The sequence below is a fragment of the Vicugna pacos genome, chromosome 3 (genome assembly GCF_048564905.1).
Source record: "Vicugna pacos chromosome 3, VicPac4, whole genome shotgun sequence".
NCBI lineage: Eukaryota > Metazoa > Chordata > Mammalia > Artiodactyla > Camelidae > Vicugna > Vicugna pacos.
Window position 1 is genome coordinate 35,724,769 of NC_132989.1, and position 288,358 is coordinate 36,013,126.

Here is a 288,358-nt window from a genome sequence, read left to right on the forward strand (position 1 = left end):
CTCTCCCTCCCTCTGGTGGTTCTCACCCTTATTTCTACCACAGCCACCACCTCACTGGGCTCTTAGAGCTGCCTGCCCTTCAAAATACTGGCCCAAATCTGCATGGAACCTTTGCCCATGTTCCCCTTAGAGACAGGCTGGCAATTTCACAAAGAGCTGCACTCAGTACCAAGACAGACAGAAGGCAATAGTCACACAAAATACAAGCAGCATAAGAACGATCATGACTCCCTTGGGCATCTGTCTGACCGTGAACACACTCTTGGCCCAGGAGGCTGCTACAGCCACATATGCAGAGTCTCTGGCTTTCTCCCTTCACCCCCACAGCCTCTGCCACCCCATCCTGACCTCCACTCCAGAGCAGGTGCCACATTATTCCCTGACACAGGGCAGCAAACCAGGCAACTCCTCCTCTTCCTGGTCCAACTTAAATAGAAGCCAATGTTCCCAAATCTGCCGTCCACACTACCACTGAGCCCTGGCTCCTCATGTGAGGGGCACTCGGCGTAAGAACAGCACCACAGTGACTGACAAATGGATGATCTCAACCTTCACATTAGGTTATCAACTCCACCACCTGTGGAGAATTTTATGTCTTACTCATAGGTAAGCATACACATACACATGAAAATATGTCAAGAAGGCATAACTATATTTTCCCTACATAATGACACATTTATGGAGCAGGAAGGTAAGCCTTTTCCAAAGGAACAAATATGGAATTTTAGGGGGAAAAGTACAATTTATTATTATTTTTGAACACAGAAGCAACCCAAATTAAAAATGAGCAAAGGACTTAAACATTTCTCCAAAGAAGATATGTAAAGGACCAACAAGCATATGAAGAGATGCTCAACATTATTAGTCATTAGGGAAATACAAGTCAAAGCTACAATGAAATACCACTTTACACTCACTAGGATGGCTGTAATTTTAAAAAAAAAAACAGAAAATAACCAGTATCAGTGAGGATATGAGTAAATTAGAGCCTCCATAGATTTCTAGTGGGAATATAAAATGATACAGTCACCATGGAATATAGTTTGACAAAAAGTTCCTCAAAAAGTTATGGATAGAATTATCATATGACCTAGTGTTTCCACTCCTAGGTATATATACAAGAGAATTCAAAATACACGCTTATACACAAATCTATACATAAGTGTTCATAGCAGCATTATTCATAATAGCCAAAAATGGAAACAATCCAAATATCCATTAACAATAATTAGAATTATTTAAAGAAATATCCAAATGTTCTCAGCACCACTTAACAAAAACCAAAAAGTGGAAACAATTCAAACATCCACCAGTGAGTAAAGAAACTGTAGTATATGCAAAAAATGGTATTTTTCTCATCCATAAAAAGGAATGTAAGCACAATGTGGATGAACCTCGAAAACATACTAAGTGAAAGAAGCCAGACACAAAAGGTCACATATTACATGGTTGCATTTATATGAAATAACCAGTGTAGGTAAACCCATTGAGACAGAAATCATATTGGAGGTTGCCAGGGGCTGAGAGTGACTGCTTAATGGGTACAGAGTTTCCTTTTGGGGTGATGAAAATGTTTTGAAACTACTTAGAGGCAATGATTGTACAGTACTATGAATGGACTAAATGTTACTGAATCTTATGCACTAAAATTGTTAATTTCATGTTATGTGAATTTCATCTCAATTTTTTTAAAATGGGAAAAGAAACACAGAACTAGAGGCTGAGTCCTGGTTTTAGTACTTAATAGCCATTTCATTATGGGCAAGTAACTTCCAACTCCCTCTGAGCCTCAGTTTCCTGAGGTGTATTTATCAGCAAAATAAGGCTGATAGTATTTGTACCACCTACTTCATGGGATTATTCTAGAAACCAAATGAGACATTGTTTATTACATATTTATATCATGGAACAGTGATAAAGTGCTAGTTATTATGGAGGTAATAGACGTTAAAATGTATATTCACTAAGAAAACTGAAAGCTTCCTTTCGATTTTCAAGCTTTTGTAAGATCTAAGTTGCAATAAACGTACTCACAAAGTTCTATTTTTAATTAATTCATATATTGCAAGCAAAGAATTAAACTAGATAATTATTTTCCAAATAAGTAGGCAACACCTTAAAAACTCACTCCTGGGTATCAAGTCTCATTATAGAATTGACCCAAGGGGAGGAAGATAAAATATATCTCAGAAATTCTTTATGGACAGGGGACAGAAACGTGAGTATTTTAAATGCCCAACAGGCACAAATGTCACATGGTGACTTGTGGTGTATCAGTCTTCCATGGAGCAGATTTTCACAATATTTTCAATAGGGTAATGATAAAAATATGGGAGGGAGGAGTAAAAAGATCTTTGGTTTATGAAAATGTAAACAGGACTTATGGTTGCAATGGCTTAATGTTTAATTGCCCTGTTAGTAAAAAATGTCCTTCCCCTAAATTTCAATCTGGCTTCAGTCAAGTTCAAATCCACATAACGGGAAATTTGATTTAACAACACAAAATGACATTAAAAATATCCACATATTCAAGGAGTTAGGAAATACCACCCAAAGATCAAAAGAGCTCTCTTTCTTTTTCTTTCTTTCATACCATAAGCAGTCCCATAGGAATTTGGTAATAAACAAGCAACATCTGATGCAATCATTAGGATTTTTATAACATATTTATAAGGCTAGTAAATAGTCTCTCTTCTCTGATTTTATATCTCTACACTATCTCCCCAAATTATACTAACTGATAATTTCTTGAAGCATTTTAAAGGGTAAAATACAAGAGAGTTGAGGGTTTATAGGATTTCACAAATAATCTAGGCTATGTAAATATAACTATTTTTCTTTAGAATGCCATAGTCATTTCATGCCACTGTGAGATTCCGGACATCTAGTAATAAAAGCCTGTGGTAAAAGGCTTATCCATTATCCACTATTTAGTAATTTGCAATAAAATCCTCTAACACAAACTAGACATACGTGCTTGTTATGTTTCAAGAAAAATTATAAAATAGCTCAGTCTAGTCAGAGTACGTGTTCTTTTTGTTGTGAAACTGGTTTAGTTTTACAACTAAACACACTTGAAGTGCCCAGAAGCAAACATTTCAGTCCCCCAAATTCTGTAAGCCCATCATAAATTCTTGAGTTGAGGTCCAGACACAAACATGCTTCTGAATAACCAAGGATCCACTGTAGTAGCAAGTAACCAAGGATACCTCATAATCTCCATATTTTGAGCTTTTTATACTAAGTTACATATATGAATAGTTCCTTTTTCATTTCTAATTACTCTGAGACATGTGTGTACCAAGAGAGATTGCTGACTAGCATGAAACAGCAAGCTGATACCCCAAAAGCTTAACATTGTCATTATCATTATAATAAGTAAATGTAACAATCCTATTAGTCTTTTTGAGCTACTTAAAATAGTTTGCAGCCCCTTAAGTCCCTTATCACTACTTATAAGGAATTCTACATATCAGTAACTTGGTCTGTGCGCAGAAAAGATATAACATTTTTGAGTGCTTATGATGTACTAGATTTTACATACATATATATATAAGCATATATAATTTCATTTAACTCTCACTAAAACCTTGTGAAGAAGGTGTTATTATCACCTCCTTTGTAGAGACACTGAAGCTGAGAGAGTTTAAGTAAATTGTCTGAATTCCCACAGTTAATAGGTAAAATTGGGGCTCGGATCCAGGTTCTTTTAACTCCAAAGGTAAGGCTTACAAATCCAAGTTAACGTGTTGACTAAGGAACCTAGCATCCTGATGTCAAATAAGGCTCCTGGGTGTTGAAAATAGAAAACCAGAACCAAGCCTGCTCCTCTAACAAGCATTTCCAAGCACCTGCCATGTGCCTTGTGCTGTAGAGTGAAGGAGACAAACAGGGTGCCTGCCTTTACAGAGCTTACACTCCAGAGGTGAGTTGAGACACTGAGCCAGTGTGACTCAAGTGACTCAAAACCACTATGGAAGTGGCAATGATAACAATGCCACAGGAGCAGGGCCTTCTGGCTTCCAAGCAGACTCTCAGGATGAAGTGGAGGAGGTGAAAAGAAATCTTACAACTGTGTCAATCATAGTAAGTCTAACAGGAGACCTTCAGCTGATTTAACAACCACTGATAGAACACCGACTAAGTACAAGGCAGCACGCTGAGCCCTCCTTTCACAGAGTGTTCCAGTATTTCCTGCTTCTCCTGTTTCAGACACACAGGCATCTCCTAAGAGAAAGCTGTACTTCCGTTGAAAGATCACAGGTATTTATTAAAGATCTCATTGATAATTCTAAAAATGGCACGGAGATAAGACCCTCTTCCATGCGGGGAGCACGGCTGGACCTGAAGACACAAGGGTGGGGCGTACCAGACCAGATTACACGCGGGCAATGACCACAGAATTGAAGCATTCAGGCTGTGTCTCCCTCCAATGCATCTAACTGTGGAAACTCAATCAGGTCCAGAAATGAATCAATTTCCTTTGCCTGTGTCCTTAAATTTGATGAATAGAGCCTTTGCTGAGAGCTACTGAAGCTGCTATTCATCTCAGTTAGTTGCTAAATAAAACGTTGTTCTTGGATGTAATTCTGGCGAATATGACTTTGGAGATTTTTCGTTTAACTGTGTAAGTCCAAATTATTCCCCAAGTGATTCTACATTTGAGCTATTTTTGCTCCACATGTTCTATATTTTTTTCCATGTCAGGGACTAGGAATCTAGGAAGACCGGGTTTCTTGTTGACGGTGACGAGGATGAACTTGAGTCTACGTGCAAATGTTTGTGACAAACAGCTAAACCCTTTTTGTAATGCTTACTGAGAAGTTCTTTTCTATTCAATGACATTTGATAATTAGGAGTTTTAGACCTTTAGATGTAATGAAGAAAGACACAGTTTAAATAAACAAATAAGCTTGTGTCTGATGAGAGGGTAGGCAGTTTTGACTTGAAGTAGAGGGTCTAGTTGAACTTTCTTTCTATAATAGTTTGTAAGTCCGTGGTTTTCTACAGAGAAGAACTTGCTCATGGTCATGAAACTAATAGTGGTAGAATGTAAATTGGAATATGAGTCCTTTTATCTTTCTTAAAATTTCTAAACAAATTTTAATTTTTATCTAAGTGAGGCAGGCTCATAGTTTCAAAAGTCAAAAAAGTAACAACTAAAAGGCTTCTCACAACATACACCAGTCCTTGACCCATCTCTCACCACAACCCTAGTCTCTGTCCTCAGGGAGTTATTGCTCCAACATTTATACGTCATCATTTTCCTATATTATGCACTTTTATCCATTATTTTTATTATGAAAAATGTCAAAAAGCATATATATACATATAACCATACACACACTTTTGATACATTATTTAAAAGTAAGCTGCAAACATCATGACCTTCACTCCTAATACTATATAGCAATACTAAATAAAAATTATGTTATCTTTACCTCCCCTGGTTTAGTCATTATCATGTGACTTTCCATTATGGTTGTTGAGGATTTAGTTTTCTTAAACCACCATCCATCTGTTTCACATCCTTCATCCACTCAGTATCATTACAATATAATTTTTAGTTAAATATATTCAATATTGTATAATCATTACTTTCCCTGAAATTAATAATTGCCTTGATTTTTCATTTGCTTATTTTCTTTGCTTAGTTTCTTGTTAATTCTTTTTACACCTTCTAAAAGCCTGTTAAAGCATTTTATTCACAGATCTATCTGTCTATCTGTCTAGCAATTTGGTTTTTGTTTTTGTCTTCAGACATCCCTCCTCGAGCTCCTCAGTGTCCTTTGGCTGCCCTCCTTGAACTGCCTTTGCCTATGTCCAAGTCTAGATTCCAGGTCTCCTGGGTCTCATGCTTGGTGTACTCCTTGTCTTGGTGGGACACAGCCTCTAACAGGTTCATGAGGAGCAAAGGGCAGCATAAAGGACCATGTCTATCTCTTGAGTCACGCTGCTCCAGTCAGGACTGGTCCCCCTCCTCCCCACCTGGTGTGCAGCTGTGCCCCTGTTTCTGTTCATCCTGAGGACTCCGGTCACCAACTCCTGCCATCCAGCTCCGAGCACCGTATACCACGTCTTCCTCTTTCTTGGCTCATTTACTCCCTTGCTTTGGTGGAGCATAGTCCCCAGGAGCTTCCTGAGAAATGGTACATGAGAGGTAAAATTCTTTAGAACTTTCTTGTCTGAAAACATCTTTGTTCTACGCTTGGTTGGTATGTTGGCTGACAATGCATTCCAGGCTGGAAATAACTTTCCTGCAGAGTTTGAAGTCATTACTTCATTGTCTTTTAGCTTCCTTCTAGTGATGCAGGTGAGAAGTCTGAAGTAATTTTGATTCCTGATCTTTTCTATGCCACCTCTTTTTGCTTTTTTGAAGTTTATAGAATCTTCCCATTTTGAAACATTAGCTTGATGTCTTTTGTGATGAATCACTGTGATTGTGATGCTGGATATCTAGTGGGCCCATTCAGTCAAGATTCATATTCTTTCATTCTGGGAAATTATTTAGAAATATTTTTTGATGCTTTCTTCCCTTCCTTTTTCTATTTCTTTGTCTTTTTTTCTCTATTTTCCAGAAAAATTATTCAACTTTCTTCTTCAACATTTCTAATTCCAGCTCTAATACCATTTCTGCATTTAGGACTCCAAATTCTAAAAATTGTTTTTTCAAACAACCCAATTTTAAAATGGGCAGAAGAACTGAATAAATATTTTTCTAAAGAGTAAATGCAGATGGCCAACACGCACACAGAAAGATCAACATCAACATCACTAATCATCAGGGAAATGTAAATCAAAACCACAGTGAGGTATAACCTCACACCTGTCAGAGTGGCTAACATCAAAAAGAACACAAATAACAAATGCTGGCAAGGATGTGGGGAGAAGGGAACCCTTGTACACTAGTGGTGGGAATGTAAATTGGTGCAGCTCCTGTAGAAAACAGTACAGAGGTTTCTCAAAAAAACTGAAAATAGAACTACCATATGAACCAGCAATCACACTCTTGGGTATATAATTGGAAAAAAAAGAACATTAATTTGAAAAGATATATGAAACCCAATGTTCACAGCAGCATTATTTACAATTGTCAAGATATGGATGTAACCTAAGTGTCCACCAACAGATGAATGGATGAAAAAGATGTGGTATATATATATATATATATAAAGGAATCCTACCCAGATATAAACAAGAATGAAATTTTGCCATTTGCAGCAGCATGGGTGAATTTGGAGGGCACTCTGTTAAGTGAAATACGTCAGATAGAAAAAGACAAAGACAAATGCTGTATGATATCACTTACCTGTGGAATCTAAGAAATACAACTAGTGAATATAACAAAATTCACAGATGTAGAAAACAAACTACTGGTTATTAGTGGGATAGAGAGGGGGCAATATAGGGGTTGGGGAGTGGGAGGTACAAACTACTGGGTGTAAGTAAGTAGGCTACTAGGATGTATTGTGCAACATGGGGAATAGAGATAATATTTTGTAATAACTGTAAATGGAGTATAAACTTTAAATATTGTATAAAAATATATAAGGTTGAAAGCAAAAAAAAAATTTTTGTTCTTTGAAAGTTCTTGGGTTTTTGGTTTGTTTGAAGTTTGGGGTTTTCTGTTTTGTTTTGTTTTGTTTTTTGACTAATAGCATTTGTTCCCCAAATGTAATAACTCTCCAAGGATATTGATAACTTTTTGGTGTTTTGCTGTCTTCTTTTCTCTGCATTGCTTCTGATTTCTCCAAGTTGCTTTTCTCCCTGTTGGTTCATTTTAGCTTCTGCCTTCAAGGTTCATGACATCCCGTTGATATCTGGCCATCCTTGGCTGTCTACTTATGTTTAATATGGGGAACCAGAAAGTTGATTGAAAGTTTTGTGTTGTTTAGTTTCGGCCTATTCATGTTGCACTTCACTGTAGAATGATCTGGCTGGGTTGCCTGTTGGGGAGCTTTGGATATCAGTAGGTTTAGGTCTTTCCTCTAGGGCTGGTAAACTTCCACCTGGAATACTTTTTTCTCTCTTCTGCCTAGAAGGACAAAATTTGGCCTTCTATATTCTGAGAGTTAAATAGGAAATAAGCTGAAAGGAATCATCATTCGGAGCACAAACATTTGCTTAATTTCCCTGTTTTGATATGGTAGCCACCCCCCTGAGCCCTGCCTGGCATCTCCCAGTCCAGAGGTCCTCAGTATCCCCTCTGCAGGGCACAAATCTCCAGTGCCTTCAAACAACAACTTCTCTCTCACACTTGGCTGGGCAGTTCCTCTGCTGGTCTTGTTTTGCTCACCCACACAGCAGCATGCAGCTAGCTGGCTGGGCGACAGGGCGGGCAGTCTAAGATGGCCTCCCTCACACATCTGGCAGTTGGTGCTGGTGGTGGTTGCCTGATTCTGCTCCGTGGGCCTCTCAGTCTGCTGTAGGCTACACTCACTGCCTCAGGTGGCTGCCTCTTCCCGCGCCCCAGAAAGTACAGGTAGCACTCATGGCCACTGGAGGCGAAGGCTTAGGAATTCAGTCCACCTCACTTCCACCACATTTTATTGGTCAAAGCGAACAAGGCCAGTCTGAATTCAACGGGGCAGAGAAATGGACACCACCTTGGATGAGCTGATCAGCAGTCACATGACAGAAGGGTGTGCATTCTGGGGTGGGGTGGGATTTTTTGTTATTCAGTGAGGATACAGTAATTCCACATTCAATACTTATCTTCTTAACAAGGCAAACACACCCATCACTGTGATTAATAATTTCCCACTCTATTTTTTTAATTCAGGTAAATTGAAAAACTATTTTTGCAATCATTGCAGTTGAAGGCAAGACTTTTCGGTAACCTCCTGAAAAGGAATTAATAACCTCCTTGGTTTTTGTTTTTTTGAACTGAAGCTTACAAGTCATTCACTCATAACAGAAAGATCACCTCTGAAAAGACCCTTCAAGTCAGGAGAGTCTAGAATTCCAGGATTTACATTCACCCTTGAGGACTTTACTGGCTCCTGTTACTAAAAATGTTACAGTTTTCAAGTGTCTTTGGCATGTTCCCTCATTGAACGGAAATCTTAGAGGCTTTTCAGATCATTCAAATCAGTTTAGGATGTGCCCTTGGTAGAAAGAGAGGTAAAAACCCTCACTTCTTGAGCCTATTTCAAAATTTTCATCCAGCTTATGCTTGAGAACAGGTCGAAGTGGTGGCGCTGCTGGAAGTCCTCTGCCGGCAGCCTGGGCACAGAGCAGCCACAGGGAGATGGGAAGGGGCCTCTCCCCTCCACGCTGCTGGTGATTATTTCCTTTCCCCAGACCTCGCCATGCTTATCTGTTGAGAGTCTAAGAGGTCTGGATGAAAGCCGGGCCTGGCTGGCGGCAGCAGCATAAAGGAGGCACTGAGATTTGCCAAGAGTTGGTATCGGCCTAGAGCAGGTGAGACTCGGAGGAAAGGTACGGGCTCTCTTTAGCCGTGCCCACCTGGGCTTGGGCTTTTTTCCTTTTTCCCACTTCCTTTTCAAATTCAACGTTCAGTTGCTACTTTTGAAACGATGGTGCGGTGATTGCAAGATTGGAGAATCTTTTCTTTTGAACAATTTTTTTGCAGTGGCAAGAGAGACACTACTTAACACTTCAGCATTTCTGTAAACCATCTTACATCTTCCATAAGCATGGTTTAAACTCATAATTTACACATCATTATAGAAGACATTCCAGAGAGCATTATATTAATTGAATTCAATGAAAAAAATAAAATGCAAAGCTGGATGAGCAGAATAACCAAAAGGTTGACAGGAAAAACAACAAAGCATTAAAAGTATTTATTTGGGGGAATTAGGACTTTAATGGGTTTTTTTCCTTCTATATTCCTGAATTTTAACATTTTTTACTGTAAAAATAAATTTGTACCTACAGGAACTTTAACTCATGTTTAAGGAGCACTTAAAATTTTTGTTCTCACTCCTAAAATAATGCATAGCTAGTTTGTATAGATTGATGCAAAAACAGTGGCTTGCAGTTTATTTTATATTTGACTGTAATTTTATGGCCATGGATTAGTTCTATGACAGCAAATACAGGCTAGATTTACAATGTCAGTGTCTTTCCTCTCCAAGGAAAGTATATTAAACTGCCACTCTGGTGCCCAGGCCATCTCAACCTGAAAACTCAATAGCCTTTAGACCTACTTTCCTTATAAAGAGAAAGAAACAAACAAACAGAAGAAGAGAAGGAATGTTTTCTACAACAATTTCAAATAGGTACTATTAGCTTGCGTTCCTGAGCAGTGCTCTTGAGCAGAAATCCTAGGAGCAACTGGCTTATCAGTTGATGGAGGAAAAGATATTCAAGGAGAAATCCACACAGGCGCTGTTAGCCAGTGGCCAGCACCGAACGAACGCACAAAATGATAAGAATGCCAATGTTTAAAAGAGCTGGAACTTTTTGAAACAGAGTAGTACATGGACTTTGTCAATCTGATGTTTTAACGAGGCGATAGATGCCACCATTTTACTTTGCCAACTTTTTTTTTCGGTGTGTGTGGGGGGAATGTTTGTTTCTGAAGATACTAATTATATCTCAAGCTGCAGCTAAGAAAAAATTGCCCTGTAGACTACTGTTGCTACCAGCAACTGGGCTCAGAATTGGGTATTTTTGCAAAACAGGAATACTGGAAGTCTTTTAATGTCACTTAAAAATACTAATAATTTAAGCTTTCTGAAATTTCCAGGGTTTAAAGAAAAATCATTAAAGCAATTTCTATTACCAAGAATGCAAATGACAAAGAAGTATTTACAGTGGGATTTCTCTCTTCTACTATAGTAGGGTGTCCTTAAATACAGTGAGAGAGCGTTATCAGTAAATGAGAATCAATTTGTATTTTACCTTTTAAATTAAGAATAATATATAGTATGCCTCTGTCCCACAAAACATGTTTTGAAGTAGATAAACTGCTCGTAGTAACTTCACAAATGTTCCTTTGACTTTGGATATATTATTTCAGCTGTCTCTGGTGAGGGCATTTCATATGCTTATAAATCTCTTTAGTTTCTTTTTGTATTTTAGTGCTTCATGTTAATGGACCCATAACTGTTACATAAAACACATCTATCTGCAAAGGTTTCGGAACAAACATTTATACCAAGCCTGTTTAAAAGTTGGCAGCCATGGTGAATAGTAAATAACAGTGAATAGGAGAAAACATAAATAAACAGATCAATTAAATAACAGGTTGTTTCCAAAGAATTTTTTAAAAGGTTGCTGACCTGTCAAGGTAGACACATCCAGCACCCAGATTAATGCAGCATGAAGTAGGTATCATCAGGGTTTCATAGCAGTCCATTTCAGTTCCCTCACGTAAACGTATTTTCCCTAATTTTTGGAATATAATCAGTGTTTAATCAATCCCCTACTACACTCTAAGTTGCAAAAGCCATATTCACTTGCTCGCCACTTCTTGTCACTTCCCAATTATCATACTCAGACTCAACTATGCTTCTATGTTCCCTAAGTTAACTATTTTTGACCACTTACTTTAGGTTAGATAGTTGTGAAATCTCCATCACACCTGAACTTCATAAAAACATGCATATTAAAGTTTCAAATGAACTTCAGTTCCTCAGTTTTATGTTGCTAACAATACCTAGCTCACAGGATTAAAGGGGATATTGTAAGCAAGTACCTTGCACGTAGTAGGAACTCAGTGAAGGTTAGATTTCTCTTCTGCAGTTCTTCTCAGTGGGCTGAATCTCCACTTCATACGCTCAGGACCATTGACTGGCATGAAATAAAAGTCACTTTACATAGTTTAAACCTGCTTCATGTACACATCCTACCTTTGAAGCTTCCTGAGGGCAGGAACCATGCATCTTCAAATCTTCATTTTTGCACCCCAGGGTCTGGCGTGGGTAAGTGCAACAAAACTCAGTGCTGCCCCTTCTTTTCTGGTTGGTGAAGGAGCTCTGGGAGGGTGAGAATGGGGGCATCGCCTGTCATTAAGAGTGTTTTTTAGTTATGCCCAGGTTAGCAAATAAAAGCAAGATGACTTTTTAATTACTTGAAAACTTTGTCACCAAAGTTTGGCACTAATAGTCCACGGAGGAAGAAGATCTGAGTAAATAATTAGCTCCAGAAAAAAACATGCCATGCACATTAAAGATGGGGACAATAAGACAGCCCCAGCAATTTCACTCCAATACGGCATCCTAGCCAGTAGACTCTAGTCCCTCTACATGATCTAAGGTGACTGTACTCTCATCTTAACACGTGAAAGAAATTTCCTGGGCAAAACCCCACAATTCAAATAACTAGCCATTAACAAAAGCCTTAGGCATTTATTTGCTAAATATGAGTTTAATTTAGCCAAGTTTCATTGTAGTTTCAGGGGAAGGTAATGTTTGACTCAACTAAGGTGTTATTTATATAAATGAAGAGAAAACACAGTGGACAAAAAATAAAGGTTTTTGAAAGACAATGAAATGTAGCTTTGAGAGCCATATTTATTTTAAAAGGAGCAGAAATCTAGAACTTGCTTCTGATATACTAGAAAGAACTAACCATGATAAAACTGCACTCTATGGTACTCATAAGTCATTAATAAGTGAAACATTAGCACTTCTTCTTTGTGATGAATCAAAACTACAGCAAAAGTGGCAAGCTATAAAAATACACCTCCATTGTTTATTTTGACACTGCCAGAGATAACTGCCAACAGAGTTGCTAATCCCTTTTATAATTTACACATGCAGTATATTTGCATATATGTAAAACATAATGCATACATTTTATATTAATCTTACATTTTATCTATAGTTTTAATTGTACGATTTACACTATGATTATATCACACAAATGCTTTTGAAACTTGTGCGAGAGACTATAAAGGAATGTACACAAATGAGAGTAATTGTATTAGGTAGTGAGAGAGACTACGAGTGACTTTTGAATAGTTAATGACTGAGAATTTTCTGAAGTTGGTAAGAGACATCAAGTCACAGAATTAAGAAGACTCATGAATCCCAAGCAGGATAAATAGAAAGAAATCTACACTTATGCAAATTCTAGTAAAACTGCTTTAAAACCCTAATATAGAGAGAAAAAAATATCAAAATCACCAGATTTTCAAAAGACAGATTACTTTCAAAGGAGTCTTATCAGATTTCTCAATAGAGATAATGGAAACTAGAATTCAAAAGAAATGACATATTCTGAAAGAAAATAATTTTATACTAGGCAAAAATATCCTCCAGGAATGACATTTTCAGAGAAAAATAAAATAACTTTTCACCAGCAGACTAGCACTTAAAGAATTACCAAATGGAGTTCTTCAGGAAATGATCAGTGTGTAAATTTAGAAATACAGAAAGTAATAAAGAGATAATGTAAATATGTCAATACATCTAAACGCATATGACTTCACTAGGCAACACTGATTATGTGTTGGGGGCAGCTAAAAATAAAATACATGACAACAATTGCATAAAATTCCACAGAAGGCAAATAGAAATGTCCTCAGGTTTTGTATTATCCAGAAAGAGAGTAAAACTAACAGGTAATGTTAGGCTTTGAAAAGTCAAGACTGCACGTTGTAATCTTCAGTAAAACTATTGATAGAGTATTAAAAGGATGAGTAACCATCAGACTAGTAGAAGAGGAATACAGAATACTAAAATCTGTTCCACCGAAACAGAATAAAACAAGAAAGGAAAGAGGAACATAAAATGGTACCAATAGAAATAAAATACGAAGACGTTAGATTTAAATCCAAACATATTAAGTAAATACAGTAAATGTAAACAGACTGTATATCCTACTTAAGACAAAGATGATCAAAATTCACTAAAAAACAATTTATGTTATTTACAAGAGGTCTATTAAAACATAAGGACAGAAAGATTGAAAGTAGAGTCATAGAAAAAGATAAACCATGCATTCAGTAGCCAAAAGAAAGATGGTGAGTTACAGTAGTATCAGACTTTAAGGAAAAAGTATTACTACAATTTGAGTGACATTTCATAATTACAAGAATTCAATTTATCAAAACAGTATTGGAATTGTTTGCACCCAGCAAAGTTGCCTTAAAACACATAAGGAAAAATATATAAAGAAAAATTTACAGAGCTACAAGACGAAACAGACAATCTACAGCCATAATGAGAGGTTTTAACACACTCTTATAGTAACTCTTACAACCCTTGTAAGAAGTAGATAAAAAGTCAGTAAAGATAGAGATATAAAATGCAAGACTGACAAATGTGGTCTAATAGACATATATAGAATACTGAATCCAATAAGGGCAGAATGCACTAACTACGCAGGAAACAGTTTCCAAAAAAATTGATAATGTCCTATCTCATAAAGCAAGTCTCCATGTGTTTTAAGAGAATGAGATAATAAAGAATATGGTCTCTCACCACAATACAACTAAGGTAGAAATCACCAACAAAAAGATCATCAAAAAGTCATGTTTGGGAAATAAAATACTACACTTCAAAGTAATGCAGATTTTTTTAAAAAAGTATAAATTAGAAAATATTTTTAACTGAATGATAATGAAAATACTATATATCAAAACTTGTGGAAAGCATCTGAAGTGTGCTCCTTAAGGGGAATTTTATCATTTTAATTGCACATAGAGCAATATAAAAGAAGAAAGGCTAAAAAAATGATGAATTAAATTAAATAAGTCAGAGAAAGGCAAGTATCATATGATCTCTGATATGTGGATCTTAAACATAATAAAACAGAAAACCAAAAAAAAAAAAAAAAAAAAGTAAGCTCATACAGAGAACAGATGGTGAAATGCCAGAGGTGGGAGATAGGGGTATGAGAAATGGGTAACTAAGTTTGCTTTTAGTTTAAATAAATTAAAAAAAAACAAAACACTAACTTCTTTGTGTCTTAGTTTTCAGGATTCTTTCTTCTCAGGAATGTTGTTATTCACGAGAAGGAAAAGAAGGAGAAGGAGAGGAAGAGGAAGAAAAATTTTTCTTACACAACATTGAAAACTAAAATATTATCACCACACACCTATTAGAAAGGCTAACATCTAAATACTGACACCACCAAATGCTGACAAGGATGTGGAGCAAGAGGAACACTCAACTCATTGCTGGCAGAAATGCAAAGTGACGCAGCCACTACGGAAGACAGCTTGGCAATTTCTTACAAAATGCAACACACATTTACCATAGGATCCATGTGTTGGCAGATCCATGTTCTCTCTGAAGGCCTTAGGGGAGGATCCTTCCTGGCCTCTTCCTGGTTTCTGGTGGTTATCAGCCACCCTACACATCCTTTGGCTTACAGATGCATCCTTCCAATCTCTGTCTCTGTCTTCACATGGTGTTTTCCTCTTTGTGCGTCTTTGTTTCTCCTTTTTTTTTTTTTATAAGGACACCAGTCGTACTGGAGTAGGGCCAACCTATACCAGTATGATCTCATCTTAACTTGACTACATCTGCAACAAAAACAAAATAAAACAAAACAAAAAAACCCTATTTGGAAATAGGGTCACATTCACAGATACTAAGATTTAAGACTTCGACATAACATACTTGGATTTAAGACACCAACATAATTTTGGGGGGCACAATTTAACCCACAAAACAAGGACTCATCCTACTGTCACTTCTTTTTGGACTGAATGTCCTGGCCAGTGCAATAAGGCAAGAAAAAGAAATAAAAGGTATACAGATTAAAAGGAAGGAATAAAACTATTATTATTCATGGATGATATAGTTGCTTATGCAGAAAAAATCCTAAGTAATTCACAGATAATTTACTAGAATTAGTAAGTTTAACAAACTAGTCTATTGAAGATTAACATACAAAATTAACTTTACTATGATATAATACCAACAAACAGGAAAATAAGTGTTTAAAAAGATATAATTTACAGTAGCATAAAAAAGCCAAACACCTTGAAATCAATCTACATATGTGTGAGACCTTTAGGCAGACAACTATGAAAACTTACTGAGAGAAATTAAAGATCTAAATAAATGGAGGAATATGCCAAGTCTTTCCAAAATGATCTATACATGCAATGCAATTCCAATCAAAATCCCAGTATGGAAACTGACAAGCTGGTTCTCAAATTTATATGGACATGTAAAGGGTCAAGAACAGCCAAGAATCTGTTGAATAAAGTGAGAAGACTTGTACTACTAAATACGAAGACTTATTTTAAAGCTGTTTTCATTAAGATAATGTGGTGTTGCCACAAAGATAGACAAATATGCCAATGGGACAGAAAAGAGGGTCCACAAACAAACCCATGCAGGTGGGGACCCTTGTTCCATGACAGAAGTAGCATTACAGAGCAGCAAGTAAAGAAGACATTTTTCAATAAATTGTGCTGAAACAAGTGGAATTTATATGGAAAAACAATAATAAATTCAACCCCTACCTTGTACTAGGCATCAAAATAGCTACACACAAAAACATGGATGAATTTCACACACATAAATTTGAGCAAAAGAAGACATATAGTAAGATTCCATTTACATAAAGTTAAAACAAAACTAAACCATATTGTAAGTAGTCAGGATTGTGGTTAATTTAGGGAGAAGCAAGCATTAATAACTGGGAGGGGGTACAAGAGGAATTTCTAGAGAGCTGATGAGTATTTCACTTCTTTGGATGGGTGGGGTTCTAGCTGTATTTGCTTTGTGATAATTCCTTGATCTGCACATTTACATTTTGTGTGCTTTCCTTTATTTGCATTAATCTTCCCAATAAAATGATTTTTAAAAGTAGATAGACACATTTATTCACTGAACAAATACTTACTGAGAAATCACTATACACCAGACATTGTACTAGACCTGGATCAAAAAGAATAAATACAGGACTAAGTGCTCTGATACCCTTAGCTTGCTACAAAATGGGGACTCTTTCTTTATTGTGGGTAGGGGTGATGAGGCAAGCCATTAGATCCTTCACTGGACTGAAATATCAAAATAGTTCAGAAATGTTCTGCCCAGCCCTCAAAAGTTGTTACTCCTTGTGTACATAATAAATGGTTACAGTGTAATTTAAATTTTTTTTCAGTGTAATTTTAGATCTACACTTAGTCACACATAGGAATCCTATCTGCTTACCCAAGGAAAATCCTGTCTTGAAAGTCGTGGCACCAGCCCCTAAGAAAACCAAGAGAATACTATTATTAATTTGTAGTTAATTTTAGAGCTATTACACTAAAATAAAAGGTTCTTTTAAGTCCTAATTCAAAAAGCACCGAGATTTAAAATAACGTTTTCCTGATTATAAAATACTTACATGCTCAATGTAGAACATCTGGGAGAACAGAAAATTACAAAGAAAACAAAAATCCATTATTCTATCACCATAGCTACTGTAGATGTTTTGGTACATTCCTTTTCATCTTTAAAATGCCTTTATATATTTATTTTCACAGCTGAGATCCTAATTTTTATGTGATTTTGCAACCCACGTTTTCCACTTAAAAATATGAGCATTTCCCCAAGCCATTAAATAATTTTCCTAAACATAATTCTTAAGTTTATAAAAATATGTCCCCAACTTGAATCATCTCAGTGAGAAGTCATTCATTATGTGGAATCACGTCAAAACATCCGGGATCCCAAAGTTCTGAGAGGCATCCAAACCTTAACTAAAGCCTCCGATGGAACCTTGGAACCTGGCTGGGGTGGCAGAAGCTACTCCAAGGGCAGATGCGGTCACAGACGCGGACCGGTCCTCAGAATCCCCCGCCCTGGAATTCGCAAGTTGCCAGGCGGACCCGGAGCCCAGAGAGTCATCGACTTTGGATCAGGTTTAATATGCGTCTACGCGGTAAGTTCCTGGAGATGCCCCAGCGCGCACCCCTCAGCTCCCGGGTCCCAGTCGAGGCTGCCAAACCCCAGCAGCGCTGGCTCACTCCTGACCCCGGCGCCCAGCGGACCCTCCGCCCTCGCGGCGGTTGGACGCGGCTGCGCCCTCGGTGGCGCGCCTCTGCAAGTCCCTAGTGTGGGTCGCTGGGCTGAACTTGGGAGGAGGCGCTCCAGGTTCCAGCCCTGCCCCAGCCGCTCCATCCACAACCCCCCACCCCCTCCACCGGGAAGTGCGCAGGCGCAGCCGGCCAGGAGTCCCGCCAGCTGTCGCGTCGGAGTCGCTGCTGCCACGGCCACCGCTCACCATGGGCTCGAGTCCCCGGCTGCTGCTTTCTCTCGTGCTTTGCGTGGGGCTCAGCGCGCTCGTGCCTTCTACGGGGGCCTCGGGCGTCCGTAAGAGAGGCCCCTCGGTGACGGCCAAGGTGACCGAGCGGCGGGCAGCAACTTCCCCTCGTGCTGGCCGTGGGGGATGAGGCAGCTTTGGGGACTGGAATCTCCGGGCGAGGGGCGGGGAGGGGGCTTCCCGGGCGCTGAGGACTGGAGGCGGGGGCGGGGCTTGGTGGGAGGGGGCTGCCCGCGCGCGGGGGCCGCTATCCCCCTGGAGATTTGAGGGCGCAGGGCCGTGTCCCAGCCTGCCCCCTCCACAGACTGTCTGAACTCTGTCTCCCGGGCTGGTGGTCCGACGTGACCGGCCCAGGAGCTGGGAGAAGCTTCCGGAACCGGTGGGCCCTTTCTCCAGGAAGGAGACAACCGAGTACTTCCTACGGCGTGGCGGGGACTCCGGAATAGAAGCAGGAAGAATGTGGGGCGGGGTGGCGGGGTAGGGAGAGGATGGGCGGAGGAGACGCGCTTCGAGTGGAGGGGTTGCACTGGGCCGCCCGCCGCGGCTGTCACCCGGCCTGGCGGAGCCCAGGTCCAGCTCCTGTTGCAGTGGTGCCGGTGCAGGCGTTACCTGGCTTTTCTTAAACGAAAGGCTGTTCTTCTCAATGTAGAAATCATCATCCTCCCCTGCGAGGGAGAGGTGCTATTTGCAGACTCTGGCGGCTGGCGGGTAGACTCTGGACTTGGGATGGTCCCAGCACAGCACGGGCGGCACCTGTGTAACTGAGACCAGCCTTTTCATCTCGATTAGGCGGGACATCTGCCATAGACTGTGTCTTTACCGCTTCAGCTCTTTTTTTTTTTTTTCCAGCATGTTTACCCAAGGCTAGAAGATAATGGGAGGGTGCAGGGAGAGACGAAGGGAGGGAATGATTTGGTGCCCTTGATCATCACTTCGAGAAAACCCGCTGGCGGTAGCGTCTTGGAATCTGGAAGGAAGGGCAGCTGCAAGTGGTCTTAACAATCAGTCTGGTGTTTGCCAGGAGAAATGATAGTGTTGAACTAGTAGTAGAATGTCTTCACCCTCTACCACAGACCCCACCTGAGGACAGGTCAGGATAAAGGGCGGGGGAGGTTCAGTCCAAAATCTGATGGAGCCTAAGGGTGAACAGAAAGGCCGCGCTACGGGGTGTGTGCAGTGATAAACTGAGCCTGATTGATTTGAGCGCTGATTCTCCTCCCAGCCCCTTGATGTTTTTTGCGTATCTAAGTTTTGGGAAATAGCTTACACAAGGCCACAGAGCTGAAGGGTTGGGGGTGGGGGGAGGAGTGGTGCTTTAGCCTGCAGATACTGCGGGGGGGGTGTGTCTCATGGGATACAGCCATAAACATAAAATTCATAAAATGATGAAATGAAGGAAATACACCCTAATATAGGGTTTTAAAGAATGGGATTGACATGATCTCATATATGCTTTTAAACAATTACTGTGGCTGCTCAGTGGAGAGTGAAGTGGGAGGTCATTCAGAGCTCCAGGTCAGAGTCCAGATGGTGGTGGCTTGGAATAGGGGGGATATTTGTGGAAATGGGAAACCAGGGAGGGACTGAAAATAGACTTTTGAAGTATAACTAACAGGACTTGCCGATGGTTTAGATAGGGATAGGGGAGTGGGAGTAGGTTTGCCAGATAAAATACAGGATGCCCTGTTAGATGTGAATTTCAGATAAGCAACAAATAATTTCTTAGTGTGAGGACATCACCTATACTATTTGGGAACAAGCTTCACCCTGGAAGCTTTCAGACCTACCAGTTCAGAGACCCACCCCAGAGCAAGTAATCACAATCTGTGGAGGTGTGCAGCCTGGACTGGGAATCTCTCAGAGAGGGGAGGAAGCTGGGGGCTGCACGAGGGGGAAAGTTGGGGCATCTCAGCCTCGAGTCCAGGGTGCTGTCACTGAGTTTTCCTGTGCTGTACTTTTGAAATAGTCACTCAACATATCTCCTTTTTTCTCCACGAGTTTGTCATTAAGTTCTAAAAACTAGCTGTGTAGGCATGTCCTTCTACAGATTCATCTCTGTTGAATTACCTTTTCAGTGGGCATTTTAAAAATAGCGAATCTATTGGAAAATGGAGACATTAAAAATGATTTGTCTGATATGGAAAAGTAAATTGGTTATCATTCTAGTGTATTGTTTTCCCAGTAGTCTTTTTTTTTTAATCTTTTTTGGGAGGGAGGAGGTTACTAGGTTTATTTATTTTTATTTTATTATAATTTTAAGTAGAGGTACTGGGGATTGAACCCAGGACCTTGTGCATGCTAAGCACACAATCTACCACTGAGCTATATCTACCCCTCTCCTAGGAGTCTTTACTTTTTCCTCTGATTTTGTTTAAAAATAGGAATCTGTAAATAAGAGAGGTGTGAAGTACTGTACCCCCTCCCAGGGCCCTTTCATGGCACTTACCTTGTCCATGAATCCTGCTGACAGCCACCACCTCAGCTTCCTGCCCAGCCATAGAGGGCTAGGGTCAGGGCTCTGTCTCGAAGTCCACTGAATTGGCACTGGCAGCCCTGCATTTTCCAGCAGATGCCATGGGCTCTGTGCAGGGAAAGGCACCACGAGTATAGAAAGTGATGCTGCTGTCTTTCCAGTTGCACACACGTCACAGCTTGCTGGCACTTTCTGCAGCTTGGTTGGCCAAGAGGCTGAGGCCGGAGTAACAGTGAGTTATCTGATAATGTCTGAGGCTTGCCTCTGTAAATAGAGATAGAAATAATACCTACTGGAGGCAGGGTTTTGCATATTAGATGTGATAATGCAGGTAAAGCACTTAGCCCCAGTTGAAGTTCCTGATTTAAGAGGTCAATTGTTAGTGTTATTTGTGTTGTCTTAGCAATCCTCACGGGCAGTGCAGCCCTGAGAGGAATCATCATCTGCGTACAGATGAGGAAAAGGAGCTCAGAGTTGCCCAAGGTCCCACAGCCACTTATTAGTGGAGCTAGGTTTGGGAACAGTTTCCTTGACATCACAGCTCACATACTTGGTGTCTTCCCCAGCTGCTTTGCAAATGGAAGCAGGATTAACAATACAGGGGTTTGGGGCAGACTGTTTTGAGTGCCTCTGGCCTCTTCCCCTGTCTCTCCTCACCTCCAGTGCCCCATAATTTTCAAATGACTTTCAAGGGCAGCCATAAGGGGAAAAAGGAGTGACTGAGGCGCCTGCTCCTGAAGTGCAACGTGGAATCCAAGTTCCACCTTTTCCAGGAAGCCCGCCCTGATCCCTACAGAAGCAACCTCTGTCCGTGGCATTTTATCTGTGCACGTCTTCTGATAAAACCTGACTTCCCATTATATTATAGCTCCCTGTACATGTGCTTTCTCTCCTGTGGGACTGTGACTCCAGGGGGTAGGGGCTTTGCAGCCCCACCACTTGTTTAGCACAGGGCCTGTTCCCAAGGACAGGCATCAAAGTCAGATGATCTAGGGTGAGAGGGTTTGCCTGACAGCCACCCTGGCCACCTGCACCGAGTGTGTAGGTGTGTGTGTCCTGGTCCTCATTATCACCTTACATTGAACTATTTAGACTTTCTTGAGAACCTGCTTGAGCTGACACTGTGCTGGGCACTGGGGATCTAAGAACAGCTTTTCTACCCCCTTAGGGAATCCTTGCATAGTCAGAGAGAGCCATATTAACGATCAATGGAAGTCTAACTGGACTCAGCCTCAGACTGAAATTTTGTCTTTCACACTTCTAACATGGCCTAACAAAACCTGTATCTTTTAGTCAGCATCCTTCCTTCGCCATCTGGAGCTGGTGAGAGTTTCCCTTCCCAGCCGGTTGTGGTCAGAAGGGTTGTGGTGCTTCTCTGCACGTGGATCAGATTTCCTGCCTTGGTGCTCTGGTTCCAGAAAGAACTCTGCCAGGTGGGGCTTGTGTCCACTCTTGTCCCTGGAGGCTGCTCCCTTCTTTCAGGCTGGCCTCACATCACACCTTCTTTAGGATGCCTTCCTTCAGCCCTTAACATCCCTCCAGAACGCTATACAGTGTTCTTGGGGCACTTGTCACATGTGGCCACCTTGTATTGTGGTTGTTCATTTTCTTGGCCTGTCTCCTTTTTTTTTTTTATTGAAGTTTAGTTGATTTACAATGTTGTGTTAATTTCTCGTGCATAGCAAAGTAACTCAGTTGTGTGTGTGTGTGTATTTTTTCATACTCTTTTCCATTATGGTTTATTATAGGATATTGAATATAGTTCCCCATGCTGTTCATCTATTTTATATATAGTAGTGTGTATCTGTTGATCCCAAACTCTTGATTTATCCCTCTCCTCCTTTCCCCTTTGGTAACCATAAGTTTATTTTCTACAACTCTGAGTCTGTTTCTGTTTTGTACGTAAGTTCATTTGTATCATTTTTTAGATTCCACATATAAGTGATCTCATAGGATACTTGGCTTTCTCTGTCTGACTTAGTTCACTTAGTATGATCATCTCTAGGTCCATCCATGTTGCTGCAAATACTTGGCCGGTCTCTTTATGTAAGCTCCCTTAGGACATGGATGCCCTCCAGGAGCTGGTCCCCTCACACTGCCTTTATATAGATCTTTGACAAATATTTGTTGACAATAAGAACTGATTTTCTCATTTCCATTAGAGTTAGGGAAACTATGCTATATTTTCTTGCCATCACTCATTGAATGTGAAGGACGCTGAGGTTTGGGGAAAAAATCATATTAATACATGTGCTAGGCCACGTGTAAGAAAAGGAGATTCTTATTGAAGAGCTATGCTGGGTGATAGACACTTTTTCTTCATCTCACACTGCTCTCTCACATTTTATTCTCTTTGCTGTGGAGATGTTCATGGGCTTTATTTTCTCTTCTTTATTTTTCAAGTCTCGCAGGCTTTTCTAGTGGCTTACATGATGCCTCTTTACAATTATGTCCCCGACTCTTTTCCTGGTGCTGCTTCCTTATTGCTAGTTATTGAATTTACTCCTTGGCTCGGAAATCCCTTTGGAGAACCTGCTTCTCTTTGGCCCCAGCTCTGCACAACTGGGCTCCTGTGCACGTGAATGCTGCTTCCTGAATTGTCCTTCTCTAGTGCACTGCTGCATCTCAAGGGCACGGTCTTTTGTGCATTCTGGAAAGTTCTGTTATATAAAGAAAACAATTTTTGCTGCTTTGGCCATGTAAAATTGCAGAATGCCACATGGAACACTAAATATCACATCACCCGGTGACAGACGAACTGACGTATTGGCAGAAGCCCTCGTCTTGGACTAAATAAAGCTTGACAGTCTTTACTTAGTGATTTTTCTAAATTGTACGACATCTTTTTCTGTGACAACCCTTCTTATTTTTTTTTTAAAGCCATCTCTTAAATGTCTTTTTTTATCCATTCAAACAGTAAATTGGTTCATATAATCTAAACTTGCTAATAGAATGCCCTTTGACTCCGTGGCCTTTTCAAGCGTTCTGTCTCAGAATCGTCTGAACACAGTGATTTGTGAAGGAAAACATGTATAATTTCATTTCAGATGAAACGGTTAAAAAAGGTTCAAGAGAACTTTTAAGGTTTATCTGCAAAAAAGTGACTCACACTGCTGATGTGTGCTTTCTTTCTTCAGTTCTAAAATGTTGTGATAGAGGAAGGACACATTCTACTTGTGCAACTTCGGGAACATGACGACTGCATTCGGTGTCTGAGTGTACAGGGAAAATGGTCCTGTCAGGACCCGAGTGTAACGTCTGCTGTTCTCTGGACGTGCTGGAGCCCTGGTGCCTTAGCACGTGGCGGGCCTTTTGGAGGAGTGCTGTATGTTTTGATCATCTTTCGCAGTTCCCTTGACAGCAGATGTCTATTGAGCACTCAGTGGGAATTTGGCAGTGCTCGAATTTAAAAATAAATAAATCTGGATGGTTAGATAATTTCTCTCCTCACCAGTTTTTTTCTCCTGCCAAGACTGGAGAGCATTACCTCTCAGAAGAAGAAGTCTCCACTCTTACCTGCGTCTACAAAGCTAGGAAACAGGAGGCGACAGCAGTGTTGGTCTGGGGCGAGGAGGAGAGGAGTTCCTGGAGACATTACTGGCTGCCTCTCACAGCATTGAGTCAGACTTTAAACCGTTCCTGGTAGAGGGCCTGGCCCAGGGGGGTGCTCCATAAATGTGTGGTAAATGAATATTTGTGAGGGAGAAGCACCTACAGAACGGTTTCAGAGCTCTAATTTATCTCATGCTCCTTCACGACCCCTTTATAAAATACTGGTGGGCAGGGCTCTTACATGCGAATCGACTCCCAGATTGTAACGCTCACCTACCCTATAGCGCGGCTTTTCCATCTTATAACCTTCTGCCTTTCAACCACACACAGGTCTTCTTTGATGTGAGGATTGGAGATAAAGATGTTGGCAGAATAGTGATTGGCCTCTTTGGAAAAGTCGTGCCCAAGACTGTGGAAAATTTTGTCGCTCTGGCAACAGGAGAGGTATATCTCGGTTTTATTCCCGTTAACTGTGCACACAATTGGATCTTCCTTCTTTTAAGCCAAGCATAAAGATGCATGCTGGGAAAATAAGTATTAAGTTAGTAAGTGAGATGAACCTGAGACATCTAATAATATTTTACTTTATTTTCCTATTAAATGTGTATTCTTCAAGCACTCAGGGTTTTAGAAAGTGGGGGGAAACAGTTATCAAGTGAAAATGCAGATTTCTCTATTTTACTTATGCACATTAGTACTTTACTTCCATAGTTTGTTTATGTATTTTTTGGTCAGCTAAAGATAAATTTCTATCAGTAAATTATTGCAAGGACCTGATCTAGTTCTGTAGATATTTTGTGTAACTTTCTCATTTTGTCATTTCCAGATAAACACTGGGCTTTATCTTTCAGTATGGGTTATATCTACTTATATATTCAATTGACTTAATCTCTTTAGAGAGGATATGGATATAAAGGAAGCAAATTTCATCGCGTCATCAAAGATTTCATGATTCAAGGAGGAGACTTCACCCGTGGAGACGGCACTGGCGGTAATGTGGTCTCTCACATTTTTCCTTTCCTGCTTACCAAAGTGAAACCTAAGATTAAGACAATATACTTATCCAGTATATCAAACTCCCAGGTTTAAAGAACAAAGTCATAAAGACAACCAATCTAATTCTTTAAGAAGGATGGAGTTTGGGGGGGCCTCATCTAACAAGATCTTGGTAGGTACAAATGAGTTAGGCTTCCTAATTTAAAACAGTATTGCTTTGGTGTTCATTATCTTTCTATAGTGGAGATGTACTGTTCTGCAGTGATTGAATGGTAGACTCCTAGTATGTAGCAGTACAGAAAGACGTTTGTCATCACAAAGAAAGGTAGGCTATAAAACTGTACAGTGTGGTGGCAGCCAGCTGCAAATGTGTAGTTGGTGCAGGAGGCCTGAGGGCATCATGCCAGGGTGATCAGACTGACATTTAGGTGACAGGATTACAGGTGAATTTGCCTCCTTCTTTCAAAATTCTTTCATTTTACTGTGAGCTTTTCAATAATTTAAAAAAATGAAAGTAATAGACAAGTTGTCAAATATAATGTAGCTTAATTTTTATCAACAAAGTTAGAGTTCTTTGAAGTACAAATAATTAAGTTTATAGCTTTTCAGATATCCCTGAGCTTACTGTTTCTGAGGATTCCAGCTACCCAGCCCCCATGACCGTTTTTCCTCAAAAATGTTGTGAGTTCTTTTCCTGAACACACACACAATATACATAATTACACAGAATTTAAATTTACTTCAGGTTTAAGATTTCTATTTCAGCAAATACTGGTTTTGGTGGATATTAAACTGCTAACTTTTTAAAGAAACACTTGGGTCATTTTCAAGCACTAGGGCTAATTTTATGTTTATTGCAATGGTTTATTTATAACAAAATGGCTACCATTAAAGGCTTGGCTTTGTCCAAAATTTCAGGACGATTGTTTTAGTCCCTGCAGAGATGCTGCCAGGCATGGGAATGTTGAATGGAGCAGAAGAACATGTGCAGGTTGCTTGGGTTAATGGGGATGGTGGGGATGCTTGGCACAGTAGTCCCAGCCGCTGCAGAGCTGAGTCTCCCTGGAAAAGCCTGCAGCTCCAGTACTGGTCCCCTCTGGACTGGCACCCCACCATCCTGCCTGAGGCCCTGAAGTAATGGTGACAGAGCTTTACTGTGTCCTCTTTTCTTTGTGTGTCTCTGCCTGCTTTTCCTGCCATATGTGTGTGTGCATGTGCAGAGTTAAAATGTTCTGTTTTGGAGATAGGACCTTTTGGATCACTTAAATTTAGCCTAGACCTCTCTGCAGGCAGAACTTTCCTGCCAGGCCATCTTGTGTGTCACTGACCAATCAGCTATAAATTGTTTGCCTTTGATATCCACTTCTGGTCCTTCTAACTGAGCCAGGGCTTTAAGGTTGGTCACCGATGGATAAGGTGTCCTAAAGTGGAGGAGGTGGGCATGACAGGCACTCAAGGTGTTGGAGAATGGAGAGATACTTCTCCTGGTCCGTACTGTTGTTTTATAGGAAAAATGTGTTCTGCTCTCCCTGCTGCTATGCTAGGACTCCAGCCTACATGCCTGCCTCTGGGGCTTCTGTTCAAGGTTGGATCCTTGGGTGCTCTCGATTGCCGTCACCCTCTGTATCCTGGTGAGCCCTGAAGTCACTACGCCTAATGCCTTCCAGGCTGGCACTATTGCTCTTAGTGCTGAGGCAGGAAAGAGTGTTAGAGTCAGAACATCACTGTTCATGTCCTGCTCTGCCGTTTGTGAGTCTGATAATCTCTGTTTACCATTCAGAATAGGAATGAGAATACCCGTTCTCTGGGACTGTTGTGAGAATTAGCTGAGAGTGTAGAGTAGGTGCATACTGCACTCTAGTTGGGTTGGGTGCTGAGACAGGAGTGACCCAGGACAAGTGAGCTGAATCTCAGGACAGAGTTGGAGCCACTAGGAAGGCTCGTTCTCTCTCTCTCTGGGTTCAGGATTTCATCCTGTCCATTGCTTCCTTCCCACTTCAGAGTGAAATCACTGACTTGCTTGGTCATGGTTTGGGTCTTGGTTTGAGGCCAGAGGGGACCCTACTATCTTGTGTCATACTTTCATTTGTCTGTTTCAGTCCCTGGTGTTCTGTTTCCTTAAGGAGTTAATTTTATCCTCTGCTTTATTCCTCCTTATGTTGGACCATCTTTTCCCACCCCCACCTCCTACAGGCTTCTATTACTCAGTTCTACTCAAACTTTATGTTTTCCTTTGAGGAATTTCCTTTCATATAACATCTGTTGATTCTCCCCTTTTTTTGTTTTGTCTCACCCAGGTATAAGCATTTACGGTGAGACGTTTCCAGATGAGAACTTCAAACTGAAGCATTATGGCATTGGGTGGGTCAGCATGGCCAATGCAGGGCCGGACACCAACGGCTCTCAGTTCTTTATCACTTTGACCAAGCCCACCTGGCTAGATGGCAAGCATGTGGTATTTGGAAAAGTCATCGATGGAATGGTAACTTGATATATTATTTTTTCTTGTTCAAAGCTTTATATTTATAATGGGGGTACCTTTAGTGATTTAATCTATAAATGTGCTTGTTAGAGAGCCATAATTATATGCTGACTTGCCTCTTCCGAGGTGAATAAATTATATGTGGTATGGTATTTTAATTGTTAGGAGCATTGGGGCAAAGCTGGGGACTTGGCATGAGAAGTTGAGTACTTAATTTATCTCACTACTTGATATAATTGGAAACTCTTTTTAATGTAATGAACTAAAATCCTGTATGTACATACAATGAGATACGATTCAGCCTTAAAAAGGAAGGAAATCATGTCACAGGCTATACAACATGGACAGACCTTAAGAATGCTGTTAAGTGAAACAGGCTCGTCACTTAAAGATTGTATGATTCCATTTAAATGAGGTATCTAAAGTAGTCAAATACATGGAAACATAAAGTAGAATGGTGGCTGCTGGGGGCTTGGGTTCAGAAATGGGGAGCTGGTGTTCCATGGGTATCACTATAAATCTTCAGTTTTACAAGATGAAAAAGTTCTAGAGATCAGTTGCACAATAATGTGAATATACTTAAATTACTGAACTGTACACTCAGAAATGGGTAAGATGGTAAATTTTATGGTATGTGTTTCTTACCACAATTTAAAATAAAATATTTTTAAAAACCCTGAGCCCCACGTGGTTCACTACAGACATAAGTCACCTTCAAAGACACAGAGTATAGCAACCAAAATTACTAAAGAGAATTCAAGTTTATGCTGCTATGTCTCAAAGAATATCCATGGGGTCCAATTCACAATCATAATCACAATAGGAACCTTAAAATCCTCATTCTCATCCACTCCCAACATTACGCATCCTGGGACACCTGCTGCCTGGTCTCAGATGAACAGTCCTTCACAATTTATGAGTCATAAACTACCTTGAAAAACAAATGAAAACTGTAACTCTCTTTACAGAAGAAAAAAACAAAACTGTGTTTCTACTGTTGTAAGGGATTTTCAGAATCTTCTGAATTCCATCCTCTGATCCTCCAGAGATCATCTGGGTTGCTTTGTTAACAGTGGCCCTCACCCCAGACTCACAGAATCAGAACCTCCAGACGTGGGCCCACAAATAAGCATTTAAAAAATTGTGGTAAACATAGCACAGAAATGTCCAATTTAACCGTTAAATACACAGGCTTTAAAGTGCCACAGGTAATTCAGACGTGTGGCTGCTGCTCTAGGTTCACACGTGTGCACAGGTGCACGTACGTACCCACACCCTTGCCGAGTCCTTGACAGTATGAAGCATAAAGCGATACATGGGCTTCTGGAGCCTTCCAGAGTAGACAAAGGGGCCTTTACATCACTGTGTGGTTGGGGTTACAGAAGTATCAGATTCAACCTGTAGATTAATGGCTGGGGTCCACTTTAAAATGGGCAAACCCAGAACTATCTCTGCTTCTAAATCTGCTTTCTGGCCCACTTTCTTCTGCCTAGACCTCTTATAGAGTGGAGCTGAAACTGACTCAAACGCCATGCTAACTTTTAAGTTGGGTTCTAACAAGTGAGTAGAAATACTTTTTATTAGAGCTAGATGCTTGTAAAAATATCTAATTTTTTTTAGAATATAAAATACTAATAAAAAGGGACAAAACACACAAATATGTTCTTTAATTGGCAAGGTAGTGGGTAAATTTTATTCTGTTATATATAATCTTCCTGACTGTTTTTAAATTTTCCATACTTAGCTTGCATGGTTTTTATAATCATAAAAAACAACTTATCCCCACTTGGGCTTTCAGACTTCACACTGATTTCACTTCTGGATCACCACTGTTGCTGGTCAGAAGTGAACCATGGGTCTACTTTTCTCTCACCAGACAGTGGTCCACTCCATAGAACTGCAGGCAACTGATGGGCATGACCGTCCGCTCACCGACTGCTCCATCGTCAACAGCGGCAAGATCGATGTGAAAACGCCCTTTGTGGTAGAGGTCGCTGACTGGTGATACAACTAGCAGGAAACAAAGAAGCACACACTCTGGCAGGGGTGTAGGGGTGTGTGTGTGTGTGTGTGTGTGTGTCTGTGTATGTCTTTTGAGTCTTCAAAGTTACTGTTTTGCTTTGTTTTTAAACTTTCTTCTGTTTTCCGCCCTAGATCACAGGGAAGTTACAAAGATCAACCACTCAAAGTTTAGTTTCCATGAATTTTGGTAAATCACTTGCTTAGGGACTTTGCACTTAAAAGACATATCCCTCTCCTCAAGTGGTGCTATTTTTAAACTAGAAAATTTTTTATTGGCTATATTCTTCTGAAGAACACATTCATTACTTTGCTGGATTAATTGTGATACCTGGGTTGAGTGATACATAAGATCTGTCTGAGAAAGATGGGGATTGGAAGTTTATTACTTTGTATTCAAACAGAAATTCTTTTCAGGTAAAGGGAGATTTGATTAGTATTATCTGATATATGGCACAGGAACTTTTACCTGTGAAAGGTGCTTTGGTGTTTTCTATATTAAATACTTTTTATATAGATCAATTATTTTTGCAAGACTTTTTTTTAAACCTAAATTCTTTGAAAAAGTAATGTATAAAAGTATATGCATTTTCATGTTAATGAACAGACTAAAGAAGATTCTGTATATCAAAATACAAACACAGCTGGATAATCTGGGATGGGAATGCACAGAAATGGTGCCCATCCACATCCCAAATACTTGAGCTGATTTCTCACTAATTTTTACTCAATGTAACATTTTTAGAAAGTTCCCTTGAGTCCAGTTGTGACAAAAAGGATTTTTTTTTTCATTTACATAGTAGAGATGAAGCTTCAGGCTGTACTTAAGCTAGCCTTGTTAGGGCCTTGTTGTAACATACCTGGCAGTAGCACAGTGCACCTGATCTCTGTTCAGGTGAGAGGGGAGCTGCTAGTAAACGGCCCCACAGCTTCTTCTGAGACCTGGAGACTCATGCAGTGAAGGTCCAAAAAATCCATCTCTTGAGCTGTGTTCTAAGAAAACTGCTTCAATGAGAGATGAGATGAAATGAGCATTCTTACTGCTGATGAGGGTGTTCATTGTTACAGCTTTCCTGAAGAGCAGTTGGTTATTTTTTTTTCCCAGAAGAATTTATGAAAGGCCTTTGATAGGCCAGGTACCAGCTTTGAGTTTGGGGGATACAGCAATGGATGAGAACAGGGCATCGTGGAACTTACATTCTAGTGATGAAGACAGAATAAATGAGGTAACAAATAACAGCGTCTTGGCACTGTATAAAAACCACTAGGTTTGCTGGAGAGGCTGGGGTGCGGTGGGGGAGGGGCGCTGTTCTAGTGGCTCCTGAGGGGACTTTTGAGCTGAGCTCTGAAGGACAGAGGGTAGTCAGCTGGCTTCCAGGTGAGATCTGTGATTCAGGTCTTGCAGGTAGAGAGGGAGCGGGAGCATGAGGACCTGGGAGGTCAGAGATAGGCTGAGGGCAGATCACGGGTGTGAGGGGTCGGGGTGCTGGGGTAAGGCTCTTCCGTTATTCCTATCCAGTTCAGTTTAGGGGGGCACAATGTGATATTCCTTTAAGAAAGATTATTTTGTCCCTTACAAGGAGAATTTTTATAGGGGGGCGGCAAAGAACATACCAGGAACCTCAAAACATTCGAATCCTCTGAAGTCCCACCCCTGGGAATTTGCTGTCAAAAGCAGTCTGAACTTGAAGGGGCATCACTGTTTTGGTCAGTCCAGCATCCAGTCCCGCTTGGTCTGGAGATGACCACCTGTTTTCTCTGAGGAATCCCACCATCCCCTCAGGCACTGCTTATCCTTAGGGTGGGCTGACCCAACAGATGGGTACACACCTGGCCTGGCAAACTCATTCATTGACTCGGTGAATACTGAATGCTGGTCAGAGCTGTGAACAGACAGTGCCAGCCCTCTTGGTTCCCATGCACGTGAACACAGAACATCAGGTAGTCATAAGTCTGTGAAGGGAGGCAGCAGAGAGAGGGGCTAGAAAATGAAGAGGTGGTCAGGGAAACCCCTGAGTAGGGCCTGAAGAAAGCAAGGGGGCAGAAAGCTTTGGGGACACTGGGGGACAAGAGCAGTGGCCCTGGCTGAAGGGCAGACTGGTGGGTTCAAGAAACAGCAAAGGGTCCAGGTGTGCAGACTGAGGGCAATGGAGGAGTCACATGGGAGAGGTGGGAGAGGGAATGGGGTGCTCTGTAGGCCAACCAGAATATTTCTGCACCCTGGCCCTGGTGATGGGCTCAGGGATACCCATGTATGACACCAGTCGAGTTAGTGAGCCTCAACTGTGGGAGTTCTGCTGGAAGTAGTAGGAAAGAGTTGCTGTATCTTTTGGGAGGAGGTAAAGGAGCAGGCGTGAGAATGAAACTGGCACAAAGGGAAGCTGGTCCAGGAGATGGAAAGATGGATTCCGGAAGACACTGAGATGAGTCCAGCTATGCCTGAAGCCATCTCCATCCCTAGTTTTTAGTTACCCAAGCTAATATAGTCCTTTTGCTTAAGCCAGAGTGAACTGATTTCTTGTGACTTACAACCTAAAATCTTTGTCTAATACAGCAATATTGGAAAAGTTTTATGTATAATGTGAACTGCAGAATTATTTATGTTAGCAAAATACTGGAAGCAACTTGAATGCCCCAAAATGGTTATAAAGCAATCTTATACAGTCATTAAGATTAATGCTACAGAACTCAGAGTAACATGTTTTAAAGAAAAAAGTAGAAATTCTGTATGCAACATGATCTCAATTATGTAAATACATTCTCATAAAGCAAAAATCAACAAAATGTAAATTGACATAAAGCAAATGCAGATGGTGGGATTTTTAAAACTCTTTTATGTTTGTATTTTTTACTTTGTCTTTTAATTTTCTTCTAGACTGTATTTCTTTTTAATAATTAGAAAAGAACTTATTAAAAAATTTAAAGGTAACACAGGAAGAAATTGGAAACAAATGTCCTCTTGTACATATAAAAGTGCCTTAAGTCTCAAGTGTCAGAAAGCACTAAGCCACTACCACCCCCTCATGCAAAAGGACACGTCCTGTTTACCATATTTGCCATCTAGTTTTTTTCATTAGTATGAGCATAATGAAATATCTCTCTAGAGACAAAGTAAGAAGTGGTTCATTCTGGAAGTGCTGAAATTCTGAGACCACTAGTGCACGGTAGCAAACTGTAAGAGTAGCTATTATACCAGGTTACCAATGAGCTAACGCCACCCCCCCCCCCCGCTAAAAGCAGTTTATTCTGAGGGTCAGGATGTATACTGAAAATATCAGCAACATGATGACTACATATAAACTACTGCTTTATAAAAAGTCTACACCTTCTTGCAAAAGCTTTTGAAATAAGCAGCTCCCTGTTTTGCCAATCGTGCTGCTAAAAGGACACGTATGTAGCCAAGGGTGTGTGTGGAGTCAGAGGAAAATTATACCAGCCCTCACTACCACCGTGCCCAAATCATTACAATTTAGTCCTGAATCACTTTAATAAACAATTTAAAACATTCTGGTATTCTTAGACATATGTTATTTTATTCAAAGTGCTATTTGGCAATTTTCTAGATGATCAAATAAGAATTTAGTAAAACTTATTCTTGGATCAGATTAATTAGAATGACACTTTCAAAATTACGAACTACTCCATTTCTGGTGAATTTTTAGAACTTCATTTTTTAGGTCAGCCGTTTTGAGTTACATAAAGACAAAAATATGGAAAGGATTTTATAGCAGGAAAAAGATTTGTTTTTGTTTTTCAACATTCCTATAATTCAGACAGCTGAAGAAATCTTTGATCTGGAAGGCTTAGAAATTCAAAGTCCCCTCAAGGCACCTTTTTTTTTTTTTAATTAAGAAAGAGTAAAAACAGGATTTGTAATGGAAAAATTTGGTACCGTTAAGTACATAACGGCTTTTACTTAAGTCTGAAAGTCTGCAATTCATCTTGTGGACTTAAAATTTTGGCCAAGTGTAAGTGTTAGGTGTGATATAACATCACCTACTTGGAGATTTGCTAGTGTTACTGATGTTCTAGAGGGCTGGAAAAACAACTGGCACTGATCCAGAATTAAAGACTAGTCACTAGTCACAGGAGTCCTGCCTGGAGGGGAAATATTAAAAAAGTCTATCTGACAAATACTAATAGCGAGAACAAAATGCATTACTAAATCCATAAATGGAATTTAAAGCCCATCACTAGTTCATCAGTACGATCGGGAGTCATAAATTTGGAGGATTTGGAGGGGACTCAACATGCCAATATCCTTTCTATTGCCTAATTCTGAAGTTTTATTAGGAGTCATGTAAGTTTCCACATCCATTAATTTTTCAGAGGGTATTAAGGACTTTCTTCCTGAAGCACACGGGGACTTTAAAGTGCTATTAAAACTTCGGTCACCATCTGTCCTAGGTGGTAATTTTTCTGTCCTGTCATTTGGATAGATATCTCAGTTTGAACACTCCAACATTTTTCTTCCAACCTGGACACAAGATGGGTCTGCTTCCTCTGCCTCTCCTGGACACCAGGACACTGGGACAGAACGTCATAAGCAAAGGACTAAGAACTGGTCAGCCTGGAGCAGAGAAAGTCAAGACTTATCCCTGCTGTCCTGACCTCAGAACTTCTGAATCACCTCCAAGCCTTGTACAAGCTGTTCCCTCTACCTAGCCAGACTCCCTGACCCCTTTGCTTCTCATCACTCTTCAGGACTCAGCATGTCCTAAAGGAGCCTTCACTGGAAACTTCCTCACACTGTGTTCTAACTGCTTACTTCCTGGGTGTCTCCTAGCTCCTCCATGGACTGGAAGTTCCTCTAGGGCAAGAATTGGATCATACTCCTCATCTAAACCCCAGACCCTGTTTCATGCATAACTGATGCTCAGTAAGTATGTTTAGAATTGGCAACCAAAAAGAATATGCCTACAGTTGTACTATGCGGTATTTAGCATCGCTTAGGACCAGAAAGGCTGTTCTGGCATTCGTCTTTTGACTTCTTCAAAGACTGCTACCTTTTTTTAAAAAAAAACTTTTCCTCTTTATTTTCTGAGCTAAGGTTTGAAAGGCACAAGAGAAGTAGGTGGGCAAAAATGAGGTGTGTGTCCAGCAGTGAGAGGAAGGGCCCAAGTGGTGGCAAGCCTTAAGTGGCAGTGTCCGTGGTGGGTGGGAGGGGGCTTCAGTGACACACCCTGGGCATGAGCTGCTGGCAGTGGCTGAGGCCCAGCCCTGAGCTGGGCGGTGTGGATTTACCTGAGAAGTGATGAGAAACCCCTCTCTCTCTAGTTGTAGGTACTGCAGGAGACATGGTGTCCACTGTGGAAGACTTTGCATGTGAATCCTCTTTTGCTGGTCGATTCATGTGGGTCAGTGAGAAAACTGCAGTGACTCCGCTCACAATGGGTAAACCAGTGAGGCAGCAGCTCGATGCCCTTTGTGGTCAAAGTCACAGATTTGATCTTCATGCTTTGCTTTGTTCCTGGCTATAGAGCATACCCCTGACCCTTGTGAACCAAGCACAAAGTTAACAGCATAAATCTATCACCACAACGAGAAAAATCCAGCTTAGTTTTCTTCTGCTGGTGGATCATGTTGCATCTAGTTTTGTTTTCAAGCAGCTGCAGATACTAACCAGCAAACAAGGAGTCAGTGTCTCAACTGGAGGAGAGACCAAGGCCTAGGAAAGGATGTATCCAGCAACCTGGAGCTCCCTGAGGATAGGGGTCCTGTCTTAGTTTAGACTGCTACAACAAAGCACCATAGACTGGGTGGCTTATTAACAACAGAAATCTATTTCTCATCATTTTGGAGTCTGGGATCCAAGATGTAGGCATCAGCAGATTTGGGGTCTGGCAAGAGCCTTCTTCCTGGTTCACAGATGGACATCTTTTTGCTGTGTCCTCACATGGTGGAAGGAGCAAGCGAATTCTCCCCACCTTCATGACCTAGTCACCTTTTAAAGACCCACCTCCAAATACCATCACATTGGGGATTAGGTTTCAACATATGAATTTGGGGGAGGGGACATAAATGTTCAGTCTATGGTAGGTCCCTACCTCCCACTCCCAGCTCCAGTCAATGAATGGCACCACCATCCAACCAATTATTCCAACCCAAAACCCCTCCTTGACTTCTTCCTCCCTTCCTTTTACCTCCCACATCCAAGCCATCAGCAAGTTCATTGGTAGCTCCACAGTATATCTTGATTATCCATGTCTCACCCTCTCCACTGCCACTCTGCTAACACAGATGGTCATCTCTCACTCAGGTTATTCAAGTGGTCTCCTAACAGTCTCTCTGCTTCAGATCCTTCACCCATCAGTGCATTCTCCACAGGTAGCCAGAGTAAGCTTTTAAAAGTAAATCAGATCAAGTGTAATACACCAGATGTGTTATCCTAAATTGCATATTGTTTGCTGATGCTTGTGAGCTGTTGGGAGGATTTTTTTTTAAGTCACATTTTAAAAAATTTCATACCTAAATAAAAATACATAGATATAAAAAACCAAACCATTATTTGTCAATTACAACTCAATAAAGCTGAAGAAAATAAAGTAAAACAGATCATCTCCCTCCTGTATAAAACCCATCGATGGTTTCCCATTGCACATGGGCTATAAGCCAAACTCTGGAATGCCGCCTCCCAAGGTGGGCCCTGTGGGATACAGCCCCAGCCCTTAACTACCCTCTAAACTCACCAGCTTTCCCTTGGGACCCTGACTGAAGCTGTCCTTGTTTGAGGCTTTGGAACCTGGTGATATCTCTGTAGCACCACCACCCTCCCCTACTCTGGCCAGCTAATTCCTCAAACAACTTTTACATCTCTACTTCAATGTCACTACCTCGGAGAAGGCTCCTGACCCATCCAAATCTCAGTTAGACATCTTCCCTGCATATAAGTAAACCTTCTTATTTTTCCTTTATAGCATGCAACATTTTATAAAGACACATTGTGGGGGGTATTTATCCATCTAATACCACATTATTCTACAAGTTCCATGAAGTCAAGGATTCTAGTTTACTCAGATTCACATTTAAAGATATCAAGGATTTAGAAAGATACCATGATGCCTTCTGCAATTAAGAAAAATTACAATAACCAGATATAAAAGCTTATGTAAACAAAGATAATTTCTAAGTGTATGATCTCTCTTATTGTTTACTGCATTTAAAATACCTTATTGGTTTAATTGAGTTGCTCATGGGCTGGTGTCTTAAAGGTATCACCAGCCTTTTTAGTGCCGTCTGGCACTGTTTGATTTTGTGCCTGTTCACCCTAGAAGTACTGTGAGTTTTCTTTAAATAAAAAAAAAGTTTGAACATCAAAAAATGTGCAACACGAAAATAATTTGAAAGGTTCCTAGAGTTGGGTTTCTCAAACTCTAGTGTGCATTAGAATCACCTGGAAGGCTTGTTAAGATTCCTGGGTTCCACTCTCCGAGCGTCTTGAGTCTGTAAGTCTGGGGCAGGGCCTGGGAATGTGTGCTTCCAACAATTTCTTAGTGATGCTGATGCTGCTGATGCAAGGTCCAAAACTTCAAAAAACCACTGTCCTCAGATGTCGCAGAACCATAGATTCTAACCACCGAATTAGCATTTGTAAAAGATAGACATTTAAGAAATCATCCAAGTACATGGTCACTCAAGCCATTACCATTCTGTGTATCGAGCAAACTATAGAAAACTACTGTTTCAGAACAGTCAGGATAAATCATTACAGGAATCTGGGAAGATGTAGCAAATCTTGGTTTCAAGGTCATCTGCTCTGCACACGTGTCTGAAGGCCCTGCTGTGAAGCATGGAGTCAGCTCCGAGCTGGGTGGTAGGAATACAGGCTACATCATCTCTCCTTCAGCCGTGGTTCTTGAGATCCACTCTGGCCCCCACACTGGATAAACAGTGTGAACAAGTCAGACGCTACCCTTGCCCACATGGAGCTCATGTTCTTTGGGTGGAGGGTGGGGCGAAGGGAGACATTAATCAAATAAACAGGGTATTACAGACGGTGATAACCACTGTGAAAGAAATAACAGTGTGCTATGACAGAACAGTGGTGCTGAGTGAGAGCTGGGGTGCAGCATAAATTCGGGTGACAAGGAGGGGCTCTTTGGGGAAGTAGCATCTAAGTTGAGACCTAACAGATGAGAGTGAGCAGTCTTCTGAAGAGAGGCGGGAAGGGGGTTTCAGGCAGAGATCAGCAGCTCTAAAGGGCCCATGCGAGAACCAAGGTTGGCGAGTCCTGGGAAATCAAGGCTAGTGTCGCCAGGATGATAAGAACCAGGAAGAGGAGGGCAGAGGAACTTGGAGAAGGTAGCAGGAGGGAATGAAAACTACTGGAGAATTTTGAGCAAGTGACATGATTTGATGGACATGTTAAACAGATGACTCTGGCTCCTGAGTGGAGGAGGATGGACTATCGTAAAAGTGGAAGCAGAGAGACCTGGGAGGAGGCTGCAGCTGAGAGCACAGAGCATATGTGAATCCAGGGAGACGGGAAAGCATGCTGATAAGACAGTGTAGAAATGTGAGCGACTGTCACAATACTAGTTCTCTTTGACTTGAGTATTCATGTATGGTTCTAAATGCACATATGAATACAAACAGTTCTAATGGGAGGCTGATGGCGGAGTGGACTAGCCTGATTTCATGTGTGAAAGATTCAAATCCTGATCCCCTTTATTAACTAGTGGTCTTGGTCAGGCTATCCTGCCTTGCTGAGCCTTCATTTTTCTGTCAAATGAGAACAATACGAACACATACCTCAGAAAGATGTTGTGAGGCTTTGATGGGATGATCTGTGGACAGAATTTCGCCAAATTAGTGCTCAGTCGTGATAGTTATCTACCTTATCTTCAATTTCTTTTTCAGTGAAAGTTTGTACAAACTTTGTAAAGTTATAATGGGATGAAGTATGAAGAGCCTTAGGGCACCCAGAGGAACTTGGTACATAAGATATCGAAGTGAAGAGAATATCAAAGCTGGAGACATGGTTGACAGCAAGACGCCTGATGTAAGAGCAATGAAGACAAAAAGTGTCTCACATTTTATAGGTCAGAGTTACAATCATACTCCACAGATACAAAACAAAATACTTCTTTAGTCAATTACATGTACTTCAATGGCTTAATATTTCAATGCACCCCCTTCAGCCCTCACACACACACACACACACACACACACAATACCTCTTCACCCACGTCAGAATCCAGGCTGTCACTATGCTTCTGCATGGATGGAAAACATAAATGGGGCGGAATTTTCAGTTTTGAGTTAGTGTCTGCTACTTCCCTGGGTTTTTGTTGCTGAATTCAAAATTCATAATTATCATCAAGGATGAAAACCAAAACAAAGCCAAGATGAAAATGACTACTTTAAAGCTGAGCTTTAAAGAGAGACTGGAGAAGATAGCCTTCATCACCGAACTTTATATCCAATTCAGTTAAATGGAAAAATACTTCCCAGTAAATTGCCCTAAATTCCAGAAAACAAGGATTATGTCTCTATTCTTTAGATAATGAACACTGTGCCTTCAACCAGCGAGAGAACTCAAGTGCATTTTATTGGATGATTGGGTAAAGAAATGTATAGCCATATAGGGTATCAATTGAGATCACTACTCAAACTTGTGTCATCTTGCTGCTTCTTCAAAGCATCCTGCTATCGGCTGAATGTTTGTGTCCACCTCTTCCCCCCAAATTCATATATTGAAACTTAGTCCCCTGTGTGATGGTGTTTGGAGGTGGGGCCTTTGGAAGGTTAGCGATAGTGCCCTCATGAAAGAGGCCCCACAGAGATTCCCTGGCCCCTGTCCTGCCATATGAGGACACAGTGGAAAGAGAGCCCCTTCCCAGACACCAAATGTGCCAGTGCCCTGATCTAACACTTCCTAGACTCCAGAACAGGGAGAAATAACTGTTTGTTTTTTATAAGCTACTCGGTCTCTGGTATTTCTGTCACAGCAGCCAGAACAGACTAAGTCCCTTCTCCTTGAGACCACATGCAATACTGAGAGGTGAGTCGATGTTCTTCTCCTAACAGATTCTGCAGGAGGCATGAAAGTCAATCATCACCAAAGAAGGGGGGGGGGAGTTCATGAACCATCTCACATTTTCACCTCCCTCAAACAGTGGTTCCTAACAAGGGTGTAGGAGAATCAACTGGGCAGATTTTCTAAGTACCCAACCACAGGCCCCGGTCCAGATTTACTGATTCATAGTTTTAGGTGATTTCTGATGCACATCTCTGGTTTAGAACTATTGTTTCAGGATCTCAGAGGTTCCCAGGGATATGAGACCAGCACCTGGTGTGTGTGCGGAAACTCCTGCAGCCGTGACAAAGATCACTAATTGGTTACCACACCTTTACTCACTCAACCTATACTCACTCAAAATACTTTAAAAAGTTTTTAAAAAATGGTGGTAAAATATGTATGACATAAAATTTACCATTTTAACCATTTTAAAATATATTGTTCAGTGGCATTAAGTACATTTACACTGTTGTATAACCGTTGCCACCATTCATCTTTAGAACTTTATCGTCCCCAACTGAAACTCACACTAATTAGTTTCCCCCCTCCCTCCAGACCCCGGCAACCACCACTCTATTTTCTGTTTCTATGAGTTTGACTATTCTAGGTACCTTATATAAGTGGAATCATGCAGCAGCTGTCCTTTTGTGACTGGCTTATTTCACTGAGCATAATGTGGTCAAGGTTTATCCATATTGTAGCAGGTGTCAAGATTTCCTCCCTTTTTAAGGCTGAATAATCCATTGTATGTACACACATTTTATCCATTCATCCATCAATGGACGCTTGAGTTGCTTCTGCCTTTCAGTTACTGTGAATAGTGCTTTCAAGAACTTGGGGTGTAGAAATCTGTTTGAGTCCCTGCATTCACTTCTTACGGGTATACATCTGGAAGTGGAGTTGCTAGATCATGTGGTAATTTTGTTTACTTTTTTAAAGAAATGCCATGCCATTTTGAAGAAGTGGGACCATTCTGCATTCCTACCAGCAATGTATAAGGTGTTCAATGTCTTCTCATCCTTGCCAAAAACTTGTTATTTTCTGTTTTTGGATCATATCCACTCTACCAGGTGTGTCAGAATCCTTACCAGAGCAATTATCAGTTGATCAAAGCTGACAAATGAGAAGAAAGCCATTTGCGATTTCTAAACTGTGATCATGAGATTTCCACACTTTTCAAAGTGAAATGACTAAATGATTGACCAAGTAGCAATGGTCATAGTGTTTCTGGGGTTGCATACGTGGCCTGCTATTTGAAATGGGGTCGGGGGAGTAGTAGGAAGGACACTAGAGCTGCCATATGCAAAATAGCCAGGTGACTGAGGTGGGCCTGAGAACCGCTCTGCATAAAACAGCTATTGGGGGATACTCTGAGATCAGCCCCAGGCAAACCACCAAACCTGAGAACTGGGGGATGAGGCAGTGAGGGCTCTCCCATATCCTGGCTTAAGTGGTAATAGGATTTTTGCTTTATTCTGTTTTCTTCTCTCTACTCTTCACTTCTCTATTGCCTCTGAATCCATGCTTTGAAAAATGCATATTCTGTGAAAAAGGGGAAATGTACACATTATTTGCTTTCATGCGGATGAACTATTTCTGGACATATACATGTAAACCAAGTACAGTGGTGTCTCTGGGAGGGGAACTGGGAATACAGAAGACAGGATGGGGAAAGACTTTCTTCTTTACATATATTTGTATGTTTTTTACTAAATTTTTGACTGTGGAAATATATTCCATCATCTTTCCAATGTGCACTCCTGAGCTGCTGAGACCAGAAAGTTTCAGCTCCTTCCAAGACTCCCTTGAAGCTGTTCAACCAACTGCACGTACTTTCATGGGCTGTAGAGGATGGAAGTGGTTGAATACATCTTCCTGCTGCTTTGGGTTGTGGTTGCTGACAAGAAAGGCATGGGTGTTGAGAAGCCACTGTGGTGTAGGTGGTGACAGCTGGACACTGTGTTCTAGCGCCCAGTCACCAGCTTCCTGGTTATGGTGGTAACTTCCTGATCCTACTTGCTGATCCCTGGGTTGCAGCTACAGTGGTGTTTTGACCTCAATACCTTCCATAGCAGCCACCTGGCTCCCTGAATTCCTACTTAAGGCAGAGGTTGTAGCTTCCCTGGAAACTGCTGGAGCATTCTGGAAGTTGTGCCTGGAGACCCACCAGGAGTTCATTCCCCTCATCCTTCCAAAAGATCCTGTAAATACTGTTTCTCATTACTCCATTCTGCTTAAAATAGCTACTGCAGTTTCTATTTCCTGCAATGGAACTGAAATGGAATATGAAATGACATATTAAAAATTTAAATTAAAAAATGAAATAAATTTCATTCTCAAGGAAGATTTCTTGAGTAGTGTGCCATCAATGATGCTTGCTTGGTCTTTATTTTTTAAAAATTCTTACTGTCTTAGTAAATCAGGAACTACTTAATGAGTAGCTATTAGCTTAATAAATCAGGTAATTTAACACTTACCTTGTCAGATTAGAAATAAATCTCTATGTGAATAAGTGAGAATTTTTACATGTGTGTGTGTTTGTGTAAAGAGACATGACACAATTTGTGTTTCCAATAAGATCCTAGGAGAAAACATATTCAAATAATTCTTGTTCTTTGTTTTTATTGAACTCAAAATAGCTAATAACAAAAACATCTAAAAATATCTCCAACACTTGACTATTCAGTCATTTTTGGTTGATGACACTTGATTATTTAGTTTTTGCTTGTTTTCAGCATAGAGTAACACATCTATCATAAATATATCTCTAAGAGTTTTCAGCAAGCTTTAAACTTCTATATTTAGATCTTAATCAAAAATCATGATTTAGTTGTTTTAAATCTAAATTTCTTCTCCCACAAGAAGCTTCTTAAACTGATAATCATAAATAAGCTAGCTATTAATTGGTTTTCAAGAAAATGCCCAAATACAGCACACACATACAGGTTGCATATATGCTTTCAACTTTTACTACTCATAATATGAATATAAGATGTATTGTGGAGTTACATCACAAACACATTTAATCTACATTAATTCAGTATATGAGGTCAGTGAAAAGGAAATGATGAGGAGTAAGGAAAATAACAATAAATCCCATGGTAGTACCACCTCGTCAATGAATGGATGTCCTCAAGTAAACCAAGATGAGTGTTGTCAATCTGATGTTCCCTTAGTCACTGAGTTCTCATCTGTCTCTTAGAGGACAAGCATCTTGCAAGGCTAAATGTAATTCTAGTGTTTAAAGGTATGTGTTTTTTATACAAAATAGTCCCTAAACACATATCAACAACTTCCATTGGTCTTCAACTGAAGAAACAGTCATCTCTTCAAACACTAGAGGAAAACTGGTTGTAGTGGATAGAGATTTTCAAAATGGCGTCAGTCTAAAGGGCTTTCAAGGACAATCCTGACAGTACCATTTTATCTTAAGTGCTGAAATTAGAAGCTAACCCCTAGATATGATGCAACTCCACTATAACATAGATAAAAATGCCGTAATTTTAAAAAATGCCCTAATATTGCAAGTAAAATTTAATTTCCAGTTTAGTTCCTTCCTGATGTTTAGCGCAGTGTGCTTCTGTGATAGTATCCTGGTGCCAGCACTTCAGAATGTATCCATACTGGCTGAGAAAAAGCTCATGAAGAAAAGATTAGTGTGTCATAAAATCTAAACCAAAAAGCTACCAAAGTTGATCAGTCTCATCTTGATTCAGGATAAGATTTTCAATCAGCAAATGGTGCGACTGCAGTAGGGAGGAACTGATCTGTTACCCCTATATCCCTCAGGATCCTCTTCCGCCTCCTTCTCCTGTGTTTCTAAATTGGCAGCTACATTCTACTTCTTAAAACACTTGGCCTTAACCTTCAGCACTGTCCAGGTTCAGTTTCTATTTTTAAAGCACCATTCTAATGGAAATGTCCCTGCCTTGAATTAAGCTGGGGCTGTGAATTTCACCACTAGCGAGAGCAGTTATGTCAGAGAGTTTGGGTTAATTTGGTAGGTATCGATTTCCTTCACTGTGCCTTCGAAACTTGCCTCAGCTTCTTCTAGCCATGGAAGGGTTTCTACCTGGGCTGTAGATGAGGGTAAAATATCCCATGGAGAACTCCTTCAATAACCACATTGGGAAAATCTGGAAAACAAAAGGAAAACTGCGTTTCTTATGCACATCAATAAAACACAACTGTGTTCTGAAGGATGTGACGAGGTGAGGCCCAGGCATAACTTAGCAGTCTGCATCACTGTACAGTTGGCCCTCGTTTCGGATGTGCCATCAGTCACACTGCTTCAGCCTCAAGCCACGTTTGTGTAGCACCAGGCGCTGCAGGAAAGCATGGCCAGATTTGTAGCTTATTGATTTAAGGGATGTTCTAATGGTTAATGCTGCTCGGCCCCAGCTCTTTATCTGAATGTTTTCTCACAAGGAAGATGGATTACACTGGCAATTCAATTTCTAACAAAATCTCAATATACTTGAAGGAATTCCAAGATTTCTACTGGGAATACTTGGCTGCAGTTTTTCCATTGTGGTTTACAGCAGTGCTGAGGCTGAGCAGACTTGCGGATGCTTGTTCTGTTACACTAGCTTCGAGAGAGCAGTGAGATGGGGGCCTGTCTTCCTAATGAAAAAGGGCACATTTGTGACAAAAGCTATCCTGTCAAACTTGAAAAATCGGCTACACTTTTATAGGAGATACAAAGGAAATTCAGAGGTGTATTTATGTTGTACCACATTTTAGTTATCAGAGTAGGTAAAATATGAACGGATAACTTGAAGAGGGGAATTAATCTATCACAGAAACCAGAAGTTTCATTTCTCAGTTTCAATCTGCACACAGTTATATCCAGGATTTAAATACATATATTTATTAAGGGACTTAAGCAGTCTGATACGTTAAGACAAAAAACAGTATGTTCACTTATTAATCCAATCTCTATACTACCTACCAGGTAAAACCACATACAAGGGGAATGGATCTCATCAGGGAGGAGAGGACTTGGAAAGTCTGTGGCAAGCAGGTGCCTGCAGGATTCAACGACCTGAATGGAGGCGAGTGTAGCAAGAGGAGTGGCCGTGAGCACAGAGGGGCAATTCAAGCCTGGTAAGAATGGACAGGAAGTCTGACTTTATCTGAAAAGCAGTGAGAAGCTACTGAAGGATTTTAAGCAGAGTAAGACAGAAATGAAACGTTTGGAAGAGATGACTCCGACTGCCATTCAGGGAGTGGACTGGAGCAAGTTCAAAGTGGTGATGGATTCAACAAGACTGGTGAGGGATTTCTTAAGAGTACCCACCTAAAGAGCATTGTAAAAATTGATGAATGAAACAAAGTGCTTGGGCCTGAATTTGGCACACGGTAAGTACCAGCTATTATTACGTACCAAGCACTGTCTAATTACTGGGAACATACGTAACAGTGCCTGCCCACACCATAGAACTTACACATGAGTCAGGGAGACAAGTGAATAAACAAGCAAAATACGTTTTTAAAATATCTCCAGTACACAAGTACTCAGTTACTTTTGGTTGATGACACTTGATTTTTTAATGGTTGCTTTTATCTAACATGAAGTAACATGATCTTTCGAAAAAGGTATCCTTAAAAGTTTGTCATCAGACTTTCACCTACATATTTAGATCCCATCCAAAATCAATGATTTAGCTAAGTCAATTTTAATTCTAAATGTATTTCTTCCACACAAATATGAATTGAAACCAATAGCCATAAATGAAGTTGTTAATTTTCAATAACCCAAATTTAGACATATTGCACGCATTAGCATACATGCATTTATCCTTTGCCACCCAAAATATAAAAAGTCTACTTGAAGCGTATTTAGCTTAAAACATTTTGATTCAAATAAATAAGATCAGCAAAAAAGGACAAAAAGAAGATAACATTAAACACTCCAGGTAATTAGAGCACTCTAATAGATCAAGCAGTGGTTTAAAGGCAAGGAAAAAAAATAAAGCAGGCATGAGGACAGAGAGTGACAGGGGATGGGAAGGTGAGGAAGGACCTTTGCGTGAAGGTGCCATTTGAGGGATGTGATGCAGCAGCTGTTGAGGGTGTCTGGAGGAAGGGCATTCCCGACAGAGGGAACAGCACATGCCTAGGCCCTGTATTCACTGTCCAGCAAATGCTGAGCATATGCCAGATGCTGGAGATTTAGAGGGTGAATATAAGAGAGAGAAAGAGAGAGAGGAAAGGAAACACAATCCGTGATCATTGTTATAAAGGAAGTCAGTAGGGTGCTCAGATAAAAGTGAATGGAACAGAGATATTTTATAACAAGGTCCACCAACTAGTAACCAATGAGATAATCCGAGGTCTTTTTTTTTTCCCTGTTCCACTCCACTCTAACCAGATTTTGGCTTTATTATATGCATCATTTGATATAATGTCCATTACTGCTTGAATTATTCAGAAAACTGCACTTGCCTTTGCTTGTCACTGAGAGTTGATGAAGAGGAAAGAAATTTAGGATAGGATTTGTTGTTATTTTTGTTGGTTTTCATTTATTTTTAGAAACATTTATTGTTAAGCTTAAAGAAAAAGTGGATGTGGTGGAGGTACTCTTGGAGGCTACTTGAAAGGAGAGTCAGCAAAGGCTCTCTAAAGTTGCACCTGAAAGATGAAAGGCCAACGATGTGTGAGGACAAGGAGAGGGTTTGAGGAGGAAGAAGCAGGAGGGGCCCTGAGGTGACTGGGCTCAACACAGCTCAGGCCCAGAGAGAACTGCAATGAGGATGGACCAGAGTGTGCAAGGAGGTCCCGGCAGAAACGTGAGCCAGGGCCCACCCACAGGGGACCTTGGCAACCACGGTGACAGCCTAGAGCTCGCAGAGAGGGTCGGGATGGAAGAACAATCTTGTGACTCAGCTGTATACGCAAGGTAATCCCAGCCACAGTCATTTCTCAAGTAAAATGAGAAGAGCAGAGGGTCTAGGACAGACTTCGGTTGAGCTACCAGAGCCTGGAAGAAAAGCAGAAAAGTGGGAAAGCCAAAGAGAGATGGTGTTTGATGGAGGAGAAAGTGGCCAACAGTGGCTAAAGATGATGATAAGTCAAGTCAGAGGAGGACAGAAAAACGTCCGCAGAGGTTAGCCACATTGTAGTCTCTGGGGACCTGGGTGAGAGCTGCTACGAATTTCCCAGAAAAATCAAAACAAAGGCCGATAAGCATATACTAAGACAATAATGTTTTAGTTTTAGCATTTTTATAAGAGGATAGTGTTTAACTGTCAGAATTTTAAAGACAGACACTCCTCTAATTTTGTGGGTGTCACTGTACCTGTAAAGGTACATCCATATTCAGACTCCTCTGGAATAGGAACCTCAACATTTTGTTAAGAGGCCTTATAACACAAACATACGAGGCCAGTAAAATTTATCTTTAAATTAAATGCTAAAGATTTGCAAGAATATGTCACTACTACAATGCTTCTAAGACGACAAGAATCTGATTTATGATATTGGGTGGGTCGAAGTTTCTCGGAAGTAGATCTAGTATCTGGCCCTTCCATACCCGGTTGCATCCTGTCCATCAATCCCATGACTTTCATTTACTCTCAAACAGGAATCCCCTCTCTGTGCAAGTCATTCAGCTGCATCAACATTCTACCAATGATCCATACTTCTTCCTCTTTCCAACTCCAGACATTTGCCCTGATGCGCCTTCTCAGAAAGTTCCTCCTGTCCTTCATCATCAAGCCAGGTACATAGCACATGCTCCTTAATAAGCTGGATGCATCAGATTTAAGGATCATAAAATATATTCCCTCCTCCATAAAGCATCCTGGCCATTCCAGTCCACAATGATCATTCCACTCTACACTTTTGCAGGATTTCAGTCAAATGCATGAACTATCGGAGCACAAACAGTACCTGGAAAAAGTACTTGTGGAACCATTTTTAAAACCTAGTACAAATACTTTATAAAACACTGCCAATTTAATCTAGACTAGGTAAGATGATATTTGTTACGTGTAACATCTTGTTAACATAGTATCAACTAATACACAATCCCTATTTGTTAGATGGGAAGCAAATGCTAAAGATAGATAATTACTCCTCACTGAAAGGATTCTATAGGGAAAATACTATGAGACCTTATTTGTGTACAGCAAAGGCAGCTTTCTCTGCTAGAACAGTCCCTCAACAGAGCAGGGCTGTGCCCTAGCCAGCATCCTTTAAACTGACAGCTAAGCGGGTGACATGAGTACCAGCATCCCTGCCACAGAGAACAGTCCCCTCTCTCTTGCTGGTGATAACTGTTTATTATCAGAATGGAGGAATGGTTTCAATAGGTAATTTACCTATTGCTATTTATTTACTATGCTCTGGTTACTCTCTGAAACAAAGGCTGAAAATTCACTGTATGGAAAGGAGAAATTGGGCAAAACGGGATCCGCCCACCACACATGTGAACCTGGGCAAGTCAGGGATCCCCCTGAGCCCCAGTTTTCTCAAGTGCGAATGATGATGCCTGCCCTGCCTATTTCATGAGGTTGTTAAGGAAATTAAATGAGATAACGTCTGAGAATCTACTCAGAACACTTTGAGAGGGACTCTGAATAATATGAATTTCTTGGCACAAAAAAAGGACTCAGGCTAAAATACTGAATTAAAGTTATACTTAAATTAATTCATTATACTTAAATATACAACTTTTTAAAATGTATATTTGACCATCAAAGATGCTGTAATCTAAATGGAGATACCCATGCACTGTAGACACAGCTTTGGGGAAGAAACATTTTTAAAAAGGGCCAGGGCCTTGAATTCAAACCCTCGCATCTGTTAAAAAAAAAAAAAATTACCCAACAGAGGTCAAAATAACACCACCAAAAAAAAATTAAGGACAATAAATACCTTTCCCCCTTATTACTCTAATTTAAAACAGCCTGGCAAGAGAGAAAGAAAAAATTACATTTCCTCCTGAAAGGCCTGCCCCAATTAAAATTCTGAATGTCTCTTACACCAAGAGCACTGGTTTATTGGCAGATTATTAAGCCCCGGACCAATGTCACTCTGTTAGACCTGTATTAAAAACGTGGTTTATGTGGTGCAGGGTCAGATCAGTAAAGAGCTGTTAGCAGATGACAGGTTTGATTACCGCTGGCTGCAGGCAAGACGTATGGATCCCTGAGGAACAGCAGCACCGGCTGGTGGGACAGTTTGCTGGAAAGGTCAAGAACAGGCATGTCAGCATCAGGGGACGACGGTAAACAGAAAACACTACAAACTAGCTTTGAGGGGATCAAACTGGTGTGCGGGGACGTCTCAAGGTTTCTGCATCTTACGTTGCGGGAATAACAGCAAAGCAGAGCTGGAGGAACGAACTAGCAGCATACGTCTTCCAAATGTGTCTTCGTAGAACTTGAAGTAGATATACAATCTATACCGTAAATCATTGCTGAAAAGCATTTTTGTTTTTTTTATATCTTATAGTCTGGTTACTGATGAAATAGTATTCTTATTACTTGTATGAAACAACGTAGGGTTTTATTTCTTCGCTGTTAAATGTGACTGGTTCTTCTGTAACTTCCCATTAAATATTTATAATCTTAAAATCAATTTCTTAACAACGGTCTTCAACAAAATCATGACTTGAAACACTTGGACGATGGCAATTAAACATTTAACAAAGCCATACTCCTATTCTTGGTTGGTGTATAACTCCTGATTGACTGGAATTTGTTCTTACCTTGACTCTTCAGATTCTGTCTCATCAAAAGATCTAAAATTATTTTTAAAGAAAAGAGAAAGACCATATGAATTGGGTCAGTATTTATGCCAACAAAGGAAGAAACAGCCAGTATTCTCAGAGCTCTGAATTGGGAGACATTTTGAAAAGTCAGGTATTTTCACAGAGTCACGGCATTGCTGATGCCTCATTTTAAGGAAACGTAAGACTGTAACATTCTTGCATTTCAATTTTCCCGAAGATCACTTAAAAATCCCATGGTTTTCCTTTTGGACTTATATAATGAAAAGAAGATTTCACTCACTTCATTCCCAATATTCTTCTTAAAAACACACAACCACACATGAAGACCAATCTCCCAGCAAATGCATGCTAGTTGGAAGAAGGTGCAGTGACCATGCATATGATTTGCTGACTGGGGTGTGTGTTCTTGCTCTGGAATGAGTGGAAGGTGGCCCCAAGCAAAGCCTGCTGGTGAGGGAGCTGTGACAGGTGTTGGTAGCCTCTCACCAGCAGACAGCTGGGGTTTAACACGACTCTGGGTGTGGTTAGCTTAAATGTCTTGCAGTTAGTGTGGATCCTGCAGGCACATCTGGAAGCAGCAAGAAAATGGATAAACACCTCTCCCCAGCTTGCATTGGTAGAGAGTTTGTGATGACTTGGTTCTTTGTAAACAGATTTAACATGTTGGGGATGCTGTTGACTGCCTTCGCAAGCCAACTCAACACAGTCAGGTGCCCAGAGCTGAGCGAGTGGCTTATTTCAGACTTAATTCTGCAGAACAACTTTTCCCAATTGCTGATGAGATCAAATATCTGGTTTCTTGGGAGAAGAGGATTAGGATTGGCAGCCCTGCATTTAGAAGGTCCTGAGGGAGAGGCAGCAGGACAGTGGGGAAGGAGCTTACACAAGAGGCCTGGGCTCTGCCAGCTCCAAGGCAAGAGATCTTGGGAAGGCACTTCATTCCTGGTCTCAGTTTGTGCAACTCTAAAATGAAGGGAGTTGGGTCAAATCATCTCTAAGATCACTTACAGCTTTAAAATCATGTGAATATACATGCCAACGGGATACAGACTTTGCCCAAGAGTCCACAAATAATTAGTCTGTAAAAGGCTATGTAGATTTATAATCCCCATGATATAACAACATTCCATATAGCAGCATAATTTAAAAAGTCAGTTCTTCACGTCTAAACCTGAGCAGTGGTCATCTGGCTGTAATATGGGCACAAGGACGCAGGAGGAATTCCTTTGACTTCAGGCAGGGGGAGTGAGTGCTGTCCTGAGCCCACAGCACGTGTGTGGCCAGGCTGGCCCTTCTGGCACCAGTAAATGACTGGTTAGGTCAGTAAATGACTGAAATGTAACTTAAGATACATGTCCAATAGGTAAACAACCACTCTTACCCACAACTCTCTGCCTTTGGTAGAGAGGGCAAATGTCGCACGTTTAGGAAGTCAAGAAACAGTTTGGGGAGTTCTTCATTTTCTAGAATGACAGCCTGTGAAAGTAGACAACAGAATGAGAAAGTGAAGTTTGCTAGGCAATCCAACCAATAAACTATTTCAAAAAGTCATAACCATCTGTCAAAGTTCTTACCAACATTATGACCCAAAAGCAAAATGAGAGTGGTCCCCATTTCACCCACCAGGAATTCAGGCCAACATGCATGCTATTCAGTGTCAGCAAATGCTCCATTTCACCAGCCAGCATTTACAGTGCACCTACGTTACTCCAGATGCTGACTAAGGGGCGAGACAGTTGGCCACCAGGTAGACAAAGTTCCTGCCTTCAAGGAGGTTCTAATAAAGTGTTAGTATTTCAGAAAACCTGGGAACATCAAGAATACTGCTAAGATAGTTAGATCAAGTTTTCCTAGTTGAGTGATAAAGTGGTCTGATTGTGTGTGTGTGTGTGTGTGTGTGTGTGTGTGTGTATAAGAGACTGCTATTGTTTAGGAAATACTATACATGGCTTTTTCTACTGGAAGATTTAGTCAAGATCCTGCAGCTATTACGTGTTTCAGCAATAGGATCAACCAACATTTACTGCTATTTGGACAGCTCCACTTAAAGGGTCAGTAACAACTTTACACTAAGTGTAAATCAGTGTATATACTGAAAAAAATCTATAGACTTCTTCCACTTAGGGAGCCCTGCTAAATAGCTGGCATAATGGCATAACCATGTCAGTCCTCAGATATCCAAATTATGCAGTTTCAGGAGAAATCTAATGGAGAACTATAAGAGTGCATTTTCATATATATTTATTTTTGAAAGAGTCTGCCAGAGAAATGATTGCACATAGGTCTTACCCTTCCTACCCACCCCCCCTTTTTTTTCACAAAGACCATGGAAATGCATCAAACATCGTGCAATAATCTCTGAAATTAATATAACTATTCTTAAGGGTCATTATTATAATGTACCATGGCTTCTCCCCCCATAAGCACACATTGTTTAAATAACAATGAGATTGATGATGAAATGTCAATCACACAGCTGATGAGGAACAGCTAGGCAGGACGACGCAAAAGCTACAAAACAAATGACAAAAGGAAGGTTACATCGTATCTTGTATATAAATAATTCTATATAATGCATTGTTTTTAGCCACAACTTACATTCGGAACTGTCCCATATCTCACAGGGTTTTGGAATTCTGTGACCCAGTTAGGACATATAAATGGATTGAGCTACTACAGAGGTCACCAGTCCTAGCAGGAGACCTCAGTCCTACACTAGTGTTCAATCCTTCTGCTGTTCTGTCTCTGGAGAGGGGTCGTCTGGACAGCCAGCCTTGCCTAGGGCTCTTACAATTCCTTACATAGCCCACTGTACCCACCAGAGCTTAAGAAATAAAAAATAGAGGAAAAGAAAAGTATTTAGGGTTATACTTTTTTCATTAAACAAGTATTTACTGAGCATCTGTTTTGTTAGGCACCAGGATATGGCAGTGAATACCATGGGTCCAGCAGAATGGGGACTGCTGGAGATAGTTACTGATAAACAAGTAAACACACACATAACTTAAACTTGCCTTAGCATGTAGTGATAAGGAACTGAAAAACTCTGCACTCTCTAAATGCTTTCCCATCCATCCTCCACCCACCCACTGATCTGTCCATCTAAAATGTTTACTCTTTTCTTGATTATAAAGTGAAAAAATGAAAAATTCATAAAATGGAGAGAAAAAAACCCTTCCTCTATCCAGAGGCATACTTTCATTACTAATTCAGTTAATTTCCTTCAAATCATTTGACCTTCATCTAAATTTTTACCTGAGGACATTTTTGGGGTGCCCAGAAGTTCATCAAAAGTACTAAGACTCATGAGACACATTTATTAGTTCCAAGGAATTTCTGCTGTAATACAAGTTGCAATGATTCTCTACTCATTTCTAGATCTCTGTTTAAAAGGATAACACCCATTTGAATAATAAAGCTTAATGTTGTAACAAATACAGAGCTGCTCACCCAGGCAATAGTTTTAATTATATGAACAAGTGGTAGCTTTCAGATTAAAAAAAAAGAGAACAGGAGAAGGGGGAACATTCTTATCTCCACCCCCACCTTTTAAAATAAATTAAATCAATAACTAGTGTGGGACACTTTTAATGACCTGAACTACTTAATTTCCAGGATCTTTAGACATGTCATCCATCACTGCAGTATGGAGGAAGACATCTCCTGAGTGTTCAGGGGGTTACTTTGGTTTTATTAATGCAAGATTTAGGGAATTTTAACAAGGTGAATTGTTTATTTGCCTTGACAGATTGGCTTACAATGCACTGGCTACATCTACAGCATGATCATTAATGACAAAAGACAGGCAAAAGCTGTTTACACTGCAACACCAGGATGGGAATTAATCCTGCTCAGCCTCCCCAAACAGAGAATCCAAACAGATGATTACACTGTTTTAGGTCAGATATATTTGCCAAAAAAAGAGAATATAGAATACTCCAAAAGTCCATGAGCATTTTTGTTAAATGTTCACTGAATATTCTCAAATAATATTTTCCACAAAACAATTACCAGTTTGGATTTCAGGATTTACAGTTATAAGAAAGCAGCATTGGCAGGGTGGTGAGTTAAGCATTCAGGTATGTGGAGGGAATATTTCCTAAACTCTGTCAAGAAGACTTATAAGAAAATAATTAATACTTAACCCCAAACAGAGATAGAGGGTAATATAGCAGAATTTATCTAATTTAATACAGTAGGTACAAGTGAAATGACCATCATTAGTACAGAGATGTAAAACAGAAATTAAATTACTTAACCAAATCTTTGGTTCATAAACACATGATTTAATTCCATGAGAGACCCAGCAGTGAAGTGGGGCCTCATGACTGTTTCATTTAAATCTTCTCCAGTTTCTTGAAAAGCTTTTGTCAAGAAGGAACACTCTTTGAAGCTGCACCCTGGGCCAGCCAACAGGCTTGGAACAGTATGATTTAAAGCACCCAATCTTACTCAATAGACAAGCTCTTAATTTAAAAATTTTACATTTTCAATTAAGAGCTTATCAATTACATTTTTGAGTCAAATCATATATCCCTGCTGTTTTAGCTTGCTTATCTTTCTTTTTGATTAATCTTCAGTGGTTAGTCATTTTCATTCTTCAGAGAGGCAGTGTGGTGTATGTCACAGGAAGTATGTGCCTTGAGAGCAAGGCCTGGGTCCAAACACCTCCTCTGTCTACCTGAGAGGTTACTGTGAGGATCAGCTGACGTCTCCAGGAATCCCTGGCACACAATTGCATTCAATAAATGTTAATTCAGTTCCCTTTGAATCTTTCTGTTGTATCAGTTCCTAAAAAACTGTTTTATCGATTTTGGAAGTTTGGATTACTGTCCATCTAACAAACACAGCCTCTTAGTCTGCTACGATTTGTGGATCCCTTTGAAAATGATGAAAGCTGAGAATCTGGCTTGCTGAAAAACACACATATGTATGTATCTAAACATGCTGCCAGTGGCAGGGGGTTCACAGGAGCCTGGCGACCTAGACAAGGACACGAGCTTATAGCCCAGGGTGGCAGCTACGCAGCCGGGCACACTCTTCATCTGGCCTGGAGCCTGAAGCACTGCTGGGCCTGTGTGGGATGCCAGCTCCTCAAAGGACATGTGCGCCTTCTTGTCTCAGTTTTCTGCCTCTTTGTCAATTAGAACCCCACTGGAGTGTGCGCCGCCTTGCGATTAGAATTCATGAGTGCTTTCAGCTCCAGGCTGCAGCTGTAAGTATCTGTCGGGTCGTGAGGTTCCCTTGGTGGAGGATTTCTTCTGAAAGACCAAAATTTACTGCTGTACTGGATTTAGAAAGCAGGTTATATTTATGGCTTCTGTGTCTTCTATATGCTACTCTAGAATTCAACAGGCTCTGGTTTTGAGGGTCAGCCAAAAATGAGGGAAAAATAAGATTTAAACTCAATTACTGCAGAGTTGAGCTGATGAAGCCCTAGTGCCCTACACCTACCAAGCAATGAAAATGACTAGGAGATTTAAAATCGTTTCCATAAGAAGAGGTCACTCAGCAGTGGGTACCAAGCATGGAACAAGGCAGAGGAGGACATGACATGGTCTTTAAGGTAACTAACCATTCTGTCAGGATGGCAGCAATTTTCAAAGCTTCACCAACAAAAAGAAGTACCATCCAAACCAGCAGAGAAGGAATCTGTGTAACAAAACTCGGAAAAATGGCCCATGTATGAGAAGAGTGGGCATCATGAGAACTCCTAAATATCTGGGTTCTAACCATCTTTTAGTTGCTCTTTCATACACATGCAGACTGAAGATGCTATAAAAATAACAGAAAAATACAGTAAAGAAATCTCCATCCAATTTATCACTTAGGAAGTACACACACTATAAATCAGGTTACTACTAAGATGCAGATAGGAAATGGGGTTAAATCAAAGAACTGTAACAAGTGTGTGATATACTATGTAACAGACTTTGCTATGACTATATCCAACTCTGTAAGCTTTAAAACGGGGCACCTGAGTGTACCTTGTAAGGAGCAAAAAATAATGATTTTTTTTTTACAACGTTACCCAGTTACAGAAGAACAAATGACTTTCCTTAAAATAGATCAGATATTCCTTTCGAAATATCATTCTAAGCAAAGAATGGAAACAATCTCATGCTTTATGAAAACATTTACCAAAAAACTACCTGAGTGGGGGCAGGAAAACAATAGCACCGGTGCCAGCATCCCCTGGCAAGCTCAGTGTTTACTCCAGGAGAAATGTCTCTTTTATTGAAAAGGTGCAATTATCATCATGCAACACAAATCATGAAACCCTGATTTTTCTACCTTATCAGCTTTATAAAATCATGTTCCCAAAGGATACCATTGATTAGTTGCACATGTTCTCTCAGTGACATCCCAAATACTTAATTGTCAGTTATCTTTTCTTCTTCAGTAAGTAAAATGTAGTCACAAAATTACAGAGGGACCTGTTCTGCCTTAACCTTCGCTAGATGCCATCATGCAGTGGAAAACACTGGTAAAATATCACAGGATAACACTGTCCGACAAGGGAGACATATAAACACTGTAATGATTTCCCACGAGTTTCCATTTTAGAAAATTGTCACTAAGGCGAGCATAAACGGTGACACATCTCCACCGAGGACACGGCGAAATCGAACGCTGGCATTCTAGTTAAGTCTAAACCTACCCAGCAGCCAATTATAACGGGAACTGAACATCGTGCTGAAAACTTGGACAAGACCACTTTGCTAACCTTCCAAGATCACAGCACAAAGCTGCATTGTTTTCACTGATATGATCCTTTTATTTTCTTTTCAAAACACTTTTTTAAAAAAAAATCCACATTTCTTCCCATTGTCTATCAAGGTTTGTTATAAATTGCCAGGAAACTCTCTGTCATAAAAGCCAGGGTCCTGAACTAAGTCAGGAGGTTTCTAAGAGTCCTGAAAGCTCTTTCCCTATTCCATCTAGTTTGGTTTGAAATGTCTGATGGCTGGGGTGACAAAGTTCACGACAGTTTTTCCTTTCTTCACCAGGGAAGACTCTTCACACCATCACCACTTCAGAGGTGCAGCTAAGAACAGGGAGGGAGAAAAATCAATACCTCCTCACTGCAGTAAGTGGGCCGCAGTGTTACTGTCCTCTGGGAATGAAACCTACCAGCTCACTGAGGCTTTGCCGTCCTCGGTCCTCCACTTACCCACTCCCTAGCACTTGCTCACAATTTCACAAAATGAGCCACAGTAAGGTTACCAAAGGACACTTTAAAAAAGTCAGTAAACAGATCTAAGAAGGCTCATGACTACCCAAAAAATAAAAATCAGATGTGCTTTGGAAGAACCATTGCACCATGCATCCCTCTTTGTGTGCCACATTCCCAAGATGTGTCTGTGTCTGGTGAAAACTGTGCTAGTCATAGATTCAAACAGACATCTGCTATCATTTCACAAGGCTTTACAGACTCCCTTGCAAGAAATCTGAGGACCTGCACTAAAGCTGGATACTGACAAGGGCCTATTTAAAATGGCAAAGCATCTGTACAAAGAAACAACGTGATTTGGCCTAAGAAAGATTGGTCAAAAGAAATCTAATTTCTGATGATATGTCTAAAAAGATAAGACTAGCTATGGGACAAAAGAAACTGGAAAACCAACCATCTTTTGAATTATTTTAATATCAAAATCTATGTTCACTGTGTTTCTGGAATATCTATTCATATAAAAAAGTGTATTTACCATGTCATACTAGGTACAACCACTGGCACAATGGTTAGCTGAACAATCACCATGCTACCCACCCAGGACTTACAGTCTAGTGGGGAAGATGGAGGGAATTCAAATTATCACAGTGATGAATGTGAGATTACAAACTAAGTACCTTGAAGGGAAGTAACTCATTTCTTCAAGCGTTAGTAACAAAGCACCCTAGTAGCCTGTGAGGCGAGGAAAGCTCTCCTGGGAAAGTGACCCTTGAGCTGGGAGTTGAATGAGCTAAGAGGTAAAGGGAGTGGGATAGTTCGGATGTAAAGTACAGCGTGTCTGAAGGCCTGTGGAAGGTGGAAGCGTGGGATTATAAAAATGGAAAGGCCAGTGTGGCTGTGCCCGAGACAACAATGAAGCCGAGCAAAAAAGTCGGAGAGGATGAGCAGGGCTTCCGGGTCACGTGAAGGATTTTGCTTTCGCCTTTGGATTTCAGGGCTATCAAGGGGTGTTACCCGGGTGAGTGACAGATAAGGAATCTAGGTATACACGACATGATCTGATTTGTATTTTGACTACCACTGGAAAAGCAATGGTGCTCCTCAGATCCAGTGATGGCGTATCAACTCCTCTCTTTGGTTGTCTCTAAACTGCTTCTTAATCAATCCATTGATTAAGGATCCATTCTTTATAAGGACATATAGTTCTAGGTCAATAGACTATTACTCCAACTGCAGTGCACTAAAGAGTTGATAATAACCAGTAAGGCCCAATCTACCCAAACAACACTATTGGGACAGTCCACCATAGCCTTGTTTACCTTTTTACTAGGGTATAGTTACTAGGGGCTCAGAACAGCTAAATCACCTGTGTAAGGATTCTTAAAGGGTAAGGAGGCAGGCAGGATTGGAATTCAGGTCTCTCTAGCTCTGAAATTACTGAACAACTGATTTATCTATTCACTGCACCATTCATTCATTCCATAAATATTTATTGACATTTACTGCATGCATAACAGCACTGGGCTACAGACTTTAGTTCCTATCTTAGTAAATTTTATTTGAATCCTTTATCTTTTCCAATATATATTTTCTACTGTATTTATAAATTTAATGTATCCCAGAGATAAATTTAAAGGAGCCACTGAAATTAGCTCCCTTAAAATACAGCCCTACTTTTCTTTAGATTTAAAACTTTTCTTAACGTCTCAACTAGTTTTCACAAGTATATAAAGACTCCAAGATGAAGAAAAACAATAAATTCCATTAATTTCTGTCCTATATTAAAAAAAAAAACTGAACACAAAACAAAAGTAAAAACTAAAAGGATCTGGCCTTACAACATTTCAAAATCTATCTGACAACTGCTGACCAATTCTTTTTTGACTGGATAAAATACTTTAAAGCCACATTTTATATACTTTTGATTCATTTAAATTACCTAACTACATGCTGAAGAACAATGGGGCTCAATTACACATCATAGATAACACCAGATTTATGAGGCATTTTCTTGACCATCCAATAGGAAAAAAAAAAACTTAAAAGCTATTATAAACTAGCTACTTACTTGTAAGTCAAAACTAAGATCAGGGGACTAACACATTTGAATAAAACCATGTATTACAAAGCAAACCAAAACTGATTTAGTAATTCAAATCATGTGGTCTGATACCAACTGAAATACAAATTATATAATATGCTTATGGAAGCCCTGTCTTATTACTTTAAAGAAGAAATAGTAATCAAAACTAGGCTTGTAAGATGTTGCCTGGAGAGGGCCTCAGGAGACGGGTTTTTAATGAAAGATTTACAATTAGCACAACCTATGTGTGTTGAGGAGTTGATGTTTTTAAAGTGTGTGAAGTGCTTGAAAACAATTTGCTCTCCTAAGTCCCTTAAACATTCTCCCAACTATTTTATTTCTCTGATTTATCTCACATTCTCTTTCTTTATACTGAAAACTCTAACCCAGCTCCAGCACAGCTGAGTTTCAAGAGGTGTATTTTAGATCAATTAGGCTTTCTTAGGTATACACATTCTCACCGCACTTTAGCTAAGCCATAGCGTAACTGGGCAAAATCTATTGTTTTAAATGAAGACTCCCACCAGTATTTTATATTTGCCCAGTTATAAGCACTGCAGTGACCTTTCTGTTTAAATGCTAGTGTTATGCAAATAATGTTTTACTTGAATTTAAGAACTTAAAATGAGTAAATTTTGTAGTGCATGGTACTCAGTGGGGACACAGTGGGAAGCGGCTAGAGAGTGAAGCAGAGACTTATTTCAAGATGCAGTGCCAAGTCCTCAGAGAAATGTATCACAAACGAAAAGTGGCCCTTGTGGAGATGGTTCACAGGTCTAAAGTTAAAAACAAATCTATACAGGAAATAATAAAGAAAGTGGGGAAGAGGCCCTTGACCTCTTGACTACAACAGATAAAAAAAAAAAGCAGTCAATGAAATTGTTCACATAACACACACAGGTGGGTTAGTAGTATCCCAAAGGGAATACACGAAGGGAGATGAACATAACAGGATGACAGATGAGACAGGGGGCTTCTATGTGCATGGCTGCTGGTCCCTACTCAGTAGGTCTGAGCAGGAGCCTGTTTTCTGAGTTCATGGAAAGAAGAAATGCCTCCTCCAGCCCTTCTCCCACATCGGATGCTGAAATAAATCCCCCCATAACTTGGGAGTTACGTAACAGATGTTTATTCAGGGATTTACCCTCAACAATGAACACGGACCCTTTCTTGGGAGGGTTCTAGATATTAGCAGGCTTTCTGAGGGCTCCCAGTTTCCCAGGAAGTAGGCATAGAATGACTGCACAGAGAGCTGATCTACACTTAAGAAGAAACACTTGAATTCTCAGCCTGCCTTCCACCACTGGAGGCTGTGGTGCCGACTCTGAGCTCCTATGCTCGCCTTCTTCCTTGTTAATGGAGCACCAGTTTAGCTGGGGATGGGACAAGCTGCCCAGCTGAGAAAAGCAAACAAGAACAAACACCAATGACAGTAACACCCAATCCTGGCATTTCCCAGAATCCCTTGCCATGTGACACAGACCTGGCCACTAAGATGTCAGTGGAAGTCACTGGGCGGGAAATATCCAAAAAGCTCCCTAAAAGTGAATGGTCAGGCTCCACTGGCCCTCATCTTTTTGCTTATCTGTCCACCCCTTTCCTCTCTCCTCTTGCCTGGAATGTGAGCACAGTCTCTGAGCTCAGCTGTCATCTTGTGATCATGATGGAACAGCCAAAAGAATCAAACAGATCCAATCCCTGACAATCTTGAGCTACTCAAACAAACCCCACAATTACCTACCACTGGGTAATGCTTGAGAAAATAATATGCCTGAGAAAGAGAAACCCCAATTTTAGTTAAGTCCTTTTATTTGGACAGTTACCTGTGGAACCCAAACCCCTATTGATACAGACTTCTTGCCTCTGCAGATTGAAAAGTCCTCTCTTTTGGCCCAAAGAGCAGAGTACTGGGTAGAATACTTTAACAAAGAGAGAGAAGAAAAGAAAAAGTCCAACTCTGCTACTTTATTTTTAAATTACTACTTTAGTACCTGTTGGAATACTCTAAAAAGAAAGGAAAGAAATAAGTAAGGATGGAAGGAAGGACAGACAAATCCTGATATTTTTATTTTTAACTCACTACTTTAAAAAAGTCCACAACATAAAGAATAGCCTATGCAAAATGTAAAAGCAATTAGGTTCACACATACATTGCACTGTCTATAAAAAGTAGGAAAAGGACCAATGTAAGAAAAATGTGTTGCCTAACACAGCAGGTGCCAAGAACACATAATTACTAAATAGTAAAGAAATCAAGCATATAGGTAATGAGATGAGACTAAATAAAGAAAAATGTAAGCTGATTATCCAGAAAAATGTCCTACCAGATTGGGTCTATCAAACAAATCATAGACAGTATCCCTATGGAAATGGAAAGTGTTTCATTAAACTTATTTTACAAAGGATTGTCCAAATTACTGGAGAATGAGCCACAGGGAATAATTTAGCATTGGCTGGTGGAAGAAAATACAATTCTACTTTAACACATCTTTTAAATCACAAATTTTATGATCTTTTAACAGCTTTCTATTAAGAGCAATTAAAGGGAGAAAGCAAAGGTTTACAATGATATGCTAGCAAATTAGAATAACTGTTTACATTTTCAAGCAGAAGTTTTATATTTTGAAGATCTTAGCAAAGTCTGAGGGTGAAACACTAATTTTTTTTTTTAAAGGAAGAAAAAGAAGAAGAAGCTGGAAGACATGCCTCTGGTGTCCAAAGATAACATTTCTGGATTCATTTCTGCTCCCTTCCATGGCTGTCCCTGGTACACAGCCTGCTGAGGAACCCCACAGCGGTAGGGCTAGGCGGAAGTGCAGGAGAAACACGAGGGTACAGATGCAACAGAGGAACCAACACACAACAACCTGCACACTTTGTCAGACCTATACACTAACTTGAGTTGACCAGACTAACCATCCCAAGTAGTGGTCTGCTCAAACACCCTCACCCCCAGCTGGGCCCAGCAGTGCCCCAGGGAGGGACCCAGGAGCAGCTGACAGGTATGTTCCTATTTATTGCCAGCAAATCTTTTTTGTGTATGTTTCCCCAAGGTTCAGGTGGGTGGCATCACCTGGGGACAGCCACAGATCAAGTGAAAACTACACCTCATTATTTTATAGTTACTAAGAAATGGTACATAGGTTGTTGCAGTTGACAAGAATCGTATGCACTTCTGAACACTGATTCACTTCAGTTGTTTAAAACTAAGCTAAGGCAAGTTTCTCAGGTTCGCCATGCTTCTATAAGGTCAATAATATTATCTATCTCAGAGGTCACAGTCACGATAAAATAAGATTCTTGCCTTCAGAGCATGCTACAGTGCCTGCTGTACTGTAAGCATTTAATAAATATTATTAGTTAATATTCTTATAGTAGTAGTAGTTTAAGATGAACAAAAATAATCTGACTACTACAGAAGCTGAATAATTTAAACAGCTGATTTAAAGAAAGTAAACATTTTCTTAAATGATTTTACTTGTGTTATTCATTTTTTTTAAAAGCATGTGCTTTTTGTATGTGTCCAACTATCTTGCAATTTCCTGCCATATCTCAATGAATACACTAATGCATGCTCACAGGCTAAAGTGTTTGTTCAATGGAATTTTTACTCAGAACTCATTTAGTCAGATTTTCAAAGCACAACCTTTGTGGACTGAAGAGCTCGGACATGACCTAGCTGTGCTATACGGAGCTCTTCTTTGCAACAGCGCTGCCCCTTGACTATCAGTGGAACCTCCAAACCATTGCTCTACAGATTTCTCATTCCCATCAGCCCTTTCTGACTCTTCTCTCTTCCTTTCCAGCTGAAGATTCCATGATCTACTATCATAACCAGTTCCCTAAAATGCCTCCAACCCCATCAAGGTTCCCTCCCTCTGCTGAACGCAGCACCCCCTGGTTCTGCCTGAATCCTGGCATCTCTTACCTCTTACCCTTACTCTTACCTGGCATCTCTTAATCCTGGCAGTCTCAACCCAAGTTGCTAAAAGCCACAAGAAAAACACACAGTACAAAGAAACTGATATCACTTGAAATTCAAGCTCTTATCTACAAAATACGTCTTGCTACTTTTCTCTAGATCAGTGGTTTTCAAATTTCAGCCAGCATCAGAATCACCGAGAGAGTGTGTTAAAACACAGATTGCTGGGTTCCACTTCCCAGTAAGTTTCTGATCCAATAGGCCTGGGATGGGGCCTCAGAATTTGCGTTTCAGAGAACTTCTCAAGTTCCCAGGTGATGCTGATGCTTCTGGTCCAGGAATCACACTTTGAGAACCACTGCTCCAGAGGAATGACCAACACCCATTTCACATCTTCTCCTCTTCTCTTTAAATCTCCCTTACACTTACCTCCATTTTCCCTCTCAGCTGAGAGCCACTCTTCACATTTCAATGAGAATACAGAGGCCACCAGACTTGATGTCCCTCATCTACACTTCTACTCTATCTACATAACTCTCCATCAACCTCTCCTCCTTCCTCTGCTACAGTAGAGGAAGTAACCTTTCCCTCCACTGCCTACTGACTCTCTAGTTCTTTCCATCCATCCATCCTTCTATCTCTGCTGAATCATTCCTATCAGCATATGAACATGCTCCAGTATCTCATTTTAAAACAACAGAACAACATAAATAAACCAAAAAAAAAAAAACCCTCAGAGAAAACAGCTTATTTCTCTGCTTCTTTTCATAGCAAAAGTTCTCAGGATTGTTCTACAGATGCAGTTTCCCTTTCTCATCTCCAGTTCATCTATTACTCTACCCTCTACATACTGGCCTTGGCTCTCACCATTTTCAGCTTGTCAAGGTCACAGATCTCTTCTGTGTTGCTAAATTCAATAGCCACTTTTGTCCTTATCATACTCAACATCTGAGCAGTCAGCACTCAACCAAAACCTTCTCCCACTTCCTGAAATACTCTTTTCTTTGTTTCTGCAACCTTTCTGATTTCCTCTGATTTTCACTCTCCTTTGTTGCCTCTTCCTTTTCCACCTGGCCTCAAAATGTTGGGATTTTTCGACGCTTAGCCAGTGCCCTCTGGTCTCCACATACTTCTGTCTTAAATGAATGTACCAATAGCCATAGATTTTAAAACCTTGATGCTGATGAGATGCAAATTCACATCTCCGGGCTGGAACTCTCTTCTGGGTTCCAGACTCAGAACGAAATACTTATTCAAAATCTCCACTTGAACTTCTTATAGATATCTTCAACTCAAAATGTGCAGAGAATTTCTTTACACACACACACGCACACACACACGCACCTGCCACTCCCTCCTCCATTCCCTTTCTTCATCTCAGCAAATGATAGCACCACCCACCCAGCTGCCAAAGCTGATGGCTTCCTTTCCCCCACCTTCCACAGCCTGCCTATCATCAGTGTCACCACTCGCTCATACAGCTACAGCCCTGGTGGTCTTCAAAGACACAAATGGGCCATGTTCCTTCCACCCACAGCCTCTGCAGGTGCTGTTCCCTTAGCCTTCTTCTAGTGCTCAACACGGTTAACTTTCCCCAGTCTTAGGTCTTAGTCTAAACATTGCCTCGGAGGTGCCTTCTCTGACCACTTGAACTCCAGTAGTTGTCTCACTCCCTGATTATCTTTTTCTTACTCTTTTATTTTTTGTTTCCTTTACAGCACCTGTAATTATTTCATTTATAAGTTTACTTGGTTTCTGTCCATTCAACTCCAGCTCCTAGATGGCAGGACTGAGCCTGCCTCACTCACCCTTCATCTCTGCATCTTTGACAGTGCTTGAATGCACAAGGGTTATTCCAGAGGCAGAATCCACAGAGGCAAATACTGAGGAGGCAACTTTTGCCCTAATATAAAGAGAAACTTGCTTTGCTGTACACCTGAAACTAACATTGTACATCAACTACACTTCCATAAAAAATAAAATTAAAAAAAAATCAAGAAAATTCAAAAAAATATATAAAGAGAAACTTTGTAACTGAAGTCTCTGACCAAATGGTATGCTTTCAGAGATAACAAGTACTACTGTAGCAAATATTTTACCAAAAGTAGCTAAAGGCCCAGTTGCTACACAAAGTTTTGGCAAGAATTTATAGACAGTCAGGACATTAAGCGAGGGATTTGCTAAGAAAAAATAATAATATCTAATATCTGCACAATATTTTATGGCTTCCTAAGCAGTCTCACATATCTTGGGTCACTTTATTCTCACCTTTGAGGTAGATAAGATCAAGGGCATTTATGGGAAAATTAATTCTGAGATGTTAAATGACTACTTGATAATAACACCAAGCTCAGATCTCCGAGGTGGATAGTCTGCCCCTTGAGGTGGGTAAATTGAGCATCCAGGTCTTGCACTATTTCCCAGCTGCACTGTCTCCCTGAAGGGTGCTTGTGGTTCCCTCTTTAACAACCTTCTGCTTCTTCAAGGGTCAGTTGCTCTCCCTTCACTCTTTGTCTAGAAGGGGGCCCAGAGGCCCCCCCCCTCAAGCTCTGGAGCTCAGCCAAGGCTGAATATATAAGCAAGACTCAACCAAGGAGGATGACAGAGGGAAATAAACATAGAGGGTCATGAGACTAGATAATGCGACTCACAAATTACCAACAAAATAAGTGATTGCTCATCTCAGTCTTGGGGAAAATAAACCAAATGGAACCATGATGCTGTCATTTGCTGTCAGACTTACCCCGCTACTCAAACGAGACCCTTTTCAACCCTCTGATTACAATTCATTACAAGGTGAACATCAATAAGGCTAAAGAGAAAAACTGGAAATAGCCTTGTTCAGGACACTTTTTAATGGGAAAATGCAGTTTGAAAATTAACAAGCTTACTTTGTCTTTAATTTGTAAATCTTACTGTCATAAGAAGTGCTAAAAACTACTGCTAAAATTTCAAGTGTTTTCTAATTTTTCTTTTTACGCAGCCCACCATGTCTTCATTTTTAGAAGAAGAAAACAGCTGCTAGCTAGAGCAATTTTGTCTTGAGCACAATTCTGCAACCAGAAAATAAGTGAGCCAGTCAGCAAACAGGGCTCTTTTAAAACATGCCCCCGAATAACAAATAACACAGCGAGAAGCAGCTTCCCAACTGTGATAAGTTTTCTTGTTTTGTCTCACTGATATTTTCTTATGAGGCTTTTTGGGTCAGAGTAAACTCCTGAGGACTGATCTGACATTCCCTCTGAAACTAATTACATTAAACAGCAGGTGCCCACTTCAAGTCTGCGCAGGAGAATGCAAGATGTTCAGGGAGTTCGGTGCACTGGGGGTTAATGTTCTCATCTTTCAGGAGCTTCTTTAAGCTTAGATATCCCCAGCTCCACTCACAGTGTCATTTGGGCAGAGATAAAAGAAGGATCAATCTGATAAATTGAAAAAAAAAGAAAAGAAAAGATGCAATTTTTTTTTCACTGTGCAGTAGCTGCTCTTAGAATACAATCTAAAATGTTCAAGTGCTTAAAAATAAGTGACTAATTATATTTTCAGGGAAAAACTACCTCTCAGGTTAAGACTGCGATGGATTGCTGCGATGAGAATGTCCACATGCCTGGGCGGGAACAGGCTGCAGAGAGAATGTTGATGCATCTGTATCTGTGTTTGAACTCTCTACCAGGAAACCCAGTTTTGATAGAATAGGCATTTCTTCACCAATGAATGCAGAGAGGGACACTCAGGAAAAACAAGGATGCTGATGCTATCCCAGACCCATGGATCTCAATGGTTTTTCAGCGGCCTCCTGTTATTAACTTGATGAATTAATATGAATATTTAGCAAACCCAAAATGTACACCTTTTCAAATATATCAACTTCGCTGTAAGTAAAAATAGAAGGAACACAATCATAGCTTTAAACTAATTGCTCATCACTTTGATGCTTGGGTTTGAAGGATCTTGAAATTTGAGCAAGCAGACATGCTAATGCTATAACCTAAGTTGTCTTGGCCTGAAAGTCTGCTCTCATCGGTGACTCGAATGGATTTGACTTTGAGATGAACAGAATAAGGAAAATGTTCACATTTTACACACATGGAATACAGTTGAGCCAAATATTCAACAATGCTGAAAAAATCACAGGTTCTAACTGCCTTAAGGCAGGCAAAGAACCAAACAGAAGAAAAACTATAAGATGCCCTTAAATTATGCAAAAGTCAACAAGCTATGCAAAATTTATATAACATTTAAGAGAAAAAAGAAAGGAGCAGAAGTTAAAGAGCAATCGAAATTCAACCTAAATTACTGCACTTGCAAGCGACAATGTCAGGAAGCTCACTTGAACCCCTTGTTAAGAACAGATATGAATTTCATTTACTTCTGTCTTTGGGACTAATTTAGCAATTATCCTTTTAAGTACAGAGAAGAAAATATTACTCGCTGAAAATAAAATCTTCCTCTATTCTGACTTCCTCAGTTTCTTAGTGAGACTGACAGGCAAGATTTGGAACTATTCAAATTTTTATTTGGAGAAGCAAGTCAGTAACTAGTGATATCTTGTACCATTATTATTCATCACTGCTACTACTACTATTATTGAAATTGCTTTCAAAAAGAGTTAATAGTTTTCAAAGTGGAAATAGCTAATGAATACATAAATACCTATATATTATCCACTGTAGATAATACAAGAATTTCTCCTGTGCCCCAGCTTAACCTTTATTACTCTTCCTTTCAAATTTAATGCCAGCTTTTATTCTACTAAAATACTTGTTGAAAGCTGAGTAAATTCTCTGAACCATTCATATAACAACAAATTGATCTCGTTTTACTGTTCATGTATTATTGTACACATCACACACACACTACTTTGTAGTTATTTGTTTAGATATGGAATGGCCAAACTGAATTCCTCAAAAGCAAAGATTATGTATGAATAATTTGCTCTGTGCCAGGCACCTCCCACAGTAGATGCTTAATAAATATTCATTGAACACTGACATCTTTTTCTCAGTTATTGACAGTATGCTTCATCTTCTGATAATGACAAAATGTACTGCATGAGAAATGCTTTGGTTATCAGTTATCATTTCAGATGCCCCACAGGTAGTCTTTTTTTCCGGTAGCAAAAAAATTAAGTTGTCTATAATTGTAAATTTTTTATACTATATAAAGCTGTTTAATTTGCTGCAAAATGCTATATGTTACATGCTAAATGGAATAGGATCAAACATGTGCTAAAAGAACTGTTCAAAACAAAGGAAAATTCAATCTTCAGCAGGTGAACAAGTGGCAGTGGGACATGACAGAACATCTCCTTCAGGTCAATTCCACACACACACAGAGCACTGGAGGTCCCTGAAACACAGCAGGTGCTCGACAAAGTATATCCTCCCTCTCTTTCCCAGTAGCACTCACTACTATGGGGGAGTCAGGGATGCTATTAATGTAGAATAGGTTTCTATTACCCACCAGCCACTCTTCCCTGAAAAACAAATGTGTGCGCCAAAGGAAATGAGTCAGGCACAAAGAGAATGAGTTAAATTACTGTCTCCCTGCCTTTCCTTTTCCCCATTTCCTACCTTCTATTTTGAACTCTTGACTCTCTGGGGGTGCACGTTCCAAAAGCCACATTTTAAGGTATAGCTATCAACTTTCAAGGTGGTCTTCACTGCAAGGATGAGTCACCTTCCAAACTTGAAGCTGACTAATGAGGAGAGATTCAAAGACTAGTGAACAAGAAAAGAGAGAAGCCACCAATTAATAACATGTATTTGCCTTTTCAAGTTTATAATAAAAATTCCTCAAAATGTGCATCCAAAAAAAGTAGATTCTGTGGGCATGAGGGAAATTTTGGGGGTGACAGAACTGTTCTAAAACTGGGTTGTACTGATGGTCACACAACTCAATAAATTGACTAAAAATGACTGTGCTTACATTATGTATATTTCATGGTATGTAGTTTATACCTCAGTAAAAATGTATTATTATTATTAAATTATGTATTACTATGTATACTATTAAAAATGTATCTTTTCTGTCTTTTTCACTCTCCTATAGTTGACCAAGAGGGTAATGATCAGTTGATTTGGCTAAATAAATATTGTAAGATGCTGACCAAGTTTTTCCCTGGGTCAGCAAAAAGATTGTTAAATAAGGCTGATACTTGGTGTCAGATAATGCCAAGAAAGCAGGGTAGGGGAGTGGAGGTAGAGGTGCTGAATTTTTGTTATTCTAATGAAAAATTAGACATATCACTTTTTATATACACAATTGTATGTCAGGTACAAATAGTAATTATCTGTTAGAAACATACTAATTGTCCTGACTCTCTTGTCCCAGACTCTCCTGCTCCTCTACGCATAGCAAGCAGGGAGCACACTTCTTTTTGAGTGCGACAACTAGTCTTCTCTCCGCATCTAGGAAATGAGAGCGTGTATATCCAGGAAGAAGCCCAGAGTAGGTGTTCTCTACATCATCATACCAGACATTGGGAGATACAGGGAGTGAGTGAAGCAGACATGGCCAATAAGACACCCACTCAACAGGCCAGCATTACAGGTCTGCCTCTTTCCCCTTAAAGCCCTTCCACTCTTCAAGCTGCTCTTGTGGGAAAGGTTTGAGAAATTAGTTAGGTTTTTCTGGTACTATCAGAAAAGAAGAGAAAGAAATGTGAAGGACAACTGCTTTTTGTTACAGATTAAATTAGACTCACCTGCCCCAACCTTTTTCGCCAGGGCAGGGGTGGAGGCAGGAAGAGACAGAGCTGTCATTTACTTGGGACTCATTTGGATCGGACCAAGTCAAGTGAACTTGCCTCTCTTCCCGCCAACAAGGAACAGAGCTTATAATACAACATTTCCACTGTAAAGAATAACAGCCATGAAAATGCTTTTAGGACAATCATTTGTAATAACAGTTTATTGATGAGAAAGAGCCCAGTGAAGGAGAGCTGCAAAGTTCTATTACGGGCAAGCAGCTTCATTATAAATTTTTGTTAAGAATATTTTACTTATATTTAAAATGATAAATTGCAAAAAAAAATTAAGTTATTTAGCTAAGCTTGACTAACATGTATTACTGCATAACCAGTACATGTTTTATCATGTAAATATATTTACTATTTGTTCACATCGTGGCAAGTGGCTTTCAGTAGTTCATAGGTTCTAGAATGGGAAGAAAAAAAGCCACAATTTTAGCAAAGCTGGTCCTTAACAACTAAATTTGTTTTCTAATTCTAACAAAGACATTTTCTGTCTGAAAAAGTCCTACTTCACTTTTTTGGTTAAAATAAACACGTTAATTAAAAAAAAAAAAGCCACGACTGGTAGGTTAGCCTACCCTTCATTTTTGAGATATAAAGTCATTGTTGGACACAGCTTCAAGGAAAATATTTATAAATTCAACATCTGTAACTACCTATTATGGAAAGACATTTTAAAACCAAATGTGATTGCTGACAAAGGATATGGGAAGACTGTTGTATGAATGGAGATCACACAACTTGTAAGTAAGAAGGAGGCTGTCAGCACAACTTCTGTGGACATCACATGATACATGTGAAGATTACATAATTTTACTCCAAAGGTAGGAGGAAACATTTTATTTCGTTTTCTTTAAATAGAACACACTTAAAATTAGTATTCTGTGATTATTACTCCATTTGTTATTCACTGGAGACATCTGCATAAGTGATGACCCACAAATGTTCTTTCTTTCAAAGCAACAGCACACATCTGATTACATTAATCCAAGTTTCCATTTTAGTAGATATTCACGGTTTCCAGATAAGACTTTTTTTTTTTTTAACTTAGGACTTTAGGGAGGGTTAGTCAGTCCTTGCTGGCTTCCATTCAGGGGCCCCAGATCTACACCCCTTCTCACAATGCGGTGGGCATGCAGGGTTGCAGGCTGCTCCTTAACTATGGAAGCAAATCAATAGCAGCTGAATGCCATCTGCTTCAGGCCGCAGAACAGAACCAAAGTGTAAGCCATGCATCTTCCCTTATTGAAAGGTTATTTTATGCAAGTAAACAATTCATCGTCTTCTTGCACGCTTGATGCTCATTTACCACTTTGATCAATAAAATATGCAAAACAACAAAAAAATTGAATCCTAAGAGTGGTTCTGATGCCAGCGTGATAGTTAATCAATATCCAGCCTCTGTTCACCAGGGCAAGCAGTGGGGGGACTCCTGGTGTGACCTGCGAAATCCAGAGAGGTTGACGGGCTTGTTCAGAAAAGACTGTTTTTAGAAGGGAGATACATTACGCTCACCCTATAGATTAAAAAGGAGAACTCACTCTCATTGAATGAAATCAAAACACTAACATCAACAGGCTTGAATGTTACTGATTCAAGCCAGTACTTCTCAAAGCTTAAGAAAAAGTAATTTTGGTTTATACGCCTTTTAGAATCTCAAAGACAAATATTGGATGAGATCACTGACACGGACCTTTGGACAGCAAACCTTTCGGCTCTTTCTAAGCTCTGTTTTATTAAGTCTTGGTTTTCAATGTATTCATGTTTCAGGTGAACTCAGTTTTTCTCCTAAAAACAAACTGCCGTGGGAATTTCTTGTGCACAGTGTTTCTTTTAGTCATACCACAAGCTGCCTTATTACAGTAAACCTCTTGACAATTGATTCAGGCAGAATACTTCTCTCCCAACAAAGAAAACTATATCATGTCACAGATGCTACTGTATAAAAGCCCTCAATTCAAGACTGTTTCCTAGCAAAATACAAAGCACCAAAAAAACCCTGGATTTTCCCCCCCATATGACCAGCTCTCTCCAGCTGAACTATGAATTTAAGCATAGCTCAGCAATAAAAGATAAATTAGGTATCTTTCAGAAAGTCTAAAAAATAGTTTAACAGAAAGAAAAATATTGCCATGTGAAGTAAGAATTGCCCCTGAGAAGATGGTTTTCTTTCTTTCAGATTTTCTGTATACGATAAAAGTGACAAGAGTTACCTATTAATCAAATAGTCTAGTTTTCTAGATAACTATTACAACATAGTTTAAAAACCTAAGTTTTTTATTCCTTACCCTGATCTACTAAATTCATCACACTCACACACACCTCTGATCATTTGATATAACTGCTGTTATCCAATAAACATATTTTGTCCTATTTTTTCATATGTATACCTAAGTGCACTGTTAAAGATCTAAATGATATATGGGGGAAATGAGTAATGCTGTTTACTAAGTAGAAAGAAGGAAAATACACTTTAAAAGTCTTAATGGGATATCTTTAGTATGAAGGCAAAAAAATTATGAAAAACCCCACCAAATTTCTATCAGTACATGCCTGAAGTCATTTCACATAAAAAACTGTTACTATAGATACTTTTCTTTACAAAGTGTTTAGCTGAGGGTAAAATTTCCCCAAAGTTCTCCATTATAAAACCAGCCAAATTACATAGAATTGACTGTGGGAAGTGATTTCTTTGTGATATTCCTCACCTTCATATAATAGAACCCTCTATTTCTAACTATTATTTTAAGATCATCATTCTAGAACTGTACTTGATTCACCTACTCAGATTTTAAAAAGCACGACATATACGCAAGAATTTAAATATGTATTTATGTCAAATAACTGTGATGAAATTAATAACAACAGCATGACCACAGAAGAGCAGTAGCTTTGAGTCAATGACCCAACTAGTGGCAGGGGTATAATTTAAAGGCAGAAATTTCCAGTGCATGCACCGTTAGCCACAGTGAACCTGTTACTGCTCTAAAGGGAATTGTTTGCCTCTTATTAGATTTTCTACAGCACAGCCATAAGTGATAAATGTACTGCTGTACTCACTGTCAAGTTAATCAATGCTGCCAAAGTTTTGTTGACTTAACAGTAATCCATAAAATAAGCAGCATTTTCTCCAGCCCTATGACATCTCAGTCCACAGAAGGGCTATGAATCCAAAAGTAGCTTCACACCAGAAAGAAATGGGGTGGGGGGATTGGAGCAAAAGAGGGTTGATAGGATAGATGGCTTGGGTGATGCTCAAAATGAGCAGGTATTATGAATCCCCAGTTCTGATTTTTAAAAAAAAGCATTTAAGATCACAACCATACACACACACAACAAAACTCAATTTTGTTGTTTAAAATCCTAACAGATGAATAACTCTCCTGATGAAAGGTGATTCCATCCACAGCCCGCCTCTCTCACCTCAAAGTGAAACAAATAAATAATAAAACACCCAAACCCTCACAAATCGCAAAGCCAACTAGCCATTTCCAGCGCATGGTCTTAGCCTGTCTACAGTTCAATGCACTGATCAAATCCGGTACAGGGCACCAGCAATCAGAATGGTAATGTGGACAAGGGAAAAAGCCCCAGATTTTGCTTCACTGTAAATCCAAGCACGTGAAAGACATGACCATTAGAACCGAGAAAAGAAAGGAAACAACAGGAGAGGAACAGCTGCCGGGCAAACAAACCGCTGCCATGCTTTCACAAGCAATTACAGACATATGAAATATGAATTGCAATTGATTTTTCTTCCTGGGGTCACTCTGCTCCGTGTTTTACGCACTCCAGGCATTTATTTGGGCAGCAAACTGACAAGTTTTGTAGAATGACCTGAGCGGTGTAATCTTTCCTCAGTCATGGCTACTTCACTGTGGCTTCTCAGCCTTGACACTTGTCCCTCCCAAAAACTTACTGGCAAGGGATTCCTGGATAAAGACATGGAACAATGCAATTACCAGTGTAAAGGGCTGGCGAAACCTGACCAGGGGATGCTTAGCAACCTTTCATGTGCCAATGAAAAATAAATAGCATCAATCTGGAAGAGGGACTGTCATCCTTACACTTCTACAGCAAATTTTCTCATTTGGCTGGTGATACTACAGCAGGATTACTAAACGTATGTGATTTGTCTTGCCAATAAGAAAAATAACAATAAAAAGTTGTGGTTATGAGAATACTCCAGATTTCTTATACTTAAAAAAAGGCTTTTAAAATCTTCAATCATAAAAAGGTAAGATCTTCCATTTGTTTTTTATAACTCTGACTAGAAGATTTCCCTGTATTTTGGTCTCTACAGAGCTCTAAACTATGAATGCTACAGATGGTAAGACAAAGCATTACTTAAAAAAATGTTTTTTTGTCTCTAGAGGACCTTCCTCCCTCCCTTCCTCCCCTCCTTTCTTCTACTGTATGGATATTCCAATACATTTTCTCCTCTTACTGGGAATACTACAATGAAATAAATGCCTTACACACAGCATAGCCCAATTATGTAAGAATAACTGTTGTATAAATCCATAGAAAGAAAACTGCCAAATTGCTTTCCTAAAGGGTTGCCACAATTGGCAGATGCCTTGAAGGCAGGTAAGAATGTTTATTCCTTACCAAAAATGAGGATATTTTTTGCAGATCTTAATCTTTGCAGATCTAAGTAAATATATTACCTCATTTTAATTTATTATTCTCTGATTAATAATGAAGTATTTTTCTCTTGTCTACTGATTATTTGTAATTACTTTTTAATGAATGAATTCTCTCCATTTTCCTATTTGTTTGCCTCCAAGTGACTTACAAAAGCTCTTTGCATATCATGGGAATTAGACCTTTGCCATATGTATTGTACACTTTTTAAAATCTATTTGTTTCATGATTTGAATTTGTGGTGACTTTTTTGCTGAACAGAATTTTAAAATTTTATGCGGCCAAATTTTAAATGTTGTACATACCAGATAATACAAAAAAAGGTCAGAGTATGTCATGCAAGGAAATAATGCATAATCAATGTAGATATTCTTTACATTTGAATCTAGTATTATATTCCAAACTATCAGAGAGGAACAAGAATAACAAAAGAAAGGATCAGAATAATATCAAATATCATTAGAACCAAACTATCTATCTGGTGTTCTTGAAATAGCAGTCAGGGTGGGCTGAGCTCAAGTTAGGAGATGCTGTGTGTGTGTGTGTGTGTGTGTGTGTGTGTGGATGGGGTGCAGGTGGGTGGCACGCAGGACTGGTAACCAGGAGTGGAGAAATGAGATTAGTGCCCTAAGAGCTATAACAGAGGTAGAATGGGATGGGATAACGGTCAGCTGAAGTGCATAAGGGTTTGAGACTATTACATCTGGGTGTGGAGAATTTGAGTAAGGTCGAATAAAAGTGGGGGTATCGGAAATGAGCCTTTTGGGATGTGTTGGTAAACAGAGGTGAGGAAAGGGGAGGTACCAGCTGTGGGGTATGACAAACACAGGAGCCAAGACAAGGGACAGTCTGTAGGCTAGTGTGGCCGGCACTTAAGATCCATGTAGAATAAGGCTGGAATTCTAAACAGATAGCCTAAGAGCATCACAATGTCCTAGCTGACCAGGAGCCATGAAACAATCTCTTGGTAGGTGGGTATCATGGTCAGAGATGCAGTTGAGAAGGAGTATCTACCCCAAAATTACAAAGAGTAGCCAGAGCTGCTGAGGGAACTACCATGGAGTAGCAGTAGTTTCTTTTTTAGGATCTACTAGAAAAGCAACAAAGCACTAAACAATGAAAACGGCAGTGGGGGTGACAAAGCAGGAAAGTCCTCCTTTGACTTAATCACGAACAGCTTCCAGGGCACAGTCATCGCACTATTTTTAGGAAAAGAGTGGATTTTATAAAGGAACCTCAGAATGGCCCAGGATGGCCCAGTTTTTTCCAAAACAGTATGAGAGGCTCTGTGGAGAAAGTCTCCAACAGCAGGATGACGAGGCAAACAACAGCAATACCTGAAGTGGGCCCAAGAAGCGCCCTAGGTGTGGTGCTGCTGAAGCCGGTCATGTGTGTGGAACGTAAGTCATCCAGCTTTAGTCTCCTATCGTGAACAGTTTAAAATGGTAACAGAGACAGATGAGCAGAGTTCCAACAACACATCCTCTGCTCGGATGGGGTCACCCTACCTTGCTGCACAGATGGATGAGGGAGAAGGAGCAGCAAATTCAAATTACTTACATATCTGCAGCATAAAAGGCACTCCGGGACAAGAGCCAATGTCATCTTCTTGAGTCACCACAAGGGTAGGGGGACAGAGGAAACAGGATAAAAGTCACAATTCCCACCAAGGGAACAAGCATCCCCTGTGGAAAAACTTATTCTGTGAACCAGGACAAGAAAACACAGAGGAGGCAAAGCCATGGAATGCTTTAAAAAGTTGCATTCTTCAGACCTTCACTCCACTGCCACAACTAGAGTTCCCTCTATATTCAGTGGTGTGGACGTGAGGCTCCTCATCTAGCCTGAAAATTGTCCACCACTTCTACTCCACTAGGAAGATGGGAGTTTGCCAAATTCTGAATTGGGGAAGGCCTTCAAAAAAAATTTTTTTTTTTTTTTAGAAATAAAGCACTTCATCTAATAAATTACAAAGAAGTACCACAGGAAGAATATCTCAAAAAAGAGTTTTAAATGTATTTTACTCACTTGAAACACATTGGCATGTATGGAACAGGGGAGTTCCAGGGTCTTTGAGGAATGTCTCCCACACATTTTTCAGGATAAACCTCTCAAATAAAAAAGGGTTGAGCCCTCACCCTAATATATATTTATTATACATGACATTAAAGTACTACTGCATTAATTACATACTATTTAAAATGTACACAAAAGGAAATTTAAAAGTAATATAAAAGTGAACTAATATTTAAAGCAAATTTCATTTTGTGGTATTTAATGATACAAAGAATGTTTCTGTTCTTATTAAAAATTCCAGATGATGACATTTCAGCATGAGAGTAATGTGACTGAACATGCTCTCTGAGGCTGAAACATAGTGACTGCTCTTCACTGTATGTAAGAGTGACTGAAAATTCTGTTATTTCATAATATTTGGTTTTAATGACTGCTTTTGTAAAAAGTAGTATCTCACAAAGACAAATAAATCCAACAGCTGGACTTAGTGAATCGCAACACTAATTTTTCCAATTCCATCCTCCAATAACACAAAGACTTTTTAATGAGATTCGGCCAGGAAATTCCCTTCCTTCTTGATGTCACACAGTTGTTCTTGTAGAACAACTGGAAAATGTGGCATTTATGAAAACTCTGGGTCCAAGACCCACTGAAGCTCTTCTTGTGAAAGATTTTTGAACAGGCTAGAAAATTCTGTTTCCAAGTTATAAGGGAGGTGGAGAGAAGTTTAGGTTATACACATTAATTCTGGCAACAAAATCCCATAATTATAGAAAAATTTTCAAGCATCCAGTTTTACAATGTTCTCTCCCAGGCTCATGTCCTTTCAAAAGCCACTTTCCTACCTGCTTGGGCCTTTGGTCTGAAGGGCCGGGTTAAGCGAGGGCTGCAGAACTCGCAGGAATGGGGGCAGCCATCCTCCCGCTGCCCACCATGCACCTGGGCTAGCGTCTTCTAGTTATGTCTTCCACCTGTGGTTTCTTTCCAGGGATCCTAATAAGCTATGTGTGCCTTCTGTGAGAGGTGGCTGAAAGTAGGTAATATAGCCCCCAAATCCACCTAATCAGGTACTGCAAACTGCAAAAGACTGGAATGAACAAGCAAGTGAGGGCACTGGAGTCAGGAGCCTGGTTGTGGACCCCAGGCTGCCTAATGTTTGGACTTGGGAGAGGACCAGGATCAGACTGTACGGCAATATTAACAAGCCTTAATTCACTCCTCTATCAGATAAAAAAAATCAATATAATTGCAAGCTGCATGACCACTTTCTGCACCCCAGGGGGTCACTAGGTACCCTTCACCTTGGAGACCTGCCAGGGAGACCTGCTAGTGCTCCTCTCAGGACAAGGTTCCCATACCGGCACTCTTCAAATCTCTCTCTTAACCAGCAGGTTCTTTAAAAAGTTCAAACTGATTTGCCTGCTGGTTGCTACTACTTCGTCTATGGAGGAAGATGGAGGTACTTTACAGACAGGCTTACACATGTCATTCTATACAAAATGGTCCAAATCTAAGCAGACTGACTTCAAATACCACATGATGCGGTTGAGCAAGGATGGTGGTGAGGACTGGGAAATAAGCCACGTAAAGTGGGATGCAGAGTGTCTGATCCAGAATAGGTCTGGAAAAAAATGTTTATTTTATGAATTAATGATTAAGTGAGTAAATGGATAAAAGATTCCACCAGCACTTCCAAGGGACAACATTCTGCCTCATTTTCAACATTTCTGCCTCGTATGGCCTCCAAGAGCATTTTAATTAGTCACAGATTTAGCTGAGTTGGTTAGATGGTTCCTGAAAGAATATTTTCTAATTTTCCTGGCTAAATAATTAAGATTAGGCATTAATCCCTGTGGCTCCTTGGAGTCCTAGGAATATTCTGGGATTTCAGAAGAATGAGGACAAAACAAACACGTCATATATGATCTGGATCTGAGGAAAAAAGTGTTCACTTCTCTTTATTGGATGCTTATTCTGCTCAGGAACTGGATAATGTTTCAGGTATACTAGCTCATGTAACCCTCATTAATGACTCTATGAATTATATCTTTTTATCCCCTTTTACAGAAAAGGTGACTAGTGCTCAGAAAGGTTAATGAACTCCCCCAGCTTGTACAGCAGTGAACAGAGGTTCAGGACTCTGAACCCACATCTGATGCCAGGCCACGCTCTTTCCACTCCAGCCCTCTGCTGTTGCCCGTCCACCCCAATCTGCCACTGGCTTTGAAGTCCAGGGCTCAGCTATAGCTCGAGGGCCAAATCTGGCCTGCTGCCTGCTTTGGTAAATAAAGTTTTACTGGAACACAACCCCCTCCTTGGTTTATATATCATCTACAGCAGCTTTCACACTACAGTGGCAGAGGTGAGAGGTGTGACAGACCATACAGCCCTCCTTGCTAAAAATATTTACTAGCTGATCTCTTACAGAAAAATTCTGCCTACTCCTGCCTAGTGTAGGCACTCTTGTATTTATAAACGTATCCCTTCCTGTCACAGGGACAATATACATTTCGCTTTTAATTCACTCAATTTCACCTTCCAGATTCAAGGGTCAACTCTGACTTACAACAGATCAAAAGTCTTTCTCATCAAACTGGAGCTCTTGGAAAGCCAATGGTTTGGAGTATGAAAAATCCTAAGTAATATGACAGCATTAAATCAGTTTCCTTTTTCGACTTACCAGAAGACACACGTAACACAGTTACACCATGCCAAAAATTGCCCCAAATCACTAATAACGTTGGCTCACATCACGTGTTCTAAGAAATCTGAAACTAACAGCTCTCAATTAATCTGCCCTGCTCTTTGATTGCTTGTTTATCAGATCGGGAAAGATAGATTTAATAGTGCTTGCTTAAAACAGGTCCTCTAATTGGAAACATCACAGCATTTAGCTCACTTCGTACTCCAGCAATTAAGAACAATTTGGAAAAGTGTTGTTGATTTTTTTTACACTATTGTCTCCTTGATTAGATTTCCGAAGATCCAGACAAAACAAATGACAATACTAGCTAGCACTACTGGTACCCAACAGCCAGATTACTTACTATGAGAAATGTGAGCCATCCCCATCCATTTCATCAGTGTCTTACATTTATTTCCCTGTATCCTTGTCTCTTGTGTAGGTAAGTGGCAATACCTCTTACAAAAGGCATCATTTTGCGCCTACCTTTACACGATTATCTTTTCTCCAAATAAGCCAAATCAACAGAAGAAATTATTTTTCTTGATTAAGCACCCGCATTTCTCTTGGGAGGGAACAAAACAAACAATTAATCTTTCCTTATTTGTTCTCAGAAGTCTCTGCCTCCTTAAACGCAGGCTATCCAGGTACCTGTGGCAGGCAGTCGGCAGCAATTAGGCCTGAGCAGAAAATGAATGGACTCCCGGCTGAGGGCCTAATCTGCTGAGAGTCTGTGTGAGAGGGCAAGGTTACCCCAGGAAAATTCCCCTGTTGTCGAACACGGCTCAAAATTACTACCTGACTTCAGCATAATTAACCAGGCTTGGGAATTTATATGAACTAAGTAATTGGAAAGAATTAGCAAGAGATATGTACATTAATCTTTACCAGTTACACAGTGTTTAATGAAATTAAGGGTCCTGTGCTCATTCTTGCCTTGCTTAGTTTGCACACTTTCCGTTTCACCTGTAGAACGATGAGAATGTGCCATATGAAGATTTAAAAAATATTTTTTTAGGGGGAAACTAGAAATAATCCAAAACTCAACAGCAGGCTCTTAAATAAATTATAATGTACCCAAAAGATAGGATAAAATATTACAGAGCCTTTATTAAAATTGTTTTTAAAAAGATTCTTTCTCTATTAGAGATACATACTGAAATATTTAGACATGAAAATATGATATCTTGGAGTTTTTTCCAAATAATATGGGACAGTGGGGTGAGAATATAGATGAGATAAGACTGCCCCTGAGTTGATAATGGCTGATTATCAACCATGGTGCTCGAAGATGGGTATCTGAGGTTTTACTACATTATTCTGTCTACTCTTTACATGTTGAAAATTTTCATTAAAACAGTTAAAACAGTTAAAAAAAAAAACCTTGTCTTAAGAGGAATACTTAACACATGGTAAATGTTTGTGATCTGTTTTTAAATTAAAAGAAAAGTTTATAAAGCATCACAGATGATATAACAAATATTTTTAAACATAGGATTGAAAACATGTACAGGAAAAAGACAAAAGAAGTTCACTGTAGTTTTGAGATGTCTAAATCAGGGTTTCCCAGCCTGGCCAATATTATCATTTTGGGCCAAATTCCTGTTTGTTCGGGGCTGTCAGGAGCACTGTAGGGTGTTGAGCATCCCTGAGTTCTACCTACTAGATGCTAGCAGCACCCCTATCCTCAGCCGTGGCAATCAAAAATGTTCCTTGGCATCACCAAGTGTTCCCTGTGAGGGAAAACTGTCCTGGGTTCAGAATCAGTGGTCTAAGTAGAAGAATCACAGAAAAACATTTTTACTCTTTGTATTTTTCATAACTATTGAATATATCCATATGTGCAAATCAGAACAATAGCAGACAAAACTGTTAAACTAAAAATGTATCAACCTGCAAGGAGAGAACTTTTGATGTCTGTGAAGAAATAGACCACTTCTACCACAAAATACATGACCATAAAATAGATACACAGGGGATCGTCTTTTGATTAAACTACAGTCATCAAGCTAAAGGTGAACTTCACTACAAAAGCTGGGTCTTTTAGAACTCGTGAATCCATCACACACAAATGTAATGAAATATACAACATGAATAACATTGGGTTTCCTAAAATCTTCTCTGAGTGAAAAACTGCAGTATTATTTGAGACTCAAACCCACCACAGCCACTTTAATGGAAATGATGTTTAAAGAAGAATAATGCTAGTTCAAGGTGCTAAATTTTATCAGATAAAATCATGTACTTTTTAAGATAAGTTTGAATGTGAAGAAAAAGTAATATGTGGCCTTTCTCTCCATACACATGAAATGGCATCACCAACTACCGGTTTCTAGAAGGGGCACTGAGCTGGCTTCCAAAGCTGTGGGCAGGCCTGTGTGTTCTCATCTGGAAATAACATGCAGCCGTGAGCCCTGCCAGAGCATAGCCCACTCAAGAGGAAGACTGAACCCAACACATTTGTCTTATTAACCTGGTGCTTTGGTTTAGGGCATTGAATCTTAGTTAATGACTACTGAGACTACTTTTTAAATCAGCAGAGACTGCCAAATAAGATGGCCAACATTTGATAATCCATAGGTTTACAACCCCCAAAGCTTTAGGTTTTAAGCCTGATCAAAGCTCTGGGGCCACAGTGCACTGGAGTGCATATTTCCACTCCATCCCCCTCTTTCACAAAGATTCCCTCTATGAAATTGTAAACATTTCTGAGGTTCCTAAAGCTTTTCAAATTGCCATTACTGATGTCACCCCCACTGATCTAAGCTACCTCTGAAGGCTCCTTATCCACAGTTTTGTAGATGAGGTTTCCACAAGGCTTACCTTCCTAGTGAGAGCAAGAACACATCAGAATTTTTAAAATACTGGTTTATTTCCTTGGAAGGAAAGTATACTGTGTTCTTTAAAGAAATCATATGTACGACTGGTTTTAGAAACTTAAAAAAAATTTCTGCACTAAAAATTATTTTAAATGAAGTATGTTACTTTGAGACCAATGGGAACCAGGCAAATCACTGAAAAAATACATTTGAAATTAAGCAGCACAATTCTCTGTAATTAAAATGTAAATCTTTAAAATACAATATAATGAGAAAAAAATACGTTGTCCTAAGTAATTATTTGTAGCCTTCATAGAATGTTTCAACACAAAACAGTCTTATAGAACTATCATTAAAATTAAAACTCTATAGCTCCCTGCCTACAAAAATAAAATTTAATAACAGAGACTTCTTGATTTTTTTTTTCCCTTCAGATTTTGTCAATTACTTCACCTATTATGGTGACAAACTTGTCTGCCAAATTCTGGATAAGTGGTTAGGGTTTCCCTGTATGAAAAACCAACCACTGAAACAAGGTTATAGGGTTTCCAACCACAGACAAGAGAAACAAGTATGCACAACAGAATCTGAACACACTTGCTAGCAATGATGGATTTAAGTTATTAACAGATCAAAAAGAGATGGATGGTGGTTTGCTTTTCTTAATCTACATCATCATCTAGATCTATTTAAAGATATGTGGTGCACCAACAAACTTGGTTAAGGTTTCGATAAAATCAGTAAAAATAATCTGCTCCTGTTACATTGAGTCTGTATCAATCAATAAAATCACTTGTAAGAGCAAGGTACTGTTAAGTACTGACAATCCCAGCCATTAATATTATTTAACACACTGTTCACAATCTTTAACAAGAACAAAGAACAGTTTGTCTCATGTTATAAACAGGACCTTCACAGATACCCTTACTTCTCTAGGCTTCTACAGGGGTTTTATGAAATTTAAACTGTACATCCCTCTTTCACTAATGCACCCCTCAAAAACAAATACACAAGGTCTTGTTCTTTACTGCAGGTGCAGTTCAAAGAAAGTCATTTATAAGTAGCAAAGCTGCTATTATATCACTTTTTAATCTGTGAATTAAACTCAAAACTGGAAGGACCTGGGCTATAAGGGAGAAGGTGGCCGCTGGGAGAGTGACTTCTCTGCTGTACTCTGAGTTTACTCAGCTTCGTCGAGGCCTTCACCTTGTTGGGGTGGATTAAAAGAGAAATTCCCAACTAGTCCTCGGCCAGAGCTGAATGGCTAGGAACAGATATGCATGTGTTTGACTTAACCCACAAAAAAGAAAGGTGGGAAAAAGAAGAAAATTATTTTACATCAGAGATTTTTTTCCATCTTTATAGATATCTATGGTTACATGAAGAAGAAGAATGAGAAAATTCCTTTAAGAAGTAAAACTAATTTATCATTATAATTCTAACATATCAATTAGAAACTTGTTCTACACTTAAACTTTGCAGTCCTGGCTACTCACAATCACAGCAGTTTGATATGTAGTGGTTTGCAATTTTGCTGACATAAGCAAGAGGAAGCTCCTTCTCTTGTAAATGGACATTGAAAACATTAAAAAACTGAATCTCAGTTCAGTATAATTTAGTCTGTTGTTCTCAGCTCAGTTATGCCTACCCTACAGTTTGCATGGAGTGACTGAAAAACAGAAACCAAAAAACTTTGGGGGCCTGTACAGGACTTGGATAAAAGGTCCCCCTCAAAAGAATACTAATTGCTAGTACTTTTTTAAAAAACAAAGAAAAGGAGAAAATATGTAAGTATAAAAATGGCTTTTGGCCATAAAACAGATAGTTTTAGTAATTCAAGAGTAAAATGTCAAGTTTGTAAGTGGTTTATATAGTTGTGAAAATTAGGTCCACAATACACTCTAGTATGGAAGTAAGAAAATGTGATTCATAAATGTTTTAGGGCATGCTCCAACCTTTTCCAAAATAAAGCACTATTCCAGCATTTTAGAAGCAGTTCCCACTGCATAATGGGGAAGGGGACCAAGTGTCCACAGAATCTTGTCTTCGGGAGAGTAAAGAAGCTCGTGGAAGAGAAAGGTAACAGCCCAGAAGTAGGAAAGCTGTCCTCTGAAGCACAGGGGATGATTAAAAAGGGTCAAAGGCAGACTGAGCGATTCTACCATTCTGCGAACTTCAGAACATTAAATCTACATACAAGCCATAAAATTAAAAAAAAAAAACATGTTTAGGTCACGATGTAAACTCTTTGGGGGTTATCCTGTGGGACTGCTGAAGGTCTATTTTATACCACATGTGTACAAATATAACAGCTGCTTTTTATAAACATGTATGTTTCAGTTTGGCTTGAATTGAACAGCGTTATCTGCATGGCCAGTCACCTTCTGCTACAGGTGGACTCTTCCAGAGGTTCTTTCATAACCATATTCTCACCTCTGAATAAATAGGATATAAAGTCCATTTTACTTTGGGAAGCAAACTATGTCAAATAAAATCTTATAGTCAGTAAGATAATGAAACTTGTTTTCCAAACCTCTCCATGTGTTTGGAGAATGTGTTATGGGAAAGTACGTATGTTATTCCTTGGTCACGTCTCCAGTGTAGATCTTGGCTAACCCTGAAAAGTGATTTAGCATTTAGCACTTACTAAGGCTCAGATTATCTTGGAAAGGAATCATTAGGATCTTAAAATCATTTACCTCTGTCCTGTGGGCATGCTGTGAACTCTGTAACTTAAACTTTCAGTTTGGGAGTAAATGGACATAGGAAATGAAGGTTTGCCCAAGGAAGGGTGTGCGGTACCTAAAAGGTGAGCTCCAAGTAAAGCTGCTGAAGGATACACCCCCAGGGAAAGGGAGAATGAGAAACATCCACTGTGAAGAATGGTCCTGCAGGGTAAAGGGGTGGAGAGGAAATGTCCTTTAAAAACTCATAACCCAAATTGGCCCCTTCTCAGGTTTGTAACCTAAATTAATGCCTTCTGGTGATCCAAACAAAACAAAACAAAACACTAACTAAAAAACACATAAGTCTGTGTGTGTGTAAATTCAGTTCAATCCTGGTCATAAAAAAAAAAAAATCCCAAAGAAAAAGATACCGGGAAATTGATTGCTCAGCCTAAAATTAAAAAAAAAAAAACAAACCTCAAACAAACTTAAAAACTACACACATATACTATGAAGAAACAAGGCACCATGAGCAAGAACCAGCAGAAACAACAGTCAACTTAGACCTATGAAGATACCAGTTATTACAATTATCAGACTCAAAAAATCCTCAAAAATATTATTTAAAAATCTATAAAAAATATACCTAGATACAGAATAACTATAGTAATAAAGTTCTACAGTAAAATAACACCAAAGATAAAAAGAAGATCCCAAAGGAATCAGAGAAAACTGACAGATTACTTTCAAAAGGTAAAAGACTAAATCGTTCTAACTGTATGTAAGAATTGTTTTATCAGACATTACTTTACCTCAAGAACCTGGACCATCTCATTTTGCTAAAACAATGTGGAACAGATGTGATGTTTGTGCACCAAGATTTAGTTGACAAATGCTTTACCTTACTTGACAAAAGGATATACACATGTGACTAGAAGGATACAGAAAATGCAAATACTTTTTAAAAAATTCATTGAAATTTAGTCATTGTAGTTGGTGTTTGTAAATCTAAAAATGAAAATAATCTATAATTATGCAACATTAGCCACTGTCTCCTCAATGAAACTATTAACTACCAAGGTTTTGGATTTTAACAATGCATGTCCAAAGAAAAAAGCCAGGTGCAATGTTACACTAGAACCTATTAGAGATGCATTTAAAATCTGGAATCAGTATCTATAAGATGGTTTATGTTTCATGTTCATGCACTGCAGCTGATGAACAATTAGGTGTACTGTTCAAAGGACACTGACCTTAGTTTGAGATTTGCAAATGTTAGCCACTATATATAAAAATAGATTTAAAAAACCCCAAATTTCTTCTGTATAGCACAGGGAATTATATTCAATATCTTGTAGTAACCTTTAATGAAAAAGAATATGAAGACAAATATATATATGTATATGCATGCCTGGGACATTGTGCTGTGCACCAGAAACCGACACATTGTAACTGACAGTATTGCAGTTAAAAAAAAGAAGTTGCCCTTTAAAAACCCGGAAGATTAGGACTAAGATTTTGGATTTGCTCTCTTGAAATTCTGATAAAAATTCCAATGAAGTTGTCTTTCACTATCTCTTTATTTGAATTTCTATAAATTATTCATAAAATATCTTAACTAGAAAAAACCAAACATGGCCCACTGAATTCAGATGATAGTGATAATCATTTTTCCTGGGAAAATGAGAGTTAATGCATTTAAAGAGATAAAACAGAGGTTTGAAAAATATGAGCAAAAAAACAAGGAGTATTTAAAAACAAACACATACCCAGGCTGATTAGGAAAAAAAAAAGCAAACATAACTGCCAGAAACAAAAAAATCCTACTATTACAATTTAAAATTCAGTGGATGCACTTCTACTTCCAGTAAGATGGAGTAGATATAATTTTCCCCATCCTTCGTAAGTACAACTAAACCCCCTCAACATTCCGTATAAAGCAAACATAAGAAGACTGAAAGATTGAAGGAAGCAAGGATACCTTCCAGGACCTGAGGAATGATACAGTGGCGAGTTTTATCTTTTCTCGGTTTTCATTTTGCCCCTGCCTTGGAGCAGAAAAAGCCAGCAACCAGGAAATATCAACAGATGCAGACAAATAAAGCCCCCATAAAATCCTGCTTCCTCTCAGAGAAACAGCCTAGCAAGACAAAACTTTTCAACCCTAAACCACTCTACTCCAGCCAAATACCACAGGAGACACTGTGGCCCAGCTCCCTTCATGCCAGCAAATGCCTAGTGGGAAACCTAGATTTCTACCCTTGTGAGGCTGGTAATGACGTGCTGGGGAAGTGTCAGAGAAGGCCAAAAAAGGAGCTGGGACTTTCACCCCCACCAGCCAGTAATGTGCCCCCACCTACAGAGTCCGTGTGGGGAGCTGGAACTCCCATCCTCTCAGCACTGATGAGGAGTACCCCTCCTACCCCAGGTGTCAATGACACTAAGTGAGGATTCTGGTTTTCTACCTTCACTTGGTAGTAACAAGTTGGCATCTCCTGTTCTCCACCTTCTTCTGACCGAGCAACATCAGAGAGAGCCAGCTCAAGCAGAATGTTTAAATAAGATCCAGAGTCTCGTACCATAATACAAAAATGTCTAGGATTCAACCAGAATTATTCATCATACCAAAAACCTGGAAGATCTCAAACTGCATGAAAAAGTCAATCAATAAATAAATAAATGCCAACAATGAGATGACAGAGATGTTAAAAATTATCTGACAATGATTTCAAGGCAGCCATGATAAAAATGTTTCAATGAGTAATTATGAACACATTTGAAACGAAAGAAAAAAGTAGAAAAATTCAACAAGAGAAATATAAAGCTTCTGCAGAAAATAAATGCTATATGGAAAAATCAAATGGGGTTTTATAGAATGGAAAAATCCAGTAACATAAATAAAAAGCTCACAGGAAGGGTCCAACAGCAGAATGGAAGGAACAGAGGAAAGAATCAGTCAACTGGAAGACAGAACAACAAAAATTATCTAATCTGACCAATGAAGAGAAACACTTAAAAATAAATTAATTAATTAAATAAAAGGACTTGGGGCCTTGTGGGGCTATAACAAAAAAAAAGCTAATATTCCTGTTACCAGAGTCCTGGAAGAAGAGGGGAAAGAGAAAAGGGTGAAAAATTACTTAGAGAAATAATGGCTAAAAACTTGCAAATTTGGCAAAAGAGATAAACCTATAGATTCAGGAAACTAGGAGAACTCCAAATAGGAAAAACTCAAAGAAATACACACCAAGACATATCATAATTAAACTTCTGAAAACCAATGACAAAGATAAAATCTTGAAAACAGCCATTTTAAAACAATATATTCATATAGAGGAAAAGCAATTAATATGACAACAGATTTTTAGCAGAAACCATGGAGGCCAAAACAAAGCGGCACAGTATTTTCCAAGTGCTGCAAAAACAAAAAAGAACTACTAACTAAGAGTCCTATATCCAGGTTGATCAGGCTGAAAACATTATAAAGTCTTTGTAATATTCAGGAGGAAACTAAAGATAACAGGTAACCACTAAAAGAAAAGATACAAACTGACAGAGAGGAGAAAATGGGAAGAGAAAAGGAGAGGGAAAATCTGCCACCAATCCAAAAGCAGGGAAGAAAAGAAAAAAGCTCATAAAGAGGGACTAATAAAAAGATCATGGATGGTTGCACTAAGCCCAATTACATCAGCAACCATAAAAATGTAAGTGGAAAATTTTAACATACCTCTCTTCTTATAGATCAAGCAGCCAAGCTAAGATATAAGAGATGTGCTTTAAAAACTTCATCTGATTATACATACTTCACTGCACTCAAGAATTAGAGAATACACATTCTCAAGCACATGTGGTCAATTTTCACAGATGCTTCATGCACTACTGGAAAAGTTAAAAATACAATACTCTTTGATCCAGAGCAGACTTCTGACCAAATGGAACATTATATTGTATTGTATAATTTACAAAATGAATGAGGGGTAGGCTAGTCAGGTAGATAGGGCCTTCTGAAGATAGCACTCTGCACGTCCTGTATAACAAATCAGCCCAACTCCAGCTGTGGAAATGTTTTCTTAGACCAAACTTCTTTTTTTTTCAGAGATTTATATTGGCTTCGGTTATCCTTCTTCATGAGTTTCTATGTGCTATCTCTGTTTTGCTCCCCAAACTCAATGTACACTTACTGTTCACTTCTTGTGAAAAAAGGTGAAAATATAAACAGCTGTTGTTCTTAAGTAAGAGACATAAGACATGAGTCAAGAAATGACACCTCAGTCAAGGCTTCATTCCATTGGGGGTTGATAAAGCATTCACACTCATCTAACTTCCACCTGGCTCCCACTGCATGCAAACAGAATCAGGGGGAAGAGGCAGAAGAGAAAGCGTCCTTGAACTCCTCTGAGACTTGACTGACAACCAAGCCCTCTCAGTCCCTTGACCACATCTTTCAAGCCCTGTTTCTGAGAATAGAAAATTCTAAGCTCAGTTTGAGTGTCACTGTAAACTCCTCTCTATGCCAGATGATTTTATCTGCATATTTATATCCCAAGTACAAACAACTTAAAATGTTTACACTGAGGAGTAATGGAAGTCATGTGTCAAACACACTGGGAGGAGAGAGTAAAGCTTTCTTCAGAACTAAAGCTTGAAGATATACAATGTCTGTGGACAATATGGCTTACAAATTAGAATGCATTGTTTACCTATTCCATTTAATTATAGAGAACATGCATTTTTACCCTTTGGATACAACGTCTAAAGTCTTGTTTTTGGGTTTTTTGGTTTGGTTTTGCTCCGCACTGTCGCCTGAGGCTCTGGAAGTCTCATCACTTCATATAGAGAGACTCTAGGCACATGGCCACATGTTTTCCTGTCATTTGTGGTCCCCATTTCCTTTAATCTCCACTCCCGCGGAGACGTAGTGAAGGATCCAGCCACCATGGCCCAAAGCAGAAGAACAAAAGCAGTGAAGACAGCTCTCCTCTGACGACTGAGGGCTCCACATGTCAGCTTTCCTACGTGATGCTGGAAAGACCAGTGGAACCACAGGAGGCCATGGACAGGCTCTCAGCATCTTTCTACTGGGGGAGAGTCCTGTGACTTGATCACTAAGTAAGAGCCTGGGGCGACAGCTTTCCCTCAGCTTCTAATCACCAGTCATGCAGACACGACCACCCAGAAAAGCTCTACAGAGGATATAGCATGGCTTCACACAGTCCACAGTTGTCCACCCAAACAGAATCCACTGAAGGCTGATGATGAAGGGGTCGCGAAGATAGCAATGGATGAAGACAGTCATGGCTGCTGGCTTCTCTGATGCAGCGTCTTGAATGGATAGATCATCATGGTAAACCCGTAACTCTTAGGTCAAATCCAGCTCTTCATTTTTTGAGACTCAGAACCCCACTCTACCCTATCCCTCCTCATCATGCTCACCTTAGTCATTGTCATGTGCCAGCCTCTCAAGTGAACTCAGGTGTCCTGGCTCACACAAGGTTTCTGCACCCCCTGCCCTCCTCTCAGCCGTGCCCTGCACAGTGCACTTGGGATTAATGATAACTGCCCTGAATATTCACCCGAGGCCTCTAGCCCTTTTGGTTTTGAAACTCAGAGAAGATGACACCACTCCACACTCTCCTTTTGCTTTTTCTGTCGCTTGGCAGAGAGATTACTTTGTCTTATCTTACTGAGGTAGTTACATTGCTCCTCCCAGCTGCAGAAAAGAGCATCTTATGCATTCTTTTAAAAACACACATTCTAATTTTCAGAGAAGTTGGCACTTCATCAGAGGTAATTTTTATACACTCGTTCTCAATTTGATTCCTTAGATGTATTAAGCCAGGCCCCCTGAAAATGCAGTTTCTCTCATTATCTCCCCAATACTCAAAACCAAAAGGCTGGGAATGTTATGAGGAAGCAACAGATCTTAGAGGGGAAAACAGAACAAAATTTGCAAGGTTAAACAAAAACATGGACCGACCCTCTATACAGTTTTTACTTTAAATTTTTGCTTCCCCAATCCACATAACCAATTTTAAACAGAACCTAATTAAAGCTAAAAGAACCAACCGACAACATACAGTTTTAAATCTTTTAATCTAGAATGTTTAGTTGCTTGATGTACTTTGTATCACACCCTTAAGTTCTGAGAAAAAATACTGAGATATGTGATTATTTAAGCTACATGAAATTGAGGATCGAAACACATCTTACCTGTAAATATGTTTCCAAACCTTGTCGTCGTTGTTCCAAGACTTTTGGGACCCAGTTCCGAACATGTTTAGAGGGGATTTCTGGAGTTTTAATACATTTTTTAAGCTATAAAGACAAAAACAGAAAAAAAAAAAAACCCAAAGAAAACATCTTTTAATTATAAAGACATTATTTGAGGGGAAAGCCAATAAAAAAAAAAAAGTGAACCACTGCTATTTCCAGTAAAAAAGATAAAGGAAAATATAAATACACTGTAATTGTGTCAAAAGATTCTTTATTTGGCTGTCCTAAATGTTCAGGTTTCAGGACAAGAGCTGCGTGTTCTTGGAGTTGTTATTGTGTACCATCTAGTATTCTGGACTAGAATTATTTTTTCTGTAAAATTAGAAGTTCAGTAGATGAATTATAAAGGAAATATCAAAGTTTAAAATTTCCAAAATCAACTAATACAACAAAATTTTGGTTGGAAGAAGCACTTTTCTGATGAAAAGTCCACGTATTTTTCAGATAAAAAAGCAAAATAAAATGCAGTTGTTTATAATCATCCCTGGAAATGCCATATGAACTAGACTGTATCATATGGAGAGTTTTTTAAAAGTTCTATGATTAAAAAGAACTAAAAAAATAGAGAGACTGATCCTTCCAACATCCCTAAGCATTGGGTCCAAATTCTGTTGATGAAAACTGAATGATGATTCTCATCTAAGCCCTTCTCCACAGCAGTTTTAAGGGGTTATTATATAAATTAAGGAAAATTCTATTGGAAGTTGAGTTAGAGCTGCCTGTCGCAGGCGCATCCTATCACATCCACACCTAAACTTGTGAATATTACCTTACAGAGCCAGGTACTTTGTAGATCTGATTAAATTAATTATCTTACAATGGAGAGATTATTCTAGACAACCTGGGTGGGCTCGATGTAATCATAAGGATCCTTACAAAAGGGAGGGAGGAAAGTCAGAGTAAGGGAGACTGGAAGATGCTATGTGACTGGCTTTGACGATGGAGGAAGGGTCATGAGCCCAGGTGACCTCTAGAAGCTGGAAAAGGGAAAGGAATGAATTTGCCCCTACAGTTCGTTGACACTTGATTTTAGCCCAGTGAAACTCAATTTGGATATTTGACCTTGAGAGGTATAAGATAATAAATCTGTGTTGCTTTAAGCCACGAGGTTTGTGCTAATTTGTTACAGCATCAACACACACAAAACTAATACATTATCTCTAAGATGAAATAATTTTTAATGTTCTAATTAAAAATTTGGAAAACCTACTGAATCTGATCCTTTACTACACATGCCAAGAAATAGCATAGTGATCTCTAAGAAAGTGCACACAGTTAAACCCCAGCATCCAAAACTGCAATAAAAAATTCTTCCCATACATAAGCATATATTCACCATTAACCATTCCAGGCTGAAACATGTTGCACATCATGAAAATGGAGGAGTCTTTGTGCATTTCAAAGATCTGCCCTTCTAGTTCAAGACGTTAGCCTGTCTGCCTCCTTCCTCCACACCTGAAGCGCCACTAACATAACAGTGTGAAAGTGCTAGTTGCAAACCCAAATCTAGTCTCCTTACCAACCAAATTCCTAAATTATTGGAAATACTGTATTCAGCTAAATTCAGCTTAAAAAGCGAAGAGTGTAAGACAAAAGTAATTAGAAGTCACTGAGGAAAGCTTTCTATAAGAACTCTTTTAAAGTGGAGCAAACTCAGCTGACTTGTACCTTCTGTCCTACCCCTCTTTCACCTCTTCCTGCCTAGAATGTGACCGTGATGGCTGGAGCTGCCATGACCATCTGCCACCATGAAGCAACTTGGGATGGAAGACAGGTATACAAATGACTGAACAGAAAAAAAGGAGTCAGTGCCTGAGCTCCTCCTGGAGCCACCACAAGAGCCAGGACTGCCCACCTCCAGACCTGTTTTTTAGGAGAAAAAAACTGCCCCCCTCCATCCTTATGACCAGGTTACCAGTATGTGGAATTCTGTTTCACATACCTGAATTTAATACTGGTAGACATTAAAAAAAGAAAACGCCCAAAGGGAATAGGACACAGAACAATGAAGAAAAGGGGAAGGGAGGAAGGAGTAATGACTAAGTGAAAGATTCACAAGTTTCTAAAAGACGGAAAGCAGGAGCAAGATGATGAAGAAAAGAGAGCAGAGGAAGCCGCAGCCCAGATCACTTCAGGGAGGGGGCCTGCAAAGGCTCTGGAAACCAAACTTCTCAGCAGCCTGAGAGGCTTTGTGCTCAGAACTGGCCTTAGAGGAGGAGGGAACGAGAAGAGGGATCAGCAGATGCCCCAACCTGTGCTAAAGACCACAGAGATGACTGGCAGCCCTGGGTTATCCCTAAGCATGCACACCTGCACCCCATAAGAAGGGTCACTGTTTCTAAAGAAACTGAATGGAATGTTTGGGTTGAAGGGTGGTGGCCACTTCAGTCAGTGTGGTTTTCATGGGGTCCCCCAGCTTAATATCTGGTTCACTCCCCTCATTCTCTAAAATGAAGCCCTTCTTTTGACACACCCTACAGAGGGACCAGACATATGTACCCAAGGCAGAGGAACTAAGGACAAATACCCAGAATAATTAACCTAGTTGGATGGGCCCTCAAGGATCTCTTTTATGGGAAACTAGCACTATGAAGGAGAAAGGAGAAGACAAACAGACTGAACTAATCCTAAAGGAAACAGAAAAATCAAATAACAGGAGAGATCTTTAAATTCTATTTAGTATCCACAAGAAGATTTGAGAAGTTATTGCTTCTATCAAACGAAAACAAGTTGGAAAAGAAACAAGAACAGGTTGCTATGAAAAAGAAACAATATGGGGTGGGGGTAATAGTTCAGTAGTAGAGCATGTACTTAACACTCGTGAGGTCCTGTGTTCAATACTCACTACCTCTATTTTAAAAAAAGAAAAACGGAAACAGAAAAAGAAAGATTTTGAAAATTTAAAAAAAAGACAGAAAAATTTAAAAATTAAAAGATGTAGAATATAAAATCACAGAAGTCTCTCAAAGTATAGAATAAACAAAGTGAGAGAAAAGGTAGGTGAAAAGACAAAACACAGATAGGATTAATCCAGGAGATTTACTATGAAATTAATAAGACTTTCATAAAGACTAAAAGAAATTTTCAAAGAAATTTGCAAAGAGTTAAAACATTTTATATGACCTAATATATGTCTTCAGATTAAGAACCCATTCAGTTGTCACCATGATGTATAAAAAGGGACTCATACTTACTGACATTTATCTGCTGAGATTTCAGAATATCAAGGACAAAGAGAAGATAGAGGGAAAAACATAAGGGGGCAAAAAAAAGGAAGCAGAACTCACTGGCAACTGACTTGCCATCAGCAGCAATGGGTGCTGGAAGGTCAACGCTGCAGCAATTTAATCTGACATGGATTTCTAGAACCAGCACACCATCAATCATGAGAGAAAGCTTATCTCCCATGCCTTTTTTTTTTTTTTACACCAAGTGAAGTATGTAGTTCTTGAAACCTGAGAGATTAAAAGCAAGGAAGAGGAACATAGGATCAGGACTCATAGCTCTTCCCCATCAGCAAGGGGAAGGGGAATCCAAGGGCAGACAGAACAATCAGCCTAGATTGGAGCCAAAGGGCAGAGGATTTGGAGACAGAAGCCTCCTGGAAGAAGGTGGATTCCAAGCAGCAGATAGTAGGGAGAAGATGGGTAAATTCAGGATTTGTTAAAAGTACATTATTCTTTGGTCTAACAGAAAAAATAAATCCCAGGGAAGACAAAGAGCCCCTGAAGGAGGTCATGGAATAGAAGACACTAAGCTCCCATGTTTTAGTCTGGTGTTAGAAACACTCCTGCCTTCATGGGGATCTCATACCCAGAAACAGATAAAAAAAAACAACAAACAAGTTTAATAAAACAGGGTAAGGGCAGATAGTAACAGATGGGAGTTGCACTGAGGGCAGCTGGGGAAGGCCAGCATGAGTCAGGAAAGTTCGAGGAGCCACCTGAATGATGCTGGGAAGGGCCAGGTAAGGAGCTGGAGAAGGAAGGTTCCAGCAGAGACAGAGCATGGAAAGGGCGGGCCAGTCCTGGCATTCAAAACCCAGCAAGGAGAAGACAGTTCAGAGAGGTGGCAGTGTCAGACATGGTAGGGCCTTGGAGGCCATGATGGGAATTTGAGTATCTTTCCACATGGGAAGCAAACTGAACGTTTTCAGCAAGGAAATGACCTGACAGGATTTTTACTTTAAAGAAGTCACGCTTGATTCTATGAGCAAGATGGATGGTGAGGGGGTGGAATCTGAGCAGGGAGCCCAGGAGAAGCTCCTGTGGAAGTCCAGGGAAGAGACAGTGGTGATGTGGACTATGGTGCTGGCAGTGGAAGTGCAGAGCAGCAGAAAATGGTGGGGTTACATGGAAAGGGGTGATTAGAATGACCTCATGACCTTGACTCTTTCAGGTTTCTGACATCACCTGGTAGCCTCTTGTTCACTGAAAGGTGGGAGAATGCCAGGTTTAGAGTTAAGCAGCAGAGAACACTAATTACCTCCCCCAACCCAATCTTCCCTCTTCTGCAGAATATAACACTCAATTTTCAGCTGAGCACATGACCATCCAAAATAAGGAACACATTTCCCAATCTCCCTGGACTCTATGTGTGGCCACATGACCGAATTCCAGTCAGAGGCAGGCAATACACATGTATGTGCAACTTTCAGAAGTGACCTTAAAGGGAAGGGCTGTTCTTTCTTTCCTTTCCTCCTTCCTCCTAATGGCTAGACCTGGAGCAGTCACCTTTGACCATGAGGTGGAAGCCTGATGTTGAGAATGGGAAAGCCACAAAAGCCTGGTTCCCTGATGACCATGAAACTGCCACACCAGCCCTGACATTTACGTGAGTGAGAAATAAAGATGCATCTGTTAATGTCACCATTATTTTGGTTCTACAGTCACTTGCAGCAAAACTGAATCCCACATGAGTGGGAAATATGGCTGAAACTGCAAGCTGCCTGTCCACTGTTCACTCCCTCTTTCTTCCTGCAAACAAAGCAAACAAACAAAAATGTCATTCAGAGTGCCAACTTGCTGAGCAAAACTTGATTTCCCAAGTTCCTTGTAATTAGGATGGCCATGTGACAGAGATGTTGATGAAATGTCGTTTAAGTCTACTGGGTAGGGCTCCTACTTTCCTCAGAAAAAGAAACAGGCTCTTCTTCTTCTCAGAAATGTGGAAGCAATGCCTGGAGGGACAGCAGCTATGTTGTAACCGGAGGGTGAAAGTCACATGCTGAGGTAAAGGCAGTGAAGCAGAAAGACAGAAGGAGCCTTGGAACATGGATATTGTACAACTGCTCTATCAACTTGCACTGCCTTCCTTTAGTTTTCTTGCATTGTGAGAATAATTAATCTTTTACTTGTTTAAGAAACCTAGTCAAGTTTCTATTATAGCCAACCAAAGGAAATCCTATCATAAAAGAATCAATTGTTCCATTTTGGTGATTTCAAATAAGAGATGTCCAACAGGCATCTAGGGTGCAGACACAATGTGCAGGCAGTTGGATGAGTCTGTAAACTGGGAGTCATAATACCTAAGAGGTATTGCAGTCACAGAACTAGATAACACAACACTGGGAATTCCGTACAGATGGAGAAAAGGGGTTGTGCAGGGCAGGAACCCAAAGCAGCTCCCAAGATCCTGCCTCTTGGTTTACATGCCTGTAAAATTTCTCCCCTTGGGTCTGGACAGGACCTGTGAATCTGGTGAGATAGTCAGGTTACATTACACGACAGGTGACAAGACAGTCCACCCCCTTGGTCAGGTTACACTTGAGACCCCAGGCAGATGTTATGACAGGGCCACGTGGCTAGCACTTGAGAGTGGCCTCAAGGAGCTGAGAGCCACTTCAGCAAGATAAAAAGGATCGAATTCCAACCAAATGAGGACATAACAATGTTAAGAAGACCCCAAGCCTCAGATGAGACCACAACCTTGGCAACACCCTAATTTCAGCCGAGTGAGACTCTGAGGGTAACACATTTGTGTTGTTAAAGCTGTTAAACTTGTGGCAATCTGTTATGCTGCTGGAGAAAACTAACACAAGGGCCACGGTCTGAGACAACCAACTCTCAGGGAGCAGGGACGAGAGGCAGGGCAAGCAGTGAGGAGGTAGTGAAACAATAAGTTGAGTCAGGAAAGTGTTTCTAAGAGGCATCATCAGACTGCACAGAGAGACACTGCAAAGTCTAAGAAGCCAGATAAAGAGAAAGCGGGTAGCGGGAAGGCAGAGGCTCCTCTTTCCAGGAACCATACTGAGAGAGGAGAGCACGGGCTGAACATGGGAGAGAAGATGGGATCCAAGGTGCGGCCTTCTTCGTTCAATGGGAAATATTATATTCATTTATTGATGAGACTGATTCAGTAGTGGGTGGGGGGAGAGGAGTAATTTATGATTATCTGTAAGGGAATAAATATCTATCTCTTCTCTACACTATTTGAGGTATTTCTCAAGTGAGAACAAAGCCAAAAAAGCTATTTATTCTGCGGTACTAAGCTTCTTAGGTTTCACTTTAAAGAAACTTCCTTTAACAATATTAATCCCAAGATTTCTTAAATTTCAGAATAAAACCATTATCTCTCTCTCTCTTAAAAAAAAAAGTCTTGAAGATACAGTATTGGAAACGTTTTTCCTTTTTATTTATGTTAGGAGAACGGAGGATGCTGATCATCACAGCTGCTGGGCTGTGACAGCGCTGGTAGGTGAGTAATGAATTGCTTGAGATGAGGAGAGACAAACCCAAGACAATGTGCTTCCAGTAGGGCTCAGCTGCTTACAAGATAAATACCCCTCTGCCACTCCACCCGATGATTAACTGTCCTGCCCGGCTGTGTCCAGCCCAGCGGCCTCTCTGATCCCTGCAGATAGTGACCAGATTCCACAACCCCACAAACACCATCCCCTCCGCCTAGGGGGACCACTCCCTTCCTTTTTTATTCTGCGAGAGGAGTTTATACAGAACTCACTCCATGAAGACCTGCTACGTACCCACTGTTGATGGTAACTTTTCCACCGACAAAACTTTGGCATAACTAAGTTTTAATTATCTCTTAGATGCTTTTAATTTCAGTAGAAATCTCTACTCTAAATGGAAAAAGAGTTTCAAGAACAAAGAGATTAGGGAATAAAAGGTATGCACATGGAAGAAGAAGTGAAACTGTTTCAGTTTGTTTGAATAGATGGGAACACAGAGGGAAGGCCATCAGCACGGCAAAGACAGAGGCAGCACTTTTCATATACTGGGGTGAGAGGGAACACTGGCTTGGCTGCCACTGATGTTTCCTTAGGAGAAGCAGTGGGAAGTAAGGCTGGCCGGTAAAGGGGTTTGTGGGAGACAGAATCATGGTCCTCCAAAAGATGCCCACGTTCTAACCCTTGGAACCTGTGAATGCATTACCTCACAGGTGTGATTAAATTAGGTATCTTGAAATGGGAAGACTATCCTGAATTATCTAGGGAAGCTCCATGTAGTCTCATGGGGGAGGCAGAAGTCCCCAAGTCAGAGAGAGGAGACGTGATGACGGGAGATGTGATGGTGGAAGCAGAAGTTGAAGTGATATGGCTGCTGGCTTTGAAGACAGAAGAAAGCCATGAGCCACAAAATGCGGCAGCCCCTAGCACTCCCACTGTTCCCATGCTAAAAATGGGGAACTAGAAGCACCCAGACACCACATGACTTACTACAAGGACTTAAGAGGTAAGGGCAGGCTCAGGAACATTCTGCCGCCAGAGCTTCCACACCAATTTCTACACCATAATTTCCACCATGTGGGAACTCAGCACATCAGGACTTGTTTCATTAAAAATGCAAGAAAAGAAATGAAGGAAAATAGCAATGGTATTAGCATAGCAGAAATATACATGGGTAACAATGGGTTATTTCCTCTGTCCCCAAACTTTCTGCAAGATTTAGCTTTATAATCTAAAAAGCTAAGCTTACTTGAGGGGAGGAAAATAAACACATAGAAAAAAAAAACTCCTGAAATTTTCCAAAATTTGGAAAGAAATCTTACGAAAAGTGTAAACAAAATACTGTTTTCATACTTAAAATATCAAAAACTATAAAAGTTTGGGAGAAGTAATAATCATTAAGAACTTTCTTTAGACAACCAGATGAACTGTCATATGGGTGATGGTTTTAGTTTCTGCCTCAAAAGGAGCCTGACAATAAGCCAGGAGGCATTTTTGTGTGTTTGTGGTACATGGAGACGAGCCACGTATCTGTCATTCTAAAGGTGCAAAGCACATGTTGATAGTTCATTTATTATTTAGGAAGTAACTTGGGGACATAGGCTGATCACTTTTAACAAGTGAGAAATACAATGTAAAGTATAAGGGGAATCAAGACCCTGGCAACAGAGAAAACTGCTTCCACTACAGAAATAGTTGAATATTAAAGAAAACTAAATGAGAAAAGATTTAACTGCATTTAAAGGGAAACTATTCTATGTAAAAACAGAACATTCAAAGTACATCACAAAATTCAAATATAGAAATTGGGGTACAAAAGTTCTAATGAAAGATATAGTTGTACAATGTGGCAGCAGTGATCAGTAAAGCCTGTGTATTCCGATTAACTTTTTGCCAATTTCAATCCTTAACACACAACTGTATAGTCAAGATCATAGATTTATGTTTATTTTTACACTCTGCCATTATTGGTACTTCACTGTCTTTTGTAATTACCTTTTTGCCAAATCTAATACATATATAACTAGGGCAAGTAAAGGAGACTCTCGCAGCCACTTTCTGCTCTATAATACGTAAGATTAGAGCTTCCCAACTAAAACTCTGCCCCAATGTTATTTTTTTCTCTGTGTGCCTGTAAGAGTGTTTTAACAAAGCTGCTAAAAACATGCAAAATTGAGAGATTTGAGAATTCCTACTCTCTTAATTCTAGTAGTCCTGATGATATAATAGTAAGAATAGCTAAAATTATTAAGAGAACTTCAGATAATGAGAGAAGAGTCCTAGAAAATCTAGGCATTTTTTCTGACCATGAGAATCTAAGAATGCCTGTCATCACTGGGGAGAGGGTCCTCTTCTGCAGAAGAAAATAAATCGCATTAGAGCAAGAGAGTAGGATGACTGACCCTCCACTTGGAAGAAGCACGGGCAGCCTCTTGCTCAGGGTGGGCCTAATTGGCAGTCCCCCAGCTGTGCCTCGTGTGGAGTTGGTCCCCAAGTACCTGGTGGGGCCAGCGGGGCTGTGTCAGGGTCATGGAGACCTGGCTGGTTAAGAAGGGGGCTTGGATGTGACAGGCTGCCTAGTCCAGACTCTGGTTGTCAGAGGCTGGGCTGGGGGAGAAGTTCTGATCTTAATCTCACTGTTTGGACTTATTTCATGAGGTACCCAGCAGGAATTTCTCTAGAATCCATTTCCTCGAGAAACAAGTAAACCGAAACAGAATTCCTTGAGAAGGAAGTGAGACCCAGACTCCAAGTTTGTTTCTCTCTGAGGCCCCTGGTAGGGATAGGGAGGTAGGGGGGCCTTCGTAAAGTCAGGTGGCAACACCCAGCCTAAATCTGTGCTCACTTGTGTTGTTTCTTTCGGAAGTAAACCTGGATGTAACACAAATTTAATTGGAAAATGCAATGGAAATTATCCCTTCCCATTCTAATGGAAAAGTGTACAGATAAGTGACAGCTCCTCTTTATGAGAAAACAGAGGGAAACAGGCTCACCAACTTCTCCATATAACCTGTTAAAATTTTACTCACTACTCTATTCTCCCGACTAGTAAGAAGTGGAGAAATTTTAAACTTAAAACATGCTAAAGAGCTTTTAATACAAAGTACACTATCACATCATTTATGCACTGAAGTTTCCCAGAAAATTTCAGAGATCCCTAATGAAATTGAAGGAATAGATTCTTTCTGAAGAATCTTCTCATCTAACTTCTTACCTAACAAAGTAACAAAAGAGAAGAAACTGAATTCTGCCATACATTTCATATGTGTATACATATATATATATTCATACATATGAAGTCTACACACACACACACACGTATATACACAGATATGAATATGTATGTACATGAAAGAAAAACGGTAAAACTGCCTTAACTCATATATCGTGATTTTTCTGGGCAATTTCATGAAGTATTTCTAGTTATTAAGGTGATCTCACCACCCCAATAATTTTTAACTTTCAAAACATTAAATTTTGGTAGAAAATAAAAAATACTCTCTCTTCTACTCTATATTGACCATTTCTCCCAAAACCCAGATACTCCTTTTGTGTTCTTGTTTCTTTTATTGGAGACTTTCACTAAAATGGATCTGAGAACTGAAATGCTAGCCTTGTAAAGTGGCCTTTACAAATCAAAAGAAAGTTATGAGCCCCCTTCACATGATCCTCTAACAGTCCTTAATTACACATAACATGTGTCTTATCTTTTCCAGGTACATGTAAGTCTAAGTTGATTTTTAATCCATTTCTTCCCAAAAAATGATCATTTTTTTTTCCTTTTTGTAAAGCACATTAAGTGTATTTTATGGAGAAAATAGGGTCTGGGTCTGGGTCTGGGTCTTATTCCTTCTGAACCTGTGATATGTACACTACAAACAGTCTGATGTCACAATCTATTATGTAAAACATCTTAATAGAAAACCCACCTACTCAGAAAGTCCACCTTGAAAGGACTGACAGTTTATTTTTAAAGGAAACTTACTTCTTGATAAAAGAAATCCTACTGTTCCAAGAACTATTAAAGCTTTTAGGAACCACAGAAAGCAGTCTTAACGTTATACCATCTGCCATAAAGACAAAAGGGGAAAAAAGTTACCTTTTTGTGCAGGGCATGAAATTCGCTGTACCTTTTTTCAACAAAATGTTTTCTTCCATTCATTAGCACTTCTATCTTAAACACCTAAGGAAAAAATTTAAAAAGATTAATTTCACCAGTTCAAAACCCTCAATTGTCTGATGTGGTAAGTTTGTGACCATGATGTATTTCATCCCTTTAATTACAGTAGCTGATCCCCCAAAACCCAGAAGGCTCAGGAGACCCTGGCCCAACAGCACTGATTAATGAGCCCTCGAACCAAATGCTCACTAATAAACGGCAGTATCCCAGCAAACGTATCTAAAAACAGTGGAAACGTAAATGTGTTAAAGTGCTCCTTAACTTTTTAATCAGAGAACATTCTTCTCCTAAAATTAAATCACCAAATGTATATGACGGCACTGAAATAACACTGTGATGCCAAGGTGACAGTCTGGCTAAAATCACATTCCATTATGGGTATTTCAATGAAAGGAGTGCTTTGTCATCTGTAAGATGCAAACAGTAGTGCATTTTAGGTTAATTTCTTCCTAACCTGCATATTCATCTCCAGTCTCAGCTGGGCTTAATTCTGCTGTTTGCAAAACAGGGAAAATGTAGTAAGGGTTCATTTTCCCTGCATGATATGAGTGACAGCTTGTGCTCCTCCCTCCAGAAGGTTGAAAGGCCAGATGAAAAGGCTCTCTGGGTGCACTAATTAGTAGGCACTAACATGACACTTTCTTGATTCTTAGGTCAGTGGGTCAAGACAGGGAACAAGGGATGAGAAATATGATTAGATGCTCATGAAAACACAGTGCTAAGGTGAGGCAGGGAAGGATGCTTGGCAGAAGAAAGGTGCTCTGTTATTTCCAAGAGTTTGTCTCTGACTCCTGTTTCGCTGAGCAAGAGTGTCAACACCAAGATGAAGGAGAACTGTTCCATTACTTAGTAATAAGCCTGGTTTTTCATTTCAATTGGCCTTTTGAAGAAAACAGAAGTTGAGGTCACATGACACTATAGAGTGTTAAAAGCTTGCTTACTTTAACCCTAGAAAGAATTACTTAAAATTAGCATAGGAGCTACAAGGTCACATACCTTCATCGTGAAAACAGAGCCCTGTGATTCTATATTTCTGCCTTATATGTAAATATAACTTTTGGAAAGCCAGAAATTATGTCATCAAACATAAAATGTGTTTATACTTTTGTCCTTCTTTGGATTAGAAACAAAATCCTCTGTACCGTGACTCAGTTTAAGAAACCTGCTTTTTAAAGCTCTAAACTGTTCTTAGAAACAATGAACAGTACATATATGTAAATTTTAAAACAGTTTTATCTCTCAATGAGTTGCTCTTCCAAAAATAAACTGTTTACATAAAAATTTTTTAAATGGTCAAACATAAAAAAAAAGATAAATTAAAAAAAGAAACCTGCTTTTATTAAATAAGTGGTAAATTTTTACCAATTTAATCAACTTTTTTCAACAAATCACCCTAAAAAATACTTTTCTTTGGTGAATTAGGGAAAGTATTTTCTTCTCAAAACATATGCACGTGCTTCAAATTCTCAGACACATGTAAATTTTTTTTTAGACAAAAATTGTTTACTAATTCACTAAAGAAAATTCTTCTTCAAAGACCCTTCAAAGCCAGGAATACAATGAGGAAAGCACCCTAAGAAACAAAAACAAAAGAAGCACAGCTTCAACTTAGGGGCTTGGTTAATAGGCTACAGAGCCCCCTTCTTTCTGTGTTAGGTCCCAGATTTAAATCAGGACAATGTGGGAGCAATGGAAGTAGTTTCCATCTGCTGTGCTGCATGAAACAACTGAAATTATGTTCTGAGTCCAGTTACTTGAGACTCCATCACCACTTTAATTGGCATGTTTGCTGGAGAATCACAGAAGGAGAAAGTTGAAGACTCACTAAGGGTCAACCTACCAGGTCACCCTTCAGGTGCCCCCTCCTGAAGGCCAGGGATGAGACACACTACACAGAGGCTGCTGCACGGAATGTCACCCCTTCTATCGATCACGTTTCCATTACCAAGTTCCACAGTTACTTTACACAATCACTAAAATTCACTTGGGGATCTAGGGGGGTGGGGTTATACACACACATACACACATTATGTTGCCATTTAAAAAATGCATAATATACCTAATGTTGATGAGACTTTTTTCTTTTAAATTCAAAATCACAGCTAATTACAGAAGAACAATCAATAAAAATGATCGGAACCTATTAGAAAAGATCTTCCATAACTAAATACATAAAGAAGGAACCACAAGGAGATGGGTAGGAGGGGTGGACTCATGATATAATCAAATCCATGCCCTTGGGTGGGTGACCCACAAACTGGAGAACTGTTATATTGCAGAGGTTCTCCCAAAGGAGTGAGAGTTCTGAGCCCCACATCAGGCTCCCCAGCCCAGGTGTTTTGCACTAGGAAGAACAGCCCCCAAATTTTTGGGTTTGAAGGCCAGGGGGATTGCAGGAGCTCCACAGGACTCGAAGAAATAGACTCCACTCTTAAAGGATGCATGTGGAATCTCACACCCACTGGGACCAACCAAGGCTCTTGTTCAAATTCAATGGAGAAATAAAAAGCTTTACAGACACGGAAAATCTAAAAGAGTTCAGCACCACTGGGCCAGCTTAACAACAAATGCTAAAAGAATTTCTCTAGATAGTAAAGAAAAGGCCACAATGAGAAACAAGGACATTAAGAAATGGAAAATCTCACCAGTAAAGGCAAACATACAGTAAAGGTAGAAAATCTTCCACATACAAACTAGTAGGAGTGTTTAAAGACAAAAGCAATAAAATCATCTGTATCCACAATAAGCAGTTAAGGGATACACAAAACAATTAGATACAAAATATGATCTGAAGACGATGGGACCAACAAGGGCTTAATTTCCAAAATATAAAAACAGCTCATACAACTCAATAACAAAAAGAACAACCAACCCAATCAAAAAATAGGCAGAAGACTTAAACAGACATTTCTCCAAAGAAGACATCCAGATGGCCCATAAGAAAAGATGCTCAACATTGCTAATTGTTAGAGAAATGCAAATCAAAACTACAATGATTTGTTACCACACATTAGTCAGAATGGCCATTATTATAAAGTCTACAAATAATAAATGTTGGAGAGAGTGTGGAGAAAAGGGAACCCTCCTACACTCTTGGTGGGAATGTTGTTTGGTGCAGCCATTATGGCAAACAGAATGGAGATTCCTTAAAAAACTAAAAACAGACTTACCATATGATCCAGCAATTCCTCTCCTGGGCATATATCTGGAAAAAACTCTTAATTCTAAAAGATGCATGCACCCCAATATTCATAGCAGTACTATCTACAATAGCCAAGATATGGAAGCAACTAAAATGACTATCCACAGATAAATGGATAAAGAAGATGTGGTGTACATATACAATGGAATATATAATTCAGCCATAAAAGAATGAAATAATGCCATTTGCAGCAAAGTGGATGAACCCTGAGATGATGATACTAAGTAAGTCAAACAGAGATTGACAAACATCACATAATATCACTTATATGTGGAATCTAAACAAACAAACAAACAAAAAGATACAATGAACTTATTTACAAACCAGAAACAGACTCATAGACATAGAAAACAAACTTTGGTTACCAAAGGGGAAGGCAGGGGAGGATAAATTAGGAGTTTGGGATTAATATATACACACTACTATAAAAGAGATAAACAACAAGGACCTACTATATATCACAGGGAACAATAGTCAATATCTTGTAATAACCTATAATGGAAAATAATCTGAAAAAGAATGTGTATACGTATAACTGAATCACTTTGCTGTACACCAGTTTCTAAGTGTGGTTTGATTACATGCTTTTTTTCCTTTTCGATTATATCTCTGAAGTTAAACTTCTGTAAGTCAATGAAAAAATATTTTAAAATGTGGGTTTATATTCACTTTTTCAAGAATGGACCTAAAAAACAAATAAGCTTAAGCTAAAGAAGAACTTAACCCATATTTCAAGTTGAATGATCTGTCTTCCGAAGCTTATACCTTACAAAGTTATTCACTTTCAATCAAAGCAAAAAAATTTTTTCCCTGTGTCTAATAACTTTTAAGTGCCTTCCAAATACAGATGGAGATTCCATACACAAATAAAGTTTTAAGTCCAGTGTTACAAGTAGTTTGGATCACTAAAGTGTTATGCTAAGAATCCGATACCCATGAAGGTACACTTTTGGTTGTGGAGAAGATGCTAACAACTTTTTTCTCATATCTTTGAAAACATCTAAATTTCAGAAAATTCTAAATGTTTTTAAAAGAAAAATACATTCCTTCAAATAAACCATTGCTTAAAGAAAGAGGACAATTCTCTAAATAATTACCACTATAGAAGAGCTGTGTGAGAGTTGGGTATGATTAAATTTATGTGTGTACCTATTTTTTTAATATAATTCTTCTTTGCAAAGAAAATTCATGATACCAGAAAGGACCCAAAATGATTAAAATCAGCGATAAAAGAACAACAATAACAACAAAAATTAGAGCAAGAGCAAAAATCAAAGACAAAGGAAACCTAAGTTTCCTAAGCTGCAAAGATCAAAAGGGTTTACTGTCTCTCAGGGAAAATAATACACCTAATACTCTGGATTTTTTAAAATCACAATAATGAAAAAGAGAGTAGTGCCAATATCCTGATGGAAAAAAGCAGGAACAAAGATCGGGATGATCCCCAACTTTTTCTATGCCACACTAAATGCCTCTCCTCCCAAAAAAGTAGAGCAATGTCTGCAGAGTTTTATAATCATCCAAATTATTATCCACATGTAAAGACAACAAAAAGGTAATCTCAGTTGTAGGCAAACTCAGAAAATAACCCACACATTTACTTTGGGAAAAAAATTTTCTTCAGATGTAGAATTGTTAAAATTTAGTAGAACTCAGGGGAAGGGTAGAGCTCAGTGGTAGAGAACATGCTTATTAGCACACACAAGGTCCTGTGTTCAATCCCCAGGACCTCCATAAAAACAAACAAATGAACAAACAAACAAACAAACAAACAAACAAACCTAATTACTACCCCCCCAAATTAAGAACTCAAAAATACAGTAATATAAAAAGCCAGCCATTGTTTTTGTTATCATCAAAGACTCTGGTCTGGGGAAGGAGTAAATGAATACAAAGGAAGACATTATAAAGAGGCTGCTACTCTAAGAGGCTGAGAAACCCACCCTGGTTCCACTGCCATTTGGGTCTGGTCTTCTCACACACTGCCCTGTTGCTCTCCTCTACAAAGAAAGGGTTTGTAGCTGAAGTAGCCTGGTACACAGTGCAACAAAAGAATACACAAATTAAAAAAAAACCTGGTTCAAAATGTTGGCATCACATGCCTTCAAAGTTTGATGGTGAATGATCTTTAACCTTTTGCCTATATCCAGGCAAATTTTCTACCAGGAAGGTGGGAAAGTGCTCTTTTCAGACATGCAAGAGTGAGAAAATTTTGTGTACTATGTGCACATTCAGAAAATTTTCTTTTAAGCTCCCCCACCCCTAACAGAATTCAAAAAAGAAGTCAAGAAACTGTGGACCTAATCTAGAAATAAAATAGGGGGGTAGTGGGGGTGGGAATCCTAAAACGCCAGCTATGCAGCCTAAAAAGTATTCCAATTAGAATAAGAAGCCAAAGGGTTCCATGAGGAATGCTTTCAAGAAGAAAATGGGTATGATTAATACCTATTATAATAGTAAAGTTTTAATGATGTTGTCAAAGCATTCACCTTACTATCAAGAAAAACAAAGTGCTTAAGAATTCCATGAAATTAAACAAAACTGTATACAACATACAGTTCCAAATACAAAGCAAAACAAATGGAACATGACTTACTGCAGTTTACAAAATGAGAGTCCATGTGAAGTAATGCTTGAAACATTCCCCACTGAGCAGTACAGACTTAGTCATTTATAAGGCCACCTTTCCTTCCTTAGAGTTCCAAAATATGATTATACAGTGAAATATAAACATGAAATGTACACATACATACATATTTATAACATTGAGAACATTAATTCTTGTACTCAGCTTTAGAATCAGTCTATACAACATAGAGGACAATTTTTTACAGAATGGATTGTAAGTATTTTTGGTCAGTGTTAAAAATAGTGGCATAACGAGTAGAAAACAGGAGATGAAGGGGGAAGGATTGGGTGTGAAGGAAGTAAATGAGGTCCAAATATTTTCATCTTGTTTAAGGACACTGTTTAAAGATTGGTGAATGAAGAGGGTGGTTCAAGTTACAAATTTACAAATATAAAGGTATAATGTTAATTTTAATAATGAAATTAAAATCATATACATAGTGAAAATTGAGGGTGGACAGACATGAAATACAGATGTGGAGTGAATTCGACTCATATTTCTAAACGAGAGGCACAGAGATTTCCTAAGATTCAAACTTCAAGAAATAGAGATCCAGATATGTTATTTAGAGTCATAATGCTTAAAACAAATGAGCAACTTTTCAACTAACTTCTGGTTCTGGAAGGTACTAGATATTTTATTTTTCCTTTGACATGTAGGGTTTATGCAGAGTTAGAAATTATTCCATGTATATGTATTACTTTCGGATATCCTAGTATGACATCATCTCTCCCCAAAATGTTTTAGTTTTAAATCTCTCTGGTTATAAAGGAAAGATTTTCTTGAGTTTATTGATATTTATAGAACTACAGGTTTTCAGTCTAAACCCTACTACTGACTAATTTTGGCTGCAGCTCCCTGACTGACTGCTTGATTACAAAAAGTCTTCATTTTTCTTTTCCTCTTAAGCCATATCTATGACACAAAACCAATCCGTCAATTAAGGGGGAGGGAAAAAAGGCACTCAAATACATCAGGTCATACATATTGATTGGTTAATGTAGTTTTTCATTAGTTTCAATATCATATAGCTTTGATTTAGATTTTCTATAAAATGTGAATACTGCTAGTTCTTTGCTTACCTGACCTGTTATGGCAATAAATCACATATTATGTTAAATAATTAAGCATTCAAGACAGATGCTGTATGAACTTTATTATTCTATGTTATGATCTTCTCTGAAAAAAGGAAAATAGATAAATAAATTTTACCTGCACAACTGACTAACTTGGGTAAATCTCTAAATATCTTGGAGCCATAGTATCTTCTTTAATAAAATCAAATGTCTACTGTATAAGTGTGTCAGATAATAAACATCTTGGTGCTTTGTAAGATGGTCTGAAATGGAATGAAGAACTGCTAACTTTGAAGCAGTCAACAAAGACACCAGTAGGAAGCACAGAAGGTCTCTCGTGGGCATTTGAGGACAGCTTTCCTCACAGGCTACTTAAGGAGCAGATCTGTGGTTGAAACAGTTTGAGATGTAGAGGAACAAAAATCCATCATCTGTCTCTCAAACTACTTGGCTACTGATTGCATCTCATCACAAGCTCTTGGCTTCTGCAAAAAGGAGCAACTCATCCACCTCCCTCCAAAATCCTCCAGAATCTGCGCTAACACATCAACCCCTTCTTGTTTTCCACAGCTCCTCTGGACAAGCCAATCAGAGCCAACTGCGTCTGATATCCTCCCCACTCTAGCCATGGCCCACAGAGAGCACACTCACCTACCCTAGGGCTTCTGCTCAGGTGGGAGCCTCCCTAGACCAAGGAGTCCTATCCTGTCCTCTGTTCAGCAATCAAGTGAAACTCCACCTCCACCCCAGAGCCTTCTGGAACTTTAGGCATCACTGTTTTCCATACCTTACTCTTAAAAAGATCATCTAAATGGCATGATGAGATTATTTAAAATACAGTCCCACTCTCTCATTTTCAGGAAATGTACTCCTATAGACTATTTCATATAAATATGTATTATGTGCCCCAACGGAATTTTTTTAGGGGACAATAATCATCAAGAAGAACCTGTTGTTTTGAGATGTTCTGAGGAAGCATTTATATCATAATGCTAGTTGAAAAAGCAGTATAAAACATTTTATTCATACTATGCTGTTGTTTATATAAAATATACATAAAATAGGTCCAAATGACATCTGAATGGCAGAATTACAAATGACTATAATTTTCTCTAAAATCGACATTTTTTTTCACCAGAGCATGTATTATTCTTACAATAAGGAGAAAGCTTAATCAAATTTCTGCCTTCTAAAGTTATACTAGAGTAAATATAATACGTGGTAATTATTCATTTTTAATACATCTATCAAGTTCCTATGAAGTTCATTTATGTCTTTGCACCGATATTCACTGAGCACCTGCTATGTCCAAGCACTAGGCTGCACTGTATAACAGCAGCAGCAGCAGCAGCAGCAGCAGCAGCAGCAGCAGCAGCTACCGTTCCGGAGCGTGTACTGCGCACTGCGCAATGCGCAATGCTCAAAGCACTCTCCCTTACTAACTCATTTAATCCACACAACACCCTATGATGGAGGTACTCTTATTCTTCCCAATCCATAGTGAGGAAACCAAATCAGAGAAAATTACATAACTTAAAGGCACAAAGCTAGGAACTGATTCATAAGCCCAGGACAGGCTGGTTCGAAAGCCACAATCCTAAACCCTGTAATTCTATAACTAAAGACAATGGTGGGTAAACTCATAGTCCTAGTCTTCACGGTGCTTACATACTAGAAAGAAAGAGCGTGATTAAGAGAATAGTCAAAACAATATCAAATTATGAGCTATGATAACTTCTATAAAGAAAAGTATAAAGAGGTATCTGAGCTATACTCAATATAAAATTCTGACTCTAAAAAAAGCCGAGTGCTTGAGAGAGAACAGAATTTCCTCTCCAGTATCAGGGGACATTTCTCTCAAGAGCTGATGTTTCTGAACAGATCTACAGTAAAAGCAGGCAAAGAGGAGGGGCAAGCATTGTAGGCAAATCAGGTGCAAAGGCCCTGAAGCAAAAGAGGAGGGAAGAAGCTGAATGTAGCACAGCCCGAGGTAAGGAGAGCACTTCGGTAAGCTGAGGGGAAACAAAAGGCTAACTCTATCAACTGCTCAATAATGATTACTTCTAGCAGGATCAGTTCTAATCACTGCAGATAAAACAGTGAACATCTGCACTGAAGTTAAGTCAGTGCAGATAAACAAAGACAAAGATCCCTAACAAACCTTACTTACATTTTAATGGAAAGAGGACAGACAATCACACAAATAAATGCATATTAGCTGATGACAAGTGCTACAGAGAAAAATCAGGGTAATGAGAACAGGGGCTGGATGAGCGTTGTGTATGGCTAGTATATGGGCTGGTCAGGGAAGGTCTTACTGATAAAGGTGTATTTGAGCAGAGAACTTTTATTAGTTTTTCATTCCTGCTGTAACAAACACAATATCCATTTATTATCTCACAGTTCCACAGGTCAGAAGTCCAGGGCACTTGACTGGTTTCTCCACTGGGCTAAAATCAAGGTACTAGCATGGTGGTTCACTAGGAGAAAAGGTTTCTGTTTCCTTGTGGTTCTAGGACTGTGGTCCCAGTTTTCTTGCTGGCTATCAGCTAAAGGCAAAGTTCCCAGCTTTTAGAAGTTACCTTTATTCCTTGGCTCATGGTCCTCTTTCTTGGTCTTCAAAGGGAGCAACAGAAGATCAAGTCTTTCTCATATCACATTTCTCTGGCCTGCTTTTTCGCTTCCTCTTCCACTTTTAAGTGGAAGACTCGTGTGATTATTTTAGCCCCACACAGATAATCAACAACTGTCTTTGTGATCTCAAGGTCCTTGATCCATTAAGTCCCTTCTGCATGTCAACTAACATATTCTCAGGATTAGGGTGTAGACATTTTGGAGGTCCATTATTCCCTTTACCACACACCTGAAGGAAGAGAGAATATCTGGTTGTGGTGGGTGGGGTGGTCCAGGCAGATGGAAGATTAAATGTGTGACATGTTTATGTGCCTAGACTCGTAAGTGGGGAAGAGTTAGAAATGAGATCTGAGTGGTGGAAAGAGGTGAGTGGAAGGAGAAGCAACAGGACAGATTGACAACTGGAAATGGAGTGCATTTAAAGAAAAAAAGGGAATCTAATTTAACGGTGAGGTTTAGGGTCTGAGCAACTTAAAGGCTGATAGGGCCAATAATTGACCTGGGAAGAGTCTATGGGGGCAAACAGGAGCTAAGCACTGGCGGTGTTAAGTCTGTGGGGCATGTTAGACATCAAATGGAGATACTGAGTAGGACTGAATTTACATGTCTGGGGCTTAGGGAGAGGTCTTGGCCAGGGAAATAAATTTGGGAGTCATCAAAGTGTGAACATGATTTAAAGTCAGAAGACTGGCTCTGATCACCTAGGAAGAAAAGTTTATTTCGAGGTCTTGAGATCATGTTATGGCTTACAGTCCTCCATTTTAGCATGAGAAGCCTTTGTTGCATTTTAAGAGTCTCCCTTTCCAAATCACACTTCTCCAGCTCCTACAGCTGTCCTTCAGGAGACCTGGGCCTTAGGCCTGCACTACTGACCACCTTGTCACTGTTTCCCCTAAAATGGAGAATCCAGGACTTAAGGAAATATAGCCACTCCCCAATTAGTCCATGGATTGTGTCCCCAAATCCATAGTTGAGGTAGTTTAAAATTCAGCACGGATTTTCTCAGAATCAGTATAAAGGACAGATTTTAACCCATAAAAAAACCCGGTTTAACCCCTAATATGCATAAATTACTATACTAGTGTTTTTATTTCACTCACCAGCTTTGCAGTATAACATAGTGGTTTAGAGTTCTGGCTCTTGAATCAAACTGCCTGAGGTTTGAAGCCTGTGTCTTCTGTTGATCTCCTCTGATTTGGGCCAAGTTGTTTAACTTTTACAACCCTCACTTCTCCACCTATAACATGAAGTTTGTAACGATACCTTTCAAATTGGTTTGTTGTAAGCATTAAATAGGATTATCGATGTAAACTATTCACCATATTGCCTGGCATTTAGCAAGAATCCAAACAAGAATGTTATCTATTAATATGATTATTAACATCTAGTCATTGCTCCAACTGTTTCTTTATCAGCACAGGGGAGGGGAGACTTGGTGGTGAACAGGGAGGAAAAAAGATGATTCCATGTAAGTGTACCTTGCCATATCCACCCATCTCTACAAGATAGAAGGTACTTTTCTCTCCATCACTGGAGCTGGTTGAGCCTGCACTATGTACGTGTGGTGGGCCTCTGCACTCACCTGTGTTAGTGGCCACTCAGAACCCCGTGTTCCTAATGAGGCCTGACCACTAAGACCCAGTAGAACCCTGACTTCCCTCAATCTTAGTTTAAGATTCTATATCTTCAACCTGTATTCTTAAAATGTTTTTGGAAGCTGTATCTCACTCACTGTTGGCTCTCAGTGCCCTTGAGGTCAAACAAAACCCCCAGGTCTTCCCTAAGAGTTCTGGAACAAATGATTGTGAAAAACTGATGTTAAGCTTATAAATGACCTGTTAAATAGTATTAAGTTGATTTCAACACATCATACAAGGATTTTGCAACTTGTCTGAAAACTGATGCTGTCAACTCAATCATGAGGCAGGGTTTTTGCCAAGTTTTGTGTCATTTGCAAATCTGAAGTGCCTTCCTTCATCCAGGACCAAGATCTTACTTTACAACCTCCCAGGGCTCTACTCTTGCCCTGAAACAATCTATGTCTCACAGCAGCCAAAGTGGCCCTTTTCAAGCCTCTATCAGATCACATGACTGCTCTGCTTAACTCCTTCCAGTGGGTTTCCATCACTCCTTAAACAAAATTTGAGTCCCTAACCAAGTCTACATGGCCTCATAAAAGCCGACTTCAGAGTCCCTCTCTCTTCATCTCCTAACATGCCCTCTTCCTCATCCTGGTCTATCCACATCCATCTCCTTACTGACCATCAAATGCACATTCCCCACTCTAGGCTTTGCAGTGCTTTCTTCCTATTGAGAAAGCATTCTTTTCATTTTGTTACTATTCCAGGTCACCTTCTTGGAGAGGTGTTACCTAGGCACTCCATCTACAACAGGGACTTTAGCTCCCCATCATTCTCCATCCCCAGAACTGGCTTTATTTTTCTTCTCTGAATTTACCAATCTGGCATTAACACACACACACATACACTGTTGGTTGTTGGTTTACTGTTGGTTCTGCCACTAAATTATAAGCTCCCTAAGGACAGGAACTTCATCTATTTTGTTCACTGTTGTAACTCCGCTGCCTTAAACAGCACCAGGCAACAAAGCAGGTTGAATCTGTGAAATAAATGAGGAAGGAAAGAAGGAAAAGCAAGCAAGCAAATAATGAACAGTAGGACAACACACTGGGAAGAACATGTATACACCTCATTCCAGCTCAGCAGTCTGATAGTGAAAAGGGTAAGATGAGCTATTTTTGTTAGAAAGAACTGTCAGGTAAGTTAGACGTGATAGAGGCAGACAGTGCAGAATAAGATGGTTTCCTGTAGAAAATGTGTTGCAGCTGGTCAAAAGAATATTGTTCATGGGGACCTGAAAGCTATGGAAATAGCTCTGAAATATAGCCCTTTTATTAAAAAGAAACTATCAGTCTTAATAATTACTACAGTTTGAAGAAGCTACATGATATGGTAGAAAGAAGAATCTGGAGTCAGACACACCCGACACCCAGATCTGCTGCCTGTTAGATGTGATTCCTTACAGATATGACCTATCCACTTTGAGCCTTAATTCCATCATATGGAAAAGGGGGGTGATAATACCTATTTCTTAGGGCTTGTGATGGAGTAAATCAATAAAACAAAATTTATAAAGCAGTTAGCATGTAGCCTGGCACATGACAGGTGCTCAACACCTTCTAGTCTCTTCCTGAATATCACTGAGTTTCTCACAAATCTAAATGAATGTGAGGCTATTAAAAGTCCCCATTTCTCTAACACATCATGAAGTCCTATGATGCACTATGCTTATTTCTTAAAAAACATAATTCTCACAAAAAAATTATGCAATTTATAAGATCAAAAATGTTAAAGTGTTCTATGTAGATATACATATACACACATACAAATATATATATGTAGATAAACAGAAATTAGGCAGGTAATTAAACAAAAAAGGTGCAAAGGGTAAGCTTCAGTGGTGGAGAATTACTGGTCATTCATGATAAGTCAGGCTCTTTTCTATATGCATCAAGATGAGATCCAAAATTGAATATGATTTAAAGAAATGGAAAGATTACCCCATGCTCCTGGATTGGAAAAATTGATATTGTTAAAACAGCCATACTACAAAGTAAACTACAGATTTAATGTGATCTATATCAAATTACCCATGACATTTTTTCACAGAACTAGAACAAATAATCCTAAAATTTATATGGAATCACAAAAGAGCCAAAATTGCCAAAAACAATACTGAGGAAGAAGAACAAAGCTGGAGGCATAACCCTCCCAGACCAGACAATAGTACAGAGCTACAGTAATCAAAACAGTGTGGTACTGGCACAGAAACAGACATATAGACCAGTGGAACAGAACAGAGCCCAGAAATAATCCCACACACCTACCATCAATTAACCTTTGACAAAGGAGGCTAGAATAAACAATGAAGAAAAGACAGTCTCTTCAGCAAGTGGTATTGGGAAAGCTGGACAACTGCATGTAAATCAATTCTTTTTCAATTTTTAATAATTTAAAAAATGAAAAAAAAGGTGAGATCCAAGATCCTCCAGTGTTCTCTCAATACTGAACTTACTGCCTTATTGGACCCCACAGAGGACATTACTTGTGCATAGGCAGTTTGCAATATGCCTGCCAGCTTCAAAGCTCTGCTGCTCAGCCCTGAAACATGGGCAGAGCGCAGGTGGAGAAAGTCAAGTTCTGTGCCCATAAAAAAATGCAGACCATTTTGTAGACTCTACAATTGAGGATCCTTAAGAGGCATCCTATTGTTTCCATCAAGGAACAGAAAGCTTTTCTGTTCTACAACCAGCTGCTAAAGGGCATCCATCCATAGTTTTAAAATGCCCATCACATCAAATTACCCAGGACATATTTCACAGAACTAGAACAAATCATAATCAAATTTATATGGAACCATCAAAGACCTAGAATTGCTAAAGCATTACTGAAGAGAAAGAAAGAGGCTGGAGGAATAACTCTCCCAGACTTCAGACAATACTATAGAGCTACAGTCATCAAGACAGCATGGTATTAGTACAAAAACAGACCTATAGACCAATGGAACAGAATAGAGAGCCTAGAAATGAACCCACAAACTTTCGGTCAACTAATCTTTGACAAAGGAGGCAAGAATATACAATGGAATAAAGACAGTCTCTTCAGCAAATGGTGTTGGGAAAACTGGATAGCAGCATGTAACTCAATGAAGCTAGAACACTCCCTTACACCATACACAAAAATAAACTCAAAATGGATCAAAGACTTAAACACAAGACAAGATACAATAAACCTCCTAGAAGAAAATATAGGCAAAACATTATCTCACATACATCTCAAAAATTTTCTCCTAGAAGAAATAAAAGCAAGAATAAACAAATGGGACCTAATGAAACTTACAAGCTTCTGCACAGCAGAGGAAACAAGAAGTAAAACAAAAAGACAACCTACGGAATGGGAAAAAATTTTTGCAAATGAAACCGACAAAGGCTTGATCTCCAGAATATATAAGCAGCTCATACGACTCAATAAGAAGAAAATAAACAACTCAATCCAAAAATGGGCAGAAGACCGAAACAAGCAATTCTCCAAGGAAGACACACAAATGATCAATGGACACATGAGAAAATGCTCAATATCACTAATTATCAGAGAAATGCAAATCAAAACTACGATGAGGTATCACCTCACACCAGTCAGCATGGCCATCATTCAAAAGTCCACAAATGACAAATGCTGGAGAGGCTGTGAAGAAAAGGGAATCCTCCTATACTGCTGGTGGGAATGCAGTTTGGTACAGCCACTGTGGAAAACAGTATGGAGATTCCTCAAAAGACTAGGAATAGACTTACCATATGACCCAGGAATCCCGCTCCTGGGCTTATATCCAGAAGGAACCCTACTTCAGGATGATACCTGCACCCCAATGTTCATAGCAGCATTATTTGCAATAGCCAAGACATGGAAACAGCCTAAATGTCCATCAACTGGTGACTGGATAAAGAAGATGTGGTATATTTATATAATGGACTACTACTCAGTCATAAAAACCGACAACATAACGCCATTTGCAGCAACATGGATGCTCCTGGAGAATGTCATTCTAAGTGAAGTAAGCCAGAAAGAGAAAGAAAAATACCATATGAGATTGCTCATATATGGAATTGAAAACAAACAAACAAACAAAAAAAACACAAAGCATAAATACAGAACAGAAATAGACTCATAGACATAGAATACAGACCTGTGGTTGCCAAGGGGGTGGGGGGTGGGAAGAGATAGACTGGGATTTCAAAATTGTAGAATAGATAAACAAGATTATACTGTATAGCACAGGGAAATATATACAAGATCTTATGGTAGCTCACAGAGAAAGGAATGTGACAATCAATATATATATGTTCATGTATAACTGAAAAATTGTGCTCTACACTGGAATTTGACACAACATTGTAAAATGATTATAAATCAATAAAAAAAGTTAAAAAATAAAAATAAAAAAAATGCCCATCACAAGAAGAAAGTAAGCTATTAGAGATCATAGAATTCTCATCCTTCTTTCAAAACTCCCGAGTTTTAATAGTTCCTTAAACAATATATCTTTCACATATTTCACAATCCCAATATATGCTTGGTTTAAAATTGTTACACTGTAAAAAGGATGATGATATTTCTTTATCCAAGTATTTACTGAGCACTTACTATGTGCTAAGCCATGTTCAAGGTGTCTGATGTCGATAAGTGAAGTAAAATGACAAAGAGCACTGTACCCATGAAATTTACATTCTAGTGGGGGAGACAGATAACAATAGATTTATTTTTTGAAAATAAGTAAATTATACAGTATGTTTTAGAAAGTGGTTACCTGGGCTGGGGGGAAAAATAGATCCAGGAGGAAGAAAGTGGGAGAGCTGGGGGAAAAGTTGCAATTTTAAATGCAACAGTCGAAATGGGCAGCATTGAGAAGATGGCAATTGTAGATGATGAAGTTGTATCACAGTAATAGCTTATTTATTGTTTATCTTAAATTTAAGTTAACCTACTTTAAAAATGCACTGATACATGACAGTTGAAAAACTAAGTTTATCTAATAAAAAATTTACAACTAAATTTCTGTATTTAACCAATTACTATCTTTTCTAAATCTAAGTAACAGACACTTGTGCCAAAGAGTCTCCAAGAAGTCTGGAGTTTAACGAGGCCAGGCCTCACCATGTATCACTGTCATTCTTCATGTAGAATCAGCATTTCTAAACCCATATATAAGGAGCTGCTAAAGAGGAAAAAAAAAAAGACATTCCAAGAGCTTCTCATATTGATCTCTTTTACCCCAAACAAGAGATTCTCCTGGTTACATGATATATCATAATCACTTAATTTGTCTGACTCCCTTAAAGAAAGAACAATAGATTCAAGAAAAGGTGTTGACTTGCAAAAATATAATCATAATCATTTTGCAAGTTTTATGTTGTTTGTATAGGTCATTTTCCCTTAGTAATATGACATATGTGGTCTCTATAGATAAACCAAAAATATGTAACTCTAATTCCTGCTGTTCCCAAGAGCCCGAGCTAAATCTAAAGCAGCCAACATCTGAAAACTCTAAAACTGCTCCCAAGGGCAGGAAGGATATAGCTTTTCTCCAAGCCTCACTTCTAGGTTTAGTGTACTAGACACTCACAATTAAATCCCCTATATCACTTGGACGTGAGCCTTTTTTTCTTTCTCTCCATAGTGTTTCTGCAGGGGCAGAGCCAGGGCGACTGTGCACCTCACGCCAGGCATTCCCCTACAGGACACAACACACAGAGTTAAAAGAAACTCTGAGGAAGTCCTTTCCCAGACCAAAAGTTGGTTCACCAGATAGGGAACTAACACCTCCAGCCAAGATTGGTTCATTCCTTTCCCAAACATTTGCTCTGTAAGTGTCCAAGGACTCTACTCCTCACCATGGCTTTGCCAAGGCTATCCCTCTACAAACTAAAATGTACAAGATCAGTGTAACATGGACACGTGAAAACACTTCCAGATGGGTGAGCTGCTTGGCCCCAGAGACAAGTAATACATCCAATTTAAATATAGTTGAAATAAGAAAAAGAATATATGTATGTATATGCATGACTGGGACCTTGTGCTGTACACCAGAAATTGACACATTGTAACTGACTGTACTTCAATTAAAAATAAATAAAGAAATAAAAATAAATAAGTACAGTTGAATGGGGGGAGGGTATAGCTCAGTGGTAGAGCACGTGCTTAGCACGCAGGAAGTCCTGGGTTCAATCCCCAGTACCTCCATTGAATCAATCATCCAATCAATCAATCAATCAATCAATCATAATTACTCCCCCACCCAGAAAAGGATAAAAGTAGTTGAATAGGAAAGAAGAGCTATATTCATTTTACTATGTAATTTTTCATGGGATATATTGCAAAAGTAAATTAATCTGAAAAGAGACATATGAAGAATAGAAATAGAACAAAAACATATAAGGATAATTATTTCCCAATATGTGAACATACAAGGATACGAATTATTTGTTCAACACAGTGGCACCAAATTGAAATTGAAATATGCCTTTTAAAAGTGAAAGAGTGTATTTATAATTATAAAAATGTAAACAACCTAGTATTTAGTAGAAAAATGATTAACAAATGATAGTACATTCATATTATGTCTCAGATTTATTAACAGGAAATGATATGGTTAATCTTGTTAAAACTTTTAAAAATAAGAGCAGGCTATATAGAGAATACAGTGTTTTCATGTTTAAGGAAATATATAATCATAAAAGCATATGTATGTACCCAAAAAGCTGACAGGGAAAACTCAAGTCCACTCTAAGGTAGAGACCATGCCAGATGCACATATTCTGTGCTTTGCTTTTATATACTGATCAGGGCAAACAAATGTTAAATCATTCACAAATAACTGCATGCTTACCCTACTGTTCAAAATCACTGTCTTCAGGATCGGATTCTATTCCGTTAGTTGTCTTACAGTATCTCTCTCTGACCAAACAGCAAATTCAGTTCTCAAGGCAGACAATCCTCCTCCTTACCCCTATCACTCTCCTCTGCTCCTCTACCCTGTGGCTGTGAAATCAGAGGGCTCTATCAAATGTAAGCTCCAGGTTAATCTGAGCCAGACAGGGGTTTTCAAAAAGACTGAACCACACACCCTCTGCTCACTTCTCATGCCTTCTCAACCCACTGCTTCTTTTTCTTTTCCAAAATGCTCATCTCTCTTTCTTCCTCGGTCTGAAAGTGAATGCAGCAGAGCCTGTATGTAACTACCTGAGCACTCTAGTTTCAACATATTTCCTCTTGCCTTGGAGGGGCACAAACAACATCCCACTGCCAGGGGTTGTGAGCAAACACTTGCACTCACTCTCAGGAAGGGATGGATGGGGCCAACAGTTTGGTATTGAAAGGATTCAGCTAGGACATTTATGATAAAGTGACACATAAAATCAGATCCCTTTAAAGGCATTTTTCTAAAGTTGTCATAACTTTGTGCCTCCACAGTATGAGAAGGGTTCCCTGGGTCCTTAGTGTGAACTTTGTGGCAAGGCTGGTACTGGCGGGAGATGGTCCAGCAAGCTACTTGGCCCCTCCTGACTACTGTGCAAAAACACACTGTCTGTCTGACACGTTAAGAAGAGGTATCAGTTTGTTTTGCTTTTAATTAGTTAACATCATTATATCTCATTTTAATTATCTTCCTAGTATCTGAACAATCCTGGGTTAATCTACTGCTGGGATCTCTTTAATATGTTTTCTGAAATAAATATAACTAAAATGACTAATTTCTCTGGCCATGAAGTCAAAACACTGCACCCAACCCACAGAAGCAGGTCAAATGAAGCCCTCCACCATTTTCCTGTTCAGGTTTTTTTCTGAGAGCGAGGTATGACCCCCAAGTGAATTTTGTGCTTCTTTAATTCAGAGATACTCCTACTTCATTAATATAATTCATTTTTTACTTATTTATTAGTACCAAGGAGAAATTCCAGGCTTTAAAAGATTCAAATGACTTGTATCTAAATCAGACCTGGACTCTCTCCTCTTCACATGCCAATTTACATGAAATCTCTTTGAGTTTCTCTGCTCCCATAAAATGCGGGTGCCACTGCCCATCAGGTCCAGGTTTGCCTCTTTGCACAAACAGTCCAAAACAGTTTTCCTGATCTGTTTCAACTTGAAGTGTTGTCAATATATGGATTGTCTTGCTTTCTAATTCAGTGAAAAATCTAGTTTTCCATTAGTCTCTGCCTTTCTAATTTTCGATACAGCTTTACTAAATGTAATTATTAAAGGCAGATTCAAGAAAGCAATTACTGAGCTACTGGTTTGTATCTCTGAAGTCTTAATAAGCAGCAAAAAGTTGTAATTGCACTAAGAGTAAAAGATAAATTTTTCTATGGATTAGACATATATATACCCTTGCATGTGTATATGGGGAGACATATGTAAAACAGTATGTAGAGCATGCTCTCTTAAAACACAAGTTTTAACCTGCATTTAAACTTTATTCAAAGGCAGTGCTGTATCTTGTACAGAGCAGGAAAAGACCTTTCAGAAAGGCCACATTCTGCGCTTTCCCCGGACTCTGTGACTGTGGTAAACCACTCAAGTCCCCTAGATCTCCTTTTCCCTCCATCTGTAAACATGTGAGAAGGTGAAACCAGATTGCCACCAAGCACCCTTTCAGCTCTAAAGGTCTACAAACTATTTATTAAATTCCTAATCTCTGCTAGGCTCCATATTACACACAAGACAGAGCTTCCGAAGCTGAAAATTTAGTAAAGAAGAAAAATATCATTAATATTAATAATATAATTAATATAAAGCAACATATAAAAGGGCTATTCCAATGATATAAACCAAATTGACTTACTAAAATATTCCAAAGGATAGCTGTACATATAAATGGAGGATACAACTTCTTTGAACATCATCTGAACTACATAATTCAGCTTTCTACCTATAGGCAAATCATGGAGCATTCATTATGTGGTCGCTTAACACTGGTCTAGGGCAAACAACAAAATCTGAATGGAGCCACTGTCTCCAAACCAAAATGCCTCTGAAACATTCAGTAGTCATGTAGCGATCACTCAAGATCCTCATCTCAGTCCTGCGATATTATTTAATAACTCATGGGAGGCACAAGGAGCAGGTTGCTGTCATTACTTTAAGGATAAGAAGACTGAGGATCAGAAAAGTAAACAACCTGAAAGAGACTCATACTAATCATCAGTCTATCTTCCAGAACACGATCATGGGCAGCCTTTCTGCAAAATTAACTCGTGAATAAGGCCATAACAGCCCTGTCCCTTGACTTTTCCACTCTCCAGAAAAATCTTCAATGCTCTTAAGAATGTCCCTCAGTTTGTCAGCACCATTCAAAATGGTGCTTATAACTGACCATAAATCTACACCAACCACTCTAATTCTGTATTAGGAGAATTTAGTTGATAACTGAAGAGCTTACCTTCACAACTTCTAGAAATCTGTGCTAATGGACTTTGGACAGGGTTCTTCTACCAAGGCCTTCAAATTTATGACCATCACTACCAACATCATTACGTGAGGGTACATCTGCAAACTCAAAACCACACTGCAGTGGTCCCTGCAAAATCTCCTTCATGAAAGTCTAACAACCAAGTTTGAAGACAGGGGAAAAAACAAAAATAGATACAAGCAAGCAAACAAATAACACTCTGATTCCTTTAATTCTAAGTTGAGAGCCAGTATACTAGGTTCTTACTGAATCACCCTTCAGTGTGGATGCCACATTTAAGAACATCACTGTCACATGAGATACAGTCTTTTCCATGGAGAAGCCAGGGCAGGACCAAAGAGATCTTTCCCTGTGACATCTGAGGGGCAAGGAAAGATGTTTACCCAGGGGGAGCAGTCTTTAAGTATTTGCAGAGCAAACAAGGAAAAGGATCACAGTGAAGTTCTGTCCATCCCAATAACAAAATTAAGACCAGCTGGTAAATTTTTGTGTAGTTGAGAGCTGAGAAGAAAATCGTGACATCGAGTTTGCCAAGCAAGCATAACGAGCCCACATCCCAAAACACCCACCAGATAAGGCCCAACTGACAGTTTCCAGGCAGCGTATGTGAAGAGGGATTACTATTCAACCCATTTTCTGGTCAGAGACTGTATTTTGGGAAAACAGACTACGTGCCACCGAGATATAAAAAGCCCCTTGCTTTCAAGTGAGTCAGTAAGGCCAGGGGTGTCATTCAGCCAGAGAAATATCTAACATAAAATCTGAGATGCAGAATGTTACAGATAAAGACCCCAGATCTACTTATTCAGAGAAAAGCATTTTACAAGGAACCACCAAGATCGAGACTCAGAGTAAAAGCCTCTAAAACACAAAAGCGCAAATAAATAATTATAAACACAGAATCTGAAAGAGTCATTTTAAAGAATTAAGAGAAGTGGGTAAACATTCAACTTCTAGCTTTAAAACACCAAGAGAACAAAGTCTGGCTCTGGTGATGAACCTTAAGAAGGGGCACAGAGAATGCCCCAGAAGGATCCAACTCCACAGAGCAGCTGGAAAGAAAGCAGAGAGCCAGCTCACCCTGCAAACACAGTGAGGAGCATATTTGCCTCATGCAATCAGAATGAACAAGTCACGTGTGTGGACACAGATGACTACTAAAGAAACCAAAACCAGATACAGTGGAAAATGCTGTGGGTTTTGTCTTAATTCTGATACACCGTTGCCACGCTATCCTGGATAAGTCATTTACTCTCACTTCTGGCTCCAGTTACTTTATCCATCTATTTAGTAAAATGTACTGATCACTTCTCTGTGTAAACATGTGTTAGGTGCTTGGAATACAGTGAACTAACAGCACAATGCACAGTCTTACAAATGCTCTAAGGGAAAGGACAGACTACTGAGAGCATGGAACAAGATAGCCCAGTCAGGGCTAAGTCCCAGAGAAAGTGATGCAGAAACTGAGACCTGACATCTAAGGGGAGGTGAGGATGGAGGTGGACGAGGCCAAGGAGAAGGTTAGTTTAACTAAAGCAATGGATTGTGAGACTGGAGCTCAGGGGGAAGGAAGGGTCAAGAATAGCTCTTAGGAATGTAATTTGGTGCAGCCACCACAGAAAACAGTATGGAGATTTCTTAAAACCTAAAAATAGACTTACGATATGATCCAGCAATCCCACTCCTGGGCATATATCTGGAGAAAACTCTAATTTGAAAAGATACATGCACCCCAGTGTTCATAGCAATACTACAATAGCTAAGACACGGAGACAACTTAAATGTCCATCGACAGATGATTGGCTAAAGAAAATGTGAGAGATATAAATATAAATATATATATATATATTTTTATATATATATCCATTATATATATCATAAATTTATACATATCACATATATATCATGTGATATATATTCCATTCCATACACATACACACACGATGGAATATTATGATGCAGTCATAAAAACAATGAAATTGTGCCATTCGTAGCAATATGGATGGACTTGGAGGGCACTGTGCTAAGTGAAATAAGTCAGACAAAATATGTATGATATCATTTGTATATGGAGTCTGAAAAACACAACAAACTAGTGATTATAAGAAAAAAGAAGCAGGCTCACAGGTATAGAGAACAAACTAGTGGTAACCAGTTGCAGGGGGCAATATAGGAGTGGGTGGCTGGAGGAACAAATTATTGGGGGTAAGACAGGCTACAAGGATGTACTGCACAATGAAGGGAACATAGGCCATATTTTATAATAACTTTAAATGGGGTGTAAGCTTTAAAAATTGTATACAAAATTTTTAAAAGAGAAAAAAATAAAGAAAAAGTGGGTGTGGGGATGTGAGGGCAAGTGAGGGAAGAGGTGAGGAGCTACTATAAACGCTGGCCAAAGGAGAATGCAAAAGCAGAAGACATCCTCAGGGCCCCATCAGTGGTGGACCAAGAGTAAAGTCAGCTGCCCTCTTAGCTGAAACAAAAAAGAGAAAAAAGTCAATGGACACAGAAATATCCCACTGAGATAAGAGAATTTTTTAAGAGAAGTAGAACCATTTCACTTGTCCTAAAAAGGATTCCTTTGAGGTTCCCAGATTGACTCTACATGATAAGCATGTGATGATACAGATCCAAGTGAAGACTGGTCATGATATGCAAGCTCCAGGTTAGTGTTCATCAGGATAAAATGATGCATTCCATTTATGACTGGGATTCCACGTACAGTCATCAACTTTGGGTTCCAGTCAAAACACTGTAAGGATTAGGCTGGTGACAGGTTCTGAGGTGTAAGAAGGAAGGACCAGTCAAGGGCCTGGTTCCTACTCAGCACACAGTTGGGAGAGGAGGACAAGGGCCCATGTATGTGAAGCATATTCCTGCTCTTGGGAAGTGCTGAGGACAGAGAAGGTACTTAAAGCCAGTCTTAGGAAAGTGAATGGGTAGGAAACAGACTGATGACATCCAAAGCAGAGTCTTCCCTGTGTCCATCAGCAGCGCCCCCCCGCCACTGCCCACCACCTCAATCTGATCGTCAGGAACCACCCAGTCTGTCTCCATCCTCAGTGGAGCCACCCCCTGACCTAAAATCCTTCTTACCCTACTCCCTCTCTCATTCACTCACTCATTCATCAGGACTTGTCTTCCTTCAGGCTGGGTCTTGGGGAATCAGTGGGGATGGCCTTAATTTTGAGTCCCTCCCAATATTCTTACAACCCTGGTCCTGAAATGAAGAGGAAAAGAACTTCAAAAGTAAAAGTGAAAACGAAAGAAAGTAGAGATGTGGTGGTCATGAACAGAGTCTGGGCTGTAGCCCAGGAGATTAGCCCAGGAGAGGGAAGGTCTCAAGACACCCATGCCCACTCAAATTCTGAACAATCACTGTGGTAAGATTAAAGTTCTGACGCAACTTTGTTCCAGTGGATTCTTTTAATTAAATTTCCCTTTGTCAAAGTAAACTTTATCTTTGATGATTTTAACTCCCCAATCTTCTCCCTTTACAGTTGTTACTCCTAATAGTGAAGTGATGGTTCACTATTTATAGAATAAACTGATATCTTTCTGCCTTGAACCTACAAACTCTCAGTTCACTCTGGCCTCAAAGCTGCATTCCTTGTTAGTGAAAAGCATGCACTGAGAAAGAACTATTTCATTACTAGTCTGCAAAAGATAACCACACCAGTGTGATGTAATCCAGTCATTACTACAGAGCCTGCCTCTTAAAAGAAGCCATTCCTTCATCAAGTACTTTTAAGCACTTTTGTGGATCAGGGTCTGAGCTGGAGTACAGTGGGCAGCATAAGAGAACTGGTCTCTCCTCCACGGAACTCGGAAAAGAGCTAAAGATGAACTCATCATCAGCACAGGATTATGACTGAAATAGAAGCTGGAAGGAAATGTAAATGGTTCAAAAGTCATCTTAACAGGGAACAGACAGCCCAGAGATTTCACACTGTCCTCCACTCTTGAAGACAGAGACAGGTAAAGGCAACTGTCCTCCCGGTCTACACACACTTGTGCTGTTTACAGCTCTCTCCACTCTCATACCCAGGCCCTGGACTTATCTCTGGAGACCAAAAATCCGGGTTTGAACTCCAGCTTTACTGGATGTGTGTCTACAGTAAGTTATTTAAACTCACTGGGCATCAGCTTTTTCATCTGTTAACCAGAGATGATAATACTTTCTGTGTGAGGTTTTAAATAAGTTAATATTTATAAAGTGCACAGTATGGTGTTCAACATACAGTAAGCACTCGACAAATAACAGTTTTCTTTTAATTTTCATGACCTAACTGTCCCTAAATCCTAGTCAATGCTATTAAAATTATTTGAACGAGTATTTAATATATCTGAATGCTTTTTTCTAGTTTTGGCAATCCAGAATCTAACCAGCTTACTCTTGGAATATGTCCTTTGGTTAATATAACTACTGTATTTCTTTTTGAGCATTTAAGACAACTTTGTACATGAAATAAAGAAATGCCTTTTTATAACTCAATATTTTGAATAGGTAATACATTCATATGGTTTAAAAAGTTAAAAAAAATATGAGAACATATACAATGAAGCCTCCCTTGAAATTCTGGCACTCTCTTTTCAGCGCACACCCTGCACTCCACCTTGGATGCTGTGAACAGATCCTTTCAGCCTTTCTATGTGCACATCTGAACTCAGTCAGCCTTATGTGCTTTTCTTCTACATAAAAGGCAGCACACCACACCCTGTTCTATGTCTTGCTTTTTCACTTAGCAATGGACCCTGGCAATCTTCCCAAGTGAGGATACAAAGCCTGTCCTTTTCCTCCTTTTATCACTACATAATATTCAGTTGCATGGAGACTGTTGTAATAAATGTCCTTTTGGCCACATCTCTTTCTGGGCTGACACAAACTTTCCTAATTGTAGTTTTGGCAGCGGGTGATGGAGAAAATGGTTAGAAAGATCACATTTTCATTTACCTAAACTGTTCTCAGTCAAAAATGAATGGCAACTAATAATTTTTGGTGTATTTTACATAAACAGTTTACGCGATCACTATGCTACAGTTCACAATAATCATTTTTCCCTTAAATTATTTTAAAACATCTGTTCTGTATTTTACACGTACCAGGATCATTTTCCTCTGTGTTTACATGGGGAAAGGGCTGGCCGCTACAGTATCCAATCAGTTACCCCGAGGAGATGTCAGCTGTCAACCATGTCTTTTGCAGTGATTTCCCTCTTCTCTCTTCTTTCACACTCTGGGTGAGCTGTCAAGTTTCTAGTTTCTGACGTGCATTTACATCACTCAATGACATCTGACAGCAGTGAAAGGCCACAGAAAACTGCTTATTGATCAGAGCAAAACTAGTTGACGGAACAGATGAGGTTGTATCACAGAAATGCAGCCACATTCAGGTGATGACATTTTGCTCCCCGTACACAAGAGCTTAATGGAATACAACTTCATTATATCATGCCACTTGTGCTTACAGCACCAAACCCATCTCCTGACTGTTTTGTCTGTGTGGTGATGAGGACCATCTATTTGTGCTGGTATCAATGTATTATCAACCTGATTTGTTCATGGACACTTGCAAACTGCTTGTGAATCTGTCCTGACAAATACACCAGAGACACTGAAATCTCAATCTTACTAAAATCTAATTGTGCTGTCCTTTAACAAAAGAAAAACAGAATTGCCACTTAGTGAGCCCTAACTATGCAGTTTAAAACTTTTGTATCACTGGGTAAAGAAATTTAAATGAGCATTCCTTTGATTCTTATGACACTGTCAGGAAAACAGAACAGAACAAAATGATAACTTGAGATACATTCAAAATTTACTTATCAATGGGAAAACCTAGTTTTTTCTAAGACCTAAAATACCAGATTAAGGCCCTTTAATGCAAACTGTTCCTTTTGCTGTTAAAGATAACAGTTTAAGGCAAGGACTTCCCACGTCCATGGCCAATGCAGGCAGACAGATGGCTATGAAGTTATAAATCAGTACATGTCTGAAAGAAGGATCATTAAGCCAAAGAGCCTCCAAACATTTTGCCACATACAAGAAAGGAAAAGGCAGCAATTGGGACAGAATCACTAGCCTGCCCGGACTCCCAGATGGAAAAATGCTAAAACTTGACCCTGTGGGTTGTCTGGCTTTCATCTCTCTTGAATTCCTCGCTCAAGGCGGGAATGTTCTCCCAAATTACGCATTCCCACAGCACCTTCACAACCTGGCCACATCTGCATCCTATCTGGACTTAGTATTTTTCCTTAAATAGCATTTTTACTTCAATAAATGTTAAAGAGAACTTTAAGGTGAGTATGAAAAGAAACACTTGTTTTAAAATCATGTTTCCTGCTGAAGGTTGTGAGCCTGAAGGCTGCTCTCTAGTCCTTAGAAAGAGAGATTGGCAAAGTAAAGCCAAGTTAAAGGTTTTGGAAACATTTTAGCGGGGTGGGGGAAATGGTGTAGGATGAAAAGATCAGTGAAAGGGACTAACTTTGTGAATTATTCCTTTGTGAATAACTGCTATTGAAGGTGTGGGCACCACTGAAGTCATGTCTGGTAGCACTGGGGGCCTGGATCTGAACCCAGGGAACACAGGCACAGTGCACTGAATGAGCAGGAGCGGGAGACTGAGGCCGAGTTCGAATCCCCTCCCTCCTGCTCACTGTATGGGCCCCAACAAATCAGTTAATCTCTGAGCCTCACTTTCCTCTCACCTATAAAAGGAGATACTGTGTACATATAAACCTTAAAAATGCACTCTGAGGAGTAAGTGAGAGCATGTGCACATCAACTAGTTAGTATACTATGTGACACTCAGAGGATGGTTAAAAATGTTATTAATTATTGCTTCCTACCTCCTTACATACACTTTCAGTTTTTTAAAGAAATTAAAAGTCAGAGAACAGAAGAAACTCAAGGCAGAGGGTACATGAAGAAAAGAAAAAAATGAAGAAAAAGGGAAAGAAAAACACATGGATTAACTAGGAAAACAACGGAGTCTGAAAAAGAAGATGGTTTTCAAACTCACTTCTGTGGCTTACTTGCCGGCAAAGCTCTCCCTCCGCACCTCGCCTGGGTTGTGTTTCCTTCTTTCTGGCAAAAACCACTGCTCTCCTCTGAGCTCCTGTAACACTTTGCTCAAGCCCTGAAGCCTGCTTGAGGGTGGGCCTCCCCCTCAGACCTGGGGCTCTATGAAGACAGAGGCAGCATCCCCTGCCCCCTCATCCAGCAAAGCACCCTGCCGCACACACTGGGTGGAGTGGGTGCACTGACTGCTCACAGACCACTCTCCCTTCCAAAGGCCCTGCCAGTGCTGCCCAGGCCTCGTGGGGGAGGTTTATGTAGGTCTGAATGAGGGCTTTTCTGGCAAACCTGACTTTTTACTTCAAGCACCAGCTTGCGTAATGAAAAATATGTAACACAAAAGCAGAAAGGTAGTAAGTGTCTTTACTTCAAACACGTCAGGGGTTTCAAGAAATACTGTGAATTTTAGGGGTGGATATAGCTCAGCAGTAGAGCACATGTTTAGCATGCACGAGGTCCTGGGTTCAATTCCCAGTACCTCCATTAAAAAAAAAAGGAAATACTGTAAGTTTTGACTTTTTACAAATCACACCATATAAAACACTCTGCTGCTTCTTCTTTTTTTTTTTTTTTTGTATTTTGAGATTGCTATTACAAAATCTTTCTCAGTCATCTGAACCAAAATATATGCCTTAGGGCACTTGTAACTCAGTGCTCCTGAACCACAGGCCACATGTTATTTTCCAAATACTTTTGCTTCACACACTAAATGCTTCCTAAATGGAAGCAAAAAAAAAAAAAAATCACCTCCAATCAGACCCACTCTGCTGTACTCAAAATTAATAAGGCACACAACAACCGTTATGTATAATCTTGTAAGTGCTTGAGGACAGGAAATAGACACGGGGGTGAGGCGGAACCCAGGTGCGGGTGAGAAGTGGAGAGCACACGCCCCCGCTGACCCCAGGTTTACTCCTCTTACCCCAGCTCAACAATCAATGCCACCCTTTTACTTTCAAAAGTATGTCAGTTTGGATGGTAAGTTCTGTGCTTGTTCTAAGAATGCAGAGGAACATCCCACCCCATACAGGTTTTGTGGTCTTAGAGCTCTTTGTATACACCTGGTGTGTCTGTAGTTCATTGGTTTACAGGTATTTGTTTTTATTTACATGTCCTCTACTTGACTCTTAGTTATTACTCTAATTCTGTCTCCAGTGCCTAACTGAGACCTTGTCAGCTAGTAGGTACTTAATTGTGGTTGAATGATTAATCCTGAGACACACACAACTCAATGGACTAGAACATAACTAGTGGGACAGAGTTTAACAAGGAAGCTGGTGAATGGTCAGGTAAAATTCATTTAAACTTAAATTCTTAAGTAATACCTGTGAATCTGAAAACCCAGATTGCAAATGTAATCTTACAGATAGGAGTAATGTCTAAGCTGGAAAGTGAGAAGGACTTTAAACTAGTGCTCGGAAAATAAAGGAAAATCTTCAAACAAGTGTTCCTAGGGGAAAATGGCAAAGCTTTACTGTAAAGATTTTTGGACCCAGTTAATCAGTATTACTTGTATTTACTGAACCTCTAGAATCAGTGGCTCAGACAGGCTACTCCTACTCAGCACATACTTCTTCTCATGGGTGGTGCAACTTCTCATGAACACTGGCAGAAAGGAACCCAACTGTCAGGAACTAATCCTCGCACACACTATTCCCACCTCCCAGTCTCCCTCCACTCCTTGCTGATAACTTCAGAGTGAAATCAGGATCCTTACCTAACAAAAAACCCTTGAAACCAAACATGCCTACCAGAGTCCTGTTTCACATCTGCATGGCTGGAATGTGGGTTATAAATATATACTACATTCTAACATATACTTCCACTGAGGACATTAAGGACTTGAAAGAACTTTTCTGAACTGAAACGTCTATGTTTCACTTAAAATGACTCCTTGAGCCAACATCTTCACCAGGCCCATAGAAGCCAAACAGGCAATAGCTCAGGGGTGGGTAGATGCCGGGGGAACAAGGCTGTTTTCCACATGGCACACGACCTAACACAGTGGTTTTTTTCCAGTTAAACTCCATGGAGTTTAAGTCACAAGTCAAAAGAAAAACTAATCTCAGATTTATTATCAAGAAACATTTGGCGTTCGTAGCTGTGTTCCCTTGGTCACAGAGTTCATTTTAAATAGAATGTTGAACAGGATTAAACACAGAAAGCCAAATTATCTGATGACTATGTAAATTACTAATAATTTAAGAGTCTATAAAATACAGACAAAAGCTGTAACTATAAGACAATTTTTTTTAAAACCTAGAAACGTAATTTTGGATTTGTAAAAAAAAGTATTTAGACATTTAATGACCTTAAAATAATTAAGAAATAAAAATTATATTTTATAAGTAAATTAAGCATTTCATTGGGTGACTGCTTTACTTCAACAACTGATTATTCTCAAGTTTCTCTTGCTCTAGTTTTTAAAACTATGTTAAACTTAACCTACATAACTTAAGATTTCACAAAGGCTGTAAAAAACAAGCATGAGGTCTCCTGTCCCTACTGTACCATTTAACTCTAGGACCAACCAGATGCAGTATTCATAAATATATGTTTTTAATTTTAATGCACATTATTTTTATATATCTTTTAATGCACTTATTGGAAAATATTGTATAACCAGGAAAAGAAGAGAACCAGAATGCATCTGTACATGTAAATGGAGTATTTCAATTAGAAACAGTAGCCCACCCAGATGGAGCCACATCATAAATGGAGAAAAGCAGGTTGTCAAAGTAGGAAAATTTAGAAACATACCCCTCTCAAACAGATTCGCAAAGTAATTCTGCTTTAAATACAGGAGCATGGGGAAGATATACTATAGCAAAACCAAAATTTAAGGATAATTGGGAAACAAAACACAACATTAAACACATGGCTAAAAACTTTCCAGGTTTTAAAACTCCATTCAACGTGGCCTTTCTTTCATCCAACAAAGATGAACTGAACACTGTGCAGGTGCCCAGTACATGGGACATAACTGGGTGCATACAGCATAATCTGCGGGTCAGAGTTCACAGGCCATTGGCAGGCAGAGGGATGGGGACAGACCTGCTAACTGATCATTATGACACAGTGCAAAAGCTGGTATAAAAGAGACATCAACAGGGCACAGAGGAGAGTGCAAACAGTTCTACCCGGGGCAGTCAGGCAACAATTCGCAGAGAAGAGAGTGTCTGGGCTGGGTACTGACTGGGTTCTCTGTCTTCAGGGCAGACATGGGCCCAGGACTAGGGAACAACTAGTATAAAGACAGAGATCCAGAACTGATATGAGACATCTGTGCAATATTAATAAACTGGTATGAGTTGAAGCTTGGCTGAATCTTGGGGGAGGAGAGGGAAGAGGGGGGATTGTTGAGAGGAGGTTAAAAGGCAGATTAGGACAATACTGGGAAAGGGCTTTCTTAACCACACCTACAAGTCTGAACTTGGGGCTGTGGAGAGGCAGGAGGCAGCAGAAATACTCAGAAAGGCAAATTCAAATGAGGCGTGGAGGGAACACAGCAAGGGGGAGCCTCTTCTAGAAGAGTGAGGTACAGGAAGTGGGGAGGAGACTGGGAACAGAGATGGGGGCTGTAGGTATTTCTGGTAAACAGGTGAATGCCCAGGCGAGGGAGAGACAATGATGATCCTCATATTTTCTGTTGGGAACCTGGGTAGGCAGTGGTGCTCAGACTCAAAGATACACAGGACAAAAAAAAAATACTGTTTGTGTTTGGAAGAAAGAAAGGAGATGATGAAATCAGTTTTGGGGATCCTGAATTTAGGTACCCACAGGATATGGAGAGGTAGACACCCTGTATGAAGCAAGACAAGGCAGAGTGATTCCAAATGGGCCACTGAGGAGGAGGTGCTGTGTTTACCTCCAAAGGCCAGGGTCAGATAGAACAGGAACAAGTATGCAAGACACTCCAAGGGAGAAGATGGAGGGTCAAGATCCTGAAAGATAAATCTGTGGAGTCCAGGGAGCAATGACAGGACACAGAGTCTAAAGAGTCAGAGGCCAGGTAAACCTTGCATGAGAGTGTGGTATGGAACAAAGACAGCAGAGGAGCACCAGGTCCAAATCGTGGGCAGTAAAGAGGCTCGAAATGCCCAAATATCTACTGCACATCAGCCCCTCTGGACAAGCTGATCATCCCTGAATTCCAAGACCACTTATTATCTCTTTGTATTTTGTCCTTAAGCATACACTGGTTTTCACTGTTGTAAACTGCAGTCTCTTCAAATAGCCTGTATTCCTAAAGGAAAGAAATTGCATTTTGTCTTTTATTCTCCTTAGTGTCACCACAGTACAAAGCATAAAGTAGGAATATAAAAAATATCAGCTAGATGAAAACAAGCTATATTTCAAGAACTCCAAAACTTAGGTAGTATACCTAAGGAATACTTGAGGAATAGTTCCTCATAACAAATACTAGCAATGTTTTGTCTTTTTAAAATATCTAGATCATTTTTTCATTAAAAAAAACACTTAGTAAAGAAATAAAATTACGGCCCTTGGGTCTTTGACAGGTAAGATATAACATACGATACCCATTTCCATATGGCCTTACAGAACTGAAATTTGAACATACGTACTTTCTAATGCATACATTAGTGTTTTCCCTGCTCTTAATTTTTTAAAGGTTTCATATTTCACATTTTAAAAAACTGCTTCTACTAATGCCCTTGTCTTTTTTGACCTGTGGTTAATCATTCTTCACAAAGTTTCCCCTTCCTCGGCTACGAGAATTATCCTCACAAGAGCACATGCTGTCCTCGGAGATTAAGATCTCACTGAATTCCTTCATTGTTGGAGGAAGCACCTAGCAAAGAGTGAAGTTCAAATAACTGTTGAAGGAACATTATACTATTCAACAGAAGCATTCCTGATAGACTGTATGTTAATTTTTTTTCCTGGTGCAATGGTAAATTTCCATTGATTTCACGATAGCTAAAGAAATAAGCCCACTCAAGCTACTGTTGCTACAGCAGCACCAACCCTCCCCTTAGAACATGTGATGCCAGAAGCCTCCCAGCAGCAGGTGATGAAAGTTATTTCACCAGGAATGGCAAAGAGCAAAGCTTTCTATCAAGCAAAATTTCTCAAAAATGGCCAGGACAGCTTACCACCAATAATGCATATATATGGTAAGCCTCTAGCCACCAAAGAAAGGGTGGAAAACACAAGGTTCTTTGAATCCGACTCCTGGACTCTGACTTGGAAACTTCCCCATCACATCTGGCCACCTGCTTGGTAATAAAAAGCCCTGTAGACATATGGTTCTCAAACCTGGCTATACATTAGTGACCTGCAGGACAGTTTGAAATTATTAATGTCCAGGCCTCCAACCTGACCAATTAGACCTGAGTCTCTGGGCAGAAAACAGTATAAACAGATACATCCACCATCATGAAGATTCGACAGATGTTTACATTTTTCCATATTGACTTTGATTTCACTTTTTCGTTTAAGAAACGAGATGTTATTGATTTAGTTCAACCTGTATTTTAACATTCACTAGAACACCATCCCCTTCTTTCCCTGGTCTGAGAGCTGCCCATAAATACACAACTGGAGATGTTGCTGGACTGGCCAGAGCCTGACTCTCTGACCCCAGGCACATGGATAGCTGCACTGTAGTACCCTGCCTGCAGGGACTTGGGTTTTTATTATTAATTAAAAAAGTTATAAATAGAAAGGGATTTTGAGTAAGCCCCACTGTGTTTCGACTGCATGTTTATTAGGTGTTGCAGCCAATTTCTCCCTGCCATCAGAGAGAACACACTGCCATTTTTATTATGTACATCAGGAAAAACAAGGTTGAAGGTAATTTAACACTGATTCTATAGAAGCACACCTAAAATTTCACTCAGACACATTCACTGTGAATCATCCTCTAAGTCACTGTGCATGAAAGTAACATCAACTTTCTTCTGAACAGAAAAACCACACGTAAGTATTTCACCCAAAAGATCACAATACACACACACAGCTTTCCAGAACATTTATACAGTCTTGATTTGTAATTACAAAACTGAAGAAAGGATTCTATGATACTGCTGATCTTAACACCAAAGCCTTGTAATGAATGAGTGAGCATCTTGCTTTACCCCCCATCCCCACCAAAAGCAACAGAAGACAAAAAGTCAAATACTTTCATTTTTTTAAAGGGCTCAGCAGGAGACGGAAGCCATAGAAAAAGTCTCAGATATTTAAACAATTCACTTCTTCCACTAACATTATAGGAAGGATGATCAGTGAACAGTTTTTTTCTGTTACAAAAATTTTTAAAAAAAAATTTAGAAATCTGAAAAGTAGCCTAATAAATATGGAGAATACCTAAAAACATTTAAGAAAAATTTTCAGATGCAAATGTGTATGTGCTTTTGCACACAGATTTATTCACTACATCTTCTTAGAAGATTTTTAAAAATACTCTTATGTTGTCACAATTAAACATTTGGAGTGAAGAAATCCTACCCCTCCTGACAAATAGCAATAAAGGTCTATATCAGGAGAGTGACATACGCAAGTGCAAAACAATCCACTTTTTTTCCATTTAACATGTTAGGTTATATATTATATTCTGCATCTTGTGACTGCACCCAAAACAAATATTTGTACATGTCTGTAAAAGCTCATAAATAGTAAGATAGCAGGATAGGGGAAAGAAAGAATGCAGTCATATTTTCTTAAAATAGCCTAAGAAGGTAATTTTTAAAAACAAAAATAGGAAGGGGTAAAAACAGTCTTGCTTACTTAAAAAAAAAAGTCTTGCTTACTGTTAGGTGCTCTCTTTTTGAAAAAAACTGTAATGATACTTAATTTTAGAAATTCATTTAATGACATCTTTGATTTCCATTTAATGTACACAGTGACACCTACTGGCATACTGATGAGGCAGTGAAGACAAGATCTGAAATTCACGCATAAGCAGAGAACTCTGCACTACATATGCTCATGCCTCTCATGTTAAAAGATACTTCCGTTAAGCATGATATTCTAAAACACTGAGTTGATCTAATGTTAGAAATAAGCTAGAGGAAAGCCCACATTTCTGGCTTTCAATTTTAAGTTACTGAGTGCCGTGAGAATGACACACATAGGGTTTTGGAGAATTAAGCATTCAGTTCACATTTTCCAAAAGCCATAATAAGCCTTTATTTGTGGTGGTTAAACCTCAGACCTCACTAAAGTCAGTATGTTTGGTTGAGGGCAGTCACATAACGTGATAATTTTTAAAAATCATATAAACCAAGAAAATAGTAGTTGGGAGGAGTCCACTGCTTTATAAACAAGCTGTGGGCTATTATAAATAAGGCGTGTCCTATTATAAATAAGCTGTAGTCTATCATAGAAACAAGGCAAGACTTATGAGACCTTTTTTTTTGTCTGACTGTATATGTGCTATTGTTGAATTTGGTCATAGAGCGATAAACTTGAGATGAAGCAGGTGGGGAAAATATGGGCAAGTGAATAGAGCATCCATCAGAAATCTGGTCAACTACAGGTGGTCCAACTTTAAAACAGAAACAGAAAGATTAGGGCAGGACAGGAGGTTTCTGAGATGATAGGAATGGTGGTTGGCTATGTGGAGGCACCAAAGTGTGAGAGCAGACCCAGTGCCTTAGACAGCAGCAACTAAATCAGCCTCGATCAAGTGGAACCAGAGAGAATGCCACCAATGTGTGCCTGGTAAGTTCTGACTACGAAGTCGACTTGTTGAAAGAATGTAATTATCTAAAGAATAGGATATGCGGTGGGAATGTAGTTTAGTGCAGACATTATGGAAAACAGTATGGAGATTCCTTAAAAATCTAAAACTAGACTTACCATATGATCTAGCAATCCCACTCCTGGGCATATATCCAGAGAGAACCTTAATTCAAAAAGATACATACACCCCAATGTTCATACATACAATAGCCAAGACGTGGAAACAACCTAAATGTCCACTGACAGATGACTGGATAAAGAAGTTGTGGTATACAACTTGAATACAATTGAATACTACTCAGTCATAAAAAAGAATAATATAATGTCATTTGCACCAACATGGATGGACCTGGAGATTGTCATTCTAAGTGAAGGAAGCCAGAAAGAGAAAGAAAAATACCATATAACATCACTCATATGTGGAATCTAAAAAAAGAAAAAAAGAGGACACTAATGAACTCCTCTACAAAACAGAAATAGACTCGTAGATATAGTAAGCAATCTTATGGTTACCAGGGGGAAGAAGGTGGGAAGGGATAAATTTGGGAGTTTGAGATTTGCAAATGTTAGCTGCTATATATAAAAGCAGATTTTAAAAAACAAATTTCTTCTGTATAGCACAGGAAACTATACTCAATATCTTGTATTAACCTTTAATAAAAAAAATGAAAATGGATATATGTATTACATGCATGACTGGGACATTGTGCTCTACACCAGAAATTGACACATTATAACTGACTATACGTCAATCAAAAAAAATAAAAAAAGAATAGGATACACACCTCATGCCAAATTGGATTCCTGACGACGGCTGCACTGTGCTATGAAAGTTTCCAAGGCTGAGTCAACAGAAAAGAGCACTGGGATGGATTAGCCATGTCTGCCATGGGCATGAAGGGGAAAAAATTACAACACATGTGCCAAAGGTCTGCTACCTCATTATCCTAAGACTTAAAAATAAACAAGGAAACAACTCTGCTTCATAACTTCACCCATTTCTATCCGGCTACATTTTTTGCTTGTATATTTGGTCTCTGCTTTTGTTTACAAGTGAAATTTATTTTGAAAACAACCCTATCTTGGCTGAAATAAGGTGAAGGGGAGATTATCTTTGGGTAGCTAGAAAGACATGGTGCAGGTGGCAGGGACGATGGGTGAAGTGGGGCATTAACTTGGTAAGGGTGTGACTGGTGGCACGCATGGAACACATCATGCAGTGGTCCCCCCTGACAGGGGTGACAGTTGATCCCCCAGATGAGGCCTTTAACACAGAGAACACAGCCCAAGTGCAGCTCTGTGTCAAGTCACCAGGACTCCAAGGTACCTACACCCGGCCCAAGATGTGGGATACAACATGGTGTTAATTATCTCAGGGGAGTTGACAGCTAAATCCAAACAGCAAAGAACTCTCTTCTCCACCAGTAAATTACCTGACCTTTAGACCTGGCTATTATGTACTGCATTAGTTAGAAATGATATCATGATAAAATTAAGATGTTTTACCTAAAATTCATGTAAATGGAATAAGTTAATCATAAACAAGTTAATGGCTAAACCCATCCCCTAGGTTTGTTTCTTCCTCTAAAACTCTTCTGGCTTATAACTTTCCTATTACAGATACCTGTTTTTTTAAAAAGTAATTTGTGTACATAGTAACATATCAAATGTGCAGACTAGGCATTAAAAGGCAAAGCATAGCTCCCAGCATCAGCCCTGCAACACCTTTTAAATGTTTCTACTTTTAGGTCTTCTGGCTGTTATCTTCAGAACCAGATCGATAGACATATTCTACTTCTTGATTTGTCAACCTTAAAAAATATCTAATGACCCCCAAATGAAAAGTGAGGATCTAGCTCATTATATTACTTGCCACTTTGCTCAGCCCTCTCCAATATCTGAGAATTATGTCATTTTTAGTTCTTCTAATGGTTACTTTTGTAACTTTAAATCACTCTCTGTAAGATGTTCCTTAGTGCTTCTAAACTTCTCCTTGGACTTTTTTCTTCCTCCTTCTACCATTCATAGCTACTCTTTTACCTTTACACTGTCAAAAATTCCTAACAGTTGCATTTTGATACCACCACCAAGTTTTCTCTTGTATATAAATTGGCTCTAAAAGCTGAAAACCCAATAGACAGGATTTACATTATTCTGAAATGGTAGATAAGGGAAGCAAAATAGCATGCTAGAGTTATTCATAGTCACAGGATCTGTCAAAAGTAAAGTACCATAAAGGCAAGATACCAATATGAAAAAAATAGTAAGAAAGCAATTTTAAGGAAAAGTATTAACAAACGCTGAAATAAAAGATAACCTTTTTTTTTTTTTTTTTTTTTTTTTGCACAGTGGTTAAAACCTGTATAAACTTTTCATAGGTTTTTTGGTGGGTTTTTTTGGCCTAACTAAAATAAAACGTAAACTATCTTTTAAATGATTTAACAAGATTTACAAAACTGTCCTTCAGCTCTAGGGAGTATTTATTTGACACTTACTTTAAAAATGAATCTCTATGTCTTGGGGGCTGACCACAGCAGAATGAATGTCAAAGTGGGAATAGGTAACAGGCGGTTACAAGGGCAGGACAAATCTACACAATGAGGATGAACTCAGAAAGAGGAAGGCCAAATATTGCTCAAAGTCAGCCAGAAATCTGTAACCCCGGAGTCCACGTGCTCAGTTTCTAAGTTCCCTGAGCCAAGGTATACAGACCAGGTATAACCACAAACCAAGATAGTAATCATGTACAGATAACGCACTGTACGTAATTTGCAATGAACATAGCAATGCCAACATATTCAGAACACACTTCTACATCTACACTAAGTAGTCTGTAATACCATGCAATAACTGCATGTGCTATGCATTGAACATGTGACTCTACAGAACACAGTATTTCAAAATTCTACAAACAGTATTTCAAAATCAAATAAATCTCTGAAAGCCAAAGCAACTAGTTCCCCAAACCATGAATGGGTTGTGTAACCATAGTTGTTTTTACTGCTCAGGAATTAAAGTCAGATATAAAGTTTTTTAAAAAGATAAAATAAATAAGATAGACTTCCCATTTTGGCTGAATAATATCAGTAAGAGAAAAAATTTTCCTAACTGTATTTTATCTTTAGAAAGTGCTGCTAAACTAAAACAATTTCATGAAACCTAGCACTTGTAGCTCAATAAAGTATTTAACATTGATTTACTGAAGAGTATTCTCCTTAACTTAATAGGTTTCCTTTCATTTTTACTTAGAAGCTAGACAACTACGTAAGGTGTGCTTCCATATATTGGTCTCAACCTGCTTCTAGGAGAATGTGAAGTCAGGTAACTCAAAATTATTGAGAATATCTATATTATATGAAACTACTAGATACTGGGCCATTTCTCTTCCTGGCCTACTTCTAAAACCTCCCTCCACTGGCCTGTAGCACTTCAAAGGCAGACAATATACCTTATTTTTCACTATATCACAAAGCAGTACTAAGACAATGCCTTGTCCATAGCAGTTGCTCAGAAGTATTATTTGTAGAAGCAAAATAATGAAAACCCAAAAGCCCATCCATAGGAGACTAGCCAAATAATGAAGTAACATGTAGCCATTACAAATGAGGATTCTTATGAACTCATAGGGAGTGTTTTCTAGCATATACTGACTGAAAAAATAAACTGAAGAAAAAAGATTATATATAGTATGACACTAACTGTTATGAAAGGAAAAATAAGGAATGAAGATATAATAAGAGGTGGAGATTTATTAGGCTAAGTAAGGGTGTGTGTGTACAAAAAAGAAAAATAAGAAGTATAAACCAGAACCTAGTAACACTAGTTACTTATGGATATGTGCATAGAATGCAAGAGGAGCAAGACTTTTCCAAAAATGCCTTTTCTGTATAGTTTTGAGCCAAATAAATTACCCTACACATTCATAAATTTAAATTAAATAAAAAGATAGAAAAACAAACCAACAAATAGAATAACAAAGAGAAAAAAGAACCTAATTGTATATTAAATTTTTTACGTTAACAATATAGAGTAAATAATTCAAATGACTTTTGAATACAGTACTCTAACTGCACAAACCTAATGAGACGTATTCCAAGACAAAAAGGATTGCATACAGGTCTTACATTTTATTTAGTAGGCCACTGTTAGAATAATTTTAGTCTTGAAATGCTGGAATTTTTATGTATAAAAAAAGAGATATGTGAAATGTAGTCATAATTTAAAATGTGTATATACTCATGAGTATGTTATACATAGTATATAATCAACTGTATAGACATAAGTATATATAATAACTATATATAAGTATGTAATATAACTGTATTTCTTAGTTCTAGCAACTGAAAGGGTCTGGTAGCAATGATAAACCATTGCATACTTAGCATACATATCTTTGTTTCTAGTTACCACACCCCAAAAAGGAAGCAGGGGTCCCTGGGAAAGTCTAGAATTACAAAAGTACACAGTGAACCTGCATGTCCTGTTGGACAGAAAGCAAGAAACAGTGATCAAAGACAAACGGGGTCATGTCAAAAGGACACAAAGTCAACTTGAATGAGATCCCAAGGGACAAATCTGGGACAATTTGGGCATTAAAAAAGAATAATGACAACAGTAGAAAAAACTTGTAATTAAAAAAAAAATCCCCAAGTCTATAGAGATACGAGGGGAGAAGAAGGAAGGAGAAAAGTTCCTTGTCACAGAAGAATCCCAGTTAATAAATGTGGAAGAAATAATGGAATTAGAAAATCATTTTGCAACTATCAATGTAATAGCATAATCAGGCAAAGATCATTACTCTAGTTAACCACTGGGTCAAAGGAGTGAGATGTTATAATTTAGGGGTGAAAGTAAGGGTGCAACTTACTTTCAAAGGGTTCATCAAAGAAAACTACATAAGTAAAGTAAGTGTGTGTGTGTGTGTGTGTGTGTGTGTATGAGAGAAAGAGAAAGAAAACAAAACAAAAGTGGCAAAATGTGAACTGCTGAATCTGAGTGAATATAAGCATTCTTTTGTACTGAGCTATCAATATTTTTTCAACATTAATCATTGGGGGAAAAAACAAAAAGAAGTAAGTCTGCTAGGATGACTACCCATTGCTGGTAGGTGCTAACTCTGTTACAGATGTATGACTTTGATTTCACAACACTCAAAATCTTACACTTACTATTCCTATTTCACTGACAGAAGCACCATTTTGGTCACGAGACAGTCTCCAACGTACACACATACTTTGTTCTGTGTTCACTCCCAGGTCAATATCTACCATTCACAACACATTTCTTCACAGAAACATTAATTTTTGTGGCCAGCCCCCAAAAAATCTATTCAAAGAATAATATAGCTGAATATAATAACAAGAGTTTTAAAAAAAGTCAGTCTATACATAAATAAATCAGACCAAAGTCAATTTAATTTTTAATAAAACTTGAAGATCTAGTAATATTTCTCCAGAATAATGAGAGGCCTTTTTTGGGAGGATGCATTATTGCTGGAATACCAATAAGTGTGGGAGGAGATAAATGAAAATCTGAAGTAATCCGAAACTTATGCTTTAAAAAAATAAATTGGATTTTATTTTTTAAAATACAGATACATTGTCACTGTGAAAAATGCAAACGAAACAAAGTTAAAATTCCCACATTCTTCCTCCTCTAAGATACTATCTTCCATAGACGTAACTAAGATTATCAACTTGGTGTATATGCGTAAAACTGATTTGGTGTTTTCCTCCATAGTCTCATACTATACACAGCATTTTTTTTTAAATTTAACACTTCGCTTTAGAGAGTTCTGAAAGTTATCTAACTCAGCATTATTTTAAAGAATAGAATATGACAATATTAGAATAAATAAAATAAGCATTTTAAATTCAACACTCTTGAACAATTTCAACCAGAAAACAAAATATCCTCAGGTAAAAAGCAAAACAGCATTCAGAAAAGCTTCATACGGTCAAATATGAAAGAAATGATAGTAAATCCTCAACTTGAAAAAAAAATCTGCAGTATAATAATTATGTTATGACTACACATTTGTCTGGAAGGGCATATACCAAACTATGACCCTGAGAGGTGAGAAAAAGGGAAGAAAAGAGGCTTTTAGTTTTTATTTCACACTCTTCTGAATTATTTAAATTTTGTCTTACAATTCTTGCAGGAAGTTACTGAAGAGATAAAAGTTTTAACTAATAATGTTTTTACATAGGTACAAGAGAATTATGATTAAATTCACTGCATATCTAAGGCTTATTTCCTTAAAAATAATCATTTATAGTCAAACAAAGGATAACACTGGGGACTTAACAGTTAGGACAGGGCTGGCTTTAAAAAAAACCCTTCTAAAGGGAAACCTTACAAGAGAAGGAAAGATGGAGTTAGAAAATCTCCATTCTGGCAACATCACAGTAAAAACTTATTCAGGCAAGAATCATCAATGGATGCTGAATCAGGGAGGAACCATTTGATGAGGAAGAGAACATTTATATAACCTTAAAATGTGTTTCCAAATGTCATTTACTAATTACAAAAGGAAAAATAGTAAATATACAACAGTGAAAACCAACAAAACTGAACCAAGGGGTCAAAATTAGCATCACCAATTAGGGGCAAGCAAATACCATGTGCCTCTGGATGTGATACCTTAACAAGGACACAGTAACACTAATGGAGATGTCCAGCCCCAAATCTAGGACCTGAGTCTACCCATCAGGAGCCAGCAGACAAAGCTAAATTGAAGGGTGTCTATCCTGACCTGTCTTTTACAAAAATGACAATGCCATGGAAGACAAAGAAAGACTGAGAGACAGTTCCAGATTAAAAGGGGCTAAAAAGACATGACAACTAAACATAATTGCTTACCCGGATTCTGTACCAGGAGGGGAGAAAAAATGCTCTAAAGAAAAAATGCTCTAATGGGACAATGGACAAACTTGGGATATAGACTACAAAATAATACCGGGTCAATGTTAAATTTCCTGATGTGACAATTTCACTGTGGTTACGTTCAGAGAATATTCTTACCTTAGGACACATACATTGAAATAATGAGGGGTAAAGAGGTATAATGTACACAGCCTACATGCAAATGGTTCAGAAAAAAAATACATATATAAAGAGAGGTGACAGGGAAGACAACAATAAAGCAAAAGTGGCAAAATGTTAAAAATTGATGAATCTGTTTACAAATAATAGAGAATTCTTTGCATCGTTCTTCCAATTTTTTGTACATTTGAAATTATTTCAAAATAAAGTTTAAAATACACTCCCTCTAGTCCCATTACATCTACAGCCTGCCCTCTCTCTGTTTAATAAGATAATCTGATATTGAGTAACAGGTGTCAAGGAGTGGGGCAGCTGTATGGTTACCAAGAGTGAAGAGAATCTCTGATGAGGGGTCTGTGTTCAATCTCACACTATTCTGTCAGAACCTTTCTCTTAATCCTCACCTGACATATTTGACAGTCCCTATTGCATATTCTGTATTATTAAAGTTTAAAGTGAGTCAATTGTAGTTGGGGCTATAATGATTGAGTACAGACTTTATTGAGAGAAATGCCATATGTTTTGTCAGATAAAGAAACAATTAAGTGCTCGATATCATTAATTATCAGAGAAATGAAAATCAAAACTACAATGAGGTATCACCTCACTCCAGTCAGAATGGCCATCATTAAAAAGTCCACAAACGATAAATGCTGGAGAGGTTGTAGAAAAAAAGGAAACCCCCCTACACTGTTGGTGGGAATGTAGTTTGGTGTAGCCATTATGTAAAACAGTATGGAGATTACTCAAAAGACTAAAAATAAACTTATCATATAATCTAGCAATCCCACTCCTGGGCATATATCCAAAGAAAACTCTAACTCATAAGGGTACATTCACCCCAATGTTCATAGCAGCATTATTTACAATAGCCAAGACACAGAAACAACCTAAATGTCCACTGACAGATGACTGGATAAAGAAGCTGTGGTATATTTACAGAATGGAATACTACTCTGCCATAAAAAAGAATACAGTAATGTCATTTGTATCCACATGGATGGACTTGGAGATCATGATACTAAGTGAAATAAGCCAGAAAGATAAAGAGAAATACTGTATGATATCATTTATATGTGGAATCTGAAAGAATGACACAAAACAGAGACAAACTCACAGACACAGAAAACAAATTTATGGTTACTAGGGGGAAAAGGGGTAGGGAGGGATAAATTGGGAGTTTGAGGTTTGCAGATACTATTATATATAAAATAAACAGTAAGTTTCTTCTATACAGCATAGGGAACTATATTCCCTATATTACAGTAACCTATAATGAAAAAGAATATGAAAAGGAATATATGTATGTATCTATATGACTGAAACATTATGCTGTACACCAGAAATTAACACAACACTGTAAAGTGACTATACTTCAACAAAACCAAACCAAACCAAAAGAGAAATGATTGAGGGTAATTCAGTGCAACAATAATAAGTAGAGAGAAGATCCGTAATTCCTATCAGATCAACTTATTCCTACAGGGACCCAAGGAAAAGTTAGAAAATGTGTTTCACATCTGAGACTTCCAAATTCTAATTTCATAAGTTAACATGGACAGTTATATATTCAACTGAATAAATCAAACAGTGTTATTAACACTCTGACACTAAATCTGCCTCTTCTACACAACCAATGAGATCACCACTAAAAATATTTATCAATCTATCCAAGCAAAGTTCTAATGTAAGAATCAATGATGTGACAATCTGGGGTAATACATTTCTGACAGTTCTGAAAGCTTACTGGATTTCATTAACTCTTTAACATAATACACAAACATTAACAGAACTTTGGAGAGTTATAGCAGAAGCCAACCATCACTGAAGCAATCGATTTATCAAGTTAGTTTAAAATTTGAAAAGAAAAAATATAACATTCAGGAAGATACGCCATTTGTTCATTTTAAGACACACTGAGAGATTTAACTAGATACTAACCATATATGAACAAATACAGAATCATGCTAGCACATGAATAAGACTGCTTAACAAGATAGGAAATCAAATATACAGAAATACAACTTAGAGAACTGTTTCACCTTTGGCAGGAAGGTCATCTGGAATTGTGACTTGGAGTAAGTGATTCTCAACCTTTCTTGGGGTCCCAGATGTGAAAATCTGCAGACCTCCCTGGAAACACACATATACATAACATGCAAGATTTTGCCTGCAGTTTCAAGATGAGGAAATTGTGTTGAGGGACAGTTACCTCCTACACTCTGAAACACAGATGAACTAGTAACAGACACTGTACAAAACTTGGTAGCCCACTGATTCCTCCTCGAGTCTCTACACCCCCTTGCTTCGCATTCCACCTCCCCTTCTCTGCAACCCTGTCTTCTGTGCTGCTCCATCCATTCCTACACCTCCATCCCTCTGCCTCTGTGTCCGGCCTTCCCAACTACCCCTGACTCCCACTTCTCCCTTATGTCCTCCCACCCTCACTACCCTAACTGGTTCAGACAGGGAAGTAAATTATACTTTTCAGTGTCTTAACTACAGTTTTATATTATTATTCATAACTTTAAAAGCCAGTGAGCTGAAAGTTCTACATTTACAGACAGAGATTGAGAGATTGTAAAGGGGGGAAAAAAGAGAGATGAAGGAAAGGGAAAACAGTGTTTCTTTAAAAAAAAAGTTGCTTTTTTATCCTGCTGTTAATTTTTGCCTTTGCATTTTTCCCCCATGGGTCCATACTGACAGCCTGTGATAATCAACAGGTTTCGGGGACACAGAGAGCTATGAACACTCACAGGGGGACCAGAACACAAAGCCAGGGCCAGGCGGCCAGGTGCCCAGGGGCAGGATCTAGAACAGGACCCAGCAGATGCTGAGAGGGTACCGAGCCCCATCTCCAGGAGTCAGTGGGTGTGTATCATACACCTCTCCAGGGAGCCAGCACTGTCCAGGGCTCTGTCATACACTTTAAATCCTGACAGAAGGACACTGTGGGTCAAAGGCTAACAGACAGGTGATTATGTAAGGAGGGAGACCAAACTCAGCCACACTCAGCTAGTTTATCAACAAAATTCATAATCCTTGCATTGTGGAAATTACCTGCAGGTGAATTATTTCACAATTAGACAAATCTTCATGCTCTTAAGGCAAAGTACATGGAGGCACCACTATTCCTCTTTCATTTATCGTATGTTTTCTCCATGTTAGACATCGTATAAATAGACAGGTACAGGTGGAGATATTTTTATCTTCATGTATACATAATTTAATTTCATCCTCAAACTAACCAGATGATGCAGTTCTATAGTCCCCACTCCACAGATGAGAAACCTGGAGCTTAGCAAAAAATGCTCAAAGTCAAACAACTAAGTCAGAAAGACGGCATCTGAACACAGCTCTCCCTGACTGGGATGTCTGTGCTCTAAGTCAGAGGTTCTCAGCTTCCAAGCCATCCTATGCATGTGCATCCCTGGGGATCTCACGAGAATATGAAGATTCCCGTAGGTCTGGGGTGGGGCTTGAGAGTCTGCATTTCTAACAAATTCCCATCACTGCTGCTGATCCAAAGACCACATGCTGAGCAGCACGCGGCTAAATAAACTATATTTACTAGACTGATTTCATACTTATAGCTGTGACTTCTACAAGTTGAGATTGCTGCCAGCAATATACCCCTAAAGAGTTAATTACTTTAAGGATAATAACAAGTAATACATTTTACAGCTATTAAGCCATGCAGGGAATTTTTTCTTTTTTAATTCAGAAAACACAAGTTTGTAACCAATTTTTTTTCAATGAAATGAAATGCGAGTCCAATTTTTCCACATGCACTCCTGTTGTTTTCAGCCAGCAGAGTCTCTTCAGTGTCCTCTGCCCAAACCAGATGCATCCTGTGTTTCTACAAGGAAGCCATCAGAATCTATTAAAATTACTGTACACTGATAGCAGCAGGGACATGACAAATCGCAGGCCAAGAGTCAGATACCACAGAATGTATTTCAGGGCTTTGGGGGCAGGCCCATTTGCAACCAAATGATATTGTGTGAGGCTGGCATGCTCAGTGCATGACAAACTGATGCAATTTCAGCGCTGTCGGCAGGCCAGGGGAGATTTCTCTGATGCTGGTTGTGGTTAGTTTACAGAATTGTGCACAGTTCCCAGATTTGAATCACTTGGGGCTTGAAAGGGCTCCACTTGACAAGCTACAAATAATTACACTCTACTCTTTCCATTGTGCTCTATTATTCTGCCCCCCTTATCTCCAGGATTTGAGCTTTTGTGAACAAGCAAGGTCGGCTTCAATTTTGACCACAACACAACAAAACATTGTTCTTTTCTGATATGATAAATAAAAGGAGGCCCTGCAGACTAAACATTTTTATCAGGCTCATTTTCCACTTTTACAGGCAAAAGTCAACTTTGGGCTCACTTAGAAAAGTTGAGCGGGACAAAGCAGGCAGGCAGGTTCCAGCATTCTCACTTAAGGATATGATCCTGCTTTCTGGTTATTGTAAAAACTCATTTGAAAAATGGGATATTGACTGACAGAGAAAAGGCACATAGACAGTAGTTTTTTACAAGGTTTCTACCTCCCTTGTTCCCTGACCTCTAGTCTCCAGGGCTGTCCTAACAGCTCTTCATTCAGGTATTCATAAAGAAAAGTTTTTCCAGCTTGGGAGGCAATTAGAATCAAGTTGCCTAATGTCAGTGGCACCCCTCTCAGAAACACCAGAGATTCCAAATTCAAGTTTGCTATTCCATGTGTGAAAGATTATAAAGAGCATATTGGCCACCCTCAGGCAGCTCCTAAGAGTAATATACTGACTGTGGCTCCGTATTTTAATTTAGTAAATGTGAAACTTTATGTTTTCATATTTTTCCAAAGAAAAACACAAGATTGAGGGGGCAGGTTTTTGGTTTAAAATCCAACCTTAAGGAACATCTCATAAGTTCTAGCCCCTAGAAAAGTTAAAAAAAAATTTATAACAATGATTAATGTGGACTCAAATAAAGTAATTTAAACATCCCCTTTTAAAATTTATTTGTTAAGCCTCAAGTATAGGTCAGTCCTCAATGCTTAATTTCAACAACAATTTTATGACATAAGTATATAATTTCATATAGAAAAATTTGTTATTACTGTCCCCATTTTAGAGATCAGGAAACTGAGGTATGGAAAAGTAATGTGCTCAGTGACTCACAGCTACTAAGTGGCAGAGCCGAGAACTGAACCCAAAGAGTGACTTGAGCCCCCTTCCATACTGCTTCCTAGTTCCACCACCCCATTTACTTAAGGCCCGGTCAACCACAAGCACAACATAGCTCATCTGAGCTGAAACCAGGAGCCAGGAGAGTATTCAGGTTGCCAGCAGAGACAAACAATAGTGAGATTAAATTCTCAGCAGTAGCTAAAGGAAATAAAATAAAATTTCATCTCCCCAAAGTGGGTATCTTTATTCCTGCCTCAGGACATGTTTTGCTGTAAACTGGACCCCTCCTATTCTCTAAATCTGCCTTGTCTAATACGGTAGCACTCACCACAAACTGCTGTTGGGTACTTGAAATGTGGCTAGTCTGAATGGGGGTGTCCTGTACACGTGAAACACATCAGATTTAAAGAAATGCTACCAAAAATACAGTATATCTCATTAATAATTTTTATATTGATGACATGTTAAATAATATTTTGAACTTATTGGGCTAAATAAAATCTATTACTACAATTCATTATACCTGTTGTCTTTTTACTTTTTAAAATATGGTTACTAGAAGAGAAAGACAAATACTGTATGATATTATTCACATATGGAATCTAAAAAATAAAATGAACTAGTGAATATAACAAAAAAAGAAACAGACTCACAGATAAAGAGAATAAACTAGTGGTTACCAGTGGGGACAGGGAAGTGAGGAGGGGCAAGATAGAGGTAGGGGATTAAGAAGTAAACACTATTATGTATAAAATAAATAAGCTACAAGGATATATTGTATAGCACACGGAATATAGCCAATATTTTATAATAAGTATAAATGGAGTGTAATCTCTAAAAATTGTGAATCACTATGTTGTACACCTGACACTTACTTAATGTTGCACATCAATTATACTTCAATTTTTTAAAAAAGGATAAATAAGTACTAGGGATGTAATGTACAACAGGATAAATATACTTAACACTATTATGTTATATATGATGGTTGTTAAGATAGTAAATACTTTTTTTTTTTTCCATTTCTTCACTTCTGTATCTATGTGAGATGATGGATGGTCACTAAACTTACTGGGATAATCCTTTCATGATGTAAGTTAAATCATTATGCTACAGACCTTAAATTTATCCAGTGCTACATGTCAATATATCTCAATAAAACTGGAAGAAGATAATGCATAAATTAATAAAATAAAGCTGCTAGAAAATTTTAAATCCCTATGTGACTTGCATTATACTTCTATTAGACAATGTGTTTAAACTCATCCCTTAACCCCAAACTTTGTATAGTTGAATCATCAGCACAAATCTGTCCCCTGACAGGAAGAACAACTCTGAGAACAGCAGTCTGCCTCCCAGGAAGCCTCCTTCCCACTTACATGTCCTCTCCTCTCAGAATCTGCAGCCTCTCACACCACTGCCTCCCCCGCCTTGACCTTGAAATACTGTAGCATTCTGATTTAGAAAGAGCCTTTACATATGTAGAATATATAAACAAGATTATACTGTAGGGCACAGGGAAATATATACAAGATCTTGTGGTAGCTCACAGAGAAAAAAAATGTAACAATGAATATACGTATGTTCATGTATAACTGAAAAATTGTGCTCTACATTGGAATTTGACTCAACATTGTAAAATGACTATAACTCAATAAAAAAAAGTTAAAAAAATAATAAAATCAATTTACTCAGAAAAAAAAAAAAGAAAGGGCCTTTACCTGACCCTGTTTTCCTTCTGGCTATGATTTCTCGCCCTCCTTTCACTGTCAAAGTACCTGAAAGGATCCACACTCTGCTTTCCTCACTCTCTTTCCAGCTCCCCTAGTTCACTGCAGTCTGAATTCTATTCCCGCACTGAAACTGCTCCTTGAAGGTTCCGCATCCTAACCTCGTCCTCCTGACCTCTGCCCTCTCTGGAGCAGCTGCTGGGCCTCCTAAACAAAAAATAGGCCTCACCCCGCCATGGGCTTCATCTGGACTGCACACCAACCAGGCACTTGGAAGAGAAGGAAAGCTATGTATGTATCAGTTCTGTGAGCAAAAAAGGATGCAGCACCAAACTCCCCATCCCATTCTCCCACGGCTGGTCCCAAGCAGGACATTCTTTCGCTACCCAGGGGTTTTTAGGCTCATGTCAGATGTGGCTCAGGGCAGCTCTGCTGTTCCAGAGTCCCACCTGGCCGGCCATGACTCTGTTGTGTGGGCCACTCCTCCTGTCTTTCCTGTCGAGAAAAAGCCAGAATCATGAGTCTCAGCATCATTGGAACAGAGTGGACACAGGTGGCAGCAACCACTCTTCAGAGTGTGGCCTGAGGGCTCCCAGAGGAGTCATCATTCATTGTCTACAGGCTTGGAGACATGGTCAAAGGAGTAAGAAGCAAACTCTTAAGAAAAGGTGAAAATCTCGTCATTGGTGTGAAACTAGAAATGGTTCAGAAAGGAGAAACACAAGCTAACTTAACCTATGTCGGGTAGGGGAGTGGGCCAGGCTCCCTGAAGGCAGAGCACAGAGATTTGGAGGCAGAAGCAGCGGGCTCCTGCAGCACCTGAGGGAAGGATAGAAGTTCGGACATGCAGGGCAAAGAGTGCCAAGTAGAGGGCTCAGAGACCTAGGGCACTACATTTTGTTTGTTTATCTTTTTTTTTTTGCTACCAGTTCTAGACAGTTCCTAAAGCTCACTGCTCTGGAATCTCTCACGTCCACCCTGTGGCACTGTCCCAGTCCAGACCTTCATCTTGGTCATTTCCGCCTCCCCCTCTCCTAGCCTGGGACACAGCAATGGTCCCATACCTGACTCCAATCAATCCCCTTTGGAAACATTCTGTACACTAAGGTAAGTTTAATCAACAGGATGTCTTCATTTTCATGTCACTTTACTGTTCAAAAATATGTGTGCAGCCCTGCTTATTTCTGCATCAAGTTATCAGATTTCAAAGTTTCCAATCTCATCCTTACCTGACACGGGTGATGGGCATTTTCCCCTCTCCAGCCCCCACCCCTCCCAAAGCAACTCAGACATTCCATCAACTAGATTGTGCCCTCCTCTCCCCACTCCTCATCAAAAGGAGAATGAACTCTGATACCTCAACACTGGTGGCTGCCCATGCTCCAGGAGAAACAGAACAAAGGGTCTTCCCCAGGGACCTCTGTCACCTGGCTCTGCCCCATGTACCCCAAATACCTCCATCTTCCACCCACCACTACCTCCTGCACACTGGACACTGCTCTGTTCCCATCCCTTGGTATACAATGTTCATTCACATCTTTTTACCTTTTTGCCAGGGTGGGTGTATTCCTTCACAAAAGCCTTATCTTTAACCTTTCCACCTGCTCATCTAGATCCTACTTACGCTTCAAAATGCAGCTTAAGAACAACTTCTTGCAGGAAGTCTTCCAGGTACTTTACTCCTCACTGATCTCATTCTCAAAATCTCCAGTCAATACAATCTGCTATTTTGCTACCTATTTCCATAAAACATTCGTTACTGATCCATGAGTGCTGTGTCACTGGGTGTAGAACAAAACTGCAAACTCCTTGAGGGTTAGAATCACCTTAACATTGTCAACGGCCTATAGTTGGCACCAAGCACACACTCAAAGACTTGATTTACTAAGTGACACTGATTAATTATGTTGCTTTATAATAGATAAAAGTTTTGTTTCCTTGTATGCTGAGACTAAGAGCACAAGAGGTTATAAATGTCCATCAACAGGTGACTGGATAAAGAAGAGGTGGTATATTTATACAATGGAATACTACTCAGCCATAAAAACCGACAACATAATGCCATTTGCAGCAACATGGATGCTCCTAGAGAATGTCATTCTAAGTGAAGTAAGCCAGAAAGAGAAAGAAAAATACCATATGAGATCGCTCATATGTGGAATCTAAAAAACAAAAACAAACAAACAAACAAAAACAAAGCATAAATACAGGACAGAAATGGACTCATGGACAGAGAATACAGACTTGTGGTTACCGGGGGGGGGGGGGCGGGGTAGAGGGTGGGAAGGGATAGACTGGGATTTCAAAATTGTAGAACAGATAAACAAGATTACACTGTATAGCACAGGGAAATATACACAAAATGTTATGATAAATCACAGAGAAAAAAATGTGACAATGAGTGTGTATATGTCCATGTATGACTGAAAAATTGTACTGAACACTGGAATTTGACACAACACTATAAAATGATTATGAATCAATAAAAATGTAAAAAAAAAAAAAAGCACAAGAGGTTAAATGGCACGGAGCTTTAATATTCTCCAACTGTCTTTCATGGAACTATCCCTGAAAATGAACTATCTTACAGATATATTACTTAAGCATTTGACCAGTTCAAAATATGTCAAGGGGCTTTCAAAGACTAATATTTCTTCATTTTTATAAACTGACACTATTATAAATGGCCAATGAAAATGAATATAACTCTAACATAAAGCAAATGTTGCTTTTAAAAAGAAACTCCAAATTAAAAAGACTGGAAAATATATACTTTCAAAATGGCAACACTATGGCCATTTTAAGAATCAAGGGCTTACACATATTTATTTAAGAACAGTTTGAAGATGGCCAGTAGGCACATGACAAGGCGCTCAACTTCACTAATTATTAGAGAAACAGAAATCAAAACTACAGTGAGGTACCACCTCACACCAGTCAGAATGGCCATCATCAAAAAGACTACAGATAATAAATGCTGGAGAGGGTGTGGAGAAAAAGGAACCCTCCTACACTGTTGGTGGGAATATAATTTGGTGCAGCCAGTATGGAGAACAGTATGGAGTTTTCTTAAAAGACTAAAAATATAGTTACCATATGTTCCAGCAATCCCACTCCTGGGCATGTATCTGGAGGGAACTCTAATTCGAAAAGATACATGCACCCCAATGTGCACAGAAGTACTATTTACAATAGTCAAGACATGGAAACAACCTAAATGTCCATCAACAGATGACTGGATAAAGAAGCTGTGGCATATTTATACAATGGAATACTACTCAGCCATAAAAAAACAATAAAACAATGCCATTTGCAGCAACATGAATGAACCTAGAGATGATCTTACTAAATGAAGTAAGTCAGACAGAGAAAGACAAGTGTCATATGATATCACTTATATGTGGAATCTAAAAAATGACACAAATGAACTTATTTACAAAACAGAGACAGACTCACAGACATAGAAAACAAACTTATGGTTACCAAAGGGGAAAGGAGTGGGGGAGGGATAAATTGGGAATTTGGGACTAACAGATACACACTACTATATATAAAATAGATAAACAATGAAGTCCTACTGTATAGCATGGGGAACTACATTCAATATCTTATAATAACCTATAATAGAAAAGAATATGAAAAGGAATATATATGTATACATATATACTCAGTGTGTGTGTGTGTGTGTGTGTGTGTGTGTGTGTATCACTATGCTGTATACCAGAAACTAATACAAAATTGTAAATCGACTATACCTTTAAAAAAAAAACCTTCATTTTTATAGGGAAAAAGTACATAGTTCTTATGGATTGCCCATGCAAATATGCACTTCTAAAGAAGTCTTTTAGTATTTTGCTGTCATGTGCTTGAGGCTTATGCAGTTTAGGGGGAGTGCAGCAGGGCCCAAAGTGTCTGGGCTTGAAGGTAAGCCAGACCTGGGTTCTCACCTGAACAGACTTCTTCATGCCTCAGTCTCCTCATTTGTAAAGTTGGGAGAGAGTTATGAGGATAAAAACGTAACTGAGAGAATAAGTGAAAAGCCCATAGTATAGTGCTGGACATATAACAGAAAAATAGTTGCTGTTACCATCCTGGATCCAAAAAACAGGAGAAGAATGACAGATTCTCTTTATTGCAGCAACACATGAGAGGCACTCATTTTACCTTTTCTCATTTCATCTCTATCTGTGACCTGGACACCCCTCATCTCCTGTTTGGTGCCACCTGCCCAGGGGTCTCTCGGAGTTTGTGCTGCACAGGAGGAAGCTGCTTAGCCTGCCAGGTCGATTTCATGTAGTAAGCTCTCTGTCTTGTAACGAAGCCTGCCAGGATTCTGGTGCTGGGAGAGGTGCTGTGCAGAGTTATCCTAGACTGGACCACAGTGCCAGCAGACCCAGTGACTAGGATTCTCCCTGAATCAGTTCAATCCCAAGGGTTCTGGCCTCGCAGCTGCCCGAGTGGTCCTGGTGGAGGTGTCATGCTAGTACCTTAAGTGATGTTCCTAGGATTTGGAAGTCAGATTTGAAAGATGGACACAGTTCATTGGGGATTAATTTAGGCAACCAAAGAGAGCTTTCCAGTATCACCATTAAAACAGAAACTCAGTACAAAGAACAGTCCATGGGAGAGAAAATTTTGGTAATTGGAGGAAATGTTTCATAAGCTTAAATGTCTAGTAATCTGCAGAGTTAAAATACAGGAAGCATTTTCATACTGAAAATGGATACAGAACCAAAAGTGCCAGGAAACGGTTTATTAAATAATAATGGTGAAAAATGATTTAAAATCTTAGTTTTGATTCGCACTTCTCTGATAAGTAGTGATATTAAGTATCTTTTCATGTGCCCACTGGCCATCTGTCTGTCTTCAATGGAGAAATGTCTATTTAGGTCTAAGGGCTATTCTTGATTCTTCCTTCCTCCTGAGCTCCAGTCATCTGTCGATGGACATTTAGATTGCTTCCATGTCCTGGCTACTGTAAATGGTGCTGCTATGAACACTGGGGTGCATGTATCTTTCAAATTAGAAAAATGAAGTCTTAACATGCAAGCTCTCTCAGGTTCTGAGTAATCTTTTCTCCTGGCATCATATTTTGCATTTGTTAAAACTTTATCATTAATTAGTTTTGACAGAGTGTGCCTACTGGACATAAGAAAATTCTAAACAGTTCATGAATAAAATAAACACAGGTCAAACTCTAATTCAACTTCATGAACCCCAAGTTCCTTTGCCATGTAGGAATTTCAACCAAATGTTTACTTACTTATTTTGCTTTGCTTTGGTGGTAAAGCAAAGGAACAGGAGAGGGGTTGAGAGTACCAAGTGTACTCAAATCAGAAATCCCACACAAGCCTAACTCAGGGAACTCTCTGTAGAAATTTAACAGCAAGATTTCAATTTTGAGAAACAAATGCCAACACTAACTACTACAGAACCAACCATGTTTTAAGGGGTTTACACCTATTATTTCATTTGATTAGAACAATTGAAAATGGTTACAAAGCAATTACCATTATCCCTATTTAAGGGAGCCAAGGCTCAGAGCATTTAAGCAACTGGTAACCATCAAACACATGGTTAGGAAGTGGCTGGGTGTCTTCCAAAGTCCACTCTTCAGCTGCGTTCCTACTTCCCTTCTCATAGAAAGTCCTCTCAAAGAGGTCTAGTTCACAAAATAAACAAGTGTCTGCCTGATTCACAAAAGCTGGCTCTAATGCTGTGTGGTCCAGCATCAGAACAAGTAAAACAGGCCGACACCAGACAGCACCCAAGGACACACATCCAGTTTCCTCTCTACTTGGACAATCTCACCCATTCAGTGCTCTCTGGTTGCCCCATGGGTTAGACAACAAGGAAACCCATTAAGAGACCCTTCTCCCAGCTGCCCTCCTATATTTCATATAGGCTTCAAGCCCGTGTTTTGGTACCTGGCCTTCAGAGAAGGACTGACCCAAGGCTGTGAAGGCAGAGAGAGGCCTAAATACAGCACAGTTCTTACGAGCTAACTGTAATCTGACATGTCTTATGTCATTTGGTCTCGGCAATGACCTTACGGGTTGGGTACTACTGTTCATCTATTTTAAAGATAAGAAAACTGAGGTTAACAGTTTTCTCATATTTAAGTTTGTTAACATAACTGTATATATTCATTCAGCTCTCCATGGAACAATACAGGATTAGTGATTTAACTATAGCTCAAGTGTACAGTGGGTTCAAAGGAAGAAATCTATTTGAAAGAGAATTCTGGAATTTTCAGAGGGTCTTGGAAAGAAAGCACTGAAAGTGATGGCATCCCTAGAGCCCAGTACTGGAGGCCTTTAAGAACCATAAGTGGGATGAATTAATGTGAGTAAATATTGGGGCTGATAAAATTGAGCCTCACACTCCACATCTGTGTGCCTTCCCCCAGCCCTCGTCCCTTGCCCCCCTCACAGCTCCTGCCTGTGGTGCTTCCACGGGGCTCCTCTGCCAGCCCGGTCTTGAGTCCCTACACAGCACCCAGCACACCAGTGTTCTCAGCCTAATCACATCAACAGAGCTAAACTTGCAAGAAAGCAGTCAACCTCCCTAGCCAGGCATTTAGAATTCTCTGGGCCACAGAATGGTCAACAACACAGAACTTTTCTAGACCCAAAACTCACTCACTGAAGGAGCAAACCTTGACTGCAGCAACAGCTTCAAACACAAAACTCCAGATTATAATGACATTCCTTAAAACTGGCATCATATGAACCTGGCTAAACCTGAACACCGATGAGTCAGAAGTCAAAAGTTCTCCTGCTCAGAGCAAAGCACACATGAATGGGTCTCAGTGGGCCTGGCCCACCACCACGCACAGACCAGAGTCAGATATGGACACACTTACAGATGTAGGTTTGGTTGTCTGGCCTCTCCTAAAAAGACCTTGTTATATCAGAAATAAAGAGCAAACCATTCAAAGCTTTACCTGAGAACACTGTTAGGAGTCCACAAGGAAGAAGAGCAGCTAGAACTTCATCTCAGCACAATCAATCAATCAATAGCCCTGGTCAACAATGGGTTCTTTAACCACATGAGCAACATTCTTCATTTGTTCTCACTTATGAGGTGATGAGGATGTTTTCGGTGTCGCTCTCTAATTTGAAAGCACTGCAAGGGTCTTTTGATGATGCTTAGTTTTAAAAACAATCCACTTAAAGCAGTGAATTAAAAGATGGAACTATTCAGAGGTGAAAAAAATTTTCATACTAGATGAAAGGAAGGTAAAATACATGATGATATATTAACCCCTGTTGGGGTTAATAACTTAGAAGCCCCAGACAGCGCGTTCTTACTATGTGCCCAGTACTTACATGGATCCTTGAGAGAAAACTGAGGTCAGCGCTTTAGGGAAACGAGGGAGGGTGATGACTTAACACCAGTTCCCTTGCTGGGAGGTAACAAGCCAGAATGTGGAACCAAGTTTGTCTGCCTCCGAAGCTTACAAATGACACTCCTTAGAAGTTCCTCAAACTTGCTGGGGTCAGAAAACCTTTTCTTAAGTTCATTTGTTTATAGATCCAAAGAGTGTTTTAAGTGCTCAGTCCTAGATACACTTTGGCTGAATTAGAATGTAAACCAATCCTTTAAAGCTTTAAAACAAAGCTGACATTTCTCCTTCATGCTAAATATACACTCTACAGGGTATCTTTTTCAAAACTGGTAAGTCACCTACTCCGTAGTTTGCAGGCTTAGCTACAAATTAAAATCACCTGAAGAGCTTTTACACCTTACCAACGCCTTAGGAATCATGGGGGATCGAGTCTGAAATTGCTCTTAAGAACCACTGACTTACCCTATTAAGATGTGCTGGGGCAAGTAACCTGCCTTAATGATCTCAAGCGTTGTGGCAACATTTTAAGTGCAGTTATCAGTTTCTGCTCATCAGAATCACCCAGGGACCTTTTAAAACTTCCGTTGCTCAATACTCCAGAACCATCAGACTTGTTGAGGGTGGGACCCAGGCATCTGTAGTTTATAAAGATCTCCAGGTGATTTCACGGTGCAGCAAGGGCTAGGCGTGACAGCTTTAGTGGCTAGTTTTTGGGTTTTTTTAAAACTTTTTTTTATTGCGTTATAGTCATTTTACAATGTTGTGTCAAATAGTGGCTAATTTTTTGCACAAGAAGCCCAAGCACTTATTTGGATGGTGTCCCAATCGGTCCTCCACCAGCAACACCATCACATCCACAATTAGCCTTGTTCTCAAACTGCCTGCCTTCTCCCAAGGTTGGTGCTGACACCCAAGTCTTTCCATTTGTCATTCAAAAGTGCCTGTCCACTTATGAGAAATGATGCCTGACTCTCTTCTGTCCTTCAGAACTATGCCTACTATGGAATGATTCATCTCGTCTGCAGGTCAAACATTTGTCATTCTCTCCCCACTTTCAATTTTTTTAATCTCCACTTCCTTTTCTCACTTACTGGCATTTTCAACACTGTCACTTCTTTCGCCCTCACAGACCATACAGGGTTGATGGTGTCCTGGGCATCTGAAGCCTGGGCAGAAAGCTACAGTGCGGCTGAAACTAACCTGATAACCCAGGACTCTGCCATTCACTGAAGGTGGGGAGAGATGCTGTCCTTTTTGCTCTAGAGGGTAGCTCTGTTTACAGCTGTAAAAGTTCCTATGAAAAGTTTTAAAATTGAGGAGCTTTGTGCTGCCATTCCTTGAGAAGCAAAGCTCTAAAGCTTACCATGAAATTCTTAAGGCATACTTTTGGATTAATAACAAAGATATTCATGGTGGAGAAGAATAAAAAAAACCTTTGCACATTTCAGTTCTAAACTTTTGAATTGTGTAAACCTTTCTACATGCGATATAAGTGAAAAAAATTCTACAGTGAGAGCAAAATGCTTCTCATCCAATAAGATTTATATGCAAAAGCAGCAGCATTCATTGTGAAGATATTCTCTAGAAGGACAAGTCAGGTGTTGATTAAATGTTCCCTAAAACATATACTAATTTGGACTACTAATGAATGACTGACAAAATTAATCCACATCTTCACCCTGCAAACCAGCTTCCTTTCACGCACATACAAGGACATCAATTAAAAAGTTGATAGCATTTAAAAAATGCATTTACTTGATAAAGTATTGCCTGTATTAGATAAGCCTTCGTTTATTACTTTGCAAAATGTTTCCAACATTATCTCCCATTATTTCTGCAAAACTATCAATGGAAAATGCACAGATGGTGAATTCAGAGTCTATGATGGAAAAAACAGATCTGATTTCTCTACCAATTATAAGATAAAATGTCACAATAATTTACTCCAGTAATTTTTATGGGAAAGATCAAGATTACTGACTTTTGAAATAAGGTCTCCACCAATGTCCTAAGTTAATTTCAATCCTGTACCTAATAAGTGGTACTTGAGAAGGAATTTTAGGATAATATTTAAACGTTAATTAAAAACAGAGTAAGCATTCACGTCAGTCAAGCATGACCTCTGCTCTACAAGGCATTTAAATGCATGTCACCTTGACCTGTAACACAGTAATGTAAAAAATTTTGGTCAATATAAATCAAATGTACACTAATTTATTCAGCAGGCTTCCTGGTATCTGAATCAACATAAGAAATCTAACCAGTATTTGTTATTCTGTTATTGACAAAAGGAAGCATATTTAAATGATAACAAGTACTCATGGGTGTCATTTGGAAGTTAAATTGTTCCCCAAGGACAGCCTCTGTAAACGTCTACATTTAAAGGTCATTTACCACCAAATTATGAACAACTGTTGCATTTATTAGCACAGGCTCATTAGTTTGGAAGCTGCAGCCATCAATTTTTACTGACAATGAGATTTAATTGTTCACTAATAATAAATAAGGAAAACAGACCTTTTCTATAAATGTTTATTCCTTGCACTACAATCACTTTTTAAAAATGAGGTGAGGTGCAAACTTTCCATAGGTATGTATCTGAAGAGAAAACCTAACTATAGGAAGGACTAAACCACAGTTTAAAATAAATATTGGGGAAGGGGGAGGTGTATTACTCAGTGGGAGAGTGCACACTTAGCATGCACGAGATCCTGGGTTCAATCCCCAGTACCTCCACTAAAAAAATAAATCAATAAACTTAATTACCTCCCACTACCAAAAAAAAAAAAGGCTAAAAAGAAAAGATGTACTGAGTTTATATGAGAGTATTGTTAACTGCACATCATAGTATTCAAGTTACAGGAAATCAAGAAGAGTACACATGACTCAAGGACTTTTATCTCCTCTTCTGGGTAAGGAGTTAGTATATTCTTGGTTGTATGCAGGACAGTGGTAACACATCAGGCAGAATTATGACCTTGCTAATGTCTTTATCTGGAGACGCATATGGGTGCCAAGTTGCCAAGGGGTGGAATTTCCACAGTTAATTTTATGCGTCAATTTGACTGAGCCACAGGATGGCCAGATATTTGGTCAAACATTTTGAATTGAGCATGTCCCAAAATAGAACTTCTGAACTTTCCCCCCAAATCTGCTCCACCCACATTCGTCCACATTTCAGTAAACAGAGCCACCATTCTCCCATTTGCTCAAGATAACTACCTTGGAACCAACCTGTTCCTTTTTTTCTCATACTCCACATCTAATCCATCAGTGAATTCTGTTAGCTCCATCTTCAAAATCTGTCCAGAATCCAAACATCTTCCACTATGTTCACCCACAGAACTGTTCTAAGCCATCATTATCTTTTACCGAAGATACAATGACTTCCTAACTGAGCTTCCTGCCTACACCCGACCCTCCTCTAGTATACTTCCCACACTGAAATAAACTGATCATTTGAAAACTTACTTCATCTATAACTAACATCTAAGGACAGGGATTTCCAACTGGTTTTCTTCGCTACTGTGTCTTCGTCCACTGTACTGATCATGTGGTTGGTAATTAGTGCATACTTAGTGAATCAAGTCACTCCTGAATAAAAGCCTTCTCTCAGAGTAAAAGCCTTATCACCCTCTCCTACTGGCCTGTGCCTTGTCCAACCTGCCGTTCCACTCCACATTCTCCATCCCCCCACACTCCCTGTGACCTCATCTCCTCCAACCCTCTTACTCTGACCCTAGTCCAACCCCCTGGCCTCCTTCCTGTATCTAAAACACACTGGACACATTCCTATCTTATGCTCCTTGCACACGCTATTTCCTCTGCCTAGAATACTGTTCCCTAGATAACTCCGTGACTCATCCCCTCACCTTCTTCAGGTCTCTGTTTCGAAGTCACTTTCTCAGTGAGGGCTTGTCTGATGATCCTCAAAGCACTCTTATCCCCCTTCACTTGCTTATTTTACTAATATTTATCACTATCTGAGATATTTATAATTTAATCATCACATTTCCTTCTGCCCTCTTTACCCATCCAACTAGAATCTAAGCTCCTTGAGGGGAGAAAACTTGATGGATTCCCCTTGAAGAGAGACTTCTGTTTTGTTCATTGCTGTATCCCAAACAGGCAGATTAGTGCCTGCCACTTAGTAGGCAGTCAATAAATATTTGTTAGACAAGTGAGTAATTTGTTTCCATTTTCTCTTGGTATTATAAACAATGTGACAATGAATAACTTTCTATGTATATCCTTGTACATTTGTGGATGTAGACCAAAAAGTGGGAAGGCTGGGTCGAAAGGTTATATAAATATTTTATTTAACAAATATTACCAAATTGACCTCCAAAGCAGATCCTCCTAGTTATAGTCTCACCAACAGTATGTTAGAGAACCTGTCTCCCCTCACTCCAGTACTTATCAGTACTCCCCGCACCTCACCAGTACTGGTTTTTATTGATCTTTTTCATTTTGAAAATTGAATTTAAAAAAAAACACTTGTTTTCAGCTTTGCCTTTCTTTAGTTACTAGTGAGACTGACTACCTTACTGTTAAGTTTTCGGTCATCTAGATGTCTGATGTTTCTCTTCTATTAAAAACAATTTCACACTGTAAAATGATTATGAATCAATAAAAAATGTAAAAAAAAAAACAAAAAAAAAAACCCAATTTCATTACTTGTAGTGCTTCCAGGACAAAATTTTATCTGGGCATCTATAGTCCCACTAAACCACTTCATCTAACTACAAACTCTGGCCCTACCCCTATCACCTACCCCTTCTGACCAACTCTCAAGACTTCTTTCACTTCCCTAGACCCTTCCTTGAACCCAGAAAGATCTTTCCTTCCTCAAACTGACAAACTTCCACTCATCCTTCCAAAACAAGTTTTCATGTCAGCTACCCTGCATCCATAAGACTAGTACAAAGCCTGGGAGACAGTAGGCACATAATAATCACGAGAATGAAACTTGGCTCTACTTGGATTGTGTAATTTTGAAAATAAGATTAATTTCCATAAGCAAGGTGAAGAGGAGGGTGTAGAAGAGACAGAAGCTTCCAGTTTCTAAAACAATTTCAAAATCCCTAAATTTATCTAAATTCAAAGAACTAAGAAAGGGTAGATGGCGAGACTCAACTCACATATTGGTTCCTCCTCAGAATAAAAATTATAAAGTGAAAACCTGAGTAATCTGTCTTTTTAATAAATATCAACAAGAGGACAATAGCATATTTCAAATTCCCACAATACCCTCTTTAAACAAAAAAAAGAAGGCAGCTAGAAAGGGACACTAGAATGTTTCAAATATGCCCCATCTAGTCACAGAATTTAGCTAGCAGACTATACGGGATCTACACTGAGATACCACTGCTCACCTATCAGATGGGCAAAAATCCAAAAGCCTGACAGCACACTCAGTTGGAAAGCTTGTGAGGAAACCAGTTCTCCAATAAATTCATATGGGAGTGCAACATTGCACAATCCCTGAAAAAGGGAATTTGACAACACCTGGCAAAATTAAATATGCACTTACCTTTTGATCCAGTAACTCACTGCTAGACATCTAGTGAAAAGATACACTAACAAAAGTACAAGAAGACACATGCACAAGGCTAGTGACTGCAGCCAACAACAGAGAGCAGAGCTATAGAAAACAATGCACGTCTCTGTATATGCCCGTGAAGTCGTCTCCACGATATACACTGTTATATAAAAAAAGCAGGTGGAAGAAAATGTTTTAATGTACTACTGTTTAATCTAAGGAGCAGGGGAACAAGTATACCTGCATTTGTGTATGAGTATATATATTTGAAATATAAGGATAAACCATAACTTTTAAAAAATAGTTATCAGTGGCAGAGGAAGGCGATAGGGTGAAGAGGACATAAATAGAAGCTAGATTGCAGCAGATCAACCTGATGCAGCATGTAGTTTATACAAGTATAAAAGAAAATTAATTTTTAAAAAATCCCTAATAATACAAAATAAGATGAGACTGAATAGCTAATTGGTGGCTAAGAGATGCAGACCCTGAGGATGTGGAGGTCTGACTATGGGACGTGAGCATCCTCAGGTTCTGGCATCCAGAGCAGATCCTGGAACTAACCCCCCACAGACAGTGAGGGACCGCTATACTGAGATTTTCAGTGTGGGAGAAAGAAGATACAGTTGAAGACATAAGAGACTAAGAAAACAAGTTCCTACCTTGACCACAGAGAAGATCTAGAAACCTCCACAAACCCACTTGTACCTTGGAATCCGTGCGGAACTCATTCCAGAAGCCCCAGCAGAGGGGGAGGGTATAGCTCAAGGGGCAGAGTGTGTGCTTAGCATGCACAAGGTCCTGGGTTCAATCCCCGGTACTTCCTCTAAAAATAAACAAACAAACAAAAAAGGAAGCCCCAGCAGACACCAAACTCTGTGGATACTCAAGTCCTTTCAAGTCCTTTATATAAAAGGGCATAGTACAGTGAATACTGTTAGCTCTCCATAGTACCAAGTTTGGCATCCACAGATTCAATGAATTGTGCACCGTTTCAGTTGGTTGAATGGGTGCAAAACCTGAGGACTGGAGAGCCAGCTTTATATACCGTGTGCCCAGATCACAGTCTCTAAATCACTTCCCACTAAAGTTAACCAGGGATCTTTAGAGAAAAAGCTAATTCTAGATCTGGGGCAGCAAAGGTAGAAGATTCATTGGGAATATCTTGTTATACTAGGAAAGCAAGGAAGTTATCAAAGATGATTTAGGTTGTGTCAAGGACACAGCACCCAACTTGAAAAAGCCAAACTTGAAAATGGCCAAAGATGGAACAAAAAGTATATAAGAACGACAAATGCAGCGAACTTAACTACATCACATATGCTAATACCCACAAATTAATAACAATGCTAACTTCTTCAGTAAAGCCTGTTATAACTTGTAGTTTGTGATCTTTGGAGACAACCAACTCATTACCTTGACAAATAAATAATAAAAGAAAGAGTCAAGCATTTATCCTGCCTTTCCTATAAAAACCACACCTTATAGTAACTAGCTTCTGAGGCAAAGTTTCTTTTTATACATGTATTCAAGCCAATAGATGAAGAGGGAATGATAAAATTAGAATATCAGTGCTTAGCAACCACAAGTGAATTAACAGATCTAGGCAATGTTCTTCAGTGGTTGCTAGCATCACAAACCAAATCTGAAAATGACCAAGCCTATACCTACTTACCATATAAGGAACAGAAGAATGTGTTAATAATGACACAAGGACGTAGGCAGCACAGTCCACTGTGGGAAACTCTACAGGACAAATAGTTTATACAACAAAATAATTGTAAAAGAAAAAGAGAAAGAGGTAGAAAAAGAACTTACAGACTAAAAAAGTCTGAGGAGATGTACTATGCAATCACATTATATAAGGAGACGTATTATTCAATCCCAATGCAAGCAAACTGCACTAAAAAAAAATGCATGGGACTATTAAGGACATGTAAAATGAATTTATATTTACAATACTGATGAATTATGGCTTATTTTTTTAATGGCTTATTTTTAAGTATCTGATAATGATACTGTGATTCAATTTTAAAAGAGGAACCTTTAATTTTAAGACATAAACTGAAAATATTCACAGATAGGCCTGAGATTTCCTTCAAAAATGAAATCCTGGGGAGACTGGGCAAGGGGCAGTGAGAAACAGTGAGAAACAAAATTGGCCAGGAATTTATCATTTAAAAATCTGAGCAAAGGGGTCATTATCCTCTCCACTGCTGGAGACGTCAAAACTTTCATAATAAGCAGTTACTTTTAAAAGGGAGGGGAAGCAAGACAACAACTGAGAATTAAAACAGAACAGACTCTACAGAGCAAAATAAGAAGAAATTGCATTAAAAATCTGAATCAGTACCTGGAAACCCAGCATAAGAATACAAGGTATGAGCCTGATGGCTCACTTGTAGGATGGAGAGATGCAGTGGGGGAGGGAAGGAAAAGGAGGAGGTGGGAAGTAAGTATCTCCATGTCGTCTATAATGTATCTGAATCATTTCTTTAAGTATACTAGCCCCTAGGAGCTTGAATGAAAGAAAACAAAACAAAAGACAAAACAAACAAACAAAAAACATAGTAAATAAGGCTAGAAAACTAAACCTGAATGGAACACACAGTAGAAGTTGTAATAAGGATACTAGTCAGTTAAATGTAGTAATTGCTTCTGCGGTACCTCAAAGTATCAGCAAAGAGTTTATTTTATGCAGTACAAATACGTATCCTGGACTTTGGTTTACATTATTAATTCACATTAAAGAACTTAAAAAAAAGTAAACTTCAAGGCAGTCCCTACTTGAAATAAAATGAATAAATCATGAACACAGCTAGAGAGACATCATTCTTTGCACTTTATAAGGATCATCTAACTTAATCCTCAAACCATCCTATAGAGTAGGTACAGGCAGACTTCATTTTATTGCATTGCACTTTATTGCGCTTTGCAGATATTGCTTTTTTTTTTTTTAAAACAGATTGAAGGTTTGTGGCAACCATACATGGAACAAATCTATTGGCACCATTTCTCCATTAGCATTTGTTCACTTCATGTCTCTGTGTCACATTTTGGTAATTCATGCAATTATTTCAAATTTTCCATTATTATTCTGTTCATTATAGTGATCTGTGATCTTTGAAGTTTCTATTGTAATTGTTTTGGGGCCCCCCAAACTGTGCCCAAATAAGACAGCGAGCTGAATCAATTAACATTGTGTGTGTGTTGACTGCTCCACCATCCGGTTGTCTCCCTGTCTCTCTCCCTCTTCTCAGATCTCCCTAACCCTGAGACACATCAATATTGAAAGTAGCCCAATAAATAACCCTACGATGGCCTCTAAGTGTTCAAGTGAATGGAAGTCACATGTCTCTCACTTTAAATCAAAAGCTAGAAATCATTAAGCTTAGTTAGTGAGGAAGGCATCTGGAAAGCTGAGACAGGCTGAAAACTGGACTTCTTGAGCCAAACAGGTAGCCAAGCTATGAATGCAAAGGCCAAGTTCTTGGAGGAAATTAAACCTGCTTCTCCAGTGTATATATGAATGATTAAAAAAAAAAAAAGAAACAGCCTTATTGCTGATACAAAGATTTAGTGGTCCGGAAAGATCAAACCAGCCAAAACATTCTCCTAAACTAAAGCCTAATCCAAACAAGGCCCTAATTCTCTTTAATTCTATCAAGGCTGAGAAAGGTGAGGAAGCTGCAGAAGAAAAGTTTGAAGCTAGCAGAGCTTGGTTCATGAGGTTTAAGGAAAGAAGCTGTCTCCACAACGTCAAAGTGCAAGGTGTGGCAGCAAGTTATCCAGAATTCCTAGCAAAGATAATGAATGAAGGTGGCTATGCTAAATAACAGATTTTCAGTGTAGACAAAACAGCTTTTTACTGGAAGATGCTATCTGGGACTTTCATAGCTAGAGAGGAAAAGTCAATGCTTCGCTTCAAAGCTTCAAAGGACAGGCTGACTCTCTTGTTAGAGGCTAATGCAGCTGGTGACTTAAAGTTGAAGCCAGTGCCCGCTATTATGAAAATTTTAGGGCCCTTAAGAATTATGCTAAATCTACTCTGTTTGTGTTTTCTAAATGGAACAAAGCCTAGACTGACAGCACATCTGCTGACAATATGGTTCAGTGAATATTTTAAGCCCACTGTTGATGCCTACTGCTTAGGAAAAAAGATTCCTTTCAAAATAATACTGCTCATTGACAGTGCACCCGGCACCCAAGGGCTCTGATGGAGATGTACAATGAGACTCATCTTGTTTTCATGCCTACTGACACAACATCCATTCTGCAGCCCATGGATCAAGGAGTAACTTCAACTTTCAAGTCTTATTATTTAAGACATGGAGCTCATAAAGCTATAGCTGTCATAGTGATTCCTATGATGGATCTCGGGAAAGTTAACTGAAAATCTTCTGGAAAGGATTCACCATTGTAGATGCCATTAAGAACATTAATGATTCATGGGAAAAAGTCAAAATATCAACATCATTAGATGTTTGGAAAAAGTTGATTCCAACCCTCATAGATGACTTTGAGAGGTCCAAGACTTACTTCACTGGGGGAAGTCATTGCAGATGTGGTGGAAATAGCAAGATAACTAGAATTAGAAGTGGAGCCTGAAGACATAACTGAATTGCTGCAAATCTCACAATAACATGTGAACGGATGAAGAACTGCTTCTTATGAGCAAAGAAAGTGGTTTCTTGAGATGGAATCTACTCACAGTGAAGATGCTGTGAAGACTGTTGAAATAACAACAGATTTAGGATATTACAGAAGATAAGCTGTCCAATTTTGAAAGAAGTTCTACTGTAGTTAAAATGCAATCAAACAGCATTACATGCTGCAGAGAAATCTTTCATGAAAGGAAGAGTCCATCGATATGACAAACTTCATTGTTTTCATATTTTAAGAAACAGCCACTGTCACCCCAACCTTCAGCAGTCACCACCCTGACCAGTCAGCAGACATCAACATCAAGTCAAGACCCTCCACCAGCATAACGATTACGGCTCACTAAAAGCTTTGATGATGGTTAGCATTTTTAGCAATAAAATATTTTTAAATTAAGGTATGCACATTGTTTTATTAGACATAATGCTACTGCACACTTATCAGACTACAGTACACGTAAACATAACTTTTATGTGTTCTGGGAAACCAAAAAAATTGTGTGACTTGCCTTACTGTGATATTTGTTTATTGTGGTGTCTGGAACTGAACCTGAAATATCTGTGAGGTATGTCTATGCCAGTATTCTTCTCTTTTACAGATAAGGAAACTAAGACACAGGGAGATTAAGTAGCTTGCCCAAAGCCTGACTTCAGGCTCAGTGCTGAAGGCAAAATTTGAGGCAGACAGCTAGGTCTGCCTACAGCCTGTGCCTTCACTGTTAGGCTGTGTCAGCTTTCCTCACAAACTGGTGGAACATTATAAACAGGCTTTTGCCAAACGGCAAAAATCAATAAGGAAGCATCTTAAGTAACCAAAATTTAATCTAATCTGCACGGTTCATTTCTAATTAACACACCTGCCTCAATTTTGAGACACAGTGTGCTACAACTTGTACTACTTAGTATCACAGCAAAGCAGACAAAAACTGAATGCGATGTGGTATCCTAGATCGGATCTTGGAACAGAAAGAGGACATTAGTGGAAAAACTGGTGAAATGCAAAAACTCTGGAGCTTAGTTAACAATAACGTATCAATGCCAGTTTCCTTGTTTTAACATTACCATGGTAATGTATTGATGTTAACAGGGGAAACTTGGTGAGGGGTATATAGGAACTGTCGGTATTAACTGTGCAACTTTTCTGCAAATCTAAAATTATTTCAAAAATCAAAGGTTTATTTTAATAGATACATTTTCTAAGCACCGTATTTGCAAGATGCAATCCTCTTGTTAAAAAACTGATTTTTAAGTGAAAGTAGCACTCTGTTAATGTTCAAGAAAATTTTCAAACTCTTATTTCTTGTCTTTAAGGAACATATCTTACACATGTTTGACTTAATCACTCAACACGTTTATTGTTTGCCTGTGCTGTGAGTTTACCACGAGTGAGGCACTGTGCCAGGTATGTCTTTGTTACACAAAGGCCTTATTCATCATAGATGCTTCTAATGGGTGACTGAAAGATACTGTTGTGGACATTGTGGTCTTAGCATCCTTCTGACCTTCTCCCACTGTGGTGTCTGCAGGGTTAGATGGCAGGAATGGACTGACCTCATTCTTAGCTTCAGAGATGCCCCCTAACTATTTTCATTCCACCTGCTTAACTTATTCTTGCCATGGTGATTGGTTCAGGCAGCCAATCAGCACACAGATTTTCCCTGGCAACAGAACTGGTTGAAAAACCAACTCAGGATAGTGAGATATGAAGGGAGAAAAGTGCCCTTGCTCTGGAAAACAAAACAAAACAAAACAAAACAAAACAAAACACCCTCTCTTTCTCTAGATGTTGTAAAATCCAATCCTTTTTTTTTTTAATAATCTGCACTGTTACCATTTTGTCACCAAGTGGAAGCTACTCTGAGGATGAAAGTAAAGAGAGAGAGGATGTGGCCAAGCCCCCTTACTCAACCTCTCAGTCTCATCCTTACCAGTATAGAATGGCAATAATAATACTCCCCGCAGATTACTGTTAATTTCAAGGCAGTATATGCACTGTGATTATTAAAAACAACGGAGAATTGGGATGATATTAAAGTTTTGCTAATTTTGTGGTAGTATTTACATTTACATTTACACTTATGTTTCTTTAAAACAGTCTTTACCTGGCAGATATTCATAGTGAAACATTTACAGGTGAAATTTCAGTTTGGATTTGCTTTAAAATATTCCAGAATTTTTTAAAAAGTGGAAGAATGAAGGGTGATGAGTGAAATAAGAATTGTGAAATACTGAAGGTGAGAAATGGGTAAATGGCAGTTCATTATACTTTTCCACTTGTGTATTTTAATCCATAAAATACTAAATAATTATCCCTGCACATATCTCAATACTATGACCCTGTCTGTATAGAGCTGCCTTATGTGTTGAAAGGCATGATACATGAAGTAAATCAGAGAAAGAATCCAGATCCCAAGAAAAAGACATATTTATATAAGTACAACAGTCACCCACATGTAGTTAAAATGAACTTGAAAAACTACCTAATTCAATGCCTTGACTTTTACAACTATGAAAAGTGAAATCTAATACATTTCAAACTTTCATGTTGTTACCTAAGTAGGAATTCTAGTTTTGTTGTTTTTATCAACGATGTATCTGAAAATTGAAAATCCTAGCCTAACCTGGCACCCGGGACCTGCTCACCTTCACGTCCAGTGGACTGTTCTCCATCCTCACTTTTCAAGGCCACTGAGCCACATCTAGCACTTCACTTCTTATGAAGCATCTTATAAACATTCTTTTTCTTCCTGCCTCAGACCCCTGAGTTTCCTTCTCCCACTGGATGCCATGCTGAGAATTCTCCGCTCACACGAGTTTTGGGATTTTTACCTTCCATCCTGCCTCTTTCCTCACTTTACATGGCCATCCTGAGAAGAGCATCAGCTTCTGTGCTTTCTTCATCTTTTATGCTGGATGACCCCCTGGAGCCGTATTTCTAGCCCAGACCTTTAGATAGATCCTAACTCCAAAATGAAATTGCCTCCTCTGCCACAAAAAACTCAGTGGGCCCCCAGTTGACCTTCCCCCTCACTTCAGTTCTTTTTTGGTCACTGGCACCCGTATCCATAGGAGTCACCCTGATGCTTCACATCCGGCCACCAGACCCTGGAGATTCTTAACAGTCCTCCCCTTTCCTTTCCCATCTGCCTTAGTTCAGGCCCTCATCCTCTCCTTTCCGGTCATTTTGCAAGAATCTCTTAAATGATGAATGCTCTAAGGTCATCTTTCTAAATGCAAACCTCATCACGTCACTTCCTTCCTTAAAACTCCAGTGACTTCCCACTGAGGTTGAAGCCCATACTCCCTTACAGCTCTGAAGGCCAGTGAGCTGGTCTCACCACACCTCTCTCTGTCAGGAATCACTCTGCAAGACCCCCATCAACCCACTGAGCTGCTTCACGCCTAAGGATCACTGTTCTTTTGACATTCTTCTCCTGTCAGAAGGCTCAGTCATTCACTATTTAGTTCGCACACATACAGTGGATTTTTACTATATGATAGGCCCTGGACCAGGGTCCAGCAGTGGAGACTGAAAGGGTCCTAGCCTTAAGGAGCTTACAGGCTAATACAGAAATAGATATGAAATGAGTACACTCTGGCGGGGAGGGGGAGTTTGGGGTGGGAAGGGGTGGTGGATAGAGAATAACCTCCCCATGAAGGCATACTTGGTTTCACCTGCATTTTGTTACAATATCTTTTCCTGCTTCTTTGTAAACTAAAATGATTAAGAAGTGGCCTTTTTTTTTGGTTTGGTTTGTTTGGGGTTTGTGTGTTTGTGTGCATGTGTGTGTGTGTGTGTGTGTGAACTTGGGAGTTTCAAATGCCTTTCTCCTAAGATGAAATTCTGCCCTGCACTTCCTCTTTCTAGAATTCACAATCCCAGCATAAAACCTCAACAGATGTCAAATGTCAGCATTCCTGAGCACGCCCCCCCCCACCCCAGCAGCACCCTCAGGCAGAGCGGAACTGCCCTGTCCCTCCTCAAGACTCCAGCTGACATCAGCACATCCTAACCCTTCTGACCTTGCCACTCCTGGACAGGCTGAGAGTCTCCAAGGACAGACAGGAACAGCATCCCTGCATCTTCCAATTCCCCACATGAGACACTGCAGGCCCACAGTAAACGTTTAAATGTTCAAAGGGCAAAAAGTCACTCCTTAAAGGTAAATTACTTTGTACATTGAGCATAACTCTGTATAAACTTTTTGAATTTAGCAATACTGATAAAAACTTAGAAGGCCCAGAAGTAACACTTCTAGTTAATGTTCTACAGAAATCTAGAAGTAGACATAAAAAAGCACGTACAGGGATGTCTTATTTCAACATTTGACACAGGCGCTAAAAATGAGAAGCAAATGTTAATGACCATCAATAGAGATCTGTGTAAACACACGGTGCCAACCTTCTATGGAAGATCCTTTCTGCTTTAAATTTCCTATCACTGAATTGTCAGAACACAATTTAATATTTCTTAAATTTAAAACACAATCGAAAAGGTACTTTTTACACTAAAGTATACATTATTTCACCAGGTTCCTAATTAGGAAGATTATATTTTGAAATTCTGGGTTTTTCAAAAAAGATTAAATATTATTCACCGCTAAAACCCCAACAGCTAGAACAGAGACATACAGCAAGCACTTGGTTAATATTTGCTGAATGAATAAACTGCTATTTAATTACAAAATTGTTGTGCCCAGGGTACAAAGTATCTAATAGCTGCTTCACAAACTCACAAAGAAAAAAAACCACTTGCAGAAGGTATCCCAACAAAAAGTTCCCAACCTACGTGAGTTAGGACTTCTTTTTTAAGTAAAAATTTAAAAAGTACAGACTTTCATCACATAAGCAATCATCTAACTACCAAGTTTACCAAGAAAAGGGCTCCTTCCAAATCAGTTGATTCATAACCTGGAGTCTAGCACATGGTTGGCCATACAACAGGTAATAAAAAGAAATATGAAAACCTTGGGTTAAAACACAGATTCTGTAACAGAAGTAAATCAGTAATTCCGCTCTACTTAAGTGCTTATATGGGGAGGTAATTAACTCTTAGCTTGGAATACTGGGTTCACCTTCATCTAGAGATGAAGCAAGCCCCTGACAAGCTGCCTTTTTATCCCCAGATCCTAAAAGGAAGGGAGAGATGAGACCTGAAAGAATGAAAGACAGCCAAGGTTTCAGGCCTAAGGAAAAAGACATGAATAGGTTCAAATTAAGTGCAATTTCTCCATCCTTTTTTGGGAGGACGATACAGTATATTTAACCAAATCCATTTTTATTTATTTATATATAAAAATAATGGCCAAGCTCTTCTTTAAAGCTTCCCACCCAAGGGAAGGCACTTTGAGTACTTGTTTTGGGACACTTGGACCCAGCAGTCTACTTAATTTTAAAAATTCACATACTCTGGATTTTTTTTAATCACTACTTTTGATTCTAAAAATTCCTTTGAGAGGGTGATTTAATCCTCGCTATGAAAACACAAGGTTCCAAATAAGCTGTCATCAAAAGCCAGTGAGATTAAAACACTTCTCTGTCAAACTAATGTAACTGGTGTTTAGCAAGTGAGTGAATTATGTGTGAATTTAAAAAACAAATCTGTGCAATCTTCTCCAAAGCCTACCTGTTTTTAAATGGAAGTAAGTTTTTCCAAGGTCTACCCAGGCTGAGGCATTTCTCCCTCTAGCAATGACTATCTAGATAAAGATGTCTAAGTTCACTGGGAAATCAACTACCTACAGTTCACTTACTGCCCTGGGTCTCTGCCCTCGCGGCCACTCCTCCACTCTTGAGGGCAAGGGCCCTGTTTCTCTTTTCCCGGAGACCACAGTTCTAGGTATGGAACAGGTGCTTCAGTGAGTACCCGATCTTGCCATTTCAAGGCACTTAAGAACTAAAAGCAAACAAACAGAAACTTTGGAAATTATCTAAAATTAAGACGTGTTCTCTTCGGCTAACAAATCCTGCAATTTTTTTTTCAAATTAGCGTATTTTCCAGCGTAATGAATCCTACAGAACTTGGAAGCCAACATCAACCCGCGGCGAAGCCACTTCTGTCTGAGAAGAGGGGGGCAGCTGTGCCAGAAACCAATGCAGTCCATCCCGAAATCCAGAGGGCGGGCGGCGGGCGGCGGGCAGCGGGCGGGGAGAATGGCGAGCGCCGCGTTCAAGGACTCGACTCCGGTGCTCCAGCCTGGAGGCCGGGAGCGGGGCTGGAAGGGGGAAGGGACCGAACCCCTGCACCTCTGGCCCCCGCCACCGCCGCACCAGGGAGGGGGCGCCCGTTTCCTTGACAACCGCGCGGGGCACAGCTCTCCCTATGGGCCGGGGGAGGGGAGGGGAAGGGAGAGAAGCAAAGAGACCCCCAGCGCCGGCGGCCGGAGGCACCCCCTGAGCTCAGTAGTCGCGGCCCCGGATCACGGGGCCTTGTCCGGCCGCGGCCAGCGCCTACCGTGTATCCCCGCTCCAGGTCACTCTCCTCGTAGCGAAAAGACGGGATGTAGACCTCCATGGCCGCGCCAGCGGGCCGGTGGAGGGCGAGCGGGGGGCGGGCTCACGGTCGCGGCCGCCGCTCCGCCCTCAACCCCGCCGCCCCGCCTCTTTTCCCGGCGCCCGCGGGACTCGGCAACTGCGCCGCACGGACCCAGCTACCCCGTGGATCCTGCTGCCCGCCGCGCTCTGGGCCCGCCCGGCCAGTGCCCGGGACCCAGAGCCGACGGTGTGGGGTTCTGGGCGCCTGGGTTCCTGGCCCAAAGAGCGGCGGCGATCAGCTGGGCCCGGAGGAGGCGGGGCCTGGAAACCTGTGTGTGTCCGCCGAAGAGGGATATGCGCGCCACCGCGGACAGGGCCGCACCCGGGCGCTCCCAGCCCTTGGGGCTTGAGCTTAGCCCTAGGTTTGCAATTTGCAAGACACTACCCTCAACAGATTGCGGGACAAAAAGGAGTGGAAAAACTTGGAGCTTCTTGATTTTGTTTTGGTTCGTGAATTTTCGTTTTAACACTCGGCTGGTATGAACAGCAGTAAACCCTACACTTTTACCAAGACTTGCCTGTTTCCTTTCAGTTCCAGGGTCAGCGTCATGTTCTGAGTTAGCCGTCGAACCTAGGAATGATGCTGTAATACAGATCCCGAAAGTCGGCTGTTCACTGAGACAAACGGTCTGGCTTCCTGCCCCAGTTCTAAAATGCCTCTCGGTAACTGTATAGGGCTTTTTAACGATAAGAGAAAATAGAAGACGGGGAAAAATAAAGAAAAAAGAAAGGTGAGGGCCGGAATCTGCCCCTCAGGCCAGAACCTAATAATCTGAAAATACCTAAAAGATTAAGTGTGCTAGTTTGAGGAAACTTTGCAAACTCTAGAGTTCCTTCCTTAGGTTAGAGGACAGAGCGGAACAGAAACTTGGGGGTGACCTCTTGGGCTGCAGGTAAGCAGCTGCGCCCACCTCTGTTTGCCCAAGGAGCATTTCTCCTTGAAACTCTGACGTTTATGAGGAGACCTTGGTCACGGAAAAGATAATCAGGCCCTTTGCTTTAAGAACTAGTCTGATGTGGACCCTGCAAAGCCTTTAAACTTACCCCCATCTGAAGGACCCCACCCCCCATCTCCTTCTCACTCACACGCTTGCAACTCCGGGATGTGTCTGCCTCTCAGAACTCCATGCCTCAGCATAGGTTATGTCCTGTAACCAGACTATCCTTCCTCTTTTCCATGGCCTAGCACCTCCTGATATAACCAGACAGCTCTGTGGATTCCGTGCTGAGTTCAGAGCCCAGCTTGTAGCTTCCCATAAGCCTCTGGTGACTATCACACTGTACTGTGTGATTAATTTACAGCCTCATCTACTAGGTTTTAGACCAAACACCTTAAAAAAAAAGTTGTTTTTCTCCTCTTCTTGGCACATTGCCACGCATACTTTTCTTGAAAGCTTTATATAATTTATATATTCATCTTTACAAAGCCAATGGAATGCAGCAGGTACTATGCCAAATGCTCTTACATCCCATGTCTCATTTAAGCTTCACAGCAGCGTCATGAGTGTTAGGTGCAGTAGGACTTTCAAGGACTAAGTAGTGTTCCTGTAAAAACACAGGAATAAAATTTTTAAAATAATGGCTGCTGATGGCAGAAGACCCCCAAAACAATTTCAAGACTGGTTGAAACAGGTTATTAAAGTCTCAGTGTGTAACGTAAACCAGGATTATGTAATCATAAAATCCTTGATCTGCAGATTGCTGATCATGCTTTTAGTGTACTTTTTATATGATCCTTCCCCAACAGCCTGCTAGTAGCCTGCCTGGCATACATATATTTGTCTGGTGTGGCTCATCTATTTATTCACTGGATTTAAGAGTCAGAAAAGTGTGGGTCCAAGAAGATAGGACAGGTGGTTCAAATGAACTTTTTTACCCTGTATTCTACTAATAGTTGTGTATAATTTAATTTTGCCTTGCTAAAAATATATACAAGCTCTTAATATGTGGGTGTGCCCTTCAGGGTTTATCAGCTTAGTTATAATTGTTATCATTTTAATTGTTTCAGATGGCATAATTAAAGCTTGGAGAAGATAAACAGCTATGAAATTACTAGCTAGTAATTAGAAGAGCTAAATTTCTAATCAACTTCTGTGAGTAACAACTAAAAAGGAAAGAAAAGAATAGCAACAAAGAGAACAATATGAATTATCCTGATGTTCTTACATACCTTTTAGTATGACTCTAATCTGTGACAGGTCAGCCAAACATCTTCCCAGAACATTAATAAAAATACATGGCAAATACATACATAAGAAGTTGAACAGCTAGTACCTGTTAATAAAGGCAAAAAATTTATGTAAGAAAATTAAAGTTCTGCTGGAATCTGGGTATAAAATCCTTATACTAAAAATACCATGTTTACCTAATATTCGGTAGAAATATATTTCAGCAAGTTTAATGATTAATTGCTTTAAATACCAGCTTATATTAGAAGTCTTGACCAAAATCTATCTAGAATATATTACATTACATCTCTTCCTAATAATTTTTAACAGGCTAGGAATAGCAAGAAACATCTTTAATTTGATAAAGCTTACTACAACCCTACATCATATACCCTATTCAACATCATATGAGGAAGCATAAGAATAGTGTCAAAACTTTATCACAATTATTGTTTTACATTTTCCTGGAGGCACTAGCCAATGCAGTAAGACAAGTAAAATAAATAAGAGGTACAGATATTGATAGGAAGATATAAAACTAAGGTTAATTGTAGATGAAATTGAAGATACAAAACTAAGGTTAGTTGATTCTGTTAGAATAAAATTTTTTAGAATAAATAATTTTTTTCATTAGGTGTCATATTAAGTCATCATACACAAATCAACAGATATCATATATAATAGCTTGCTTACACACCAACATTAACCACTTAGAAAATAATATAGGGAAAAACCAAAAGATTTCACTAATAACAGTATTAAAAACTTACAAAATTTTTTCAGATAAGCTTAGTAAGTGTGCAAAACCTATATGAAGAAAACTAAGTAAAGAACATAAAGGAAAATCTGAAAATAGTTTTGTCATGTTTCTGAATGGGAAGAATCAGTATTATACTGATTTTGGGGGGTAAGTTTTCATCAAAACAATTTAAAAGTTAATACAATCAAATCCCAAATACACTAAGAAAAGTGACAAGAGCTTATTCTAAAATTCATTTTTAAAATGAATAGCTAGAGCAGGTTTGAGCGACAACAATAAAAAAACAGAATGAGGGGATAAATTAATCGATAGGACATCAAAACATACTATAAAGTCATAGTATTTAAACCAGTATGATCCTGGAGCAAAATTAGATAAATGATGAAGGGAACTAAATAGCCCAGAAATAGATCCCTTAATGTATAGGAACATAATATGAAACAACAATGGTATTTTAAACCCGTGAAGATAAAAAAAATAAGCTATTCAATAAACAGATCAATGTTTAAAGAGGTTTTTTTTTAACTTTTTTTTATTGAGTTATAGTCATTTTACAATGTTGTGTCATAAAGAGTTTTAATAAATATTTAAATAGTAAAGTTTTAATAAATGTTAAAATAGTATAAATAAATGGTATAATAGTTTATGGATAACTGGCTACCCATTTGAAAGAAAAGTAAAATTCATTTTAAAAATAAATTTGATATATACTAAAAAGCTCTATGAAAATACAAAGCTACAAAACCTTATGGTAGACAAAGTTTTATTACAAAAAAAAAGTGTCAAAGACATTAGGGGAAAGATTATACTATATTAGACTAGATAAAAATTTTTAAATTAATGGAAACCAAAGAGTGAATTCAATTCAATGTATTCAATAAACTGAAAAAAATTGCAACATGTATGATGAAAGGTTAATGTGTATATGTGAAGAATACATAATTTTTCTTAATGGCACAATAGAAAAAGGACACAGTGTGAACAGGCAATTCCCAAAAGAATGCAAATGGACAAAAAAAATCTGTGAGTTATCTATTACCAAGTAACAAATTACTCCCCAAATTTTAGCTGCTTAAAGCAATAAATACTTATACAGTTTCTGTTGATCAGGAATCTGGGAGCAGTTTAAGTTATAAACAAGATGTGTACACTAAGGCTATAGTCATCTGAAGACTCCATTGGGTTGCAGAATTCAACTCACAAAGTGGTTCACTCACGTGCCTGGCAAGTTACCCAAGTTACAGTTGGTTGTTGGCAGGAGGCCTCAGTTCACAGACATCAAAGCTGGCTTCCTCCAAAGCAAGAAACCCAAAAGCGCTCAGGATGGAGACTACCGTGACTTATCATCACCTACCCTAAGAATTCACACTTCATTGTTTCTGCAATATCCTGCTGCTTACAAAGGTTAGCCTATTCAGTGTGGGAGGGCTATACAATGGCTTGAGTCTCAGGAGGCAAGAATTGGGGCTTTCGTGGAGGCTAGCTACCACATAACCATGAGGAGAGGTGCTAAAATCCTGTAGTAATCAAGGAAATGCAAGGTAAATAATGGAGGTGTCATTTTTTAACTTTTAGAGTGGCAAACATTGCAAAGATTATTCCAGTGTTGGCAAAAATGTGGGGAAATGAGTACTCCTGGTGAGAGTGAACTAGGACAGACTTTTTAGTTGACAAACTGGCAGTGGCTATTACAGTTTTAAAGGCATGTATTCAGTCCAGAAATTTCACTTCTGGAAGTAGTTCCATATGTTCAGGGCAGGAAAAGTATATACAAGAATACTGCACTGTTTACAATGGCAAAAATTTGGAAACAATTTTGATCATATCATGGATAAAAATATTTTGGTGTATCTACACTATGAATACAACGTTGCATTAAAAAAACCTATGTTAGTATTTCTGGGTTAAGATAGAAAACAGAACATATTTAACTAATTTCACTCCTTCTAGCCCCAATAAAACTACAAAGAATTTTCCCTTTCTTTTTTAATGCAAAAGATAGGAAAAGCAGGAGGAGAGAGAATAGCAAAAAGATTTGTATAAGCTAGAAAGCAGATGGATGAGAAGTAACTGTTTTAGCAAACAAGAAAAAGCCCAATTTAAGCAAGCAGTGGGAAAGCTGAAAATGAGCCTGATTTACACAGGACAATACCCAAAAGGCTCAGTGACAGGGAATAAAAGGTATATCTAGCATGAGAGGTAATTGGCTAAAAGAAGAAACACTGAGTGACAGCTGAGAATCAGGAACATCCCTTAATCCCCTCTGCCACCTTTGCACAATTCTGGAGGATATTTCTGAGAGAGACAGAGAGTGAAAAAGAGTCTTTGTATTGGAAGTTGACAGGACCAGCTGAGAGCATGAATACTTATCAAAAAATAGTTGGGGCCTGGGGTAAGTTACCATATACATATTGAATGATGAATGCTGAATCCTGATAGAAGCTGGCAACTACATCTTTACCTTCCAGGCAAGAAACAGGAAATATGACTAGCCCAAGAGAAAACATCTAGAAACACCAACATTAGAAATTTCCATCTGAAAAAGGAAAAACAAAACAAAAAACTGAAATAAAAAAAGAAATTCTCTTCAAACAGCCTAAGGCAATCATTTTTCAGTGATGATCAAGTTTGATAGACCTTGGGTGTGGTCAAGATGGCAGAGTAGGAAGACCCTGAGCTCACCTTCTTCCACAGACACACCAAAACTACAACTATTTACAGAGCAATTATCGTTGAGAATGATCTGAAGACTAGCAGAAAATATTTTCCACAACTAAGATATAAAGAAGGAACCACAACAAGACCTGGCAGAAGGGGTGGAGACTTAGTACAGTTAAGACCCACATCCCTGGGGTAGGCAACAGCACAAACAGGAGGATAATCACAACTGGAGAGATATTCCTCCAGGAGTGAGGGTTCTAAGCCCCACATTGGACTCCCCAGCCTAGAGGTCCTGCACTGGAAAGACAAGCCCCCAGAACATCAGGCTTAGAAGGCCAACAGGGCTTGTATACAGGAACGCCAGAGGGCTGTGGGAAACAAAGACCCTACTTAAAGGGCATGTGCAAAATCAGTCTCAGCACAGAGGCAGTAATCTAAAAGGAGTCTGGGTCAAACACACCTGCTGATTTTGAGAATCCCTGGAGAGGCAGGAGGCAGGAGGCAGGTACTCCCCCTGGGAACACAGATACTGGCAGTAGCCATTTTGGGGAGCTTATTCTACCACAAGGACACTGATGCTGGCAAGCACCATTTTGGAGTCATCCTTTGTGACAACATGTATGACCCTGGAGAGTATTATGCTAAGTGAAATAAGTCAGACAAAAACAAATGCTATATGATATCACTTATATGTGGAATCTAAAAACAAAACAAACGAATAAACAACAAAACAGTAAAAGAAACAAATTTGATCACAGATACAGAGAACAAACTATTGGTTGCCAGAGGGGAGAGGGATGGGGGGTGAAAAAAAAGGTAACATGGGAGGTAATGAATGCTAATTAGCTTGATTGTGGTGATTATTTCACAATGTATATTTATATGAAACCACTGTATTGTATACCTTTAATATATATAATTTTTGTCAATTATATCTCAATAAAGATGGAATTTTTTTTTTTAATTTGACAGGCCCCATGACTATACTTAGAGCTTCTAATCAGCTTTCAGTTCCCACTGCTAATTATGAGAAGACAACCAAGGACTAACACATATCTGAGGAGAGCATCTAACAAGGAACAGAGGTCAAAACAGAAAAATAACTTTGAGGAAACAGAAACAGGGAGGAAAAAAAAACTTGAAAAAAGTAAGCTGTCACCTAATATCCTCAGAGAAATACAGAAGACATTGCATGTATGAAATGGGAACAGCAAGCTACTTGAAGTCAGGAACAATCAGAAAACAAGAGTACAGAGAGTAGAACACAATGACAGATGCAAAACAGGAGAGAAAAATAACAGCATCAGTCAAGGGCATCCAACATCCAAATAACGAGTCTCCCAGAAAGAGAAGAGAGAGAACATAGAAGGGAGGAAATTCTGATTGAAATAATCCAAGAAAATAAATGTCCAGAATGAAATGTCATGTTTCCAGATGAAAGCACCCACACAGGATGGAAAAAGACGTATTCTATAGCAATTCTATAGATTTCAGAACACTGGAGATAGAAGATCCTACACTCTGAAAAGGGGTGGGGGTGTGGGCAGCTCACATAAAAAAGATCAGAAAACAGAATGGGTTTGGAATTCTCAAGAGCAACACTGGAATGTAGAAGACAATGAGGCAATGTCTTCAAAATTCTAGAGAAAATGATTTCCAACATATACTCAGTTAAATTGTCTATCAAGGATTAGGGCAAAATAAAGTCTGAAAAGTATAGTTTCTATGCATCATTTTCAGGAAACTACTCTGTGTATCTACCAAAATGAGGGAATAAATCAAGAAAGAGGAAAATGTGGGGTACAGAGAACAGGAAATACAACCCAGGGGAGAAGCAAAAGGAATCTTCAGGATCACCACTGTGAGGCAGACAGACAAAGATAACCTGTTGAGACCAGAGCAATGCGACTTAAGAGGCAGACATTCTGAGGGCCACTTTCACAATCCTTCTGCTGTATCTTCATTTTAACCTAAGAAACTACTGGAGAATGTATTATTCCAACACAAGAGAATAAACCAAAAAGGAGGAAGGCATGAAACCCAGGACGTAGGGAATGTATTCCAGGAGAAAAAAAGTCAATTTCAAAGTTCAAAGCGAGGCAAATCCAGAGACACAACAGGCCCAGAGAGCACAAGTTCAGATAAAGTAGAAGGCCCAAAGGAAAGTAATTGGAATGGTTAAATAACCTGATCTGAGTGGTCTTGTGGGAAATGTACTAAGAGACTATAGGAAGACGTGGGAAAATTTAGCAAGAGATTAAAAAAAAAATGCAACAACCAAATGAAAAAAATCAAGGCATGTTCTACCTCAGTAAAGAAATAGGAAGGTCACTGAAAACAAAAAGTATGAGAAACTGTCACAACCAAGAGGAGCAAGAGACATGACAACTAATCATAATGTGGTATCCTGCAAGGAATATTGGAAGAGAAAAGGAACATCTGGCAAAAACAAAGGAAATCTGAATAAGCTACAGACTCCAGTTAATAATGATGTGTCAGTATTGGTTCATTAATTGTAACAAATGCATTATACTATAAAATGTTAATAAGGGAAACTAGGTACAGAGTATATGGGAACTCTGTATGTACTACCTTCACAATTTTTCTATAAATCTAATATTGTTCTGAAAATAAACTTTATTTTCTAAAAAAGGAAGAAAACTGTGATTAAATATACTTTAACTTTCAGCAGTGAACAATATTTGTATAGGCATAAAAATGAAAATATTGAATCCTGATTTAACCAAAAATTGTAACTGCATTGGAAGTGGGGAATGAGTGTATGAAGCAGATGGATGGCAGAGTAAGAGAAATAAACTCCCATTTACCATAAAAAAAAATAAGTAAATGATGTTTGAAATTGATGATTCAAAAGATAGCAGGATATGCATTTTATTTAGATACATGAAGGCATATAAATGGCAGAAGAAACAGCTAAGAGTAGAAAGAAATTCTTTGTGGAAAAGTACTGGGGATGTCTTTTAAATTCTTACTTCAAAATCCCTTCCCCCTTGATTTTTCTCACACGTATCAATAATCCCTAATCTTGAATGAATCCGACAATCTGTTTTCTCATGGCTGGAAAAAAAATGGATACTTCCTTTGGTTGGCTTCATTTTAAATTCGTGATTTCCAAATTCATTTGAAAGTCAGGACTCATCCAGTCTCTTACTCTTCTCTGTTTCTGTTCTCTAAACATCTACCATTTTTCTTTGGCCTCCAATCTTCTTTGGCTTTCCTGCTGATAACCGTCCCTGATGATGGCTTAATTTCCTATTTCACTAAGAAAATAAAAGCATTCAGGCATTATTTCCAAATAGATCCATCTTTCCTTTCCTTATTGTTCAGAGGAAGAAACATCCTTACTTTTCTCTGAGGTACTTTCCATCTACCTTACTTCTTTACCTCCATTATGCCCTTAGATGTTAGTTTGACATGGGATTTTGTTCTCAGGAGGCTGATCTTATTCTCCTTCTTCTCTAAGGCTGCATTCATTAACAATCAACAGCTTTAAGGGATAGGGCATGTTCACATGTCTAAGTTGATGATGAAATATCAACTCCTGACTTCTGTTTTCATACATTTTCATCTTGAATGGAGAGTTGAAAATACCTTATTTTCATTTTGAAGTTACATCAAAAATTGCCCCTAAGAAGTTTCTTTACCCAAACTACACCTGCTGTAATATCTCAGTTAATCAAAGCAGCAGTATCCTAAATCATCAGAGCCAGAGATCTGGGCATCATTCTCGACAACTCTCTTGTCCTTCCCTGATACCCAATCCATTGCTTCAGTGCCTGACACAGTAGAGAATGAACAAATACTTATTGAATGAATGAATGAGTGAAGCTTGCCCATTCTTATTTCCATTTCCCTATCTCCTTTCCTACTTCCACTGCAGTCAGGTGCTCACCATCACTTAGCTGTACAATTGCTGTTCCATCAATTGCCATCATGATCTTTTTATTCTCCATGTGTTTTCTTCATTGATTACTACTTCCCTTAGTCTACAACATAGTCAATGTTCTTATATGTGTTTGTGTGTGGAAATAAACTTTCCTTTTCTTAAATAATTGCCACATTTCTATCTCACCTTTCTTTCCTTTGTCCCCACACTCCTTTTAAAGGTCTCTAGCTCATTTCCTGACAACTCATTTAACTAGAGTCTCTATGTAGAGAGGGCAGCTCTAAAAGTAATAAAATAAAAACTGGTTTTGACTGCAAACATTCTTCCTCTCTACCTCTGATCTTCAGCCTCAGGGCTCCAAGAAATATCTCAGGGACAGACTGCTCTGAGAGGGAATCCTTCTGGAGATCCCATTGATACCCTCATCAAACATACATCCACTGTTATGAAGAAGCCCTGAAGACCGGTAAAATAATCAAAATGCAGGTACTCTGTTTAGACTGAGATTAAGTAGACTCTTACTTAATGAATAGTTATTATTTATTAAGTACATGCTATTGCTGAGAAATTCAAATCAATTATCGTAATAAACTGAAGGAGTACCTGAACAGATATTATTACTTTACATTTTCAAATAAGGAAACTACATTTCAGAGAAAAATACTTGCTCAAAGTCAATGAAGTAGATTCCTGAGCCAGAATTCAAAATGGCAGGCTAGAAGCATAACCATATTTCTAACCACCCCATTGTACTCTCTCAACTGTACCATACTAGGTTCTACAAGAAATAACAAGGGCACAGAAGCATACAGAGTATTCAAAGCAGTAAGACAACTATAAAGCAAAGTAACATTGGTAAGTACAATCTGAAAGGTGCAAAGGGTTACTAGAGTCCTGCTGAGAGACTGAGAGGTCCCTTGCTTCTTTTTAGTTAGGAGACTAAAGAGGATATATGGAAGATAAGGACTCTACACACTGGATAGGATTTAACCAACTGCTGGTAAAGTGGAAAAGGGTAACTCAGACAAGGTAACACCAACAGCACTGAGCCATAAATGACAGAGTAAGCTCACAAGACAGGGGCATCATTTGATAAAGCAAAAGGTAGGTGAAGGTAAGGGGTAAGATCAAGACAGGAAAAGTAGTTTGAGGCCAGATTTTGGATAATCTGGACTTTATCATGGTCACAAGATCTTGTGGGGGAGAGAGTACAAGTGAGAATGGAACAGATTTCAGAAATACAGTCAACTCAAGCGGGTCTTGGCAAAATAATGATACTGAAGTAATGTAACTGAAAACATAAGCACTTTCCTTTTTGTCTCAGTTACAAGAACCTGGGAAACATTTTTAACTGAAATTTAGAATCTAAGTTTGGTTGAAAAGCCTATTTCCATCCATGCACATGTACATTTATGTACACACACAAACCCACACACATTTACACACATATATAGTGACATCTGAAATAAAGATCTAGGAAGTAAATACAGGTTAAAATCAAGATAACTTGAGACTTGAATATGGAAGCAGTAAGAAGGCAATTTATTGTTCATTTTTGTTAAATTTTGTCTAATTTTTGTTTTATTAAACAGTTACATATACGTAAACTTAAAATAGAACCCCCCCAAACAGTTTATCCCACTAACTGACCTTAATTAAAAAAAAATAATTTTCTGTGTATTAACATGTGGGCAGCTTCACCTTAACTGGCTTTAAATACAGTTTCCATTTGACCCAGTTAATTAAGAAAAATATTTAATATTATTTAATTCTTTGAGAATTAAAAAAAAGTATGTGATGAGAAAGGAAGATGAGGATTTTTAATTTCTTCATGAGCGTTAAAAGATTAGACAGCAAGGCACAACTTTCTTCTTTTGTACAATCTTCTACTCTCAGCCACTTCTGAAATTAACAGTTTGAAGAAATAAATTCTGTGTATACCAAAGGACTTCCTAGAATTCTATGTTAATGATCAGAACAGGAATCTTGAAAAGCTTGTCATACACTTTCAAAGAAGAATGTTCACAGACATTTAACAGATTTCAAGAGGAAAAATCAGTTCAATCATAATGATTTAAGCTCTGGATCTGCTTACCTGTAAAATGAGGAAGTTGTACTAGACTAAGTTTCCTTCAGGCATTAAAGTGCTACCATTTGTTCCCAGTAGATATTCAGTACCCATCACCTGCCAAGTACTATGCTACAAAATCTTGCACTTAAATTGTACCTGTATTTGAGAACAACACCTACTAGTCCCTTTTATTTAGCTTTGAATTCTTCACTAGATTTGGGATGGTAAATAACAAACAACTGTTGCACTTACTCTCCATTTCCAGTTCCATGCATGGCACTGTCTACATTTGCGCTGTCCAGTATCATAGCCACTAGCCATGTGTGATGACTTAAAATGTGGCTAGTCCAAATGGAGATGTGATGAAAGTGTAAAATACACACCTGGTATTGAAGACTTAGTATGAAAAATAGAATGTTAACTATCATAATAATTTTTAATACACTGAATTACACCTTAAAATATTTTGGAGCTACTGGATTAGATATTAAAATTAACTTTACCTGTTTCTTTTACTCTTTAAAATTTGGCTGTAGAAAATTTTAAATTATGTGTGTGGCTCACATTATATTTCTATTGGTTTAAACTCTAAGGACCTCATCCACAGATCACCATGACCTCTCTTTATGGCTTTGATTACAAAGTCAGAGTAATCAACAATTTTTCATACCACTCTTGCAGTAATTCCCCTCTTGCTATTTCTGTGTCTGGCCAAACAGTTGCTTTCATTATAACTTAAAACCATATCCTTTATTATGAGAATTAGAAATGAAACTTACTTGATTCTAGACTTTGGATAAGGAAGGTAATGGTGATTCTGTCTTTTTTCAAAACTCTGAAGTAGAATATGTTATACAGAAAGATACTATATAACACACACATTTCCTGACTAGTGGATATGGAAATGCATCCAAAAATCTCAAGCCAGTGACTGGACTTCCTTTTCACAGCTGTTATTTCCCTCCTATCAGCGACCTTTCTTCCTTTAAAACAGGATGACTTTTGCTCAGCCTAGGGTGTAGTTACTATTAATCAATTTCTGACTCTTGTTAAAATACGACTGCCCATGCAGGGAGCCATAACAAGAAAGTGAAGTAGCCATTTAGCTTTATAACTAGTCATATGCTTTAGGACAGAAAAATGGAAGTCTTTATAGTTCCCTTAGACATTAAGAAGCATTTCTTAAAGGAATATAATCTTTCTCTACTCATCTGAGTTCCTTCCTTTAAGGAAACCTGACTTGTTAAGAGGCTTATTTATTTTATTTTAAAACCATTTATGAAACTTTGTACAACAAACTTCTAAAACTTTACTATACCTAAATAATAAAATAAAAAGGTTTAAAGAATAGCAACAATGAAGCAAGAGTATTTTGAGGCTAGTATAAATATATATCTATGTATAAAACAAGATGGATAGTTGAAAATACCTTATCAAAAAAATACAATCAAAAACTTAATTCTTTTATGTTTAGAAATTATATTTTTACACATTAATTTTGCTTTAGCCTTGCTTTACTTTATTAATAAAAAGTTTGGATAAGAATTTGACTTTCTAATAGACTAATATTAATATCAAAGTTTGATATTTCAAACAACATATTTTAAAGTAGAAAGGCACTTCAGGAATCAGTTTTATACCCTTGTATTATAGATGAGATGTAAGTGATACGCCCAAAGTCACACAGCTACTGACTGATAGAAGACTGAACACAAGTATGTTTACTTCAAGTTCAGCTTGTTCCACTGTATTATGCTGTCCTTCTTTAACTTTTATCTGCTTAAAGAAAAAAAAAAAAGAAATTAAATTCAGACCTTTAAAACTAAAAGATTATCAGCATATTAATGCTCTCATTGTTCTATTTATTTGAAATGAAAGTATTTTAGTAATATGAAGAGATATGAAGATTGATGGGTGTTTCAACTTGATCATGTCCGAAAATATTTATTATTTTATTTTGAGGTACTGAATGGTCTTACAAATGAACCAGAGCAAAATGGGAGATTTGGACTTGAATAACTAAGTTATCGTATGTGTAAAGTAAATCTCTGAAAGTAATATAACTATGTATTTAATACTAAACATCACTACAGTGAAATTCTCCCCAGTAAGCCTTTACTTTGTTCAATATTAATGGGACAAGATAGGATCTGATATATATTAATATGAGTTACTCATTTCTCGAAAGTATCTAAGCTACCTTCAACAGAAACAACACAGAAGACTGTTCTATTTCTACTTCAGTTTCTTCTTAAGATAGCAAACATTATTTTGCATCTTCTAGGATTTTTTTTTCCTTTTCAATTAATCAAGTCTTTATTTTAAACCTATTGTGTGTCAGGTATTCTTCTAGACTTCAGGATCGTAAATATGAACAATACCTACAAGAGGTTTAAAAATTCCAACTAAAGTAAGTGGAAGCAAACATATCTTAAGGAGACTCTGATATGTTAACTGTATCCAGCAAGCTGCTAAAGAGGACTCAGTTACACATATGTCTTACTCTTTTGGAAGGGAGATGTAGATGTTAAGCCTGAGAAGATCATCTTTAAGAATTATTTTTTAAAAATGAAAATAACTGATGCCAATCATAACTTATACTTTCATCCACATTAAGGATTATATAACTGCCATCTAAACAGGATACAAAAATAGGTGAGATGGCTGCTGAAGACAAATTTCATTTTACTTCAAGTTTGCTTTGCACTATCCTTGGTTATTCACCAAACTGCAGGGTGTTTTAGCACAGCCCCACTCTTTGTCATAGACGATCTACTTCTAGTTTAAAATGAAAAATCAAAGGAAAGGCAAGGAATAAATTAAATATATGCAGTCTTACACTTTGAAAATAATAAAGGATGAGCAAAATCCATAGGACTTGTAACAGAAGCACATAAGTCCGTCTTTTTCAGATTCTTACATTGGGTACTTATAATAGGGATGGATAAAAACAAGCAAAGATAATTATTCTCTCCTTACTCTTAATTCTTACTCTAAAATTACTCAAAAAACTTAAAAATTCTACTCCTTACTCAAGACAAGAGCATTCCCCAAAGTTGAACCAATAGATAAATGTTCTTTGGTTTATGAAGATTTCATAAAAAGAAAACTTAATTAAGCTTCATTTAGTCATTTAATAATGAAAGAGTTCAGTTTTTTCTGTCAATCAAGAAAATTAATGGATCAGAGCATCACTTATATACATCTAGAAGAAAAAGTTTCTTCCTATTAAAAAGGTTTTTAAAAGATCTCTAATATGTTTACATACCCAAATAATTGGTTACTAATACTTCACAAGGAATATCATTTTATTACTGTAATCACAAAATCTTAATTTCTGTACAGGAATGTGTAAGTGAACATTAATCAATGCATTGATAATTCACTTCATAAAGAGGGTGAACACACTACAGAACATATTGTAAAGAAAAAATATTGTAAAATTTTCTGGCCTTGCAGTGCACTTTTTTAGTGCAAGTATTTAAGACACAATAGTGTTCAATTCAGCAAAGTATTGCAGAATGTCATGCCACAGTCCACTTAATTCAGAGGGTCAGGACATGCAGCTTGTAATAAAATGTCAGAATATATATTTATAAAAAACCACATGTAATTCATAAAATATATAGTGGTTTATTTAGATGGTTTTAAATGATTTCACTGTGGAATTCTGCATAACTGGAACAAACATCCAAGATCTTCTGAACAGGAATAATCTTCTTGCTAGGCAATGGCTTTGGCTTCAGGTAGAAATGCCTCCCAGTATTTTATCAGCTGTGGATGATAATAAAAATAAAAATTCTCATAACCTTGTTGTCATTTATATAATATATACTGAGAAGCACTAGGAAAAAATATATACAAATAGCTAACAGTGAATAACATTTACTAAAGTTTGGTTCTTAAAGGGATCATTTTAATTCTCTTATATGAAGTTTGTCAATATAATTCATATATAAATTATTTTAAAATATTAATTACTCCTGGCGAATTTCAGGTTTTGATGTAAAAAAATATAATTATAAAAATACCTAAAAACTTAAGACCTGTTTAACTTATGCAAAATCGTATATATGGAAGCTGTGTAAGATTACCTTAAATAATAAACGTGTAATGAGCTTTTCCAATATAAAGTGGTATCATCTCCTAATTCATAAGATATTCACATTTTAGGTATTGCTAGTCAAAAAAAAAAATGAGAAGAAAGGAGGAAGAGAAGAAAATTCAAACAGGAAAGGGAAAAGAGGCTGGGAAGGAATTAGCTGCCAGTCTTTCCTAGATAGTCCAGAGAATAACAGACTGGCGTACAAACTAACATGTTTAAAACAATTCCTATAAAAATAAGCTTATATAACTTATTTTTTTCTATTTAAAAAAATATAAGTATATGAACTAAGTATTCAAAATACAAAACAAATATAATTTGAAGATATTATGTCATCACCTAATTAAAAAATATAATCTATTATATATTATATAGACAAGTTTCTAGTCTACATATTTTTAAATGAACTTGAGGAAGAAACTGTTCTATTCAAGATATTAAATAGTTTGATCTAGTACTCAAATTTATATTAAAATACACAGAAAAAAACTTCTATTATCTTGTTACAGACTTTTTCTTTTAAAAAATTTTTTTAATTTTATAATTTAAAAATTTTATTTTGGGACAGAGGTATAATTAGTTTTTTTAAAAATTTTATTTACTTATTTATTGTTTTAATGGAGGTACTGGGGATTGAGCCAGGACCTGAAGCAAGCAAAGCAAGCACTCTGCCATTGAGCTATACCCTCCCCACCCCTAGACTTCTTTCCTTTATGTAACATTAAAACCCATGGTCTTCTAATTAAAGAGACAAATGCCACTTGTGGCATACAATCAACACCAACCCCACACAAACTAAAGCAAACATCAAAACAATATTTAAAAAAAAAAACCTTTAAAATTTGGTTTCCAGTTTAAGTTCTATCTGTTATGGAAGAGAAGTACTTACTAAAAGAATGTACTCAAACAGCTATGATCAATACGGAAACAAAACTGGGAAGGTAGAGAAAAGGGAAAAGTAGTCCAGAATGTCTCTCACAGCCTAAAATTGGGAAAAGGGTCTCTCTCCTAATGTTTAGAAGGAGTAGAGGCAAAAAAGACCTGAGAATTTCCAATTACTTTAATTACCATTTTTCCCCTTTGCTGTCTTTGGTTTTCTCTACTATTTATTAACCCTCAAGTTTAAACGCTCATTTCACTGATTGTAAGTTATAAAAAATTACCTTACCTGTTGTTGTGTTTGTACTAACGATTCTAAGTACTTGATAATAACAGTTTTAAAATCTTTCACTCGTTCTTTCTGTTAAAGTACAATACATGGAAAAAAAGGTCCATTAGTACAAAACTAAACTTGATTTTACCACAAAATGTGATCACGTTGTTAAGAAAAGTATAAAATTATTATACTTGCCTCAAATCTTCCCACTTCTTTTCGAATCGTTTTAGAGATCTGTTCAAAATCTCTTTCTCCTTGTTGCACTTTTGCCTCCCACTAATAAAAACAAACAAAAGGTACAAATTTTTATTCTTGTCTGGGAAAAAATTACAGAACTAGCTGTCATGACTACTCATTTAATTTAATGTAATGCCTAAAAATCCTAGAAGTTCAATACAGGCAAAGCCCACTTTGGCATCATTCAAACCTGTATGTAACAGTTTAATTTCTATCAATATGTCATTGTCAGATTTAATCAAGATTAGGATAGTCTAGTACTAACTAAACTACAATCTCCACACCTTAATTTAGATTAAAAGATTTTGAGTGTAAAATTCACTACCAAATAATTTAGCAGTATTAGTGTAATTTTCTCATTTCTTTATATCTCTAAAGTATTTAAAAATATATCAGCAATATTCTGCTAATTTCAAGAATACATTTTCATCATAATTTATATGCTCATGGAAGTAATTAGAAAAATTACATGACAAACATTTAAAAAACATTTTTATAATGGTGAGATGTCCAGATTTTAAAAAAAAGTGCAATTATGGTCTACTGAACACCTATCAGTAATTAAATTAAGTACAGAAACAATGAACAGTGTGATTAGTGACCAATGGAACAGCTAAAATAAAATAACTGAAGACTAAGCAATGAAATGATATTTTTCCCACTATGTAAACCAAAACACTGGTACATACTCTTCAAAGAGCAGGTACATTTATTTTAAGTAATATAAAGGTTATCCTACCTCTTCAATTTCCTTATTGAAGCATGGCAAAAAAAGTGTATAAATTATAATAAACTTATACAAATTTACTAAAATACCATATGTAATACATATATATGGGGGATAATGTTGCCTGGACAGCTAAATGTGGGACAAGTCTATCTCTAAAACCATTTTTAGGCACAAAATAAGTAATTATCTGAAATCAAATCAACCATCTCGAAAGAAATATGTAATTATTAATTCAAGGTTAATTTAAATCTTTTCCTCATAGGCATCTTTATCCATTCTATAATTCGGTGGAAGTAACAAAGGGCTCTGAAGACTTTAATGATGATCAAAATGTTAAAAGTAATTCAAAAACAGTTCATAAAATTATTTAAAAAAATAGCTAAGCGTTGAATGGTTCAGAAAAAAATTTATGAAAAATTATGCATATATGAATGACTCATGGAAAATTTGGGTAAGGAGATAAAAAAAGCATTTTAATTAATCACCTCTCTTATTTCATTTTTAGCTTGCTGTATTTTATCTGGTTTGTTAGCAACCATCATTTTTGCTTCAGTTTCACGTTTTTTGAGCAAAGTAATTTGAGCATCTTCCCATTTCTGCCAGCACTTCATTCGATGGTCAAACACACCCTGTAAGTGAATAATAACATAGTACTATTAACTGGGAATTAACATTGAAATACTTTCATTATGCTAGAGGTGCTGTAATATTGAAAACACTAAGATCAACTACTTAAAGGTTGTTCTATTATAGTGAAATACTGAAAATAAGCATGTTTGTATCAGAGAAAATAAATTTCTATATTCATTTGCTTAAAAACCAAAAAACTTGTTATTAGATTAAATCGAATAGCTCAGAATAAAGAAAAAACTATGTACCAAATCCATTTCACTAGCCTTTAGGGTTTAAAATGTGGCCTCTAAGAAGGTTTCTAACAGAGTTTTATGCTTTGAAGAAAGATTCCTTTAATAGGAAAATGCTGGTGTCATATCTACATTGGAAGTTTTCCTACTAAAACATAAAAAGTAGATTTAAGTGCTGGAAATATGCCACAAATTGAAAAAAAAAAAAAAGGAAACGGGAAAAGCCGTAAGATATCAGAAAGTAAGTAAAAATGTAATGGAAGAGATCACCAATTACAAATAAAAAAAGGCAAAGCAATGTAAAGGTATAACAAAATGAGAGGGGGAGTTCTACACAAGATGAAAAGGGCAAATAGATGTATGTATGTAGTATGCAGAACTAAATGAAGAAATAGACAAAAAGACCATAGAAGAACAATTCAACCAAGTCCATTACTTCTTTCCAGGGGTTTGGCCAAGCAAGAGCAAGTGAATGGAGGGAAGAGATGAAATATGAACATAAGAGAGTCGTAAGAAATTTCATGAAAAAAACTGATGAATAGGATGGAATACAATAATAATCCCTTTTCTAGCTTGATGTTGGGGATATATTCATATTATTTTAGTACTTACTAACTAAACAAATGAAGTAAGCATTAGTAACTTGGTGAAACAATTATTTTCATGTACTCCAAGTAAAGAGCTTTTGGATCAAGAAATGGTAAATACATACATGTTCCTATAGAAACCTGATGAAGAGGCATGCATGTAGATAGTGTATTTTTTCAAATGCAGGCTTTCGAACAAAACAAATTTGGATTCAAACACTAGTTTTGTTATTGTATGATTGTGGGTAAATTCATTTAAATTCCATAATCCACAGTTCTTCTAAATGTAAAAGAGGGAAAAGGAGATCTAGATTTATGGACTGAAAATAAAATGAAAAGTATATAGCAGAGTGACTTAACCTAGTGGATGTTTAAATAATTAGTAGGGACTATTATGGATTACTTCTAAATAACAGATACATATAAATGCAGGTGACTAACTCCAGATTTCTACTAAAAGTGCAAATAATAACTTGGATAGTATTTCTAAAAGCCATAATTGGACTGTATTATATTATGCAGCATATTTCAAAAATGTGGGCAATAACATCAAAAACTCCAAATCAATAGAGACTTCTTAAAGACTGTGCATATTTTAATTAACCAGGACAATAGATATGCCTGGGCAAACTGGTAAGTTAAAGCACTCTATCTATAGACATTTAAATCCACCTAACTAGATTTAATTTGTCATCTCATGTAATTTCTTTTCTTACATTAGTAGTAATTCTTAGTGTCCACTCTGTTGCTTTTCTTGTATTTAAAAAACCATATTCCCCATGAAACATTTCTCATTATGAATCAATTTAGCTTCAGCCAAATTGATCTGGACCAAAATCACAAAAGTAATACATCCAACAAAAATATATTCAGAAAAAGTCACTATCATTTAAAACAAGTAAATAATCTCTGCACCTCACCTCCGACACATACACAAATTTAAAAAGTAATTTAAGATTTTAGGCCTAGTTTCCCTTTAAAGGAGCAGGGCCATATCTACTCTTCATTTATAAATTCCTCCATTCAATAACAATTTGATTATTTAAAATATGTATCAATATAGGGCAAAAGTGAACCAAAAAATGCCCTTTAATTTCAGTATTTTCTTAAGTTCTTAATATATATCAACTGGCATTTTCAGTGATATACTAATTTAAACTAATTTGATCCCTGCTCAGTTTACTATCTCATAATATCTCAGAACCATCACATGTTTATTGTGGTACAGATGTAGGAGCTATGGTAAAGGAAAAACTACTAAAGTCAAGTTATTTCAGGGGGAAAAAAAAAACTTCATAAGAATTAGCTTTTCCTTCGTTTTCCTACCCTTGTAACATGAGAATATTAAAAAAAAAAAAGAATAAAAACCATAATAGATCACCTAAAAATGCTATCCTTAAGAATCAAATCATAACTTAAAGTCTGCCTCTGCATGTTAAGATACTAATTCACTCTGGCAGGACTAGCTTCTTCTATAAGACAGATATGCTTACAATGATGATTAACTTTGGCCTCCACCCCCTGCCAATTTATGGTATACATATGTATGCAAACTAGTCTAGGTTAGACAAGTCTGCAGTTGTGGAGCAGTTTTCTTGGCCTACCAGGAAATTTGAGGCTGCAATTTTAATTTAATTAATACTATATTCTAATTCATTGAATCTGAAAGTATGCTGCAGCCAAATAATGAAGATTTTAAATTTCTCAGGGAGTCCATCTACTGTTTTTTTTAATTAATTCTTTTTTTTTTAATTGAAGTATAATCTGTTTACAATGTTGTGTTCACTTCTGGTGTACATCATAGTGATTCAGTTTATTTACGTACACATACACACACATATATATTCCTTTTTATATTTTTTTCATTACAGGCTATTATAAGATATTGAATACAGTTCTCTGCACTATACAGTAGAACTTGTTTAAAAATTCTTCTAATGTATTTCATAAATCTGGATTTCCTGTAAGAATTCCTAAAGAATTCAAGTGCTAAAAACATTGAAAACTATTACCCTCAATCTATGACCCTACTCTAGTGGTTCACAGAAGGCCAATACACGAGAATGCGTGTAAAAAGTTTACCACTTGATATGATAAAATGTGGAGTCTCATATGTTAGGGGCTGTACAAAAGAAGGAAACAAGTTTCTGAGCTACAAGATCAGGCCTGGGCAATATTTTGGCTGGGTGAGCCTTATCTCTTCTTTTAGGGCCCAATTTCTGTTGTTTTCAGCCACTCTACTTTGGCTCTAAACTCTAATGTCCAAAGTACTCCTAGTTTCTAAATAATCATCCACTTTGAAAAGTCTTCTCAATATGGATAAAATAAAGGCCTAAGTAGTATTAAATAGCTATTAGAAATCAGTAAGACAGAAATACCAAAAGAAAACTGGATGAAGGACACGTTCGTAGAAAACAGTATGTAGACACCGTTCATAGAAAAAAGAAATGCAAATGGCTTATCATTTGTAAAGATGCTTAAATTCATAATAACTAAAGAAATTAAAACTTACACAAAAAAGATACCCTCATCATAGGGTGGGTGAAGAAGGAACACATATATTGGTGGTAGTACAAAGAATATGTATAATCTCTTCAAATAGTAATATGGCAATGCTTATTGAAATTTAAAATTCATACACTCTTTGGCCAAGGAATTCTACTCTAGGCATTTTATGCCCGAAGAGTTATTAACAAAATACTTAATATTTAAGATTGGACTCATCAAATAATTCAAGGTACATCTATATGCTAGATGATGGAATACAATGCAACCATTAAAAAGAATGCAACACATATTTACGTAAGTCGCTAAAGAGACGTCTTTAAAATGGAGTAGGTGAAAAAAGCAGGCCAGGAACAGTGCATATAGAATACTACTTTCTGAAGAAGGATGGAAGAGATGAAGGGAGAGAAAACGGGGGTGAGAAAGAAAGAAAAAGAAATAGAAAATTAGCTTCATAAATACCCATAGCTAAATGTATAGAGACTATAGACACAGAATATAATTGTATTTGACTAAGGGAGGAGAGACTAGAGGTTTTAGGTAGAAAAGAAATTTACTGTTTTTGGCTACTAGAACTGTTATGTGCTTGTATTACTTTTTCAAATACAAATGAATTAGTTAAAAAAAAAAAAAAAGACCACAAAAATTCCCTGTCATCATCCTACTCCATAATTTCTCAACTTTTTAATGAAGTTGCCCTGGCTAGATTTTAGGAGAAAAATCAATCTGAAAGAGCTTAACTTATCTTAAAGTATAACTTCACTATAGCTCTTTAATTATCTTTTAGTCAATCAATCACTAATTCATTATTTCCCAAAGTGTGTTCCATATATCTAGAAAGATATTAGTTGGAAAAGAATTCCTGTTCATATGAATTTGGAAGCCTCTGGACTGAACAAAGCTAAATGTCTTGTTTTATATTTTACTCCTTGGCAGTTCTGAGCTTTTCACGTGCATGCTGAACCTACAAGACAGGGATAATGCATACATTATCTCCAAAACTCAGTTGACTGTGGTATATCCTTTGGTGTCAGTGAAAACATTCTGGGAAACATGAATATAACTGTAATTTCATGGAATGTAAAAATAGAGCAAGAAGGTTCATACAGTATGAGAAAACCTGTTTTTGAGAGATCAGCAACCATTACACAGAAAGGCCAATCCAGTAGGGGAGCGTTTTTCCAGGTTAGTTCTTCTCAGCAGGTCCTACTTCTCATAGACAGTGCCTAGTTTCCCTTTCTGAACCCAAAGGGTTTTTGGAGGTGTTACACTTTTTCATAACAGCTCTCAGGTAACAGAGAAACAGGAACCATTATCTATAAACTGGATTTCTGTATATCACAAGTTGCCTAAGTATAACACAGTACACTCTGGTATCTGCTATCTTTATTGTTAGTATCTTTAAATAACTGAAAAGAAAAATTAACCACCAGGAATATAAACAGTAATATCTTAGTAAATACAAGCAAAATTGGTATTTTGGCCAAACCTAAGAAAACACCATACTAAAGTGCTAAGAACCTTCTAGTAATAACTGTTATCAGTGCTAGAGAATAGAATCATCTATAATAAACAGTGTATCAGTGTTCTGATTGTAGATGAATACAAATTTGATCATACTTTAGCTGAAAAAATTTTGCATAAAAAAGCAAGGAACAAGGTCTCATTAAATTTCCAGATGTTTAAATTCAAGGTAAACTTCCAGTTCCCCAACCCATCATAACTAATGTTCATAACAATAATTCAAGGACACCATAAGATCTTAAAAGTATATTCTAAAACATGTTATAGATAAATTAAGTTTAGTTTAATTATCTGAATATTGGAGGTACTTGTAGAATACTAATTTTTATTAGTTAACTGGATTACTTTCCTAACTATTCAGAAAACAACACTCTTCACCCTTAAACATTACCACTAGGTAACACAATTTTTATCTAATCTAGTCCTAGCTCATCTATAAGTACATGGTAACTATACATTCTGGTATATATACAGAATGTTAGCTTACAGTCCAAACTCAAGCTAAAGTCACCATTAAATATTCATTCAACAATCAGTTCTGCTTTTGTCCTGCTTCTTATTGTAACTTTACTAATGATAAGAGAGTTCAATGGGTAGTTTCAGTTCATGCTAGAAAGAGTAATAAACAAACGCTATCAGTAGCAAACTTCTATGTTTATATGTAAATATAGAAGTAAATGTGCATTGGTTTTACCTTACTTGGCATTCCTTAGATCTCTTAAAAACATCAATTCTGTCTACTGTACTGTCTAAGTCATAGGGGAAGAAAATATTAAACTGTGAATAATCATCTTGAAGTCATTTTATATGTACTAGTACAGTATGTAATTTTTACACACTTAAATGTATGCCTAATTGGAAACCATATTCTTCTAAGCAATACACTGAAGTGAGAAGAATTCAGGGAAGATTATAAAATAAGTCTTACTTTCACTGCAGCAATAAGACGAATGTAGTCACTAAGCAGTTCTGAAAACATATAAAAGTCAGCAAAAGCTTGTTCTTGATGTAACTGGTCTATCTTCTCCTCAACTTCTGCAAGCTGAGACAAAGCTCTAGATAGAGCAGTATGATCCTCAGAATTACCTAACATGGCAGCACTTTTAGCAAAGGCAGCTGTGTTGGCTGAAAGTTCTGTAATAAAAAAGTATTCACTTTTAGTGTTCACTAGTAAAGTTTTTAAAATACTGCATTTTTTTTCACTTTTTCTCTAAATCTTATCCACAAATTGTTAAGGTACTTTAAAATAATTAACATAAAAAAACCAGTCATTAAAATGCCTTGGGCATAAATGTCAACTGCTCAGAGCTCTACTGAGAACTAAAAAGAGCCACTGCCTATATACTATATATTAAACTATGTTTAATAATTTCATATAATGATCTGCCTCCCTTTTCCCCCCTAAAGTGCTCACTCTTTCTTTATTTCTAAAAAAGACAAAAAATACATTTTCCACATGGAAAGCACTGGGAACACTCACAATTGATTTATACTACAATATATGGCCTTTAAATATTTATATATCATTGAAAATATGTCTATAATTTTTGATGAGAATACTACTTAGCTCACAGAAGGAAAGCAAGGTAAAATTGTACATACAATTCATGTAAATCTTTAATTCTCTGTGTGCAACAAGAATGCTTAGTAAAATATTAAGAATTTCCAAAAAGATTTTAAAATGTGATCATTTCAGATACATTAAATACAGAGAAACAGATTCAATGACTAACAATTACATTGCTGGATTGCTCTGTTGCTCTGTATTACATAAAGTTCTCTGAAAGAACCATAAAACACTCCCTACAGAGAAATAATACAAACAGCAAAAACCGTTACACTACTTTTAATGATAAATGTATTAGTAGATTTCTGTAACTATTTTATTACAATATATTGCCGGTAATGGCACATACTAAATTACTTATCAGCTACTTTAGAAAGGTGATATTAAAAGCCATACATATATTCTTTAAAAATAAAGCAAAACCAAAAGAACCTCACCATAGAATTAAAAAATCACAATTCAAATTTTCTATGAATTTTTAACACTCCCCCCACTCCACGTTTTTAAATATGGAGGTTCAAAAATAAAGAAAATACTTCAGAGTTTTCTAGGAAGTATAGACACAAAATAAACATTCTAAAGAAAAATTTCAAATGTCAATTTTTGAACCTCATTCTTTAATTATAATAAAAATTACCAATAAGAAATCTTCATTCATTCATTAAATGTTTAACAAAGAGGTAATCAAGTGAACAGTTTTAACTCTAAAATTCAAAATATACTTTTATAAGCTCAAGATTTTTCTACTTCTAAATCAGAAGTTAGATTAAAATAGAACAAAAAATGTTAAAGTTGAAACAGAAATTCTCTTAAACTATTGTTTTCTCTTTTTAATAATAACTTCAGACTATACATTTAATACAATTTAAACAAAATATCTGAATTAACTTATGGTGTTAAACACATAAATAAGACAAACCTTTTCTATGACAGACCAAGGCTTCAACACTGGCATGAAGTTTCCTAAGTTGCTGATCCAGATTTTCAAACTGCTGCTGCTTTTCTTCAAACCACTGAGGAAAAAAAATGAAAAATGTGGCTAACTTAGCCAGAACAAACCACTGTAAATTAGGTTACCAATAGCAAACTACATTCCTTGTTTTAAAGCAACAAATTAACCATGTATAACCATAGTGGTCAACTGATGTGTTGAGAACTAAACTCAATAAGCAAATTAATATCCTATTTTCTACTTGTACAGCTTTAAATGCAATTGTTGGGCTCATTAATTCATCTCATTATTCAAGTCGAAAAATCAGCTCTTACTGCATCCGATTCATTCATCTTGATTGTCATTTTGTTGACAGCGTCGGCAGCCTTGTTCACCATCCTCAATATCCCTGCTCCACTCAGAGCCTGTGTATTAACTGCTCTAGGCAGCTGGAATTGAATGACAAATAAGGGCAAACAAACCGGTTAAAAGCCTAGAGGTTTAACTGGCCACAAAAGAGAATGCCCTAATACCCACCTCCCCCCAAAAAAAGACAAGGAAAAAAAAGGTGGTTTTATTTTCTTCACTCTCATACATTTCAATAGTGAGATCTAATTTCTCAAATACACTACTTGTACATTCTCAAAGGAAAACTTAAAAAATAGACTTTCCATTTGTTTTTCTTTTGCACGTTTACATTTAGATGGAACAACACTCTGTTTGTCAAAATATATTAAGAAATTGCCAAGCACCTTAACACTGGCCACCTGTTTGGCAGTAGAAATAAACTGTTTATAAGGAAAGAAGAAGAAAGTCTAGAGAAAAATCTCCTTATGCTCAGTTAGGAATGTGTGGTTTTGAATTTTTTAACAATTCAAGTAATGTTTAAAAACAAAAAATTCAAGTAAATTAAAAAAAAAAATCTCAACCAGTAACAAACAGAACTATAATAACCTGTTAAGAGGGCAAAATGTGCCAAACATAAGGAGCAGCATGGTTATAATGGTTAAAACTGAAGCTCTTTCGAGTAACAAATTTGCATCTCAAAACTTTAATAAGACTATTAGAACGTAGACAAACACACATTCAACCATCTCTAAAATGAGGTCTGAAGAAACATATTTCATCACATGCCTAATCAACAACTTAGGGCATTCATTATTAGACTATAAGCCATTCTTTTAAATCTGGTTTTAAATTTTCAAGACAGGGACTGATGAACCTATAATTATTAATCAGAAGAAGATATTTTGCTAGTAGTTTAGTTAAGTAATTAATTAGAGCCAATTAAATTACTAAGCAAAAAAAATCATTGCTTTATTACATCTATTAATGCAACTGTTTACTGAACACCTATTCTTATATAAATGATAATGCTGATAATCATAAATAATGAGAACATTTACATACAAAACTTTTAAGGAGAAATAATACCTCTGAACTTTCCAAGAACTGCCTTAAATCTGGATCCTGTAGTAAAGTTGGATGTTTTACTGTTCTTTGAAGATATCTAGGATTTGAGAATAAAACGCTCCTTTATATATCAGTAGTATCTTACTTTAAATCTTATTTCAACAAAAGGATAAAAATCTAAAAATTAAAAAAAAACAGGTAAAAAGATATTTTGCCTGCCTCCACTAATTATTCAGAATCTTACACCAATTTAATGAATAAAAACTGTATTCATCTTTTGAAAATTCGTAATTATGTAAAAAAGGACATGATAGAGGATGGGGTAAGGATAGGAAGAGGTTAAATGACTTACCAAACTTCTTATTGCAAAGCATCAGATTTACAAAAGGGTATATTCATGAGTTTGTTAAATAATTTTATCTTTGGGTCAGTATGTTCCCAGTTATTACTATGTATCTCCTAGTAAAACACATATTCCAGTCAATTAGTTTTTTTTACCACTATCATTACCAAAATGAAGAATATCCTACTAATTTTTTTTCCTTGCCAGCAGATTTAAATTATCAAATCAATTTTGGTCCTTATTTGACAAGAACTAAATTTTCTTTAATACTTCTGTTTTTAAGGTTTTGCTATTTCTGATAAATGTCTTCCTTATGTAACACCACATAAAATAAAAATAAAAGTAAAGAAAAACATCATCATTAAATCATTATCAGCCCAACTTTAGTCATTTTTCTTTACTAGAAAACCCACCTCTGACATGTATAGTAAATTACCAATCATTCTTTCATAAAAAAGAAAAGGTCTATTTCATGATTCTTGTTTACTTAACTATTCTCATTTTTTTAAAAAAATTACTCTTTTCCCAGATTAATGATTACATGCAGTAATATTTCAATTACAGTATTTTCTCTAACAGTTAGTAGGTATTACTAAATGCAGATACTATTTCGGCAGAAGAAATACAGTCAGTAATTTCTTCTATGTCTTTACAAGATTATAAAATACGCCTAAAATAAAGTGATTACCTTCTCTAAAATCATGCAATATATAATGGTTAAAATGACTCCTTAAGTTAAATGGTTAAAACGACTGCTTTAAAAGTTCTGCTTTTATATATTTAAAAAATATACACTATATTATACTTCATTAGCCCACAGAAGTAGTTACTATATTAGAAACAGAGCATTTCATAGATATGCGCAGTATAATCCACACTGTGGTTTAAAAAAATATTTGCTACATATATTCTAAAGCTAAAAAAAAGAGTTGCAGTAGGAACACTAATCCTCTAAGCCTGAGAAATGTATTTTCCCACTGGAATTTTACTTACAATTTTATCACTGAAGTTCTCCAGTACTATTAGGTAAGTTATTTAGTTGTTTCGACTGTGTGCTGCTTAAAGCAATTTGCATAAGTTGTACACACAACAGCTGGTAAATAGCAAGCACTTGGGCATTTGTAAAATGAACAAGCAGGGAGGAAGATAAAACATCAAGTACCCAACCTTTAAGAAATATTCTAATATTTCAAAACAAAATGGAAATACTACCATATTCTAAAATAGTTTTTTAAAGTGGGTTCTGCAGAATACTACTCTCATGCAAAATTCCATGAAAAAGATTGGTTCTTCAATAAAGAAAGCATGAAATATATACATATTCCTTTCTTTAAGATGCATAATGAACAGCAGTACATTAAGCTCTGGGAGAAGCCTTGCAGAAAATAAACCCGGTTTACCTTTGTTAAACCTTACATTAATAAAACTCAATTTACTATAGATTTCCTTTTTTCACCCTAGTACATACCAGAATTCTGAGGACTCAATTTTGGAAAATGATATTCTAGAAGATGACAGTAAAACTTAAGGATTACATAAAACAAAGAGCACTTAACCACTCAAAAAAAGGTATTAAGCTTATACAATGTTAAAATTAAAGAAAGCAACATAAAATGGATTTTAAATTAACAACTATTTGTAAATATACATCAATTCAGAATTAAGGTCAGAGAGGATTGTAGGTATACAATGGAAGGAGAAGAAAAAGAGGAAAAGAATGTAGGAAGAGGACATGAACAGAGGTACAGGGAGAAGCAGACACACTGAGGGAAGACAGAAATGGTAGATGCAGTGGAACTGATGAAAAGTAAGTATCAAACTTAACAAGAGTTGTTTTCTGAGATTTGCTCTAAGGAAGGGTTACTGATATATTTATAATCACTTACGGCTTTCAAGATTCTATTTACATATCAAAACTAAAACAAAATAAAGCACGTTATACAAAATGCTTCAGAGGAAGAGAGTTAAAGTATTTCTCTTGCTTAGAACTCAAACACATGTGCTAACAATGAGAGACTAGAAAGGCAGAAAACAGCTTGGGTCTTTGATGACATTCATTTGTTCATTTAACAAATATTTATCGAGCATTTACTGCATGTCAGTTACTGTTCTGAGTACTCAGAATGTATCAATGGACATAAGAGAACAAAATTCCTTCCCCAGTGGAGCTTTCATTTTAGTAAGAAAAGACGGCCATAAACATATAAATTACGTAGTATGTGACAAAGTGGCAAATGCTGTGGAAAATGAAAGGACAAGTAGAGAAGGGACAAGTAAATGGGATCAAGGGTGTAAGGTGTGGTTGGTGACGATTTAAACAGAACAGGTCAGAGTGAAACCAATGATCAAAATAGGCTTCAATGCGGAGGTGATATTTCAATGTCTGAACTTGAAAGAGGTAAGGTAATTAGCCAAGCAGCTACCCAGGAACAAAAGCTTTCTAGGCAGTAGGAATGCGGAGGGAAAAAAATCTTAAGGTAGGGAAATACCTGGGATCTTTGAGGAGCCGCAAAAAGATGAGTGTGCCCTAGAGCAGTGATCAAGGAGGATATGAGATCAAATAAGTAAGAGTGAGCAGTGCATATCACATAAGATTTCATAGGTGATTATAAGGACTCTGGCTTTTATTGAGTGAAACTGGAGGACTGGGTGAATGGGGGGGTGGGAATATGATCTGATTTATTTTTTAAAAGGACGAGTCTGGCTGCTCAATTAAAAAAACAAAAAGAGCTGAGGTACAAGAATGGAAACAGGGAGACCAATCAGAAACCTACTGCAGTTAATTTAGGCATTTGGACTAGTAGTTGATGGGTGAAAGATGTTGTCCATATATTAGAAGAATGCAATAGGATTTCCTGATGGATTTGATAATCCTAAACATCAGCCTATCTCCAAACTTCCTGATATGAAAGAGTAGATTACTCAGTCTGCACTAACTGTTTACGCTATGCCAGTTCTGTTTTTAGGTGCTTGGCATTAACACAATCCTAAATGATACACTTATATTTTAGAGAAAAGGAACAATGCATTTAAGTTAAGTAACTTGCTCAAGGCCTTACAGACAGTGTGTAGTGAAGTGCAGGCTTCAACACAGAAAGGATTCTAAATCATTACACACTGTATCCTGCTACTTTACATTTCTCACCTAAAAAATAAACACAATATGCTCCTAAGATAAGAAGTACTCTCAAGAAAATCAAGTGAGTGATCTTTGGGATACTTAGAAGTAGTTTCTGCTTACTTTACTTGGCATTGGGAGTACTTGGGTTCTTAACCACTCCCTTTCTCTTCCTGTATTTGAATACTAGATGTTTATCTTTTTGTTCAAGAAAGTCATCTGGAGTCTCTAAGTTGAACAAACAAGTAAATACATAAATGCATAATACAAAGTATACAAAGAAATATTTCCCTGACCTGCCAGATCCACACATATGCCTACCTAATGTTTAAAATTTTAAGAAATCCCACAGAAAAATCACTTTAAAAAAATCATTCCTTTGCTTCTACACTTTTTCACCTATATTTTCTACAGTCATCTTTTCTAATGTAAGATAAACTCATAGTATACTGTTTCTTTTTTCCTCACTACTGCAAATTCTACTAAGGTAGTATTTAACAAGTAACATTTACTAGTAAAGAAACTATCTTCATATACACACTAGATCACAAGATTCAACACTTCCTCAAAATTCTCAATGTTACATACTGAACCAAGGTATGGCTTAAGTACTATGCAATGCATCCAAGTTGCAAGAAAGGTGAATGTAGAATCAAATTATATGTCCTTGGTACAATAAATCTTCATTAAGTTCCTTATCAAGCATGCCATCCGAAATATTTCAATTTTACTCATAGAAAAATAGGACTGGAAAGGTTTTTCAAAAGGTCATGGTTACACGTTCAGGAAGGACTAAGCAAAATCAAGGCAGTACATTATCTACCTTTATTCTTAAAAATATTCTATGACCTTTCACAACAGAATCAATTCTAATGTCTAAACTAAACTTCTGTTCATGCAATTTAAATCCTTTTCCTAAATAACTGCTGATTTTCACAATCTCATCTTTTAAGTCTTCTCTGATACAAGATTTTAAGCCACACACCAGCTTTTCTTATTGCAAATTGTTCAAACCCGACTTTACTGTAGCATTTTCTCGAAAGTAAAACAATTTACTACTAAAATCCAGAAATATGTTACCTTTAAAAAGTTTTAAAAAATAATTTGTGCTCTATAGATATATTTACTCCCATTTAAAATCTGTCCTACCCACCTCAACCACTAATTTCAAGCCAAGAGAGAAAATAAAACAAAGAACAAAGAAGCAGATTCAATTAGGATAACAAACAAAATTCAATTAAAATAACAAACAAAAATTTATAAAATTAGAAAACGTTTTAAGTCTAGGTAATTACCAACTTATGTAATAAAAGTTGGGCTTTAAAGATAGTTTTAAACTTGTTTTCTCACATTTTCAGCATAGCAAACAAGGAATAAATGTTAAGATTCTGGGAATAGGAATTCGTCCCACGTATCTCCCTTTTAGTAAGCCACAATGAACATAAGTCTTCAAAGCTATAGGAGATGTGTTGAGTAAAGTAGACTAAAGAAAGATACTGCATACATATGTATTGTATACATACATATTGTCCGTGTGTGTGTGCGTGTGTGTGTGTGTGTGTGTGTGTATACACAAATATCAGCCTTTAAGTATGCATGCAATCAACTTAAGCAATGACTAATACTTTTGTATACTTACGTCAAAATTAACTATACAGAATTGAAGGAGGGAGCACAAACCTAATTTTTCATTGTATTTATTGATATCCCAATATTACTTACTAACAATTCAAAAGAAAAATTAATTTAGATGAAAATAGGTGCTAACTTTGTTAGACAGACTATTTATAAGAATAAAAACAGAACAAATATACAGTATTGTGTTTTTGAAAACAGCAATTTTCTTAATAAAACCTTAAAGCACTCAATAAGAGTCATCAAGTGGTACTCTGAAAAATTTAATACTTAAAATATACTTTTGCCACTAAATGCAATTAAACTTATATTACTGAAGTAAAAACATGAGAGTAATAAAGTAGGGCTGATCAGAATTACCTTTCAAGAGCTGCTCTCCGTTTTTCTACAAATTCTGTGGATGATGAATCTTCTTTACCCACTTTGACCTTGGTCATGCCTTTGAAAAAATTTGAAACTCTTGATGATTTTCTATTACTGTGAAACATCCTCTTACAATCATTTCTGTATAATTTAAAATATATTTTAAATTTGAACTAAATTAAAAAGCTCCTAAATCTGTAACCAGTATCATACTTTTGAGAAATGAAAACTCACAATATATTAATATCTCTGTTTGGCAAGTACTTATTTATAATATAAGTTATAAGAGAGAACAGATAAAGCTGAGGTTGAGTGAGCTGTGTCTGTAGTTTTCTGACCTGCAACTGCCTGAATTCCTTACCTGTTATATATTACACACAGTAAATTAAAATGTGTTTTCCTTTCTTATGAGCAACAATTATTGTTCTTTACTTCAGGGAATAGAAAAATAAAAGTAAGTTTAATCCATGAATATGCTAAATATTTCTTTTGCTGCAGATTCTAAGAACATAGAATTCTTATTTATTATTTATTTATCATAGCTGGTTTTAAAACAGTTGAAATAATGAGCTTTTTCATAGAGACACTGGAAACTCATCAAATTTAAAAAATAAAAATCATGTAATTATTCCTTTTTGGCAACTTCAATTTTAACACTAATATCAGATTGCAGATTTTCCTTTTTTTCCTGTTCTTTTTAATTTCAAAATTAGATTCTGTAGAAATAAGTACTGACACATGCTACAACATGGATGAACACTGAAAATATTATACTAAGTGACAGAGGCTTGTCACAAAGGACCATACAGTATATGATTCTCTTTACAGAAAATGTTCAGAATAGGAAAATCTATAGAGAAAAAAAGCAAAGTAGTGATTGCCTCAGACTGGGGCATGGGGAAATTAGAGAATGATGGCTAAGGTGTAAAAATATTCTAAAAATTAACTGTGGTGATGGATGCACAACCCTGAATATAAGAAAAGCTACTGAAATATACACTTCAAATGGAGTAACTGTTTGGCATGTAAATTATACCTCAATAGAGCCATTAAAAAATGGATTATGTAAAACCATGTAATTCTTATGAAGGCTGGTACATCTAAGCATATATCAGCCATGAACGTTTTGTTAAACATAATTCCTCTGAAATACCAATAATTTAAAAAGGAAAACTCAAACACTTAAAATTACCTACCCCAAGTGGACTACTACATGTGGCATGTTAATTATTTCACATATTCTGTTTCCCTGAAAAAACTTTACCACTATATATAGTTCTTTGCTTTTTCTTCAACAAACTTCTGCCCATGCTACTTCCTAGAGGTAAGTAACAATTACAGGCCACTGTGGTAAATAAAAACTTACTCTAACCAGTTACCTCTTAAAACTCTTCAAATTCTTTGTTGCTCTTTTCTAAAAGTTTGGTGAAAAGAATGTTTTTAATTCAACTAAGGGTCTATAAAAGTGGTAACAGTTACGCGCTAATGAAAGACTCCTCTTCCTTCAGTGGCTTCAGAAGAGGGAAAAGTACTACTACTCTTATGCCACCACAAGTGTTTGTTACTTGAAAACCACTGGTTTGTAATTAAAAGGGTCTCTCATACTTAAAATTATTCTTACACAATATACTCATTTTTATTTAAAAAAAACTTGATGAACAACATGAAACTTAAAAATGATTGCTTCTCTAGTTGGTTTTCTGCCGGGAACGTCAGACCAACTTGTTACCCACCTTTAGTATTGTTTAGACTTTATGCACACACTTTGAGGAAATTGTTTAACTTTTCGTCTTACTGTTTGACTATGTATTTCCTGATTTCTTTACTTCTACCTTTTTTAAAAAAAACTGTACTTCATGTGGTTGCCTCAAATCCTTTCAAATCTTTTCAATCTTCTCAGTAGTCTGTAGAAGGTTTAAGATTACTAGGGCAACATACTAGTTTGAAACACAATAAAAGGGTGTAAAAATTTAGTTTTTAAGTCTTTTGGGGGGGGCAGTCAATGACTACGGGTTAGTGTGTCTAGCCACCAAAAAGACAGAAACAGTTTTTTTGTTCTTTCCTCTTTTGATATATAAAAGCAGCTGAACAACTTAAAGGCAAAAAAATGGTATCAATAATAAATAATTTATGATAAACTTAAGTTCATTATATAGACAATGGGAGGCCAAAAGATACCACTGCAACAGTTCAGAGAACAGCAAAATAACATTATTAACTAGATTAGCAATTGTCAAAGTATGGTCAGGATATCCAGAAGATTTCTGATACCCTTTTGATGAAGGATGGAAGGTACACACAAAAATCTATTTTCATGATAATACTAAGTTGTTATTTTTATCTTTCTTACTATTATTCCATGAGACCTCAGTGGAGTTTCACAGAGATTATACAATATGTTATATCACAACAGATAGAGTGCATAAGCAGGTATGAGCTATTTTATATATTTTATAAACAACAGCTATTTTCTATTTAGCAAGAAATTTTACAAAAATGTAAAAAAAAGCTAAAGCAAGCCTCTTTTACCATTAAAGTTCTTTGTCTTACAAAAATTATTTTCACAAAAATTTTATTTACAGGTAGTGAGCATATTATTTTTATATAAACAGAATTTTAAAAAATTCTCATATAATAAGTATCAATAGATATAACCCACTAAAGCAAAAATTCTTTGGTGTCCTTTATAATTTGAATAATATAAGGGGTCCTGAGACCAAAAAGCTGAATAACTGCACAAGATTTCTGAATTTAAAAAAAGAGAAAGAACATAATAAATCCATGTAAATACAGTAGGTTTCAAAATCCTAAAGGAAACTGATAAAACTGCTTTTCAAATCATATGCTTAAAAAAGTAAAATTAGTAATTTAAATATCAGTAAAATTCATCTAAAATATTTTTCAGGGTAATCTTATGTAAATAAAACCCTATGACTTTCTGAAAAGACTGGAAAAGATACTACAAAATTTTAAGAGATGACAGATGTCTTTTAATGGTGGGACAATGGAAGTTCCGCTCCTCTTTTGTAATCTGCATATTTTTAACTAAGTAAGCCTTTATTACCTGTATAAGTAGAAATGTTTTTTAAATGTTAAGTTGAGGTACATAATAAACAGATGAGTTTAAATAGTTTCTATGTGAGCAAGGCTAGATCAAATCTTCTTTTTTGTACAATGTATAGCTGAGCACAAAACACCTACATCCCTTAGAAAAATGTAAATATGCTAATAATATTAAATATCCTCTAAGTGTTAATTACTAATAAGATATGCTAACAACTCTAAAAGGGTTTTCAATTGCTTTCACCTCGGCAAACTCTGACCCAATATTTAACATCATTGTATTATATAAATCAAAATCCTCAGGTGATAAAAAAATAAAACTACTAGCTATACATTCTTCAATTAGTGAATGACTATCATAAATAGAACATTTAAATTCAGTATCTTTAGACATTGAGATGTCATGACAGTAAATGACCATGGAATATACAAATCTATAGTTCAAATTGACTAGTAACAAAAATCAGGTTTTTTTGATTCATACTTACCTACTATACTCTTTTCTGGAGCTGGTGGTACAATATAACCAACATGTAAATACTTGCTTGCTAACTTGCTATGCAAACCAAGGAAGTCACTGAATCTCCTTTTAACTGAAAATTCACTCTTGCTGAACATGGAAAGAGAAGTCTACAAGTAAAGAAGAAGTATTTCAAATTTTGAATACTGAACAATTATTTAGAAGTTAATGTAACATGTAACTGTGAACATGCATATATATACATACACACTGGTCTATTCTGCACGAAAAGTAGAGTAGCTAACTAATTTGATACAAAGATTTCTATCCAAAAAACCTTCAAATCACAGATGTTTTTTACAGAAACTTAAGAGGACAGGAAATGTTTGCTTTATTCCACCTTTGACTCATCTCACTGACTCTATCCGTATTTATATGCCAATGATTCTTAACTCCTTACATCTGACTCAGATCTCCTCTGAGCTTCAGTCTATATATTAAGCCAGCATTTGGGGGGGGGGAGGTAATTAGGAGTCCAATATATTGAAATGCCAAAGGGAAACCACCACTTAAGTCTCACTGCCACCTCAAATTCACCGTATTTCCCCCTGCTCAAACGTAATGAAGGGCACTTCTCTGTTTTTTTTACAACTATACTCTAATGCTTGGAAAAGAGCCTGATCCTATGGTGTTTAATAAAGAAGTATCCGCTCAGTGAATTAACAAATCTCACCCCACAATGTGTTCCTCCCCTTGTGTTGCCTTTTCTCCAGAAGCACTCGAACAACTACAGTTCTTAGGCATCCCTCCTCCCTAACTCCTTACATCCAAGCCCTATTGACTGTACCTCCTATGTAACTCAAGCTGTTTATTTTGCTCACCCCCAGAACCAATTCCTTAGTATAAAGTACTACTTTTCACAGCTAGGACTTTATAGACTCTCTCTCTTTTTTTAAGATTTGAAGGCCTACAATCTTTTTAAGAATTGCAATGGCCTCTTAACTGGAAATCCTGACCCTTATTTTGACCCTCCCAATTCATACTGAGTCAGAGAGATCTTTCTAAAACAAAAATCTAATTGTGCCATACTCTTGTTTGAACCTCCTCAATGGTCTCCTACTTCTGTCTAGATTAGATCCTTTCATGCATACTCTCGAAGGATATTCTACTTACCAAACTATTCACAACTCATTTTAACTATTTACTTATATGCAGTCTTTTCTGGATCTTTGTAAAGACAGAGATCACTCACACTTAATAATCATAGCATTCTCAGACTACATATAGTGAGGGCTCAATATTTTTTTAGAAGAGCAAAAGACTCACTTTTGTTGTTACTCTATACGCCATGTAAGCATTCATGCCATCACCTGTAAGAAAAGCCAAACAACACTTTGAAAAATCAGAAGCTTAACCACACATACACACACAAAAGGTAACTATGTGAGGTAATATGCTAACTTGACTTCAGTAATCATTTCATAATGTGTACATATATTAACTTATCACATTGTACATCCTAAATACACACATTTTTATTTGTCAATTATACCTCAATTAAGCTGGAAAAAAAAGCTGCCACAGGTTTAAAAATAAAAGCACCATTTTAATATTGTAACAATGCATTTAGTTAAGAAAAACAACACATTAACAACCAAGCTAATTATCAAACTGAAGCATGCACAAAATGTAATAAATATCGACTCACCAACTTTCTCTGGATCTGATACACCAATTTCTATATCAAAAACATCTCCATTTGCTTCTTCTTCAATCTAGGAAAGCATTTTTTTTGGTGTTAAAGACTCTAATTTATATTACTGTCATAACACTAAAAACTGTAATTTTTACCATTTATCTTTTATTAGGGTCTCTGTCACAACAAACAATTTAAAAAATCACTCAACTCTCCATTTCTGAAAAATAAAAGCTGTCACGTTTCCTGACTATGTAGAAAACACACACAAAGATAACAGGAAAAGGACCACTGGGAGAAGTAACAGAAAATCTTCCATTCCCCCAGCTTCTTAGATGTAGACAAAAGTTTTACTCTTCCGTAGGGATACTGTGGAATCTTTTTGTTTTACATACTCAATCTTCAGATTATTAAGATAATTAACTCTTTAACTATTTTTAATATTAGTATTTTTTCAAAGTTGCATCTCTTCTCTTTAAAAACCAGGAGGTAGCCATTACTTTTGCCAGTAGAACCCTATGTACTTACAGAAATTACTATACTTATAAGCAACTTTAGCATCATGATTTCTCTAATTACCTAGTAAACACATGTTCTTCTTGAAGCCAATGAAATCATCATAAATCTCACAGAAAAAAAGAAATAGGAAATATTATAATCCTATGAAACTACAAAGAAGTACTTCTTATGCCACTATAAATAAGCAATCCTTATTAATAGCAGTTCCAAAGAAACGTTTTGTTATTCTCAAGATGCAGCACAGAAATTACATCTTGCAAATTTTAAAATCAGTATTGTCTAAGACTATCTAAGAGAAGAGTGCATTTTTCTAATGATAATTTTTTAAGGTAGCCCTCTTATACAGAATTTTTAAAAGTAGCCTCATTTGAATTGTAACATTCATAAAGTATATAAATCCTAGGTATATAGCTCAGTTACTTTTTCAAAGTAAACACATCTTTGTAACCAGAACCTAGAATAAGAAAAGACACTATCATTATATCCTGGAAGGCTCTCATGCTTTCTCTCCGCTCACAACACATCCTCTACTCTGCCAACATGATTACTAACAGTGATTACACAGCTTTGATCAAATAAAACTACTCAAGATATCACTTGATTGTGTTTAAGTTTTCAAAGTACTTTCAGACATTTTATTTGACCAAAGAGGAACCCTGAGAGGCACATATTATCACCATGACATCACAAATAACAAATTCCTTGACTAAGAAGGAAAGTGATGTGCCCAAGTCACTGGATTAAAAAGTGGTAAGGATAAAATTAGAAGTCAAGTCACTCAACCTCTTTAGTCCAGTGTTCTTTCTCCGAAGTGTCTAAAAGATTTTAATTACACATACGTAACAAAAGAGATGCTGGGAGGGATGTATCATTTACATATTAATTTAGAATATAAACATTTTTCCATACCTCCTCCCTGGATCTATCAAAGATCACTGGAGCAGACATACTCTTTGATTCAATTCTGGGAGCAATGAGTGTAGTGGGGGTCACAGGTGTGACTGCAGGAGAAGGTTCAGAGGAGGGTATAGGTTCCCTTTCTGGACTGTCCAGAGAAACTTCTTCTGTAGCTTCTAGATACAAATTAAACAAGTTAGTTAAGGACATGGTAACAAACTCTCAATAGTCTACTGTAACAGTTAATGAATTATGAAAAATATTTTTGCATGACCCAAAATATAAAAATGCCATTTTAAAATAATTGTTATAATGTATGAATCCTTCCTTAGTTGTTTACCAAAACTTTAAAACCAACATGATTTTCTTGATTTTAGGAAGAATTCTGTTAAGTCATCATAATTATCTATACTAGTGGTAGGAATAAGCTAGTAGGAAAGCAATGATGTGGATAATTCCACATTCATTTGTGTCTGGAGCTGTAACATATCTAATACTTATGGTAACTTACCTTCCAAAATCTTTTATTCAGGCCAACTTTATGATTCTTTTATACATACGAACACAAATTTTATGGCAGAAGGCTGCCCCAAACTATCCCAAATGGGATTAAAAGTTTGTTAAGGGAAATCCACAAAGTTAGTAATCTAAAGCAATCGACTGCTAAAGATTAGTGGATACTACTTGAATATACAAATATGATCCAAAGCAAATAGGTGTTCAGGTTTTAATTCAAAGTGTTCGTTCACTTGAAAAATCTAAAATTAAATATATTTAGAAACAAATCAGATCAATAAACTGAATGTCTACAAACTAAGTCACATTGTGCTAAACGCAATGGAGAAACACAAAGAAATGTAAAATATCATACCTGCCCTCAGGGAGTTTATAATCTAGTTGGGAAAACAAGACATAAGCATGTGGAATGTTAAATAATAAAAGACAAATAATAGCCAAGAGAACAATAAAAAGAACGTTACAAGACATCTAAATGCTATATGAACCACAGAACAAACGCTATAATTTGAGTGCAGATGGAAGAGAATAATTTAGGCTGGGGAAAATCAGGAATATTTTACAAAGCTGGATTGAGGATATGAGGGTGGGTTAGAGAAAAAGAGGGAAGAATTCCATGAAAATGAAATAGAGTTGACCCTTGAACAACACTGGAGTTAGGGCTGCCATCCCTCCACACATTCAAAACGCTGAGTGTAACTTAGAGTCAGCCCTCCACATATGTGCTCCTACTGTAGTCGAGGTTCTGCATCCTTGAATTCAACAAGCCTTGGATCATTTCATACTATAGTAGTTACTAATAAAACTGATGGAAATGTTAGCTATCTTGATTGTAGTAGTGGTTTCATTGGTGTATATACATCTATCAAAATTCATCAAATTGTACATCTGAAATATGCGTAGTTTACTGCACAGGAACCACATTGCAATAAAGGTGTTAAAAAAATCTGCATATTAGTGGACCTAGTTCAAACCCGTGTTATTCAAGAGTCAACCATAACTGCATAAGCTAAAAGCAACGCCAAAAAGGTGAAAATTATTATCAGTGGCCAAAATGAAAACCACAGTTGTACTGGTATATAGAATTGATACCAGGAAAAGGCAGGCCGGACTGTAAGGGAAACAGGATCAGAACAGTGGTTTCTAACCTTAGGTTCCTAGGTTCCTTGAGGTTTGGGATGGTAGTAACGATAGTCAGTGAGCCATTTTAATACCTCAAAAAGTATATCAGTAATATATTTATCTGAAATAACGTAAATATATTAACAATTAAATACATAAACAGGTTTTTTTTTTACCTTTTTTTTTTTTACACCATTTTACCATGGTAAACCATGGTAGCCAGAGGAAGGAAAATAGACTACCAATGCTGAACAGACTATAGATGATCCTAACATAACAAACTAAATGCTCAAATGTAACTTTAGGCTGTTAAGATTGCTAGTTATTTAGCCTTAAAAAAAAAAAAGAAACCATTGAGCAGTGTAAGACAATTAAGAAAGTATATCAAAGCGAGGAGGTATGAGATCTTTAATCTGCAAACAAGCAAAACAACAAGGAGCAAACAAAACAAAAAGAAACCCAAAAATCTATGAAAAAGGTACTGTTATTGGCAAGAAATCCACAGACAAAAAAACTGAAAGACATAGTAACTTTGAGACAGCAGTACAGATAAAGTCATTGTCAATCACATTCTACTTCACTGATACAAGGTATTGTTCTTTACAAAGACTGACAGGCTGTTTCAAAAAATAGTAGATCTCAAAATAGGAAAAGCTAAATATGATCTAAATAGCTAGTATGGAGGGGGGAAAGTAAAATAAATAGGTAAAGGGAGAGAGAAGGGAGGAGGGGCAAGATGTGGGTAAGGGATTAACAGGTACAAACTATTATATATGAAATAAATAAGCTACAAGAATGTATAGTACAGCATAGGGAGCACAGTCAAGATTTTATAATAACTATAAATGGAGTATAACCTTCAAAAATTGTGCATCACTATGTTGCACACCTGAAACTTACATAACTATATATCAACTATATCTCAATAAAAAAAATTAAAAATTTCTTTAAAAAGAAGGATAGAGATTTAGGTTCAGTACAGCAAAATATAGTTTGCCTTAAATTCTCCCCATGACTTGTTTATTTTAGCAAAAGTAAACGAATACACTACAAATTAACAATGACTAATTAAAACTACACCTAAATGTTTCAGAAAATGCCCCATAGATACTAAGTACAAAGATTAACATTTCCCTGGAAGAGATCCTTTGAGGATTAAGTATAAATTGATTACGTCAACATTAGCTAAGTAATATTTCATTCATTGAACTTAGATTTGGTATCATTTGCTGAAAAGCATAAGTGAAATAAGCTAAGTTACCTGGCAGAAAAAGTTCTAAAAGTCTAGGACAATTTCAACATTGGCAATTTGCTCACCCTCACTTATTCCTCCAGGACAGTTTTCTAATGTGTGTGTTCGGATTTAACAAATGGTTGGAAGGTGCTCTGTAGTCACCCGTATTTGGTGAACATTTTGTACGTAAGCTAATAACAGTAATACACGTCACACTTGAAGTTTTACTGATGCCACTTCTGACATAATAATATTTGAAATGCTACCCCAAACACATTAGCATACATACCAATACAATCTAACCTCCTTATGGTTTTACAACCAAAATGGCTAAATCTCTAGAGCAATACCTATAGTTTCTCCTCTGATACAGGTCTTAGAACACCTAATGATGTCCTTATTGAAATGCAGTTAAGTTTAAGATAAAAGATAAAGCATAAGAAGTGTTTGTAGAAAACAAAACAAACAGATGACTATTTCTATTGCTCAGTGTGTCTCTCCTCAAAAACAAAACCAAAAACAAAAAAACTGACATTGATCATATTTGAATCAAAATATTTAGTACAGGTCATGCTAGGTAGACTAAAACATGAAAAAAGACTTTTCTAATTAAGCTTAGTGGGCAGATATCATTGTACTGTCCTCATGTGGCAAACTGCCTGGGCACACTGTAAACAAGAAAACCCTCTTTCCTAATACACACATACTCACACAGAGTTCTCAGAATTTTAGCATAGTCATTGACATAAAATCCTGAGAATTAAAGGTGAAAGAGTCCTTAATAAAAGGGCTAATCCAAGTGTCCTATGTACAACCCTATACTATTAGAGGAACAGGCACAATTTTAGACTAGTACCTACTTAGTAGAGAAAGAACTTATGTTGTCTTTCAGACTAAAATACAAATGCCATGAAAAAACTTTTAAGGACTGCCTGGAAAAAAGTCCATGAAAGAAAATAAAAAGAATTATTACAACTTTAATTAACTGTGATTTTTACTCTAAGTTGTTAGGTAGCTACAAAAAAGGTGGGGGGATATGATTGGTGTTTGGTGTCATACATTAAATTTTCAGACATGAATTCATAAAATACATGAATTCATCTGCAGTGAAAACTTTTCACATAATCAATAGGAAATTATATAGACCTTTATAATGGAGGATTGCCTATTTAAACACTTGCATGAAAAAAACAAGATGGTTTAAATATTCAACCACTACAAAAGTGGAGGACGTGCTATTAAATTTTAACTCAATCAAAGCCAATTTAGGTAAATTAAGCTCTTAAACAAAAAGATTTACTGTATTAAATATTTGTGTCATTAATTCTAAGGGAGATTTTGCCTTTTAATATTTAAACATTAATTTGTACCTAAATTTTAATTTTTTATAAGTTAGAATGGATTCCACCAAATCCTACCTTCACATCAAAAATAAATTCCTCAAGCATTAATTTACTCACCTAAAACTGAATCAACATGGAACAAGTGGTAAATACTGAAGCATTTTGTGAAAACAGATTTCAAACACAGATTACAAATAAAGTGATTTTTAAATCCAGAATTTACTTTTGCTTTGTGACTACTTATAAGTAATGAAGAATATAATTGCTGCTATTTTTCAAAGTATGAATGCCAAAACCATCAGTTTGAGCCTAAGTACCAATCAAAATAATAAAATTATAATGTGATTTATTTCAAATGCTTAAAACCAGAAAGGGCCACATTTGTGCTCCTCTTTAACAGTCTTTATTTTTCACAAAGCAGTCTAACTGAAATTTCCTATTCTGCTAAGTCATTAACAAGAACAGCTGCTACTCATAGTTTACACAAAATGTCAGCTATGCTTTAGAAAATATTTTCTAATCAGACATGTTCTACAACAGACAATTAGTAAAAAGAATAAAGATATTTACAATTACCTGCGAAAAGATCTTCTCTGTCATCATCTAGTACAACTTCTGCAGGTTTTGGGCCATTGGAGTTCGTACTAACATCTTCTGCAAGAAGACTAGCAGGTTCTGGAGATGATGGACTTGACTGTTAAAAAAACAATAATTGATAACAGATTGGCATGTTTGTCTGCTATAATTATGTCCTTATACACTACAGAAATAGAGCATTCTCTTCATATGAAGGGAAGAAAGAACAAGATCAGCTATTTATGGTTCCTCCTGTGAAGGTAAGCATGAATCAAAAACACACTTTTACTTGTCTTCTCCTTTCTTAACAAAGTCACTTAAGATTTAATAAAGAAAATCTTTTCTAATCATCCAGTTAGGGAAACTAATTTATCATGTTGAATTATAATTAATAAAAACAAGATTTAATTATTTATATAGCATATAATATTGATTATGATATAATAGTAAAAATCAGATTTTGAAAACATACTGCATGAATAAGAAGTTCAAAATGCCGCTTTACTATAAGAGGAAGGTTTAACATTTTAAATTACAACTATAATTATTCTAAAATTTCTATAGTTTCAAACTAAAAATGTGCCTTCATCAAACATTTATATTTCAACTAAGCAAAGGGACTATTTTTGTACTTCTTAAAGCACAATGACCAGGATAATGGAAACAAGATTGTAAAGCTTTTAGTTTTATCATAGTTTTCTTACAGTATGTTAAAACCAATACTCCTTTAAAAAAAAAAAGTTGTACATGTCAAAAGTGCACAGCTAGATACTTTCACAAATCCATAGCTGTGTAACCAGCACCCAGATCAAGAAAGAATATTACCATCAACTCCAGAAGCTGCACTCATGCAACTTCCCATTCTTTACCCTCTCCCCACCCAGATTTCTAGAAAACAACATGAATTAGTTTTTCCTGGTTTTGCTCTTCAGAGAAATGGGATTATACGGAATATATTTTTTTGTGTTTGGTTTTTGTATTTAATGTCATGAATATGAGATTCTTCCATTTGTTGCATGCAGTAAGTAAGACACTCGTTCTCACTGCTGTAAACAGTCCACTATATAAATATACCATAACTGATCCATTCTATTCTTGATAGGCATTTGGGTGTTATTGGTATTTTTTTTTTACCACTACCAATAGTGCTGTATGAACTTTTTAATATATGTATCTTTTAGCAAACATGTTAACAAATTTCTGTTTGTTATGTACATTGGAGTGGAACAGCTGGATCACAGACTAGGTGAATGCTCTGCTTTAGAAGATATCACCAATCTTCTAAAGTAGTTGTATAATTTACACTCCCAACAGTAATATATGAAAATTTCAGCAGCTTCACATCCTTGTCAACACTCTAATATATTTCATCTTTTTCATTTCAGCTATTATGGAGGATGCAGAGTGTATCTTACTGAGGTTTAAATTTGCACTTCACTGATAAATGATGATGAGCAATCTTTCATATGTTTAACAGACAATTTGATATTCTCTTTTGTGAAGGGTCTCTTCAAGTATTTTGCCCAGTTTTTCTTTCATTCTTACTGATCTGTAGGAGTTCTTTGTATACTCTGGATACAAGCTCTTTGTTACGTATGTATCATAACTAAGTATTTTCTCCAAGTCTCTATCTTGCTTTTCCACTTTCTTAACGGCAGACTTTGATGAACAGAAGTTCTTAATCTTAGTAAGAGTAAATTATCATTTTTTTGTTTTACTGTTAGTAAACTTTTTGTAGGACAAATAATCTTTTAAGGCCGCTCCTAATTGACAAGATTTTTTCATCAGCTTTTTGAGTAGATTATCCTTTGGCATGAAGACATTTCTTTAGAGCTTTCAAAAACAGTTTAAATTCCTTATGAGAAAACTTAAAGGAGAGGCTTTCTTTTCTCTCAGGAGCTCATTCTTACAGACCCAAACTCTCACAGAAGTGGACCTACCTCTATTTATTGAAATTTAAAAACAAATAAGCTTTTATTATAAGCTTTTTCTAGATGTTCCTGACAATCTCAATCTCATCTCTAGCTGAATCTGGTTAGCTGAGTGGTAGATACACTCCCATTGCATTTCTATTTCTTCTGTCATAATTTGTTACCAAATTACAGTTACCTGCTTATAGACTACAAACTCATAAAAAGAGTTCTTCTGGAGACTATCTTTCCTTGTTTATTTCTTTTTACCAGTTCATGGCAACAAACACTCAATGACTATCTTTTAATTAAAATCTAAGAAAATAATTATGAGTACGTCTAAGAACTGGTCAGTCAGGTTGTCTACAATACTGAAAAGTTTGAAATATCCTAAAATACATCTACATAAAAATGTAGCAGAGTGGTTCCAACACCCATTCATAATAAAAGCCCTCAGTAAACTAGAAATACAAGGGAAACTCCTCAACTTAAAGAGTATTTACATAAAATCTCCGGTGAACATCATACTTAATAATGAGAAACTCAGAGCCTTCCCACTAAGATCAGGAAAAGGGTAAGGATGTGTCCTTTTGCCATTGCTTTTCAATATCGTACTGAAAGACCTAGCCAATGCAGTAATACAAGAATAGGAAATAAAAGGTATACAGACAAGGAAGAAATTAAACTCTTCACAGATGAAGAATCCAGAAGAATCAACAAAAAAGCCTCACAGAACTAATAAGCAATTACAGCAAAGTTGCAGGATACAAGGTTAATATATAAAAGTTCATTACTTTTCTATATACTATCAACAAACAAATAGCTTGAAGTAAAAAAAAAAAAAATTTTACATCAGCATCCAAAACAACTAAATACTTAAGTATTAGGCCTAACAAAATACATACAATATATATATGAGGAAAACTAGAACACTCTGATAAACACAATTTAAAAAGAACTAAATAAATGACAGAAATAACCCATGCTTATGAACAGGAAGACTCAATACTGTCAAGATGTCAGTTCTTCTCAACTTGATCTATCGATTCAATGCAATCCCAATCAAAATCCCAACAAGTTATTTTGTGGTTATTGATAAAATGATGTTAAAGTTTATATGGAATAGACAACACATTACTGAAGGAGAATTAGTGGATAGACTGAAGCTACCTGACTTTAAGACTTACCATAAGGCTACAGTAAGCAATACGATGTGGTATTGGTGAAAGAATAGATTAATGGGATAAAATAGAATGCCCAGAAATAGATCTACATAATATAGCCAACTGATCTTTGACAAAGGATTAAAGGCAATATACCAGGGGAAAAAAAAGTCTCTTCAATGAATAGTCCTGGAACAACTGGAAATCTACAGGCAAAATAAGAACTTAGACACAGACCTTATACCCTTTATAAAGATTAATTCAAAATAGATCACAGACCTAGATGTAAAGCACAAAAGTATAAAACTCCTAGAAAACAACACAGGAGAAAATCTAGATAACTTCAAGTTTCATGAGTTTCTCGATAGAAAAAAGGCACAATCCATGAAAGAAAGACTTGGTAAGTAGACAGACTTCATTAAAATAAAAATTTTCTGCTCTATGAAAGATACTGTCAAGAAAATGGAAAAACAAGCTGGGAGAAAATATTTGCAGAAAACACAGGTGATAAAGCACTGTTACCCAAAATATAAAACAAACTTTTAAAATTGAACAATTAGAAAATGAACAACCCAAGTAAAAAAGAGGCCAAAATTCTTAACAGACAGTTTACCATAGATATTCACATGGCAAATAACCATATGAAAAGAAACTCCACATCATATGTCAACAGAGAAAGGCAAATTAAAACAATGAGATACCACTATACCTTGTGGTGGTACGCACTACATACCTACTAAAACAGCCAAAATCTGGAACAATGAGAACATCAAATGGTGATGAGGATGTGGACCAACAGGAACTCTCATACACTGCTGGTGGGAATGCAAAGTGGTACAGCCACTTTGAAAGACAGTTTGGTAGCACATTTATAAGATAAACATAGTCTTACTATATGTTCGAGCAATCGTGCTCCTTAGCATTCATCCATAGGAGTTGAAAACTTATGGTCACACAAAAACATGCACATAATACTTACAGCACCATTGCCAAAATCTGGAAGCAAGAAAGATCTTCTTTAATTGGGTGAATGGGTAAATAAACTATGGTATAATCCAGACAACAGAATATCATTTAGACTAAAAGGAAATGAGCTATATAGCCATGAAAAGACAGAGGAAACCTAACTGCATATTACTAAGTGGAAGAAGCCAGTCTGAAAAGGCTACATATTGTGTGATTCCAACTATATGACACTATGGAAAAGGCAAAACTATGGAGATAGTAAAAACACCAGTAGATTGAGGGAAGGGAGGAATGATAGGCAGAGCACAGAGGATTTTTAGAGTAGTGAAACTACTCTGTATGATATTTTAACAGTAGACACATGTCACTATACATCTGTTCAAACCCAGAGAATATACACCACCACTTATAACAAATGTGTCACTGTAGTGGAAGATGTTGATGATGAAGGATAACACATGTGTAAGGGAAGTATATGGGAAACCTCTGTAAACTTCCAATCAATTTTGGTGTGAACTTAAAACTGCTCTAAAAAGTAAAGTTTATTTTTCAAAACACATAGTAGCAGAGTGGCATTTATTGACAGAAAAATGCCTGTAATGTCAATATGTAAAAAAATTACACACATGATCTAATTTCCTGACAATATTCATCAATAATAAGTGTTTCCATTTGCAAATGTTAGCCACTGCATATATAAATAGATTAAAAAATTTCTTCTGTATAGCACAGGGAACTATATTCAATATCTTGTAATAACCTTTAATGAAAAAGAATACGAAAATGAATATATGTATGTATATGCATGACTGGGACATTGTGCTGTACATCAGAACTGACACATTGTAACTGACTATACTTCAAATGAATAAAGAAAGAAATGTTTTCTGCAGTTGGCCCTCTGCATCTGTGGGGTCCAACAGATTAAGCCAACTGCAGATTGAAAATATTAAAAAAAATACATAGTAAATTCCAGAAAGTTCCAAAAAGCAAAACTTGAACTTGCCACAAGCCAGCAATTAATTACACAGTATTGCACTGTATTTGCAATTGATACAACATATACATTGAAATACATATTATAAGTAATCTAGACATGATTTAAAGTATATGGGAGGATGGACATAAGTTATATGCAAATATTACATGTATCATTTTATATATGAGACTCATATAAAAGGACTTTGGTATTGGGGAGGAGAGTGGGTCCTGGAACCAATCCCCTGTGGATACCAAGGGATAGGGACAACTGTACTTGTCCTGAATAAAATACAGGCACTAATAAGGTCCTACATATAGCTTGTACACTCAACTTCATTTTAAACAAAGGTTTCTATTCGTACAGTATCAAAATTTCCAGGGGATCAAAACCTCTGGAATCTAGTTATGCCTGCATACTAACTTGTTAATGATTACATAATGAATTTTCTTGGGTACCAATCTTTTGCTTTATATGGTGAGAAGTGCATCACAACTGCTATTGTACTTTTTTACCTAACCCATTTTAGTCCACTGTGACCTCCTCTGCCTGGCAAAGAAATAAAGCTGCCTTTTTTACTTCATCCAAAACTGTCCTTGAGTCTTAATTTGGTAAGGGTATGGAGGCCATGTTGTGGCAACATACCAACCCAAAAATCTATAAACAGCAAAAATATCCTTCAGGAATAAGGATGAAATAAAGAGTTTTCAGATGAACTACAAATAAAATAATTCATCATCAAAAGACTTTGTCTAAAAAAATGCTAATGGAAATTGTTTATACTGAAGAACAATGACGTAAGAGGAACACTGGATGAAGGGAAAGCAACAGAAATGCTAAATATCTGAATAACAAAAAAACTATTTTCCCTCTTTGATTCTTTAAAATATATATGACTGTTCAAATTAAAAATTGTAATACAGTGCATAGTTAGAATATATGTAGACTATTAATAACCTATATGTATTAATATAATTGGATGTTAAACTGACTATACTTCAATAAAAGTATATACTCTAAAAAAAAGTGAAGAAAACAAAACAGCTAAAATGAAACACACACAAAATTGCATGTTCATGTTTGCTAATAACTTGGATAGTCATAGTTCTCTGATACCAAAATCAGAGAAAGAAAAACTAGCATGTTTATATAACAAAAAGAATTCTTTTATCTCACAGTTCAGCACCTGAGACTAGAGGACAGAATGGGAATGCTGTGATGGTGGGCAAGTCAATGAGCAGTCACTCACTAAAGGCCTTCAGGACTCATTTATCTCTGCCTCTGTCTCTCCATGTCTCTTTCAGTTCCTAGTGAGTGCAAGAAGAGCGGTTCTCCACCGGAAGGAAAGTAGAAAGAGAATGGCTTCTGAATGAGGAAGTGATGGTGGAAGGGAACATTGACAGCTTCAGGGTGATCAAAACTATAGCTGTCTAAAACAGGCATTGAGACATCAGTATTTTAATAAAATGTATACTCTTCTTTCCTCCTCCTACATCATCATCTAGTAGTTTGCTACAGATTATTTTTACAAAAAAATTCTAAGCTTGCTAATAACTATTCAAAAACAAAAACAAAAAACAACCAAGACAAAAGAAGCCCACCTGAGCCTCTTTCTCCCACTGATTAACATTGAAATCTCTGGACAGAATATAAAAACAATGATCTAAAAGTAAATAAGAGGTGGATTGAGGAGGGAGTCAAAAATGTGAAAAATGATCCTCACAGGGATGTGTTATTTTCTTCTCTCTCCCAGTTCCTTCTGAGTATGATGCCAATTGCAGACCTAAACTAGGAGTGTGTAAAGCAATGACCCCCTCCAGAAAAAACCAAACAAACAAAAAACAAAAAGACATTTGTCTTTTTAACATCAAGGCCCCTACAACCAGAGAACATAGGTGGAAAATTCTTTTTTCTCTTCTCTGCCCTCCACCTTTTTCTCTCCTAACCCTACTCTCAGGCCACACCTGGTTGCTTAGCTGCATGACACGGCAATGATGAGAGCACTAGCATATAAACCCCAAGAGAAAAGCTACTTCTCTAGTCAACTGAGCCAGGAAAGGGGGACCGAGTAGTCTGAAGAGCAGGGGACAGGAAGCCTCACTAGTATCTTCTCTCCCTTCTTTCATTGCTTTTCTACAAGTGTGGCCCAAGCTGAGCTAAAGTATGTGACAATGCAGGCAGCTAAAACTCTGAGAAGCCTATGTTTCTGGGCAACAGCCTTAGAAGAAAGAGATGAGCATCTCTTTCCCAAGCAAAGACCAGGCTTATTTACTGTCCAGTGTAATAAAGATGATGTCTCCTCTGGAGCAAAGAACAGGCACACTTACTGCCTATTATAAATGATCTGGGTTCCCTAAGTGCAACTTCATCAGCTGTCACACAAACCAAAGGCTGGTGCAAAATCAGTCTGCCTCCTCCATCTTAATACCCTAGCAAAAGAGGGATAAGGGAAATGGTCACAAATATACTCATGCTACTTGCTATGCTTTGACTAATAAAGTCCTTTATCATGTCAATTTTCAGCAACCATAAAATGAGTTAATTTGTTAGCTTACCAGGAGGGTAAAATTTCAGACCTTTCACAGTTCTTAAAAGAAGTCAGTGACTTTGAAAATAAATCAGTAGAAAATAGCCAATCCGAGTAACAGAGAGAGGAAAAGAAATGCAGAAAAAGAACAGAATCTCAAGGAGCTGTGAAATAATATAAAAAGGACTAACATTAATGTTACTTAAGTCCTAGAAAAAGAGTAGTGCAAAAAAATATTTCAAGAACTGATGGCTAAAAGCTTCCCAAACCTGGTAAAAGACATCCATTTACAGATTCAGAAACAAGCAAACTCCAAGCAGGACAACTTCAGGGAAAACTAGATGCAGCTACATCATTAAAAATGACTGAAATCTAAAGATTACAAATCCAAAATTTGAAGCAGTTTCAGAAGAACAAAAAAATTACATTTAAAGAAACCATTAGAAGGACTGAATATTTCTCATCAGAAATCAGAGACCAGATAACAGTAGCACAAAATCTTTAAAGTGCTGAGAGAAAAGAACTGTGAACACAGAATTCTATATCCAGCAAAAACATCCTTTAGGAACAAAGGTGAATTAAAGTTACTCTCAGATTTAAAGAAAACTATAGGAATCTGCCAACACTAGGTCAGCTCTTAAAAAAAGGGGGGGGGCTAAGACAAGTTATTTAGCCTGAAGAGATATAAGAAAATAAGAAAAACCCAGACCTTCAGGAATAAAGGAAGAGCCACAGAAATGTAACTCGTGGAATGTAACAGACCATTTTTCTTCTCAAGTTATTTAAAATGGCCAAAACTATGAAAGCAAAAATTATAACACTGCCTGGCTTTCAAAGTTTTCAATGTATGGAGATGTAACATATGTGAGAACTATAACACAAAGGAAGAGAGGTAAACGGACCTATATGGTTGTAAAGCTCTGCATTTTATTTGGAGATGTACAATATTAACTCTAATTGGATCATAAATGGTTAGGTATACATTTCCCTCTGTTTTTAGAGAAAAACAGTAAACAAGTAAAATCTACTCCAACCACACCAATATTCACATTAAATGTAAATATTCTAAACACACCAATTAGAAGACAGAGGTGTCCAGATCGAATATAAAAATAACAATACACAACAAAAACCTACTTTAAAGACAGGTAAGTTGAAAGCAAAGCAATTGGAAAAATAGGTCACGCAAACAGAGTTGGAGTGCCACATTATCAATTGATAAACTTCAAAATAAGGAGTGTTACCAGCAATAAAGAGGAGTATCACATGATAAAAGATCAATTTACCAGGAAATTGTAACAATACTAAATATCTGTTTCTAACAACAGAGCTTCAACAGCTATGAAGGAAAAACTGAAAAGGAGAAATAAAAAATTAAAAATCTACAATTACTTAGAGACGTCAAAACTCTCTTCACTTGACAGAATAGACACCTAACAAGGGAAGACAGAGAAGACATGCAAAATACTATGAACTTGACTTAACATTTAGAGAATACTTTAACAATAACATCAGACTCTACAATAACATCAGACTATACTTTTTTTTCAAGCGTACACAGAGTATTCACCATAATAGATCACATTCTAGGCCATGAGACAAACCTTAACAAATTTAAAAGAACTGAAATTATAAAACATTCTCTGCTTATAATCAAATTAAGCTAGAAATCGGTAACAGAAAGCCACCTAGAAAATCCTCATTTTGGAAATGAACACACTTCTAATTAACCTACAGGTCAAAAAGGTAGTCACAAGGGAAATTAGAAAATAGTTTAAACTGACTGAAAACAAAACACAATATCAAAATTTGTAAGATGAAGCTAAAGAGGTATTTACAAAGAAATATATAGCTAAATACTAGTACCCCCCCAAAAAAAGGCTAAAATCAATGATTCAAACTTCTATTTAACAAAACAGAAGAACAAATTAAACAGAAAGGAAATTAATGAAATTAAAAAACAAAACAGAACCCCCCCAAAAAAACACATGAAGAAATCAGGAAACCAAAAGCTGATTCTTTGAAAAGATGGTAGTAAAATGACACACCTTAGGAAGATTAAAATAAATGAATAAATAAGCAAACAAGGAGATGACATACATTACCAGTATCAGGAATGAAAAAGAAGGAGCATTACTCATAGACCCCACAGATATGGTAATAGGATAATGGAGTATTACAAAAAAACCTATGCCCATAAATTTCATAACTTATAGTGAATGGACAAATTCCTTAGAAGTTACATACAACCAAAGTTCACCAAAAAGAAACACTTCTCTATCTATCAAAGATACTGAATTTGTAGCTTAAGATCTTCCAAAAACAAAACTATATATTCAGATGATTTCACTAGCAAATTCTGTCAACATTTAAGGAAAACAAGACTAATTCCATACAACTTCTTCAATAATACAGACAAGGAGGAAACACTTTCCAATTCATTTAATGAGGCCAGTATTTGTTACCAAAATTAGACATTACAAAAGAAAGTAACACACAAATATCTGTCATGAACATAGACACAACAGTCTAAGGAAAATATTAGCAAATTGAATGCAGCAATATATAAAGGATAAATACATTATGAATTATGAATATGTGGGCTTTATCCCAGGGGTTTATCAAACTAACAAAGAAAATTATACGACCATCTTATTAAATGCAGAAAAAGCATTTGTCAAAATCAACATCCATTCGTGGATACAAAATTTCAGAAAACTAGGAATAAAAGGGAATGTCTTTAACCCAATGAAGGTCATTTCTTAAAAAAATCATACTTAAGGGAGAAAGAATGAATATTACTTTTCTATAAGCCTGAAAAGGGAAAAGATATCCACTCTCACTGCTTCTATTCAATATTATACCCTTGGTTCTACCTAATGCATTAAGGCCACAGAAAGTAAGGTACAAAGACTGGAAAGAATGAAAACCAATTACAGACAACATGACTGTCTACATAGAAAATCCCAGGGACTCTACAAAAACCTACTAGAACTAATGAGTGTTTTTAGTACAGTTGCAGAATACAAGATAAACATGTCATCAATAAGCAAAGTAAAAATACATAAAAGCATCAAAAAAACCATAAAATACTTAGATAAAAACTAACAAAATATGTGCTAGATCTGTATGCTGAAAATTATAAATAAATTATAAATACTGATGGAAAAAAAGGCCAAAAAAAAACCAGAAATAGTATACTTATGACCTAAAGGCTCAATACTGTTAATAAGTTAATTTTCCCCCAGACTAATCTATGGATTCATCACAATCCCAATTAAAATCTCAGCAGAAATTTTCAGTATAAATCAATAAACTGATTCTTAAATTATATGGAAAGGCAAAGTACTAAAACAGCCAAAACAGTTTTGAAAAGAAAATTCAAGACTCAGCTACAGTAATCAAGACAGCATAGAACTGGCAAAAGTAAAGTTGAAGATCAATGAAACAAAATGGAGTCCAGAAACAGACCCCCACATATGTGCTCTATTCATTTTTGACAAAGATGCAAAGGCAACCCAATGGAGAAACTTTTAAGTCTATTTCCTTTAACTTAGTATAAAGCATCTAAACTTCATCAATACCTACTATATATAGAAAATCCTAAAAGGTCCACAAAAAAACTACTAGAACTAATCAAAGAATTCAGCAAGGTAGCAGGTTACAAGATTAACGTTCAAAAATCAGTTTCATTTCTTTAAACTAATGATGAATCAACAAAAAAAGAAAGTAAAGAAACAATCCCCTTTAAAATAGCACCCAAAGTAAAAAAATACCTAGGAATAAATCTAACCAAGGAGGTGAAGAATTATACACAGAAAACTATAAACCATTGATGAAGGAAATTAAAGAAGACTTAAAAAAATGGAAAGATATCCCATGCTCCTGGATTGGAAGAATCAATATTGTTAAAATGGTCACACTGCCCAAGGCAATCTACAGATTTAATGCAATTCCTATTACCCAGGACATATTTCACAGAACTAGAACAAATCATAATAAAATTTTTATGGAACCACGAAAGACCCAGAACTGCCAAAGCATTAGTGAAGAGAAAGAAAGAGACTAGAGGAATAACTCTCCCAGACTTCAGACAATACTATAGAGCTACAGTCATCAAGACAGAATGGTATTGGTACAAAAACAGACATACGGACCAATGGAACAGAATAGAGAGCCCAGAAATGAACCCACAAACTTTTGGTCAACTCATCTTCAACAAAGGAGGCAAGAATATACAATGGAATAAAGACAAGTCTCTTCAGCAAATAGTGTTGGGAAAATTGGACAGCTCTATGTATATCAATGAAGCTAGAAGACTCCCTTACATCATACACAAAAATAAACTCAAAATGGATCAAAGACTTAAGCATAAGACAAGATACAATAAACCTCTTAGAAGAAAATATAGGCAAAACATTATCTCACATACATCTCAAAAAGATTCTCCTAGGGCAGTCTACCCAACCAATAGAAATATACAGCAAGAATAAACAAATGGGACCTAATGAAACTTACAAGCTTCTGCACAGCAAAGGAAACCATAAGTAAAACAATACGACAACCTATGAAATGGGAAAAAATTTTTGCAAATGATGAAACCAACAAAGGTTTGATTTCCAGAATATATAAGCAGCTTATACAACATAATAAGAACAAAACAACCCATCCAAAAATGGGCAGAAGACCTAAACAAGCAATTCTCCAAGGAAGAAATACAAATGATCAATAGGCACATGAAAAATGTTCAATATCACTACTTGTCAGAGAAATGCAAATCAAAACTATGATGAGGTATCACTTCACACCAGCCATAATGGCCATCATTCAAAAGTCCACAAATGACAAATGCTGGAGAGGCTATGGAGAAAAGGGAACCCTTCTACACTGCTGGTGGGAATGCAGGTTGGTGTAGCCACTGTGGAAAACAGTATGGAGATTCCTCAAAAGACTAGGAATAGACTTACCATATGACCGAAGAATCCCACTCCTGGGCGTATATCCAGAAGGAACTCTACTTCAAAAAGACACCTGTGCCCCAATGTTCACAGCAGCACTATTTACAACAGCCAAGACATGGAAACAGCCTAAATGTCCATTGACAGATGACTGGATAAAGATGTGGTATATTTGTACACTAGAATACTACTCAGCCATAAAAAACGACAACATAATGCCATTTGCAGCAACATGGTGTTCCTGGAGAATGTCATTCTAAATGAAGTAAGCCAGAAAGAGAAAGAAAAATACCATATGAGATTGCTTATATGTGGAATCTAAAAACAAAAACAAAAAAAGAACATAAATACAAAACAGAAACAGACTCATAGACATAGAATACAAACTTGTGGTTTGCCAAGGGGGCGGGGGATGGGAAGGGACAGATTGGGATTTCAAAATTTGTAGATACTCACAGGCATATGCAGAATAGATAAACAAGATTATACTGTAGAACACAGGAAAATATATACAAGATCTTGTGATAGCTCACAGCAAAAAAAAAATGTGACAATGATATATGTATGTTCATGTATAACTGAAAAATTGTGCTCTACACTGGAATTTGACACATTGTAAAATGACTATAATTCAATAAAAAATGTAAAAAAAAAAACTTCATCAATGTCATTGCATGTACTGAAAAGTACTATCAATCTACTTAATATTTATAGAACATTCCACCCAGTATCAGACTATACACATTCTTTTCAAGTACACATGTAATATTTACCATGACAGAGCCATAAAACAATCTGTAACATGGTTTTCTTTCAATATATGGTGCTTGAATAATGAGCATATGAATAAAAAATGAATCTCAATTCTATAAGAAAATTAACTAAAAATCAAACTGACATTTAAATATAAAAGTTAAAACTATAAAACTTACAGAAAGAAACATAAGCAAAATCTTTGGGACCTTGGGTTAACATCACTAAAGTATTTCACATGCAACATCTAAAATGCTATCAATAAGAAGGATAATTCGAATGTCACTATAATAATGTTTGCTCTGTGAAAGAAATTTTAAGGGCATAAAAAGACAAGCCACAGACTGGAAAAAATATCTTCAAAACACATATCTGACAAAGAATTTGTATTTGGAATACTTGAAGAAGTCTTAAAATTCAATAAGGAAACCCACTATAAAATGGGCAAAAGATGTGAAAGAACACTTCATCAAAGAATTTTAGCTTTTGCTGATTTCTGTGGCCTAACATGCCCTCTGTGGCTGATTACCCCGACTGAATGTGAAGCCAGTAAGATATGTACTTTCTACCATACAGACAATAAATAAATAGCCTCAAGAGTATAGAAAATAGTAAAACACAAAAAAGGAATTAGGAAATGATGAATTTTAAATATTTATTACCTTTGTTTTTAATATAAGTTACTTAAATGTTTACATAACTTAATTTTAACGATGGCTGAATACTAACCAGGTTATAAAATTCCTGAAAATTTATTTCAAGCATGCCACTGCCTGAAATAAAACAACTACTGACAGAGATGTAGAACAATTGAATTCTCACTCATTGAAGAAAATAGTTTGGCAGTTTTCTTTCTCTTTCTTAGGATCTTTTATAATTTCATTAGATGTCAGAGATAAAATGAATGGAAACATGACCAGAGACTAAAATAGGCAAATCGAGCTGCACTGGTTTCCTTGGGGCTAGCCTTCACAATACATAGTAAGTGTGATTCTCTGAATAGGGATAAAATTTCAACATCAAAATAACTTTTATGGATGCCAGGAAATACAGCGACATGCTTTTGTTTTAAAGTATTATGCTTCTGATTTAATGAAACCACATATTATCAATTCTCAGACCTGGAGAACACTGTCCTAATGGATAGGATCTTGAATTATATTATTACTACAGCCATTAACTTGTGGGACAAAAAGCAAGTAACTTCATCTCCCTGCACCTCATCTCCCTTGAACCTTGCTGGCAGAAAGTCTGGCAGTTTCTTAAGTTAAACATACATTTAGAACACAACCATCAATCCTACTTCTAAGTATTTCCCTGAAAGAGATGAAACTTGTGTTCATACAAAAACCTGTACACAGATGTTTGTTAGCTTTACTCATTAATGCCAAAAACTGGAAACAAGAGAAAGGTCCTTCAACAACAAACAACTATAATACATATATAAAATAAAATACTAATTCAGCAATAAAAAGTCATGAACTATTGATACATGCCAACATTAGTAAATCTCAAAATGTTTTAGGCTAAGTTAAAGTAGCTACCTTAAAAAAATTTCACACTGTTTTATGTAATATAAAATAATTAATTCTATTATATGAAATTCTGGAAAACACAAAACTATAATGCAAAAAATAGATCAGTGGTTGCCAGAGGCTAAGAGTGGGAGAACTACATGAGAGAATTTTGGGGGGGATGATGGAAGTATCCTATATTTTGACTGAGACGGTAATGAACTTTACTAATTGAGGTAAATTTTATCTCAACTAAAAAGTATCGTCACAGGAAAAAACTCAAAAGTTCAATTTTATAGGAAAGTGGGCATTTGAGGTGGGGTGGGTATAGCTCAGCGGCAGGGTGCACGCTTAGCATGCACAAGGTCCTGGGTTCAATCCCCAATATGTCCACTTAAAAAAAAAAAAAAAAAGACTTAAAGAAAAAAAAAAAAAGGCTGGACCTGGAGATCGTCATTCTAAGTAAGCCAGAAAAAGAAAAAAGCCATATGATATCACTTATATATGGAATCTAAAGAAAAAAAAAAGGACACAAATGAACTTATCTACAAAACAGAAACAGACTCACAGTCATAGGGAACAAACTTAGGGTTACCAAGGGGTAAAGGGGCGGGAAGGGATAAATTGAGAATTCAAAAACTGCACCTCTTGGGATGTAAATGTTAGCTATCTTGACTGTGATGGTGATTTCATGGATGTACACAGTTATCAAAATTCATCAAATTGTAATCTGAATTATGTGTAGTTTACTGTACAGGAACCATATCACAATAAAACTGTTAAAAATAAGATTTTCTTAAAAAAAAAGACAGAGGGCATTTGAAAATTAACATTAAAAACAAATTTCATTCTTTTTAAGAAAAAACCTACAAAAAAAGAAAAAAGCACTTCTGCCTCAAGCAACTTCAAAGAATAACATTTTTTATAGGCACTAAAAGTAGTTCATTCTAATTATACTGTATAGCACAGGGAAATATATACAACATCTTGTGGTAGCTCACAGCGAAAAAAAAATGTGACAATGAATGCATGTATGTTCATGTGTAACTGAAAAATTATGGTCTACACTAGAATTTGACACAACATTGTAAAATGACTATAGCTCAATAAAAAAAACCCCAAAAAGTAGTTCATTCTAAAATTCTTAACTTTAATGGTTTCCAGGGAAAGTGATCAACTAGAGTTATATCTCTTCATAAATCTCTTTCTAGTAATTTTCCATGCTGTTGCCTTTAAATACCTGGTCACAAAATGTTTTTCCTCTAAAACATGGGTAATTCATAACAAAATTTTCAAAAACTTAATATATTTAAAGTTGGATGCCTACCTAAATATAATTAAGAAAACAAGTTATATGCTTTTAAAACCTTTTGTGTTGAGACAATGGATATTATAGTTCTTTATCAAGAGTCTCTAGTCTTTATTTAGTCTCTTGATAATGTCACCCACTTTTCAGGGTTTCAAAGATCATCTCTAAGCAATTAAGTCACTCTAGTTTTCTATTTTATTTCTGTACTATGTGCATATATCAATTACATATTTATCACCTGTTACTGCAGGTATTTGTTCACACAGCTATGTCTAGTATGTTGACTCTTCTTGGTTCATATACTCCATGAAGGCAGGGACTAGATTTCCAGAGTCTGGTTTAGTGTCAGCACTCAGTAATTTGACAGACTTCCAAATCTATTATTTCTAGTACATCGAGCATTTCTAGCTGCCTGATGGTATCTTTCTTGGTGTAACTTATACCCAAATGAAATAAACTTGTAATTCCTTCCCCTAAACAAGTCTTAAGATGTCTATCTTTTAATCTGCTATAGCATCAATTTCCTTCTCTCCTTTATTATTTGCACTTTTCTTCTTGAGGCCTTTAACCTCAGACTTCAAATTACCTCCAACTCGTCAACGTACCAATGATACCTCCCACTCAAATTTATCCTTGTAACTGCCAGCCCATTAATCTTCCCAGGTGTTTCTGTTACAATCCCTAGAATCTTACACAGCTCTCAACTGCCCACATAATAATTAAAAAGCTCTTCACAGTCTCATCATATCAACTATAACATCCTATATTCAGCCTCTCAGAATTATTTATGGTTCCCTGGAATACGTACTGAGCCTTAAGTGACCCACCTTTCAAATTGACTCTCTCTTAAATATTACCATCATTGACTTTTCCTAGCCAACAGAAACATTTACTGTTCATCTACTATGTGTCAGGAACAATTTTAGAAGTTAGAATCTCTGCCATTTCACTAGTACTTTCAGTGAAAACTGGTGTTTTCAGATCACATAATCACAGTCTATCTATATCAGTTTTCCATACTCCTCTTTCTTCTCCACTGGAGATTTTCTTTCCTCAAAGACTTGCATGACCTTCTGATACTTGCATTCCCATTATCATCTAAACAGTATGGCAGAGACTAAATAGTCAAGTATTTACTGAAGTCAAGTACAGTATCTTCTGAGCACTTACGGCATGCGGTTACATGGTGGGAAAGGAATCATAAGACCTGTGAATCTCCTACCTGGAAATTTCATTTGAAATGTTGGGGAAACTGTGGTTCTCAGTTTAACTTCAGCTAACCCTTAAGATTTGAGGTTAGTACAAGAACCTGGTGTAAATAACTACAGTCAACTGATTTTCAAAAAGAGTGCCAAGACCATTCAATAGAGAATTAAGAGTCTTTTCAACAAACAGTGGTGGGACAACTGGATTGCCACATGCAAAAGAAAGAAGTTGGACCTTACCTCACAGCATGTACAAAAGTTAACTCAAAATGGATCCAAGCTTTAAATGTAAGCGCCAAACCTATAAAACTCTCAGAAGAAAACAGATATAATCTTCATGACCTTGGATTAGGCAAAGGATTTTTATATATGACACTGAAAGTATAAGCAACAAAATAGAAAACACTGGACTTCATCAAAACTTTAAAAAAAAATTTGTTCTTCAAAGGACACCATCCAAAACATGAAAAGAATGGGGGGAAATATGCAAACCATGTAACAGATAAGGATATACAAAACCACACTAAGATACCATTTCACATTATACTGGATAGAATCAAAAAGTCAGAAAGTAAGTGTTGGTGATGATCTGGAGAAACTGGTTCCCTCACACATAGTTGGAATGTAAAATGGTGTGGCCATTTAGGGAAATCACTCTGGCAATTCTTCAGATGATTAAATGTAGAGTCACTATATAACCCAGCAATTCTACTTGTACACAAATGTTTACTGCAGCATTATTAATAATAGCCAAAATGTGAAAACAATCTAAATGTCCAACAAATGACAGAATGGATAAACAAAATGTGGTATAGCCATACACTGGAATATTATTTGGGCATAAAAAAGAGTGAAGTATAGACTTAGAAAACATTATGCTAAATGAAAGAAGCCAATCATGAAAGATCACACATCACATGATTTCATTCATAAAAAGTTCAGAAGAGGTAAGTCTATAGAGACAGAAAGTCAATTAGTGGTTGCTTAAGGTTGGGGCCAGAGGGGCTTAGGGAAGGTGACGGGAGATGGTAGTTAAAGGGTAGTTAAAGATGGGGCTTCTTCTCAGGTGATGAAAATATTTTAAAACTGACTGTGGTAATGGTTGCACATATCTGTGAATATACTAAAACCTACAAAATTGTACACATTAAATGGGTGAGTTGCATGGTATGTGCATTATATTTCAATAAAGCTGTTAAAAAAAAAAAGAATGGGCATACAATATATATTTCCAGACTCTTTTAAGGCATTGTCTTACTAGTTTACATTGCTTTAAGGCAATTATCTTTTAAGCTTAGGGGTATAGCTTCTATTTAAAAAAAAAAAAAAGAAAGAAAGAAAAAAGGCAGTATTTCTAAACAATTTGGAGACTTACCTCTCAGGTACCAAAAAAGAACAAGCTTTTGCCAAATTTTTTCCCCTCTCACTATCTTCTCTGCTTCCTATGCCAGCCCTTCAGCACTCTGTTTCGTAGTCACAATAGAAACATACACTAGGGGTTTAAAATATGCTTTATCTACTGAATCTTTTTATGTGACTGTTCTTAATTTTGAAAGGGAAGGAGTTTAATATTGGGATAAAGTATACTCATAACATACAAATACACTAAGCTATATAATCATTACACACTTATTAATTATGACACTGAAGCTATCTATAATTTGATTTTTACTTATATGGATTTCAATGGACTTTTTTCCTCAAATGCCATCAAAAGAAAATTTCTACATGAATAATATAATTTTAAAAACTGACTTTTTTAAAATACAAAGACATTAATTTTTATGTCTTACAATTTACAGCTTAGGTAATAACTATTTTCCTAGGTAATAACTATTCAAAGATGATTATCTGCATCAGGATCACCTGGGGCTTTGCAATTCACTGTTGTCTATGGACCAGAAGCAATGTCAAGAGGAGAGTTTGTTAAGAATGTAGAATATTGGGCTTAACTCAGTTCTACAGAATCAGATTTGCACTTTAACAAGATCTCTAGGTACCTTACATATAAAGTTTGAAAAGCAATGACCTACAACACTTATTAACATCATCTGCATTTTAAATAAGAAACTCATGGTTACTCCTGTACACTGAAATTTGACACGCACTATTCAAAAGAAAAGTGGCGTACTGAAAAAAACATTCCTTTAGAGCAGTGTTGGTATACTAATAAATAATGCTATATAACTTCCCCAAATAATTTGAAAAGCAAAAACAATTCTTAATTTATAACTCTCACAATTATACTACCTTAAAAGTAATAACCTGAATGAGTCTCATGAAATAAACAGTTTACATGAACAATCAAAACCAACTTCTTAAAAACTTTCACAACGTACTAACCAAAATAAATTTATTCATACTCAAAATTCGGCAGAGTTTTACTGAAAAAAAAAAGAAAGGTCAAATAGCTTGTTAACAAGTCCCATCCAAATGGGAACTATAAATTATGGTTCCTTTTATTCAACTGTAAAGATTTCAATTAGAATGCTTAGTGTTCACTGTATTCTAGTTTATACTATGTCAATTAAGTTCGTTCTGATCTTTGCTGGTGGGAAGTCTTTGTAGCCTTTAAAGGGAATATAGATTTTAGGATTCTGCACAGACACTAACTTTCAATACATGTTAAGGGAGCTGTAGAGCATACGTAAAGGACTACAAGAAAACAAACCCTCAAAGCTAATCTGCTGTGCAAGATTATTTTTTACTACTTCTTAGGAGATGCTGGCTTTGACAACTTACTAAGCAAATATTTGCTAAGTGAGAATGTTTAGGATTCGTGAGGAACACGAAAATGATCAAGGCACTATCCTTAGCCCCAAGAAACATATAATCTTGAGGAGAGCTGGGGTTTGGCCAGGAACCTGCATATTACAATTAGCAGAATGTGGTCAGTACTGAAAACAGTTCCCGGAGTACCCAGTTTCAGGTAACTTAATTTCAGATAATGGACACTTTACAGTAATTTCCAATTGATTTGTTGCAGAGCTGAACAACGAGAAAAACTTACTAAAAAGCACTTTAACAGGAAGTACAGTTCAAGGTAAGTAATTCTCTGGGAAATTTTCTTCTATTTTAATACGCATACACACACACAGTTGGGCTATGAGGTGTGTGTGCTCTCATCAAAGCCGAAGCAATTCATACAAGAACTGGATAGAGGAGGCCCAAGAAGTTAACTTCATAGAGGGCGTTTCCTTTGACAAAAACAGGAACATTCAGCTTCAGAGATCGCTGATCATGCGAGAAAAGAGGAAAAGGGAGTGAGGATCTGTTTTTATTTCTCCCCTGGTAACTTTTTAAAAACCCCGCCCCGCACCCATAGCAGTTTCCTGGACGACTTCTTCCCTTACACTTTATATTTTCTAAACACTAAGAGCCTTTAAAAGTCTAGGAGCTAAAGAAGACAAGCAAAACGGATCAAATGCATTTAACTACACAACAGTCCCAAGAGAACTAGTAGTCCATAAAGGGCCAGAACCGGGAAAAGTGCATCCACTCAGCGCTCTTTTCGTCGGTCTTCCCTTTCACAGGCACACCCTCCCCTGGGAAGGGAAAAGCAAGCACCTCTAAAGGGGCTGCGGAGGTCCGGCAGCGCGGTGAGGTTTGCTGGAACCCAGGGCAATACCTTCTCTGCTCTCAAAGAAGAGGTGCAAGTGACACCAAGGAGGACCAGCTGAGCGGGGAAAGGGCACTGCGATGCTCCGTCCGGTTTCGGCCCCGTAGGGGATTATGTCGGCCCCCGGCCCAAAGGCTGCTCTCCTCAGAAGGCCTAGCCGCTCAGACCAACTCCGGCCCACTGACAGGGACCCGAGGTGGGGCCCGCGTCACAGGTGTCGCCCCAACCAGGTCCTTGCAAACCCGGGGGGATGGGGAGGGACAAGTCGGGGCAGGGGAAAGGCAACTAAAGGTGAGACGCGCACCAGCGACGGAGCGCAGCACCCACGGCGACGCGGCCTCACCTCTAAGGTGGAGACAGTGCTGGTGAACAGGTCCTCCCCTTCCTCCAGCTCCTCAAAGTAGGTGGGTTTCCCGTCCCCCAGCGGAGGAGGCTCCCTCTCGGCCGCCATCTTCGCTCGCCCAGACGACTGCGCGAGCGGGACCTCGCGGACCTGTCACGTGAGCACGCACGGCTTGGGTGGCGCGCCGGCCGCCGGGCTCCCCCGCCTCCCCTGCCCGCCTCGCGTGGCCCCGCCCAGCCGCGCGCGCGGCCCCGCCCCCAGCCTCGTGACGGTGCCCGCCCCGAGCGCACAGCGCGCGGCCCCTCCCCTCTGCCTCTCCTTCCACCTCCACGTCTGGGTCACCAGTTTTTCACCGCCCACTTGCTGTACTGACTTTTGTGCAAGAATCTTGGGCTTTTATTATCACAGCCTTTCTTACTAGGTCTAGGCCAAACGATTCTGATATTACCAGTTTTTAAATCTCCTTTAGGAAGTGGAAGAGGATGGAGACCACTCTTTGGGCTTGGATTAAGCAGACAGAGCAAGGTTGAAGATTGGTGGAAGGGATACATCCTCTTAAATCTTTAGGCTATCAGATAGAACTTTCTAACATGATGGAAATGTCCTGGATCAGTGCTGTCCAGCAGAGAAGCCCTTGGCCACGTATCACCACTGAGCACTTGAAATGTGACTAGTGTGACTAAGGAACTGAGTTTTAGATTGTACTTAATTTTAAGTTCAATCCAAATAGTCTGCGTGTGGCTAGAAGCTGCCTACTGGACAGTACAGCTCTAGATAACAAAAAGGCCTTGAATAACTTATTGTCTGAGGTTTACTCTAATGTTATCACAAGCCACACAGTAATTTTCCTCCATAGAGTCAGTATGTCTGGGAAAATAACAATTAGGAAAATCAGTGGGTGTTTGGCGAAGAGCATCATACTCCATTCTCTCTGCCAATTACTAGATCTTTATCATAGGAAGGTCTCTTGAAGACTTTCCACTTCAATTTCCTTATAATTTAAATGGGAATGTCACTCTCCACTCACCTCACTGCATAGGATCATTGTCAGGATCAAATGAGGAAATACGTGAAAGTATGCTGAAAACTAATGGGTGCTATGCCAGTGTAAGGTAGGTTCATGGAAAAATAAAAGGGGGTGTTGCAAATAGCAACCTGAGGTTATAACTTTGCTGGAGAAGAAGAAAGCTTCACAATTCTTTACAAATTAAGCATATACAAACCCTCAGCCCTCACTAGGGATTTAGAAACCCTGAGTTCTACTGGCTATATGCAATACTTAGCATCACTGGAAGTTTTTCTTAAGGGCATTGGCACAGAAGGTTTTTCTAGTTGCTGGGGTTTCTTCCACTCTTAAATTTCGTAATTCTGATTATGATTATTATCAAGAAGCATCAACCCAAATCACAACTAATGTAAGTAAATATATCAAGGTCTAGATGTTGCTTCCGTGAGTTTGATGCATGGGCCAGTTGTCACTACCACGCTACCATCACCATCGCCACTGCCGTCTGCCTGTCTGGAATAATCAGCTGTCAAGGTACGTTTCCTGGCCTGCACTCCACCACCTATGGACAGTCTGGAGTCTGTCACTGATCAGCAACTTTAACCTCCTTTGAAAGCTCACAGCCTGGTTTGAGTTGATTCTTCTCTGTATCCTTAATTTTTACCTGTGCCTCTGTTTATTGCTTACTCCTTTCTGTCTTATGCTATGTCATTTATATTCCCAGCTTATAGTTTTTTTTCTTTCCCAGCTTATGTTTTTTATTGAATATCTGAATTAGTTGAAATATAGGTCCAGCCTCTTGTAACAGAGAACCACATTAAAAGTGGTTTTAAAAAAATGGAGTTTAATTATCTCTCATGTAGGATGATGAAGGCTCCATGAGATCATCCAGGGATTACAGGCAGCGTCTGTTCTGCCCTCCCTAGGATGTAAGCTCTTCCTCATGGTCTGAGTTGGCTGACAAGGACAGTACATTCCAGCAGGCAGGAAAGGAGTAAAGGGATATGGAATGATATCCCCTTCCCTTTGAGGGCACAGTCAAGAAACTGCACACAGTCAAGAAACTGCACACACTGCTTTTGTCCATGTTGCTTTCATGACCTCATTAGCTACATGGCCATCCCAAGCTACAGGAGACAAAGAAAGGCCATCGTTATTCCATCTCCTTAAAATTAGGGGTTCAAGTACCCTGGAAGAGATGGAGACTATTGTAGGACAGCAGTATCTGTTACAAAGCATCCATTCCCTCTTTTCATGGCAACATACCTAAATTTCCTCTGGGTAATCATTACTTTCCCACCCTCGGCTGAAAGTCTCTTCCAACTCAGGAATGGAGTGCATGACCTAGGGTTAGCCAAACCTAGCATTGACTCCTGGAGCCCTAGTGATTGGTGGGAAGTCAGATTTGGCTGCATTTTCCAAAACTCTCAGCAACTTTGATTGTCTTTCTTTCCCTATTCAACCTCAACTCATTTTGAGCAAGAGCTTGAAGAATTGTCTTGCTATTTCTCTCCGCTATTTTTCTCAGCTCTCTTTTTCCTTGGTCCATGCTTTTCTATTTTATCATCTCTGAAATCCCAAATGCAACCATCAACTTCTCTAATCTTATATCCAAATTGCTAAGAGCATTTGAAAAGTAAACCCCAACCTCAAATGGAGATCCTAAAAGTTAGACTTTCTAACCCCAACTCTCCACTGCCTAGATACTATCATTTGTTTATTTTCCAAATCTTTCAACTGTTCTTTCCAGTAAAGGTTCTAAAAAATTCATTTTCTCCTCGAGTATCCCGTCACGTTTTCTCTCCATTTTCAGCAAATGACTTAGCCTCCTCATTCAATGACAAAATAAAATCTACCAAGTAAATCCTTCACTCTTCAATACAATGGAAATTCTCTTCTCTGTGCTCCTATCACTCACTGTATATGTTTCTATAACACCTATTATATTGTACTGTGATCATGGTCACTTTTCTGTTACCCTTGAGAGTCTGCAGGATCTCTGAGTTCCAGAGCCATTCCTTATTTGACTTTGGATCCTGGGTAGCCTTGTATTAGCTGTATATCACTGTAAAACAAATTATACCAAACTTACCGGCTTAAAAACACAAGTACTTATTTTCTCGTGATCTCTGTGAGTCAGAAATCCAAGTGCAACTTAGCTGAGTGCCTCTGACTCAGGGTCTCCCGAGAGGCTGCAGTAAAGGTATCCAGCAGAGTTGCAGTCAATTCCAGACTCAACTAGGAAAGGATCTACTTCCAAGCTCTCACATGACTGGTGGCAGCTCTCAAGTCTTGCTGCCTGCTGCCTGGAGATGTTGAGTTGTTTGCCACACAAGCCTCTCCATACGGCTTCACATACAACATTACATCATAACGTCAGCTTGCTTACCCTAGAATGAAGACTCTAAGAAAGACAGCGTGAGCCAAGAAAGAACAAGAGAAGGTGAGCAAGACAGAAGCCAGAGTCTTTTTGTAACCTAATCTCAGAAGTGGCATCTCAGCACTTTTGCTGTAGGCTGTTCATTAGAAGTTCACACTCAAGGAGAGGGATAAAGCAGGGGTGTGACTAACAGGAGGCAGGGATCTTGGGGGCCATTTTAGAGGTTGCCATGAACCCCAACATTGTTTACTCCTCAGTAAAATAGATACGCGATTAATACTTTCAATGAACAGATGAATGAATATATGAAACTCAGAAGAGAGGGCTTAGTGGAAGATACAGATTTGGTAGTGAAAGCCACTAGTACATGAGAGGATCCAGGTAGTCTTGGAAGCACTATCCTAACGATCATTTAAGAAGCAGGCAAAGGAAGAGGTGCCATAAAGAAAACTGCAGCAGTCAGAGAGACAGGAATTAATGGAGGAGAGAGGGCAAAAGGAAGTAAAAGGACAAAGAAGAACAGAGTGTTTGGCAGAATCAAATGCCTTGGGTATATTTATAAGGTGATAACTGAAAATGTGAATAATTAGTGAATACAGAAAATGAATACAGCAAGTTGTGATGGTAAATTTTATGTGTTGACTTGGCTGGACCATGGTGCCCAGATATTTGGTCAAGCATTATCATGGATGTTTCTGTGAAGGTATTTTGGAGATGAGATCAACATGTAAATCTGTGGATTTTTAGTAATACAAATTTACCCCCCATAATGTGGATGGGCCTCATCCAATTAGTTGAAGGCCTTCACAGAAGAAACACTGATCCCCCCTGAGCAAGAAGGAATTCTGCCAGTAGACCACTGCTTTTGGACTTGAAGTGCAACTCTTCCCTGAGTCTCCAGCCTGATGGTCTTCCCATCAGATTTTGGACTCACCAAGCCTCCACAATTGCATAATCCAATTCCTTAAAATAAATCTCTCTCTATATATATATGTAACACATGCTGTTGGTTCTGTTTCTATGGCAAACCCAGACAAATACACATGTGTAGACTATTCTTTTAAGAAATATAAATGGAAGGAATGACAGAATAGGTCAGTAACTTGCTGAGGCCATACGATTATTTTTTTGTCCATGCTTCAGTTAGATTTAAACATGTTTCTGTATTAGGGAAAGAGGTGAAAAAAGAACAAGAGGATAAAAATACAATACAGAGAAATAATCAGAATGGATGAGGTCTGAAAGCATACAGGCAGGACTGGGATAAAGAGGAAGTAGAGGAACATGCCTTTAAAAAGAGAAGGTACACTTCTTCCTTTGAGAATGGAAAGAGGGTCATTTAGAGCCTGTATTGGCTATTGTGCATAACAAACCATCCCAAAACCAATTACTAAAAACAGCAACCATTTCTTACTTGTCATGAGTCTGCAGGTCAGCAAGACCCGATTTGGCAAATCTTGTCGTAGGGTTTGTTCACGTATCTGTGGTCAGCTGAGGGACTGCCTGGGAGCTGGCTGGGCAAGACTAGTTTTGGCTAGGACAATTCAGCTCTGCTCCATGTGCTCTTATTCTCCTAGACTGGGCTTCTTTTCAAGGTCATGGCAGGGTTCTAAAAAAGAAGGTGGAGACACACAAGTACTTTTTCAAGCCTTCGCAAAAGAAAGTCACATAGCCAAGCCCAGGGTCAGAATGGGAAGGGACTACAAAATTGCAAGGCAAAGGGTGTGGAAAGGGGAAACCACTAATTTGGGCCATTAATGCAGTAGGTTTACCACAGGGTGGATGCATTTACAGACTTGTTTATAAACACAGGGGCAGGAAATGGAAGAAGTCCACACCTAAGAGCTTTACATACATATTCCCTTTGGGTTAGGGAGGGTTAATTTCTAAAAGAAAATAAGTCAGTATGAGCACAGGTGACATAAGGAATTCAAAGTATTTTCAGTAGACCTTGTAAAGTTTTGGCGTGGATATTCACCAGGGACATATAAGGAATTGGCAAATAGTGCTGGAAGTCTATTGAGGTGGAGACCGTATGCTTCTGGCAGTAATAATCCCGACACATGAGTGATTTTCTCCTATAGTCTAGCATTGGAGGTGTAGGAGTGGAAGTGGATGATCAGACTGATTCAAGGCTAGATATTTTGGGGGTGAGCTTGGAGGAGGAACAAGGAAGCTAAGGATTTTGAAGCCCCTCAACAGGAAGGAGTAACCAGAAATAGGTGGTTTTCAATGACAAGGAGGGATAGCAGGTGGCATGGATCTCAAAGAAGGAGGGATTTTTTTTCCAAGGGGATTAAAAAGTCAATATTAAAGTAATATTTAGAACCCAATAGGAACTATATTTTTGGTGAAAAGTGACATGTTACTCAAGGCAAGGAGGTCAAAGGAAGTTTCTGGGCAGAAATTGATGATGTAAGAACATTTGTAGGGGAACTGGGGGTCTAGGAGGCATAGTGGAAAGAGTGAAGACAGCAGTCAGTTATGGATGGAAGGGTGTGTGGGAGGTGAGGGGAGCAGGTCAAAAAGACCCTGGAGAGAGCTTATCCTTGAACATAGCTTCTGGTGAGTGAAGTGATATTCAGGGTAGCAGCTATGAACAAATAAGATTTATTATGATCTCCTTTGCCATTATATTGAGAAAATAATCGTTTGGCTGCTTAACTCTAATAGTTGAATGAAAATATTTAAGCTTCTTATTGAAAGAGAATGAAGGACTTCACATTTGTTGAAGGAAGGAAAGAAGTCAAGCACAGTGTTTGCTTTCTCACAGGTCATAAATGCCAACAAACTACTATTTCACTCTAGAAGTATCAGTGATCCCCTAAACAGTGACATTACTAATAGCTGTAAAATGATTATACAGTCACGATCCCTATGTCTCAGTTCCTGAATGGCACAGACTCCTACAGAGTAAAACATCCTTTCAGAATAATTATTTCTTCACTTCTATTTCTTATTTCCTATTTCAAAATTTTTATTTATTTTTTGGGGGAAAGGCAGGTAATTAGGTATTAATTTATTTATTTTAATGGAGGTATTTATTTCAATGGAGGATTGAACCCAGGACTTTGTGCATTCTAAGCATGCATGTGCTCTACCACTGAGCTCCCTCCCCACTCTTTTTTTTCCTATTTAAAAAAATAATAATTATTTATTTAAAATTAACCTATAGTTGACTTACAAAGTTTCCAGTGTATTATATATGTATATTCTTTTCCAGGTTATTTTCCATTATAGGATATTACAAGATTTTGAATATAGTTCTCTGTGCTATAAAGCAGGTCCTTGTTGTTTATCTATTTTATATATAGTAGTGTGTATTTACTAACCTCAAATTCCAATTTTATCCCTCCCCAACCCTTCCTCTTTGGTAACTGTAAGTTTGTTTTCTATGTCTGTGAGTCTATTTTTTTGTAAGTAAGTTTATTTTTTATCAGTATCTTAGATTCCACATATAAGTGATTATCATGTATTTGTCTTTCTCTGTCTGACTTACTTCACTTAGTATGATAATCTCGAGGTCAATCCTTTTCACTACTATTTCTTAAACACCATAAAGAGAGACATGCAGATCATAACACTCTAAACAAACAAAAAACTTTACCCTTTTCCCGCCCTCCCTTTTCTCATACTGGAAACAATCGCTGTGCCTCTCACCCCAAAATGCCCTTGAAAAAATCCCCAAAGTATGTCTCTAGGCTGTGTTTTCCTGCTACTCACTTGCTGCCCATTTCCTTGGCTCCAAGTGTCCATAGGTCCACTACTATAGTCATGGCCAGCTTCATGCTAATAAGATGTGTAGCCACATGGCATCCTGCACTCAGAAGCACCCCATGCTTCATTTAGTGCTTTACTGTTACTGTCTCGAAATTCTTAACAATTTTGAACACAGGGCCCTACATTTTCATTTTGCACTGGCCCTGCAAATTATATAGCTGGTCCTGACTCCAGTCTGCCAGTTATGACAGCACCAGAGGACAAGGGGAGGAATGGCTGTCTCATGTCTCCCAGGACAGGGGAGGACTATCAAGTCAGAGCCTGAGTGGCTTTGGTGGCTGCATCCATGGCTCTCACCTCTCTACTGCTGGGAGGAGCAGTAGTGAAAGTTGTAGACACTTACATATTAATAATTTTTGTTCCATCACATATTCTTTTGAGGATAAGTCAAGTTCAGACACAAGTTATGGCATGTAAGTGTGTATGATTAACTTTACAAGGACTAGAGCATATAAAAAAGGCTTAAAGCAATTTTTCAGTAGAGCGAAACATTGGCAACAAAATCAGGAAGAGAATATTTGATATTTCCAAGAGATGCATTTATGAATACAGAACTCTAGGGACAGTTATTTACTGCGTGAGCTAAAATAGGAATGGAAACTACTAAACGTGGCGTAAAGATCTAACGAAATAAGATACAGTGTTGGGGTCAGGTAAGAAATCGAGCCCAAAATAAAATGAAATAAAACAAAACTGAAAGAGTTACTGCAACCTTTTTTTTTTTCAATTCTAGTTATGAACCCTGTCTCCAACATCAGAGACTTACTTGTTCCAGTGAAAGATTGTACCTTTTGGCTTTCATCGCCCTTGACATGATATCTGACACACTGTACTCCTCAATCATTATTTGTTGTTTAATTGAAAATAAATCTAAAAAAGAAAAATAGCCAATTCTTTTAGATCACAGAAAGCAAACTTTCAGCCTGCAACCTTGACACAGATGGTTTTTATTTGGCCCACACTGTTTGTTTGTTTAATATTTTAATCAACTGATAATATTAAAAAAATCAGGAAATGTTGCATAAAAATCCAGGTTTCTGGCCTCGCTTTAAAAAATTAATAGATCTGGCTACATATGGCTGAGACCTCTATGGGCATATGCTGTCCTACACTTCAGAGTCTCCAGTTCACCCTGCTGTCCTCCCAACATGAATGAGTCCCCCCAGACCCGCTGTGGCAGACTGTGAGTTGATCCCTCAAATCCAAATCCAGCCCTATCCTATTCTTCCTTAATAGTAAGCATCAGGTTTCAGAAGGCATCATAGTAACAGAATAAAGAGAACTTTTCCTCCTCACGTACAACCAAGGGTGACCATGTAACTAATTCTGGCTACCCTATATAATGTCAGGAGTTTTAAGCACAACTTCTTTAAAAAAATAATAAAGGAGATGTGCCCTTTCCCCACTTACTCCGTCTTCAGGCTGGAATTCATATGTAACTGCTGGCACTCCAGTAGTCGTTTGGGACCATGAGGTAAAGATGGAACTTGTATAGCAATAAAGTAGAGGGGGACCGACTCTGTGGTTCTGAGAATCGGCTGTATCAGCCCCAGGGATGCCTACTTCCAGGCTTTCACAACAGACAGAAACAAACTTCTGTTATGTTTAAACCATCTTTGTTTGGGAATTTCTATCACATACAGCCAAACCTAATCCAAAATAATACAACTACAAATCATCTCTGATAAGCAGGATTTTTCTTCTTTATCATGACTACTGTTGATAAAAGGTAAATACTATGAAGAAGCACAGGCTTTGGAAAGAAAGATGTGTGCAAGTAGATCCCATAGTTTGGGAGTGGTACATGTACTTTCCATGAATACAGATGTTTTGAGGCTCCTCTGTCTCTGGTAGTACTGGGCGGTGGTGAAACATACAGCCTTTAGAGTTGCTGAGTATCTCTTTGCTTCAAGGTTCTCATCTATAAGATGAGGATAGTAAAAATAGGAACTTCTTCAATGGCTTCTTGGAAAGATTAGATAAGATAATATGCATAGCCAAGCAGAAAAGTCTCATTCTTTAAATTCTAGGCAGATGAGACAGAATGACGGCCTGGAGGTGGCAAGGCATATGGAGCTAAAGAAAGGCACATTTCTTTCTGCTCACTCTGCTCTTCCTACGTGAAGAAGTATTGAAGAGGGTGGGAGTAACAGTGAAAAGTTTTCATCAGACCATAAAAGAGCTCAGTGTGTTGTTACTTCAAGGCAGCATATATATGATGTATTTGAAATTAAGATTAATGAGGAAATCTCAAATATTACTGTTTTTATAACACACAAATCATCTCTAAAAGCAATGAATCTAATGAAATTTGAATGGGAATTATATTTTCTTTCAAAGCACTATAGTTAGACAAGTAAATTCTCAAGAGAGCCCCAAGTTTACAAAGAGACTTAGTTCCTGCTGTTAGAGAACTATCATTCTCATGAACTAAGAACAATGTACATACAGAACATACACATTTCTCCTTCTATCAGTAGAACAATTTCCATATATTTGCATAATATGTATTTTAGAACCAATGAGCCAGTAAACTAGAATCAGAAGAAATTCCATCCACTTGGTAGTTTTTATATAATTAAAAAAATTTTCCTTAAACCAATATCTAACCCTTTTCTAAAATAATCACCAGAGAAGCCTGAAGCTTTAAAAATATCCTTAGTTGAAAGTAAACATAGGGCTTAGAAAAGATAAAGAAGATGGCTATTTTAAGGAAGTAATTTTAAAATGGTTTTCTCTCAGCAAATAGAGTATAAATGAAAAATATTTGCATAGGTGGGAAAAGAATATTATAGAGTCAATATGTTATTTACATAGTTAGATGGTGACATTTTTGTTCACTACTCATAGTGCTCACAGTGAGAACATCTTATTCTTCAGTGTATTTTATATTCAAGTTGTCATTTTACCAGTGAAGAAACAGTCTTTATATCTCATTCCCTTGTTGTCCTCCATGTTTAAAGGAATATTCTAATTAAATAAAAAACTTAAGTCTTCTTTATATTTAATTATGATACAATCATGCATGAATAAGTTATACAAAATGGCCCTAAAAATGATCTGAGAAACCATATTGTAACTGTTAGAGATTATACTAATAAATTTTTTCCAACAATTTTTTAAACTCTACGAAGGTGCAATTGAGGGGACTTTTTTTTTAAAATTATAGTTGTTGGTTTATTTTTGTGAGAATTCCATAGAATAATGCCTTTGGATGGGACCAAGGCCCTCCAGGTAAACATCAATGATAATGAGACTTTCTAGCTTTGATGCCAGATTCTCAAAAGTATTTGAAGCCATAGCCTTTAGATATAAAACGGACTGATGGAATGTGATTAAATACAGCAGTTTAAGTTCAGGTACCAAAATTCTATCTAAATTTTAGTGTGTGATTGACTTTGGGGTACACATGTTTTCAAAGACTCGGAGTTTCCCTTTTGACTGGCAGCCCCAACCCTGAATGTATGGTGTCCCTTGATGTGATTGGGCTGTCCTGTCCCTGTTTCCTGCTCCCATCAATAAAAGAACTACATCCAGCCAGTCAAATGGGAGGAAGGGAATGATGACAATCTCTGGGAACAGCATAACGCAATAGAGCATACACCAAATTCATGCTGCCAGTGTCACAGCTACTTGCTAATTTAAGTTGACCTTGTTTGTTGGGGCAAAGTCAGACTCAATTTCCCTGAAGGCTTGCTGGCTGTCTGAATGCCTCCACCCACCCAATTCCTCCATTTGCCTAAGAGGCTAGAGAAACTAACTCTTGGCTAAAGATCACTAAAGATCATTTCCTTTTTCTCCCATTTGGTCATGAGGCATGGTGAGATGACAATCTGTTTATGGTTTTTCCACTCCCTGTGGGACAGTGTTTTTGTGAAAAAGTTCACTTAGGGAAAGCAGTGATTCTCAAACTCTAGTGTGCACCAGGATGCCCTGGAAATTTCTGGGCTTCACCCTCAGCATATCTGATTCAAAGGATCTGAGGTGGGGCCAAGAATTTGCTTTTCTAAATAGTTCTCCATAATGTTGATGCTATTGGTTGGAGTATCACACTTGAGAACCACTGATCTAGAGGATAAAAGCCTATATTTGGTTCTGCCTCTAAAACTAGAAAGGTCTTTAATCAACTGATATGTAGTTTTACATCTATCAGATCTTTGGTATTTAAGTATCATTTTGTGTGTTGTCATAATGTATATCTTAAGGATTCTTACTGTGTTATTCAAATAAGTGCTGTTTGATGATGTTCAAAACCTAAAGCTCTGGATAGAGACCTGAGTTTATGTGCAGTGGGAGAAAACTGCCTCCCTTGTGCGTGAACTGAAATTTCTACAACCACTTTCTAGTTAAAATAATGAAGGCCAGAGCACTGTCTTGAGAAGGATGTGGTTAAAAAGAAAGGAAGAAAGAAAACAGAAAAGGAAGGATAGCAGGAGGAAAGGAAAGAAGGATGGAAAGAGCGAGGGAGGAAAGAAAGAAAGCTTTAATGATTTTTAAAAACATTTTTTTAAGATGATGTATTTAGAGAATGCCTGGAAGGAACTATATTGATTTAATAATGATTAAAATAATTATAACAGCAACTAAAATTTTTATTGAGTGCTTACTCATGCCTGGTAACTGCTATATGTTTTACATATCATTTCAGCTTCACAAAAATCCTAGGAAGTAGGTACTACTATCTCCATTGAAAATATTTTTAGTGACATTGAATCATATTTAGAACCAGATTTTAATGAAAAAATTTTAACGTGTTAAGTCAGAGGGTAAGGAATATTTACACTTCACACAAGCTGGGTACCTAGAAGTGTAACTCTAAACAAATAGCTTCTTGTTTCCTGATCTTGCTTTTCTACTGCTGCTTTTTCACTCCTGCTTAGAACGCCTCTTCTGTTCCTTTCCCTCAGCTGAAATTCTGCCCTCTCTTCCAGTCATATTCAGATAACACCTCCTCTGTGTTTTCTGTTCTCACTTCATCTTCTTTTGAATGGTCAAATATAATGAAGAGATGAATGTGTTTCAATGTGGAATACCAGGCCATCATTCTCATTTTTGCCACACATTAGCTATGGAACTTTGAGTAATTAACACTGTTTCTCTGCTTGAAAAATAGGGCTAATTTGTTTTTATCTTATGAATTTATGAATTAGTACTTGAGTGCCTTCTGGGCTGGCCTCTGGAAAGCTCAGTGATAACTGGCAGGCCCTCTCTAGGAAATGCCCTGGATCTTATGGCGTGTCTTCCTTCCCTGTGCTACTACTTTGTACCATTTTCCTCTAGACTTACCTGAAAATAAGAACTTAAAAAATTAATTTACATAATTCAACTCTGTGTATACAAATTAGAAAACACAGGCCCTCACCTGCCCCCCACACTCACCCACTGAGGAATAATCACTTCTAATATATGCAGTTTCTCATTTGTATATATCTATCATCAACTTCTCTATCAATCTATCAATTTCAAATGGCTTTCTACTATGCATGTTGTTGTATAGCCTGATTTTTTTTTATTTAGGAATATATTATGAACACTTTATTTCAGTAGTTTTTCTACAAATGAATATTTATCACCTGTGGAATTTTCCATCTTAAAGCTGCACCATGATTACTTAAAATCTGAGCAGGTAGAAAGGGATGGAACCCAGCACACAGGGGAAAAATTGACTTTAGGGAGGGGGAGAAACGTCTCTTCCACTTCAACAGGAAGAAAGGGTGTATGCAGATAAAAGTAGACTGTAAATATATAGTTTATATCATAAACTGTAAATATACAGTCGACGATAAAAAATATATATATAAGATTATGTACATATAATCTTCCCTTTTAGACTATAAGGTAAAAAACTGGGGGATGGCGAGGGAGGTCTTTCTCTGGTGACCTGGAGGCAGAAAGTAGTCAGGTCTCCACTGCCAGGGTTAAGTTCAAAGGGAAAGAAATGGCAGCAGCTTAAATGGAATCTTGTGGACAAACCTAGTCAAGCACCTGGGAATCATCATTTTAAAATAAAAGAAAGTGTCTTACTCAAACCTGGAAATTTAACTGGATTTAAAATAAGCAGTTATTTAGGATGGTTTTAGTGAGTGAAGCATCTAATGGTATCTAGGAATTCCCACATTGCTGTATTCATGTATAGTATTTAAAAATAATCACTTAAAAATAGCACTTCGTGCTTTTAACGAATTTGTGTTAAAAGTCTTACTGAGTGGAAAGGCATGCTATGCATTTTTACTCAGGTAAGCGCTTGTATGAGAAATAACAGGTCTCTGTCCTGCTTCTAACTTCATCCTAGCTGTTTGCTCTAAGTATCCTGTGTTGAAGAGCAAAAGCACAGGCCCACTGGTGCTAAAGCCTGTGATACCAAACCTAGGTTTAATATATAACCCATTGTAGTTTCAACTTCTACCAGAAAGGTAATCTTCATGGACCATTCTGGAATTTTCTGGTTAGCACCTACGAGATAATCTGCCCCGTGGGCCCGCTTTACCTCCCAAAGGAAGAAGAGGTAACCTGCATGATAAAAACACATGCCATATTCTTTCCCCCCAAAAGATGTCCTGGCCAAAAATAACCCTTTCTTTTGCTAACAATTTCCTTGCCCCACACACCTTTTACCTATAAAAATCCGTTTTGTACAGCTCCTTGGAGCACCCTTCTAGCTGCTAGAGTGGATGCTACCTGATTTATGAACAGCTGAATAAAGTCAATTAGATCTTCAAATTACTCAGTTGAAATTTGTTTTTTTTTAACACCTAACATTTGCAGATTGCTTTGTCCCTCTGCAGTACACAAGGGTGATTGCTTTAGAATTTTTCTCTGCTAATAAGGAATGAAAAATTGCATTAGTTGCTACTCAAGTTTTGAAGCCCTGAGCACTTTGGCTGTGTTATTGTTGGCTATCAGCCATGTTGTCAGGCCCCTTAATTACTTCAGGAGGATTGTTTGGCCTCCTTATGTTCAAGTCTCCAGGGCTCATGTTCATCCTTTACTTTTCCCCTGAGGGGGAACTCACCTTGAACCCCTGCTAGCCAGCTTTCTATGTCATTGTTGTCAGCCATTTCCCAGGGTCTGGGACCTGATCTACCTCTTTCACGTGGTGTATTTTTCCTCTGACTTCCCTGGCTCTTCTGTGACCTTCCAGCATCCCCACTGCAAACCCCTGAAGGTGTACCTCTTATCTAATCCTAGATCAAACCCTTTGCTCCCTACCCTTCCATTAGCTTCCCGATTACCTCCCTACCATGAGGTCTCACCAACCACTCCCAAACCACTGCAGGACATTTTGGAGGATCATGAGACAGTGCCTAAATTGTCTGCAAAAATATCCACTAGGGATATTTTGGACATGAGTCATAAATCTCGAAACTCAAAAGTACCAAGGAGAGCAAAAACATGATACATGTCAGACTGTTGAAGTTCCACACAATAAACAGAAGCCACTCTGATTAGTTTTTACCAGAGAATCTGTTCAGAAGTACTGAGAACAGTGCAGTGAAACACAGTGAAACACAATGTTCTTGAGCTGTATCAGAGATGAAGATGAAAATGTTTACATTTATGTAAAATACAATCTATTCAAGTTAATGTTTATATGACCAAAAAAAAAAATTCCAGCTGAGTGACTGAAGTCAACAACAGTTCTATAGCATACTGTGTTCTAGGTGAATTCTTTCTGTTGATAACATCTGTATTACTTGCTTCTTTGACTTTACAATTACTAGCTCTCAGGTATAAACACATGAGATAAGCAGTCACATGATTAAAAGGTCTGAAGGATATAATTCTCTAATGCCATTAGATGTGTTAAATGTTAAAGTTAAAGAGTAAAAATCAACCAACAGATATTGACCCAAAAGGTCAATGTTTTTATGTTTGTATATGCCAGTCCTTAACTAAATGAGCTTCTTTATTTCCTTACAAAAAAGTTTTATTTTCAACACGTAGAAATGTAGAAATGTGGAAATTACCATGATTATCACAGTACTGGGAAATCAGTTTAATGAGGCTAGGGCTTGTTGGGGAGGTTTTCAAAGAAGTAATGATGGGAGTGGGTGGGAGAGAGGAGTCAGCAAAACCCTTAAGGGTGACAGAGAGAGAAATGATGACCATGAACTCATATTAGCATTAAAGGATACTAGATAAGCAGGTAACAGCAAGTTAATATGTATTCATCTAGGAGTCACAAGACCCAGGGGTTTACATCCAAGTGAGAATGAGAATTTTGAAAGAGCCTAAAGGCCAAGTTGCAAAACCAAAGAAGGATCTCAGCCTTTCTGCTGCATTCTCTAGTACCCAGAAAATTTCTAATGTCACTACTCGATTAAATTCAATAATCAAGATGTTGAAGTATAATTCTGATAAGATTATTCAATCCAACTTTTATAATGATTATGTTGATGGTATAATTTTGGAGTTAAAAAAGAAATACAGCTTTTACTTAGTAGCCATTGTCCCACACCATTTCTAGTGAGAAAGAGGAATGGGTAAAAGGAAATGGACAACTTAGCCAACAATGTATGTACCGTGTGCTTCTGAGTGGACCTCTTGTGAGGAATGAATACAGAAAGGGTAACAAATTCTTCCTAGATGTTCTCAGGTAAGGGATAATTTCTACCTCCCACTCATTTTTTACTGCATGCCCTTCACAGATGAAGCTGGGAATTTGACCCTAATTTATGTTTTACTTATTCCTCCAGATTGGGGAGGGAAGGTTAGAATTGTGCACCCTGACTGGGAGAAAATATTTACAAATGATGTGACCATCAAGAGCTTAATTTCTAAAATATGCAAACAGCTCATACAACTCAGTAACAGAACAAACAAACAAACAAACAAACAAACAAAAAAACCAACCCACTCAAAAAATGGGCAGAAGACCTAAATAGACGTTTCTCCAAAGAAGACATACAGATAGCCAATAAGCACATGAAAAATGCTCAATATCGCTAACTATCAGACAAATGCAAATCAAAACTACAATGAGGTATCACCTCACACCAGTCAGAATGGCCATCCTTAAAAAGTCTACAAATAATAAATGCTGGAGAGGGGCTGGAGAAAATGGGAACCTTCCTACATTGTTGGTGGAATGTAAATTGCTGCAGCCACTATGGAGAACAGTATGGGGGTTTCTTAAAAAACTAATAATAGAGTTACCACTCCTGAGCATATATCTGGAGGAAGCTCTAATTCAAAAAGATACATGCACCCCAATGTGCATAGCAGCACTATTTACAATAGCCAAGACATGGAAACAACCTAAATGTCCACTGACAGGTGAATGGATAAAGAAGATGTATATATTTACACAATGGAATACTACTTGGCCATAAAAAAGAATGAAATAATGCCATTTGCAGCAACATGGATGGACCTAGAGATGATCATACATAAGTCAGACAGCAAAAGACAAATACCATATGATATCACTTGTATATGGAATCTAAAATATGATACAAATGAACTTATTTACAAAACAGAAATAGACTCACAGAGAAAACAAACTTATGGTTACCAAAGGGGAAAGGGGGTGAGAAAGGGATAAATTGGGAGTTTGATATTAGCAGATACAAACTACTACATATAAAATAAACAAAAAGGTCCTACAGTATAACATGGGGAACTATATTCAATATCCTGTAATAAACCTTAATGGAAAACAAATGAAAAATAATATATACATATGTATAACTGAATCGCTTTGCTGTACACCTGAAACTAGCACAACATTGTATATCAACTATACTTCAATTTAAAAAAAATAGGGAGATTTAGACATTTAAAAAAATCCATATTTTGGGTTTCTATCAAAAAAATCAGATTCTCTGACAAAGCTCAGCCTATATTTCTGCATGATAACAATTAACTAGAACTGGATACTGTCTGCTTTCTAGCTTGCCTCAATCCCCTTTAACAATCTCAGATAGTCCATTCAGCTAGTTTCCCTGCTTTGGATTACCCGCGTTGGCATTGCTGGCATTTAAGCTTGTGTTTCTGGAGCAGAAACCTCAGGTATGGCTGGAGGTGGAGGAAAGCTTCTTGTTTTGGCATCTGTAGTAGTTTATTAGCACTGCTGTAACAAAGTACCACAAACTGTGTGACTTTACAGAAATTCATGGTCTTAGTTCTTGAAGATAGAAGTTTCAGACCAAGGTGTTGGCAAGGTTTGTTCTTTCTGAGGGCTGTGAGGGAGAGATCTGTTCCAGGCCTCTCTCCCTGGCTTGCAGATGGCCATCTTCATGTTCACATGGCATTTTCTCTGTATGTACACATCTGTGTCCAAATTTCCTCTTTTCATAAGGACTTCAGTCATATTGAATTAGTGCCTACCTTATGGAGCTCATTTTAACTTGATTACCTCTGCAAAGACCCTATCCCCAAATAAGGTCACATTCTGAGGAAATGGAAGTTAGGACCTCCACATAAGAAATTGAAGGGCACACAATTCAACTCATAATAATCTATTGACTCATTTGTTTTCACATACATTTTGTGATTCCACAAAGAGAGGAAAAAAATTCTCAAAAGAATCTCAAGTAGAAAGCTAATCATCTTACACCACTGTGTTGAAGGAAAAATTGGGCATATTTTACAGGAGAGTTGAGAAGCAATATTGAAATTAATATCCTTTCTTTGCAAGGAATGTCACGTTTTTGGTTTTCACTGGGCAGCTGACATGGTTCATATGGAGGCCCAGAAGAATCTCTCCATTCCACAGGGAAAGGCTTTTTTCATATGGGAAGGGGCTCTGCAAAGGATGTTGTGTTCCTTGGCAAAAGAAAGAAGCAAATTAATTACTATAGCTCTGCTCAATCTCACATGAACTTTTCTTCTTTCCCAGGCAGAAAAGTATGTTTCTTGTCATGTAACTGTCCACCCACATCTCCTATCCCCAAAGCCCTTATTGTGAAGCTATGCACAAATTCAGTGGACTGTCAAGTCTGTCAGTAACAGGACTCCCCTCCAACCCCCTAGAGCAAGCTATAAAATGTCACCCAAGTGCAGTTGTGGTCAATTTAACTGTTTACTGAGGTTAAGTGGAAGAGTTCCTAACTACCACTCGTATTTTTTTCAACTTCTCTTACCAAAGCATTCACTGACTTCTCTGAGGAGACATGGGGCCCTTTCTGGGTGGTGGCTTGAATGAAAGAGCTCCTGGCAGCCACCGAGCACAAAGCACCGCATGCCCTTCCTCTTTCGCACCCCTTCACTAATAAAACCCAGTAAAAGGAAGTAGAATAACACAAGGTCTCAAAACTGTTGATAATACACTTGGGAGCTCAAAGAACCAAAGCCAAATGGCCTGATTTAGATTCAAAGGCCTAATGAATCATTATTAGATATGGGAAATAAGTCCCAATTTTTGAGTCTTCATGAAGGCAAGTAGCCAGTTTAACTGTTTTGTTTTGTTTTATCATTAGCCACTGGTTTGATGCACTTCACCAAACAGATCAGTTGTCTGAAGACACATAAGTGTAGTCTGCCATAAAAGACTATTTAAAAAGCTTTGAATAAAGTCAAATCAGAGGGTTATAAAAATAAACAAACAACCCTGATGAAAATATTAGCAAAATGTCCTGTTTACTTAGAAAGACCAAAATTCAAAATTCTTGGAGTTCCTGAGATAATTCAGGAGCACTTCGTGCCCGAGCAATCACATGATTCATTTCCTCCCTCGTGATAAGAGAATCTGAGGCTGACACCCTCTGTCATTGGCATTGGTTGAAAAAGAGGATCTGGGAGGTCCTCTCTGGCTGCAGAGGTGCTGAGTAGCTGAATGTGACTGTAGAATCCTGTAACTCCACACAAGTGAGATACTGACTTAGTCGACTTAGGAACAATGCCAGGAAATAACCTATCATCTCTTCTCTGGAGAAGCGGTTTCCTTAAAAAGCATGTGACTACCTCCTCCTTTAACCCCTTAAACCCAAGCCACTGCTGCCTGGTGCCTCCCTACTAGCCTTCTGTCCTTCTGGAAACTCCCTTTCCCTTAATACCCAAATAACATGCCCAAGCCCCCATCCCACTCACTGCAGTCCAGAGTCCCCCCTAAAGAAGCCTCCTGAAGAGAGGGTCACCCAGGCTAATTCTGCATCCACTCACACTGCTGTCTGCTCCTACAGAACCTACTGGTTCTTTACATAACCCTTGGCTGTCCATTGTCCTACATCTGTGCTTCAAATATAAGACTGCCAGACTCCTGCTGAAGGCAGGGAGACAACAGTGAGTAATTACAGCTCAGGGTATCAGACATTCTTGTCCTAAAATTTCTCACTTGCCTTCAACATATAAAATACCCTCTATGGTGCAGCCACTGCAGAAAACAGTATGGAATTTCTGTTTCTTTAAAAAACTAAAAACAAAGTTACCCTATAATCCAGCAATCCCACTCCTGGGCATATATCCAGAGAAAACTCTAATTCAAAAAGATTCATGCACGCTGATGTTCACAGAAGCACTATTCACAATAGCCAAGACATGGATGCAACCTAAATGTCCGTTGACAGATGGATGGATAAAGAAGATATGGTATATACATGTGTACACATACACAAAATGGACTATTACTCAGCCATAAAAAGAATGAAATAATGCTATATGCAGCAACATGGATGGACCTAGAGATTGTCAAACTAAGTGAGGTAAGTCAGACAGAGAAAGACAAACCTCATATGATATCACTTATACGTGGAATATAAAAAGATGATGCAAATGATTTATTCACAAAACAGAAACAGACTCCCAGACATAGAAAACAAACTTACCAAAGGGGAAAGTGGGTGGGGGAGGGATAAATTAGGAGTTTGGGATAAACTCCTAACATAAAATAGATAAACAAAAGGTCCTACTGTATAGCACAAGGATCTATATTTAATATCTTATCATAACCAATAATTGAAAAGAATATGAAAAAGAATATATATGTATAACTGAATCATTCTGCTATGCACCAGAAAATAACACAACATTGTAAATCAACTTATACTTCATTTAAAAAAATACTACAAAATCTCTCCCCGAGCAATTTTTTTCAGCCTCTGCTGCTTGGGTCCCCTTGTTTCAGGTTACCCTACTCCCCCTTTCAGCTGCCACTAAGGAACTAATACCCAATTCTCTACATACTGTGTCTATGAAAGTAGGTTTAGCTTGTCACTTATGGTTATGAGAAGAGTTGTTTTGTGTGTCTCTGGTTCTAGCTCTTAAACTCTGACCAAAATCTCTTATTGATAAGCAACTTCATCTAGCTGAAAAAATATTCCCCCAAACTTGCTCTAAAAGAACAAATCGTAAATTATGTTTACACTATAATTTTTCTTTACTGGAGTATTTTTAGCTCTGAGAACATTTGGAATTAAAGATGGTAGTGATGAAGTAGATAATTCATATTATTAATATATTTTTTGTTAAGGGATAATCTGTATTTAGATATTTATATTATTTTAGATAATTTGGCCTGTTAAAAGGACCCCAAGATTCCAATTTAGAGTGAGTAGTTGAGTAACTATTCTACATTTGTAATTTTAAGTTAAAATCTTACTAAGTTTATAAGTACAATTAGAACAATTAAAAGAATTTAAAATTTATCTCTAAATTTAACTTATTTGATTTATGAGAATCACTTGGATGTGTGGGGCTTCTTTATGGGTGATACAAATGTTCTAAGATTAATTGTGATGATGGTTGCATAATTCTGTGAACAAGCTAAAGCCATTGAATTATATACTTTAAATTGGACCCTTTAATTGTACACTTTAAATGGGTGAATTGTATGGCTTGTGGTTCATATCTCAATAAAGCTGTTAAAAAAAAGTTGGTTGAGTTGTTGAGGTTTGTGAGTCCACTGTAACACTGAGAAATAAAGTATAGTACATATAAATTCAACGTCAGAATACATTTTTCTGTTTATGTGTCAGAATATTAAAAAGCATTAGATTAACTAAATTATAAAAGCTTCCTTAAAAATGATTGTTAAGTTTTGCTGAATAGAATAGAAGGTAGTCATAAATGACAATTAAAGTTTAAGGCAAGAGTAGGTTTTTAAAATTTAACCTTAATAAATTGAATAATAATGATGAATAGAATGTCTCATGCATTGTTAGAACTTCCATATGGAATAAAGAGGATGAGATTTATACAAAGCAGTCATTTCAATATAAATTAGCAGAACTGAGATCACTGTACAATAGAATAAGAAAAATTCCAGCAACACTGGGGTTGAAAATCTAATAATTCTGAAAGGAGAGTCAACACCTTTAACTGGTACCTCCTATGACTGTTGTGAGGATTAAATAAGATAGTACATGTAAATGACTGAGTTATTGGCACAGAGAAGATGCTGCACAAATGTTATCTATTATTATTAGCTGGATAGTGACAGAACATCCTAGGTAAAAGCAGAGAGTGGACATCTGATGCTCTTGTTATTTTTGGCCATTTAGTGTCCATTCTCCCTTCCCAAGTCTTGATTTCCTTTGTGAGAAGTTACTCATTTCCCAACATGCAGTACCCTTGGCAGAACTAGCTAGGTGCTTGTCCTCATGGGCAGACAAGTAATCCAAGCTAGGCTGACTGGATCCCTAACCTCTCCCTCTGGGGAATTTGATTCCTGAGTGAGGTGGTGCAAGAGGGCAAAATGTTTTCTCATTCAAGGTAAGGGCAGTGTTAGTCCATAGCCAAGCACTGTGTGTTGAGTCTGGGGCCATACTTGGTCAGCAGGGCCAACAGTCAGACAGCTGGGCAGGACACAGCACGGCGACAGTGAGGACACTTTGGGATCTGCCGGGCACCTCTGCATATGTCTGTTACTGTATCTGACAACCTCCCAAGAGGTTTTTCTTTACTCAGCTTTAACTTAGAACAATACCGAGAAGGGGATTCTGAGAAAGAGAGCTCCCAAATAAATCAAGTTGACAACTACACATTCCAGCACAGTTTTTAAGAAAATAAATGGAAGTGATACACATGAATACATCAGCACAGGGCCTGGCCCATAGTTAATGTTTACTAAAAGCTCATTTATTCATCATTGTGTTTGTAAATCAAGTGACCTGTGCTAATAGTATGTAGACTTAAAGTCATTGTTTATGACCATTTTAAACATGTGAATAGCTGACACACACTTTGTTATATACAGTGACAACATTGCTGGTCCCCTGTATTTCTTCCTATGAACATATTTGGAAATGGTTAATATGGCTAGGATAACTTAATCTGGCTAAATATCAAAAATAATAAACACAAGTTGTGCATGTCTTGTATTTAGATTTATTTTCACCAGCCTTAAAATTGTATCTTTAGTTTAAAAAATAAGGATAATAACCTTTTTCTCATTTTCCTATCAAACTTGTGATTTGTATTTGTAGGTCAAGACCTTTTTCTCATGATAGGCATTCTTCATCCTAGTTTTTTTCTTTCGACTTTCTAGCAGAGACCTCATTATTTATTAAACTACCCTGATTTACTCCCTGTGCTCTCGCTTGTACTTTTCTTACATAAAAAGTGGCTAATTAGCTCTCTAGTAAGAATCTCGGTGAGTGGAATTGTATTACAAGGGTTCTAGCAGGAAACAGAAGGCATGCTCAGCTGGGATTTTGAAGAGGAGCCATTTACAGAGGTGAAGACAGGGCTAAGGGAACCTATAAGAAAAGCTGAAGCACCTTGGGACCAGACACAGTTGAAAACTGTTACTGTCCGTAGGCCTGAAGGGACCAGGGAAGGAGATGGACTGGTAGGTGCTGGGGCCAAGCAAGAGGGGTTGCCCAACAGGAGCTAAAGGGACAAAGCCTCCTCAAGAAATTTCCACTGAAGCAGGCAGGAGTGGACAGCAGGGTGTAGGTAATGGCAGTCTACAGAGGGTGGCTTCCTTGGGGACCAGAAGCCTCATACACATGCAATTGCATATGCCTACACTAAATGGGTACTATGCGCGCCCCCTAGGATAGCAACCGAGAAGCCCCAGAATAGGGAGCAAGACGTACTTGGAACAAGCTGAGGTGAGGTGCTGTTAGGGAACAGGCTAAGAAGGAAGCAGGTGGAAGTGTCACTGGTGGCTACAGCTGCAGCAGGATTAGGAGGTGGGGCTGAGGGGCTGAGAGGTGGTGCACGGAGATGTCTGATGCAATTCTGTAACCGCACTGAGCATAAGATATGGTTTTTCTTCCCAGCTAGATGACAGTAGATCCTGTGAGTGCAGGAATTGAATCTGCTTTATTTATCAATGTATATACCCCATTTGTCTTCTCATGATCTCTTGCATTGAGTGAAAACCACAAGTAATCTCAAAACAACACTTTTCTCTATTAGAATAGTTTTAATCTTTGCCTCATAAAACCATTATTAGTAGAACAGTAGTCAATGAGCAGAAACATAAATTTTGTGCTTCATCTCCAGTTATTTAAGAGTTAACCTCAGCAGCAGAAAGGAAGAAAAAAAATAAAGTAGCAATGGATAGGATGTCTCTCCAGCTGGATAATAAGCTGAAAAAATGTTTATCTTTTTTATAATTTTTAGACATACCAGTTTTGTTTCATGTATTAATTCAATAAATTTTTATGGAACAGCTTTTCGGTTTTTTTGTTTGTTCTTGTTATTATTATTATTATTATTCTGAAACAGCTTTTAGGTTTGAGGTAATGTAGCAGCTATTTAGGGGATAAAAAGAACCAGACATGGTTCTTGACTGAGGTGTGTATAGTTTTGGGAGAGAGTTAGCTAGCAGGACTTCATAAATGACCAATAAAAGGCAATAAATGAGAGGGGTCCCAGTCTTGCAAACATCCCTGCCTGGGTATTGGACATGCGTGTTCCAGCCCCAGCTACCATTTGACTGCAGCTGCATGAGAGATTCCAAACAAGATCAGAAGAACTGCCGATTAAGACCAGTCAAACCAAAGAATCACGTTTAAGCTGGTAAATTTTGGAGTGGCTTGTTAGCGATAGAAAATGGAAACGTTTCAGGTGCATCAGCAGTTGTCTTCTGGATGAGGGGTCTTTCTGGGTACCCCCTGGTGCTCAGGGCCCTGTACCTGAGCACCTCCAACTCTGGCCTGGTGGGAAATAACTCCAAGTATTGAAGAATGCTGGTCTCCAGCCACTCACTCGGACAGTTACTCTAGTAGCTAAGGCTTTCCCTGTATTTTTGTATTCTTGCTTCTGGACTTAGTGTGATTGAGAACTACATCCACTCTTCTGAGTATTCTTCTTAGGCACATACTTCAGGATGGACATAGTTTGAATTTTATACCGTCTGCTCTCTTTTTCACAGGGAATTGTAACTATTCCACTGCTAGCAATTAATCTTATTTTCCAGTTTTCCTAAAGATACATTATTTTCTGTATACACAACTGTATTCTTTTCCAAGATATTATCTTGTAGAAGGAGATCATTTCTTGCACTTAATCTGCCTTCTTGATGCAGTTCTTTTATCCATTTTTATTTTCCCCTTAGACTTTGTGATCTAATTCACTGATTTTCTGCCATATTCAACTGGCTTTTACCTGACTATATTTGTTGACAGAAGAGCATCAGTGGTTAGAAGACCAGACTGAGTTAGACTACTTTGAAGTGAATTCAGCGTGAACCACTTACTAGTGTACATCTTGGCCAAGATATTTAAATCCCTTCAAGCGCATTTTACAGCCCAAGTACAAAATTAAGAAAATAGCAATCCCTAACTTATGGAGTTGATGAAAGTGTTAAGTGAGAGAACACAGGCAGATGGCTGAGAGCACTGGATGGCACATGGGATGCGCTTGATAAACAGTTGCTTTTGCAACAGAGACTTTAAAATCAGCACTGATGACTTTAATTTCCCCCTTTTTATTTATCAAGTCAGTGCATGTTCAAAAATGAAAACCTGGGAAACAGGGAGAAAAAAAACCCTCCCTCTAAATCATACCTATACCTGGAGAAAATTACTGTTAACATTTTGGTGTTATTCACATTCATGCGTAACAAAATGTTATCATGGTTTCCATATTGCTTTGCAGCCCACTTTTTCGTTTCGTGTTCTATTGTGAATATTATTACAAATAAATAAATCTTATTCCACCCAATTATGTTTAATGGCTACACACTATTCTAAATAAAAGACAGCAAAATCATTTTTGATGATTACCTATATAGACACAATAATTCTCTCCTAACTAGGTGTCCAATTTTGGACATTTAGGCTATCGCCAATTTTCCCATTTTATACACTATTCTGTACCAGCAGTTCACTTAATAAATGCGTTTGCACCCATGTTTGAAGCACCTATTTTTTCAAGACCAATTTTGAGAACTGGGTTGTTCTGTCAGAGTATCAAAACTACTGTTAATTGTTTTAAAATGGTTACCTATCGTTAAAATGCCTCTCACATGCTGTGTATCTCACTAGTAACGGAATGCAAGCTCACAAGGACTATATTGGTCTATATTGTTCACGATAGTATCCTAGGTGGTAGAACAGCATGAAAGAAGAAAATTGCTTTTCAGGGAAGGAGACAAAAAAACCAGTTTGTGAATATATACTAGTGTAACCCAAGATCAGTAAGGTGATTTTGAAGCCCTTTGCTAACAATACAGAAATTTATTGAGAAAAAAAGGAACAAGTTTGTTTGTTTGTTTGTTTAAAGGAGGCTACAACATCTCAACTATTTCAGAAAAGGACTCCTTACAAAATGAGGATTTTTATGAAGGTGGAGGAGAGTGGGGAGGATATAGCTTAATTGCTAGAGCACATGCTTAGCATGCGCAAGGTCCGGGGTTCAATCTCCAGTACCTCCTCTAAAAATAAACAAATAAACCTAATTACCCGCCACCCAAAAAAAAAAATGATGAAGGAGAGGGAATGGCTATTTACTTGTGTTGCAGTCAACAATGTCTACTACACAAGTAAAAATGTAGCTTTCCTAAATCTTAAACTATAATGAACATGTAATTTACAATTAAGTTTGTTGAAATCTTTCTTTTAATTTTTTTTTCTGGGGGGGGGGAAGTAACTAGGTTTACTTTATTTATTTTTTAGAGGAGTTACCGGGGATTGAACCCAGGACCTTATGCTAAGCACGTGCTCTGCCACTTGAGCTACACCCTCTCTCCTCCCTGTAGAAATATTCTTGATTGATCTATTAGAATGGAAGAGGACAATTATTTCTGAAATAATTAAGATGTTATAGTCTCCTTAAAACACACACATGCACACATACATACACACAATTCTGGCCCATGAGACTTGAGGAGAAGCCTGCTGGGTGTGTAAGGAGTAGATTCTGGGAAACTTTTTCTTGATTTTTAAAAAGAGACTCAGGGAAGAAAAAAGTTTTTTCTTTTCCTTTCTCTGAAGATTGTATTCATTTCTGGAATTATTCACGGAGGGAGTTAGTCTGAGGATGAGGCGGATATGTTGACAAAGCAAAACAGAAAAATGGGAATAATCAGGGCCCTTGAAAATGTCTTTGGGTTGGTTGTTAATTTTACCAATCCTGAACCCACCCTAATTTATGACTTCTTACTCCATGAGAATCAGTTTTCCTATTATTTTGGACCATTAAGACAGGGCATTCTGTTCCCAGGAGCTGGAAGTGTTCTAGTTAATAATATACACCACAAGCATCATTCCAAATATACTGGAGTAAGCCATGAGTGTAGTACACTTACAGTCATTTGATAATTCTTAAAGCATGGGTTTCAATGACAACAGAGGTATATAGCTACATATTTAGCATATATGGTATAGAGATCGTTAAAACATTTATAAACACTTATTATATGCCAGGCATTAGCCTCACCTTTGGGAACCCAAAGGAAAGTAAAACAGGAACTTTCCCTTTGGAAGAAAAACAGGATTGTTTCCTAACAATTTTTATTTTTATCATATGTTTCCAGAATGTTTAATATTTGTTTATGTGTTTTTTTTCTTTAAGATTTTCTAATGTGATCTTACAGGAATTATAATATTTTAAAACCCTAGAAAGAGAACTAAGAACATATGTGAAAGGCTCAAGGGCAAATTATCATTTATGAAAATTGCTATATATATATGTATTTTCTAAATTTCTGTACGAGAATGCTACCTTTGAAAAGACCAAAGGAAGCATATTGTTCTGGATTCTTAGCATATCCCACTAGAGAGGTAAATTTGTATATTAATGTCCTAATAAATTTTATAGCACATATTTTATGAGAAAGGTGAAATATTATAATATTTTTGACAGCTAATCAATAAGGTAGGCATTTAGTTTTACTACTTTCTGGGTTATTAGGCTGTTGAGTGAAAGCAGTATGGCTAGTTAAAGGAGGTATCCATTTAATAAAAGGCATGTAGAATGTTAATTGGTCTTTAAAATATATGCCATGTGCCTAGCTACCCTCTCTGATTTCCTTAGCTTGACATTTAAAAAATTAAATTCCAAAGTTCTTAGGCACCTTTCTCCTTCCCTTATTGATCTTCCTTTATATCTGTCACTGACCAAGATTTAAACACAACACATAAATCATACATATGAAGTTATAAGGCTAAAAGACTAATATAACAAGTAATAAGATAAACCTGAGACCCTGGTTAAAAACCTGCTTATGGGAGGGAGTTGGTTTCCAGTGACTAGTGCTGCACTTTGAGTCCCATACATGAATTCACATTTCCTTATATTTTACCACAAGGCATGCTATCGCAGGAATTAAATTTTTTCATTTGTTTGTTATGTGTGTGGGGATAATTAGTTTTACTTATTTATTTTTAGAGACAGTACTGGGGATTGAACCCAGGACCTTGTGCATGCTGAGCATGCTCTGTACTCTGTACCACTTGAGCTATACCTTCCCCCAGAACTGAGTGTTTCATTGCTCTTAGAGTTCCTTTTGCCATTCTCATGCCTCCCACCTAGGGGGCTGTGTTGGCACCTCCAGGTCATTATAACAACCAACCAACCAAAAATATTTCAGAAGGTCTTTCAGGACCTTACCCTTCAATCCTGCTTCCGTGCATGTCATACATTACTCTTAATGGAAGATTGTTGACTTTCAGGTAGTTCCTGGTCTTTCAGAGATAATCTCAGGACTCACTGCTGTCGTTGCAGTAAAACTCTGACCCCTTCCACAGATACAGAAGTTCTGCCCAACTGATCTGAGATAGGTTAATAGACCTCACAGGTATCCTTTGTGTACACAGAATCTCTAGGGGATAAAAAGAGAAGCAGGAGACCCAGTTCCATGGCTTCCACGTTGTCATCCCAGGTTCATTCCACACTCTTCTCCAACCTGCTTTCAGCCCCAGGACACTGATTGGTGGGGATTCCTGTCTTCATGAACCTCACATGTCAGAGGGGCAAGTCTGACAGTAAACAATACGAATGAGTAAAATATACAGAATGTTAGTGCCACAGAGAAAAACAATGCAGGGGAGAAGGCTGGTGAGTGCAGGGGGCAGAATTGTGATTTTGGACCGAGTGATTGTGGAAGGGGTGGTGGCTTTGTAATGTGACTTGACTAGGCTGAGTTACATTTCCCTTTCCTGCATGTATCTTGTGTAATATCTAGAGGGAAGAAGGGGAACCGCCAACATGTTGTTTCTTATGCTTGAAAGGTCTGTACAAGGTATTACTGTAGCATCTGTGTGTTGCAGCTCATCTGGGGGCTCACTTCATTAACAGAAGGCAGTGGCCAGGCCTGCATTCTGCTTCAGCCTCTCCGACTCCTGGGCCAGGTATGTGCTTAGTTCTGTGATGGAGGGGACCAGCTTCTTATGGAGGACACTTACATCAACAGATTGGAGGCAGTGAGAACTTATGTGGGTCCTCATGTGCTCTGTTAAGATTCCAACTTGTCCTTGTTCTCTCCAATTTTATAACTATCTTTCCTTCCCACTCTCTGACCTGCAGAATTCAAGCTCCGGCATCAGATGTAAAGAAAACAGCTTATGGAGACTGCTTCACAAACCCCCACAAATGTGTAAGGTCAAATCCCTGTAAGAAATCTCTCGCTCTTCCTGCCTACATTTATCTGGCCATCCATCCATCTATCCATCTATTCATGATACATATCTATAAATAGATAAACTATTAAAGTATAAATATAAATGATATATATTAACTCAATTCAATCTCTTTTTTAAAAATAGGATTTGACTTTACACTATATATATATATACACTATATATATATATACACTATATATATATATATACTATATATATATATATATACCATCTATCTATTATCTATCTATCTACATATCTATCTAGTTTCAAGTAATTATGCTCCTTTTAACCCTGTGGAAGACAGATGGTCTAATTGAAAAGGCAGTATCTTGGCAAAGATCTAAAGGAGGTGAGGGAGCCAGTTGTGCAGACAGATACTAACAGAAGAGCATTTCATGCAGAGAGAAGAGCAAAGGAAAGGCCCTCAAGCAGGAGCATTCCTGGTGTGACTGAGGGACAGCAAGGAAGCCAGTGAAGCAGGATCACAATAAGGGTGGGGAGAGGAGTTGGAGATGAGTTCAGAGAGGTCAAGGTGAAGAACAGGGGCAATGCTAGGTTGTACAGAGCTTTGACCATTGAATGCATTGGCTTTTACTTTGAGTGAGATGGGGAGCTACTGGAGGCTTCTGGAGCAGAGGACTGACATGATTTGGCTGACATTTTAGCAGGATGCCCCTGGCAGCTGCGTGGAGAATCAACTGTGAGGGAGAAAGAGTGGAAGCAGGGAGACCAGTTAAGAGGGTAATGCAGAGTTCAGGCTAGAGATAATGATGACTTGGAGCAGCAAGACCATTAGTGGTGAGGAGATGGGTTGCATTTTGGATGTTATTTGAAGGTGGAGTCAACAGAATTTTGTGATTTTTTTAGGAAGAATGTAAGGTAAAGAGAAGAAGTAAGGATAATTCTAGGGTTTTCGGCCCGAGCAGGTAGGTAAATAGTAAATTGGAAGAACGGTCACGGAGGAAGGTTTGTGGAAGAGAACTGAGGACTCAGTTTTAGATATGATCATTTTGAGACATCTGTTCAACATTCAAGTGGATGGTCCTGAGTTCAGATGAGGAACAATCCAGGCTGGAGAAATAAATCTGTGAGATGTTACAATGGAATTTAAACTGGGCACTGGTCTTGCATGAATACATATATCTCAGCTCACTAACAGGTTAGGAAACAGGACCCCTTTGGGAAGAAAATATGTGTTCTTTAACTTAACTATTCCTTATTGAACACCATGTTTTAATTAAATCAGGTTATATGGTTCTACATAACCTCAAGAGATCAGTTTGACAGAATTTTAAATTTCACAACTAATGTTTTTTTTTTTTATTAGAGGTCCAGGTTTTGACTTCTTTATTTGAAATCACTGTGACATCCCTTTGTAGAGGGTATGAAAAGAAATTAAACAAATTCCCCAAACAAATGCATTAGATACACAATGAAGTGTTTTTATATGTTCTAAACAGTTGGTCATGTAATTAACTTTAAGTTACAGAAACTGAAGCTTTCTTCTTTCTTTCGTTTTTTTTTTTCTCCCAACTTTATTGAGATAAAAATGATTCCCCTTCCTTCCTCTTTTTAACCTATAACTTCTAATGATAAATCATATCTGAAGCTGGCCAACAAGATGATCCTTTTTCTGAGCCAAGAATAGCTAGGGAATTCTATGCTTTTACCAGCAAATTTTCACTAAAACCATTTTTGTGATAATTTCAGTCAGAGGTTTCCACTCTCTTGGACAATGCTTTATTCTTTTTCCTAACTTTAGAGTTTTCTAATTGCGAATGTTTCCATCCAGGAAAGGCCAGAGAAGATAAACAAGTTTTAAACAAACTTCTAAAATCAGCTCTGAGTCCTTTCTTATTTAAGTCAAATACAGACACTTTTTAAATGTGAGGATTAAAATAGTTACAAGAAATTGAAGTTGTTCTTAGCCTTCTTTTGTGACACCTGATTTATCCTCATGATAATTATCACTTGATATTTATGTAGTGACTTTCTCCAAATTTCCTAATACGATCACACACATAAATATTGTCACAATATTCCTGTGAGAACTATATACTGAAAAGAAGAGTAAAATCAACTATTACTTTCTCACCCTGAAAACAGCATGAAAACAAATCTTAAAAAGTAAACAGAACAAAATCTTTTATAGAGGTTATGGAAATTTGAGTTAAAATGACAAGAGATTTACTTAAAGACAAAAATTAAGTGTTATACCAGGGAGGGAAATTACACAGGAAATATTGGTGATTGGACAGGAAGCAACTGCAGATTACTATAGGATGTGGCCACCCACCAGTGCAGGATTTTTCCTTCCTTCCTGGTCTTACTATCACTTCCTCAGAAGAAACCATTATCACCATTAAGTGCAGGCGTTTACATTGACTCTGACATGACATCCCTACCTCTCCACCCCTTCCTTGCCTCCTGTTCTACTTCCCTTCCTGCCACAGACTGCAAGGTCATAGAAGCATAGAATACAACTGCAGACCCATCCTCATTTTCTAACTCAACTATAAATCCTGCAGTATCTCCTTGGGTATCTCTTAGGTAATGTCAGTTACTATAACTAATTCCAAATTTCCAGTGGCTTAAAATGAGATTTTTTTCAAACACATACAGAACTGGATAGAGTATTAAATGAGCTCCCATAACTCCATCAGCCAGTGTCAGCAATTTTCAACTTTTTTTGCCAGTCTTTTTTTTAAGCTATTCCCCCAACTTTTTGTTACTTTTGTTGGATTATTTTAAACAAATACCAGATACCACAACATTTCAACTGTAATATTTCAGCATGTAACTACAAGAAATAAGGGCATAAATATACTCACTCACAATACCATATCCTATTGAATACGCCTAACAACAATTTTTTATTACCACCTAATATCCAGTCCTTGAAATTTTCACAACTGTGGAAAAAGTCTTTTTACAGTTGATATGTTTGAATTATTATCATTTGATTGTTAACATCTCTTAAATCTTTTAATCTGTAACTATCTCCCTACACCATTTACTGGCTAATGAAATCAAATCTTGTTCTTTAGATTGTCCCATATTCTGGAATTGACTGGTTATTTTCTTATTGTATTGTTTAATTTGTTCCTCTACCCATTCCTCACCCCTCCCCAATTGCCTATAAGTAAGTAGTCAGATCTAGACATTTGATTAGATTCTGGAATGGTTCTACCGGAGAGGGGGAAAGAATACTTAATAGGATTGCTTTCCATTTGTGGTAGCTGACCACCAACATGGCCCCCAAAGACCTCTATTTTCTCATATTCATGTCCTTGTGTAGCCTATTCCCTCCCACACTAAATATGAGAAATGACTAATGAACCAATGGGACATAGCAGAAATGATGATATGTGACATAAAAGACTTTGTAGATTCTTCCTCTCTTCCTCTTGGATCACTCAGTCTGGGGGCAGCCAGATGTTAGAGCAGATGTGCATTCTAGTAGCCCTATGGAGGAGGCCACATGATGAAGGACTGAGGCTTCCTGCCAACAGCCACATGAGTGACCCATTGTGTAAGTGGCTCCTTCAGCCCCAGTCAAGCACTCAGATGACTGTTAACCTTAGCTGACATCTTGACTGCAACCTCAAGATTCCTTGAACTAGAACTTTCCAGCTAACCTACTGCCAAATTTCTGATCAGAGAAATTGTGTGAGATGGTAAATATTTACTGCTATTTTAAGCCACTAAGTTTTGGAGTAATATGTTATAAAGTAATAAAAAAAATATCACCAGTGTATCACAAACTGTTTGCCTGACATACTTTTAACGATGCTAAGATTGATCAATGGTCTCAGGATTGTCAACCTGACCTATCCATTATAAAGTTCTCCATGAACATTTCACCTAATGGTATTAATAGTCATTGATGTTCACTGACTAGATTTATTATTTTATTGGGGGTTGCAAATAATTACTTCCATATTTATTGAGATTCTTAAAAACTTGGGAAGTTTTATGGAGGCTAAATTAAGAAACACAACTCAAAAAAATTTTTTTGTTGTCTTTAAATTTCCTTCATTGATTGGCCTAAATGAATTATAGATCAGTGTCTTCAAATTAGAACACTTAAAATTAAAATGATGTTGGGGTAAGGTGAGGGGTATTTATGACATTGATGCTAAATAACTAATCTGTTCTGTTTTTCAAGGATGCAACTGGCTGCTTGATGTTAAGTGGTGAATGAGATGTGAGATTCAGAGAAAATGGTGCTGGGTTGTGGTTGCCAGTGAGTGCTGACGTTTATTGGTTGACTATGTCTAATATGACTACCATTTTCTGTTCCATTCAGCTTTAAAGGGTCTCCTGGGCTAAATGTTTTGCAAAGCACCAAACATTACTGCCTATGTAGTTCTTATCATAATCACTTAAACATGATTTTATGTAATCACTTCTGGGCTATAAAACTGTGCAATTCCCAAAGCTACAAGTTCATCTGAAATTATGGCTAAAAATATACACAGTAATTGTCCATAATTCCAGAAATTTTTCCCAGCTAGCTCTGCTTATGAGGATGGATTCATCCCTTCATATATATCACCTACCAAATATTACATTTTCTAAATAAGAGAACCTATTATAATATTTTATTTCTTAGCATTGGGAATAGTTAAATGCCAGTATTTTGCTCTAAATGGTTTTCAATAGTTAAATGCCAGTATTTTGCTCTAAATGGTTTTCAACCATTTCCTCTGGGAAAGCTTTTATATACTGTAAAATTTTATTTCACATTTTGTGAAAACACATTTTTGGGGGAAAGGAAACTGAATTCTCACATTTTAAATGTTCATGTTAGAATTGTGTACCCTTAACTCACGATTAGCTTTGGCCAGTTACCACTGTCGTTAACTTACTTTTAGGGTTTTCCCTCCATTGAATTAAGTTCTATTTCCCAAACATTTACTGAATCTTTTCTAGAGGCAAAGCTTTATGTTCATGACATATGAGTTGGTAGAGTCACAAATGTGAAGGAGTGAAGGTATAATGCCTAGTGTTCATTCAAAATGGCCAATTAGTTACATTTTATGAGCAAACTTTGACTGGTTATTACGGGCTTCCAGGAGTGCTCTATGTATTAGGGTCACATTAAAGGTCAGCAGGCAGAACAGCCACCATCAGAGTGCTATCTGCCGTGGTCTACGAAGTGAAAATCGGCGGTAAAATTGCAAATTTTAATTAAAAATTATGAGAAAATTTAGGAGAAAGGGTGATTTCTCAATTGCTTCCTAGAGGAAATAGCTATGAATTACCCTTGGAAAAGGAGAATTTACATATCAAAGAATGAAGAGGGGAAGGGATATTCTAGACAATAGGAATGTGGAAGATCAAGGTATAGAGGTCTGCCATCCAGAATAGCTGATTAGTGAGGCTTGAGTAAAGTTTGCATGGACAGATGCTGTGGGAGACAGGGTTGGAAAGAACATAAACTGACTTAAAGAGGACCCAAATCAATATTTCATTAGGTATCAAAGTGGCCAGGCTTCATATTTTATATACTGGTATATCAGACCATACGTGTTTATGAGCCTAAATGATTCTATCTCTTCTTTTTTTGGTGTCAGAAGAGTAGCTTTTTTCCCCCCTCTAAACTTTTTTTCATTGAATGATTCCATTTCTTATTTTAAAAATATAAACGATACTCAAAATGTTTCTTACTAACATAACAGTGCTATCATAGTGGACACTTAATGCTGCCCAACATCCTATCCCACTCTATCTAGTATCTTACATTTCCTTTGGGAAACTATTTCCCTCTGCTTAGCCTTATTTGTATTGGAGGGACAAATTCTCTTGTTCCAATATATCCTGGGAGATAACTTCAGGATGAAGCCAAAACTCAGAAAAGGACAGAGCTGGAGCTGAGCTGAGCTTATAGAACACTGCATAAGCCCCCGGAGCAAGTTATGCCTGAAGCTAGAGTAGTCCCTAAGCCTGCAAATATAGGAACTAACAAATTTCTTTTATTAATTAAACAAGTTTGAGCTGGCTTTTCCATCACTTGCAACAGAAAGCGTCCTAACTTACAGAATGATTTAAAATCATCAGTTTTAAATTCTTTTTGGATTATGACAAAAGTTCTTCCTGTGGTTTAAATGTGTTCTTACTAACTTGCTCCTGAAGCTATTTTGATGGGCAGCCTCTAGGGAAACAGACCAGTTATTCTGTCACCCAGTGACTTCTACATCTTTGTGTAGGTTTCCCCAACTGCTCTTGGAATGGGGTGTTTTCATTGACCTCTTTGATGAAGCTTAGTTTCTTTTTTTCTTTTTTACTGCTTTTTTCAAATTAAAAAAATTTAATAAAGGTATGGTATGGTTCCTGTACAGTAAACTACACATATTTCAGATGTACAGTTTGATGAATCTTGATAGATGTATACACCCATGAAACCACTGCCACAATCAAAATAGATAACATTTCCATCATTCCCCAAGAGATGCAATTTTTGAATTTCCAATTTATTCCTTCCCACCCCTTTTACCCCCTGGTAACTGTAAGTTTGTTCTCTATGTCTGTGAGTCTGTTTCTGTTTTATAGATAAGTTCATTTGTGTCACTTTTTTTTAGATTTCACATCTAAGCAATATCATATGGCATTTTTCTTTCTCTTTCTGGCAAAGCCTAGTTTCAAATTCCCTTTTTTGTCTTATTTTCAGTGCACACTGCAACAGTTCTCCCCATTTACTAAACTTGCAATTAGAACAAGAAAAGTTTAAAAGACTCAGTTTACAGAGAAATAAGTTCATGTTTGCTCCATAGTTGAGCAATATTGTAAAATTCAAAAACTGTATTTACTTTTTAAACAAATGACACCACGTGACACATTATATTTTACCTGCCATGTCTACAGACTCATAGCCAAATTTTTGGGAGTATGCAGGGATTTGAAGGTGTGAGTCAAAGGCTACTTGGTTCATTGTATCCCAACTTGACTATGGTTCCACCTAATCCGTATTTGGATTGATAGGCCAGAGGGTTTCTCCGGGATCTGAAACTGCGCTCACGGATTTTGCTCAGGAGAAACTCATTTTCTTTAAATTATACAAATACCATGGGTTTTAAAAACATCAGGAGGTGGTCCTCAACAAGTGAGGAGGAATGAAGGGAAATTACCTTATTTTTCAATCAATTGTCACTTTATTTTGGACATTTTGTGGGGAAGATTTACTACGAAAGTTTCCTTTGAAGAAGTTAAGTGATTTTATCCCTGCCTGAAAAACTTAACTCTTCTTATCCAGTACTATAATGATCAGTAAAGAGTGTTATTCAAGCTGATTAAAACAGCTTTATTGTAAAGCCTAATCACTAAATATAATTATCTCCAGTATAACTATTTTTACTATCACTAATTTAAAAGGGCATTTATGGCCCCACTGAATAAAGATACTTAAACATAGAAAATTAAATCTATAAAGCATCTTCAAATAAGTTAAAAAAAAGGCCTCAGCAATCATAAAAATATTCACTAGCCTATTAAAGAGTCTTTAGTTGTTCTCTTATGCACTCTTAAAAAATTGTCATCATTTTTAAGAAATGATATGTTTGGATTTAAATATGTTGACCTTGAAATAATGGTGTGTATAAGAACATCTTTTTGGAGAAAGAAAGAGATGTGGTGGTCAGCAATGTCATCACTGAGACTGCAGACAAGGAAAAAGCCACACTGGGTTTGGCACAAGATGAACATTTGAGACCCCTGGGAGGGCAGAATCAGAGCGCGGCAAAGAGAGAAGTGATGGAGTCTGAAGGAGGAAAGAGCTGGAGAAATTTTGGCAGTGAAGGTGTTTGAGACCTTTCACAGCAAAAAACATTAATACTAGGGCCAGGTAGTTGAACCTTTTGGGTCACTTGGAGAGATTATTTAATTACTCTAGCCTTAATTTTCTTGTTCCAATTACCTATTACTGAGGAACAAACCAGCCCCAAAGGTAGTGGTTTAAAACAACAATAATTTATTTTGCTCACAAATATGCAATTTGGGAGGGGGGTAGTCTGTATTAGTTTTCTGTCATTGCTGTAACAAATTAACACAAATTTTGTGGCTTAAAAAAACACTGAATTATTATCTTATAGTTCTGGAGGTTAGATATGCAACACAGTTCTCACTAGGCTGAAATCAAGGTGTTGAAGGGCTGTGTTCCCTTCTGGAAGCCCTAGGAGGGAATCAGTTCCTTGCCTTTTCAGCTGTTGGAGACCATCTGCTTTTCCTTGGCTCATTGACCCTTCCTCCAGCTTCAAAGCCAACAATAGCCCATCAAGTAGTTCTACCACTGACTCACTCTGACCTCTGCTGCTTCTCTCTTTCACTTGTATTTATCCTTGTGATGACACTGGACCCACCTAGATAATACAGGATGAACATCCCTAGTTTAAGGTCAGCTGATTAGCAATCTGACTTCCCTCTGCCATCTTAATTACCTTTTGCCATGTAAGACAACATACTCACAAGTTCTGAGGATTAGGATACAAATAATTTCCCATCATCCTGCTTACTACAGGCTCAGTGGAGATGACAGCTCATGTCTGCTCCACACAACATTAGCTGGGGCAGTTGGACCAGGTCTGGAGGACCCACTTCACGACAGCTCACTCATGCGGCTGGCAGGTTGGTACTGTCAACTGGGAGCTCAGTTCCTTTCCATGTGGCGTCTCCGTGGAGCTGCGTTGGCTTATCATAACATGTGGTTCAATTGTAAGAACTATTATTCCAAAGGACAGGAAATGGAACTGCTGTTTCTTAAGACTTGGGCCTGGAAATTGACACAATGCCACTTCCATCACATTAGTTGGTCAAAGTAGTCAGAGTGCCCATTTAGATTCAAGGGGAAAGGGCACAGACCCCTAACTCTCAATGGCAGGAGTGTCAAAGAATGTGACCATTTTATTTCTCCGTATTCCTCACTGGTAAAATAGGGATAATCTTTACTTATAGTATTGCCATGAGAATTAGAAATGAGGTGTGTAAGTTGCCGAATAACATTCCTACTACATGTATAACAATTAATGGAGGGAAAAACTCTCAATGTCTTTGAATATTTGAATATGTATGAATAGATAAATCCTGTGGTTAATATTTGTGGGGGTGTGAATTTATATAAAGATCACTTTGCAAAACTGATGAAAGTTACGGCCCTTCTCCCCAGAAAAACGTACTTATGTATACGCGACCATTTCAAGGGATTTGTAGACTAACTAAAGAGCCTTAGTACTAAGACATAGAGTAAGTGTAGATGAAAACATGGTGGGGCAGTTGTGCATGTGCTGTGGAGCAGAATTTTGGTTTATTTTCTTTTTAGATCTGGGGCCAGATAGAGTTTTTTATATCTGTTTCCAAGACAGCCTGCTTTGCTTTTTTTTGTTAAGTCAGAGATATTGGGAAAAGATGTTCCACTAAAAGTATTAAATGTGCTTTGTCTGTTGTTTAATTTTCTTTGCTCATATAAAGGAAATGCTATGAGATAGCAATCATCTTTAAGAAAGGAAGGGGCTGAGTATTTCCATTTTTCTTGTCAAAGCTCTTAATCTTCCATTGTACTTATTTTTTTTGCAGTTCCACTCTGCCTTAATGTGTATATGAATAATTGTACTTTTATGCAATTAATTGTTCATTGTTTCAATAGCATTTTAAAATTTTAAATAAAAGCTTTATTTTTCCCTAGTGATCAAAGTCATAAGTACTCCTGAGAACTTAATACAGAGATAAAATAGAAGAGGAAAAGTCTTTATAATGTGGAAGGATAACCACTACTAATGGTCTGGAAGATGTCATTCCAGACTTATTACCATGTATATATACACATAAAACAAAAACAGGATCAAGATTGTAGATATCATGCAGCTGTCTTCTTTCTTTCCTAAATACATTAGGCATGTATTTCTATGCTAGTGCTTATTGATCTAGCTCACTTTTTTTCCTTTTTTTTAAAAATTGAGGTATAGTTGACATATAATATCACATTAGTTTCAGGTGTACATGTAGTGATTCACAATCTTTAAAGGTTATACTCCATTTATAGTGATTATAAAATATTGGCTATATTCCCTGTGCTATATAATAAATGTTTGTAACTTATTTATTCTACCTTTAACTTGCCTCTTACCCCTTCCCTCTCCCCAGTGGTAAACACTAGTTTGTTCTCTGTATCTGCGAGTCTGCCTCTTTTTTGTTATATTCACTAGTTTGTTGTATTTTTTAATTCCACATATAAGTGATATAATGCAGCATTTTTTTGTTTCTGCCTGACTTATTTCACTAGGCATAATACCCTCCTAGTCTACCCATGTTGTTGGAAATGGCAAAGTTTCATTTTTTATGGCTGAGTAGTAATCCTTTATATATATATATTATACTACATCTTCTTTATCCATTCATCTCTTGATAGACACCTAGGCAGATTCCTTATCTTGGCTATTGTAAATAATGCTCCTATGAACATTTAGGAGCATATATCTCTTCAAATTAAAGTCTTCAATTTCATTGAATATATATACACAGGAGTGGAATTATTGGATCATATGTAGTTTGGTTTTTATTTTTTTGAGGAACCTCAATTCCACAGGGGCTGCATCATTTTACATTCCCATCAATGGTGTAGAAGGGTTCACTTTCATCCACATCCTTGGGAACATTTTTATTTGCTGCCTTTTTGATGATAGCCTTCATGGCAGGTGTGAGGTGATATTTCATTGTGGTTTTGATTTACATTTCTCTGATGATTAATGATGTTGAACATCTTTTCATGTGCCTGTTGGCCATCTGTATATCTTCTTTGGAAAAATGTCTATTCAGGTCTTCTGCTCAGTTTTTAATAGGGCTGTTTGTTTTTTTGATGTTGAGTTGTATGAACTATTTATATATTTTGGATATTAACTTCTTATCAGTCACGTCATTTGCAAATATTTTCTCCCATTCAGTTCTACCTCATTCTTTTTAGTGGGAGAATAATATTATGTTATGCAGATGTATCAGGATGTATTTTTACCAAAAAAATAAAACCTTTAATTAGAAGATTTGGTTGGGAGGGGGACTATAATAGATCACTGAACACATTGGTAAAGGAGATTATTTTATGTCTCTTCTTCCCTCTCCTCCTCCCCAGTTTATCCTCATACTAGTTTCACTGGAAGATTCCACCAGGAAGCTCACCTTGATGATTGTACCTTGTCATTCATTTGTTTTTAAACAGCCACAGTCTGTAGGGGCTTTCTGCTGAAGAAAGATCTCTGGGACTCCACAGACCTGGGATTGAATCTAAATCCCTCATTCAGTATGTAACTCCAGGCAATTTCCTTACTTCCCTAGACTCTACTCATATGCAAAAGAAATAGGAAGATTAGATGGTCCCTGAGGCTCTTGGCCATCTCTGCTTGGGTTTTTTGAGGCTACCATATACTAAGCTTTATACTAATTCCAATAGGTAGATGACAGAATCCCCATTTTTCACATAGAGAGAGTAGCATAAGATAGAAAGTAACAACCCAGAAGGCAATAAGGGAGCCTGGCATTATTAGAATGGGACTGAGAAAGAGAGAAAAAAAATTGGAGATCCTGAGCTCTTAATAGATAAACTGAAAGCCTGGAATTCACGAGTATTTAACAATTTGTAGGCTAGTTTCACACATGTTCTCTCAGTTGTACTTCCTCAAATCCTGTGCATAGATAAAAAAATATAATTTTATTCTCATTTTAAATGTGATAAATCAGAGAAGTGAAGCAGCTTGTGCAAGACAGTGGAGAGAGGAAGTAGTCTTAGAATTAATTTATTGGTTAGCAAATCACAAAGCCAGTCTTTCTGACCTAATATTGTGATCATATTCATAATTCATATTGCATTATTTAAATTCACTGTGCTAATTCCCCAATTACTATAAAGAAAGAGACCCTGAAACTCAACTGAGAAGCATATATTGGGAAAAAATATTTTTAGACATCAACATACAAAATTTACATAGACTATTCCATTTTACATCCTTAAAATTCAGTTATAATTTTGTTTCATAACGATTCTTTTTATTTACTATCTCTTTTCATCTTCAAATAATATTATATTTAGGATATTGGTAATAAGAGTACTCTTTAAAATGAGTAATGGACTCTCTTGAGCAGGCAAAGATTTGTCAAGGAAATAAAATGAAAGAAATATTAACCAACATAGGGAATATCTAGGTTTAGTTCAGACAGGCCCATAAGTCCATGAGGGGACCATCTTGCTTCTTGGGTTTTTAAGGTAAGTACAAATCATATTACTTAAACAAACTCCCTACTCAAGGAGAATTTAATGTTTCTACTGCAGGAACTTTAATAGCTGCTTTTCATCCTAATTTCATTTCCATTGTTGCATTTTAATTTGGGGGGGTGGATTAGGTTTTATCTATTTTAATGGAGGTACTGGGGATTGAACCCAGGACATAAATTTTGGTATGTTATGTCTCCAATTTTGTTTCAAGATAGTTTTTGATTTCTCATTTGATTTTATCTTTGACTCATTTATTGCTCAGGAATGTGTTGTTTAATTTCCACGTTTGGAAATTTTCCAGTTTTCCTCCTCTTCTTGATTGTGGTCAGAAGAGATACCTGGTATGATTTCAGTCTTTTAAAATTTGCTAAGACTTGTTTTGTGATCTATTAACATGTGATCTATTTTGGAGAATGTTCCATGTATGCTTGAGAAGAATGTGTATTCTGCTGCTATTTGGTGGAATGTTCTATATATGTCTGCTAAGTCTGTTTGGTCAGTTTGGTCTAAAGTGTATTTCAGGTCTAATGTTTCCTTATTGATGTTCTGTCTGGATGATCTATCCATTATTGTGGAGAAGGGGAGAACTGAAGTTCCCTACTATTATTTTATTGCTGTCTTATTACCTCCCTCAGATCTGTTAGTACTTACTTAATATATTTAAGTGTTCTGATGCTGGATGCATATATATTTACAATGTTACATCCTTTCAATGAGTTGACCCCTTTATCATTATATAATGACCTCTGTGCCTCTTGTTACAGTTGTGTGATATAAGTATAGCTACATCTGCTTTCTTTTGCTTTCCCTATGTGTGGAATATCTTTTCCCATCCCTTCACTTCGACACAATGTATGTCGTTGGAGCTTAGTGAATCTCTTGTAGGCAGTATATTGTTGGGTCTTGGTTTTTTCCCCCATTCTGCCATTGTATGTCTTTTGGTTGGAGAATTTTACACATGTACATTTAAAGTAATTATTGATAGATACGTGATTTATTATGGCCATCTTGTTGATTTCTGGCTCTTTTGTAGTTCCTTTGCTCTTTTCTTCCTCCCTTTCTATCTTCCTTTGTGAATTTATGACTTTCTGTAGTGGTACACTGTTCCTTTCTCTTTATCCTGTGTGTATCTAGTGTAGGTTTTTGTTTTGTGGTTAACATGAGGCTTACTTACAACATCTTGTAGATATAAGTCTATTTTGAGCTGATAACAATGTAACTGTGACCACTTACAAAAATTCTGTACTTTTACTAACCCCTCGCTATTTTATGTTGTTTGGTGTTATGTTTTTATATTGTGCATCTGTTAACAAATTATTATGGCTATTTTTAAAACTTTTTAAATTTAACCTTTATACTAAAGTGGTTAACACATCACAATATTACAATATTAACAGTATTTTGAATCTGACTATATGCTTACCTTTCCCAGTAAGTTGTATATTTTCATGTTACTAATTAGCATTATTTCATTTCAGCTTGAAGAACTCCTTTCAGCATTTCTTGTAAGGTAGGTTTAATGGTGATGAACTCCCTCAGCTTTTGTTTGTTTGGGAAAATATCTTGCCTTCATTTCTGGAGGAAAATTTTGCTAGGTAAAGTGTTCTTGGTTGGCAGTTTCTTTCACAAACATCTGTGGGGGCTCTGGCTTTTGGTGTGCAGTCCTATGATTAAGAAAGTTGGGGATCACATTCTAATTTCCTCTTACAGCTGCTCTTTAGAGCTACCTCTTGTTATTGTTTTGGCATTTGGTACAGAAGAGTTGGCTTTTCCAACCTTTTGAGGGCCCTTTTACCATACTCTACTCAATTTAGATTTCAGATGACGCAGAGAAAACCTATTTTAACAAAACTGATACCTTCTCTCTTAAGGGAAACTATCTGTGACTTCATCTCTTTTGTAAAACTTTGCTTAAGGTGTCAAGAAGCAACCAATAATCAGAAAGACTGTGAGTTTTTCTAACTAATCCTCTTAAGACTCATAGGCTCTAACAGTTTGTGACTTATCTCCCAAAGTATGGCAGGTCACTGTTTAACCAAGTACTTATCCCAGCAAAATAAGAGTCACCAGCTTTCCACCCTGGATTATCTGAGTTTTTGCTCATTTATGCCCAGCTGACAAGGTAATATCCAATGCATCTTTTGTTATAGCAGTTCCACTTTCAGACACTAAATCTATATTAGTTAGATATAGGTTTAACTGCTGTAACAAAGATCACCAAATACCAATGACTTAAGAAAGACAGAAGTTTATTTCTTTCTCATGTTGCAGCCTGTGGAAGCTGATCATACCTAATATGGCATCTCTGTGATGTTAAGGCCCAGGTACCTTCTACTGTGTTGCCTATAATATGTGACTTAACATGTGACTTTCATGTTTTTGCCCAAGATGATGGTTTCTCTAGTTCTTGCTGGAATGTCCAAGACATTGGGAAGAAGGAGAAGAGGAAGTAGAGAGCATGATCTATTTCTTTTTGAATATAACCAGGGAGTTGTAAATGTGGCTTCTACTTGTAACCCATTGGGCAGAACTTAGTCACACTGTCACACCTAGCTTTAAAGGAGCTTGGAAAGTATAGCTTTTCTCTGGTTGGCTGTGTGCCCAGTTAACATTCTGGGGCTCCACCAATTAAGAAAGAAGAGGAGAATGAATGTTGGAAAGTGCTAGCTATTTTTGCCACATTACTTAAATTTAAATCATATTTTTAAAAAAACCTGATGTCTGTAACCCTACAGTAATGAGTTATGTTGGCTCCTCAGTTTTTTTCACCAGCTCTGAAATATTTAATCCCCCAAAATACTGAGACTAGAGATTTAGCTAGCCTTTTGGAACTCTCTGAATGTTGAAAATAATCCCTTAAGAAGAGGGCTTTTGTTACTCTCCACCAAGAATCACATAATTCAATATTTTGTTGAAATGGTAGATGGAATCCACTGGTCTCCAAGGAAACCTTATTTTTTGATGTATGAGGAACTATAATAATATGGAGGCCAGAACTTAGCTGGGAGAAATTACAACCAAGTTTGCTTCAGCCAAAGTTTAAAATGGTCCTGTAAGACTTAAAAAAATTTTTTTTCAAATAACCTACTTTCTGGCAAGGATCTTGGTATTAGTCAGGGTTCTCCAGAGAAACAGAACCAATATTTTATATATGCATACATATATAATATATTTAAATATGTATTATATATATATATATGTATATATGTATGTATGTATATATATGTGTATATATATATATATATAAAGAATTGGCTCATATAATTATGGAAGTGGAGAAGTCTGCCATCTGTGAATTGGAGAACCAGGAAAGCCATGATGTAATTCTGCCCCAAGTCTGAAGACCTAAGAATCAGGAGCACTTATGTCCAAGAGCAGGAGAAGATGTATGTCCCAGCTTAAGCAAAGGAAGCAAATTCAACCTTTCTCTGCCTTTTTATTTGAGCCCTCGGTGGATAAGAGGATGCCTAGCCACATTGCTGAGAGTGATCTTCTTTATTTACTTTATTGATTCATATATTAATCTCTTTCAGAAACACCCTTACAGACACACCCAGAAAGAAAGTTTTTTCAACTATTTGGTCATCCTTTAGCCCAGTCAAGTTGACACATAAAATTAATCATTACAATTTAGAAGTATTACAGTCAGAAAGAATCTTAAAAATAAGAAAGCTCAGGACTGACTCTAGAGTTAGAAATACTCTGTTTTACTCTCTCCTTTTCTGTACAGAGAATGGTTATTCAGAGAAGTGGCTGATTCCAGGGCTGGAGAAACACAAGATCAGCCTGAAACACCTTATAGTGCCAGAAAGTAAGGAAGTGCTCAAAAAGTGATGTGGAGTCATATCAGACAGCCACTGGGACTAACTGGAAGAAGTAACCTAATAGACAAATCTGAAACAGTTTATTTAGCAAAGAATTTTAAAGTAATCACAATCCATAAGATAAAATAAAAATTCATGAGTCCATATTAATATAAATAATCAAATAAAGTTCTTCCCTATAGTATAATTCTAATTAATACATGTAGAAGCAATGAGGGAAATAAGAGAATCACCATTTGATAAACACCTCAGTAATAGCTATTTTGAGCAAGAATTATTATTGGAAGCTAAAATTAGTGGCTTAAAGTTTGATGAGAACAGGTTATTTACAGAGTCTCGAAAGTATCTCTCCATGAAATACTGATTAGTTACAGTAGGGAATTAATACAGTGGGGGGGGACTTGGTAGACCTGAACTTAACAAAAAGATCAAAGTGAACACCATCAGTAACGAGCCATATGCCATTATGTTCCTTCTAATAATGTGCACTGAGGTTACAGCATAACTTTCGTGCTACTCTTGCCAAAAACTGCATAGCCTCAATTTTGTCATAAGGAAACATCAGACAAAACAAAATTAAGAGACATGCTACAAATAACTAGCCAATACTCTTCTAAAAGGTCATGGTCAAGAAAGATGAAGACTAGATTAGAGGAGATAAAGGCCATATGACAACTAAATGCAATATGATATACTGGATTGGACCTAGAAAAAAGTATTGGTGGGACTACTGGTGAAATTTGAGTAAGTACCATAGATGAGTTAATTGTATATTATCAATGTTAATTTCCTGGTTTTGATAATTATATTATGGTTATGTAAGATATTAACATTTGGGGAAGCTGGGTGTGGGGTCTATATAGTCTTTTTGCAACTTTTGTTCCCAAGTCTTAAATTATTTCAAAATAAACATTTTTAAAAAGGAAGAAAATGGTGTTAAGGCTTAGGAGATGATTACAGGGATTGCCTAGGTTCTTTCTCCCCTCAGAGGTAATTGAGTTGAATGTTGAAAGCATTCTGATGTGTATACTTTTTAAGCAAACTTATATATCACAAACTTCTTGTTAACCCTTTTTGGGATCTTTATTTTTCTTGAGTCTGTATTATAGGTTAGCAACCAGAACTCTATGTGGTATTCCATATATGGCAATACTGAGATGAGATAATGTTTTGTATCCAATATCCTTTCCTGACAAGGCTGGGGTTTTATTTAACTTTTGGCTGCAACACCATATTGGGTCTTCACTCCTAGAGGTCTGATCAAACCTCCAGATCACTACAGAATAGAGCTATAACTTTTTTTTAGAGAGGGCTTTGATTATTTGTTTCTCCCCTCCCCATCCCCAATGGATTATCCTAATTAACATGATTCCTTCCTTCCTTCCTTCCCTCCCTCCCTCCCTTGCTCCCTCCCTCACTCTCTTTTTTTTTCTTTTTTCTTACTGTTCTGATCATTACCAGAATCTTTTGATTCCTCTGCAGTGCAGGAAATGCTTGAATCTGCCATGGCAAGACAATGCTGAGGTGGCTACATTGGGTGTTTATTTGCATAGAGGTTGAAGAACTTCTTGGGAAAGAACTCATGTGAGTCTGAACTTAGAGTTCAGACAGATCTGAGACATTGCAATGGAGACTGTAAACTGTAAAATTGCGTGGAGATTCTCTCAGGAGAGACTACCTAAAGATGAAGGCTCCAGGCATGTGAGTATGAGCCAGGGAACAGATTTTAGTGGGGACAGGGTCTGGTGGTGGTAGAGGGTGGAGTGGAGAGCAAATCTGATACCATATGATGGTGGTTGTTAGGATTTGTCTTCCATCAAAGCTCAATGCAGAGTATTTTGGTAACATGATTAAGATCTGGCTACTGAATGATGTCATGCATACCTTAACACCATAGCAGTGGAGTCCTTGAAACAACATAACACAAAAGTGAGGGAGCTGTCCTTCTGTAGTTCAGAAGCTGAGAGCTAGAGGGTCCCAGCGGAGAATCACAGGATGTGGCCCAGGAATAAAGAAGATCATGACAGCAAAGAGAATACCGTACATAGGAGGTCAAATTTAATAGACCTTTTCTCCATGGTACTTATCCTTTCAGCAGCTAGTACCATCTTCAGAGATGGCTCCCAGTAACAAAATAATGCTTCTTTTCCTTCAGTAGAATTGCTAAAATTAAATACCTGAATGTTGGATTTAATCAGACTGGCAGTCAATTTGTCCCTAATTTTTGGTATGATGTCAGTTATGAAACTTTTGTATAGTGACATGAAGCCATCAAAGCATTAGTGTAATTTTCAAGGAAAGCAGCGACTTCACTGGTAACCAACAGAATTTTTCAAGAACAAGTTCAAAATAATGCTTTCTAGGACAAAATTGCTAGAGTTTTAAGAAGAGGACAGACATAGAAAGGCTTTACTCAAAATTTCAACCTTTATAGAAAAAGGCAATATAAATTACACTGTTAAGAAAATTATAAAGGCAGCTATGAAAGTGAAGACAATTATTATGATGATAAGTAAAGCAAAAAGAAAAATTGACAGAATTCCTTGTCAAATGATGAGGCTGGATATTGTGTAATATCAGTAGCATACGTTACAGAAGAACAGTTGCTGTTAAGAACGAGCAAGTACTTTATAATTGGGTGAGATTTCCTTCCATATACGTGAAGGACACAAATAAAGGGAAAGGTGTTTGAGGTCTGCTAGCTTTGTTTACGCTAAAAAATAAAGCTTCAGATAAAAGTTTTTTTTTTTTTTTTCCCCGCAGAGACAACAATGACTGTAAGAGCATCATGGAGAATGGAAAAGATTTACTGGTCTAGTACTGACAGAACTTTATATACAGCAGGTAAGGGCATCACAAAATAAATTAAAGAAGCCACAATGAATACCAATCCACACACTGTTTTTGTCGCTGAACATAGTTGGTAGTTGATTTCATGTTGGGGAAAATTGTGAAAAATTCTGAATATTACTAAATTGTGGCTTCTAAGATTATGTACTTCCAGAAGTGTACAGAGAAGTGGGTAGCAATTAAAAGGCTGATCGCTTTTCAGGGAAAGATGCTTAC

The 288,358-nt window shown here is 37.7% G+C and overlaps 3 protein-coding genes across 13 annotated transcripts; 1 reads left to right on the plus strand and 2 right to left on the minus strand.

Annotated features, from left to right (window-relative positions):
* Nucleotides 1–18,046: 18,046 nt before the first annotated feature.
* PPIC (peptidylprolyl isomerase C) lies at nucleotides 18,047–30,230 on the plus strand. Of its 2 annotated transcripts, none has more exons than XM_072957718.1 (5): nucleotides 18,047–18,265; nucleotides 24,542–24,655; nucleotides 25,109–25,202; nucleotides 27,505–27,689; nucleotides 29,183–29,249. In XM_072957718.1, exons 1-5 carry the CDS (start codon nucleotides 18,149–18,151, stop codon nucleotides 29,225–29,227), a joined length of 555 nt encoding a protein of 184 aa, XP_072813819.1. In that variant the 5' UTR covers nucleotides 18,047–18,148; the 3' UTR covers nucleotides 29,228–29,249. The 2 variants fall into 2 exon arrangements, with proteins under 2 accessions (XP_072813819.1, XP_006216559.1); XM_006216497.4 differs by lacking the exon at nucleotides 29,183–29,249 and adding an exon at nucleotides 29,566–30,230 and having other exon boundaries at nucleotides 18,056–18,265.
* Nucleotides 30,231–42,334: 12,104 nt separating this feature from the next.
* On the minus strand, nucleotides 42,335–189,493 carry SNX24 (sorting nexin 24). 10 transcript variants are annotated; one of them, XM_072957728.1, is made up of 8 exons: nucleotides 186,597–189,493; nucleotides 176,948–177,051; nucleotides 176,244–176,322; nucleotides 175,296–175,454; nucleotides 101,290–101,373; nucleotides 90,443–90,547; nucleotides 50,850–50,944; nucleotides 49,485–50,431 (listed from the first exon to the last, which is right to left on the minus strand). In XM_072957728.1, exons 5-8 carry the CDS (start codon nucleotides 101,350–101,352, stop codon nucleotides 49,993–49,995), a joined length of 702 nt encoding a protein of 233 aa, XP_072813829.1. In that variant the 5' UTR covers nucleotides 101,353–101,373; nucleotides 175,296–175,454; nucleotides 176,244–176,322; nucleotides 176,948–177,051; nucleotides 186,597–189,493; the 3' UTR covers nucleotides 49,485–49,992. The 10 variants fall into 10 exon arrangements, with proteins under 10 accessions (XP_006216560.1, XP_072813835.1, XP_072813829.1 ...); XM_072957725.1 differs by lacking the exons at nucleotides 175,296–175,454; nucleotides 176,244–176,322; nucleotides 176,948–177,051; nucleotides 186,597–189,493 and adding exons at nucleotides 110,860–111,140; nucleotides 112,012–112,148; nucleotides 173,997–174,139; nucleotides 174,698–174,769; XM_006216498.4 differs by lacking the exons at nucleotides 49,485–50,431; nucleotides 175,296–175,454; nucleotides 176,244–176,322; nucleotides 176,948–177,051; nucleotides 186,597–189,493 and adding exons at nucleotides 42,335–43,865; nucleotides 48,854–48,918; nucleotides 49,445–49,477; nucleotides 174,698–174,879.
* A 141-nt stretch (nucleotides 189,494–189,634) lies between these two features.
* Nucleotides 189,635–240,268, minus strand: SNX2 (sorting nexin 2). The gene is made up of 15 exons (XM_006216500.4): nucleotides 240,094–240,268; nucleotides 218,848–218,965; nucleotides 214,069–214,232; nucleotides 212,653–212,719; nucleotides 212,271–212,314; nucleotides 210,973–211,114; nucleotides 207,419–207,497; nucleotides 201,984–202,059; nucleotides 200,885–200,998; nucleotides 200,538–200,631; nucleotides 198,980–199,185; nucleotides 193,058–193,201; nucleotides 191,801–191,881; nucleotides 191,618–191,689; nucleotides 189,635–190,118 (listed from the first exon to the last, which is right to left on the minus strand). Exons 1-15 carry the CDS (start codon nucleotides 240,199–240,201, stop codon nucleotides 190,068–190,070), a joined length of 1,560 nt encoding a protein of 519 aa, XP_006216562.1. The 5' UTR covers nucleotides 240,202–240,268; the 3' UTR covers nucleotides 189,635–190,067.
* Between the last annotated feature and the right edge of the window lie 48,090 nt (nucleotides 240,269–288,358).

Bases quoted from the DNA above. Each gene is read 5' to 3' on its own strand.
- PPIC (XM_006216497.4), top strand. From the start codon at position 18,149: ATGGGCTCGAGTCCCCGGCTGCTGCTTTCTCTCGTGCTTTGCGTGGGG. The intron at 24,656-25,108 runs GTATATCTCGGT...TAATCTCTTTAG, and splicing joins TCGCTCTGGCAACAGGAGAG to AGAGGATATGGATATAAAGG. The intron at 25,203-27,504 runs GTAATGTGGTCT...TGTCTCACCCAG, and splicing joins CCGTGGAGACGGCACTGGCG to GTATAAGCATTTACGGTGAG.
- SNX24 (XM_015249731.3), bottom strand. From the start codon at position 174,757: ATGGAGGTCTACATCCCGTCTTTTCGCTACGAGGAGAGTGACCTGGAG. The intron at 101,374-174,697 runs GTAGGCGCTGGC...TTTTTTCCTTAG, and splicing joins ACCTGGAGCGGGGATACACG to GTGTTTAAGATAGAAGTGCT. The intron at 50,945-90,442 runs GTAAGATGTGTT...CTACTTTCACAG, and splicing joins GTTTGGAAACATATTTACAG to GCTGTCATTCTAGAAAATGA.
- SNX2 (XM_006216500.4), bottom strand. From the start codon at position 240,201: ATGGCGGCCGAGAGGGAGCCTCCTCCGCTGGGGGACGGGAAACCCACC. The intron at 214,233-218,847 runs GTAATTGTAAAT...ATTTGTATCTAG, and splicing joins CAGAGAAGATCTTTTCGCAG to AAGCTACAGAAGAAGTTTCT. The intron at 191,690-191,800 runs GCAAGTATAATA...GTACTTTAACAG, and splicing joins AAGAAGTGGGAAGATTTGAG to AAAGAACGAGTGAAAGATTT.